Source organism: Plecotus auritus (assembly GCF_963455305.1).
Source record: "Plecotus auritus genome assembly, chromosome: 8".
In the NCBI taxonomy this organism is placed as follows: Eukaryota; Metazoa; Chordata; class Mammalia; order Chiroptera; family Vespertilionidae; genus Plecotus; species Plecotus auritus.
In genome coordinates, this window is record NC_137782.1 from 135,504,267 (window position 1) to 135,765,503 (window position 261,237).

The window sequence follows — 261,237 nt, forward strand, 5'->3', positions numbered from 1 at the left end:
ATAATTGAAGTGTTTCCTTAATAATGAAGAGCAATACACAGGGAATTTGCTTCCAATAGACATGGCTGTGTCCATCTTGATGCCAGAACTCTGGTGGCCATCTTGATACCAAGATAAGGTACCACGTTCATTGAGACAGGCAAAATGGGAAGGATGTGAGGCCCAGGTGATATTTTTGAATTACTAATTTGGGAACCAATCCTGAAGTTACCTTATGTGTCAGGTCTTCTTGTTATGCGGGATGACAAATTATCCATATTGTTGAAACAATGCTGACCTGGGCTTTCTGTAACTTGCAGTCAAAACTGTGACATCCTACCCAGTGTACAGGCATTCAAGCATAGACTCATAGAGATTTTTGTAAGGTCTATTTTAATGAATACCAAAAAAATTGTAAATACTGTACCAATTTTTTTACGTTAGGTAATTGAAAGTTTGTCATCAAGAGCAATACAAGCATACCTTTGAAATCCCATTTCACAAGAATTTGCCAAGCAGAAACAAATTTCACCTCAATTCATGCTAATTACTGTGGATTGTCCAAGTATTTCAAGTCTAAGGTTAACAGCCTCATAATTGAGGTGACCTAGTGTGTAATCCATCCAATATCACACACCCAGCCTGAGTGTAGAAATTATGCTCTGAAAGTCTCCTAGGGCATTGCGGTGACACCTCCAGGGTGTCATTTCTGAGTATAAAGCCGAAATTCACTGAACAGTTCTCTAATTACTACATTGAAATTGCCTCTTCTACAAACAGGAGTAGCTCACCTCCCTGTCGTGTTTTCCAAAGATATAACTTGTTCATGGCAAGCCATTAAACTTCTTGCAGGCTAATAGAAAGCAAGGCCCTAAGTGGAAAGAAATGCACATTTCTGCACACAAGGCCACATGTGCAGGTCAGAGAGGCAGTTCACATGGGATCTAGCTGGGCCAGCAGCGCTCCAGTGCCCGCCCGGATGTGGACAACCTGTCTTCTGTCTCTACCAGCTTGTGGTTCCCAGGATTTGGGCTCAGATATCTCCCCTATGCCAATTCCCTTTGGCAGGAAAGACACCTTCTGGCATCACCATTTCTACTCCCAGTCCTTTACCACTGCCAACCTCCTCATGTTTTATCTATTTTTATTTGAATTGGTGATCAAGGAATTAACCCAGTTTATACAAACTCCGTCTTCCAAAAGCCATTATGGTGTAGTTGCAATTGTGATATTTCATTCTCCAAATGAATCGAATTGGATTTTAATGACTGTAGACTCCATTAAGCAACACCTGATTGGGTTACTTCCTAGAAATTTCATCTTCATTGTTTTCTCCATCATGTTACCCAAAAAAACGCAGCAGGAGAGCTATCAAGGACTTCTGCCAAGCTATATGGATTCATCCTTGAAATCAGGGTCCTATTTTCTGCTGTTTCTAACAAGTCAAATATTCCTGTTTCATTCATTCATTCCACAGGACACTCTCAACACAGTATCCGCTTCCATTGAAAATGGAAAAATCAGTCATTTGTAGGTTACTTAGTAGTTCTAAGAAACTATAATTCCTAGAAACTCTCACATGGGGAGTGTAATTTATATGTAACTTTCTATTTTATTGGAATTTATTTTTAATAACATTAAAGCATTTTCTCCTTAGAATGGAAAGGCTAATCTGATGTTATATTTATTTACATAACCTGAATTAAGTCTGTGTAAGTCAAGTGAAGAATAAAACAATTACTCTGTAAATCAGTCTGAAGAGGTCCAGGTTTTCCTCTGACAACACCAGTCTCAAAGCAGGTCACATCCTATCTGCAAAGGAGTGTATTTAGGATCTTGACAGAGTCCAACAAGACACACCCCTGAAGGTCAGGGTATGCTTGTCTTGTCCCCACCATAATTCAAGGGCTGCACATGGCACAGCTCCTACCATACAACAGGTGACCAATTACATGCTTGTTGGAAGAATGAACAGACGAATGCTTGAGAATCACTGACAAGTGCCTGGGCTGTGAATAAACTACCCTGTCACTGTATTCAACCAATCTGCTTTCCATGTCACCCTAGTATTCAGTGCCTTTGGTCAGAAGAGGGGAAAATGGTGAAGCCGTCCTGCATAAACGGCTGTGTGTGCATAAGGCAGAATGAGATAGATAAGAGAAGCATAAAAGAAATAACAACTTTGTCTTTTGCCCCCTCGTTCAAATCTAAATATTCAAATTTAGTTTCCCCTTCTCCAAATAAAGTCTTCATAAAATGAAACCTTGACTTGAAAGTGTAAATTAGCACTTCACATTAATGGAAATTTTTAAGTTCTCTCTGAAGAAGTTGTCGAACCACAAGTGAACCAGGAGATGGCAAAGATTTATACCACCACCAACTCTCCCCAAAAGCATCATCTGAGGCTTCGCCCCTGTGTAGCCTGTCTGAACTAACCGAATGCTAATCTGCATTTCTCATATGGAAAAGTATTTATTGAGCATCTACTGTGTATGATACCCTCTGAGTTATATAGAACACAAAAATATAGGATGTAGATTTATACTAACTCAATGAGCTTACATTTTGCTAGGAAGATAAGGCCCGTGGAAATAAAAAAGCACCACAATGATTAGTTCAACAAAGCAAAGCATAAAAACAGACAAGTTAATGGGAAGAAAATAAGTGCTACACTTTAGAAGAATGCATTATAAATCTCCCTCTTACTAAAGAGAGCAAGCCAAAATGCAAACTATTTTAAAGAGACTCCTAAATAATAAATTATATATTTTAATGGGCAGCTGCAATATTATTGTAAAAAATGCTAAGTTAGGGATATTAGCCATAAAAAGATACATTCCCAGTTTTCCTCCATAAGAGGGATTTTTGACCCAATGCTATTAAGTATTTAAGAATGTGTTGTTTGCTTTTTAACATTAAGTATCTGTTCATGTGTTATTTTCATAACTTAAATAAATATTTTAAAAACTTAGAAATAAACCCTAATTTAGTTTCTAATCACCTCCTGAAGTCTAGTTGGGATCATTTCTCAACATTCCTCATGCTAATAGGGCACATTAAACTACATTTGGACAAATGTTCAGAATGGAATATTTGAATAATAACCTTCTTATGTTTTGATAAGTGCTCATTCACATACGTAAGACAAAGAGTTACAAGTTGGAAAATAAATGAATTGTGACACATCAAAAGCATTTTCTTTCCTCTGATATTTTTATCTGTTTTTTGGCCTGGATTTTGAAATACAGGAGAATGTTATCATGAATTCCAAATATAATTATGTGTTTCTAGAAAAGAGACGTCATTATTTGATAGCACAAATGGCTTTGGTATGATAGCCAATGCCATTTCCCCCACTTTGTTCTTGTAAGTCGTCCTAATTGAACACTTGGAGGAGACTCAGGCCCTATCCTCTCAGGCTGAATCAGAAATGGCATTAACGCTATGATAGAACATCCTGCTAAAAGATTACTTCTACATGATAATTAAATCAAAAGCCAGGCTTAACGGTGAGGAACAAATACTAATCTTATATTCTTCTCCCAAAGAGAAAATGACATCACTTCAAAACACAAGGAGTTTGTCTTTTTTAAGATACAGAACAAAAACAAAACAAAAAAGGATCAGGGCTCATGTCCTAATCTTCTTGATTTCACTCCAAATGGAAAATAGGCCTAAAGAACTCTGAGTATGGCATCATATCAGGTTAATACCAATTCACTACGTCCACTACAAGATTAATACATGCACCCTGGGCAGAATATGACATATGTATAAATATCCCTTGGCACTGATTTTGTTTAAACAAGTATTCTCCTTGGCTACTCACTAACACCCTAAACAGAGTTTGTAGAATTTTTTATATTTACTCGCATTTATTCTGGCCTCTACAGGGGGTGCAAACAGCTGGAAAACGGGTGCCTCAGAAAGTTGCCATCTGCCTGGGCCTGTGACCGGCATACAAATGTTCCCCCTCTTTAAGCTAAAGGCTCAGGAATAAAAAAGGGGAAATTCTTCAATACCTGTTTCCTCCTTCCTTAACAGAACCTCCCCCTTTTGGGGAATAGCCAACGGCACAGCTGCCAGCAAAGGCCAATCAAAAAGGGATTTGAAATTATTCCTCTCCAAGCTTGTAACAGTCCCCACATTGCTCTCTCCATCACAATTCATGGGAACTTTTGGATTGAAAAAGAACGCTAATGACGATCCACTCACTTCTTGGATTACTTCCACAGTGGGGTATTCTCAGAGCACCCTCACCCACATGGATTCCAAAACATCAGTGTCATAAAAATTCCACATCCTCTGGGAAGATTAGACTCAACATTGGCAGAGGTAAACATACCAGGCCAAAAAGAACTGTTCACAAGCAATGAGAATGGGAAAATGGAAGATAAACTCTACATGAGGCAATGCATGTAACTATGTATCACAAGGACATGCTCAGGCCACCCCTGCATGCCCACTTTAGGAATTAAAGAGGCATCTTATTTATATAAGGCCTCTGAATCCCCCTTAGAACTACATGATTTGAAGGCTTATTATTAGAGACCTAGACATTGAAATCAAGACACTACACACACACACACACACACACACACACACACACACACACACACACACACACACGGTGATAGTGGCTGCCTTAGTAAGTCCTGGAATTTGCCCTAAGGGGAAGAGGATCTAGGATCTTACTTTGAGTCACAGACTCTGTGGAAGAAACACAGCACAGTATTCGGTGTAGCACCAAATTTACTGCCCAGTCCCAGAAGAACTCAAAGCTTTCTCAATAAAGGAAGCTGTAGTAAGAGGATGAGAGGGGGCAACACTGGAAGAGACAGACCATCTAAGACAGTGGTCGGCAAACTCATTAGTCAACAGAGCCGAATATCAACAGTACAACGACTGAAATTTCTTTTGAGAGCCAAATTTTTTAAACTTAAACTTCTTCTAACGCCACTTCTTCAAAATAGACTCGCCCAGGCCGTGGTATTTTGTGGAAGAGCCACACTCAAGGGGCCAAAGAGTCGCATGTGGCTCGCGAGCCGCAGTTTGCCGACCACGGATCTAAGGTAAATTAAAATAGCCATTATTGGGTTTAAAAACAAGACCCTACTTTATGCTGCCTATGTAACAATTATATGTATACACACACACACACACACACATACAGGGGTGGGCAAAAGTAGGTTTACAAAAGTAGGTTTACAGTTGTGGGTATGGGAAACAGTTTATTCTTGTATTATTATTTATTAATTATTACATTCTTTTCCACACAAACAATTATAAATCTACTTTTGTCCCACCCTGTAGAGAAAATCCTAAAAGACTCCACCAAAAAACTATTAAAGCCTTAAGATCGCCCAGCCGGTGGTTGAGTGGCTACCTATGAACCAGGAGGTCACGGTTTGAGTCCCAGTCAGGGCACATGCCCAAGTTGCGGGCTCGGTTCCCAGTTGGGGGCGTACAGGAGGCAGCCGATCAATTATTATGTCTCATAATTGATGTTTCTGTCTCTTTCTCCCTCTCCCTTCCTCTCTGAAATCAATAAAAATATTTTTTAAAAAACAATCTTGCCCTAACCGGTTTGGCTCAGTGTATAGAGCATCGGCCTGCGGACTGAAGGGTCCCAGGTTCGATTCCGGTCAAGGGCACGTACCTTGGTTGTGGGCACATCCCCAGTGAGGGGGTGTGCAGGAGGCAACTGATCAATGTTTCTCTCATTGATGTTTCTAGCTCTCTATCCCTCTCCCTTCCTCTCAGTAAAAAGATCAATAAAATATTATATATATATATATATATATATATATATATATATATATATATATATATTAAAAAAACAACCTTAAGATATTCTCCTGGCCAGTGTGGCTCAGTGGTTGAACATTGACCCATGAACCACAGTTCAATTCCCAGTCAAGGCATATGCCTGGGTTTTTGGCTCGGTAGCCAATCAATGATTCTCTCTCATCATTGATGTTTCTGTCTCTCTCTCCCTTTCTCTTTTTCTCTCTGAAGTCAATAAAAATATATTTAGGAAAATATAATAAAAAAAAAGGAATCACCAAATTCAGTAAATTTGCAAGATACAAAATCAGTATACAGAAATCAGTTGCACTAACAACAAAATATCTGAGAAAAATTTTTAAGCTCATTCACAATAGCATCAAAAACAATAAAATACTCAGAAATACATTTATTCAAGGAGATGAAAGATCTGTACACTATAAACTTTGATGAAAGAAATTAAAAATAAGACACAAGTAAATGAAAAAATATCTGTGTTCATGGATCAGAATTAATATTGCTAAAATATCCACACTACCCCAAAGCAACCAATAGATTAAATGCAATTCCTATCAAAATTCCAATGGCAGCCAAAACCGGTTTGGCTCAGTGGATAGAGCGTCGGCCTGCGGACTGAAGGGTCCCAGGTTCGATTCCGGTCAAGGGCACGTAACTTGGTTGCGGGCACATCCCCAGTGGGAGGTGTGCAGGAGGCAGCTGATCGATGTTTCTCTCTCATCGATGTTTCTGACTCTCTATCCCTCTTCCTTCCTCTCTGTAAAATATCAATAAAATATATTTTAAAAAAAAAATTCCAATGGCATTTTTTATAGAAATAGAAAAAAACAATCCTAAAATTTATATGGTACCACAAAAGACTCTGAACAGACAAAGCAATCCTGAGAAAGAAGAACAGAGATGGAGACATCACACTTCCTGATTTCAAACTATATTACAAAGCTGTAGCTATCAAAACAGCATGGTACTGGCATAAAAACAAACACATAGACCAATGAAACAGAATCGAGAGCCCAGAATATACCCTGGCATATATGGCCAACTAATATTTGACAAGGGAGCCAACACTACTCAGTAGAAAAATCAAGCCCCACCCCACCCTCTGGGACTGCCCAAGATAGCCCTGAAGACCCCCTTGTGGTCCTCAGTTCTGTGGCTCTGATTCACTTATCAGTGGAGCTGTGCTTTTTATTAAACAATTAAGAGAAAATGCCCAGATTTCTCTAAGCCAAGTTTGAAGGTTCCACAGAGGAGCCTTTTATGCAAGATGTAAAGTGCATTATATCAAGACGTGGAACTAGCACAACTTCCTTAAAAATAAATATACAAATAAATGTCAACTTCCTCCAAGGAAGCTTGTAAGCAAGGTTTATGTAAAAGTAGGCCACCCACAGTAGCTTTCTGAGCTCACTATTGGGAGAACCCCCCAAAAGAAACATAGCATTCCTGACCTCTTTTGGAGCCACACCCCTGCCTTGGGAACCTTCAGGGCTTCAAGTACACCAGGGCTTAAGTCTGGTGGCATCTCTGGGATTTAATGTGGAGGGCAGAGGCACGATGAAGGATATTCTGGAGACAGTAGCCACCTCTGAAACCTGAACACATAATAGAAATGAAAAGACTGCTGACAGAATCCCAAGGATATTTCATAGGACCCAGTTTGAAGGCCTCAGTGACAATGTAGTAACTAATGTACAGGACCACCAGAGTTAATAGTGACAGTTTTCTGAAACCATTAGCCTCAACGAAGTGTCCACTGCCCTCTTTCCACTGCCTGGTTCCCACTGATCTCTGTGTGGTTTGTGCTGGTAACAGTGAGGAAAAGGAGAAAACAGCTTCATGATAGCCCTGGCCATTTCTAGCTTGGGATCTGGCCACATAATTCCTCCCTGAGCAGGGATCATGGAATCTTGATGTAGTTGAACAAATCCTATATAATAAAGAGGTGATATGCAAGTTGACCATCATTCCAACACACAAGATGGCTGCCCCCATTTGGTCAAAGATGGCTGCCCCCATGTGGACACAAGATGGCTGCCACAAGATGGCTGGCAGAGGAGGGCAGTTGGGAGGAACCAGGCCTGCAAGGGAGGGCAGTTGGGGGTGATCAGGCCTGCAGGGGAGGACAGTTAGGGGCAACCAGGTCAGCAGGGGAGGGCAGTTAGAAGTAATTGGGCCGGCAGGGGAGCAGTTAGACATTGATCAGGCTGGCAGGGGAGTGGTTAGGGGGTGATCAGGCTGGCAGGCAGGTGAGTGGTTGGGAGCCAGCAGTCCTGGATTGTGAGAGGGATCCCAGATTGGAGAGGGTGCAGGCTGGGCTGAGGGGCACACACACACACACACACACACACACACACACACACCGTGCACGAATTTCATGCACCGGGCCTCTAGTTAATTTATAAACTGCCTGAGTGTAGGATGTTTGAGTCAATACCTCATTGGAGAATGAACATTTAAACTCTTTATCACATCCTCAGTTGATGATCAGCTTCAAATCAAGGATATAGATAAGTGAAAGGGAGAATTGTGCAAATGGTGCTTTTATAGTCAGTGCTAACTTATGGATTTCAGGATTCTTTCACACATCCAAAGGTGAATAAAAATGTAAAAGCTCTGGAGGAGAAATTATTTGGTGAGCAAAGGTACAAAGTATTTAGAAAAAGCATACTGCCCTGTGGTTAGAGCTTTGTAGAGATCTGATATCCTCTTCTTAAAAAACTGTGGGCCTGGTAGTCACAGTATCAAAGATAAGAAGCCATGAAGGACAGAATTGATAGACCTGACTATATACAAGATTTTTTTTAATTTTGTAGGTTAAAGATATTACATAAAATTAAAATATACACCACAAATGGGGAAAATAGAATATTTGACAAGCAATAGGTTGATGTCTTTAACATACATAGACCTCTTTACTCAATATAAAAAAGTCACACCACCAGAAAAGTAAGGAATATTAAGGAATATATAAGGAATATTCAACTTTATTAATCAAGAAGTACAAATTAAAACAGTAAGTTTTTTCCATCAGATAAGACTTTAAAAATGACCAGAGACTTTCTTACATACTACTGGTAAAAAATATAAGTTAACACAATGTTGTTGCAAAGAAATTTTGGAAACACATGAAAACCTTAAGATATTCATTTCTTTAAAAATATATATTTATTTATTTATTTGACTCAATAATCACTTTAACACTAATAATCTCACTTCTATTAATATATTCTAATGAAATCATCAGGAATGTGGGCAAAGATATGGATGACATTTATAATGGTGAAAAATTGGAAAGTATTGCCGGAAACCAATCATTGTCCCACTAATAGAAAGATGTGGACAGGAAACTGGGAAGGCTGGTCAACAACCTTAAATGTTTTAATCACTCACTGTTTAGTTGAAACATTGTTAGCTGAAGCAGCCTCCACCTCTGTTTCTCCTATGTAAATTTCTGTTATTGGAATTTCCTGCCTAAAGGTTATGGGCGTATCCCATAGTCTCAATAAAAGGGATTGCAAGGCCAGAGCAAGAGGTAGTCCTTCCACTAGAGTTGGGCTCCCGCCTGGCCCCCAATATTTCCAAATTAATACTTTTCCAAGTCTCTTTTCATTTGTGTGCAGCCTTCTCCAGAACCCGAACCCTGAACCACACGGGACGTGAAAAGGGGTTCCCACAAAGTACCTAATATTAAAAATAGGAAATTACTTAATACATTAAATAATGAAATACCATATAGCTACTCAGAGAAATGTGGGAATGGTGTATTTATTGAAATAGAGTGATAGTCATGGCATGTTGTTAGATGAATAACGGAGGTACAAACAGGATATACAGTATGAGTCACTTTTGTGAGAAAGATAGATAGACAGATGGGTAGATGGTTGGATGAGTAGGTGAGTGGATAGATGGATGGATAGTGGATGGGTAGGTGTGTGGATGGATGGATAAATGGGTAGATAGAAATAACTGGGAGACGCTACGTATCTGTTAGGAGAGATTACCTCTTCTCTACAACAAGTTTCCTTGAGGAAAGATTGTCAACAAACTATCCTGGTCTCTCTCCATCCCCTTTCACTCATTCCATCTCAGGGGAGGAAGAGTGAGTGACTCATCTGGTTGATCATTCTGGGCAGAATAGCTGAGGTGTAGTTCTTACTCCTGGGTGTGACCTGGTTGCAGTGAGCACACGGTCTTCACTGCCTGTGGGCCAGGAGTCTTACCAAGTCCAACGCCATCTCTGATAGGGTGGGTCCTATCTTAAATTGAGCCCATTGACCCATTGCCTTCCCCTGTTCACAGTTCATAAATCCTCAGGCTGTCTGGGCTGAGCCAACCAGGTGGTGACTTCAAATGCTGAGGGGGAAGCCTCTACACCTGTTTCCCTGGATGTGGGCTGAGAAGCACGTGGCTCTGGGGTTGTCGGCTGGCTTAAAATTCAGCTGACACCACAGAAGGCTAAACAGAGGGAGCAGCAGAGTCACTCAGTCAAACCAACCTTAATGATCAATGTGCACTGATTACAAAGAAGACCAAAGAGTGGGACTAGAGTCGGACAGCCTGGGCTTGGATCCTGGGACTGCCTCTTTTTTCACTGGGTCATCTGGGTAAAGTCAGCCTCTCTGACCCTGTTTTCTAACCTCTAAAATGGGGATAATAACAGTGCTTCCTCCTGGAGTTACTAGAGGATGAAATGAGACCATCTGCGTAGAACACTTTGTACTGGGCCGGCTCACAGTAACTGCAGGATCCGCTGTTATTTTTGTATTCCGAAACGCTGTACCAGCCCTGGCCCCCGTGCACTGAAAGGTCACTGGTTCGATTCCCATTCAGGACACATGCCCAGGTTGTGGGCTAAATCCCAGTCGTGGGGACGTCCTGACCTATATCTCATACAGCTCCAAACTCTGGAGCAGTCAGGTTGGATCGGCACCCGGCTGCCGGTAGCAGCGGCCAGAGAGAATGTGCATCCTTCTCTGGGCTCTCCCTTCCCTGCCTCAGCCCCTACTCCACCCCCACCCTGTTCTTCACTCCCTTCTCTCGGGCTCTTCTTTCTGGGAAACCCAGGCTGACCTTGGAATATCTCTGAGGGGCACATTTTTATGGTTAGTGTTTATTTCCCTCTCTTTCCCTTTTCTCTATATTCTAATCATTCCTACACCAAACAATTTCTATTCTCATATTTTTATTTGATTTTTTTTTATTGATTTCAGAGAGGAAGGGAGAGGGAGAGAGAGATAGAAACATCAATGATGAGAAAGAATCATTGATCCGCCGCCTCCTGCACACCCCACACTGGGGATCGAGCCCACAACCCGGGATGTGCCCTGACCAGGAATTGAACTGTGACCTCCTGGTTCATAGGTTGATGCTCAAACACTGAGCCAAGCCAGCCCGGCTATTCTCATGATTTTTTTAAATCTTCCCTACCCCCCAACCCCAAGCTTATAGTCACATCTTCAAGGCTGATTTTCCTTTGTTATAAAAGTGATATGAAATGAGAGTTAGGGGGAAAGTATGAGAAAGTGACATTAAACATTACAAGCAAAAAAAACAAAACAAAACAAGAAACTCATGCCCAACACAGCGTCCTCCCAGGAAGCAGGGAGCAGGAGGCAGGAGAGAGGGAGCAGTGTCCTTCTCGGATGCTCCGCAGCCAGTTCTGGGACCGGATTCTGGGAAAAGGGGAGAGTCCCGTGGAGAGGACAGGGAGACAGGAGGGAGGGCATGGCCTTCCTTTGCCGTCCAGCCTGGCCCCAGGAGCTGGGATGAGGAGCAGACAGGGCCCCCTTCCGTTCCAGGCCTTCTGTTCCAGGAGGTGCTAACTGACTGGCAGGCCCAGGTGAAAGGCGGGCGCAGAGAAAAGCAGAAGGCAGGAGGGTGACAAAGTAGGTGCGAAGGCCCCTCACAGAGCCGGGCAGAGTCATTGCAGGTGGCTTTGATGGGCCGATGGGCCGGGGAAGATGCCCGGAGCTGCACCGCTCTGTGCTGAGGAGCAGGGGACCCTCAGGTGTCTCCTAGCTGAAAAGCAGGAGGCTGCGGAAGGAGGAAGGCTCCCTGGGCTGTTTGCATCACCGCGGGGAACTTCAGCCCCTGCCCTGCCTTTCCAGTGTCTGTCTGCTGCCTGGAGACCAAAGCCCCAGCCCCCAGGCTGTGATCCAGCCCTGGGCGTCCGCCTTCCTCCCAGGACAGCCTGGTGGCGGAGCAGCACACACCATGGCGGGGGCTAGCCGTGCCCCACGCTGGGCCGGAGGTTCGGACAGCATGCGGCACTCGCTGGGGTGCCCCAGCATTTGATAACAAGGTTAGTCTCTGAAACAAGCAGGTAAAAGCCTCAAAAATCAGCACAAAGTGAGGCAAGAAGCCACCTGAGCCCCGCCTGCTAAGTCCAGCTGATCTCTCCAGGGGTGACCCACATGCACAATTGTTTTCATTCCCACGGACTGCCTTTTATTAATTGTGGTGAAAAATGCACAACATAAAATGTACCATCTTAACCACGTTACGTGGACAGCACATTAGCAGTAACTCCATGCACACGGTTGGGTGTCCGATCTGTAGAACCTCTTCACCCTGCAAAACTGAATCTAGACACCCACTGAGCCACAGCACCCATCCCAGGCAACCACCATCCTACTCCCTGTTTCTAAGAGTTTGACTAGTTAGCCAGTTCCTATCTGTGGAAGCATGCAGTATTTGTCTTTTTGCGATTGACATTTCATTTAACGTGATGTCCTCCAGGCCCATGTATGCTGTAGCATGTGGCGGGATTACCTTATTTTTAAGTACGAATAATACCCCACTGTACATAGAATGGGAGGTTTTGCTGCACCATTTTACTGGTGAATGGGTGAAAAGGGAATGGGCTTGTGAAAATACACCGGAGTTGATTAAGCTCCTGCCCCGGGAGAGAGACACTGCCTCTGGACGGCTCACGTACCTGAGTTGCGCCATTCATCTGTTCATTGATGCTTATGCATCAGGTAGGTACCAAGAACTACCACGTCCAGGGAACTGCATGTGTGAGGGAAGGCAAATGGAGTCCTCACCTTCATGATGCTTCTCGCCTGGTAGGGAACAAACACACCAACAAGCCCCCACAGGCCCCCGCCCAATCCCACTGTGAGAGAAGTCCTGGGTGTGGAAGGACCGCAAGGGGCAGCAGTTCTCTGGACCTGGGGCTGGGGGACTAACCAGGCAATGAGAGGGAGGTGGGCATTGGAGTGGGAGCAATAGCGGGTACAAAAGTTCAGAGAACCTAGAGAACACACCTGGTGTGATGTCATAGGAAGCATCACCTACACACCATTCTTGCCAAAAAAAATTTGAATCTAATGAAATCTCTAGTCAGACTTTCTTAACATCAGCAGTATATATATATATATATATAAATGGGGCCCGATGATTTGTTGTTGTTGTTGTTGTTGTAGGGTGTTTAGCAGCGTCCTTGGCCTCTGCCCACTAGATGTTAGTAGCACCCACCCAGTTGTGATGAGCAAAAATGCCCCCAGATATTGCCAAATGTCATTTCAAGAGCAAAATCACCCCCAGTTAAAAAGCAAAAGTGTACCTTAAAATTTAGAAGTAGTGAGGGCTTCGGGAGTGGTTTGATCAGGGCTCTGACTCTCTGCATTTCTTTCATCACTTGCCTCTCCCTTTCTCAGTATCATCCCAAGTCTGGCTTTAATTCAAGTTATCAAAGTGGCTACAGGAGCTCGGAACCTCACAACCACATACACTGACCAGAAAATCAAGTTTCTTTTTCCCCAACCACTGAACAAAGGCCTGACTTCACTCTAACTGGGCTAACTTAAATTCTGTCTCCTCTCCTATCCCAATTTCTGTAATCAGGAGAAACTCTGCACAGACTGGCTTGAGTTAATATTATACATCTACCCCTGAATCAACTCATTCATTTATTTTAAAAATATTGAATGCCTACTCTTATAGCCACCCATGTATATTTATAGGACATTTCTTCTGTTTAAGCTAATTTAAGGAGGGTGCTGTTATTTGAAATTAACAAAAAGGACTTAATTAAGACCCAGACCACGTATCGAGCATTTTAAGAAAGGGCTCAGATGATCCAATTGGGCCACGGCTCAAATCGGTCCTAATTCAACCAGTATATTAAATAACATATATATAAGATGCCTGGATTATAGTGATCAAAACAGCATCGTTCGTTGTCTCCCACCATCCCTTCAAACTTTACGTAGGAAGGTATCACCCCCTCCTCAGATGAAAATGCCACCAGTTGTTTGTTTGTTTTTTTGCCTCCTCATAGGCCAGAGACAATCCAAAGTCACTGTAAATCCCAAACACAGCCTCAACTCCAAAATAAGGAGGCCAGCTTAGCATTTGGGGCCTACTTTATTGAATAACATTTGAGATGTGTTCAAACTAAAAAAAAGTATTTGTTGTTTCTCTGAAACGCCAACTGGGCGTCCTGCACTTCGCAGGCGGCCCCGCCGCAGGGCTGCTTGAACGTCCTCGTAACACGGTGGTGGCTTCCCCAGAGCGAGCGAGCGAGCGAGCGGTCCCAGAGAGGAGGAGGAGCCACCCTTTCACGGCCTAGTCTGGGGGTCCCACTCTTTTACTGCCACCAAATTCTATATTCACTAGGAGCAATCACTAGGTGCAGGCCACACTCAAGCAAAGGGAAGCTAAGCATCATCTCCTGAAGGGAGTATTGAATTTGGGAACATGTTTTAAACCATAACAACCTTGGCTGCATTTTGGACTAATGTAGAAAGATTTAAAAAAGTAGTAATAACGCCCTAACTGGTTTGGCTCAGTGGATAGAGCGTCAGCCTGCGGACTGAAGGGTCCCAGGTTTGATTCCAGTCAAGGGCATGTACCTTGGTTGCGGGCACATCCCCAGTAGGGGGTGTGCAGGAGGCAGCTGATTGATGTTTCTCTCTCATCGATGTTTCTAACTCTCTATCCCTCTCCCTTCCTCTCTATAAAAAATCAATAAAATATATATATTTAAAAAAATAAAAAGTAGTAATACCTAGATCCCATTCCCTGATATTCTGACATAATGCGTCTGGGTGCTACATGGGCATAAGAATTTTTTTTAATTTTATAAGTCTTTAATGTTGAAGTATTACATATGTCCCCTTTTTCCCCTGCATTGATCCTCTTCAGCCTGCCCCTGCCCCCTACCCTAGGCCTTCTATCACCCTATTGTCTGTGTTCATGGGTTATGCATATATGCATACAAGGTCTTTGGTTGATTACCTCCCACCACCCATCCTCCTTCGCCTTCCCTCTGAGATTCTGCTCTGTTGGACGCATAGAACAGAGTGCAGAGTACAGGATTTTTTAAATCTCAGGTGAATATAATGTGCCTGGGGACTGAGAACCACTGAAAAGGTTATATAAAACAAATGACCACTAGATGTCGCTGTCCCCAAAGGTTTGAAGAGAAACCAGCCTCAAGCTGTCAATGACTACATTCCCCCATAGATAAACAGGCTTTCTTTTGTCAGATTTTGGACCCACAGAAAAGCCCAACAATATTCCTCAGTTTCTCCCTGGGTTGAATGAAACAAGTCGCACAAAACCGAAGCGTATTAGTTGGCTAGGGCTGCCACAGCAAAATGCTACAGGCTGGGTGGCTGAAACAACAGAAATTTATTTCCTCAGTTCTGGAAGCTGCAAGTCCAAGATCAAGGTGTCAGCTGACTTCTGAAGCCTCTCTCCTTGCCTTGTAGACGACGGCCACTGTGCCCTCACGTGGCTGTCCCTTTGTCTGTGTTGTCTGTGTCCTAATCTCTTCTTAGAAGGACACAGTCACGTTGGATTAGGGCTCATTCTAAGAGCTCTTTAACTTAATTACCTCTTTAAAGGCCCTGTCTCCAAATACAGCCACATTTCGGAGTACTGGGGGCTAGGGCTGCAACACAGCCATTGAGGGAGCACAACAACACCAAGAAATCAAAGCCAACCCAGTTGGTTCGTTACTTGCAAAAGAACAGTTTCCTAGCCACCCACAGCTCTGCGGGCTCTCAGGCAACAGCAATGGAGAGCTGTTTTCATCTCCTTTCAAAGGCCATACCTGTTAGTCGGTTTTAATCCATAGTTTTCTAAGTAGTTTGCACACACTTAAAATTAAAATATTCATTCGGTTATTTAACCCTATTTCCTGAACTGGGACACCAGAGCTAAAAAAAATAAATAAAAAGGGAGGGGGGCGGGAAGCAACATCCTGAGAGAAAGGGACCAGAGTAATGTTGTTCGTGTGTGGTAGGAAATTACATTTTCATTCTTATTTTTTTTACAACACACACGTTTATTGAAAACAAATTGGAAAGTACAATACAAAAAATTGCTCAAAGTTATCAAAAACTCCACTACCGCCCTGGCCGGTGGGGCTCAGTGGTTGGAGCCACGGCCCAAGCACTGAAGGGTCTCAGGTTTGATTCCCTGTGAAGGGCAAGTGCCTGGGTGGCAGGCTGATTCCAGCCCATTCCGGCTCCTGCAGGAGGTAACCAGTCAATGTGTCTCTCTCACATCAATGTCTCCCCCCACCCCCACTCTCTCTTTCTTCTTCCCTCTCCCTTCCACTCTCTGAAAATCAATGGAAAAAATATCTCCAGGTGGGGATTAAAAATTTTAAAGAAAAAAAAATTTTTTTTAAATACTCCACTACCAAAGTAACACTTAGAATATATTCATTATGCCTGGCCTGTTGGCTCAGTTGGTTGGGTGTCATCCGTGAACAGAGAGGTTGGAGAAATCGCTGGTATGATTCCCCCTCAGGGTTGAGGGCTCACTCGACCCCTATTAGGGAGGTAGCTGATTAATGTTTCTCTCTCCCTTCCTCTCTCTGAAATCAATAAAAACATTTAAATATGGTTCAAGACTTTTTTCTCCCTATATATGTGTGCATCCTCTAAAAAAAGGAACCATATTGTTTTGTGACCTGTTTTTTTTTTCTCACATAAAATATCCTGAGTGCTTTTCCATACCAATATAAACACTTGAGAAAAGTGGATTTATAATTTTATTTTGCGTATAAAGTTACGCATGTACACCATCAAAATTTAAAACCCCAGGCTTCAAGTGCCTCAACCCCCAGGACGTTCACCTGTACTTCAGCTACCCACACTCATTGCTGCACCCACACCTGTGTCACCTCTGTCACCGCTAACCATGGCCTCCTGCCCTTTGACCTCTCTTGCTTCCTCCCTTCCCCCAGCCCTGTTCTCTGCCCCTCCATCTACTCTCAGCAAAAGACCTGCAATCCTGCCAGTCCAGCCAAGACTTCTTTCCCTGCCTCTGGATCCCATCCCTGCCCCCTGGGGTGTTCCAGGCTACCGGTTCTCTCTCATCAGTACTCCATCTGTCTCACCTTTTTCTCTACATGGTCTTTCCCATCAGTATCTAAACTCAGCCAAATCTCTCTCATCTTTTAAAAAAAGAGAATTCCATAAGTATGAATATTTGTTTTCTGGAAGATACCTCATAATTATTACTTTTAGAGACAAGAACCAGTGGTATGAGATGAAAGGAACTCAGAATTTCTTCATTGTATACATTTGCTGTAGGATTTTAGTTTTTACCACTTACATGTAATATTTTCATTAAAAATAGCAAATAAATAAATAAATGTTCTATCTCCCTGGACAATCCCTACTCATTCTTAAAAACACAGCTCAGAAGTTATATTATACTAGAAGCCCGGTGCACAAAATTCGTGCATGGGGTGGGGGGGTGTTCCTCAGCCTGGCCTGCACCCTCTTGCAATCTGGGACCCCTCGGGGCATGGATTGGGCCTAAACCGGCAGTCGGACATCCCTCTCGCAATCCAGGACCACTGGCTCCTAACCACTCGCCTGCCTGCCTGCCTCATCACCCCTAACCACTCTGCCTACCTGCTTGATCACCCCTAACTGCTTGCCTGTCTGCCTCATTGCCCCTAACCACTCTTCCTGCCTGCCTCATTGTCCCTAACCACTCTGCCTGCCTGCCTGATTGCCCCTAACTGCTCACCTGCCTGCCTGATCGCCCCTAACCACCTCTGCCTCAGCCCCCACAGCAGTGGCTTCGTCTGGAAGGACATCCAGAATGACGTCCGGAAGGTCATTCAGCTGTCCGATCTAATTAGCATATTACGCTTTTATTATTATGGATGGGAAGCCTTCCCTGAAACCACTCGCAGAGCACCAGGCAGGGTCCTAGGCCGCAGGGATACAAAGGAAGTAAAACACAACTAGTTGCTGCCAAGACAGGGAGCCTAATAGTGGTGACAGCGGGTAAACTTGCAGAGTGATGAGGGCAATAATCAGGGTGTCAGTGGGTGCTGGGCCTTGGGAGAATCATCTCATCCTGCCGGGGGATCCCAAGGAGGGCCACCCGGAGTAAATGATCCCGAAGGTAAGACTAGGAAGACAGGCCAGATTTAGCCAAGCAACGAGGCGCGCCCTAGCAGGGACTTCTCCAGTTCCTCCCAGGCAGATACTTGCACTGTCTCCCTGCCATGGAAATTAAGGACCACGTGGTGCGAGCCCAGAGGCTGACCCTGCCAAAAGCTTGGTGCATTTCACACACGACAAGCTGTATTGGACATGGTAATCATTGCCCGTTCTGTTCACACCCCTTTCTGGGGGAGTAACCCCTAACCCTGGTCCCTGTTCTCCACACCCCCGTGTCTAGTTGGAAGTAGGGAAGGCATGAAAGGCCAGTGTGTGGACTGGAGAGTGACCTGGAGCCAGGCTGACAGGACACGGACCCGAGGGCTGGTTAACCATCGGTAGAAAGAGCTGACAGGAAGGGAACCAGAACCCCCGCCCCCCTCCGCCGCTCCCCGCCCCATCCGGAGCAGACACCTTTGCCAGGGTCTCCTTTGGATGACCCAGCTCCTCTTTTCACCATGAGGTGGAAAACACAGGGGGTGGGGGTAACAGGACGGGGCAGTGTGTGTGCGCAAGTGGCGCCCCCCGCCCCCCCCCGTCCCCCCCCTCCCCCAGTGTGATACCCAAACCAATTAGTTCCTTGTAAACTGCTCTGGTGGAAAACTGCAGGCAAACAATGAACCCATCGGCTAAACGTTGATATTTTAATTATCCTCAATACGCAAAACAAAACAAAACAAAACAAAACAACAATATTCAGTTTAAAACCATACATATTTCACAGATCTTGTTTCCTGGGGCTGTTTCATTGAAATAGTATTCCCCAACACATAGAGCAACTTCTTCCCGCATGTGTTCTCACCGCTCTCCACAAGGGGGAGCCGCAGGTCCGGTTTGGACGTACTTCTCGCTGCCTCACAAACCTCCTCATCCAAGCACAGTGAGAGCGAAATATTACAGGCCTGGTGCTGCTAAACTAGCAGGCAGTTCCTGAACTTTCTATAGAGCACTAGGATTTTTTGGCAACTTAAAGCGAATAAGAGATGGACACCTGTCCTTTAAAAATATGAAATCTGAGGAAAATGGGGGAAAAAAGCTTTCTACTCATTGCAGTCCATGATACCATTGCATGTAGATGTATGTTTATTGAACAGTTTTATTCTGAAGGGTATGATAAAATGATAATTCTACTTGGCAATTATGAATTAACTAGAGGCCCGGTGCACAAATTCATGCACTGGTGGGGTCCAGCCGGCAGCCCTGATGGGGGCTATTTGGGGGCAGGCTGGCTGGGGCAAGGGGCCGCAGGTGTTCCAGTCGTTCTGCTGTTTGGTCGATTTGCATGTTACTCTTTTATTATATAGGATTGGTATTTTAATAGGAAACTTACAACTTATTTTAAAAATATTAGTGCATGGAAATTAGTGCTCAAGAGATGGTTGTTAATGCCACGCTGTGCGGCATTTTGAATACCAGATTAAGAAGACTGGAAGTCCTAAATATTTTTAAGCCAAGGAAATGAATGGACCATGAGGCAGTGTGCGAGGTGATCTGGAAAAGCACCTCAGAGACTGGCCAGGTGGGCAGCTCTGAGTGATGGAGTGGCAGGGGCAGACTGGATGACAAAGCGGGAAGAAAGGAAACATACATGAAATTATGAAGGAAGAATTGACAAGACCGGGCTCCTGATTGGAGAGGTGGAAATGGGAAGGGATTGGAAGCAAGCGACGAGTCAGACTCAAAACTGGCTGTGGTTTGAGGCAGGAGTAGCAGGGGGATGACAATTCACTCGGAATTCAGCACCTCAGTCAATCCCCATTGTTTGGACATGGCAGCATCAGGTGCATTTAACCAATAGTAGAACATGCTTGTGTGAAATAGCGTATATTTGACAGCAACTCTGCAGCACCTTCCATCCTGGGCTCTTTCACACAAACTGGGAAGACTTTAAATGTGTGATGGTAAAGGGACAGGATGCTATATGGTCATCTGGCAAAGGCATGGCCCTAGCATTCTTGTTTCAATGGAGTGGAAGTGGGGACATGCGCCCAAATGGGATGGGAAGGGATGGGGTTAAAGCAGGTCCAAGTACAGTTCATATCTTCTGATTTCTCCATCTCCCTCGAGCCTAAATCCCTTTTGTGGAACAAACCTTCGTATCCACTGAGCTCTTGTGGCTCAAGGGAGGTTGGAATGATGGAATTGTGAGCGACCCAGATGATTTTTCTCCTTCTCCAAAGCTCCTTTGCCAAGACACCTTCACATAAGAACTCCCCGCCCTGAGCAGGGCTTCCTGAGGCCGGATGTGGGGGCTTTTCAGCAGAAATCTGCAGTCAAGCATGAATAATCACTGTTGAGCAAGAGAATGAATTCCAGACCCTCGGTCTCATCTGAGTCCATCTCAGTTACTAAAACAAGTCTGCCCTTCGGAGTGAGAAGCTGCATGGATGAGAAAGCAGGAAGCCTCCGGAACAGCACCGGAGGGCAACTCATAGCACCAGAACCAAATCATAGCACAGAGCCCTAAGGAGGGGGGGGGGGGGGGGAGGTGCCTCGCCTGCCCCCACTCCCAAAGGGATAGAGGCATTTTTTATTTTTTTATTTTTAGAACAAAGGCCACTATAGGCGCCATCACTAATTCTGTCAGACTCCAAGGGACGCAGCACTCTCCAGGAGAGCTTTCTGTCTAGGAGAGGAGAGACTAAGTGATCGTGTCCTTTCTGCCTAATTGGGCTTACTCATCTTTTAGCCTCCCACTCAGCCAATCACTGTGTCTGGCACACAGATGAGGTTTGGTGATCATGACACATGAAATGCGAGAGGCAGACTGTTGGAGGAAGAGAACGTGTGCATGCACAAGTGGTCTCTCAAGAGAGGCCCTGCTGACATTTTGGACCAGATAATTCTTCGCTGTGGCTGTTCTGTGTATTGTAGGATCTTCAGCAGCATCTCTGAACTCCACACAGTAGAATCCAACGGTACCTCCTCTCTCAGTGACAACCAAACGTGTCCCCAGCCATTGCCCAACATTCCCAGGAGCAATGTCGCCCCCAATGGGAATCACTGGGGGAACCACTGGGGTATAGCATTTATGTCATCACACTACCCCCATCCTTTTTCGGGGGCCCATTGTTCTGGGATTTCTCGACCCTGTGTCTATGGAAATTATGCTTCATGAAATCTGTCGCCTCAGAACCTTATTCTCTGTTTTTCAAATGTTGATCAATATAATATCATCAGTGGATTCAAACCAACTTGTTCATGAGAAGAGATGGCCGTGGTCCTCACAACAACACTTGACAAGAGCTTGAACTCCAGGTTGCTCCCACCTGGCAAAACCACAGGGCTCAGCGGAATGGCCCATGTCACCTGGAAAGCTCGTCTACTCCTCCCCGGGCCCAACGCTATGACTGAAGATGCTGAGAATTTTAGGCTACACCCAAATCTGGTCCTGAAACCACATTTCTGGGTGTCCCCTCTTGCTGCAAGGGCTCTCCTGGAGATTGCATGCAGTCTGTGTGATCGATCTCAAAGCCCAAAACTCTGATTTTCAAGCATTGCCCCTGAGATCCATTGGATAAGCCAGTGAGTGCTTCAACCCTATTCTTCTTCTAAAGGGATGGAGGGAATGAGTGGAGAGAGAAACCAGTGGCCCCCACTGTCTGCAGAAATGACATCAGGAAAACCATGGGCAGGTTCCCAGCAAGCGTTCCCTGCTTTTCTCCTCTTGCCTGAGTTCCGTGTGACATGAAGACATCCTCAGACCCTGTCCCAGTTACCGGCAGTGAGTCAGCTCAGCCAATGACTCTAATGCAATGCTTATTCACAAATTACAATTCAGTACAATAGGGCACAGCTTTAAATAAGAGTTGTGAGAAACCCACCCACCTATGACACGCCAGCAGGCTGCTCCGCTCCCAACTTGGGGTGGACATTCTGTTAGTCATAGGGAAGCATCTGGGCCCAGCTCACTTCTCCCCACTTTTTGTCTCTCTGGACATTTTGCCAAACAGACACTGAGTCAGAATAAGTGGGTTTGGCGATTACAATCTGTGTGGAGGCTGCCTCGAGAAGCATTTGGTGGACTTGGAGATAAATACCCGTCCGCAGCAAATCAAACACTCATTGTAAAAACCTGAATGTAATGTGCACGAAGACAAGCCTGAGCTGCAAGCGCACAGCATCATTTTTTTCTCCTTCAGCAGGAACACGGGGGACTGCCGTTCGCTCGCCGGGAAGGCTGAGTCATTCGGGGCAGAAGTGCCCTAAGAACAAGGAGAAGCGAGAGCCTGTCCAGGGGAGCGGCTATCTGCTTCTGAATAAACCCATTTCCATCGGGAACCTTGTTCAGCCCAGGAGTAACCCCGGACAGCCCCCATCCCACTAACCCCAGTGGGTTAAAACGAAATGGGCCCTAGCCAGTTCGGCTCAGTGGATAGAGCGTCGGCCTGCAGACCAAAGGGTCCCAGTTTCCATTCCAATCAAGGACACCGTGCCTTGACTGCAGGCTCCTCTTCCCCGGCCCTGGGCTGGTCAGGGCTCGTGCAGGAGGCAACCAGTTGATGTGTTTCTCTCACACCGATGTTTCTCTCTGGCTTTCCCTCTCTCTTCCACTCTCCCTAAAAATAAATGGAAAAATATCCTAGGGTGAGGATTAACAACAACAACAACAAAATGAAATGAGAGTCGGACACACTGAACGCACCCAATTGCAGTTGACAGACACTCCCCTTCAGTCTCCAAGGAGAATGCGGGGCCGGGTGTCTGTGTTCTGAATGTCCCCACAGGAGATGGGAGGAAAGCCCCCTAGCAGCACCTCCACCGACGAGCCTGACCTCACGCCGAAGCTGTTCCTCCTGGACAGGTAGGTCATCTTGGCCCCCCTCCCACCTGCTGTAAGAGCTAGTGAGCCGCCCGACTACCCGCTTGGTTTAATGGGTGTTGGTGAGAGCCCCAGCTTAAGAAGGCCGAGGCTTGCCTGTCATTTACGTAAGGATCACTGGAGATCTCTCTCTTATAAAGTTCCTGAATTACAGGCTGCACCTCCCACCCCAGCAGCTGGTGCAAACATCTGCCACCCGGATGCAGGCAGGCGCGCACACCCCAGAAGCATCCATCCTTCAGAGCCTGCCACAGCCTCCCACAGGCAGTGCTGGCCTGCCCGCGTGTGGGGACTGGGAGTCCCTGGGAGGACCGGGCCTGTGACGAGGGCATCTGCATTAAGGATCTCTGGTTTCTCCACCTCGAGGTCTGGAGCCACGCTGCAGGCTGACGGTGGATCTGCACTAGGACTGGCTTCTGCTCCCAGCACCCCTGCCCTGGAGATTGAAACAATGCACCTTCAAATGTCTGCAGGCTGCAGGACTCCAGGCCCGTGGTTCTTAACAGTTTTAAGGTCCCAGACCCCTCGGAGAACCTGAAAAAACCAAGGCCTCTTTCCTCAGAAAAATGTGCTCTTACACAAAATTCACTATCCAGTTTCAGGGGTTCAAAGAGCTCCTGAACACCATCCCTGAACCGTTAAAAACCGCTTCCCTGGTCACTGAATTTTAAGGCAAGAGGGCATTCCCTGCACGTGACTAAGCACCTCACATCTGCCCACCTCCGGGTACCTGCAAGTTAGCCATCTCTTGGGGTATTATCTAGACTGGCCAAGGCTGAGCCTGCAACACAGGAACTTCCTGGCTCTCTCCCTCTGGGTCCCGCAATGGGCAGCACGTCTCAGCAGCTGCATTTTGTTGAGCGGCCCCAGCAGTGCTCCAAGGCATCTCATCCCTCAACCTTCACAACAACCCTGTAATTCAGGGGCCTGGTTTACATTTACCGATCAGGACACTAAGGTTCAGAAAGGCCAAGTTCCCTTCCCAAAAAGCAAACCAGCTGCCAGGCGTGACTGCTCACGCCCTCGGGGCTCATCTGCTTGCTCCAGGCACAGCCCAAGAGCAAATGCCTTTCTCTAAATTGGTAGGAAGGGATGGACATCCTAAAGGCCTTGGTGAAAGAGTTGCTAAAAATATTGGCTCACTTTGTTTGCTAACTGGGATTGCCTGCATTTTCATGGCCTCTGGCTTCCTGTGTGGAGAGGAAAAGGGGCATGTCACTTTCAGGAGGCGCACTCTTTATGAATGTGTAGTGAAACTACAGAAAACACCCTGACACGGCGGGGGGGGGGGGGGGCGGGCGGGGGGGGGGCGTGTCTGATGAACGGCAACAGAAACTTAGGTCAAGATGGAAATTGATCGCTGATACAATATCATCTTGACCAGGGGTGGGCAAACTTTTTGACTCGAGGGCCACAATGGGTTCTTAAACTGGACCGGAGGGCCAGAACAAAAGCATGGATGGAGTGTTTGTGTGAACTAATATAAATTCAAAGTAAAGGAGCGGAGGGGAGAGCAAGAGAACCCTCCGCTCTTTCGGCTCCGCGGGCCGGATAGAATAGCCGAACGGGCCAGATCCGGCCCGCGGGCCGTAGTTTGCCCACGGCTGATTCTTGACTGTAGTCCCATACAACTAAGAACACTAGGAGCCTAACATCTGTTTTTTTTAAATATCAGTTGGTGACAAGTGTGGTGATGTCACTAGAGGACCACCCATTCCTGGAGTGACTCCTCTGTGCCCAGCATGGTGCTAAGCCCTGGAGAGACAGGTGAGAAAGGCAGGGTCCTGTCCACAACGAACGCCTCGATGGGCAGGGGAAGAGCAGGCATGTGACTAACCGGAATAGCAAGGTGACAACTGCTTTACCAGCGATAGGACCAAGGTGCCCAGCCCCAGAGAGCGGGAAGTGAGTAATGCTGGAAAGGAGAGGCAGGGTCGTGGGGGTTCAGAGGGGCTGGGTCAGGGCATCGTGGGCAGAGGGCACGTTGTGAGCTGAGACCTGCTGGGAATGAGGGCTGGCTGCCGGGCAGAAAGAAGTGCAGGATGTGACCATGAAAGGGAGGCGGTGGCCAGATTAGGAAGGCCTTTGTCATCTACGAGAAATCACTAAGAGATTCTTTTCGCGGACGGAGAACTCAATCACGTTGCTTTGTTAGGAGATCACCGTGGCAGCGGCAGAAAGGTAGACTCTGCCTAGAGAATCAGGAAGCAGGAAATGGGAGAGAAAACAGCCTCATTCATTTAAGCCAGGGCTGAGGAGGGCTGTGTTTCAGTTCTGATGGCCCTCGCAGATGCACAGAAACCAGCGGGGTCTGACTACATGCTGGATGTTGACAGGCGAGGCAGAAAGCAGAAAAAGACATGCTTCTGAGGTTTCCGAGTTGAGCAATTGGTAGAGGGTGATTCTGTTCAGAGAGGAAGCCTGGGAGGAAGGACTGGTTCCGGTGGGTAGACAGGCGACGAGGTGCGTGCTGGACCGGCTGGTGTGGAGGCGGCCAAAGGAGCCGAGGTGAATGGTCTGCAGAGCAAAGCTTTAGAGTTGCAAGCATACAGCATGAACAAAAAGAGACGTGAAATGTAACCGGATATACCTTGGGGAATACTGATGCATGCATTTAAAGGGAATTTAAGGAAGAAGAGCTAGTAAAGGAAACTGAATATGAACAACGAAATGCTGTGGACAAGACACCTTCCAAGGAGAGTCAAATATCAAAAGCCGAAGAGAGGACCCCTAGCTGGTTTGGTTCAGTGGATAGAGCGTTGGCCTGCGGGCTGAAAGGCCCTGGGTTCGATGCTGGTCAAGGGCACATGCCTGGGTTACAGGCTAGATCCCCAGGAGGGGGTGTGCAGGAGGCAGCCGATCAATGATTCAATCTCATCCTTGATGTTTCTATCTCTCTCCCCCTCTCCCTTCCTCTCTGAAATCAATAAAAATATATTTCTTTAAAAAGCCAAAGAGAGAAGTGTGGTAGGCAGTTAGATAGACATGAGCAGAGCAAGGACCATGGGCCAATACAGAAGGTCACCAGGGTGGAAAGCCCCAGGTCCTAGCAACTGGGAAAACAAGGACCTCGCCCCCAGGGTAACCTAACCTTTCATCCCTATCGTATCACTGGTCATGCGGTTTAGGCCTCCTGACCTTTCATGTCCCTGGCCATGCAGTTTGCATTCTCCCCTGACCTTTCCTCCCCGGCATGTTGCTAGTCGTGCAGGTTAGACCCCTTTCGAAAGGGAAGGAACAAGAGGCCTGGAAAATAGCCCCAAGCATTAAGCCCCCAGGACAGTGAGGTTCTGAGCTGCACCAAACACATCTAGACCTCACTTGTGTTTCAACTCCAGGACCAGAAAAGCAGCAAAAGCAGACAAGCAACACCAAGGCTGACCTCAGGACCAGCTGCACTGACTAATGACAGCCTGCCCTGGTGCTGGCCCATCAGTGAAGGTCATGATCCTGAGAGGTCACACCTGGAAAGCTGATGAATCTTCTACAGAGATCCTCCCCTAGGACCTCCCCTAAAATCCCCACACTTGAAAGCCCTTAGGACAAAGGACCCGAGCAGGCCCAGGCCTTTCACCTTCCCCCCTTCTTCCCCCAGGTGCATTACCTTCACCCTTCTCTCTCCTAAGCTCCAAGGGCCACTTCTTTTGCCTCTGTAACTTGTCTCCGGAGCTCATTTCTTCTACTGCTCCCTTCTTCTACCTCTGTGAATTCCTAAATAAACTTTTTTTTTAATAGTTTGAGTCTTGGCTCTGAATTCTTTCTTTGCTAGAACTCTAGTACCCAGGTTGCTGAACCCAGGTCCCGTCTGACCCTATCACCTGGTGCAGTCCTCGCTGCCGCCAACAGGAGGTCCTGGATCAGGCAGTTAGAAATTCCTGACCAGCTTTTCAATAGCAGCAGAATCTCGTGGGATTGGGAGTGGAGACAAAGTTTATGCTACTCTTTAAAGAATGTTGGCCAAGGACAGAAGGAGGAGAGGCCTCCCATCCTCACGATAAAGCTTTTGCTTTTCTGTAGTGTGAGATCTAGTACCTGCCAAGTCACGTAACCGCCCCCCCCGCCACCCACCACTTCACTCGGGTGCCTGAGGGAGGCAGGAGAACAGGGCGTGTACACGCAGAGGTCAACCTCCAGAAGTGTCTGAGGCCGATGCCAATGCCGATGGCTGGCTTTGCCAAGCATCAGTAGTTAAGGACTTAAATGGTCCTGAAATGTGGGGTGAAGACAACTGCTCAGCGTTACAGTAAGATGTTGAGACTTAAAGGCCAACAAGAAGAGACCTGTCTGGTAAGAAAACACAAAACCAAAAGTGAAAGTGGCAAAGGTACTGTTGTGGTTCTTTTTGATAATACCTAGTTTAAGGTTCTGGAAAGCAGGCAACCTCCGACACTACTGCTGAGGATTTAAACTGACACAACCTGACCCACAAGTCACCGAAAAACAACTAAAAGCTCATGAGATATTGTGATTTTAGTAAAAAGTATATATGGTTTTCATTGGTTCTGGCACAGAGCTCCTAAAACCCTTGGAATTTCCTAAATGAAGAGACTGGAAAAAGGTGTCTTTTGTTATGTTAATGAAGTGACTTCTGGAAAGCCCCTAGGTCACCTAAGGATAGGAACTGGTTGCCAGGGCGATAAGCCTTGTGATTGGAAGGTAGAACTTTCAGTCCCGCCCTCCTGGATGGGGGAGGGAGGCTGGAGCAGGAGATTGATTTCAATCACCAAGGGCCACAGATTTAACCACTTGTGACTCAGTAATGAAGCCTCCATAGAAACCGAAGGATGGGGTTTGGAGAGCTTCCTGGTTGGTGAACGTGTGGAGGTGCTGGAAGCACTTGGAAGCTCCTTCAGCTTCTCTGGGCATCTCTTCCATCTGGCTGTTCCTGAGTTACATCTTCTTATAATAAACTGATAATCTAGGAAGTGCAATGTTTCTCTGAGCTCTGTGAGCCACTGTAGCAAATTAACCCAGGGAGAGGGTTGTGGGGACCCCTGATGTATAGCCAGTCTGCCAGAAGCACAGGTAACAACCTGGACTTGTGATTGGCATCTGAAGTGGGGGGCAGTCTGGTGGCCTGAGCCCTTAACCTGTGGGATAGGATGCAATCTCTAAGTAGACAGTGTCAGAATTGAGTTGAAATGCAGGACACCCAGCTGGTATCTGAGAATTGCCTAATGGGGGGGGGGGGGAGCGGGGGCAGGGCGGGGAACTCACACTGGAATAGAATTGGAATCAGAATCATGGGCTCATTTAGTCCAGCAATTCTGCTTACACAAACGTACCCTATAAAAGTCATAATAGATATCTGCAAAGATTTGTTTACAAGAATGTTCTCATAGCTTTCTTTAAAAGAGTAATAAATTGAAAACAATGTAAATGTCCAAAAATAGGGAATTGGTAAACATATCATATATCTCTATAGAATACAATACCATGCAGCAATTTAAAATGTTGAGTAGATGACTATTTAAAAAGTGTTTACAACACTTTATTAAATTTAAAAGAATAATTCCCAAAAGATAATGAGTATATTAAATGTGTATGTGTGTGTGTGGATGTGTATATACATACTCACACATGCACTTATACTAGTATATACTCAAAAGACTGAAAGATTGTACACCAAAATAGTAACCCATTCAAATGAAAGACTGGAGAATTGCACCAAAATAGGAACAGTAAAAAATTTCTGGGTAGTATAATGATGATAGTTTAAATTTACCTTTTGCTTTCTAAAATATTTATGTATAGCTTTTGTAATTAAAAATTACTTTGAACATAATGAAAATAGTTTAATATAACAAAAGTGCTTAATATAACAAAAGTCTTTTTAAATATAAAAGTAATAGAATCTGATCATTAAAAATTAAGGAAAATTTAAGTGTTCTATGCCTCTAATTCTTCAAAATCAAATTTCCCATAGGAAATCACGAATAATTTTGTTATATTGCTGAAGACTTTTTCTATCTAAATATATGTACACTTTTCAAAGTAATTGAAAACTTCTTTTTTATTTTAGCTAAAGTGGAAGGCCAGGTCAGAGGTCTGCAAACTTTTTCTATAAAGCTCAATAATAAATATTCTGGCTTTGTGGTCAGTCTCTATTGGAGATTAGTCAATGCTGCCATTATAGTGTAAAAGTAGCCATAAAATAATATGTAAACAAATGAGTATGGCTGTTTTCCAATAAAACTTTATTTACAAAAACAAGCAGTGGGCCAGACTTGGCTCATGGGCCATAGTTTTCAGACCCCTGGACTTAGGTGAACAAATAAACAAACAAAATGCCAACTTTCTGAGCATGCTGGCCAAAGAAGACAGCTTATTTGGTTCCTGTTTCATGTTTACATCAGCTGCAGTACCAATGGCCATGTTTCTGGGTTGCCACATAGTACTTCTTCCTGTTCAACATCAGTAATAATGATGCTCTTTTACATCCTGATTTACCCACCTTCAACCTGGGGTCCACATAGCAAGGGCCACCCCACCAGGCTATGTGGATGTGGGTCCCACACCAACCTCCTGGGATCAGCCACTCTGGCACCACTCATTGAGCACTCACTGTGGGCAAGGCACTGGGTTGCTATTGCAGCCTCATATCATTGTGCTCACGGTCCGTGTCTTGTACAGTTTTGTATTTCCAATGTCTGGCCCCGTGCCCAGCACATATGGCTCTCAGAAGTAGAGTTGAATAAGTGAATGAATGAACTATAAGCAAAGAAAGGATCCTCAGGCACTGTGGCCTGGTAATGAAAAAAGTGCAGGCACATAGTAGGTGTTTCATAGGCACGAGTCTCCTTAGCATCTGTACATAACAAACGCGTGCTTTAGAAATGTGTTCCTCAAAGTCCTATATGAATTGGAATCACTTGGGCTTCATATTAAAATTAAGGTTTTGATTCAAAAGGTCTGGGTTGAGGCCCGAGATTCTGCCTGTCTAGCCTTTTCAGGGGATACTGATTCTGAGGTAACAACTGAGCACTACATGCCCCCCACCAAAGCCTCAGTCACCTGCCCACTACTCCTTGAGAAGCTGAGTGATGCTGGGTAAGAGAAGAAGCCCCTGTCAAGATGGGCCTCACAGGGAACGCCACCTGTATAGTCCTTCGTGGCCCAGAATTAGGTCCTGTTTTACAGATCTAGCAATTCCGTTTGTCAGTCCTTCTGGCATAACCAGACTATCCTGACCACAAAGCATGCTGGAGGCTTCTACTGAAAAAGAAAAGGCAGACTGAAGGCACTGACCAGGACAGGTCAGACTGCTCTTTCCTCCTCTTCCGCTCCAGGGAGAGTCCAGCATTTCAAGTGGCCACATCTCAAGGAGCAGAACAAACTCCGGAAGACGGAGCCCAGTGTCACTACCCCAGAGTTCAATTCCAGAGGAGGAAGGGCACCCAGGCTCCTGATTTAGGGAGCCAGAGCTCTCTGGGGTAGGTGGATGCATAAGTCAGAGTATAGGGAGGCCAGTGAAGTTGTTGAGAGAGATGTCAGGGACAGGTACTAGAGAACAGGGAAACAGAGGCAATCCAAAAAGCAGGGCCCTGGGCCCTGGGCCAGTCAGCAGACTGGCCACACATGGGGGGGCTGTCCCTGAGGAGGACAGGCACCCTCGGCCCTTGGGGCACGCAGCACAGATGCAGAGACAGTCTCCAGATCCACACACTAGTGGGGAAGAAGCTAACACACTGCCATCCCAGGACTCCAGGATTCCAGTCTGGCCTCCATCCAGCCGGCTGTAGGTGATTACTGCTGACAGCTGTGACTGGCAGAAACTATCACAAGAAGCCATCAGGTAATGCTGAGTGGAATCCTGTAACCAAGCATGTTAAACTCGCGGCCCGTGGGCCGCATGCCTCGTTTATTTGGCCCATGTTAGCCTTTGAGTTTGACATGCTTGCAAGCCATCTCAACTAGTTTATCGTAAGAAACATCACTGCCCACCGTAATAGGCAAGCCTTCAGCACATCCTCTTCCTGGTGGAGGAAGCTGAACTAGTATCCTGAGGAGGCCGGATGGACCAGGTCCTTGGGGTCTGCAGAGTTCCAGTCAAGCTTGTCCCCCGGAACTCACACCTCAGCCAGGACGGAGGCCCTGGGTCTTGGTTGGCCATGTAGGAAATTCAAACCATTGTCTCTTTCCTAGACTTAAATACGACCACACGCCCTCTGTTTTCATTGCCATTAACACCCCAATTCTTCCTTGTTTCCCTGTTTTCATAGCGTGTTGTGCGGTCCCAATGTCTCAGAATATTTTTCTTTAGTTACACTTTGAGCTGGATGACTCCTAATTAAGTTCTCTTTATTTCACCAACAAACTGCCCAGGAAGGTTCAAATAAGCTGTCCCCTTCTCAGATATAATGTGGGCTCTTTTTAACATTGCTTAGTCAATAACTATTTATTAAGCACTTATTTTACTGCTCAAATGATCCTAGGCACAGCAGATGCAAATATAAATAAAATATTCAGTTCATAAGGGGCTCTTGGCCCTGGGAGGAAGATAATAATGTAAACAAGTATAAATGGTACAGATACCATAGGGGCAATAATGGGGTTTTGTCCAAAGCACTGTGGAGTTCACACTGGTGCAAAGGATGCCACCCAGAGAATTGGCAAGGGAGTGACTCACTGGAGATGCAGCAACTTTGGGGTTAAAGCTGGGCAGATACTGAGTGCACCCATTCTAAGGCCACATGCTTTCACATTTTCACATCTCCACATAAGTACGTGTCATACCATTGCTGGTGGCCAGGTAGGTGGGTAATTATGTCATAGTTGTCGTTGCCTGACATCATCAGGCACAATCAGGAATGCATTGGCATCAAAACTTGCAGAATAGGTGTGACCAGCTTGGAAGAAAATTTCAGAGACCATAATGGTGCACTCTTAAGAAATGCAGTTATCCCCAAAGCACCAGATGGCAGAGAGGTGATGCTGTGTGGAAACAAGAATTAAAAAGTGATCAGGGATAAAATGTTCAGCAATTAAATAGTGGTGATGGTTGCATAACCTTGTAGTAAACTGAAAACCCCAGAATTGTACCCTCGGAAAGGGGTGAATCTTATGCTGTGTGATTATAGCTCAATTTTTTTTTTTTTTTTTTTTTAGGTGGGAAAAAGTTTGGGAAGATTAGGAACATTCTAGAGATAGATGGTGGTGATGGTAAGTACGATATGAATGTGCTTAATGTCACTGAATTGTACTTATAAATGATTAAAATGGTAAATTTTATATGAGATTTTTAAAAAATATATTCTTATTTATTTCAGAGAGGAAGCGAGAGGGAGAGAGAGATAGAAAACATCAGTGATGAAAGAGAATCATTGATCGGCTGCCTCCTGCATGCCCCACACTGGGGATCGAGCCCGCAACCCAGGCATGTGCCCCGACCAGGAATGGAACTGTGACCTCCTGGTTCATAGGTCAACGCTCAACCACTGAGCCGGCTGGGCCTCAGTTAACTCTTTGAATCCTCATTTACACTCTAAATAGTTCAGGTAGTAGGACAATGTGAGCTCCTCATTTTTGTCCTTCAAACACAGTACTCTGGGCTTTTTGGAAATCTGTATTGAGGTTGCAGTTTGGTCAAATGTTTTCATGATCACTTGTCACCTTTTTGCCATTCAGCCCTGATGATTCTTTTCTGATCCAAGTTTCATCACTTCAAGATGAGCACATCTTTCTTCAGGGCTGAAAACAGCGCCCAAACTCACATGTGCTGATATCAGAAGATGGATTGGAGGAGAGTAAAGGGCTTGGGTGGGTGCTAACACACCCACTCCATCCTCCCGGAAACTAAGCTCCTCTCACCTCCCAACCAAGCCATGCTGAGACGGAGCACAGAGACGGTTGGGACGGAACGGCACACTAATGAAGAGTTGGGGTTTTGGAGTCTGAGAGAGCTAAGTCTCTGCTGACATTTTTTTCAGCTGTGTGCCTTTGGGCCGCTGACTTAAGCTCTCTGAGCCTCAATTTGTCTATAAAGTGAGGGTAGGAATAATGCCCACTTTACAAGGGTTCTCATGAAAATTAAATAATGCATGTAGTAGTAAACTGCCCAGTGGAGTGCATGACACATGATAAACACAACGTAAGAGTGTAACATCGCTGTGGGTGGGCTGAAACTGGGGAGTTTGACGAGCTTCTCTGTCGCCCCAGCAGCCAGTGCAGCCAGAACAGTATGGACGAAGCAGCGTTTTTCAAGTGTTAGAGCACCATCTTCACAGGAAATACTTCTGTAAGTTGCAACCCAGAACACATAAACAGACACATGGCTTACACAAAACAAGTTTTATCAAACAATACTTACCTTTACACTCTGAGACCTGATCCTTCATTCGTCTATTTTGTTTATTTGTTTACTTTTGAAAATTTTCAAACCTACAGAAAAAAATGGAAAGAATGACATGAAAACACTCCTCAGCGAGAGCAGGTTTGTCACCCTCAGCGATACTGACACTTGGAGCTGCATAATTCTGTTGTGTGTACTGTCCTGTGCATCGTATGATGATATTTAGCAGCATCCCTGGCCTCCACCTACCAGGTGCCATTAGCACCCCACATATATACCGAGTTATGACAACCTGTGGTATCTCCAGACATTGCCAAATGTCACCTGATAGGCAATGTCACTCCCACTGAGACCTGCTGACCTAGACCCACCAGCGGTTAACATTTTGCCATATCACCTTCTTTTTCTCTCAATACACACTCATGCACACACACACACAGACAAAATTTTGGGTTGAACTATTTGAAATTACATGACAGACATCATAGCACTTCACACCTCAACAGTTCAGCATGCACCTCCTAAGAATGAAGACATTCTCTTATACAGCCACAACTCAGTGTTGCACCTAAACGATTAATGTCCATTCAGGGTATCTTCTCTCCTTCCTCTATGTTGTTTGTAATCCACTAAGTTGATTTCATGCTCCATGTACGGGTCATGACCTACAGTTTGAAGGTTAGGGAAGGAGGATGACAGAAGTGGACATAACTGTGTCCAAAAGATCTTTAAACACCAGAGCAAGTCCATCCTGGCCAGCGGGAAAGGTGCGCATGAAGTCCCGGAGCCCAGCGCATCTTTACAGAAGGTGTGGACGGACGGACGCTGCTGCTTTTCCCTTCCCAGCTGCTTCTCCCTTCCCAGCTGCTTCCACCTCCCGAGCACAACCCCCGAGGCAGCCCCGGGAGCAGCCGATCCAGCCAGCCCCACCCTGCAGGGACCAGCAGCGCTCCCAGGCGCCTGCGGTGTGCCCTGGCTTGTCTGCCCAGAGCTGGTGGGGCCTGCCAAGTTGGGTGCACAGCGGCCTGACCACATCACAGGCCAGGGCTCGGGCTCAGGCTCAGGCTCAGGCAGGCCGCCCACCCCTTCCCTGTTTGCTAAGCTCCTTTCCTTAACCTGCACTGGCTCCAGGAAAGTGGTTACAAGTAGATCCAGAAACTGCCAACAGGCAAAGGCTGAGACACATGAAAGTGTGTGAGTCACTGGCCGTCTTTGATTTTCCTGACCTTATAAACCTGGCCTTTGAATCTAGCACCAGGATCCAAAGAGCAGAGAAACTTGAAATTGAATACTACCCAGCACAGAGGGAGACGTGGCCCCTGTTGCCCCCTGGGAAATCCCCCAGGAGGTCTGGAGAGAACAGTGAGGAGCAAGAGCGGAGAGCTTCTCCCAGGGTCCGGGGAACACCCTCCATCATCCTGGCAAGGAGGCCCCATCTGGGTTGGCTCTTGGTTTTGTTTCTTACGCATGAAGGAAACCTGTGCAGGCCTGACTTCCTTGACAGTCAAGGCTTTCCCCAGCTTCAAGTTGAGAAGCAGGGGAGTTAGATCCGCTCTGGTATTTGAAGAGATAGAAGAATTGACTGAAAAGCCAATGAAAAACCTTCAGTGGAACCGACTGTTAAGTCTAGGAGGCAGTTGTTATGGCAACAGCCCATCACCCCTAAGAAGACCCCAGAATACATCCTATGCATCTCCAAGCCAAGAGTGTTGGAGAGACAGGGGGCAAGATGCAGATGGGGAAGTTCCGTGATGAGCCACAAAAAGGAATGAATTGTCCCAGAACCGAAGCAAGGCCATCTCCCTGGCTTCTCCTGCGCTGTTCCAATGAGTCGGAGCAAAGCGGGAGAAGGCACTTCCAAAGCAGGCAACAGAGCAAGAGTGGTGACCACAAGCAGCTACGGGCCACAGTGCCCACGTGCTCTCTGCCTGCAAACTGCTTTCACCTGCTCTTATGCCCGGAGGGCCTCCAAGGCTGCTTCACAATCCTAACTCATCTCATTTGTTTTGTTTTCTGTGTATCTCCCCCACTGGTTACAGGGACATGAGGCCTTGTCCATTTTGCTATCCTCAATGAGAACATAATAAGCAACTCTCCAAAGATATTTGAACAATGAGTTAGTGAGTGAGTGAGCGAGCGAGTGAATGAACACGGTCTCCATCAGGTCAAGTGTGCCCCCCACTTAACAGAAAAAAGCAAAGCACAGAGATGTCAGCTTCACCCAGCTAATCAGTGGAAAGCCTGGGACTCCAAACCGGAACTCGTGACTCCAGTTCCCACGCTGCCTGAAACCAAGAGACATGCCAATCAACTGTGTCACTTACTTCTCTCATTTCCTTGGTCCTACAGTTTGGCAGGATTCGTAGGACAAGGGAGGAAGGCTTTGCTTTCATCAGCTTGCGTCTAAAATCCACAGGACACATTTCCAAACTGTGAGGAACTTCCTTTGCACCGTTCTCTTAAAGGCACTCCACAGTGAGCCCAGGGCCTGCCTTCGGATGACTGGGTTTTGTCTTCAGCACCCCATGAAACCCTTTCCCCACCCACAAGATGAACACTTAGCACCCTGTGATTGCTGAAGAGGCCCAACCAGAGTCAACTCCCAGGTTGGTAACAATTTTCTATGTTCTGGATAACAGAGCTGGTTGGATAGATAAATGCCTAATTTTAAGAGGCCCAGAGGGATAAAATGACTCAAATTAGATCACAAACAAGTTGGCCAGAGTGAATAACCTGGATGTATAGTTAAAGGGAAAGCAGGAAGGAAGGAAGGAAGGAAGGAAGGAAGGAAGGAAGGAAGGAAGGAAGGAAGGAAGGAGGTTGGCAAAGACAAGGAAAAAATACCTTGTGATGTTTCAAGCATTTCAGATTAGTACGTGAGAAAAGAAACATTTAGGGACATAGGGATCTTCCCAGGATCTCTCCCACCACCAGCACAAGTGATCATTCCTCTACCTCCCCACATCCAGCCATGACTTCTTATTAATTGATCCCATTCCATCTTTTTTAAAAGCGCTGAGGATTGTGTGCTGGTTTATCATCTCAAAACCCGAGTCTCTAATATCACAAGGATATTGTACAAGAACAAGCTAAGAACAGAACTAGATTGTGTGACTTCCCGCCAAATCCTTAAAATTTGTCGTGTGCACGCGCGCGCGCGCACACACACGCACGCACGCACGCGCGCACGCGCGCGTGCACAAACACGCACACAGCTCTCAGGCACTGTCACCAGCACTTCTCACAGCCCAGCTAGAGAGTCAGCAGCAAATGGGAGTCCCTGAGAATTTACACTCTGAGGCATCCATCTGTCCGCAGCTGAGCCTTGTGCTGCCCTGGGGCACCCCACCAGACAGAGGGAAGGAGAAGGGCACTCTCTGTTGATGTCGTCTGGCCCAGGCCCTGGCTGGTGTTCTCCGAATGGTATTTTAATCTTCCCAACAACTCTGCAAAAATCCCCTTTTAACAGATGAGGAAATTAAATGCCAGAAAGGCAAAGTACTTTATTGAGTACTAAAAATCTGACTCTGAAACGTTTGCTCTTTTCATTAAACCAAACTCCCAACTCATCCTTCTAATTTATTTCAAGCTGAAAATACACAGATTTCTATTCTCAAAAGTATGTTTACTTTCCCCAAAAAATGGAAACTTTAAAAAAAATTAACCACAAATAATATTAAAATTGCAAATTAGGGTGAAAAGTCAAGGGCAAATGCTAAGATTTTTCTCTCAATGTAAAGCACACCCATGTAGACAGAAGACTGAGTACTTCAGCATATCCTCACAAAGAGCCAGAATGTATTCTTTACCAAATCTGGCAGTCTCCCGCTGTCGGCAGTGAGAGCTGGCCAGTGTCGAGTTAGACCCTTCAGGGCTTATAACTGTAGCCTCCCCACACTGGTCTGTGACTCCATAGCAGAAAGAATACATGCTTTGCAAAGGTTGACCTTTCTCGTTACAAAGTAGAGAGGATTCAAGATTTTCCTGTGTCTGAAAGCATTCTTCCACTGGTATACTGTTCTGAGCGAAAGGAGAAAAAGGTGCAGGGTAAGGGCCAGTGTGCTAGAGTTGAGTATATCTCACGGAACGTGCATGGGGGTGACTCATCCATCAAATGTCTCACTCATTCAGAATAAAAAGTTATTGGCCATTGGTTCAGTATGGAGATTCCTCAAAAAAATTAAAAATAAAACTACTATATGACCCAACAGTCCAACTTCTGGGTATTTAGCCCAAGAAATAGAAAACACTGGTTTGAAAAGATGTATGTACTCCTATGTTCATTGCAGAATTATTTACAATAGCCAGATATGGAAGCAACCTAGGTATCCATTAATAGATGAATGCATACAGATTATGTGGTACATATATACAATGGAATATTACTCAGCCATAAAAAAGAATAAAATCATTCTATTTGTAACAACATGGATGGACCTAGAGGGTATTATGCTAAGTGAGGTAAGTCAAACAGAAAAAGACAAATACCATATGATTTCACTTGTATATATGTGGAATCGAAAAAAAACAATATGAATGAACAAGCAAAAAAAACACACAAAAAAACACACCTCATAGATAGAGAAAAACTGAAGGTGACCAGGGCTGGGAGATGGGCAAAAAAGTGAAAGGAATTAAGAAGTACAAACTGCCAGTCATAAAAATGTCACAGAGATGTCAAGTACAGCATAGAAAATATAGTCATAATGTATATAATAAAAGCCTAAGCGACCATTACAGTGGAACGAGCAGAACGACCGGTCGCTATGATGCGCACTGACCACCAGGGGGCAGACGCTCAATGCAGGAGCTGCCTCCTGGTGGTCAGTGCGCTCCCACAGGGGAGTGCTGCTCAGCCAGAAGCTGGGCTCACGGCTGGAGAGTGCAGTGGCAGTGGCGGGAGCCTCTCCCACCTCCATGGCAGCGCTAAGGAGCAGTGAGCTGAGCAGCAAGCTGGCAGCGGTGAGGAGTGAGGGGTCCTGGAGTGCGAGAGGGCGCAGGCCGGGCTGAGGGACCCTCCCCCACACACACAGTGCACGAATTTTGTGCACTGGGCCTCTAGTATTGTAATAATTATGTGTAATGCCAAGTAGGTACTAGACTTATTGTGGTGATCACTTCATAAGGTATATAAATATCTGATCCATTGATTTCCTCTTAAAGTCAGGATGATCCACAGACCTTTAATAACAACAATTATAGCTTAGTTTATAAAATTAGATTAGAAATATGCTGAGTTACTGAGAGTAAAGATGTCACATGGGCTCAAACATCACATTAACAAATCAAAATGCAGCATCTGGCCCTCCCGGCATGGCTCAGTGGTTGAGCATCAACCTATGAACCAGGAGGTCACAGTTCGATTCCTGGTCAGGGCACACGCCCGGGTTGCCGGCTCGATCCCCAGGAGGCAGCCAATCGATGATTCTCTCTCATCATTGATATTTCTATCTCTCTTTCCCTCTCCCTTCCTTTCTGAAATCAATTTTTAAAAAATGCAACATCTGTACAATATCATTAGAAAGTTCAGGACTAGGAGTATTTATCAATTGAGCAAATTTGCTGAGATGGTTCCATGTGGGAGAAGTGTGGTCAGTAGGATTAAAAAAGGAGTTTGGGGCTCCACTGGGGAGAGCCCTAAATAGACAGACTAAGAAGAGGATGCTTTTTCCCTCTTCATGTAGGTTTTAATTTTGGCACACATATTGAGGTTTATAGCCCTCAATGGTGTTTATTTATTTTAAAAAGCTAGGGGGTACATAGCACTGGTTTTCTTAGACAATAATCTTAAGATAGTATGTGTTCCTTGAATGAGGGTCAGTTCTGTACTTAGCTCTCACGATCAAGTCTATATCCTGATTGCCTATTACAAAGCAACTCCATTACCATCCTTCACCCTCCCTCCCTCTATTATCAATGAAATGTCCTGTTCTGTTTTTAGCTGAAAGAGAAATCTCTGATCTCTTTAAAAATAAATGAAAATGAGATATAATTATGTATGGTTACAACACTAACCATAGGGTTGGTCGATATAAATGTTGCAATATTTTATTGGTCAGCTTCTGATCCACCACATGAAACATCTTTTTAAAATTTTTTTTATTTCAATCACTTCTCCCCACCTCCATTGACTAAATCATCATTCCAACCATTGTTCCCAATGGACAAGACAGGGTTTTTTGCAGCATCCAGATTGCGGGGGGTGGGGGGGGGGGCCTTAACGAACAGTGTTGCCTTTGGTTGCAGAAGAAGGGGCATTTCTATTTGACTGTTTTAGTAGTAGTTCCAACTCATTTTCTTGCCTGGAACACCTCACTTAATAATTAGCTCAACCCTCTCTGTGGCTTTACATACATGCCACATTTCAAAGTACATGAAACAGGGTCTGTACAGTTTGAGGAAATTGGATTCCCAAGTTTTATTCCCTGGTCCAGATTGGATTCTAGTAGCCTGAGATATTCTTTCAACAAACAAAAGTTTTTCCTTCCTGTTGTAAAATCCTTCAATAAAAAAAATGTTTCTTCAAAGAACAGAGAAAACTAGCAAAAGAAGGGGTGAAAGGAAGGAAGGAAGGGAGAAAGGGAAGAAGGGAGGGAGGAAGGGAGGGAGGGAGGGAGGGAGGGAGGGAGGGAAGGAAGGAAGGAAGGAAGGAAGGAAGGAAGGAAGGAAGGAAGGAAGGAAGGAAGGGTGGGGAGGAAGGATAATTGACATTCTTCATAAAAACCCAGAATGAAGGCTCTTCATGTGAGTACAAAGACACCCTCCCTTCCATAGTAGCTTCTGAAAATATCCTCCTCTCTTGCAAATGAGAACTGTCTGTCCTATCTTCCAACAAATACTCCTCCATGAAATAACACATGTGCCTGGAGTTGGTCAATAAAAAAGACCATTTCTGGATTAGTCAGCCCATATTTTGAAGAATCTGCAGACTGAAAAGACTGGAGGCCTAAGGAGAGAACTTCTGCCCCCCCAAGGAAAGACGGAATCCAAGCCAGGGATACTTGGCCCGGTTTTAATAGCATATAGAAGCCTCAGAGTTGGGAGGAAAAAGAAAACAAACAGCTGAAACACCAGCTTTTTCTTCCTCCCTCCTTAGACATTTTTAAGCTAAAAAAGAAAAAGAAATCCTCCAATGTTTTTCAAGGTCTTTAGACCTCTAAACATACTGATTAATAATTTCATAAGCAAATTAATTTGCTTGTCACACAGAAATATATTCTGAAACCAACAATGACACTGTTGTACACATTCAGATTCTCCCACATTTCACACATCTAACAATACTTCACATTGTTTCTAATTATGCACTATTCATTCAATAAAAATGCATTGAGCCCTAGCCAGTTTGGCTCAGTGGATCGAGTGTCGGCCTATGGACTGAAGGGTCCCCAGTTCGATTCCCAGTCAGGGCCCATGCCTGGGTTGTGGGCTCGATCCCCGGTGGGGGGCATGCAGGAGGCAGACAATGATTCTCATCATTGATGTTTCTATCTCTCTCTCCCTCTCCCTTCCACTCTGAAATATATATATATATTTTTTTAATGCATCGAGTTTCTGCTATGTGCCAGGCACCATGCTAGAACCTGAGGATAAAACAGCAATCAAAGAAGACACAGCCTCTGCCCTCGTAAACCTTACAGTCAAACAGAAGAGAAGGGCTTTAAGCAATAATTACACAAAGAATTCGGTTTTTTCTCCCATGGATCTTAAACCCCAAATCAATGTGAATCTACCTTGATATAAACATGTGACTGCCACGTGGTACTTTTATTATGGAAGTGGTGCTTCACACTGGCACGCAGACAGGGAAGGTGTAATAAGTGTGCTCTAGCAGAAGCTGTTGATGCCACACCCATTTCCTTCTCTCTTTCATTTCAGGGCAACTGCCCAGCTTCCAGCTGCCAACCTGCATGTCTTTGCCCAAAGGCGTTCGCTGCCTGCTGGAGCTCGCTCTGCCAGGTAATTCATACCCACCACGCCCACCAGCAGCTGCCCTCAACAAGTGACAGCCTATCTCCATTCTAGTCTAAAAACCTCAGGGAACAAATCATTGGCCCAAACTATCAGGTGCCCATTGGGACCAGGGTGGCAGGGTCATGGAAAAATATGGCTGCTTCAGGGGATGGACAAGGGGGTTTGAGGGCATACAAATAATAAGTAATTACAGGATCAGTTGAATACTATTTAGGTAATTGTTGGAGGATGCATATTATAAAATATGTCAGTAAACTGGTGTCAACAAATATGAATCTCTCATATAAAGGTGAACACTGGGGAGGAGCTAGGATTAAGCCTGCTACAGCAGCACAGTGTTTTAAGGATTGGCCCTAGCTGGTTTGGCTCAGTGGATACAGCATCGGCCTGCGGACCGAAGGGCTCGGTTTCGATTCCGGACAAGGCCACATACCTCGATTGCAGGCTCCTCCCCAGCCCAGGCCCTGGTTGGGACTCATGCAGGAGGCATCCAATTGATGTGTTTCTCTCACATCAATATTTCTCTCCGTCTTTCCCCCTCTCATCCATTCTCTCTAAAAATCAATGGAAAAATATCCTCTGGTGAGGAGAAAGAAAGAAGAAAAGAAAGGGGGGGGGGAGAGAGAGAGAGAGAGAGAGAGAGAGAGAGAGAGAGAGAGGAAGAGAGAAAGAAAGAAAGAGAGAAAGAAAGAAAGAGAGAGAGAGAGAAAGAAAGAAAGCAGGCAAGAAAGAAAGAAAGAAAGAAAGAAAGAAAGAAAGAAAGAAAGAAAGAAAGAAAGAAAGAAAGAGTCAGATAGACTTACTATCTTAACTTCTCCACTTACTATGTGACCACTCAGAGGTCAAGATCCTCTTTCACAAAATAGTGATAACTCCTGCCCACGGGGTTGTCCTGGAGCTAAATGAGAAAAGACATGTAAAATGCTGGGCACAGTATCTGGCCCACAACAGGTATGAAGCCTGTTACTCCCCTCCTGCCTGCCTTCCTTGGATATGTAGAGTGGGGCTACGTCATGGTAATGGTTCAGCTCATAGCAACTTTATTCATGACAATCATCACTGAAAGTAACCCAAATGCCCATCATCCGGGGGGAAATAAACACTTTGTGGCATTGCCATACAATGGAATACTGCTCAGCAATAAAAAGGAATGGACTGTGATATACATACACTGCCAACATAGATGAAGCTCAGATGCACTATGCCGGTGGTCAGCAAACTGTGGCTCGAGAGCCACATGCAGCTCGCGAGCCGCGGTTTGCCACTCTGTTGTCTAATGAGTTTGCCGACCACTGCACTATGCCACATGGGAGAAGCCAGACTCAAAAGGCTACAAACTGTATTTCCTTTATATAAAATTCTTTTTTCAAGGCCAAACTATGGTGACAGAACCAGCTCAGTTGTCATCAGGAGCCAAGAGGTGAAGAAGGGAATTGACTATAAATGGGAAGAAAGGAACATCGGAGGATGATAGACACGTTATCTTTTTTTAAAAATATATTTTTATGGATTTCAGAGAGGAAGGGAGAGGGAGAGAGTGATAGAAACATCAATGATGAGAGAGAATCATTTATCGGCTACCTCCTGCACGCCCCACACTGGGGATCGAGCCACAACCCAGGCATATGCCCTGACCAGGAATTGAACCAAACCATGACCTTCTAGTTCTTAGGTCGACGCTCAACCACTGAGCCACACCAGCTGGGCTGTTCTATATCTAGATCATGATGGCCGTTACACAGGTGTATATACCTTTGTCAAAACTCATCAAATCATGCACTTGAAATCGGTGAATTTTGTTTTGTAAATGACACATCAATAATGCTGACAAAAATAAAGAACAACAACAACAAACCCTGCTCACTCTTTCCTGCCTTTTTAGAAGCGCCCCTCTTCCTGCTTGTGCATTGTGTGAAGAACGGGGTATCTTCCTGTGAGCTGTGTTTTTTTCCAATCGTTACTCCAATCATTAACCTTTCTAGATAAAATTCAGATTCCCTGCTGGGACAGAGTTATTGAAAACTGGCCTAAGCCGATTTGACTATACACAACATGGGTCCTTTTAGGTAAAAAATAGCAGCCACCGAAGAAGTTGGAGGTGAGAGAGGATTCGCTGCTTCCCCACACTCTCCCCTCCCCGTTACATCAATGGGAAACCTCAAACCAAATTCTGCCACACATGCAAACATTTACTACAAAACAACTTACTAATGAGCAAACACAAAACCATTTATAAAGCCTGTTCCATAAGTCCCATGGAGTCTAAGCTTTCTACTAATGTTTGACCACTGCCTCATATGAAAGGTTTATCAGAGACAGACATGACAACATTCCGGAAACAAGATTCTCTTACCCACACCGGTGGCATTAAGTAACCAGGCATGCTCCTAAAGCATTGGCTGGATAGGGGATCATTGAAGGATCAAGTGTCTGTTGCCTTCCCTAACGGTACAGGCTACCTACAGAATCTTGCTAGATTCTTGTACCTTCTTTCTGCAAGTGGCTCTGAAATGTTAGCCCATCTTAAATATGTTCAATTTCACCAAATCGAGAGCCCACTTTCATTATGCAGGCTACCAGCTTCTACTTTTAGCAATAAACCCCTTTCTGACATTCACTATGCTAATTAGCAAAGCACAGAGTATTGATCAAAATATGAGTATCATTAGTGCTTTTAGTGGCTGCCTGAACTTCCTGATTAGAATGGAGCTGGCCACACACTGGACTCTGTGTTCTTGGCAAGAGCAGCTGCCCTTGGAGTTGGAACTTAAACCAAACAACACAAACTTAAGATTCTCTGTCTATGTTGAATGTTTTAAAAGTTAATTATAAGAACATGTCTTCTCTTCTTTTAACTCTTTTTAAAATGTCTTACTTCTAATAGATGCTTAGGAACTGTTAATGACTATAAGCCAAGCAAATTAAGAAGGAAGGAGGGGTTAAGCAGTAAGGAAAGGAAGGAGGGAGGGAGGAAGGGAGAGAGGGGAAAAAGAAGAACAGATGAAGGCTTCTGGCCTCTAGACCCTCCTTGTCTTTGAAGTTGCAGACACTCAGCCCTGGGCAATGCCTCAGCTTCCAGCACAGCTTTCTGAGAGGCTTTGGGGACTGGTGGTTTTTTATAAACAGATCCAAAAATAAGGAGATGATGTGGTCTGTGAAAAGGCTAAGTCACTCTGTGTACATAAAACTGGGGAGTTTCTGTAGTGAAAAATAATTGCCAGAGGTTAATTAACAGCCTAAAGTTAGTCCCATTAGCCCACAGAGACAAGGCTCCTCTAAGTCACTGAGTTTGCCATTTCAAGGAAGCTTCACTCCCCCACCCAAGCCAGTCAATCTCCAAGTCCTTTCTTTTACAAGACCAGTCCTAGTGGTCATGGAGCTAGAGTTGCTCATGGCCAAGATTGAAGGCACGAAGAAGTGATGGTGTGACCTACACAAAGGGCAGACCAATTAAACCAAGCCTCAGTGAGAAGGTGAGATTTGAGCATTTGGAGGAGTAGGGAGCATTAGACTTAAAAAAATCTATGGGAAATTTCCTGGGGACAGGGAACAGCCAGTGCAGAGGTCCTGTCAGGCATTTTGGAGGAGTAACTGGATTAGAGTGAGGGGGATTACTGTGAGAGATGAGGGTAGAGAGGCAAATGGAGCCAGTCACAAGGAGCCATAAGCCATGGTGAAGACTTCACTTTTATTCTATGTGCAACAGGGACCTAAAGCAGGGTTTTTGAGCAAAGGAGTGACATCTGACTTTTGTTTTTCAAGTTCACTCCAATTCTTGCGTTAAAAGCAGACCATCCGTGAACAAGGGTGGAAGCAAGGAGACACATCAGGAAGCTGTTCCATATCCAGAGGAGAAATAATGCATCTGACCTTATGCTCTCAGACTGGCTTCCTCTTGAAGAAACAATGTCTGCTGGGGACTTCAAGGCTCCCATCTCACAGCTTATGACCAGAGGACAAAGGCCTCCTTCCCTTTAATTCTCCTTAATTCCCTTAACAATAAATAAGTAAAGGCCAGAGAAAAGCATGCCCCCATTCTACATTCCATTTGCCATCCTACTTTAGGCCTAGCACACAGTTGACACTCATTGAATGAATTTGGAAAATAAATAAGTAGCATATAAACAGCAGACCTTGATTGGTCATGTGGAATAGGTTGTAATGCATTATTTCTATCCTCTTTTTTTAAATTTAATTTAATTTTTTTATTATTTTATTGTTTAAAGTATTACATATAGTAGTACATATATCTCCTTTTTTTTCCCCATTGACCTTCCCCCAGCCTCCCCTACCCCCTGTCACATGCCCTCATCCCACCCCCCCAGTGTCTTGTGTCCATTGGTTGTGCTTATATGCATGCATACAAGTCCTTTGGTTGATCTCTTTCACCACCTCCCCAACACTGCCCAGCATTCCTGCTGTAATTTGACAGTCTGTTTGGTGCTTTACTGCCTCTGTGTCTATCTTTTTGTTCATCAGGTTATAATGTTCTTTATTTTCCATAAATGAGTGAGATCATGTGGTATTTTTCTTTCATTGCCTGGCTTATTTCACTTAACATAATGCTCTCCAGTTCCATCCATGCTGCTGCAAATGGTAAGAATTCCTTCTTTTTTATAGCAGTGTAGTATTCCATTGTGAAAATGTACCATAGTTTTCTCATCTGCTGATGGGCATTTAGGCTGTTTCCAAATCTTAGCTATGGTGAATTGTGCTGCTATGAACATAGGGGTGCGTATATCCTTTCTGATAGGTGTTTCTAGTTTCTTGGGATATATTCCTAGAAGTGGAATCACTGGGTCAAATGGGAGTTCCATTTTTAGTTTTTTGAGGAAACTCCATACTGTTCTCCACAGTGGCTGCACCAGTCTGCGTTCCCACCAGCAGTGCACGAGGGTTCCTTTTTCTCCGCATCCTCGCCAGCACTTGTCGTGTGTTGATTTGTTGATGATTGCCATTCTGACAGGTGTGAGATGGTACCGCATTGTCGTTTTGATTTGCATCTCTCAGATAATTAGTGACTTTGAGCATGTTTTCATATGTCTCTTGGCCTTCCTTCTGTCTTCTTTTGAAAAGATTCTATTTAGGTCCGTTGCCCATTTTTTATTGGATCATTTATCTTCCTTTTATTAAGTTGTATAAGCTGCCTGTAGATGTTGGAGATTAAACCTTTATCAGTGATAACATTTGCAAATATGTTCTCCTATACAGTGGGCTTTCTTGTTGTTTTGTTGATGGTTTCTTTTGCTGTGCAAAAGCTTTTTATTTTTATGTAGTCCCATTTTTTTATTTTCTCTTTAGCTTCCATTGCCCTAGGAGTGGTATCGGTGAAGAAATTGCTTTGGCATATGTCAAAGATTTCTCTGCCTGTGGATTCCTCTAGTATTTTTATGGTTTCCTGTCTTATGTTTAAGTCCTTTATCCATTTTGAGTTTATTTTTGTGTATGGTGTAAGTTGGTGATCTAGTTTCATTTTTTTGCATGTATCTGTCCAATTTTCCCACACCAGTTATTGAAGAGACTGTCTTAACTCCATTGTATGTTCATGCCTCCTTTGTCAAATATTAATTGAGCATAGTGGTTTGGGTCGATATCTGGGTTCTCTATTCTATTCCATTGGTCTATATGTCTGTTCTTGTGCCAGTACCAGGCTGTTTTGAGAACAGTGGCTTTGTAATACAGCTTGAAATCTGGTATTGAGATCCCACCTACTTTGTTCTTCTTTCTCAGGATTGTTGTGGCTATTCAGGGTCTTTTTTTATTCCAGATGAATTTTTGGAGAGTTCTTTCTAGGTCTGTGAAATATGCCATTGGTATTTTAATGGGGAGTGCATTGAATCTATAGATTGCTTTGGGTAGTATGGACATTTTAATGATGTTGATTCTACCAATCCATGAACATGGTACGTTCTTCCATCTGTTTATGTCTTCCTCTATCTTTTTTTTCAGTGTCCTGTAGTTTTCCGCGTATAGGTCTTTTACCTCCTTAGTTAAGTTTATTCCTAAGTATCTTAATTTTTTTGGTGCGATGGTAAATGGGATTGCTTTTTTAGACTTTTTCTGTAAGTTCACTATTGGTGTATAGAAATGCCATAGATTTCTTGGCATTAATTTTGTATCCTGCTACATTGCCGAATTCATTTATTAAGTCTATTAGTTTTTTGATGGAGTCTTTCGGGTTTTTTATGTACAATATCATGTCATCTGCAAATAAGGACAGCTTTACTTCTTCTTTTCCAATTTGGATGCCTTTTATTTCTTCTTCTTGTCTAATTGCAATGGCTAATACTTCCAGTACTATGTCGAACAGGAGTGGTGAGAGTGGGCATCCCTGTTTTGTTCCTGTTCTTAGAGGAAATGGTTTTAGTTTTTGCCCATTGAGTATGATGTTGGCTGTGGGTTTATCATATATGGCTTTTATTATGTTGAGGTATGATCCTTCTATTCCCACCTTGCTGAGAGTTTTTATCAAGAAAGGGTGTTGGATTTTGTCAAATGCTTTTTCTGCATCAATTGATATGACTATGTGATTTTTATCTCTCAATTTGTTTATGTGATGTATCACGTTTATTGATTTGCGGATATTGTACCATCCTCGCATCCCTGAGATAAATCCTACTTGGTCATATTGTATGATCTTTCTGATATACTGCTGGATCCAATTTGCTAGAATTTTGTTGAGGATTTTGGCATCTATGTTCATGAGGGATATTGGCCTGTAATTCTCTTTCATTGTGCTGTCTTTATCTGGTTTTGGTATTAGGGTGATGCTGGCTTCATAGAATGAGCTTGGAAGTGTTCCTTCCTCTTGAATTTTTTGGAATAGTCTGAGGAGGATAGGTTTTAGTTCTTCTTTGAATGTTTGGTAAAACTCCCCTGTGAAGCCGTCTGGCCCTGGGCTTTTGTTTGCTGGAAGCTTTTTGATGACTACTTCAATTTCTTCCTTAGTTATTGGCCTGTTGAGATGTTTAGATTCTTCCTGATAGAGTTTTGGAAGGTTGTATTTTTCTAGAAATATGTCCATTTCCTCCAGGTTGTCAGGTTGTTGGAATAGAGTTGTTCATAGTATTTTTTAACAATCCTTTGTATTTCGGTGGGGTCTGTTGTTATTTCTCCTCTTTCATTTCTGATTTTGTTTATTTGGGTCCTTTCTCTTTGCTTCTTGGTGAGCCTGGCTAGAGGTTCATCAATCTTGCTTATCCTTTCAAAGAACCAGCTCTTGATTTTTGTTGATCTTTTGTATTGTTTTTGGTCTCTGTGTCGTTTACTCTGCTTTGATCTTTATTATTTCCTTTCTTCTCCTTACACTGGGCTTTTCTTGTTGCTCTCTTTCTAACTCTTTGAGTTGTAGGGTTAGGTAATTTATTACCATTGTTTCTTGTTTTTTGCAGTAGGCTTGTAGAGCTATGAACTTCCCTCTCAAGACTGCTTTCGCTATGTCCCATAGATTTTGGATTGTTGTGTTTTCATTGTCATTTGTTGCCATGATGATTTTTATTTCTTCTTTGATCTCTCTGGTAACCCAGTCATTGTTTAATAGCATGCTATTTAGTCTCCATGTGTTTGATTTTTTTGGATTGTTTTTATTGTAGTTGATTTCCAGTTTTATGCCACTGTGATCTGAGAAGATCCTTGATATGATTACTATCTTCTTTTTTTTTTTTTTAATATATTTTATTAATTTTTTTTTTTTTTTACAGAGAGGAAGAGAGAGGAGAGGGATAGAGAGCTCGAAACATCGATGAGAGAGAAACATCGATCAGCTGCCTCCTGCACACCTCCCACTGGGGATGTGCCCGCAACCAAGGTACGTGCCCTTGACCGGAATCGAACCTGGGACCTTTCAGTCCGCAGGCCGACGCTCTATCCACTGAGCCAAACCGGTTTCGGCTGATTACTATCTTCTTGAATTTGAAGAGACTTTGCCTGTGACCCAATATATGGTCTATCTTTGAAAATGACCCATGTGCACTTGAGAAGAATGTATATTCTGTGACTTTGGGGTGAAATATTCTGAAGATGTCAATTAATTCCATCTGGTCTAGTGAGTCATTTAAGATTGCTATTTCTTTGCTGATATTTTGTTTAGAGGATTTGTCTAATGGTGATAGTGGGGTATTAAAGTCTCCTACTATGATTGTATTGCTGTCAATCTCTCCCTTGATATCCTCCAGGAGTTTTTTTATGTATTTGGGTGTTCCTATATTGGGTGCGTATATGTTTACCAGAGTTATTTCTTCTTGTTGGATTGCTCCCTTTAGTATTATGAAGTGGCCTTCCTTATCTCTTTTTATGTCCTTCACTTTGAGATCTAATTTGTCAGATATAAGTATTGCTACCCCTGCTTTTTTTTTTCATTTCCATTTGTCTGAAAAAACTTTTTCCATCCCTTCACCCTCAGTCTGTGTGCGTCTTTTTTCTGAGGTGGGTTTCTTGTAGACAGCAGATATATGGGTCATGTTTTATTATCCAATCCATTACCCTATGTCTTTTGATTGAGGCATTTAATCCATTTACATTTAAAGTTATTATTGATAGGTACTTGTTTGTTGCCATTTTTATTCTTTACCCCTGTGTTCCTTCTTCGCTTCCTATTTCTTTTTTTTTTTACAGCAGACCCTTTAGCATTTCTTGCATTGCTGGTTTGGTGGTGATAAACTCCCTTAGTTTTTTTTTGTCTGTGAAGCTCCTGATTTCACCTTCAATTTTGATTGATAGCCCTGCTGGGTACAGTATTCTTGGATTCAGACCCTTCCTTTGCATGACTTTGTATATTTCATTCCATTCCCTTCTGGCCTGATGTGTTTCTGTTGAGAAATCAGTCGTTAGTATGATGAGGGATCCTTTGTAGGTAACTTTCTGTCTCTCTCTGGCCGCTTTTAAGATTCTTACTTTGTCGTTGGTGTTTGCCAATTTAATTATAATGTGCCTTGGCGTCAGTCTTTTGGGGTTCATTTTGCTTGGGACTCTGTGAGCTTCTTGGATTTGTGCGGGTTTTTTCTTCCCTATATCAGGGAAGTTTTCTGTCATTATTTCTTCAAACAGGTTTTCTATTCCTTGCTCAGTTTCCTCTCCTTCTGGAACCCCTATTATGCGGATGTTGTTTTGTTTCATGTTGTCCCAAAGTTCCCTTAGACCAGTTGTCGGCAAACCATGGCTCGCGAGCCACATGCAGCTCGCGAGACATGGTTTGCCGCTCTGTTGACTAATGAGTTTGCCAACCACTGTCATATACTACCCTTTACCTCTTTGCACACAATATGCCACAATTGCCTAATCCTCACAGCTTCCAACTACGCGGTAACATTTAGTCTAGTCCAGTGGTCAGCAAACTCATTAGTCAACAGAGTGGCAAACCGCGGCTCATGAGCCGTATGTGGCTTGCGAGCCGCAGTTTGCTGACCACTGCCTTAGGCTCTCCTCCTGCTTTTTAATTTTTTTTTCTAGAAGCTGCTCTACTTGGGTATTTTTTCCTACCTTGTCTTCTAGCTCACTGATGCGGTCCTCTGCTTCTTCTAGTCTACTCTTGATGTTTTCTATTGAGTTCTTTACAGCAGCGATGTCATTTTTCATTTCTTCTTGATTCTTCTTCATTTCCTCTTGGTTCTTACACATATTGTTAAATTTGTCTTCCATTCTTTTCATCCACCTTATAACCATTGCTCTGAATTCTTTCTCTGACAAGTTGCTAGCCTCCATTTAGTTTACTTCCTTTTCTAGTGATGCCTGCTTTTCTTTCATATGCAGGCTGTTTCTTTGTCTCTCCATGTTCTCTCTTCTCCACGTGTCTGGTTATGTAGTTCTCTCTCTCTGTTCTGGACACTGTGACCTTGGCTGCGGGACCTGAGTGGCCCCCACACCTGAGGCTGGAGGGTTCAATGGGGTGAGGCTGAGTGGAATTCTGTCAGCACAGAGGAGTCTGGGAGGCACGGAGACCCCAGTCCCGGGTGTTGGGGCTCAACAAGCCTCAGACCCACCCTTCGCAGTAGGGACACTGTTTTCCATGCCTCCTCCTACTCACGACCAATGCTCAACTGGCATGCTGAACCCTGTAGGTCTGTTAATGGAAGCCAAAACGTCCGTCAATCCTTTTTTTTTTTTTTTTAACCTTATGAGCAATGGTCATATGTGCAAAGTGACCAGATGAATTTTATAAGGATGATCAATGGCTATAAGAAACATATGATCATACACAGAGAATTAAATTCTTGCCTTATTATCATCATATTCTCATTGAATTATTCTTGCCTAGACAATGAGAAGAAATATATAGGTTAAATCTTGGGCAAAATTCCTACTGTGGCTGCATTAAACCAGAAACTGGCACTGACCCTAGCTATGAACCAAAAATTGGAGGGATCACATTAATTTGTGAAACTCAATACTGAACTGAAACCAAACATTTTTTTAAATTGTGGACTTACCAAAAACGATTTCTATGAAAAACAATGAAACCCTATTGAACTACTGTGAACTATAGCTGAACTGATATTTTCTAAAGCAATTGAACCAGAACATTAGAATATTATCAGAACCAAACTAGTATTTTTTCTGTTTGGATCTCTTCTGATAAGTATCTTTAAAGGCCTTCATATTTTTGTTCTGATTATTGGGCATATCAAAACTCCAGGAAACATTTCAATCAATCAATTAGCTCTTTAATTCCAGCAAACACTGTTAGATATCTACCAAATAGCCATTTCATCTTATTTCTTTAACAAAACCCAGATTTATTAAAGGAGACAATGCATCCAACTTCCTTTTTCTAGTTTCCCTTAAAACTAAATATAGCCAAATGTTTAAGTTTCCAACTGTGAGATATACTAGTAAGCAAAGTTGGGTGGAACTTCTAGAAAATCTTTTTGCCACAGACCCATTCTATATTCTTCCATCTTGGAATTCAAGTGTATGACTAGAGCTCCGGTACCATAAGACACATTTAAAGATGGAAATTATGCACTAAGGATGACAAAATAGAAATCAGCAGATAGAGATATTGTTGATATCCTAAAGGTCCATTCCAGCTCCAGACTTCTTTTACATGAGAGCTGAATAAACCTTTATTGGGGATGAGCCATTGTTTTGAGGATTGTCTTATATATAGTTAAACCTTATCCTAACTTATACAGAAAGTATGCTAACATTACAGAAAACAAGTCAGTACATCATTTCACTCAACAAATAGTCACTGAATACCCACTATGCATCAAGCATTGCTTTAAGGATACTGATATATTTTCTGCTCTCATGGAACACAGAAGAAAACTTGGCTAAGCAACTAAATCACAGACCCAGCCCTACTGTTTACTAATAAAGTCTTTGAACTTGGAGAAGCCACTTCACTTCTCTAAGCTCTAGTTTCTTCATATATAATACGATGAAGTTAGACCAGAATTTTTAAGGTCATTTCCAGCTCTCTCCTTGCATAATTCAGTTGGTTTCCATACAAAGGCAGTTATTTTCTCACTATGCATAGAAATCCGTGCCACTCTCAACCTCCGGAGGCTAGTAAATAGGACCCTAATTGACCACCTCTAATCACAGTTGATAAGACCAAAGCTAGACAATCAGATTCTCTCTTCTGGGAACCTGAAATTGGAATATTGAGACACTAAGTTAGTTACGTGGTGCTGGGAACTTGAATGAAAAGGTCATGTGGAATGGCAGTCAGGGTGGGCGCCACAGCAAACCAGAGTCACGTGTGAGCAATATTTGCGGAGCAGAGGCACATGAGGAAGCAGGATAAGTGGCCTGCCTAATGGATCAGAAACACGCAAAGGAGAAGCAGACATGAAAAACCAAAGGTACCAACTGACAGCCCAACAAGGCAGATCCAGTCTTTCATTGGATTTTCATTTGGCCCACAACATTTTCTTTTTAATTGAGGTTAATTGTCAAGATTTTTTAAAATGGGAAAATTTGCATAAAATTCTGAATATCCAGCTTCTCTGACTTGGGGGAAGATCTGACAACACTGGACCTTCCTTGTTGTATGGCCCTAAGAGAAGAGAGCGGAGATATGTAAACAAGGTGAGTTATGTTGGCGCCCACCCCTCCCCATAGCTTGCACCAGTGCCCTGCATTCATTTTCCCTCCCTGTAGAACCATCATTGGTGTTTGAGTTTGAGGCCCAGGTCCAGGCAATGTAGCCTCATGATAAAACCAAGCTCAGCCATGACTGCCCAGCTTCTGTACCCACTGTATAGTCCCAGCTCTGCTTTAACAACTCTCCTACAATATTTATTTCCTTCCAGAGCCATGAAAGAGAAAGGCCAAGAAACAACACAACTGACATCTTAGAACCCCCAAAAGGCTCAGGAATTGTCAGAACCAGGAACTTCTGAAGTGGAAGGTTGTGGTAGAACTAACCGGAATATTGGATAAAAAAACGATTAAAAGCAGTTTGAGCCTGGCTGGCGTGGCTCAGTGGTTGGGCATCAACCTATGAACTGGGAGGTCATAGTTTGATTCCTGGTCCAGGCACATGCCTGGGTTGCAGGCTCGACCCCCAGTCGGGGGAGGGAGGGGGTGTGTGCAGGGGGCAGCCAATCAGTGATTCTCTCTCGTCATTGATGTTTCTATCTCTCTTCCCCTCTCCCTTCCTCTCTGAAATCAATAAAAACTATATATTTTTTTAAAAAGCAGTTTGAGGAGACTTTCACTCTGGCCAGGTTTATCCTCCCACCAGACACAATTTATAAAGCAGATGGAATGCATGAAGCAGTTGTTCTCAAGACGTTGGATATTAGGCAACAAAGTACAGCCATCCCTGAGAGACAGGAAATAAAGACAAGCTCTATGATTGCCGCGGCGTACTGTCCTGAGAGAGTTTCCATTTCCACCCAAGATTGGCAGAACACACATTCTTCTTCAGTGCATACAGATCACTTACCAAGAGTTCATATTCTGGGTCACAAAATAAGTCTCAATAAATTTAAAAGGATGCAAGTCCCACAAAGGATGTTCTGAGACCAAAAGGAAATTAAATTAGAAACCAATAAGAAAAATATATCTCAAAATTTCCAAATGTTTGAAAACTAAATAACACATTTCCTGGACAATAATTCAAAGAAGAAATCAAAAGAGAAATTGAAAGTATTTTGAACCGAAGAAAAAAGATAACACACTATTTCAAAATTTGTGTGGAAAAAAAAATAAAGCAGAACTTAGAGGAAAATCTGCAGCACTAAATGTCTAAATTAGGAAAAATAATAAAGGAGAAAGTTTCAAATCAATAACCTCAGCTTCCTTCCAACTTAAGAAACTAGGAAAAAAGAAGAGCAAATGAAAACCAAAGTAAGCAGAAGAAAGAAATTAGTTATAATGCCAAAAATTTAAGGAAATAATATTAATTTTGCACAAACTCTCCCCAAAAATTAAAGAGAAAGAAAGGAAACCTACAAGGCCAGCAATCTCCTAGTATGATACCAAATCAGACAAAGACGTTGCAAAAAAAGAAAACTACATACCAATATTCCTCATGAATGTAGATGCTAATTTCTTAAAACAAAATTTTACTAAACTGACTCCCACAAGATAAATATATTATGATAAGTCAAGTAGGCTTTATCCCAGGATTGCAAGGTTGATTTAACACTTGAAAAATCAATCAATATAATTCATTATATTAACAATTTTTAAAAAAAACACCATGTGTCTATCTCAATATGTGCAAAAAGACAAAAAGCACTTACCAAAATCTAACTTGTGTTTTGATTTAAAAAAACTTTCAACAAAGTAGGAATAGATGGGAACTTCTGCAACCTGATAAACGATACCTATGAAAAGCCTACAGCTAACATCACACTTAGTGGTGAAAGACTGATTGTTTTCCCCCTCACACCAGGACAAGGAAAGGATGTCTGCTTTCATCACTTATATCTAACATTGAACAGGAGGCTCTAGCCAATGCAATAGGCAAGAAAAGAAAACAAAAGGCACCCAGCTCAGATAGGTAGAAGTAAAACTGTTTTTACTAGTATTCACAAGTATCGTGGTTGTCTATGCAGAAAATCCTATGTCATCTACAAAAATAGCTGCTAGAATTGATAAATGGGTTTAGCAAAGTTTCAGTATGAAAGAGCAATGTAAAAAATCAAATTATATTACTACTAGAGGCCCGGTGCAAGAATTCATGCATGGATGGGGTCCCTCAGCCTGGCCGGCAATCAGAGCTGATTGAGGCCAGCAGGGGGTGGGGGAAAGGTTTGGGGCCACGGGAGGTTGGCTGGCTAGGGGGGAGGGGAGGGGCCACGGGAGGTTGGCCCGCCATAGGAGGTTGGCTATGGGAGTGTACTGACCACCAGGGGGCAGCTCCTGCGTTGAGCATCTGCCCCCTGGTGATCAGTGTGCACCATAGCGACTGGTCAACTGGTTGTTCCAGTCGTTCAGTAGTTATGGTCACTTAGGCTTTTAATATACAGGTATACTGGGGGAAAGAGTGGGAAATAGAATTTAAAATACAATACCATTTTTAAAAAATGAAATCCTTAGGGATAAATCTGGCAAAAGATGTGCAAGTTCTGTACAATGAAAATTAAAAATATCATGGACAGAAATGAAGGAATACTTTTTTAAAAGGAATACTTAAATAGAGAGATATACCATATTATTGTGTTGGAATACTGAATATTGCTAAGATATAAATTTTCCCCAATATGATCATCAAATATAATATAATTTCAGTCAAAATCCCAGGAGGCTCTTTACATTATACTTAATATATTTTCACATCATATTGTTAGTTTTTTATATTAATAAAATAAATGTATTATTTTTATAAAAATTGACAAGCTGATTCTATAATTCATTTAAAAATGCAAAAGATCTAGAATAGCCAATTCAGCTTTAAAATGTGGAGGACTTACACTACCTAATGTCAAGACTTAGTACAAAGCTACAATAATCAAACCCTGACCAAGGTAGCTCAGTTGGTTAGAGTGTCATCCTGATATGCCAAGTTTCAGGTTCCATCCCAGTCAAGGCACATATAATAAGCAACCAATGAGTGCATAAATAACTGGAACAACAAATCAATGTCTCTCTCTCTCTCCTTTCCTCTCTCAAATCAAGTTAAAAAACAAACAAACAAAAAACAAAACAAAAACAGAGACAGAGAATTATAACAAAACCAGGAAAGTCCACCTACTGAATGCTGAGACTAAAAGCCTCCTAGCCCCACTTGGCTCCTGGAACCCTGCAACCTCCAGGCACACCCTGCAACCTCCAGGCACAATACTGGAAAACTCTTCTCTGAGCAATTTTATTGGACCAAGAAGAGCCTTAAGCATTCTGACATTGAAGCGTTCCCTAAAGGAACAGCATAGCCAGATAACCCTCAGTGAAACTACCATCAACAAGCCCTACCAATGAGATCAGAGCTTCTAATGGGCTCTTTAATGTCCTACTCTTAAGCATGGGCAGACAACAAAAATTAGCATTTCTTCTTAGAACTTAAAGGGATAGAAAAGGTGCTTGGCTGGGAAGCATTATTAGAAAAATGGAGAGATTATCATATTCTTTAGGGAGAAGTCATTAGAAAATACCCAAAACCTAATTGCACAAAAAGTAGCAATTTAAGCCCATTATTAGGATATGCAAAGATAAATATTAAAAGAACCAGCTGAAAAAAAAATGGAAATGGTTGCCTCTTGGGAAAGGAGAATGGGAAAGAACTGCTAGGAGAATTATGAGACTCTTTAAATTATGTGCCCAAGTAACTTTTATAAAAACTGAGAGAAATGTCAAGGAAAATCAGGTAGAGCTGAATAAAGCTCTTGCAAAAGTCAATGGATAGGTTAATCGTATGTCCCTGTTTGCCAGAGACATTCTCGGTCTTTTTATCTATTAATAATGCTCTGTTTTACTTGCCAAATACTTCAGTTTGGCTAACTTTATAATGGATGTCAGGCTGACGCCTCCTGAACCCACTGATTAACCTCAACATCAGGGTTACTAAAAATTCACCTCTTGGGACACATAATTCTTTCTTGTGTATATAGGATGTTTAGCAGCATCCCTGGCCTTGACCCACTAGATGCTAATAGCACCACCCACAATTAAAAATGTCTCCACACATTGTCAGCCTTGGGAGAGGCCCAGGGGAGGGATATGAATCTTCCCCACTACTCTACAACTAAGTACCAATTTACAGGAAATGGGATGTAGAAATATGTGAAAAGATACCAGCAGGACACAAATCCAGAATACGGGAAATTCTAAAGGACAGATGACCCAGTTTTTCTAACAAACATATGACATAGGGGATGTATGGGAGGAAGGACTATTATAGTTTAAAAGCCCTTTAAAAAAATCTACAAATATAATAGGTGGACCTGGTTTGGAATGCTGATGTAAATAAGCTAAAAAAAAAAAAGACGTTTTCGAAACAATCGGAAAAAACTGAGTACCGGACTAGGCATTACGATACTAAGAAACAGTGTTAATTGTGTGAGTGTGATAATGGTGCTGTGGTTACATTCTTTTTAAAAGCTTTCTGCTAGAAAAACATACTGCTGCATTAACAGATAAAATGCTATGAAGTCTGATCGGCTGCAAAGGGGCAAGGGCAGGGGACAGGTAAAACAAGAACGTCAGAGCAAGGATGACCACTGCAAGGGAGTGATGGGTACGTGGGTCTTCATTATACTCCTCTCTCTACTTTTGTGTATGTTTGAACTTCTCCATAATAAAAACGCCATTGAAAGAAATAAAATCCAAAACATTAATAAATCATGGCTTAACGGGAGAGGATTGGGAGTACAGTTTTCAGGGTTCTATTCCCTGTTTCTCCACTAACCAGTCTGGTCGCTTTAAGCAGGAAAGACACTCCTGTGACCTATAGAATGAGGGTCTTGAGTTAATAGCTTTCCTTGGTCCCTTCCAGGTGAGGTTTGCAATGATCCCCCAACATTACTTGAGGATTAGCAGTTTCAAAAGCTGGAATTGGTGGTGGAGACCCTGGTGGTGAGTTCTGGCCCAGGGGTCCCGGGTAGGAAGAGCAAGATCAGTTGCATTGGGACCTTCTGAATTAGAGAGTGCCTGCTGAAGAAGGCTTGAAGTCAGATTTCACTTCAAACAGCTGTGGCTTAAAGTTTGAGTGACTTGTCAGGAAAGTGTGAATTGCAAGTCAGTATTACAAAAGTGCTTATTTTCAGACTTGTCCAAAAAACAGTGAGAAAGAGGGAAGCATGCATAATAAAGCAGCCAGCCAGGCATCTGAGGCGAAAGTTTGCAGCCCTCTGTGAGTTTGGAGAGGAGAGTGAAGTGGAAGCAGGCAGGTGGAGAGGGGCGGAGGAAGAAGGTACCTACTACTCACAGTGGGGGTGCAGCGCTCACAGTGGCAAAGGAAGCACAGAAGTCCTGGTCTCCCAGCCCCCAGCCCAGGTCTGCTTCAAAGAATGATTGATGGGGACTGACTGCCAAATGCCAGGAAGGAAACCCTTGCTGAGAGCTCCCTGAGATGCCCTCAGAAACAGCATCCCAGAGATCGGTGCCCTGGCCTTGAAGAATGAGAAAACCTGCCTGTCACAATGGGTAAAGCTTCACCCACAATGAAGGGAAGGGGGAACTTCACGCCCCCTTTCTCCTCTGCACCCCATCCTGGGCCCCAACCAAAACCTCAGCTTCTCTCCCTCAGCCTATCGCAAGGGCCTCTCAACAGTCTTTGGCCTCCAAGGTGACCTTATGCAAATGTAAACCTGGGTATTCCCAAACCAACTGTTCCTTCTCCTCTTGAAGATGTTTTCACAGGCCACCATCACTGTGGGGATCAAGTCGAGGGGACAGGACCTCCAGCAGAGGCAGTGAATGCTAGTGAGTGAAAAGCATCCTCAGAAATTCCAGGAGCTGCAAGACTTCCCTGGATAAACCTAGATGGAGCTTCTTTATAATAGTCACATACCAGGCGTCAGGGCAGAACAAATCCTACTCGGCTTCAGACCTGGACCTTCAGGCCTCTCCCACGCTGCATGCACCTCTCCATTCTCCACAGACCTCTTTCCAAATGGCAGGCCCCTCCCTGCAGAGAGTGCTATGGAAATGGCCCCCCAGCCTGAGGAGGTGCAGGGGACATGGCAGCCCCAGGAGGGACAGAGGGTGTATGTGTTCCAAAAGTCTTGTCCACCTGAGTCATCAATCAAGCAGCTCAGCAGGCAAACCGGGGACAGAGGCAGACAAGGATCTGAAGGGTAGAGAGAGCCTCAGAGAGCCCGTAGAAGGCAGACCAGGTCAATTCTGCAGACAAAGTACAAGGGCATGAGGTGGCTTTACCAAAAAAAAAAAAAAAAAAAAAAAAAAAAAGTTTAATTTCACAAGTAGCACAGGAATAAATTGTCCTGAAAAGATTCTTAAACTATTTCAGATTAAGCCACTGTATTGGTTAGGAGGAGTTTAATTATAACAGAATGCCTGACAAACAATGGTTTAAGCAATGAGGGCATTTCATTGTCTCCGGTAACAAGAGGTTTGAAGGAGAACAGTTTCTGCTTTAGAACAGCAAGAAGGTATCAGGGTGCTGGAGTGATGTCTCTACAGTTTCTTGGTCTTGCCCTCATGGTTATAAGACAGTTGCCATAGCTCCAAGTATCACATTTTCTTTTTTAATATATATTTTTATTGATTTCAGAGAGGAAGGGAGAGGGAGAGAGAGAGAGAAATATTAATGATGAAAGAGAATCATTGATCGGCTGCCTCGTGCATACCTCACACTGGGGATCAAGCCGGCAACCCCGGGCATGTGTCCTGACCAGGAACTGAACCGTGACCTCCTGGTTCATAGGTCAATGCTCAACCACTGAGCCACGCCAGCCGGGCCAAGAATCACATTTTCAAACATCACACCAAGACAGAAAGGAAGGGGAGAGGTGGGACTGCTTGTCCACTATACTCTTTGTTATTAGAGGGAAAAAACTTTCTCGAAGTCACCAGCAGACTAGGTTGCATGCCTACCCACAGGCAAAGAGGAACGGTATGAGCTTAGATCCGTGGTTGACAAACTGCGGCTCGCGAGCCACATGTGGCTCTTTGGCCCCTTGAGTGTGGCTCTCCCACAAAATACCACGGCCTGGGCGAGTCTATTTTGAGGAAGCGGTGTTAGAAGAAGTTTAAGTTTAAAAAATTTGGCTCTCAAAAGAAATTTCAATCGTTGTACTGTTGATATTTGGCTCTGTTGACTAATGAGTTTGCCGACCACTGGCTTAGATCAAGCATGACCTGAGCCCTGGACCCACCTTTCCTAAGCACAGTGTTGCCCTTTCATACCTGGACAAAATCGGAATTGTTAATATGAAAGAATGGGGGGAAGGCAGAGAATGGCTGCTATTAGAGAACTAATGGTGTCTACCACAGCCAAAGTCCCCTTTGACTGCCACTCTAATCTTGAACCTTGTCTCACCACCCCAGTGCAAACCACTATAATCGTTCCAGATTTACATGCATACATATACTGTACATATACATGTACACAACAAACAAAACTGACAATAGACTTGAGGCATTTAATAAACATGGTAGTGTGTATGCGTGTGTGTGCACACACACATGCATGTATGCACATGTGCAATAAACATACCAGGCATCCTTCTGCAATTTGCATCACCATTCAATGACATGTCTCAGTGATCCATCCACATCAGTGCTTACTGATCTAGAATAGACTATCTCTGCAGAATAGTGTTCCCTAGTGTGGACGTCGCACCATTTATTTAGATAGTTCCCTGTTGATAGCTTCTTGGTTGTTTTTGGAGCAGCTGCGAAGAACCGTGGACAGAGGCACTGGGTATTCTCCCTTTCCCCTCCAGATCCATCTTTCTCAGCTGATCGCATGAGCTGGCTGTCTTGCTCTCTGACTTCTGATTGGGTAAAACCTATGTGAGTGGCAGGAAATCAGAGGGTACAAGAGAGAGAAGTTGGGATGTGAATCCTCTGGTTCACTTCCAGCCAAGCTGCAGGCTCAGTGGCTGTGTTCACTCAACACCACGTAAGCTGCAGTGGAAGGTAAAAGAAGCCACTGCCGTCAAAGAGTCTGTATTGTTAAGTGGCAAATTATCTGGTATAAGTTCCAGTGCGATGGTCATAGGATGATCCTTTCTGACATTTTATGTTGCCCGACAGGTTCTTGAGGATAAGCACCAAGCATTATTATTCCTTGTATGCCCAGTATGCAGCACATAGTAAGCATTCAGACACAATATGTCTAAATACCCAAGGATAGTGCTTTACAAAGCACTGTGAAAGTGAAGCATCATTTAATTCTCATAGCAACCCTCTGAGATAGTAACTATTATTATCATCTGCACTTTCCCAAAATAAGAAAATCGTGGCTCAAAAAAGCTTAGCATCTTGTTCATGTCACAGAGTCAGCTTATGGTGGGGTGGTCTGGTACCCAGGGCCTTTGAACATAAATGTGGAGCTTCCTCCTACAAGAGCCACAGAAGGCCATCGGCTAAAGTCCTCTGCCAAATGGCCTTTCTGGCCTCCAGTATGCTCTCTTTTTCAGCCTTTCCCTTTGCTCTCTCAAGCTCAGACAGCTGGCTCCAGATTTCTCTTTTAGTCAAAGGGAATCCAATTCATTAGTGTGTGGGTTTTTTGTGTTTTTTTTTTTCAGGGAGTCTAGAGACTCCTGTTTATCCAAGACCCTATCAGACATATCAATGTATAATATAGGCATTAAATTCTGGAATACATGATACAGCCATTACCACACACAAGTTTGTTACCTTTTTGGGAAATAGCATGCTTACTGCTCTCTCCTCTTCCCAGGGCAGAACCTGGGTTCTGGTTAGGAAAAATCTTGCATTTTGCCTAAGAATCCTTTTCCCTCCCTTGCTTTTTCAGAGAGAGGGAGGGAGGGAGGGAAAGAGGAAGGGAAGAAAGGAGGGAGGGAAGGAGGGAGGGAGGGAGAAGAAAGAGTGAGGTGGATGTGAGACAGACACATCAATTGGTTGCCACCTGCATGCTTCCCAACAGGGTAGGGAGCTCTAACCATTGAGAAACACTGGCCAGGGCTTGGAATCTTTCTAACAGCAGTTGTATTACTGATAAATCCTAATTCATTTGTATGCTTCTGAAGGCACTGGCATGCAATGTTTTTTTTTAAAATGTTTTTTAATCACAAAAAGCACTGCATGCCCTTTGAGGGGGAAATACACAAAATTGAAATGTGTGAAGTAAAAAGTGAAAATTCTCAAGAGAATGAGAAAACAAGCCACAGACCGGGAGAAAACATATGCAAAAGACATATTTAATGAAGGACTATAATCCAAAATGTACAAAGAATTCTTATAACTCAATAATAAGAAAATAACCTGATTTAAAAATGGACAAAAGACCTGAGCACACACCTTGTCAAAGAAGATATCCAGATGGGAAATAAGCATAAGAAAATAGCATGTGTCATTAGGAAACTGCAAATTAAAACAATGAAATACCAAACAAGTAGAATGGCCAAATCTAAAATGCGATCAGCACCAGATGCTGGCGGGGATCTGGAGCAACAAACACTCATTCACTGCTGGTGGGAATACAAACGATACGGCAGCTTTGGAAAACCACTGACCACAGAATCCAGCAGCTGCGCTCTGGAACATTTACCCAACTGATTGAAAACTTAAGTCTGCACCAAACCTGCACCGGGGTGTTTATAGCAGCTGTATTCAAAACTTGGAAGCAACCAAGATATCCTTCATTAGGTTAGTGGATAAACAGTCTGTGGTACATCCAGACAATGGCATATTATTCAGAACCAAAAATGAATGAGTTGTCAAGCCATGAAAAGACATGGAGGTCCTTTGCCCAGGTTTTAATTGGATTGTCTTCCTTTTGTTAATTTGCACGATTTCTTTACATATTTTGAAAATGAACCTCTTATCAGATGTATCATTGGCAATATGTTCTCCCATGCTCCCTTTTCATTTTGTTGATGGTTTCTTTTGCTGTGCAGAAGCTTTTCATTTTGATGTAGTCCCACTTGTGCGGTTTTTTTTTTTCCTTTGTTTCCCTTGCCCTACAAGATATATTGGCAAACATATTGATCTATTTCGTTCATCAGTTTCCACATATAAGTGAGATGATGCAACACTTGTCTTCTTCTGACTGGCTTATTTCGCTTAGCATAATACTCTCCAGGTCCCTGCATGCTGTATCAAAGGGTAAGAGATCCTTCTTTTTTATAGCTCCATAGTATTCCATTGTGTAAATGTACCACAGTCTTTTTATCCATTCATCTACTGATGGGCAATTAGGCTGTTTTCAGATCTTAGCTACGGTAAATAGTGCTGCTATGAACACAGGGGTACATATATTCTTTCTGATTGGTGTTTCAGAATTCCTGGGATATACTTCTAGAAGTGGGATCACTGGGTCAAATGGCAGTTCAATTTTTATTTACTTTTAAAATATTTTTTTTGATTTCTGAGAGGTTGGGAGAGGGAGAGAGAGATAGAAACATCAATGATAAGAGAGAATCATTGATCGGCTGCCTCCTGCACGCCTCCTACCAGGGATTGAGCCCACAAGCCAGGCATGTGCCCTTGACTGGAATTGAATCTAGGGACCCTTCAGTTCACAGACCGATGCTCAATCCACTGAGCCAAACCTGCTATGGCAGCACTTGATGTTTATTGATTTGTTGAGGGTAGCCCCACAAATGCTCTCGTTTCCATATGACCATTGTTTCCCAACAGCTTAACTTATTACCTAGCACAAAGCAAACAGTCAAATAAATGTGGGCTGAGTTGAACTGGAGTAGAACATTATAACTTTTTAAAATAAATATTTAGAGACATATGGTGTAGGGTTTGGGATTTCAAGCAAGATAAAATTTACTAGAGAGACAGACAATAGGGTTTTGAAGGCCTGGGTTGGGGGGCAGGGGCGGGCTGGGAGAGGTCAAGGGGGGAAAAGGGGACATCTATAATAATAAAAGCGTAATATGCTAACCAGACCGGACATCCTTCCAGAAATCCTTCCTTCCTTCTGGACAAAGCCACAGTGGGCAGGGGCCGCGGCAGCGGCCAAGGCCCTTGCACGAATTTCATGCATCAGGCCTCTAGTATATAATACTTTCAACAATAAAGATTAAAAATATATATATATTTACTAGAGAGAATGAGAGGCTGACACAACGTTGGATGGTCAGGGAAGCCTCTGCTAGCATGCAGTGTGGACGGAACATCGCAGGGGGCCTCAGCTGCCCGAAGCACCAAATAGGTCATTCCCTAGGGGCTGCCAGAGTTGTCAGCAAGACCTCCCACTGCCTTGGGCATGAGGTTTTCTCTGCGACTCACAGAGAGAGAGAGCCTAGACCTGTGAGAAGAAATGCAGAAAAGTAAGCTCTGATGGGGAGAAAGAGGGAGGAGTTTGTGGTTCAATCTATAACACTGCAACTTTAGTTTTACATTACAAACATGTGCCCATCACAGAGGGAAAAATTGTCCATAATCTCACCAGCCAGAGAAACCTCCTTGATTTTATTTCTGTGGGGATCTTTTCCTAAAGATCACACATGTAAAGTATTACATGTCTATGTATGTTTTCCATATATGATATCCTTTTATCATGTCAATAAACAATCATTCATGACATCATTTTTAATGGCTGAATAGAATTCCAATGTCTGGCAAAACCATACTTTATCTAACCAATCATCTGCTGTCAGACAGTTGGGTCTTTTCCAAAATCTCGCTATTATAAACAGAGCTGCCAGGAACTTCCTGAGAACCATGCAGTGAACTTCTGATCCTCTTTCACAGAAGGGTGAAAGAGAACAATGGGCTATTTGCTAAAGTCGACTTCAACCCCAAAATGCCACCCCCTTCTCTCCAGCCCTAGTGCCACCAGTCCTCCAGGGTCCAGCCGGAAGAATCCACGGTCAGGACCTTGGATTCTTGAGGATTTGCTCCACTCCCAGAAGGAGTGTCTGAGCCTTTTTGAACCCACATAATTAGATATGAGGCCTGAAACCAGGGCAGCCCTAGCCAAAACTGGGAAGCTGATGAAGGAAGTCTTGGCTCATTCTCAACTCCCTCTCTCTTAAAGTGTTTCCCTTCCCTAGTGCTTTCCGGTTCTCCCAAGAGGCAACTGTCCAGTGCCTCAAACCTCTAATTTCTGCAGCTGTGACAGCAACCAGGTGGTAAAGGGCAGTACCTTCCAGTAATATATACTTTTCCAAATGTTCCCTTTAACATCTTGAGTCAACCAGCATGCTTTAAACTAAACACTGCAAGGTGGAGGGGTGGGGGGCACACAATAAATGTTTGTGGAAGAGGGAAGGAAGGGAGGGAGGAAGGGAGGGAGGGAGGGAGGGAGGGAGGGAGGGAGGGAGGGAGGGAAGAAGGAAGGAAGGAAGGAAGGAAGGAAGGAAGGAAGGAAGGAAGGAAGGAAGGAAGGAAGGAAGGAAGATCTAGCAAGCAAACTCGACAGGCCCCAGTACAATGCTCGTTATTTGGATGCTGGAGATAGGGCCCAAGACCAGCCAATTTCTCAAACATGTTCAAGACCCGGTGGAGACAGAGGCCATCAGAGTGTCCTTCCCCAAATTTCCACAAGTCCCTTTTTCTATTCATTAATTGATTTGAGAAATGTTCATTGATCCCTACTGTGTCTAAGACACCAGTCTAGACCTTGTGAAGGTTACAAAGAAATTTTTTTTTTATCTCCCTTTTTTATTTTTTATTTTTTTAAAATAAATCTTTATTCAGATTATTACAATTATTTCTCCTTTTTCCCCCCATAGCTCCCCTCCACCCATTTCCCACCCCACCTTCTGCCCTTACCTCCCCCCCACAGTCCTCATCCATAGGTGTATGATTTTTGTCCATTCTCTTCATGAACCCCCCATACCCCTTTCCCCCTGAGAATTATCAGTCCACTCCCTTTCTATGCCCCTGATTCTATTATATTCACCAGATTATTCTGTTCCTCAGGTTTTTAATTCACTTGATTTTTAGGTTCACTTGTTGATAGATATGTATTTGTTGTTCATAATTTTTCTCTTTACTTTTTTCTTCTTCCTCTTCTTTAAGAATACCTTTCAGCATTTCATATAATACTGGTTTGGTGGTGATGAACTCCTTCAGCTTTTTCTTATCTGTGAAGCTCTTTATCTGCCCTTCAATTCTGAATGATAGCTTTGCTGGGTAGAGTAATCTTGGTTGTAGGTTCTTGCTATTCATCACATTGAAAATTTCTTGCCACTCCCGTCTGGCCTGCATAGTTTCTGTTGAGAAGTCAGCTGACAGTCGTATGGGCGCTCCCTTGTAGGTAATTAACTGTTTTTCTCTTGCTGCTTTTAATATTCTCTCTTTGTCTTTTGCTCTTGGCATTTTAATTATGATGTGTCTTGGTGTGGTCCTCTTTGGATTCCTTTTGTTTGGGGTTCTGTGGGCTTCCTGGACTTGTAAGTCTATTTCTTTCACCAGGTGGGGGAAGTTTTCGGTCATTATTTCTTCAAATAGGTTTTCAGTATCTTGCTCTCTCTCTTCTTCTGGCACCCCCATAATTCTGATGTTGGTACGCTTGAAGTTGTCCCAGAGTCTTCTTACATTATCTTCAACTTTTTGGATTTTTTTTTTTTTTGCTTTTTGCTTTTTCGGTTGAGTGTTTTTTGCTTCTTTGTATTTCAATTCTTTGACTTGATTCTTGTGTTCCTCTATTCTGTTTCTGGGTCTCTGTATAATATTTTTTATTTCAGTCAGTGTATGTTTAATTTCTAGTTGGTCCTTTTTCATATCTTCGAGGGTCTCGTTATATTTATCAGCCTTTTCTAGGATATTCTTAAAAAGTCTTATAACCGTGGTTTTGAATTCTATATCCAGTCGTTTGTTTTCCTCCATTTCTTTCGTTTGTGATCTGATTCTTTGACCCCGCATTTTCATTGATTCCCTGAGTTGGTAAGGTAGATATTTGTGCTAGGTTTCCAATATGGCCCAGTGGGTCTGCTTCCCCAGTTAACCTGAGGTGGACACTCTTGGTGCACCCCTTTGTGGACTGTGTGTACAGCCTTGTTGTAATTAAGTCTTGATTGTTGTTGGTATCACTGGGAAGAATTGACCTCCGGGCCAGTTGGCTGTAAGGATCAGCTGTGTCTATGCTGGGAGAAGTTCGGTGCTGGAGACAGCCTTATAGGATTAGACTTGCCAAATTGCAATAGCCTCTGTGCTCAGCTTGGATGGGTTGGAGTCTCAGTCTTGGCTTCCTGTCAGCCTTGCCCTTGCGCGCATGTGCGCTTTCAGTCCTCCGCCTTCCCCAGCTCGAGTCTCCGCCTGAGAGTCCAGACTCCCCCCACAAGAGCGTGGGTCCTCAGGGGCTCGCCTGGAACTGGGGTTCACTGCAGTCAGAACTGGGGCTCTGCAGTCAGAATCCTCTGACTCCCTTCCACTAGGGAAAGCCTGTGGCAACTTCCGCAGCCTTTGTGCGCACTGGCACGCGCACGCGCACTTTCAGTCCTTTGCCTTCCCCGGCTCCCGAGTCTCCGCCCGAGAGTCCAGACTCCCCCCACAAGAGCGTGGGTCCCCAGGGGCTCGCCTGGAACTGGGGTTCACTGCAGTCAGAACTGGGGCTCTGCAGTCAGAATCCTCTGACTCCCTTCCACTAGGGAAAGCCTGTGGCAACTTCCGCAGCCTTTGTGCGCACTGGCCCGCGCGCGCCTTCAGACCTAACTGGGATTCAGTGCGGTCGGAGGCTTCCTTCCCCCTTCTGCCAGAGAAAGTCAGCCAGGCTCTCAGCCGCCCTTCCTCTCTGCGCGCACAAAGCCCCTTTGCCGTACCTCCAATTCTCTGTGAGCTTTTCTCTTTGCTTCTAGTTGTAAAATTTTCACTCAGCCAGCTTTCCTGTGGTTCTGGATGGTGTCCGTTCTGTCTTTTAGTTGTAGTTTTGAAATTGTTGTGCGAGGCAGCAGTTTAGGTGTTTACCTATGCCGCCATCTTGGTTTCTCCCCGGTTACAAAGAAATTTAAAGTAAATTCAAGGAGCTTACAATCTCCTGGGGAGAAGTTGTGGTAAGGGGGTGTGGGAAAGGGATAAAGATAAGGCAGGAGTATCTGAAAAGATAAATTACAAAACCAGAGCTGTCATTAGGCAGAAGTGATTCATGGCCCAGTGAGTTGAGTTTTCAGAGGAGCCAGAGTAGACAGACAACCTGGAAGAAGTGGGGCTTATAGGAGGGGGACAACTTGGTGATTAGAAACGGGGGCAGGGAGGGAGAATGAAAGGGGAAAGACATGAGCAACGCCACAAAGCAACGGATTATTCCAGAGGATTCTCTTCATCGTTCTGCCCCGCCCCCTTCCTCAAGTCAAAGCTAATTGAGGAGGAAAAGGAGATGTTTACCAAGAGCAAAACCAAGGTTTAAGAGACAATCACAGAGGGCTATAGACACACACATGGTAACTGGCAACTGCTTTTCCAGTCAAGACATGAATAAAGGAACACGAGCCACATACTAAAGAGGTCACCTTTCCTTCGGGTCTAAGGGCTGATTGAGTAAGATGACGCATGTGAAAACTTGGCACCAGGGGACATTGAGTAACGGCCAGCTCTCACTGTTGTGCTTGGATCACACCACCTGGAACCTGGGAGTCACAAACTTCGGAGGTTGAAAATATTTCCCTGAAGGCTTGGCAGCAGACCTCACAGTTCCTGTGCTGGGAGAGGGTTTCTTCTTTGCTCGCCTTCACCTTCTCCCCAGTGAGGGAGCAGGCAGGCCAGACTGGGTGAGAAGGAGAAAGGGCCCAGGCAAAGCACTCTGCGTGGCTTTGTAATGAGATCAGGCATGGGAAGCTTGAGGCCTGGGCTACTGGGCTAAATGGGCAGCACGGGCCCTTGGTGGCTGTGTATAGAGCTAAGAGTCCCACATTATCCTCCAACCACCCTAAAATAAGCCTGCAATCTAAGTAAAAACAATGTCTGCTACCCAAACACAGCTTTAAGACCAAGCCTAAGACCCAACCAGATGGCTGCCTGCAGGCCTCTACCAAGTAGGAATTCCACAGCCACCATTCTTGCCAGCTACTCAGAGCAACTGCAGTTTTACAGCCAGGCTATAGGAAGACAACGGCTGGATCCAAGTCCCAAGAGACCCCAAACCGCTTTGCCGTTTACTCAGCAAGAGTGTCTGAAGTCCAACTAACACCAGGGGTTGTTGAAGCTACATGAGTAGCCAATGGCCAACCGGCCTATGTGAGGACTATGCCCCTGGCTTTCCCCACACTCCACCTCAGACCAAGGTTGTTGATGCCCATGGGCAACTATTACCCACTAGGGGTTGGGAACAGGAGGATAACTGCTTCCCCCTTGCCTCTCCCCCCCCCCCCCGCCACTCCCCCCCAGATATTCCTGAGATGCATTTCACAAAGCTTTTTAGAAGGTCCTGCTTAGTGTGGCCAATTAAATAATTTATCATTTTATTGGCTCTCTTGCCTTCCCTATTTCACTCTCCAATAGACTACTCACAGATAAACATTCCTATCAGGCTCTACTTTGGGGAGAATCCAGACTAAGGTACTCAGGAACCTCAAAATATATCACCTGGGGCCGTGGCTGAGTAGTACAGTTGGTTAGAGCATCATCCCAATACACTGAGGTTGTGGGTTCCACCTCCAGCCAGGGCATATACAAGAATCAACCATGAATGCATCAATAAATGGAAGAACAAATCCATGTCCCTCTGTCTGTCTGTCTGTCTGTCTGTCTGTCTCTCTCTCTCTCTCTCTCTCTCTCTCTCTCTCTGTGTGTGTGTGTCTGTCTGTCTCTGTTACTCTCTCTCTCTAAAAATTATTATTTTTTAAATCGGCTTTTGAAAATGAGGGCACAGCGATGAGGGTTTCCTGGATCCCTGCTCATGTTTGTGTTGAATGTTAACCTTCCTATTGTAACCAGTCAGGCACTGACTCTGAGAGAGGTTCTCAATACATCTAGCCCAAAGGGGGAGGAGAAAATGATCCTTCTACCAACCTTGGGGAAGCATCATAGGTGAATTCTTCTCACCAAGTCCAATTTCATTGTGGAGATTCACTAGGACCCATCTTGTGGACCAGTGATATGGGCCAGTGACTCACCATGTAAAAATGGGAAGAACAGCCTGGCTGGTGTGGTTCAGTGGTTGAGCATCAACCTAAGAACCAGGAGTTCACGGTTTGATTCCCAGTCAGGACACATGCCCAGGTTGCTGGCTCGATCCCCAGTAGGTGGGAAGGCAGGAGGCAAGCAATCAATGATTCTCTATTATCCCTCTCAACTATCTCTCTCTCCCTCCCCCTTCCTCTCTCTGAAATATGGGAAGAACAGTTTCATTAGAAGTGGGATGTTTCACACACTTCTTACATACACACATCAGGACACAAAGTGGGTTGACATGGTTTGGCTCATGTCTGTGTGTCTACCACTCAATATAGAGGCTTTAACAAATATAGCAAAGAGGCTTGCATCTGAGAATCTAGCTTTCTCTTCCAAAGCAGGTGATGGTGAGAATAAGGAAGAGGGCTGGAATGTGGGGAAGAACGGGATTAGAATTAAAATAAACCTGAGAGGCAAGAGCAGAATTCTAATGAGGAGGGAAAGAAAACCTCATCTACACCTTCTGTTTGAGTGTCTGAGTCTGACCCAGTGGCTTTCAAAGAGACATAAGAAACATCCAGAAATGTTGTGAGGTGGGTTGTGGGAGGTGAGTTTTGTTTAGGATGCAAGAACAAAGATTACAAATAGAAAAGAAAAACAAAAGAAAGAAAAAGAAAAAAGAGCAGTGTTCAGTTCTTAGTATTCATCACATATCAAAAATTATGTTTTAAGTTTATGACTTTTTTGTGATTATAACATTACTAGAAACCCAGTGCACGAAATTCGTGCATGGGGGGTGGGGGGTGGGGGGGAGGAACAGCCCAGCCTGAACCCTCTCCAATCTGGGACCCCTTGAGGGATGTCTGACTGCCCATTTAGGCCCAATCCCACCAGGCAGTCGGACATCCCTCTCACAATCTAGGACTACTGGCTCCCAACTGCTCACCTGCCTGCCTGCCTGATTGCCCCTAACTGCTTCTGCCTGCCAGCCTGATCACCCCCTAACCACTCTTCTGCCAGCCTGATTGACGCCTGACTACTCCCCTGCCAGCCCAATTGCCCCTAACTGCCCTCCCCTGCCAGCCTGGTCACCCCCAACTGCCCTCTCCTGCTGGCCTGGTCACCCCTAACTGCCCTCCCCTGCAGGCCTGTGTCCCCCCCAACTTATCTCCCCTGCAGGCCTGTGTCCCCCCCAACTGCCCTCCCCTGCAGTCCTATGCCCCCCCAACTGTCCTCCCTTGCAGGCCTGGTCCCTCCCAACTGCCCTCCCCTGCTGGCCTGATCGCCCACAACTACCCTCCCCTGCTGGCCATCTTGTGATGGCCATCTTGTGTCCACATGGGGGTGGCCATCTTGTGTGCTGGAGTGACGGTCAATTTGCATATTACCTCTTTATTATATAGGATTATTTTTTTCTACATTAACAATGTGAAGAATAGAATATATATATATATATATTTCTGAATTTTTGGGGAGGGAGTGAATCACAAAAAAAATCTTTTCTCCATGTTAACATCTCTTGGGTCCTGAAGATCCACTCTATAGCATCTTCTCTATAGCATCTTGGAGCCTGGCTAGAAGCATGAGATATGTAATCCCCACTCCTAGGTATATATTTACCCAAGATAAAGTGAAAATTTATACATATATGAAAACCTGGGCACAAATGTTTGTGCATCTTTATTCATAATCCCCCCCAAAACTGGGCACCACCCAAATGCCCTTCAGCTAGTGAATGGAAACAAACTGTGGTAGATCTATACAATGTAATAATACTCACCAATAAAAAGGAATAAACAATAGATGTATGCAGCAACAGAAGAAGAATGAATCTCAAGTACATTTTGCTAAGTGAAAGAAGCCCATCTCAAAAGGCTGTATGATTCTATTTATAGGACATTCTGGAAAAGGCAAAACAGACAGAAAAGGGATCACTGGATGTCCAAGGCTATGGGGGAACGGCAGGAGGGGATTGATTACAAAGGGGCACTAGTGGATTGTTGAGGGTGATGCAACTATTCTATATGTTGATTGTGGTGGTGATCATACAACTATATGCACTTGTCAATGCTTATGAATTATACACCAGTAAAAAGGACAGATTTTACTCTGTGTACATTATTCTTCATTATAAGAAGAAGAAAAAAAGACATGAGCTTTGGAGTCCATCGGTCTGGGAAAGAACCTCAGCTCCACCACTTTCTTTTGTGTGACCTTGGCAAGGTACCTAAGCTTTCAGGGCCTTGGTTTCCGCATCTGTACATGAGGGTTTAGTAGCATCTACTTGGCAGGATTGTCACAAGGATTTAGTGAGTAACACAGTAATACTGTGCCTGACACCCCCTCAGCATTAGATCTCATGATGACCATCCAGCCAGGAATTGGTCCCCAGGTGGTCTTGATATTAATCTGCCCTGCACTCTACCACCCCAGGCCTCCTACCACCTGCCTGGATCCCTGAGAACTCTAGGAAGCAATCTGCACTGGATTAGAGCTTGGTGCCCCTGGAACCTGGCTTTGAGTCCCACCCAATGAGCTGCTATTTCTGGATGTGTGTGGGGGGGGTGTTTTTTTGGGGGGAGGGAGGGGTTGTTTATTTTTTATTACAGTACAATCAGCATGCAATATTATACTAGTTTCAGTTGTATGATATTGTGATATGACATTTATATGCCTTATGATGTGATCGTCAGGACAAGTCTAGTAACCATCTGGGTTTTTAATCTCTCTCCGGCAGCCACCAGCTGTGCCCCTCAGCCCAGCCAACAGGCTCATACGTGCCACACAGGCAAAGACGTGTGTACTCACTCCCCCCTGCTGTGATTTACCTATTCTTTATATCCCGGCACTTAGTTAAATAGACATGGATAAATGAATAGGATGTGCCATCCCATGGCACCTAGCTTTGGGGCATTTCTATTGGACTATGCTAAACATTGTCTAAATGCAGGTTCTAATACTTTTCTTTCTTTCTTTAGTGTGTGTGTGTGTGTGTGTGTGTGTGTGTGTGTGTGTGAGTGTTTCTCCTAGCTAACACCTTATCTTGCATATTAATTATTGCCCAATAAACTGCTTTAAAGGTCTCAAGGAGACCTTTTTATAGTTTGGAAGTTTAGTGAAACATTCTACATTCCATTCATTATATTAAGTAACAAGATGAATCCCCTCCTAACAGATTTTCATTGATTAGGATGAAGTTTAAAGCAGGAACCATATGTGCACTGTGGGCAGGATTTGACTGCTCATTCATTCATTAACAGAAGCACTCATGCAGTGAGCCTTTACAGGGAAGCTCCTCTGTGCTAAGCTCTGTGCCTGGGGTGCTAGAGAGGATCGCACCTTAGTATGCACACTGTCAACGTAGAGGCAGCTCGCCTCTTAAGAGTCTTAGTTTTCTCCATTGTAATTGTTAAGGCCATTTCAGAACCATTCCAGAACCAACAATCTAGATTGTATTGAAATCTGTGGTAGGTAGGGGATGTTTTTATTGGAAATGATGATGATGATGATGGACATTACTTTGAATAAAGCATTTTTGATGTTTCTCTTGAAATTATCGTGTTTTTCTTGATTACAAAATCAGAACTTTTAACGGGTAACGCGGATTGACCATTAACCGGTTAATAATGCAGAGTTGACAACCTTACTGACCTGAAGAAGAGGAAGGGGTTAAAAGAATGTTTTTAATGGTAGTAACTAATTGACAAGTTTCCAGGCCTCTTGCTGCTTTGAAATTTCTTATGGTCGACTGAAAAGATACATAGGGTATCTTACATAGAGAGCACAAGAGGGCTTCAACTGACATTTGCAATGCTTTATTCCTTAAAATCAATTTTTTAAAAAAAGGAATTCAGTAGGGCTAAGTGTTAAATCGGTATGTTAGGAGTTTATAGTCATGAGTTATAATGTACGCTGCGCTTTTTCATGTTTGAAATATTTCTTGTACGCTCCCTTCTTTTTCAAGTAACAAAAACTGTGGTTGGGGCGTTTTTCGTAGTAGAAAGGGTATTGCTCTGTTTACCTGAGTAACGCATACTAGGAAATAACACCCTGCTACCCATCTTCTCCCCTGCAAACGTTCTCCGGGGACTTGCGTGTACCGCTGGGATGAGCTGCTGGGCCTCCGGGTTCCATCGCAGACGCCGCCGGCTCCGCAGCCCGCCGCTCGCCCGCGGTGGCCCCACATCCCGCCGTCGGGCCGCTTTGAGCTCGCTTTGCTCGAGGGCAGCTGGGGAGAACTCGCGCCTTAGCCCGGCTGGGAGCGAGAAGGCCTCCGCATTTCAAAGGAAGGGAAGAGGGGGAGAGTGAATCAGCCTCGCCTCAAAGGCTAAAAATAATCTGGCTTTGTAGACTTCTTCCTCGGACTAGTCCGGCGGAAAGGGGGAGGGGTATAAGAGGGCAGAGTCTTTGCTCGGGTCCTGACGGTGAAGCTTGTGCTGGTCAGAAAAGAGTTAACCTGGGAGCCTCCCTCCCAGGCTCTCTCCCAAGTCAGCTCCTGCGGACTAGAGCTCATCACTCATGTCTTTGATAATAAATGTGATTGGAACCAGGTGGGGGTCCTGCCCATTGGTCCCACTCTTTAGATTCTGGCAGGGATGGGGAGCGTCCAGGGCTGCCGTGTAAGATCCATGAAATCATTAGGGGTGAGTTAATTGAAGTGTTTGACCAAATATAACAGGCTAATTTTTTAAAATATATTTTATTGATTTTCTACAGAGAGGAAGGGAGGGGGACAGAGAGTTAGAAACATCGATCAGCTGCCCTCTGCACACCCCCCACTGGGGATGCGCCTGCAACCAAGGCACATGCCCTTGGCTGGAATTGAACCTGGGACCCTTCAGTCCGCAGGCCAGCGCTCTATCCACTGAGCCAAACCGGTCAGGGCATAACAGGCTAATTTTTAAGTTGATAATTTGGTATGGCCCGGGAATGATGTTATAAATATACAAATGGCAGACAAAGGGTTCCCCACCCCGTAGAGGAAAGCCCAGGCTAGGACGCCAGGCGGCCTCCCTGAGCGGTACCCACAGTGCACCTGAGCATGGGCACTGGCCCTCTGAGAGAGGCCCAGCTCTCTGTAAAGGCTGCCAGGGCTGACGGAAAACCTCCCTCTTCCCGGAGATGGTTTCATAACAAAGGGAGTCATGGGCAGGAAGTGCTTTTAGCGTCCTTGAGGAAACCCAAGTGATGTTCCAGCCGTCCTGTGGTCAGACGTAGGCAAGCTGCTGCCCACAGCAGGGTGGGATTTGCTCTCCACCAGGTTCCCTTGCCCCTGGCCTGCCAGTTTTCTCAGTAATGACTCCTTACTGCCCCAGGGTGCTTCTCCTCCTGACCCAAACCTCTCCCACGTTCTTTCCAGACCCATGACTTCCTTCACAGACAAAGATGGGAGGTGTCCAGGAAGCCCATAGCTAGACCTTGGTAAAGAGTCTTTGCTTGCCCAAACGTTAGGTTCCTGTACTTTCTCTTAAAGCCCATCGGGGCACTTCCTTGTAAAATCCAGTTTTAGCAAGAACCCTGGTAAGTCAGTTTAACCAGATCGCCCCACCTTCGATATCTGATCGCCCTCACTGATCAGCTTCCTCATCCTCCACCATCCCCCAGGTGAAGTCTGATCTCCCTGAAGAAAGTCTGTCTTACCATCTTTAACAAGCGTCCTTTTTTTTTCTTTAACACCTCCTCCCAGGTCCCCTGGGTGGGCCTCCTTTCAGGGTGGTAAGCAAGGATGGAGGTCCTGCTCCTTTCGATAAGACCTTTTTCCTACAAACCAGTTCTTCAGTGCGCTGACCTGAGTGGAACCGCACACCAGCACTGACTCCACTAAACATCCTGCAAGGCGGAAGTCTCACTCAGCAGGGCACAAAGCTGCCACATAGCCAATTTCCTTTTCCTTAGAGAATGTGCCACCCCCACTGATTTTAAAGGATTATATCAAAGACCCTAGGTCCCCTGGACCCAGCTGTTATTGCTAAATATTTACCAGGATCTCATATGCTGCAGAAGCACTTCCGCTTTTGCGTGGGAATAGTTCTGAATGAGGACAGTGAAAGGTTCAAGTCGGTAAATGCGCGGGGAGGCTAAACAGCCATCTCAGATGGTGATTAAAGAAAAATGGAATTTATTTAAGGAAAGGGGTTGGGGGATGGGGATATCCAAAGGGAAGAGCTTCACAGCACTGAGCCAAAGGGTACTGGGTCCATGATGGCAACAAAAACATACTTGGGACATGAAACAAGGAAGGGCATAGAAGCAGCAGCAGGAGAGCCCAGGCGGGGCTGCTCTGGCTCACTGAGAAGCCAGAGGAAAGGGGGCCTTGGCGACCGGTACCGGGGGGTCAGCCTGGGACCAGCTGCACGGCCCATTGCTCCTCTGGTTGCAAGTCTCATGGGGTCCCTTAGAGGTTAGGGGATTCGTGCCTGTGGGGGAAGGAGATGGGTTAGGGAATGGCACAGGCCTGCTCCTTGGAGGGAGAGCGTGCAGGTGCTGGGTCCTTTCTCGAGAGCATATTTATCTCTCTTGCAGATGGAAATCTTAGGGGCGATCTCAGGGGTGGGTCTTCATAGAATATTTATCAGTTTTCCAGGTGTGCTCTTTCAGAGTTGTGGTCTCCTCTGACTGGTGGATGCCAGGACAGGGGGTCATTAGTCAATGTAGCTGGTCCTGAGGCAGCCACGCCATCACTTGTCCGGTTTTTGCTGCCTTTCTGAAATACAACTGAGGCCTAGAGGTTATCTCTAGGGAGGAAAAGATCAGGGGTCCAAACCGCATGACCAGTGATATGCTAGGGGCAGATAGGTTACCCTGGGGGCGAGGTTTTTGTTTTCCCAGTTTTGCCCCTTGCTAGGCATCTGGGAGTTTCTGTACCTGGCCCATCATCCTTGCTCTGCATGTTCTGCTGCCACACAACTGGTAAGAGGTAGATCTGGGATTCAAACTTCCTTCTGTCTCACTCTACATCCAGAGCTGCTGACCATGATTTCCATCATGGAGCTGTAAGTGGTCTCGTGTGGCAAGTCTACAAGAAGAGACACTGAAAGATGTTTGCTTGAACTTCCAGGTCACCTAACTTTCTGTAGGATTGTGATGAATGGCACAAACTCACGGGACCTCCAAGTAGCAAAAGGAAATGATGGTATTAGGTAGGCCTTCTTCACAGGAGGGGTCAAATGGGTTTTACTGCTAATCTCTAAAGGGAGACAGAAAGGAGATAAGCAAACACGCCAGAGGAAGTTACCCACATTCCTCAGGCTTGTCACTCTCAGAAAGTATCCCTCACACCAGTAGTATCTAAAAGACAGACCCTCCCCCCTGCCTTCCCAGATTTCAGTAGATACAAGGGAGTTCTGGGGAAGCAACAACTTGAAATGGCCACTTTGGGTGCCCAGATGTCAAAGGCTTTATTTACATTTCAAGGGAAGGCACGCTGGCCTTTTCCAGGTGCTGGAGGCATTAAACAGGAAAGGACTTTTAGAGCCTGGCAATTTAGCTATTTGCATCAAAATATTCCCCAAAGGCAGAGATAGATGTCTCTTCAGTATACCCTGAGCGGCCCATAACAGGCATCAGTTTGCTTGAAGTTTGATCTATATGTTTTAAAATTTATGCAACGTTTTTATTCTAGTCCTACCCATGCCCATCTATTTTAACAACAAAATACTTTTGGTTACTTAGTCAAATCACTACTCCCCCCGCCCCCCATCTTTGAGTAATCCATTATAGTTATATACTGAGCAGGGTGCTAAAAGCTTGACCAGGCATTAATCTCATTTAATCCTCATAGTAACCCTAGTGGGTAGGTGCTATTATCCCACCCACTTTATAGACAAGGAAACTTCTTCACTTTACTGTTGAGACACCATGGAGATGGTTAGCCTGTGGCTTCTCTTCACTTGGGCATTATGGATATGTGTCCTCCCTTAATTAAGGTTGTATAAAAGTCTATATTATTGTCCTTTAAAAAAAAGAAATTTTTTAAAAAATTTTTTATTGATTGACGAGAGAGAGAGAGAGAGAGAGAGAGAGAGAGAGATTGTTGTCTGCCCATTCATCATTCATTGGTTGATCCTTGTTTGATCCTTGTTTGTGCCCTGCCGGGGGATCGAACCTACAACCTTGGTGTATTGGAACAATGCTCTAACCAACTGAGCTACCTGGCTAGGGCCTATTATTGTCCTTTTTAAAATATAAAAGTACATAATAGATATTATGGTAAACATAATTTCCTCATACTGTACACTTTTCTAAGCCCCTCCCACCCCTCTGAGAATGCCTGAACCAGGCATGTATTTGCCTTGGATGTTGCAATATTTCAGAGAAGCTCCTGTTTAAGCAGTTTAATTAAGCTGCTCGGACTCAAAGCACGGGCTCAGGAGTTACAACTCCCCACGAAGCCACTTCCCCCTTATGTGATCTGGGCTAATCATTTACTCTCTTAGCCTCAGCTACTCACCTGAAATTGGGGTTAACACAGGCATACCTCATTTTACTGTGTTTCATTCTATTGTGCTTCACAATGTTGCATTTTTTACAAATGGAAGGCAAGACCTTCCACCAACAAAAAGATTCATTTATTGTTGTGGTCTGGAATCAACCCCCAAATATGTCAGAGACGTGGCTTTAATAGGACTTACTCATAGGGTTCTTGGGAGGATTCTGTGAGTTAATGCATACACAGCACTTGTCACAAAGTAAGTGGTCGATAAATGTCAAATGTTTTTCTTATAAAGAGATTTTGGGTGGAGATTGTTTTAAAGAAGACCTTTCAGGCAACAATGCCTAAAATCACACTTGGGGAAAAAAATGCCATTGATTTTAAATTCATCTTCAGATATCAGACCAGGTATACTGGCATTTGGCTGTGAAAATGTGAACCCTGAAGCAATGCCTTAGATTCTGAGCATGGAAGGGGGTGTGACATAAAGCCTACTGCCTCCTGCAATACAACTGACTTTCTTTAGGACCTGAAAGCCAGTTGAAGGGAAGAATGAATCCATAAGGGGACCAGTTCACTACCAGAGGTGATCCCTCTGAGCCCATGTCAGCACTGAGCCTTGCAGCCCTAATCACCCTCCATCCCAGTTGAGCTGACAATGCCCACTCTAACCCTGGGCTCCACCTCTCTAGCCCCCACATTCTCACCTCTCTGCTGGACTGAGAACTCACAGCGATGGGGCCATGCAGGCTTCATAACTGTACACCCACCCCTGGCACACAGTACATGTCCTGTAAATCTTTCCAGAATGAATTCATGGGAGGCTGTAAAATTTTCTCCACTCTTTCCAGGGAGTGTACATCTGTGTAACCAGTGCCAGTCCTATGGTCTGCATATATGGGTCAAACAAGTGCCTTCCAGCCCTTGCAACCTCTTCTTAGGCCTAGTGCATATGGCGGCCCTTCAGCTAAGTGTCGCCTCAAAGAGCACCATCTTTATGTTCCTTAAATTGAATTGCATAAATACCTTGGTCTCCCTGGTATCATCTTTTCCAAACATTTTTTAATCTTTGCTACTTAAGCCAATGAAAAAGCCAGTCTATTTTATGCTGATTCCATTAGCTTTACTTTCGTGGCCTACTTTCTCAACTGGGAGAAATATGTGGAAGGGGTCACCTTTCCATAGCCTTCTAGACCCTACCTAAGGAGAGGACTTAGATAGGATCTGTGGTTCCTCTCCCACACTCACTTGATTGTGTCCTTGTCCACCCCAATCCTGTACATGGAGATAGCAGAGAAGTAACATACCTGGATAAACTTAATGAGGACTTCTCTCCCTAGACTGCACAGAGCCTGGCTTGATCATTGTTGGCCCTGTCTCTTGCTGGCTGTGATATTTTGGATAACCACTTAGCCTCCCTTGACCTCAATTCTTCATTTATGAAAGCAGGAGTGACCTAGGACTTTTTAATGTTCTCTGTAATACTAAAGACTAGACAGCACTATATAAACATGAGGAATGATTACTCTCTCTGGAAAATGCCTTCCTTCCTCCCAACATGAGCCTGTGGGAGGTTCTGAGAGCAAAGGTCACTAGGGAAAGAGAAAAGGTGCCTGCAGATCATAGGTCACATTCAGAACAAAAGAGAAGCTGAGACATCTCTGATTTAGTCAAAATATCCCCCAGAACCTTTGTAGAGACTCTCTGACGATTACCTTCCCCTGGCGATGAATATAAGCATCAATTGTCCTGTAGTCGTATCAACGGAAACCTTTGGCTTGAACTAGAAGCTCCTAATATATTAACTGGCTCTTTTAGAGATCAGAATATGTCCAGAGTTGCCTAAAGAACTAATAATGCAATCTGTGCTCTATTGTCTAAGGCTATTTTGGGTCTTATAAACCTAAGTGCAATTAAAAAAAAAAAATCAATGCTCTCAACAACTGAAAGTCAATCGAGTTACTTAAGATTTCTCCCAACATACAGAGCCGTTGCCTCTCTGGGAGTCTGGCTACAGCATTTGGGCCTTGTGCAGACACCACACTACTTAGCCGGCAGATGAAAATACAGGGAGCTCCAATCATCCAAGCAAGAGGCTATTAAAATACGGGTCATAAATCTCTGGTTCTGCCATAGTTCACCAAGGACAGAGTCTGGCAACCTTCCAGCCTTGCTGAGAGGTAACTCCATGGTGTTGGAATGGCTGCGGGTTCTGTTTGCTCCTCCTCTTTGTCTTAGATGTATCCTAAGATTGTGGTGCAGAAGTGTCCTCTGGGACCTTTTGTTCTGCTTACCAGAAAGGGAGTCTGCTTTCCGCAAAGGTACCTGACAGGTTTTTACCAGTTTAGTGCCTCAGCCTCAGCCTCAACCCTGAGAACTATCCATCTCCTAGTGCTCTCTGCAGTCACCCCTGTAGTCCTGCCCCTGCCCTCCAGAGCTGGAGCATCAGAGGGCGGAGGAGCAGTGTCTGCCCTTAGATCTAAGCTCACTGAAGGTCGGTCCTGTGGGCACAGCACCCAGGGGTAAACTGATGGGGCTGGGAGGGGCGGGGTGTGTCTCTTCATGAGGTGACTAAAAGATGCTCTAGTTACCTCAGGCCCCGTCCCCAATCCTGGCACCACTAGTGCTGAAGGGATTGATAACTCAGTGTACATAACCCATTCCAGCACACCGATTGGGAAGCTCTGCCATACGCCCTCTGCCCTCTAAGCCACAGTTTGCTCATCTGCAAAATGAGAAAATAATATCACTTGCACTGGGTGGTTGACTCCCAATGGAGACGAAGTTCCTGCCACACAGCAGGCACTCACCAATGGTGGTGCTTTTTCCTTTCCTTCACCTCCATTCTGAGGTCCAACTGCTGAGGCCCATGAGAGCCAACTGATTGTCCAACTCGAGTGGTATGACTATCAATATCCAACCCTTGCTGGAGAACTGTGCCGAAGCATTTCCTTTCACCTTTCTCCGTTAAGAAAAATTACCCAAGGCCTTGGCTGGGTAGCCCAGTTGGTTAGAGTGTCATCCCCATATGCCAAGGTTGTGGGTTCAATCTCCAGGCAGGGCACCTGGGTTATCTGAGTGTTATCTGATGCTCTACAATAGAGGTTCTCGAAGTGTGGCACTTGTTAGAAATGCAAATTTGCAGGCCCCACCTCAGACCTATTGAATTGAAAACTCTGGAGTTGGGCTCTGTGCTCTGTGCTTTTCAAACTGTCCGGGACTGCTACCCAGCTCCAAGGAAGGAACACAGCTTTGTGCTTACAAAAGTGCCTGATGTCAACACTATACAAGTGTTGGCTCTTGCCATAAATCAGCACATGTAAATATAAGCCTGTGATGGCATATACATCACATACATGGGCCTTGGGGCAAAGGCACAGTCAGATGACCGGAAAACTCAGTGTGAGCCCAGGGCTGACCAAGAACGGATGTCATTAAGAAGGCAGGCAGGCCCAGCCAGCATGGCTCAGTGGTTAAGCGTCGACCTATGAATGAAGAGGTCGCAGTTAGATTCCTGGTCAGGGCACATGCCGGGGTTGTGGGCTCGATCCCCAGCGTGGGGCATGTAGGAGACAGCCAATCAATGATTCTCTCTCATTGATGTTTCTCTCTCTCTCTCTCCCTCCCTCTCCTACCTTTCTGAAATCAATAAAAATATTTTTTAATATATTTTATTGATTTTTTACAGAGAGGAAAGGAGAGGGATAAAGAGTTAGAAACATCGATGAGAGAGAAACATCAATCAGCTGCCTCCTGCACACCTCCTTCTGGGGATGTGCCCGCAACCAAGGTACATGCCCTTGACTGGAATCGAACCTGGGACCTTTCAGTCCGCAGGCCGATGCTCTATCCACTGAGCCAAACCGGTTAGGGCAATAAAAATATTTTTTAAAAAATAAAGAAGGTAGGCAGAAACCAGGAAGGTAGAGGCAGCACCAGCCCCGGAGGGATATTAGAGGCAAGGTCTGGACAGAACAGACTCAGCTGGGATGAGGTCTTAAGATCATACCTGGGAGGCTCCGAGCTGTCTGGGGACAACTTTGGCCTTTTAAAAGACTTTGGTCTCCACTAGCTGACACTTTTAAGTCTTAAAGTAGCCAGACCTACCTATCTGTCCTGCTCTGTTTTCCCCAGGTTACTGGCTGAGTCCCATTTTCCACAGCTCTCCAAGTGACTCATGGCGGTGGCACTGTTGTGTCTGGGGTGTGGGGCAGGCAGCCCAGAGCGGACAAGGCCTGATCCTGGAGCCACCCACAGCCCTCCTCAGGCCTGTCTTCCTGGCTCCCACTGCTTCAGCTTCACGGCGTTGAGGTCAGTTCCTGCTGAGGTCTGGGGCCCGAGAACTGAGAACTGAGCTCTCCATCAGGGCATCGGCGTTTATGTAAGAGACAGCTGACTAAATGATTAGTCCAGACAACAGAGATACAAACATGAGGCTAGCTATACATCTGCTGGTTTTCTATGTGGTAATATGCCAGATTCTTGCAAAAAAAAAAAAAAATCTAGCCCATTCACAAGTGGGTTGATCCATTTACAAATTGCTGCATAGACAAACCTGGATTTGGATCTTTACAAGAAAAGTAACTTTAAAAATACTTAAATTCCATTTGAAACATAAATTAAAAGAGAAATCATGTTAAAAGAATCACTTCCTCAATGCTATGAAGGTTTTGTGTTTATCATATGTCACATCATTGCCAACTAATACAATAATGACAATGGTGCTACTTTTAAATAACTTTGCTGTTTTGTAACCACTGAAAAGCACTTTTTAAAAAGCTTTTAATTATTTTTTAACGCCTTGACTGGGCTAAGCTGGTAAGGTGGAAATATGTTCTACTTGGAGAAATGGGAGGGAAGAAGAGCAGAGGGGACTGAGTACATGAGCAAATCGAGAATTTCCTGCTACGGCTTCCGCCTCCGTAGGGGCAACTAAGGAATAATTAACAAAGCTCCGTGGGTTGAGGGATGTCTGTACAAAGCATGCATGATCTACAGAGAGAGAGAGGAAGAAGGAAACAGTTGAGATACTGATATAGGTAGTTCTGATTGGCATAGCAATATAGGTATATATGAGCATTTGTAGCAAGATTTTAGTGTTTCACAGCTTTCCAAATACTTGTGCATAACATTCAAGGAACACTTAGTGAGCGTTTGCTATCATAACGGCTTTAGGTCTACAAGGAAGACTTAAGGAAAAGTCCTCAAGCAGCTCACAGTTTCCTCGTCTGTAAAAGTAAGTATTAGTACTTACTTGAGAGGGCAATTGTAAGGTTTAAATGAGTTAATAATATAGGTAAGACACTTTGAAGAGGTCTTGGCACATAGTAAGCACTACATGTGTTTCCTATTACTATTTTTAGTTTACTAAAACTAAAAGGATATTTCATCCATCCCTAGTTAATGGAGCCATAAGAAAGTGGAAATGGAACGGAGGTAGATTTGCAAGGTCATTTGGTCAATTCATTGACCTAGAAAACTATGCTGGCACCTTGAAGGATCCTAGGGCATTATTTCTTGGTGAGTCAGAAATTGGACTTGACTGGCACCAATCACTGTTTATGTTCTGGTATGGTGCCTACATCTTTACCCCTTCATGGTCCAACACCCCAGAGAGCAGTGGATGAATGCCATTATTGAGGCCAACCACACCAGTTGGGAGCCACATGCGGGAAAATTTAAAAACAAACAAAAATCATCTGATAGGGTAGACCTGCAAATGGAACTTTTCAACTTGACTTTTTAACTCACTTGAGTGAGTTCCATGGCTGGGAACCATCACTCCATGTGTCTGTTAAATCATTCAAAGAAGTTTACCACCTTTGGATCTTTAAAGATAAATACCTATCAGCCTTAATGGCCCCCGCTATGTACAGAAATCCTGACTTCCCTTCTTGGTTCAGACACCCCTTCTAAAAACTCATCCAAGGAAGTCACTTACCCACTCAGTTTCCTTATCTGCAAAAAGGAAAAACCTTTCAGTGCCTTTGTTCCTGCCTATCCCCCTAGGACTTTATGGTATCTGTGTAACTCCGAATCCTTTCTAAAGTGTCCAATAAGCCCTAGCCCGTTTGGCTCAGTGGATAGAGTGTCAGCCTGCGGACCGAAGGGTCCCAGGTTCGATTCCGGCCAAGGGCACGTACCTTAGTTTCAGACTCCTCCCTGGCCTGAGCCCTGGTCAGAGCTTGCGAAGGAGGCAACCAATTGATGAGTTTCTCTCACATCAATATTTCTTTCTTTCTCTCTCTCTAAAAAAATCAATGGGAAAATATCCTCAGGTGAGGATTAAAAATAAATAAATAAATAACTTGTCCAATATTACAGAGTAGCAAAGTGCCTGGGTCATTGATGTTTCAGGAATTTGACTCACTGGATGATGGGAAGGTGGGCCTTAGGTCTGGCCCTGTCTTTCATGTCTCTGGGAATCTGGCGGTTTAAACCCGAGAGAAAATTGTGAACATATCCTTTCGAAAAGACACTCCTTTCCAGTAGTGCTACTCTCCTCTTGTGCATGGACCTCTTCATGCCATATTCCTGCTCACTCATATGTTTAATTTCTCTCATTTGCCCTCCCCATTGCGCACAGCCATAAGTGATGCTGCCACTGAAAGTGGAAACCGCCTTATTGGGAAACAAGTCTTCCAAGTTTGGAAGCCACGAGGCATGCACCCTGCCTTCTTTAGCACTTTCATTGGAGGAGAGCTTAGCCAGAATTAGTAGATGGAAAGCAATCCAAGAAAGTTAAAGCCAAAGAAGGACACAAATGGCATTAGTGTTTCTGTGGTCTGCTTTTTGGCTTTCTCTCTTTACTTCCTGTTTGATCAAACAATGCTCAGGTTGACAGTGATTGCAACTTTGTGGGGCATCAGAGTCACCTGGGGAGCTTGTTAAAGTAAGGATTGCTGGGCCCGCCAACACCCCCATAATTTTTTGACTCAGTAGGACAGGGGTCCTCAAACTTTTTAAACAGGGGGCCAGTTCACTGTCCCTCAGACCGCTGGAGGGCCGGACTATAGTTTAAAAAAACAAAAAAACTATGAACAAATTCCTATGCGCACTGCGGGCCCAGGACGAGTCGGCTGCTAAGCAGGACAGGCAGCAGCACCCGGCAGGCCGGATAAATGTCCTCGGCGGGCCGCATGTGGCCCGCGGGCCGTAGTTTGGGGACGCCTGCTAGCACCAGGGAGGGGCCTGAAAGTTTGCCAGTTCCCTACAGATGTTTCCCAGGAGATGCTGATGCTGCTGATCCGGGATCACACTTTGATAACCACTGGGTTGAAAGGTGCATTCTTACAGGTGACTATCATATGTTCTGTGTCTAATTAGAGTGACCAGCTGTCCTGGTCTTCTTGAGATTAAAGGGTCTCCGTGGATGCATGACTTCTTAATTATTTTTTTATTTTTTACTTTTATTGATATCAGAGAGGAAAGGAGAGAGAGAGAGAGACAGAAACATCAATGATGAGAGTGAATCATCAATTGGCTGCCTCCTGCATGCCCCACACTGGGGATTGAGCCCGCAATCCAGGCATGTGCTCTGACTGGGAATTGAACCATGACCTCCAGGTTCATAGGTCAATACTCAACCACTGAGCCACCCAGACCAGGCAGATGCAGGACTTTTCAGTGCTAAACCTAGGACAGTCCTGAGCCAACCAGGATGGTTGATCATCCTAAGAAGAGAATTGATGGTGACATCCCTAATCTTTTTAAAATTTGAACTAATTCAGCAGACTAACTAGTTAGTTAAGAATTTACTAAATCCTCCCCGCCCCCAAAAGAATTTACTAAATTCTAGTGGCCACATAAGGGGCTATCAAGACAAATGAAGACATATTGAAAATAACACATCTCCTCAGAGAATTTTCAATCTAAGTTAGTCTTCCATTCATCCATTCATTATTGACTCAACACATTTTTATTGACTGCCTACCTATGCTAGGCATTGAGGGTGGGGATACATCAGTGAATAAGACAAACATGGAACCTGCCTTCATGAAGCTGACTGGCTAATGGAGAAGGCATTGAACCTGAGTGAAAAAAGGTGAAATGGAAATAATTCTCACCTTGAAGTAGAGTTGGGAAGCTTAATTGAGTTAATGTCTGGAGACTCCATGATCGAGAACATTATGTTACAATTATAATAACCACATGACCAGAGTCTTCTGAAAAGTCCTGATTTAGAAGATGACATTTCCCAGTTTTTGCATGACGAAAAAAAAGGCCATGTACCTAAAAGTCAGGAGAACTGAGGCTTGGTTCTGGTTTGGCTACTAACTTCTGTTTGTAGGAGTCATTAATGTCTTTGTTCCTCAATTCCCTCACAATACCCTGGCCTCCTTAGAACACCTCACAGCTGCATTATGCACTTATTGGTGAGATCCTTGGATTATCCTCCGCCTCCCCTACTGCACCCCAAGTCCCTTGAGATCAGAGGCCAGTTGAATTGTTGTGTATTTTCAGCTCCAGGGAAGGGCCTGGCAAAAAAGAGGTGCTCAATACTGATCAGATGTGGGAAATGAATGACAGGATGGAAGATGATCCAATATTTTGTGTCACAGGTTTTAAGAGATCAAAATATATGTCTTTTAAAAGTCATGTGTAAATCCAAGGAAGTATTGTCACGAAACATCGAACCCCATTTTATCTTAGCTATGGCTCCCCCAGCCACGCTTCCAAGACAAGCATCGTTTGGAAAATAAAATTACAGAACTAATATAATGAGCCATATCCTGTTGAGAGTTATTTTGGGAGGTGCCTACAAAAGGAGGGTTGTATGCTGCCTCTTCAGTGCCTGGATGGGGACCCACAGTTTGAGGCTTCCCTTTCAGAGAGATATTTTCTGGGGGAAAAAAAAAAAAGAGTTAGGCCAAACAGTAACTGCACTGCAGAGCCTGGTTAGCTCTCACCCTGCTTCCAGCCGGGCTTCGGTTCTCATGTTTGTAGTTTGAAACATCAGAGAGCTAGAGTCTGCCAGAGTCACCGCTTCTGAAAAAGCCAAAGCTGGTGACCTCGAGCAAAGAGGTTCCCAGCCTAAACTGAAATGCACAGTAGATAAAGGTAATTCACACAAGCAAAGCATGGTCTGTGCAGGGTGTGGTGGGCCTTAGCTGTCATCCAGGTGCATCTAAATTGATGCATTCAGGATACTTGTATTGGAAAGACTGGAGGCAAATAAGAAAAGTAATGACGAATTTTAAAGTTATAAATGAGCTCCAGTCCTCTCTTCTCTCTCCTCAACCCCTGAAATGCCCCTGCTTGGGAGGTGGAAGGTTCAGGTGGCCTGTGACATGAACTTGCAATGACAGAGCACAATGCCACATCCTCATCTCCCATCCTGGCACAGAAGCCCCGAGAGGTGGGGAGGTACTGGCTTGTCCCGATTGTTATCAATGAATAAAACCAGCTGTGCTTTCGAGGCTCACAGCTACACAGAATGAGGGTGTTTGGCTTTAGCATCCTGCTGTTTCCCTCCAGACTGTCTTTCTGTCCTGCTAACCAGCCCCAAGGGTCCCAGGGCCTGTGCAGCTACTGGGAACGCCCAGGGACCAAACTCAGCTCCAACCTCTGAGACCCCCATTTCCCTTCAAACATAAAAGGAGGGAAATTCTTAGCCTGCAGGGACATTGCAGGGTTCTATAAATAACGTTATGTCAAATCCCAGTCAGTGCCAGTAAATGTGAAATCCGTGTGCGAAATGCTTCCTCCTCAATGTCAAAATGTCTAGTGCCTTGGGGATCTGCTCTCAAGTGGACAGGAAATCATCTAAGAATCTAAATTGCACAGCGGTGTGAATGATTGAAAAAGGATTTCCTATCAACTTCTCAGTGTAGGTGGCTGTTTAAGGAAAAGAAAAAAAGAAGAAGATATTTAGAGAAGCAAATCTCCAGTGTAGCGTCTAATTACCAGGGACAGTGTAAACCCAGGCCAGGCTTCCTGGTTTTAGATCCTGCTTCTGCCTCCAATTACCAGTGAGAAACCTTAGGCAAGTTACTTAACCTTTTTGTACCTATTTTCCTATCCCTATAAAGGGTTTGATATGAATGACACCATATCTCATAGGATGGTTGGCAGGCTAAATGAATTAATGCTTGTGTTTGTGTCCTAATGATACTTAGAACAGTGCCTGGCACATAGGAACTTCACAATGAACACTGGTGATTATCACTGATGATGGCATTTGAAGTAGATAAGCTGGGATTCCTGGGTGGTTGCTTTCTTTCCCAAGTCCAAGGCAAGTGCCCACTCACCAGGTGGCCTCATGCTTACAGGAGGGAGAGCAATCTGCTGTGTTTGGAGTGACAGGAGCACGGCTCCAAATTTAATGAGAAGGTGCCCCATTTCCCTTCCAACATAACGTTTGAACAAGGGGAAAGTAGGAGCCAGAAGAAACACATTTTCACTTGTGTTATTGCCACCAGAAAGAAAAAGATGGAGGGGGATGATGCGGCCTACAGATGCCCTTATTGTTCAGTCAAGGTGGATTTGAAAGGAAACTAGGAAGCCAGTTCCCGAAGCTCAAAAACACTGACACCTGTCTTTTGTACCCTGCGTTCTACAGGGCAGAGGTCTTCTACATTCTTCACCTCTGTTTGCTTGGTTTGGGCAAAGGAGTAGCAATACTGCCTAAAAGAAAGATTGCTGAAAGGAAATGGGACTCTGGGCTTGTAGGCCTGGCATTATACCCTCCTGCTCTGGGCCTCCGTTTCCTAACATGCAAAGTATAAAAGATGGACTAAATACCCTCCAAGATTTCTTGTAAGAACAACAATAAGAAAAAAAAAATACTCTAAGACTTAAAATCTTTCCAGAAAGGGAAATGGAGGATAGAGTAATTAAGTGGCTTGCTCAGTGTTAAAGGACAAACTCAACGTGTCCAAGACAACACCTGATCTTCCTCCACCCACACCTGCAGCCTTTCGTGCAACTCTCATGCAAATCCATCCTTCTAGTCACTCAGCTTGAAAACCTTGAAGTCATTCCTAATGCCTTTACTTCTCTCGGACCTTCCATTTCCGTGCATCAGCAAGTCCCTGCCTTCAAAATATACTCTCCAAAGAACCTTGGAGAGTATTTAGTCCATATTTTATACTTTACACATTAGGAAACTGAGGCCCAGAGCAGGAGAGTATAATGCTAGCACCGTCAGCACTACTTCAGTGCCACCGACATTGTGCTTCTGTCTGCTACACTGAGGAGCAAGGGGAAGTGGGAACATTCATGCTTGAGCAACTTGTTGGAGCCCCATTTCCCCCGTATACAAAGTGAACATAATTCTGACCGTGTTCCTTTCCTGTTGAAGTAGCTGTGTTTCCCTTGTTGACTTTGTAGGAATTCATTGCACATTCTAGATATTCATCTTTGGTTTGCTTTAGACATTGCAAATAGTACCTTCCTCTCCTCTGTTGGTTATCTATTAATTTTATCATTGTGCCCTTCATTGAACAGAAATCCTCTATGGTAAGATGATATAATTTATCGGATTTTCTTTTTGTCTTAGGATTTGTGCTTTTTATGATTTGATTAAGAAGTCTTCCCTTAACTCTAGGTCAAAAATATTCTATTATATTTTTTCTATTAATTTTCAAACACTACCATTCAGACTAAGGTTTTTAATTTATCTGGAATCCAGTTATGGATATGGGATTAATTAGGAATTTAGCTTGATTTTCTTCCACAAGGTGAGCCAACTCCATCTAGTAAGTAATTTATCCTTTGCTCTATGAATTGTACTCTACAACTAAATTCTCATACATGCATGGGGTTATCTCTGAATTGAACTCTGTTTTATTGGCCTAGTTGTCTATTCTTGCACCAAAACCAACTGTTTTTTTTACTATGGCTTTTTAAAAAAATCTTTCCCCAGCTCTACTGAGGAATAATTGGCCAAAATATTTCTATGTAATTAAAGTATACAATGTCATGATATACATATACATTATGAAATATTACCATAATTAAGCTAATTAACATACTTATCACTTCATATACTAGTAGTTACTTTTTTTCTTGTGATAAGAATGCTTAAGATTTACTCTCAGCAAATTTCAAGTATACAATATAGTATTACTTATTAACTATTGTTACCATGCTGTACATTAGATCCTTAAAACTTATTTATCATACTAGAAGCCCAGCGCATGAAATCGTGCAGCCCTGCCCACCTGCCCGCCATCCCGCCGCACTCGCAGCCCCGCCCACCTGTGTGTGCCTTGCTGCACTCACAGCCTCCTGGTGACCAGTCTTTGGTCATTACCGTGTTACGACCACTGGGTTTTTATTATATAGATAGCTGAAAACTTTTACCTTTTGACCATCTCCCCCTTTCTCCATCCCCAGCCCCTGGCAACCACCATTTTACTCTTACTATGGCTCTTTAGTATTGTTTAATATTTGGTAGAGTAAAACTCCATATGTTATTTTTTCAGGGTGACATAGTGCACAATATGCAATATTAAATATACTGATTTCAATGTAAAATTGACTCAGCTATTATAGAATTCTATTTCTCCATATAAATTTTAGAGTAGTTTTTGAATAGATGGTATAAAAGTAAAGATTAATTTGGGGAAAATTGCTATTTCTATACTATTAAACCATCCAATCCAACAGAACATGGATGTGTATGTAGATCATTTTCTATATCCTGTATTAGAGTTTCCTTTTTGCTTTTAAATTTTGAAATAACCACAAATTTATAAGAAAATGTGAACGTACAGAATTGAGTTTTGTGTGTGTGGTGTGGGGCGGGGGGCAGGGTTCTGAGCCATTTGAGAGTAAATTTCTGACATGGTGCTTTTTCATTATGCCTTGACATTTCAGTGTGTGTTTCTTACACACAAAGACATTCTCCTACATAACTCCATGCACCATCAAAATCAAGAAATTTACATTGACACATTTTTACCTTTGATCCCAGGACCCCGAATTCTACCAATTGTCCTAGTACTGTTTTACATAGCCAAAGATTACGTGGGATCAAGCACTACCTAAGGTTCAGCATGCTATGCTTTTCTTCTCTGGAGTTACTACTTCCCACTTTCGAATTAATGAGAATTTGGGGGGTATTTTAAAACTATAAATGCCCCATTTCTCATCAAATGTTCAACTTATGATCTTATTTGTTTGTATCTGTACTGAAAAGATTGTTCTGTCTTACTCAAATGATTATAATCCATTATCATTATTATTTTGATGTTCTCAGAGTGGCCAATGAGAGGCCCTTTAGTAGGAGTCCCTTTTTAAAAAAAATATTTTTATTGATTTCAGAGAGGAAGGGAGAGGGAGAGAAAGATAGAAATATCAATGATGAGAAAGGATCATTGATCGGCCCCTACACACCCCCTACTGGGGACTGAGCACTTCCTTGATCTCTGGCAAAATGAAATATACCAGAATATAATTCTTTTATATATATACTAGAGGCCCAGTGCACGGCATTTATGCACCGGGAAGGGGGGATCCCTCAGCCCGGCCTGCACCCTCTTGCAGTCCGGGACCCCTTGGGGGATGTCCACCCTCTCGCAGTCTGGAGCTCTCACAGTCCAGGACCCCTTGCTCCTTACCGCCCACCTGCAGTGGAGGCAGGAGAGGCTCCCATCACCGCCGCTGCGCTCACCAACTGTGAGCCCAGCTTGTGGCTGAGCGGCGCTCCCCTTGTGGGAGTGTACTGACCACCAGGGGGCAGCTCCTGCGTTGAGCATCTGCCCCCTGGTGGTCAGTGTGTGTCATAGCGACTGGTCGTTCTGCTGTTTGGTCAATTTGCATATTATGCTTTATTATACAGGAAATTTTTTATTTTTTTATTTCAGAGAGGAAGGGAGAGGGAGAGAGAGAGATAGAAACAACAATTATGAGAATCATTGATCGGCTGCCTCCTGCATGCCCCCTACTGGGGATTGAGATCGCGACCGGGCATGTGCCCTTGACCAAAACTTGAACCCAGGACCCTTTGGTCCGCAAGCCAACGTTCTATCCACTGAGCCAATCTGGCTAGGGCCAGAACATCATTCTTGACTGATACTTTCTTCACCTCACCCCACCCAAAATCTGACTTCCATGTTGCCTCATCCTGCACCCAGTACTCTCTCACTGGCTCCCATCCCCCAACCACAGAAGCCCACCTTGCTCTGCCCCACCTCCTGGCAAAGGACCAAATTGTGCAGGAAAGGAGGAGAGCGGAAGGAAGAAGAACCTTGCTTAGAGTTTTTAAATTTTATCAATAGAAGTTTCGTATATTTTGCTGTATTAGTTCCCTAACAAAGTACTGCCATACAAAGTACCACAGGCTGGGTGGCTTCAACAACATTTTCTCACAATTATAGAGACTAGAAGTCTAAGGTCAAGGTGTCCACAGGATTGGTTTCCGTCTGAGGTCTCTATCCTTGGCTTGTAGATGGCTGTCTTCTCCCTTTTTCTTCACGTGGTCTCTCTGTGCGTATATGCATCCTAATATCTTTTTTTTTATTTACCTAATTTTATTTTATTTTTTAAATCTTTATTATTGAAAGTATTACTTATGTCCCCTTCTCCCCCCCCATTGACCTCTTCTAGCACGCCCCCTGCCCCTCACCCCAGCCTTCACCCCCCTGTTGTGTGTGTCCATGGGTTATGCATATATGCGTACAAGTCTTTGGTTGATCTCTTCCCACCCACCCAGCGTCCCCCACCTTCCCTCTGAGATTCCGAAGTCTGTCGCATATTTCTAGGTCTCTGGATCTAGTTTGTTCATCAGTTATTTTGTTCATTAGATTCCACATATGTGTGAGATCATGTGCTAGGGTTAAAACACATTTTGTGAACAAATGGAAAAATTTGGACGGCATTTTAGATATTTCATTAATGTTAAATTTTGTGGATATGATAAAGAGATGGTGTTGTGTAGAAAATTGTCCTTATTCTCAAGGTAACGCATGATGAAGTATTTAGAAGAGTCAAGTTGTCTCCAGTTTAGTTTCGAACAGTTTATTTTGTGTTTGTGTGAATATATGCATGTGTTTGTGCAGATAGATAGAAAGATGATAGATAGATAGATAGAAAAAATAATCTTGAAAGTGTTAGAGAAAAAAGAGATGTAGAGAGAAAGTGCGTGTTAACACCTGTTAATATAGGTGAAGAATCTATGGATTTAATTGCTTTTTCTTACAACTGTACTACCAGTTTGAATATTTCAGAATAAAAATTGGGGGAAGAAAAATAAGTGGTGCCTCAATTCCTTACCTTGCTAGCACTTGAAGAACACCAAGATTTGAAATAGATCATCCTTGAAAATGCAGTCCTGTCTGAAGCCTGGGTCAGGTTAACTGGCCTCACTGCAAATCCTCATTGAATGGCCAGCCTTTAAATTCAGTACACTCGGGAGCTGACCAAGTGCTGGCTCCCTGGTGCCTTCCCTAGCGGGGGGCATGAGGATGATTGTTTGAAGCTGGCTTTGGCAGACAAGAGAATATTCCTGCATTGCTGGGAGAGACCTTGAAGTGTGAGTCAGGAAAAGACTGGGAAGGAGATGAGGGGGCAGACAGATGGGATGTTTGCAGCCTAGAAACAACTCAGGGAATGTGTGGGAAATGTGGAGGAGGGGAGTGTGGGAAAGGGTGAAGGAGCAGGGGCTTATCTCAAAACTCTTTAATACAAAACCAACAGAGGAAGGCTGATTTGATCTTGTTTATTTACCTAACACAGGTTCCTGCATTTCCTCATCCTGCCGGTGAGCACAACCTTCCTTCCATACTCCTTCAGCCAAGGCCGCCTTTCCTTGCAAACCACTGGTCTTCTTCAAGTGAATATGCCCAAGGTAGGAATACAGAATTTTGGAGCCGGGATATGTGTGGAGACAGGCTGTAGAAGGCAAGGGTACAAACAAGACCAGTTTGGAAATTTTTACAGACACCCATAATGTTGGCCTAGACCAGGGAGTTACAGAGGAGATGGTGAAAAGCAGTCAAATTCTAGATGCCTTTGAAGGAAGAAGTCAGCATGTTACATTGCTGCCTTGCCTACAACATCACTGGCCTCTCAGATTCCACTTCAGCATTCCCTATCTCTGTGGTTTACATTCTTTTTAATTGGAGGGCTCCGTTTCTTAGAGCCACAGGGCAAATTGGACTATGCACAGATGAAGGCAAATCCATTCCTGATGCCTGAAATACTATACAAATGCATGCCCTCCTGATAGAGATTGGTCAGCGACATCAAAGGAAGTTGGGCCCAGCTCAATATTCTACTAGTACCTATTCTGAGAAGGCGTACTTCACACAGTGTGATGTCTGCCTACTATGAATTCAAGGGCAGTCTCCTCCCTAGTAATAATATCCTACCTGACACTGAGTAGACTATTTTACAAATGTTTCACAGCATTTGGAGAGGTCTTTCCTGACCCCTAGAGTAGGTTATATCCCTTATTCTATGTTCCTATGGTATCTTGTTCTTCCCCAAGTATAATTCTCACTATATTTTATTATAGATACTTCTTTATCTTTCTTGCTAGATTGAAAAGCTTTATGAGGAAAAGACAATGTTATACCCCTGGTACCTAACACAGTGCCTGGTTCATAGAAGGCATTCAGTACATCCCTACAATTGAACAAATATATGATCAGGAACTCTTTTAATTTTCAAAACTATTCTTCCAAGGTGGGTATTACTGTTTCCACTCATTGATGAGGGGAAGGAGGTTGAGAGATTATGGTCACAAAGTTAGTGGAAGAACTAACTGGGAATGATACCCAGGCCTCAGATCTTTTCCACTATGTTCCACCTGGAGCCTAGAAGAAACATCCATTCATTCAATCAGTCAACAGACACATTAATTCTTTCCCACATGTCAGGCTCTGTGGTATGCTCATGAAGGATGTATAAGAATGAGTAAGATTTGCCTTCAGATGCTGGAAACCAAGCACAGGGAAATAGACATGCAAATACATAATTAATTGCGTTATAGTGTGGTAAGTACCATGGGAGATCCTAGGAGGAATGTTTAACTCTGCCTGGGTGAGGGAAGGCTTAAACAGGTCCATTTGATCTGGGTTTTGGGGGGAGGGGGGAAGTATTTTGCTAGGAACAGAACAGGGAAGATTATTAAAGGACAAGATTGATGATTGGTGCCTCCAAAGCTGGGTAACCTGGTTTCCTGCTCTGTTGCTATGAATCACTCATCTTCCAAGCCCTGGTTTCAGAAAATGGAGAAACTAAAAAGCAGCCAATGCAACAAGGGACCCACAGTGTAGAGTCAGGTTGTGTTATAAACATTCCTAGAGCTCACCTACCTGGGCCACCATATACAGACTGAAATATCATGTATATGAATGGTGTTCAATGGATTCAGGGAATGTCCAATCTTCACTATTGCACACAGTGGCCCAAATACCTCATTTGAGTCAACATATAATACCTATTTTTACTACAAATGAAAGAACACTGCAGGTCATCTGATGTAGAATAGAATGAGGTACAACTTGCTGTGAGTAAGAGAGCATTGGAGCAAGGGAAGACAATTGGTTTACTGGAAACTGAGAGAAGTTGTCTCTTAAAAATATTACAAACCAGCCCTAGCTCGTTTGGCTCAATGGCTAGAGCAGGGGTCCTCAAACTTTTTAAACAGGGGGCCAGTTCACTGTCCCTCAGACTGTTGGAGGGCCGGACTATAGTTTAAAAAAAAAAACTATGAACAAATGCCTATGCGCACTGCAGACCCGGGACGAGTCGGCTGCTAAGCAGGACAGGCAGTGGCACCCGGCGGGCTGGATACATGTCCTCGGCGGGCCGCATGTGGCCCGCGGGCAGTAGTTTGAGGACCCCTGGGCTAGAGCGTCAGCCTGTGGACTGAAGGGTCCCAGGTTTGATTCCGGGAAAGGGCACATGCCTGGGTTGCAGGCTGGGTCCCCAGTGGGGGGCGTGCAGGAGGCAACCGATCAATGATTCTCTCTCATCATTGATGTTTCTATCTCTCTCTTCCTCTCGAAAATCAATAAAATATATATTTTTTAAAAATATTACAAACCAGCCCTAACCGGTTTGGCTCAGTGGATAGAGCGTTGGCCTGTGGACTGAAGGGTCCCAGGTTCGATTCCGGTCAAGGGCATGTACCTCGGTTGCGGGCACATCCCCACTGGGGGGTGTGCAGGAGGCAGCTGATCGATGTTTCTCTCTCATTGATGTTTCTAACTCTCTATCCCTCTCCCTTCCTCTCTGTTAAAAAATCAATAAAAAATATTTTAAAAAAATATATTACAAACCAGCCAAAGCCAACAACCATCCTTCTCTCTTAGAGATGTGGAGCTGAAGGGCAGCCTGTGAGCACTCTCATACCATGTTAGGAATTGGGGGTGGGGGCTATTACCATAAGCAGTTGAAGTGACAGGAAATTCTTAAATGGGAAGTATGGTGATCATATTTACATTTTAGAAAGATAATGGACAGCAGTACATATTAGGGGGACAGAGGACAGAGACAGGGAGATTGTTTAGAAGGTTCATGAAAAAAATGCCAGTGAAAGAGGATGAGGCATCTGCCCAGATAATAAGAATAAAGAGGAGGAAATGGATTCAGAAACTTCAGGAGATGGAGTCATCAAAATCTGGGTGAGTAATTGCATGTAGGGGGTGAGAAAGTAGGAAGAGGAAAGAATGGTTCCTGAGTTTCTGACTTGGGAAAGTGGTTGGATGGTGGCTGTGCTACCAGAAAGGAGAGCAGGCCCAGAGCGGCCTTGGGCCGGCTGTTAGTGTGTGGGTTCTTGACTTCGTGCAGGAGAGATTGCACAATATGAGTCCAGGTAATTTGGAGGGTGCATTTATTAAGGCTGGAGGGAGTGAAACAAGGAAGGGCTTAGGATGGGAGAAGCAACAGGAGAGATCCTAGGCAGGCTGCTCTGTTTCACTGGAAAGTCAGAGAAAGGGGGCTTTGGAGACAGGTTCAAGGGGTTAGTCTGGAACGAGCTGCCACTGCCCATAGCTCCGCTGGTCGCAATTCTCAGGGGGTCTTTAGAGTTTAGGATAGGCACGCCTGTCAGGAAAGAAGAGGGCAAAGAAAGGGGACAGGTGTGCTCCCTGGAGGGAGAGCATGAACTGGATTCTTCGTCTGGAGGGTTTCAAAGGCTGGGAGTTTGGGGGAGGTTTCATGGGAGGACCTCAATAGAATATTCATCAGCTTTTCTGGGTGTGCCCTTTCAGGGTCAAGGTCTCCACTGATTGGTCAGCACCAGGGCAGGGGGTCATTAGTCATTGCAACTGGTCCTGGTGACCCCCACCTGGTTTTGCTGCTTTTCTGGGCCTGGGGCTGAAATACAACTGAGGTCTAGATCTTATCTATAGAGAGAAAAGGTCAAGGGGGTGGGATTTAAACCACAGGACCAGTGACATGAAAGGTCAGGGGGACTAAACCGCTTGACCAGCGATATGCTGAGGGAGAAAGGCCACCCTGGGGCAAGGTCTGGCACCAGTTTTGACCATCGCCTGGGGCTTTCCACCCCGTGACCTTCTGTATCTGGCTGTAAATTGCTCAGCCAGTTTGTTCAGCTCTGTCTTAGTTTCCCCATTCCACTTACCAAGGAATTTTCCTAGCTTCCTACTCTCCTGCCTCAGTTGGAAAGTGGAGAGAGACTGAAAGGAGAGAGGTACAGCTTGGTAACTACTGCAGTGACCAGGAACCATAGGCATCGGTTTCCAGTAGGTGGCTGGATGTGTAATCTTTATTTAATTCATGAGAAAATTCCAGGCCGAAGATAGTAATTTGAGAGTCATCAGAGTTTAAATGGTAAGTAGAAGTGGATGAGGTAAAGGGCGATCATATATAGAGAAGAGAAGGCTGAGAATCCAAACTTAGGGAACATCAACTAATTTAAGGGGCAGTTGGAAGCAGTTGCCCATCAAGAAGACCAAGAAGAAAAGCCACACAAACTCTAAACACCACTGGGAGCCTTAGACGTTCTAGCTCATTTGGAATTGTATTTGGCCGCATATAACAGAAACCTGAGTACAGTGGCTAATCAGCTTCTTGCCCAGAGGGCAGTCCAGGCAGGGCTTCATGGAGCCATCAAGACTCAGCTCCTTCAGTTCCTTTTTTCCTTGTGCTTGGAGATGGCTACTCCACATCCAGGCATTAAGCCCTCATTCCAGTCAGGAAGAAGGGGAAGGGCAAAGGGCAAAAGGCATTTGCCAAGTATTTATTTTTTTATTAGAAAAAAACAATAGTTTTCTGAGAAGCCCCGTCCATTAGACCAGCAATTTTCAACCTTTTTCATCTCATGGCACACATAAACTAACTACTAAAATTCTGCGGCACACCAAAAAATATATTTTTTGCCGATCTGACCAAAAGAAAAATTGGTATAATTTTGATTCGTTCACAGCAGATAGCCAATGTCGTGTTGGCTGATGTCATTTTTTTGACATCTAAGGGGAAAGAGGTCAGTACCCTTGACTAAGTAGTCAGGTATTGCATGTGTGTGTGTTTTCTTTTTTTAAAATATATTTTTATTGATTTCAGAAAGGAAGGGAGAGGGAGAGAGATAGAAACATCAATGATGAAAGAGAATCATTGACTGGCTGCCGCCTGCACACCCCCTACAGTGGATCGATCCTGCAACCTGGGCATGTGTCCTGACCAAGAATCAAACCTGGTACCCTTCAGTCCGCAAGCTGATGCTCTATCCACTGAGCCAAGCTGGCCAGAGCAGTATTGCATGTTTTAAAAATTCTTCACACCAGTTGCATATTGCTGCATTAGACTAAAAACTACAACTCATCAGCCAGGATTAAGGATATGAATATTTCACTACATGGGTACCTGGGGGAGACCAGGTGATTTTTTAAAAACTTTTTGTTTTGAAATAATTAAAAACTGACAGAAAACTTGCAAAAATAACATGAAGAAGTCCTGTATACCCTTCCCCCCAAATTTTAAAATTTCCAAATATTAACATTTGCCACATTTACTTTATCATTCTCTCTCTGTCAGGCACATTTACTCCTACATACTTCAGTGTTGCTTTCTAAAAATAAGGATATTCTCTTATGTAACCATAGTACAATGATCAAAATCAGAACATTAAAATTAATACAATGCAATTGTTTAATCTACAGCTTTTGCCAGCTGTCTCACTGATGTCTTTTGTTGTAAGGAAAAGAAAATTCTTCCGGGTCCAGTAACCAATCCAGGATCACATTTTGTTGTCATGTTGTTTAGTCTAGTTTAATCTAGAAAGTTGTTCAGTATGTCTTTATCTTCCATGTCATTGACATTTTTGAAGATCACTTTGTAGAGCAGCCCTTACTTGGATTTATCTGTTGTTCCCTCATACTTTGGGTTACAAATTTTCAGCTGGAACACTACAGAAATGAAGTGGTGTCCTCAGTCATCATATTAGGAGGCTCTTAATTTTGATTTGTCCTATTACTAGCAATATTAACTTTGACCACTTGGTGAAAGTGGTAGTATTGGCCAGGTTCCCCTACTACAAAGTTACTATTTTATACTTTGCAACTAAAGTAAGAATCTGCAGGAGATGCTTTGAGATGCTTTAAACATGTTTTTTCATCAAAATTTCACCTGGTAGTTTTAGCATCCATTGATAATTCTTGCCTGAAATAATAGTATGGTGATTGCAAAATGGTGATTTTTCTAGTTTTGTCATTCATTCTATAACTTACTAGTTTGTCTTCCATCATAGAGAACAGGGGTGGGGAATGTCGGGCCTGGGGGCCATATAATTTGGTCTGGCCCTGCCAAGGCAACTGCAGGTGGGACTCGAAATTCAATAAATCTAGGAGCCTTTTTCATAGCAACATAATTTTTAAGTTGGTAATTTTGTATGGCCCACAAATGATGTTATAAATATTCAAATAGCCCTTGGCAGAAAAAGGTTCCCCACCCTTGATATAGAAGAACTTTTCTTCCTCCTCCATTTACTTATTTGTTTGTTCATTTCAGTGTGGATTCATAGTTTCCTGGTCTATTCAATGTGTTACAGCCAACTACTATCATAATTTATTTGGGTGCTCAAATTGTCACAGATTGGCCATTAGAAGCCCCTTTAAGCAGGCTTCTGTGTCCTTTTGGCATATTCCCATCATTCTCTGAGTACTTTTCTTATTTAAGATTATTTTTAATAGGGCACATAGTCATCTTGATAAAATCAGTCTTCTGTTAATAAGCAACAACAATGTGGGCAAGCAGTAGTGTCCTCCGCTAGTGGCTTGAATCAGGGCTGACAGCCTTGCTTTGTCCCAACAAAACAACTTTGTGCCCACATTCCAAAAAAGCCAGGAGGCCATGTAATTCCATCCTGGCCTCTCCTCCTGCTAATCCCTGATCACCGTCTAACAGGAGTGCTGCTAGGGCCCTGTGTTGCATGCCTCCAGGGGGTGCCATTCATATTGCAGACAGGGAATGATGTACTAGAGCAGAGGCTGGCATACTTTTTCTATGAAGGACCAGATAGTAAATATTTTCATCTGTGTGGGCATTTGGTCTTTGTTGCAACCACCTAACTCTGTCACGGTAGAGTGAAAGTAACTATAGACCCTATGTAAATGAACTGGCATGGCTTTGGTCCAATAAAACTGTATTTATGGATACTGACCTTGAATTTCAAATCATTTTCATGTCTTGTGAAATATTATTCTTACTCTCAGTGTTAAAAAAAGAAACACATTTGAAAATGTAAGAATCGATTCTTAGCTTGTGAATTTCACAAAAAGAGGCAGCTGGCTGGATACGTGTCCACAGTTTCCCACTCCCTGCCCTGCTCAGCCTGTGTTGTCATGGTGGTCCTACCTCTATCCAGGTCTTTCTCCCTTACCCTAGTCCCTCATCTGCCACCCTGTTTGGGCTTTCTCTCCACCTTCTACCCTCTTCTTTCCCAGTCTTTCCTCCGTGCCCAGCAGGGACCTCCATTCAATTGTAAAGAAACTTCTTTCCACATTTACGCTCCTGGCTCCTTTCTTAACCTTAACTGCAAAAATGAGTGCCTTCCCAAAGGAACTTTCTTCTTTGCTGAATTCTAGAAAGGATGCTACTCAATTTCTCATACCCCCAACGCATGGGCACAGGAAGTGCTGTTGACATTTTCCATACACCTCATTCCTGCTTCCAAACCTTCATTCTTCCACCCTCTTGCAAAACTCCCTCCCGCTTTGAAGCTCTTACCGTCCACTCTTTGAACAACAGCTAACACACACTGAGGGATATCCTTACAACCATTAGGAGATAGGTACATTATTATCCCCATTTTGCAGAGAGGTACAGAGGTTAAGGTCACAGAGCTGGTAAATGGCAGAGCTAGGACTCTAATCCCAGCAGTCCATGCTTAATACCAAAATGGTGTGCTGTCCTTTCTCTATGATCATGTACCATGTGGATAACTATCTTCTACCCACGCCTCACTATCCATTATCATGTAGCCATCTGGGCAGAAACAGATGCACAGTCAACCTGAGTCATTTGAAGAGGATTTAATAGAGGAACTATATGTAAAGGGGTACAACAATCTTTCTCAACCTTTTTTCGTTATCATCCACCCTAAGGACAAAAATTAAATCGATTTACTAAGTAAATTAAATTAATTAGCAGGACATACAGCACACCTCCACCCAATCGGTTCTTCTCACTATAAGTAAAAGTTGCCTTTCTAACGAAACAGTGAGCCCTCTGCAACTGCACACTGGAAGGCTGAAGGCCTGCAGGAAGACCTCAGCTTTTAAATGTTGTGCAATATGCATGCCTCACATAATTTTAAAATAAAATGTAGCTTTAAAAACTGACCTAAAATGCAAATATGGTCATTCTTTCCCATGCTCAAAACACTGCAGTAGCCCATCTGCCACCAAGTTAAAATCCACATTTGTTCAGATGCTACCCAAGGCCCCCGCATAACTCCTTTAGCCTCATCTTCACCACTTTCCACCTCAAACCCTATGTCCAGAGATGTGAATTACTGGAAAGTGAATGCATTTCCTAAAAAACTTTCTTCCTTTGCTGCCAGTTTGCGCAGAATGCCATTTTGTACCAAACTTGCAGTTTCCACATCCTGGTGAATTCTTCAAGATTCAGTTAAAATAACCTCTCCAGACATCTGTGAGAATAGCGGATGACCTTCCCCTCTGTGCCACCACTGTAGAGTGTGGTGGTTAAGGGTACAGTCTCTGACGCCAGATGCTATAGGTGTAGATCCTGGATTTGTCACTTGCCAGTTGGTGAACTTGGGCATGTGACTTAACCTCTGTGCTTCAGTTTCCTTATTTGTAAAATAAAGATTAGAAGAATAGTTCCTATTTCAGAAGAAGAGTATTCATTCACCAAATATTTACTAACTATCATATAACAAAACAGACAAAAATTCCTGCCCCGGTGGAAGTTAGATTAGAATTTAGAGCAGGGATTGGCAAACTATAGCCCATGGGCCAAATTAGCCACCTGTTTTATAAATAAAGTTTTATTGGAACACAGCCACACTCATTTGTTTATATATCGTCCATGGCCACTTCCATACTACAATGGGAGAGTCGAGTGGTTGCAACATAGACCATAGGAACTGCAGAGCCAAAAATATTTAAGAAAAAGTGCTAGCCCCTGCTTTGGTGGGACTGAAGTGTTTAAAATTTCAAAACATTACCTGGTACTTGGTAAGCACTCAACAGATGCTAGCTTCACCATATTATTGCATGCCCTTATGACAACACTTAACAAAGGTACTCTATAAAATTTTGCTGAATAAATGAATAAACAGATAGGTAAAGAGGAACCAGATGTTTGGGTCATGGGAACTACTGGAGGAAGAGTTTCAAGAAGGTGGAAATGGTCAGCTAAGTTAAGTTGACAAATCAAGAAAGGCCACCAGATTTGGCAATCAGATGAAGTGTTCTAACCAAGGAGCAGCTTGTGTATGGTGGTGAGGACAAAAGCTAGACCATGGTGGGTTTAGGAGGGAATGGAAATAAGGAAGAAGAGATAGAATCTCTGGTTGGGTAGCTCAGTTGGTTAGAGCGTTGTCTGGATCCACCAAGGTTGCCGGTTCACTCCCTGCTCAGGGCACATACAGGAGTCAACCAATGAATGCATAAGTAAGTGGAACAACACATTGATGTTTTCTCTATCTCTCCCTTCCTCTCTCTCTCATGTCAATCAAAGAAAAAAAATGTTTTTAAAGAAGAGATAGGAAAGTCGAGATTATGCATCTATATGACAGCAAGTATCAAGATAAAAATGAATACAGAGCCCTAGCCGGTTTGGCTCAGTGGATAGAGCATGGGCCTGCAGACTGAAGGGTCCCAGGTTCGATTCTGGTCAAGGGCACATACCTTGGTTGCAGGCTCCTCCCTGGTCCAAGCCTTGCTGGGGCTCGTGCAGAAGGCAACCAATCAATGTGTTTCTCTCACATCGATATTTCTCTCTGTCTTTCCCTCTCTCTTCCATTCTCTCTTAAAAAAAAAAAAAAAGCCGAAACCGGTTTGGCTCAGTGGATAGAGCGTCGGCCTGCGGACTGAAGGGTCCTGGGTTCGATTCCGGTCAAGGGCATGTACCTTGGTTGCGGGCACATCCCCAGTGGGAGGTGTGCAGGAGGCAGCTGATTGATGTTTCTCTCTCATCGATGTTTCTAGCTCTCTGTCCCTTTCCCTTCCTCTCTGTAAAATATCAATAAAATATATTAAAAAAAATCAATGGAAAAATACCCTCGAGTGAGGATTTTTAAAAAGAATACAGACTAATTGAACATAAAATGTAATTGAAAGAAATTTAGTGCTCTGAACACATGCATATTATTGCTGAAGATGCCCGCAACCTTTTTGGTGTATGGGACAACACTCCAACCAACTGGGCCACACCAGCCAGAGCTTTAGGGTTTTTTAAATAATTTTTTAGAAAGTTGATTTAAGAGAAAGAGAGAGAGAGAGAGAGAGAGAGAAACATCTGTTTTTTTTCTACTTATTTATGCATTCATTGGTTGATTCTTATATGTGCCCTGGCCAGGGATCAAACCTGAAACCTTGGTGCAGCAGGATGACACTCTAAACAAATGAGCTACCCAACCAGACCACTGATTTTTTTTTAAAAAAAAAGGCTACAAAAAGGTACTTAAGTGTGATGTTATTTAATTAAAATATATGCTATATAGTTTTTAATCAAATATACACTATAAATAGAAAAAGTCTATAAAGATACATTTAAAATATCAACAGAGGATATACCTAAATGGTGGGATTGCTGGGAGATTATTTTCTTCACTATATTTTTTTACACTTTAAATGTTTGTATAATAAACAGGACTTATTTTTATAATCACAAATAACAATGGAACAAAACCATTGAATTTCAATCACAACATGTTACAAGCATACATGTTTGCTTGTAAGCACAGAGGCCAGAGGTTTTTATGTTTTTTGTCCAATGTTTAGTTGTTACATGAACAGCAACAAAAATTCCTCAGCCTACATAAGTCAGCAGATGACATCTCAAAGAGATGTGCTAACATGGGTGGACCTTGAGAACATTATGCTAAGTGAAATAAGTCAGTTAGAAAAAGCTAAGAACCATATGATTTCACTCATATGGGATATAAAGCTGAAACTCATGAACACAAACAGCAGTGTGGTGGCTGCCAGGGAGAAGGGGGTAGGCGGAGAAGGGAGTCCTAATATATGGTGACAGGAGATTTGACTTTGGGTGGTGGGCACACGGTGCAATATACAGATCTTGTAACATAGAAACCCACACCTGAACCTATATGTTCATGTTGACCAATGTCACTCCAATCAGTTTAATTTTAAGAAAAGATATGTACAAAACAAACAAACAAAACAGATTTATCTAGAAGTTGACCCTATTGATCCTCTCTGCAAGGTAGCAAATCAACCAGACACCTGCTGTCGAAACATTGGAATTTACTAAAAACAGGGAGTGCTGAGCACACAACAGATGAATATGATGTGAATCAGTTATTTTGGCCATAAGTAACAGGACACTGACAAAAAGTAGCTTAAATAATAAATATTTACTATTTCACATTACATGAAGTCCAGAAGGGGATGGATTCCAACTCTGGTTAACTCAGTAGCTCAGCAAATTCAGGATTCTGGGTCAGCTTTCCTTTGACTTGCTTAGCTCTTCCCAAGAGAGTCTATGTGACAGGTAGGTAGTGAACATCACTGCGGCACCCAAGAATGTCTACGGCAGGAAGGGGGGCTTCCCTCTCACCCCATCTTCTTTTGTTTTCAGGAATTCAAATCTTTCCCAGAATTTCCCCAGCAGACACCTTCCTGAATTTTTTTTTTTAAATATATTTTATTGATTTTTTACAGAGAGGAAGAGAGTGAGATAGAAAGTTAGAAACATCGATGAGAGACATCGATCAGCTGCCTCCTGCACGCCCCCACTGGGGATGTGCCCGCAACCCAGGTACATGCCCTTGACCGGAATCGAACCTGGGACCCTTCGGTCCGCAGGCCGACGCTCTGTCCACTGAGCCAAACCGGTTAGGGCCACCTTCCTGAATTTTATTGGCTACACTGTGACAGTTCAGTTGAAGGAAAAAACAGGGAAGAAAACTACACTCCGCTGAAATAAAAAAAATCATAGCCATTCTTAAACCAAAAACTGGAAAAAGGAATTACCATTACTGCCCTAGATCAGCAGTGTCCAGTAGAATTTAATGTGAGCCATAATGCAAGATATATACTTAGCTCTCCCTGAGTAGTCTTTGTTAAGCTAAAAGTCTTCATTTTCTCCTTCATGAATGAGCTACAATATTGGTAAGCAACATTGCTTCCCATCAGCATACTTAGAAGTGCCAAGTGGCACTTCCCAAGTGCCAACGGTATTATTCCAACAAAGGCACCTTGGTTATGGAATCTGAACTTTGAGTCCCTGAGTTATGGTTCTGGATGTGACCCAATTTGTGTGGTCTTAATTGAGTCACTTGGCTTATCTGGGCCCCAATTTCTTCATCTTAAAACAGATGGTTCTTTTTAATGTCCTTTGAACTCTACCACTCCATGATTTTATATTACTGTTCAACTGGGACCTTCCTGACACTAGCAAGCTGGGGCAGCAAAACAAAAGTCATTCAGAAGGGCACTTTCTCTGATGCCATGGGGGCAAAATGCACTTTTAGAGAGAAAGGAAGGAGGCAAGCCATGGTGGCTTGTCATTCATTTACTCAGGAAGTAAAACAGGCACCCACTATGTGCCACGGTGACTCTACATTGAATTTTTAAAAAAATAAGATGTAGTCCCAGCTCTCAGTGAGCTTACAATCTGGTGGAAAGGGGATATAAATAAGCCAATATACAATTACAAAAGGTGTAGAAAGGGCTCTCTTGGCATTGTGGGAAATTGCTTAGCCTACAGGGCATCTCATGCTACATTTTACCCACTTTTGGTCTCTCTCTCTTTTTTAAATTGACTTTAGAGAGGAGGGGAGAGGGAGGGAAGAAGAGAAGGGGGAGAGAGAGAGAGAGAAGAGAGAGAGAGAGAGAGAGAGAGAGAGAGAGAGAGAGAGAGAGAGAGAGAGAGAGAAAAGGAAATATGGATCTATTGTTCCACTCATTCATGCATTCACTGGTCACTTCTCGTATGTGCCCTGACTAGGGATCAAAACCACAACCTTGGCTTATCAGGACGACTCTCTAATCATCTGAGCCACCCAGCCAGGGCTCTTAATTGTTTTTCTATTCCTTTCTTCAATGCATGTGCCCAGTTATCTATACAGCCTGGGACCTGGTAAGAGGGCCACAGGGAAACACTTGCAGCAAATTGAAGGTTTCTGTTTCAGATCCTTCTACCACCTCAACCACCATCATTTCCATAACCATCATCACCACCTCCACCTTCATCACCTCTCAACACCTCCACTCTCACAACCACCATCACCGTCATCATCATAGCCACCGCCATAAGCACCACCGCTGCCATCAACAAAAAAGTACACAAGTGAGGCTTGCTTTAATCCCAAAAGTATGTATAAAATCTGAGTTGATGTACTGAACAAATTAAGGGATGATTATTTGCTTTTCCAAATTATTCAATATACGGTAACTTTAGATAAAGTTTCCCTAGTGTTTTTTAATATGTGCTTTGGTTTACAAACATTTTAATTACCCAGATCTCTTTAGGATTATACCTATTTTAAAAATAAGATATATGAGGGATAGGATTTTCATGCTGAGAAAGAGGGGCAAGCATAATAAGAAGCTCATAAGATCTCTTTCTTTATTCATTAAATTAATTGTGAAGAGTTTTATAACATGCACAAATCTACTAAACATTAAGCAGTTTTAGTTACTTGGTCATAAATCAGTAAAGACAGTTAATTTTATCAATAGTACTCCTATATCTAGATAGTATGTGTATATGCAAATATATGATGCTTATATAAAAATATATGTACTTATAGTATACTTCATAAAATGTTTATTAAATATTTGTATACTAAAATATACAATATTTATCAAATAGATGTGATCAATGTGTATTATCATACCCTTCTCTAACTGTGAAATTTGGGTTAGAGACTAAAGTAGATGGTAAAAAATGACCACAAAGTCCTCTCATCCTTGTATGCATATCCCTTGCCATGTGACTTTGCCACTCCTCCCATTACGAAGGAGAGTCTAGCCCTGACTGGTTTGGCTCAGTGGATAGAGCATCGGCCTGCGGACTGAAAGTCCCAGGTTCGATTCTGGTCAAGGGCATGTACCTTGGTTGTGGGCACATCCCCAGTAGCGGGTGTGCAAGAGGCAGCTGATCGAAGTTTCTCATCGATGTTTCTAACACTCTATCCCTCTCCCCTCCTCTCTATAAAAAATCAATAAAATATATTTTTTAAAAAAAATTAAAAAAAAAAACAAAAAGGAGAGTCTACTTTACTGCTCCTTGACTCTTAACCCTGGGTTGGCCATGTGACTATTTTGGCTAATGGGATATTAACAAATGTGACAGAAAGCAGAGGCCTGCACTTTGGGTTTTGCCTTCCCTTGCTGATCTGGGAACCTTGCCATCACCATCATGTGATCAAATCTGGGCTGGCCTGCTGAAGGATAATAGATCATGTGGCATCAGTGAACTAGCACAGCTCAGGCCCTACAAGACCAATTAGCACCCCCAGTCACCAGATATGTGAGAGACCATCCTAGACCAGTGGTCGGCAAACTGCAGCTCGCGAGCCACATGCGGCTCTTTGGCCCCTTGAGTGTCGCTCTTCCACAAAATACCACGGCCTGGGCGAGTCTATTTTGAAGAAGTGGCATTAGAAGAAGTTTAAGTTTAAAAAATTTGGCTCTCAAAAGAAATTTCAATCGTACTGTTGATATTTGGCTCTGTTGAAAAATGAGTTTGCCGACCACTGGCCTAGACCATCCTGCCCCAGCTGAGCTGGCAGAGGCCAGAAGAACCACCAAGTTGACAGAGCCTCATGAGAAATAAAATGTTTATTGCTCGAAGCCACAAAATTTTGTGGTGGTTTGTTATATAGCAAAAGCTTACTGATACAGAGACCATATCAAAATGAGCTTTGTTCTCTTTCTTCTCTATCCATTACAAAAAGCTTGGGTAAAATGTTTGGTTTATTGGAGCCACAGTTGACACAAACGTGTTTTCATTTTCTTCTAATTCTAAAAGCTCTGATTCTCTTACATTATTAAGCTTCCTTTCTTAGTTATGGTCTTTACAGAAGAACGGGGCTGAGGAATAAAGACAATAAAAATGAGGCATGGTGTTAAGAGTGAAAGGGAGCTGAAAATGTGAATTAAGGTGGTGATAGTGGGATGCTGGGGCAAAAAAGAGACATCAGTATAACTCATATTGTGTTTAACTTCCTAGGAGAGGTTCCCTCTATTAAACCAGAATCTCTATTGAAACTCCTTGCCGTAGCTGGTTTGGCTCAGTGGATAGAATATCAGCCTGCGGACTTAAGTGACCCGGGTTCGATTCCTGTCAAGGGCACATGCCCAGGTTGCAGGCTCCATCCCCAGTAGGGGGTGTGCAGGAGGGAGTTGATCAGTGATTCTCTCTCATCATTGATGTTTCTTTCTCTCTCTCCCTCTCCCTTCCTTTCTGAAAAAAAAAAAAAAAAAGTCCAAATCATCTTCAGGCTTCAGGCATGATTGACTCTTATTGCTCCGAAGATATCCTCAGGGCAGTGTCTCTCTGGTCTCTCCATCTCTGTCTCTAGGTTCTGCTGCCTTGTTTTGGTCTCCCTAGGTCCCTCAATCCCTGACCTACTTTGTGAGTCCCAGAGTTGAGTGGTGGCAACTGTCTATTACGTCTCCATCTTGAGTGACCAAGCCCTTTTTCCTTCTCCCCACCTGTTACCCTATCATGTTAAAGGCACTAAGTTCCATCCAATTTCCCAAGTCAAAAACTTGGAAGCCTTCCCAGACCTCTCCATGAGTCCCCATATCCAATAGATAATAAAGCCAAGACATTTCGACCCCATCTGTGTCTTTGGAATTGGTTTTCCCTCTCCCTGGCCACTGCCACTGTGTTTTGTCAGGCATTGTTATTCCTGTCATGGAAGAAGAAAATTTCTTTCTAACCAGTCTTTGCTTTGCTCCCTACAAACTATCTTACATGCCTGGAGTAGCCTGTTAAAAAGGTACATCTGAGTCTAGTAGTGCCTGCTTAAAATCTTTGTTTATATAACTTATATGAGCTGCTCCACAAATTTGGGGTACAAACATGATCCTATTTGGTAATTTTTCCAGTTGATCACTTGAACTCCCAGCTGTCCTGTTGGCAGAGAGCCTAGTTATCTTAGGTTGAGTTTCCTAGAAACAGAGTCTGAGCTGAAGATGCGTGTTAGTTGTTATTTTAGGGGCCTCATTGTTCCTGCCACTGGACTGGGGCTGAGCCCACGTTAACCCACCCTGCCCAGTGGCTAACTATATTAATAAAGAATCTTGGAGCAGGAGATTGGGGATTGGTGTCTTTACTCCTAAGAAGCCCAGGGCCTCTCATGCAAATTGCTATACCCAGTGACAAGTGTTAGGTCGTCGAGGAACGAGGAACGCAGGAGGCCAGAATGGTGAGGGATCATGAATTTATTATTCTATCACCCGCACACCAGGTGGCTGAGCCTGGATGGCTCCAGCACCTAGTGACAGGAGTCAGAAGCTTTTAAAGGACTTTTGGCAGGTTTTTTCTGGGGAGGGACTTGTTCATGCATACCCGGAGGGGAGGTAATGGAATGTGGTCGCTGCAAGTGAAATGTGGTCTCAGCAAAGGGAATGTCCGAAGTGAAATGGCCTGAAAAGTCAGTTCCTGGGGGAGGGGTATCAATGCAATTGCTAGATCAGACCTAAAAGCAAGCTCTACCTACCTGGGGCTCAGAGTGGAGGTCTTGATCCAGTCACAAAAGATTCTTTTATGCCAGAGGTCAAAAACTCAAATGCCTAGAGGAGCCAGAAGCCTGACAGACAGGGCAGCCATCACTTGCAACAATCGCTCAGTAATTCACAGTAGCCACATCTATAGTTTTTTCAGGAGGAGCCCCAAAATCTTGATTTTTTTTAATGTGAAATATTCTGATTTTAAACTGTTAGCTAGATTTTTTTTTTTTTTAAAAAGCAGGCAAAACAAAACTTATCTGGGGCATTATCTGTCCTAGGGGCTGTCAGTTTGTGATTTTGATTTTATGCCCTAATCCCATAACAATGGATGCCCACTTGCCCTATATTTGCATCACTATGGGGGTGGGGCCACAGCAACGAAATGAACTGGGAGTGGAGAAAGATCAGCTGTGAACGGGTTACAAAAGGTTCCATGATTTCAAGATAGTCTAATCTCCTTTAAGGTGGCCTGCGTGGCCTTCCTGACGGGGCTCCCACCCTTTAGCACGGCCTTTCTGTTACTCCCCTCCCTCACACTGTTTCGCATCTCCGGGCCTTTTTGCTCACTGGGCTATCTCAGAGGATCTTTCACGTCCAATTATCTATCAGCACTCTCACCCTCCTTCAAGTTTTGACTCCACACCCCTCCCTCTGGGCAGATCTCTGCTTTCTCTCCTGCTTACCCCATGTTTTAGAGTAGTTACTCGATTGCCCTTAAGCAACGATTTTCAACCGGTGTGCCACAAGAATTCTTAAAACATGCAATACCTGACTATTTAATCAGGGGCACTGACTTCTTTTTCCTTAGATTGTCACTGGCGTGGCTCAATGATTGAGCGTTGACTTATGAACCAGGGGCACATGCAGGGGTTGTGCTGGACCCCAGTGCGGGGTGTGCAGGAGGCGCCATTGATGTTTCTATCACCATTGATGTTTCTATCTCTCAACCTCTCCCTTCCTCTCTGAAATCAATAAAAGTATATTTTTTAAAAATGTGAGCCAACACAACAATAACCATCCAGGTGTGAAGGAATCAAAATTATACCATTTTTGTTGTTGTTGTTAGATCGGCAAAAAATATATTTTTTGGTGTGCCAGAGAATTTTACTAATTAGTTTATGTATGCCATGAGATGAAGAAGGTTGGCAATTGCTGCCCTAACGTTTTATCTACAGGCCTGTTGCCCCACCGGATGGAACTCCTAGAGGGCAGGAACCATTGCCTCAGAGCACCTTGAACTTTAAATGCAGGAAAAGCCCGCGCATCCAATTTGAAAAATAATGAGCCTGACCATTGCCTTTCACAGGCCAGAAATCTGTGAGGAACTGGTCATTTTATTTTGAGAAATTAAGTTGAAATTTGGTGTTAAAGAGAAGGGGGAAAGAAAGTTCTGTATACTTTCAAGGACCACAAATTTGTAAAATAAGTTGGAAAGAACATGTTTTTAGATTTTCTCAGCTTTGCACATAGCTGAGGCTTCTAAGAAGCCTCAATCTAGAACAAGAAAATGACTAAACCGGCTGGGCTAGCTTTTCTCCCCAACCTTCCAGCATCCCTGAGACTCTTCGAGTGTTTGCTGCCTTCAAGGGGGAAGGGAACCAGCTCTTCTGAATGAAACTGCACCTGCACAGACGCTGCGGCCCACGGTGGGAGAGGAAGCAGCCACAGTCGGAAGACCTTTTGCATAACCCACTCTTAAAATGACCGAGTCTTGTCGAGTTAAAAATTGAAACTCCAGAGGAAAACCCTAAGCGGTTACATTTTCTCGACAACGTTTCCCAGGCCTGTCAATCATTTCCTGCTTTCTCTCCCTCCCCAGCGCGTGCACACATACAAGCTTGGGTGGACCGCTGCCTTGACATTGAGTCTTTCCCGTACCTGGAGTGGAGTAAAGTACCTCAGGAAGCCGCGAGGTTGGCGGTTCATTCATAATAAATGAACTCAAGGGAGGAGGGAGGCAGGGATAAGAGCCTTTCATCTCTGCTATTTAAAATCCCAGCATTGCAGCTGAAAGGGAAAATGACCTGGGAGTGAACTGCTTCGGGGCTGAAGTATTGCACGATAACGGTACGAGCGAGAGAGCGAGCGCGTCAGCGGCCCGCCCGCCGGCTATTTATACCCGGCAGATTATGCAATCTGGCTCCAGCCATTCATGCCCGGACTGGGACGACGCGCGCCGGGTGGGGGAGGGCACCATTCCCGGCCGCCGGGTCAGTTACTAAGTTTGCATCATCCCCTTCATTACGAGAGAGCTTGAGTTTCCATTCCGGCCTGCGGGTCTTGGGGGAGACAGCTGGGCTACAAACTCACTTGGCACACACTGGCACACATGACTGCTTATTTAAACATAATAATAAAGGCACCAGAGCGCCCGAGGCGCAGCCCAGAGGCGCGCGGGGCAGGGCTCCGGGCAGACCGGAAGGAACTGATAAACTGAGCGCTAATGACACCCGCTCCCTCCCCCGTCGGAAGTGTCCTCCCTGCGCCAGTCATTGAGAAATACCGAAGGAGCAGAATGGGGGTGAGATGAGGACAGGCCCGGGCGCAGCTGCGCGCGCCTTGCCGGGTCGGGAGCAGGGGTGCCGCATCAGTGTGGGGGTCTCGGGGGATCCGGCCACACACACACACACACACACACCCCTTCGGATATAGTAGAGTCCTCTCCAAATCACTCCGCCCCCCCTCCCCGTTCTGGTCCCGGGTTCGGAGGTAAGGGTGAGTGATTTGTCGGAGCCCACCCCGCTACCCCCACCCCGGGAGATCTACACTCCCGGCCCTACCAGACCCCGATGGGCGAGAAGTGAGGGACGCAGAGAGGAGACGAAGGACTCGAAAGAGAGCAGATTGCCAAGAAGGATAAAATGTCCGCTTCTCCCGACTCCCGTGCGGGGCGGGAGGGGGTGGGGGCGGGGGCCGCGACCGGCTTCCGAGTAAAACAAGACCTGTGGGTCTACTGAGCATGCCCGTCCCGGGGCCACCGAGGGTCGCTCTGGTTCCGCGCTCCGCGTTTTCCAGGAGGCCGGCGGGAAGGCCCGGGGTGGGGGTGCTGCCCCACCCGGGACTCGGGATTGAGAGGTTGGCGGGGAGGGGTGGGGGCGCGTGCTGGAGGCTCCTCTAGGTTTACGTGAAGTTGTGAATAGATCGACATTACTTTTGAAGCTGTACTTTCTCACTGAGTCGACACCCTTGATTTGATCGTGTTCAGAGCTGTCTTGTTCTCCGTTTTGGAGGTTGTGGGGGAGAGAAAGGGACATGGGTGTTTAGCTCTTTCAGTAATGTCATTAAATTAAAGCCCTGAATCCGTGATAACCCCTATTCTGGTAACAATCCAGTATACTTTGATAACATCCTGATGTTCAGATCAGTAAACATACCTGAGTTATTCGCCCAATATGCCATTTCTTCTATAGTACAGTTAGAAATTGATGGGAGGATCAAGAGATGAACTGCTAGGAACATTTCCATCAAAAGGCCCCTTTTGAGTAATGAACAAGGCGAAAGAAAACTGGAGGAAGGTTTTCTTTAGAGGAACATGAAGTACCCGGAGTGGAGGGGGTAGCAATATAGTAATACAGCTGCCTAGAAAGAAGAAAGGGTTGCCATTAATTTCCTATTTGCAGTGTGCTTAACTCAGTAGCCTCACTGTATAGCCGTTTAATCTTCCCAGCGGCCCCATTTGTGGGTATTATCCTGACACTACAGATACTGCACCCAAGGCTCAGAGAACCTGAAAACCTGCTGGAGTGTGGCACCAGGGCAACCAACCAGTGACCTGGTGAATTCTGGACCCTGAATGTTTTTCTTAGCTCCTCTGGCTGTGGGGTTAGAGGGCAGGGCCAGTCATTCACTGCTATTTGCAGGGAGCTGGATAAATGAGTAGTGATGACACCAATTCTGCTTGGCTACCTACAGAAATTAGTAACCACCTCACCTGCCACCTTGTCATTTGGACTTTCTAAAACTGGAGGGTGGAGCCAAAGAGGTGCCCATTGGATGGATAATTTTGATATGGACAAATGTTTGTGTTCCCAGAAGTCCAGGAATGACTGAGTGGGACCTCTTTCAGCAACTTTTAGAGAAAATCAACAATGGCCAAAGCTGATAACTGGATAGACACCTTAGCTTTATGGGGATTTAGAGACCAATGAGATCTTGCTCTGTTCAGTGCTTTCGCATAGACTCTCAGTGGCCTCAAGCGCTGAGAAAGACAACCTTGGCCTTGTTATCTCTGTTTTATGAAGAAACTGAAGAATTGCTACAAGCTTCATTCAGGGTCTTCAGGCTGCCAGGAGAAAACCAGAACCCAGGTATTCCTTCCATCTGGTGCCCTTTTCACCACCATACAACAGCACTCAGCATCAAAGGTGGTCAAGCCCGATCCATACTCAGAAAGTTCATGGTTGTGATCAGCACTAAGCTAGGGTAAACCACCAATTTTGCCATGACTCAAGGTGAAACTCTATCTTTGGAGCACTTGTGGCTCTCCAAATGTGTGTGTGTGTGTGTGTGTATGTGTGTGTGTGTACCCTTTAGATGTACTGCATTTGAGGTATGTTTAATCTACTTTAAATTCATTCAGTGGTTGCTATTTAGTTAAAATATCTGTGTCATCTCTTAGCACATTTGGGAGGATGGAAAAGTCTACTGTGTTTGGAGAGCAGGAAGGTGTCAGGACTGTATCTCTTGCTCCCTAGCAAAAACCCAGAAGGAATACTCAATCGCTATGCAAATTGTGGGGCCCACTGCAAAATAAAAATGTGAGTCCTTTGTTTGTTCAAACACTATAAAAAATGTCAAGACTTCAACAGCAGAGCATAAAAACAAGGAAAGGTCCCTGTGCAACTGAGCAGGGTGCATGCCCAGGAAGCAAGGCCTGCCCATTGCCCAGACAGTGCTGCTTTGGAGAGCATGGGCCCACCTAGGCCATGGTCCCTGGCCAAGATCGGAAAAATAATTTGAAGATAAAGGGAAGGAAAAGGTGCCCTAGCCGGTTTAGCAAGGTGGATAGAGCGTTGGCCTGCAGACTGAAGGATCCCAGGTTTGATCCCCATCAAGGGCACATGCCCGGGTTGCACTGCGGGCTCTATCCCCAGTAGGGGGTGTGTAGGAGGCAGCCAATCAATGATTCTCTCTCATCATTGATGTTTCTTTCTCTCCCGTCCTCTCTGAAATAAATAAAAATATATTTTTTTTAAAAAGGGAAGGAAAGGGGGACTCGAGGAGCTCTTTTCTCCCCATTTCACTGTTCCAAACAAAGCCACTGGGCTGGCAATCTCTGGTCCAGTAACGATGGCCTTCAAGAGCCTGGGACAGGGCCATCCTCCACCAACATGAGAAAGATTTACTGAATAAAATAAAAAAAAACATATATTTGGGCTTACTTTTTAACCCAAGAAAGCCTGTCATTTCTACTAAAATGCAAACGTTTGTCGACTGCGTTTGTGGACTTATCTTTTATTCCTTTTACGTAAAATAATGCCCGTTCCCTTACCAAGACAAAAGAAAAAACACACATAAGATTCACGTGAAACTGAAAAGCCTCTGCCATTCAGAACCTTGGCAAAAGCACCTGTGCCACCCTCACCCTCCCACCCCTCGGTGGGGGAGTAGTTGATCCTCAGAGCCCGAGCACCGCTCCGGCCCTGCCCTGAGCTCTCTGTCTCCACCCTTCCTCCTCCTCCCCACCCCCTGATTTTTAATCCAGGGGTTTGGTAGGAGGGAGGGAACTGAACGCGAGCCAGATGTGTGCGAGTCCCCGGCTCCCGCCTCCTCCCTCCTCCCGGGCATCTTAAAACCCGGAGTTCAGACGGAGGAGGATCCGGAGTCACAAAGACGCGGTGCAAACAACTCCGCTCCGCGGCTCCCCCGGGAGTGGGAGCCAGAAGGAGCGGGGAGAGAAAGCCGGGCATGCTCAGTAGACGGGACAAAGTTGCTTTTTTCCCCCTTTTTTCTCCGCTCTCTCTCATTTTTTTTTCGGTCGCAAGTAGGAAGCTTTTTGCACTCCACCACCTCTGGCCGCTGGGAAGACGTCATCGCTTCCGCCCTACTTCCTCCTCCTGTTGGCGGCGGTGAGAATCCAATATGGAGTAAATCGGTAGAGTCGAGAGATGGGGCTCGGACGGGGCGCCCTGCACCGCCTCCCAGGCGCACCTCCCCCGGCCGCCGACCGCTCCCCGGAACCGTGATTGGCCCGCCCCCCCCCCGGGGGCGACCCCGGACAGAGCCCCCACCCGCGGCCGGCCCCCTTCTCCTCCTCTCACCAGTCTCCGCCGTTCCACGGCGCGCTTGTTTTTTTTTTCCTCTTCTCCCTCACCGCCGTCCCCAGCCCAAACCTCTCCCCCTCCGCCCGCTCCCGAGCCCCCGAAGCCCCCGCCCGCCTCGCCCCTCGGCGCTGCGGCGCTCCTGACCTCCCGCAGCTTGCCTTTGCACCGCTTCCCCCAAACCACCCAGCGCCCGATCGTGCAGCTTCCCCTTCTGCCTTCTGCGACGCCCCCTTCATCTCTAGCCGTCCCCCCTCCCCAACCAAATCAGGCGATCTCCGGAGATGTGAAGAAGGGGGGTGAGCGCACAGGAAGATGAAGGGAGCAAAGCTGCCCGCCGCGGGACAGGCGTCTAGGTGAACAGGAAAATGACCGAAGAAACACACCCGGACGAGTAAGTTTGGCCGCGGGGTGGGACGCGTGTGCCCCACGGGGGCAGTGTGGGGGTCGGGGCTGAGGACGCAGGCGGGGGCTCTCATTGGGTGAACTTGGCGTGGGGTGCAGCGACTCGCTGGCCTGTGGGGTTTGGGACGCGAGATTTCCCCCCTTGTTGATGTGAGAAGGGGGCAAAAACTGCTGTGGACCGGCGGGGGCGCGCTTGGGGTCGGCGGGCTGGTCGCCACTGCGGGGGCCAAGGGCGCACTGGTGACCTCAGGGAGGTCCCCCTCCCTCTCCCGGGAGTTACAAACATCCCCCCCCCCCCGAAATCCTCGGCGGCCGGAGCGGAAGACCTGACACCCCCGCTTCGGTTTCCTGGGGTCGTTGGGTTTTTATTTGGTGACTTTGTGATTCTCCCGCCCGGCTGCTCGCCCTGCGGTCCTTTCGGGAGCCCTCTGGGGCCCAGGCTCCGCCATTTCGTTTTCTTGAATCGCTCTCATTTGCATACCACATTTTCATTCATAAAAAACACGGCCGAGCAAGGGGAGCCCTGGGTGCGGGGGTCTGCGTGCGCCCAAGTCCTTGCGCTGGCTGGCGTGCTGGAGCCGCCCCCGGGGTCCGGCGGCGCGTGCGGGTGTGTGTGCACGCGCTTGTGTGCCCGGGACCCGCGCCCCGCGGGGTCCGGTAGCTCGGGGGGCGGATCCGAGGCGTGCGCAGCGGGGGCGGGCGGGATCCTGCGGGGCAGTACAGTGCGGGCCAGAGCGTGTGTGTGGGGGTGGGTGGCGGGGGGGGGGGGTCTGTGTGTGCGCCCGTGCATCCGAGTGTGTGCCGGGCTCCGCGAGTCCGAGGGTAACAATGCTCAGGGCGCTCCGCCCTAGGGGCTCCCTGCCAGACCCATCGCCCCCCGGGGACGCATGCAGTTCTCCAGGCCCTGGCCAAGGTGCAGCTCCCTGCAGCCTCACGGTCGCAGAGTCGGGTTTGATTCTTTCCCAGCCCCGCCTGAGGCCGTTCCAGTTGCGGGTGCAACGCAGGCTAGGCCGCTGGGCCCGGCGCCTGAGGTCGTCGGCCTCGGGTCCGAGCGGTCACCGCACAGGGGCCGCCACTACTCAGCGGCTGTGCCCGCCACCAGTCACTTTTTTTCTTCTATTTTTTCCTTTATTTTTTTTTGTGAATAAGACGTTCTCCTTTATTGTCACATGATAGCCCTCCCCTCCTCCCCTGCACATTCATAAATCCGGAGCCAGTCTCGGCTCCTTTCATTCAGAGCTGCCTGCCATTTAGCCAAGGTAGTGGCGGCGCCGGCTTCGGCGCAAAGACCCTGTTCGAAGCCGCGGGAACTACCCCTAGAGGGAGGCCCCGGGAGTGTCTCTGGGGGCGTGGGGCCTGCGGGTAGACAGCTCCGGAGGCCCCGGTCTTTTGCCTCCTGAGCATTGAGACGGTGCAGAGAGGGGAAGTGACTCAGGGCTTGGGCGAGAAGGCTTCTCTTGCGGCAGGTGACAGAATGCTGTGCTCTACTCTAAGAATCTACTCCTTTTTTTAATGCCCCTTTATCCTTTGGCGTCTGCTGTTGCCAGGCTAGGAGGGAGGGGGTGTTGGGAGGGCTAGTCTTGGGGAAAGGGAATTTCCTTTCCTGTGGGTCCCCAGGGAGCCTTGATTACAGTAACCCCTAGTCTGCCGGACACTAGCTGAAAAGGATCCCGCCTAGTGTATATGTTGTGGCCATCCCACCACTACATCGGCTGGCCCTTCTGTTTTAGACATTTTGCTTGGCCTTCGTAGACTATCTTGAAATGGGAAAGTGAAAAAAAAAAGTTGTGTTTCTAGGCTGAAATAATGGAGGAGAGTTATATGCTGCTGGGCCTTAACCCCTTCAGGACTTGGTTAGTAATAGGTATTTGTGTGGGCCCTCCTTTGTCCCTGCACACACAAATAGCAATAGTAGCCATGCTCTGGGCTTCGGAATTTCCCAAAGATTGATTCGACCACCCTAGATTGGGTTCCTTGGCTCCATCCCTTGTGAATACTGGCCTGGCCTCTCCCTTTTCACGGCAGCATGTTATCTGGTATCCAAAGCAAAAGGACTTCGAGTGGGATCACCAGCGAGAAATAAATATCTCTATTCCAGGCTTTCAGAGCAATTCAACATGGAGAACTGGCTGCCCCCACTGCTGTCAGAAGCCTAGTTGAGACAATGGCTATTTGCGGACACATTCTGGTTTCAGAAAATCGGAAAGCTGTGGCCCCTTAGCCCACTGCACAGCTTTCTCAGGATTACTTTTAACGTAATGACCTTGGCATGACACATGAAATGCCTGGTAAGAGAGCAGGCTGCACGTGCTATCAACTGGCATTTGTGGACACTATTATATTGTTCAATGTACTTATGTAATGACCCATCTGAAAAAAAATTTTTAAATATTAGTACCAGAAAGAAGGTTTCTGTTTGAGTAACAGGGCTTGCTATGATTGCCTTTTCTTTTTGCTACTACTGTCTGGAAGCTCAGAGCCAAAATTATTGCTTGATCAGGGTAGCCATTTTGGCCTAGGTTTCTTGCTAGACTTATTTACTCCTCTATAAATTTTGATCTTCTATTTTCTCTTCTAATGGCTTCATGTTTGAGGTCCCTCAGATACTTTTGGAAATAGGCAAGTTGTGTTACTTAAAAAGAGAATTGGTAACAATAAACTGGAGACCTAGGGGAGTTATATTTGTGCCTTAGGCAAAATAGAATTTCTTGATAGTCCACCTATTTTTCTTAAATGTCTGTTATATTTCACATCAGAATATAACAAATCAGAATCTTAACCACTGGTAAAATTATGCTTAATTAATTAAGCATAATTAAATGCAAAAAATAAATGTTTTGTCTTCAAATGTTTTTTTTCCATGTCAATTTAAAGCTCCTCTCTGATAAATATATAGTAGTTCAGGAAAGCTTATCTATTCTATTCACTGATGGTCCTAAAAATTAGCTTTTATATAAAACTACATTGACTCTTCTTTGATCCCACTCCAGTTAGAAATGTATGTTAAGATTAACAATTCTACACATTTTTTTTTATAATTTAAAAAGTAAAGACCATCAACAAAATGTCAAAAGTGATCTTTTATACATAGGAATAGAAAAAAATTTTTAAGTCATATCTTTAAAGCATTTGATCATGGCTATAAGTGGTTTGGAAATTTGCAGACAAAAAATGAAGAAATCCTTCTCAAGTGAGCTATAACCTTGGAGACATCAGGTCTTCATTCAGCTTTTTTATTCTGTTCCTCTCTGGAACACACATCTTGCTGAGAGAATGGATTTGCAGCTTTGCCTGCAGTCATACTAATGTTGAAAGGTTTCTCATTAAAAAAAAACACACACACACACACAAAACCCCACTTAATTATTTTTGTGGAACCATTTCAAAATTAGACATCAGAACTCATATTTAAATACTTGAGCTTAGCCCTAGTCAGTTTGCTCAGTGGTTAGAGCATCAGCCCACGGACTGAAGGGTCCTGGGTTCGATTCTGGTCAAGGGCACGTGCCTCAAGTTGGGGGCTTGATCCCCAGACCTGGTCAGGGTGTATGCAGGAGGCAACCAATTGATGTTTTTCTCTCTTTCTCTGTCTCTCACCCTCTTTTCCACTCTCTCTAAAAATCAATGGAAAAATATCCTTGGGCGAAGATTAACAAAAAAATAAAAATAAATACTTGAATACTATCAACAATAAAAAATATATTTAAAAAAAATAAATAAAATACTTGAGCTTACTTCCCAAAAAGGTGAGAATACTCTTTGGTGAGACCACAATACCATCAGCACACTTAACAAAATTAAGAATAATTCCCTGATGTCTTTAACACTCGGTCTCAACTGTCTGAAAAATGTCTTTTATAACTGATTATTTCAGCCAGGAGCCAGTCAAAGAGCCTGTGTTAAATGCCGCTCGTGAAATATACTTACAGCGCAAAGCTTAGCCATTTGCACACTTTTGGATCCCACCTAGGTTTTATCTGAGTGTGAATAAAATAGGAGTAAACATTAGTGATTTCATGAAGTTGTTGTGAGAATTAAATGAGATAGTTTATGTAAATTTTACAATCTAGGACCAAGCATAAAACAAATGTCCAGTGAGACTCTAGGGAGCATTGAGGTAGGAATTTTACAGGCTCAGCTTGTTAATTTTCAAATAACCCTGGGAAGGAGTTGTAGTTACTTGCCTAAGACAGCAAACATTTTTTTAAAGTGTTTGAATAAAAGTCTATTGGTTAAAAATGGATTTAATTCTTTTTTAAAATGCGGTTTCATCCCTGTCGACTAATGCAATAATTATAATGGTATTTGGTTAACTAAGGGTGTGTAGAAGCCTCCTTCTGAAAAACTCACATGTTCATATGAAGCTCTTGGAGTGGTTTGTGGAAATTGGGTGCAGAACTGTCTGGTGGTGGCGATATGTGATTGACAACTCAAAACCATGTTGATTCCAATCACTGTTACAGGAACTGGGAAGTAGAAGCAATGGAACTGGGAAGTAGAACGCAATAGGCCAGGGCCTGTGTTTCTGCCTCTGCAGAAATCACAATATTAACAATTTGCAGTAGCCACAGGGTTCTGATGGAGTCTTAACACTTGAAGTTGGAGACAGCTGTGCTGATGAACTCCAATATTGGCATAGTTCCTATGTTACTGGGCTGAACACAAATACACAATCTAACAGCAAAATCCTCCCAAACCGAACAAGATGATAATAGAGGCAGAGCAGGAAGTTTTGGTGTGTGTGGTTGTTTGTTTTGGCTTATTTTCTCTTAAGTAAATTGGGCTAACTTTTTTTTTTTTTTAAAGACCCAGTCATATTGATAAACTTGATGACTCTTCTTGTAAATATTTCTTTTTAATCAATATTTAAAAGTAGGACATTGATGTTTTTTTTTAAGGCACCCTCTAGGGCTGTTAGTCGCTGGAAGTAGAAGGAATATTTTGCACTGGTGCATACAGTGTTCTGTGGAGCAAAATGCATTTTCTTGTGCTTGCCCTGGGTAGGCCTGAAGGATCGTTACCACAGCTTGATGTGTCCCATGTCATGGAAAGGAAGTCTGGCCAGGATCTTAGTAAAATCCTTGATAGTTACTGGTATAAGAGTTGAGGAAAAACTGTTTTCTAACTACTCATTTCTCAGGTAATCTTTGTCAACAGTATATTCACATGTGGCATAGTGCACCCATGATAGCAAATTGTGCAGATGTTAGTTATGCTACTCTAAAAGGGTAGTTGAATACTTATTTCAAAACAAAATTTCTGTTTACGTGCACTTAGAGCGCAGAGGTAACGTAATGGATTTTGACTTTAGCATTTGGTACTTGTGATTGAGGAGATTAGAACAATCTGGGTAGCCTCTAAAATGTATGGCTTTGGCTCCTCTGTGTACTGAAATAATGATTTTCATGCTTAGGTATACTTCCTGTGCTCCATTCATAAATGCTTTAAAACTTAATTATCAGGTTAAGTTTTTAAATTGTTCCAAGTTCATCTAGTAATGACATCTTTGTCTTTTCATTTTCTTTTTTTTTTTTTTTTTTTTTTTTTGGTTAATCTTCACTTGGGGATATTTTTCTATTGATTTTTAGAGAGTGTAAGGGTGGGGGAGAGTCAGAGAGAAACAGCGATGTGAGAAAGACACACCTATTGGTTCCCTCTCACAGGTTCCCTGACCAGGGCCAGGGATCAAGCCTGCAACTGAGGTAGGTGCCCTTGACCGGAATTGAACCCAGGACCCTTCAGTCCTCGGGCCTATGCTCTATCCACTGAGCTAAACCAGATAGGGCCGTCTTTTCATTTTCATTGTTTATTACTCTTATTTCTTTTTCTCCTTGCATTGCTTTGACTCTGGCCTCGGGCATCAATTTTTCAGATAAGCGCTGTTTATTTTGTATTTGCATCCTACCCTAACAGAACTACATAGAAGCAAGACCCCATCTGCCCGTCTACTATGGGAGTAATAGCTTATATTAACCCTTTTCGGCTTGCTACCCATAAAAGGTTTTCTGCAAATGTTTATTGATTGGTTAAAGTAAAGAGTCATTAATTTAGAGATCATTTTACCTTATGTAAAAATTTAGCCGAAACCGGTTTGGCTCAGTGGGTAGAGCGTCGGCCTGCGGACTGAAGGGTCCCGGGTTCGATACCGGTCAAGGGCATGTACCTTGGTTGCCGGCACATCCCCAGTGGGAGGTGTGCAGGAGGCAGCTGATCGATGTTTCTCTCTCATCGATGTTTCTAGCTTTCTATCCCTCTCCTTTCCTCTCTGTAAAATACCAATAAAATATATTTTAAAAAAAAATTTAAAGTTAATCATATTGTACCAACATCCAAAAAGACTTTGAGGTTGCTTTTTTAAAATTACCATGAAGAACCCTAACTGGTTTGGCTCAGTGGATAGAGCGTCGGCCTGCAGACTCAAGGGTCGCAGGTTCGATTCCTGTCGGGGGCATGTGCCTTGGTTGCGGGCACATCCCCAATAGGGGGTGTGCAGAAGGCAGCTGATCGATGTTTCTCTCTCATCGATGTTTCTAACTCTCTCTCCCTCTCCCTTTCTCTCTGTAAAAAAATCAATAAAATATATTTAAAAAAATTACCATGAAGGGCCGGCTGTCATGATGGTAGTAGAAGAAGCATGGTCTTTGGGGTGATACCCTGCCCCAACTCTCCATTAACTCAGGACCCTGGAAAGTATCCTGAGCCATGAGTCCTGGGTTAATGTAATCAAAGTTCATTCTGCTACCTACTTCACAAACTGTTAAAAAGTGGAAATGTGAAGCATTTTAGCACAGCACCTGATGAATCGGGAAATCAGTGGCACTCATCCACCTTTGGTAGGTCTTGCATCATGTGGCAAGCAATCATTTCTCTTCAGAATTTATAAGGGAGAGAATACCCATTAACTATGTTAGCCTCATAGCAACCTTTTGAGGCAGGAAATGGGGCTCTCACTTTATGGTTAGAGAATTGAAGTGACTTGCTGGGGGCGGGGGAGGGAGTTGTGGGAGAATTAGAAGTCACGTTCTTTTCATTTGGCCTTCCAGTGCTATCCTGGTAGGCCTCTAACAGCAGCTTAGGTGTTATATTGTAATATCAGTAATGCCCAGCTGACTGTTGGCCCCTTTGCTCAGTGATCCTGGTTGGCTGTGCTTTTTGAGACTTTATGTTTTTAGTAGCTTGTCTCCTCTCTTCCTGGCAGTAATTTTACCTCTAGTAGCATCCTTGGCTCTCTTGCCATCCCTGTTTGTGGTCTAGAAATCATATTACCAGTGGCGTTCAAATAGTTTCCAAAACAAGAGTCAATAGTCTTGGTGGGGATGGGTGGGCCAAGGGTTCTCTTAGGAACAAGGTGGCTTATGACTTGTTTTGTCTACTTGTATGCTTGCTATGTTGGTGTTTGCATTTTATATTTCCAGCCAAGGAATAAAATGGATGCTGGACCAGAGGTTTAATTTAATCATCAACATCCCAATAATTTTATTCATTTTTACAGACCTTTTGAAGCCACTTAAGTGTGAATATAGTCTTACTATAGTAATTCAATTTCTCTCTTTTGCTTCATAGCATAAATCAAACCTGTGACTTTTCTCAGGCTCAAAATTCCAAAACAAGTCTGCTTTACCAGGATGGTGTGCACCGGCTCCATGTCACTAATAGCCCTGAAGTCCTAATGGGTTGACTTCTCATTTATCTGCGTGTGCACAGGTCTTAGATCAGGACTCTGCCATTTGTAAACCAGCTGTGCATCCGGTACCATCCAGTCTTAGATGTCTTTTACACTAAGGAAAATTAGGAGATACTAGAATTATAGGTGTCCATTTGGAGTGTGGTAGACTTTGAATCGAAAAAATTTGACTTTTAGAGCACACTTGGACTCTAGTTGCAAAGCCATACATAAATGATTTTATTGAATAAAATAAGTAACAGTGTGGGTAAGGCTGGAGGAAAGGGAGCCACTAGCTGTTGAGTGCCATTCACTTACTGCAACAACATATCAGACACCTAATCTCCCAGACAGGTAACGGAACTGTGACTCAGAAGGCCTCTCTGCCCTCAGGGAGTTTACGCTCTAGGGTCCTTGGCACTTGCACATGCCTGAAGGGTGTGTGATGATTGTCTGGTTGGCTGCAGAGTTGTTTTCCCTTTCCTTCCCATCTTTTTGCAGGTTCCCTCCTGCAGGCATTGGAATCCCCAGATTTGGATAGGGGGATAGAATCCCCAACACGTTCTACAAGTTATATTTAAGGTGAGTGTATGTGGTGTGGACAAGTACTCGCACACTCACACAAAGATGGGATATGTATGTTAGCCAAGCGTCCACAAACTACAGGCAGGGAAAAGATTCAGAGGTTAAGTATCTTGTCTGGGGCCACAGAGCAGGCTTTGTTATTTTTAACTCAGATCCTTTGACTTCAAATTCCATGTCTGTAGAACAACATTGTGTATTATGACTTCACAAAGCCTCAGTTTTCTCTAATACAAAAATGTGCTGTGTGTACAGCTTGATTTATATTACTGTTGAGTGAATGCCATTAGAATTTACTTAAGACTCCTGTAAACGCCTCAAAGCTGTGAGGTGTCATTTCTTCACATTCTTTCGCTCTGTGGAGCAGGGAACCATTGCCCACCGAGGTGGCCTGTTCTATACTGATATATAGAGCAGCTCTAAGGGTACCTCCTTTGGAACAGGAACTAACCATCTTACCCTTGATGGGAAAAGCGTGCGTGAGCAGAAGGCTTACCAAAGCACAGTGTTCTCCTGGCCCTGCGTTTTAGCCTAGCTGTTTGAGAGGGGGGTCAAACTTGAACGTGCATAGGGAATCACCTGGGAATCTTGTAAAATGGGGACCGTGTTTCAGTCAGGCCTGAGATTTTGCACTTTTAACAAACTTGCAGGTGCTGCTGATCCATGGACTCCACTTTGAGTAGCCAGGGCCCCTCTATGGTGGGATGATAGGGAGCTCACAGCTGCCAGGTTTGTGTCTTCAGAGGCGACTCACATACCTGGCTTTTGGGATCTGTTGAGGAAGCTCATTGAACAAAATACACAGAGACATTACCAAGCTCCTGCCCTTCCCTATCCCTGGCAGGACTTCCAGCTTTGAGGGATAGCTTGATTTTAGACAGGAGTGTGCGCGAAGATTTTTTTTTCTTTTCTTAGGGCTTAAAAAAAGTTCTTAAGTCAATGCCAAGAGACCCAAGAGTTCCATCACTGAACAAGAAATGTGAAGTTCCTGCACTTTGTTTGTAATGTCTGATAGTCAGCTGGCACTCCTGTACTCTCCAGACAAATCAGTCTTGTGTGGAAAGCCTGCCACCCTGGGAAGCGGGAACGCTCAGCCCTAGAAGAAATCACAGGAAGTAATTAAACAGAGAAGGTCAGAGAAAGAGGAAGTGGTTGTGTTGTTTCTGATGTGAATTGCATTGTTGTTCCTGGGGATCAAGATCATGATGTTTAAATCTTCTGGAATGTGGCTGCTTGGGGATTTGATTGTATTTAAATTGCAGCCCTTTTAGTTTATTCTTTTAGACAGCAATCTAGATAGGAAATGAATTGCTTTTAGGTCTTATCAGGAATCCCCACGTGCCTAAGCAGAAGTCTTAAACACAGAGTTGCTTATAGCTTGGCAAATTGCACTTAAATGAAATGAATGTCAAGACTATTAGAGGTTAATTTTAGGTGTCTGGAGTTCTCCCTAATTCTCCTGATTAAACACTTTAACATAATAGTTTCCTTAATTGGAATAATGATAGAATATTAGCATGCATATTAAACCTTTTACCCAAATTTGAATAGGGTTAAAATGCAAATTATCCATCACTTGTCTCTTTAGAGATAATTCCTGGGGAGAGATGGGGAAGAGACTGGAATATGAATTGGGAATGGGCCTTTCTTCTGGCAGCATTGCTAGGAAAGCCAAGAATAGACCAGAGGACTGAAGTGAGAGATCCTTTGTTTCCCCCAAAAAGAGGTTCTAAAAATACCAATGCCTGTGACCTACCAACGTGGAGGTAAATGCAATGGGAAACCTGAAGTGAGCTGACTGGACATCCTTTCTTGCTGTCTTTGCATTAGCCTGTCACATTTTTCTGTTAGACAAAGGTGGTAAGAGACTTCAGGCCCCTCTCCAGCATTTAGATACCTCCTCTGAAGTCTTGAACTGATGCCACCACCCAGCAGTTCCCAAACTAGTGGCTGGGAACCCATAAGCAAGCACTCTTAAGTATTGTTTGTGAACCAAATACATAAAGTCACCCATATCTATCTGTGTTACACTCTTTCAGTGTATTTATGGAATAATAAAATACAACCTCATTAAAATACTGCTGAATTCACTGTGGATGCTGGTTGTCTTTTTCTCAACTCACAGTTACTAAAAAGCACAACTATAATCCCTGGGGAGAAGGGGCTAGTCCCTAACTTTTCTCCCTTTGAGTGCCTCTACTTAGAAAGTTGTGCCTCGCATGCTAGATGGAAGAAAAGATGTACGGTCCTTCTCTGGGGGGTGCATGTGTAGAGGGTGTGGCCTTACGGCAGGATGGTTTGAGTGGAAGGCCTGAGGAGAGCAGAGGACCAGTGTAGTCGGAGGTGGATGGGGGAGTTGAAAATGAGCCTCAGGACCTCTCCCCTAGAGACTTGGCATCAAGTTGGGTCTTCTCATGAGAGTAGGGAGAGCTGAGGGAGGGAGTCTCCTCTCTTCCAGCTCTTTCCTCTCTCCACTTCCATCAGCATTTGTCAAACGTGTGCTGTGCAGCACACAACTCTCTGTTTATTGTGCAGAAGAGGATACACCCAACACTGGAAGCTCTTGATGGGTACCAAGTAGCAAAAAAGGTGGGCACTCGGTTGCCATGTGTAGTAAGATCTGGGAGTCAGGAAGCGGAGGTCCCATCCCTCTTTGCCACCATCCTGCTGTAGGACCTTAGGCAAGGTGTCGAGCTTCTTCTCTGGACTCAGTTTTCTCATCTCTAAAATAAAGAGATTGAATAATATAATATTGAAGAACTCTTATAATTCCAGATATTGCAAGGACAGTTCATGTTTAAAAACTCATTCTTAGCATAATAATCTTTTTTTAATAGAGACAAATACAAAGAAGAAATTAAAATACCTCTTGCTGCATCAGCCCAGTGGATGACTGTTCACCGTCAACAAGGCGGGGGTGGGGGGGAGGCCTTGAGTTTTAAAGGACTCATCTAAATACGGTGCTGGTATTTGGGGGAAGGCAAGTTGGGGAGGAGGCAATTTGTGGCCAAAGGTTTTCTTCCACAGACAGGGAAGCTCCATCCCCAGGTTTCTGCTGGGGGAGCTCAGCGAAAGAGCTGGTCCAGTCGGCAGAGACTAAATATGGAAAGCTATTATTGTGTCCTTGTGAAGTAGAGGATACATTGCTCTTTCTAAGTAGAGTAAAATGGTTGCAACTTGACCACCTAATTGTAGAACTGGAGAGGATCTTAGGAAAATACCAGCTCAGCTCCCTTCTTTTACACATAAATTGCAATCCAGAGAGGTTGAGTGAGGAACCCAGGGTCACACAGCCAGTTGGTGATTTGGGATATTTCAGGGAGCAAATGTCACCTGACTGTGGTTCCAGTCCTGTTTGGGGTGCTGTGTTAAACATTCATGACAATTGCTACCCTCGAGTTGTTCAGCCCTCAGGAGATAAGGAAAAAGATGGTGGTAACCTACTCAGTACAGGTAAATGTGGCCCATGTTGAAACCATCAACATTGGCCAGATTGCTAGCCTTGGTTAGTCCCTGTCCTGGGCTGAGATAGATGAACTTGCCTAAACGCTGTGCCTATGTGGTTTCTACCCTTGGGGACAGGAGGGTAGGGAGTGGAGGCAGAGGAGGGCCTCCTTAGCTCACCATCCTGAGAGAGGGAAGATGATCCCTTAGATGAAAAGTTGAAATACATGTGATGTTCCCAGGTTTTTACACCTGGGCACCAGCAAAAAAAGTTGATGAAACATTGCCTTCTGTTCTCCCCATGTGTTTGTTTTTGATGTTAACTGCCAAGGTGGTGTGGTCATAGACAGCAGGAAGTAATATTTGATATGCAGGTCTGCTGAGGAGGGGGTCGGTGGATTCAGGAGGGGAAGGGGGGTGGTTTGGCACATTCCAGTGAGAACTCTGAGCACTTCTAAGCAAACAGGTGCTTTTATAGCAAAGAGAGGGAGGGAAAAGTCGACCGGCTGGTTATATAATGAACATTTTTTTTTTATGGTAGCTTTTAAAAATTTTATTTATTTAATATTTTTTATTGTTTCAGAGAGGAAGGGAGAGGGAGAGAGAGATAGAAACATCAATGATGAGAATCATTGATCAACTGCCTCTTGCATGCCCCTGACTGGGGATTGAGCCTGCAACCCGGGCATGTGCCCTTGAACTAATTGAACCCAGGACCCTTCAGTCCGTAGGCCAATGCTCTATGAACTGAGCCAAACCAGCTAAGGCTATGGTAGCTTTTTAATTTAGGTTTTTGTAAGGCTGCTGCCCCATTGGTTAACTCCAGATAAGTTTCAGATATCCTCTAGGGAATCATGCAGCTGAGTAATTTTTGTGGCCAAGGACATGTGGGAAACCTAGGCTTGAGGGAGAATGAAAACTTCCCCAAACCAAGACTCGGTATCCCTGAGAGGACACACCCCCTTTGCCATGCTTAGACTTGATCTGTTTTCCATTCTTGCTTTAAAACTATAGTTCTCAGTCAGGACTTCATGGGATTACAAGATTCATACTGCTTGTGTAGGATGCGGAACTCATTTTTTTTAAAAATTTCCTTTTCTTGGGGTTCTGCACCACTTGCCTTTTGTTTCCCCTTGATAATTCCCACCCACTGGGCAACCTTCTTACTCCTAGAGTAGAAGAGTCCTTGGTGAGCTTGAAGATCCCGTTGGCGTTTCAGGCCCCTTGGCCCAGTACTTCCGAATCACCCAAAGGGTCAGGGTGGTTTGGTTATAAATGGTTTACCTGCAGGCCCCCTATCCTCCATTCCTTTTGTTCCACATTTAACAGTATAACAGTGACCAATAGAATCAGACAGGTGTGGTCTGTGGTCAGCTCCCACCCCTGGCATTGCAGCCTGAAATGGAACCCCTCTCCCAACAGCCCCAACAAGGACAATTTATCAATACGAGGCCCGGAGGAGTGCAGATTGAGGCTGTTTGGGGATGCTATCTAGAATAGCACACCTTTCCTCTTTGCACTCTTACCTTCCTCCTCTCTAGACCAATGAAATTAGAACTTCGCCCCGTCCCCTGTGTTAGTATTTTAAAAATCCAGCCTAATGTACCTTAGGCTAATCAGGGTTTGGAAGTGAGTTGTAACCAACCGACACCAGGGAGGCACTGACCAGGGAGCGTTGATTCTTTTTAAAGAACCCCTAGGTGACAGATGTTAACTAGACTTACTGTGGTGGTCATTTTACAATATATACAAATATCGAATCATGTTCTACACCTGAAACTAATAAAATGTTATAAGTTAATGCCGATTAGTCCGTCATGTCAGAGGGCATTCAAAAGGCCACACACATTCATATGAGTGAACAGGAATGTTCTGAGGAATGTTGGTCTTCCATTCCCACCCTTTCCTCGAGGTTCCATCTCATTCCAGTTAGATAGAAAATAATCTCTTAGGGAGGACAATACCAAATAGATGTTAACATGAAGTGAGGTCATAAGGGACAATAAAAATAAATTCTAATTGTCGTTCCAAAAGGTCTTTTATATTGAATTAAAAAATTCTAAAGCATGCCAAAAATACATCACCTACAGTTGTCCCAATTTATGGCTTTTTTTTTATTATTTTAACCTTGAAAGCCCTATTAATTTTTTTCAGAAGTTTTCATTGGTGATGTAACACAGATGCCTTTAGGATACTAATTTAACTATTTTAATAGTTAAAGTAGTAAATACCAGGGCGTTTTTTTTTTTGTTTTTTTTTATGTTGCCTTTTATTATTCTTTTCTTTTTCGGTAGAGTAGGACCAGTTATTTTATAGGGAACAGGTTAAGTTCTTGCATTTGATTTTTGACAACTTTTGTTAATGTGGGACCAGTATTTGCTCGAATTTGAAGGAAAACAGAGGTATAGAATCATATGCTTTTACCTAGAAATGAAAATACATTGATTTAAAACAGATGTCTCCAACAAAAACGGATGTCAGGTTTTCAGATGGTTACTTGTCACCAGAGGGTGTAGCCCCACATGCAAATGTGGGAAAGGCTGAAAAATTTTTAATAGCTTAGAAACTCAAGGACACACTTTAAAAAGGGACAGCCTTGCACAACAGTGTGACTACTAATTTCACTGACCCATACACTTAAAAATCGTCAAAAGGGTAAATTTTATATTATGTACATTTTGCCATGATTAAAAACAGTAACAACATCAAACCAAAGAAATGGGACCCAAGTCAACTAATGACTTTACAAGAACTCAGACTTCTTTCCAGAAAAACTGCACCCTGAACACAACTGCCTTGTGTGCCTCAGAAGCCAAATCTATTTCACATCTTCACCTGTAGATTTCTAGCTTCCTGTCAATTCTTGCCTAGTCCTCTTTGCTCCCTTCTTCAGATCCCTACCCCCACCCCACCCCCCAAAAAAGCTCCCTTCACCGAAGTTTGCAAATGGACTTTGAGATTAGACCAGTGGTGCCCAAAGTCTCTATCCCCTAAAGTTTCCTGCAGTTGACCAAGTATGTACCAGGGTCGGAACCTCTCAGAAAGTTCTAGAGGTCCAAACGGCTTCTACTGGAGCCAAGAGCAGAGCTGGTCTTAGTGGTGGGTGGTGGGGATGATGGACCCTCACTAGACGCAGAGACCAGGGTCAAGGTGAGGCTCCCTCAGTGGTGACCACCTGACACGGCCTTGGGCAAGCATTCACATCCACAGAGCCTCGGTAGTTCTCCGGGAGAGCAGGGTCACTGACTTCAGAGGTTCGGACAACTGTATGTGTTTTGCGCTCCCATGCATGTAAAAACCAGAGAGGCCAGTCGGCCCTTCATCCTATATGGAGGATTCATAATCTGACAGGTGAAATTAAGAATCACTTACTTCAAACAAACATGTAAGAATGAATATGTACTGTAGTGCACGCCTGCGAGAAAACTTGTTCTCTGATACTCTCCCATTTCACATCCTTGTTTTTTTTTTTAAAACTTGACGTTTCTCTCTTTGAGTAGTTTTACTAGTAGCATGTTGGTGTAAATTGGATTGTTAGGGTGTCTGAAGTGGCATACCCCTAGAGTGGAAATATGAGCCACTTCTTATGTAGCTTTTGTGAATTTTTCAATGAAACTACACTCTCTTACTAACAAGTAGTCATTCTTGATTGTTGACAATCTGTACTCATTCATAAACTGTTTATGGATTTGACACTTTCTGGCCTTGGAAATACTTAAGTCGCCACATTTGATACTTCATTTGGCAATCTCTGTGTCCAGGAGAAAAAAACAAATGTTGTAATGAACCTCTCTGATAAGCTTTGGGGACAGGGTTATTCGTGGTCGAGGGAACGTTTGTTCATGTGAAAGCACACAGCCCTCCCCCTTACCTTCCCCCACTGAAACACAGGATCTGAAGATCTTACCAGTTCAGGGAGCTGAGAAGTATGCCTTGTTCTACCACACTGGATGGCCCTTCGCTTTCCGCCTGGTCACTTCTGCGATAAGGAACCCACGTGCTATGCAGCTCTGATTGTCAGCAAGTTCTTCTATGGAACCACTGTCCTCTGCAGCAGCGACAGCCGGTTCTGGGTTCTGATCACCCTGCTGATACAGATGGCAGTGCTCCCTCTCTTCTTCAGGCCAAATATCGTCCTGGTCTCCTTTATCGGGGTTCACGTTCAGCCATGTCTTTCCTAAAATGGGGGCCCAGAACTGGGGGTTCTTTTCCTGGTGCCAGACTCTTGATATTGTGGGCATTTGCCTCTCTTGGTGCAGTCTAAGGGGCTTTGGTCAGTGTGAAGGCACCAGGTTCTGCATGGATAATGCATGCTGCTTGTGCTGAGCCTGCACCCTTGAGTTTCCTTTTTGAAGGATGTCAGTTACCATCAGCTGCCATGGGCATAGAAGAATAGACACGTCTCCCTTTGAGAGGGCATCCTATTGGCTCTTGGTATGGTGGGCAGGGATGGGAAGGGCATTCTGCTCCAAAGGAACTCTCCCCTTGTAGGTGAAGGACTCTAGTCTTCTGTATTTCTTTCTTTCTTTTTTTTTAAAATATATTTTTATTGATTTCAGAAAGGAAGGGAAAGAGGGAGAGAGAGAGAAAAATCAGTGATGAGAGAGAATCATTGATGGGTTGCCTCCTGCACACTCCACACTGGGGATCGAGCCTGCAACCCGGGCATGTGCCCTGATCAGGAATTGAACTGTGACTTCCTGGTTCATGGGTCGATGCTCAACCACTGAGTCAGGCTGGCTGGCTGTACTTCTTTTTAAAATATTTTTATTGATTTCAGAGAGGAAGGGAGAGGGAGGGAGAGAGACAGAAACATCAATGATGAGAGAGAAGCGTTGATCGGCTGCCTCCTGCCCTCCCCCCCCCCCCCCACATTGGAGGATCGAGCCAGCAACCCAGGCATGTGCTCCCGGCCAGAATCGAATCTGGGACCCTCCAGTCCCCAAGCCGACGCTCCATCCATTGAGCCAAACCAGCCAGGGCTGAGTGTATTTTTTGAGTGGTATCCTTTGGTAGGGCCCAAAAGGCTAGGCAAGAAGGTGGGTGAGCTGCTTGTGGCACTGAAATCGTTGTTTCTTGAAGTTGGTTCTGGGCCACCTACTCAGAGTCAGTAGTTTGGAGCCTGTTAAAGCACACATGTCTGCGGCCCACCCACCTTACCGGCCTCTGGCCGCACTGCCCAGAGAATCTGCATTGTTGAAAAGCTCCCCAGGTGATTCCTCTGCCTGCAAGCCAGAGTTGAAGGCCTGCTTCCTCAATTGTAACGACCTCTTTGATGTTCATTTTCTTAAATGTCCAAGTACTGTAGACTCAGGAATCTTAAAGGCCACCTTTGTGCCTTGCTCCAGCCACCCAGTGCTTTTAATGGTTCCTGAATATGTGTTTACACAATCTGCATTTTATGAAGTCCATAAAGACATGTTTACCCAACAAGTCTCCAGCCCTGCAAAGGTCAGCTTTCCTCTGTTTGTATGAAAGGCACTTAACTCAAAGTCAATTAACACCAAGATAGACGCTAATTAAGGCCTGGAAGTGAGCTGCTCATGCCCCACATTCCAGCTGTAACGTTTGTCCCCAGTCATAGCTTAGTTTTACAAGTCCCTTCAAGCTAGTTACTTCGCATAACCTGTGCACGTGTGGCCCGTTACAGCACACAGGTAAAAGTGCCATTTGTCATGTCATCCTGTAAGAGTGCTGTTTAAAAGCATGTAACTGAAGGAACTATTAAATGATGCCATGTTCACACTTTTGCAACTGACTGGGACCCCCCACCCCTCACCGCCCCCAGCATCAGGGATATCATGGGAATGCTGGAGAAAGGGCAGAGAACTCGGGCTCCCTCTGTTGCTTTCAGAGCCTGCTGTTGAATGAGCCTTGCCTGGGTCCAGAGCTGTGATTTCCTCATTTGCAGAGAGTAATTCCTCAAAGAACTGCTGGAGGATTAAATGAGGGAAACGTGGGTCACGCGCTCAAGCACAGCGCCTAGTATGTAGAAAGCAATCGATGTAGAAAAGGCTATCTGCTGCAGCTGATGAGGATTATTAGAACAAAATCGAAAACCCTGCGAGAGAACTAACCCTTAGATTAGCAGTTGCTATTGGTCAAGAGCCTCCAGGGCTTGGTTGTCCAGGGCAAACAGCCCCAGGTCCTCCTGCACCTTCGGGACTCCAGCCAGATGCCAGCCGGAAGCCCTGCACTGAGAACCACTCCGCAAAGGAAAGGTGTGGCCCAGCTCCTGGCTCTTGGGTTTCACTGTAGACCCTGTGCTTGGCATCTTTCAACCCAGCTTCTTACCTGTAAATGCTTAATCCTTAGGAGGAAAAAGCGAGGCGCTCCCCTGATTCAGGAACCATTTTTTATCAGTTGAGGTTAAGAATTGGGGTGGTTAGTACAGTTAGGGATTAAAAAAAAAAGAGACTCCGCCCTAGGCAGTTTGCCTCGGCGGATAGAGCGTAGGCCTGTGGAACAAAGGGTCCCAGGTTCGATTCTGGGCAAGGGCACTTACCTGGGTTGCTGGCTCCTCCCGGCCTAGCCTGGGCCCTGGTCAGGGCGCGTGCAGGAGGCAACTAATCAATGTTTCTCTCTGTCTTTCCCTCTCTCTTCCACTCTCTCTAAAAATCAATGGAAAGATTCCCTCGGGTGAAGATTAACAAAAAAAGAAGAAAAAAAGAGGAAAAAAGAGATTCTGTTTGAGAAGGTTTATCGTATGCTGTGAACATGCTAAAGATCCCGGCTGGGGGGCAGAGAGGGGACAGCCCTGTGTAGGCTGCTTGCCGATTGTTTGGCATCAGCACATGAAGTTATTATTTTTTTTAATTTAAAATTATTCTTGAAGTCTTCATGGGAAACTAAATTTTTGTTAGTAGAAGTGAGGCTGTCATGGTGGCTTCGTTCTTTTTTAGCATTATTGCAAGGAGGCAGTAGGGCTTTCTTGATAAAGACCACAGACTTTGCACCAGTGCTGTCCAATAGAAATACAATGCGAGCCACGTCAGTAACTTCAAATGTTCTGGTAGCAGTGTTTGGCTGTTGTTTGTTTAAAGTAAATAGAAACAGGTGAAATTAATTTTAACATGTTTTTATTTAAGTATCTCTCCCAATTGTCATTTCAACATGTAATCAGTATCAAAAAGTATTAAATATTCTGCACTGTGTTTGTACTACACCTTTGAAATGTAGCATGTATTCTACACTTAGGACATCTCATTCAGACCCGGTGTGTTTCACGTGTTCGCGTTCGGTAGCCACAAGTGACTAGTGCCTATTGTATTAAACAGCGCACCTCTAGGCTAAGACAGACCTGGGTGTAAGCGTCACTCTGCTGCTGATTGGTTGTGTGACCAGGGGTAAATTACCTGTACCATGCAAAGCCTCAGTGTCCTCGAATGTAAAAAAGGTATCGTAAAACCCACCTTTCTGGGCTGCTCTGAGTATTAAGTCAGGTGATGTGTGTACGTAAACGCATGGGTCCAGGAAGGGGTCCTCTGGCATCTATATGTTTTTGAGATATAGCCGCCACTGTTAATTGTGTAGCGTATGGATTAAGGAGTAAGAGTTGTCGTGGAAGCCAGTATTTAGACAATATTTATTTATTTGAAGGATTTCAAACAACCTGACAATTCCAGGGGTTGGAGACTGGGATCTTGTACACAAGCATTGGAAGGGAACTGTGCTTCTGGTCAGAGCAATTTGCTTGGGGCTCTGACCAATTCAGAGAAGAAGGTGCACCAGGGAATTCCTATAGGAATCGTGTGGCATTATCAAAACAGCCCGAGCCTCAGATGTGGGGCAGCTGGTTTCAAATTCGGACTCTGCCCCTTATATATTGCATATTTCTCTTCCCAAACTTTGGTTTTCTCATCTGTCAGGTGGAACTAATAATATGAGGCTTGTGAGGATTCATTTAGACTACACCTGAAAATGTCTGCTGTGGTGTCTGGCACATTTGAGGTGCCTAATCCTTGCCAGGTAGATGTTACTGGCACCTGGAAAGCAGTTTCAACTTAAAGCCTATTGAGAGGGTCTGAGGTCTAGACTGAAGGGAAGGATTGTGTCCCCCTGATAAGCAGCTTGAAATGGAACCAGCGAGAAAGGTTTTGTGAGGAACTATCTTTGGAGCTGGAAACAGACTGATAAATCCTGTCTTAGCCAAATGAAATGGGCGTGGAGGATCTAGGGCCACATGCCCATTGTTCATTGAATACCAAGATTCCGTGAGACCCTACTAAGGATTTGTGACTGAACTGGGTGCCAGAGGGGACTCTGGAAGAGAAGTGAGGAAGAAAAGGGGCGTGGCCTGGGTAGCTGGATTAGGACCCCCCCCCCCCCCCCCCGGCTGTGTCATGAGCATTTTGGTAACATTTTTTTTTCTTGTCCCTTTAGTTCTCTGGTTTCCTTGCCCAGCTTTTGATATATATATTTTTTTTATTGTGGAAAGTAAAATCATTACTAGAGTGTCACACTCTCGTGTTAGTATTTTAAGACAGTCCCAAGAGCCAAGAACCATCCTCAAAATGGAGTTCTGGGGAGTTAGTTACCTGTGCCCCAAGGTGAAGTGTGAGTGGATACAGTGTCTTCACAGGTGAAAGGACAAACGTGATCCAGCCAAAGAGAATAAGTACAAATTGGCCTTTTGATTCAGACAAACCAGACACCAGAATCTAGCTTTGCAAAGCACGTGAATGAGGGTGTGTGTGACAGTCCCTGCACACAAAGACGCGGCATAAAACTGCTTTAAACAGGCAGCATCCCCTCCCCTGCCCTGAGCAGAGGGAAACCTGGCAGCCACGTGCCCACCTCTTTGATTTACTTGCATTTTGGAACCCGTGGCCCCATAGCAACAGATTAGAGCCCTTTTACTTGATAAGGACAATCCAGTGGCCCCAAAGATGGTCATTAGATGGGTTTTCACTGCATATAGTGTTTCTCTTGCATTCAGCCATAGGTATTAATCACCCACCACCAACACGCACATACTCATACAGAGATGCATAGCCATCATGATTTGGGAGGGTTTTTTGTGTTGTTTCTTGTTGTTGTTGTTAGCTCACAGTAGCTATGAGGTCATAGACTTTCTGTCGTGGGACTTTTAGCCATGAATAAAGGAGCTGAATGCCCCATTTGAGAAAGAGACTAAACTTTCCACTGCCCCAAGTAGTGTCCAGTGACTTGGACCAGAAGCCCAGGTGGCTTGGTGGAGGGCCCTGCCTCACTGTGGTCTGAGCTCTCAGGAAAGGTAGATCTTATCTCTAAGGAAGTGGAGGCTCCCTTTATCAGGCCATTCTGGTGAAACAGACTCACTCCCTGCAGAGGAGAAACTTGATGTTAACTATTTCTGGCCTGTCTCTCACCTGCAGCGAGCAGAAGGAAAGTGAAATAATAACACATTCTGAAGTGTGTGTTGCTACCTGCCCCTGACATTCCATTCTCCCCTCCCTAAAGAAATCCTCCCCAGAGATTAAAAAAAGTTCGACATCCCAGGTGTGGTGCATAGAATAGAATGACTAACTATATCCACAACCAGTTAGGCCCCTTGCCATGGTCTCTGTAAAAGCTCCTTGCAATCTTTTTTTATTCTTTCAAATATTTTTTTATTGAGTTCAGAGAGAGGGAGAGAGAGCTAGAAACATCATTGATGAGAGAACCATTGATTGGCTGCCTCCTGCATGCCTCCTACAGGGGATTAAGCCTTAAACAGGGGATTAAGCCTTAAACTTGGGCATGTGCCCTGACCAGGAATGGAACCATGACCTCCTGGTTCATGGGTCGATGCTCAACCACTGAGCAACACTGGCTGGGCCTCCTTGCAATCTTGGAGACAGACTTGTGCACAGACACAAGCTGATGAAATACGGGATCAGCATTGTTTTGTTTTTAACATTTCAATTCATTATTCTTGACTGATGTGAAGAGTGACTTTTGAGAAGGGATTGGAAAATTGGAAAGTTTGTAGGTGGAGAGGATGAAGAAATCCTGGTTTCTCATTTCCTCCGGGTGGTGTTTGTGGCTCTGACATTTGCCCAGCCTCTGGAGAACTGCTACGTTGGGGTGATCTTCTGACCTCAGGGCAGCAATATGGGGTTCAAGGTGTGTCCATCCACAACATCTAGGCCAGAAAGAAGCACCATTTTACAGATGAGGACACTGAGGCCTGGGATTTAAACCCAGGTCACACCGTTGGGAGCAGGAGAGTCTGACTGGCCTGGATGTTTGCTCTTCCCCCAGGGATCATCCAAATGAGTGAGGTCCAGAAAGAAAGGGGGATGCTGTCATTGTAGGAGGGTCAGCTTGGAGAATTTCCTTGTAATTTTGAAGAGTGCCTGAAGGAAAGTGGGGACGGGCACTTTGCAGAGGCTCTGGGTCTTTTCAAACAGCAGTGCTCTGGGTAGGAGGAGAGTGGTGGAGGAGCTCAGTTATAGCTGCTTAAATTAGTTCAAAGTGAGAAATGTAATTACTATACTTGCTCAAACCAAATGCCTGAACATTGTTATAAAACGAGGTGTAATCACAGAAGAGAAGACTGTGGCGCAGCATTACTCCCACAAAATGGCCTTAGTGTTCTCAGGAGCCCAAGTGCTGATTAATCTTCTGGGGGTGTTGAAGTCCCATTAAGTTCAGGTGTGTGGATTGAACTTAGGGGGAGTTTTTGTCCTCATTTGGATAGTCGTTCACAGCGACTTTGCATTTATAACAAACTAGTGGCCTGGTGCAATTTGTGCACATTGAAAGGAAATTAATTAGAAGAAATATTTTAATATCTCTATTCGCCCTTTCTCTATAATAGAAGTGTCAACCAAATTCACAATCGACAATGACAGATCAAAACACACGTGTGTGATTGGCGCCAGCGAGAGCTTTATTTTTATTTATTTACTTTTAAATATATTTCATTGATCTTCTACAGAGAGGAAGGGAGAGGGAGAGAGAGTTAGAAACATCGATGAGAGAGAAACATCGATCAGCTCCCTCCTGCACACTCCCTACTGGGTATGTGCCCACAGCCAAGGTACATGCCCTTGACCGGAATCGAACCTGGGACCTTTCAGTCCGCAGGCCGACGCTCTATCCACTGAGCCAAACCGGTTAGGGTGAGAGCTTTATATGTATTGTGCATGTGCGAGTCAACTTAGCCTTTTATTTATTTATATATATATATAGAATAAACTTGCTTAATTAGACCTGCTTTCTGATTTAGCTAAACTTTTTCCAGCCCAGTGAAGCACCCCAACTTCTCTTTCAGGTAATTGTCAGCAACGCAGCAGTAAATATCAACACAAAGCAGATTATTATTGTAGATCACGCAGGGAGAACAAAGGGTAAAATATTTAACTACAGCAGTGTTTGACTATATTCTGTGCAGTGAGAAAACCTGAAGTCATTTTCAAGATCCACCATTTCTTCTTTTTAGTTGGGTCAAGTTTCTAAGCTTTCTAAATCTGCGTTTTCTGGCTAATGAAAAGAAAATAGGATTCCACTGAGTCCCCTATCTACCTACTCCAGGACTTCTGTGAGGATCAAATGAGATGAGGCACGGGGAAAATGCTTCACAGACATTTGGTTAAAATGTAAAATTTTCCACCTGGCTATAAAGCAAGTGTTCCTGGGCTGAAGAAACTGTAAGGAGGCTAGTCCCTAGGGAGAGGAAGCCAGGCGTTGCTATGTGATGTCATTACCTGGATGGTGGGACACTTGACATATTATCCTTTTATATATATAGATAGATTTGTGATGAAGGAGGAAAGAGTCATCATTAAGCATTTTAGTTAGGAATATTTGGGGTCAGAATAAAATAAGATCTAAGCCAAGAGGGAAAAATGAGATTGGTTTATGGCAACTGGCCCTTGTTAATTGCTATTTGAATGATAAAATGAAAGATGAAAAGGATATTTCAGTTAACTCCCTGGAAAACGACTTCCTCTAGTATTTTTGTCTGCTCCATACTTTTCTCCACCAAGCTGAAAATTGTTATAAAAATTGATTCTGCCATTTCTTAGTCATGTGATCTAGAGCAGTTTAAACTCTAAGCCTTAGTTTTCTCTTCTGGGAAATGGGCTAGTGTAGGTACAATTAAACAAGTTAACACAAGACACAGAAGAAAAGCACATGGTAAATAATAGCAAGCTGCCATTATCATCATCATTGTTGTTTCTGATCATGTTTATAGCATTGTACTGCCCCAAAGATAGCCACAAGACGGGAGGAAAAGTGGGGGGCGGGATGAAAGGTCTGTTGGGGAACAGGTGCCTGGAGCTAAGTGAGGTTGGTCCCAGAAAGGTTTCCTGGGCCACTTGTTGGGAGGGAGGGATTTGATTGGCAGAAGAGAAAGGGTGATGTCCAAGCTGGGGGCGTGATGCATGGGATGACTGAACTGTGTCCACATTTGCAAGAAATTGACCCGCTGTTTTATAGATTTGCAATCTGTACCCTGTTCCCTTTGGCTTCTCCCTAATCTTGTGTGCAAAACATGGAGTGGGGGCAGGCGGTAGGTTCTGTCAACTATCCAGCTCCCAGAGACCCCAGGACCGTCTGTCTGTGAACAGCAGGGTTTAGTTACAGAAGGGCAGGGCATTTGCCTGTTTTGTTTACTGCTGCTTCCAGTGCCAGCATAATAGGATCTCAAGTATTACCTGCTGAATGAATGGATAGAGGGGTACCACGTGAATGAATATCTACAATAAAATATACATGCTCCTTGAGAAAACTCATCAAGAAAATTATCATTGCTGAGACTGTTAGGCTGTGCAATAAAGAGAAGAGAAACCTTTGAAGCAACTTGGTTTGGTCATAGGCAAGTTGTTTATACTTGTGTTTATAACTGGTTGCCATGCAGTTCATATGTTTAATATACTTGATGACAGATTTTAACTTTATTTTACACGGTTGCCTGGCTGTACACCATCGTTAAAATAATTAAGGAGAAATTATTAGCATGAACGTTCCTTTTTCAAAAACTGATTATGCTGCTACTTCTGGAGTAAAGTGTTTGAGTATATATTTGCCTGACTATTGCGCTGACCAGTGCAGTACTGAGCAGGTGTCCTGAGGTCTAGGGCTTTGATGTGCATGTGAATCACCCAGGTCTTGTGAAATTGCAGATTGGGTGGAGAGGCTGAGAGCATGCATTTCTAATAAGTTTGCTGCTGCTGCTGCTGCCTCTTTGACCACACTTTGGGTAGCAGGACTTCAATTTGCTTTAGTACATTCATGTTTTCGTGTTCTAAAGATGTGTATCACATCTTATTCTAAGTGCTGACTTTTCTTAATCCCTTCTGGAAATAGCTGTTTCCTTGGGAGGACCGTTGTTTGGTCTGCAGATGGTTAACACAGCGCTGCCCAAGTATAGCCAGCCGCTCCTAGAAGCTTGGACGTTTCAGGATTCACTGTGGACCTTGAGTGAAGTCTGAAGCTCTATATTTGGCTTTTGGAAATGTATTTGGGCTTTTGGATGTAAATCAAACGTTACTGGGTTCATCGTTGGCTACAAGTATGGGTTGCGCCAATAAATTATTTGACAGAAACATCACATGCCCCAAACATGGTAGATTCATTTCTGTTAACTCAGTTTGATCATATGTGCTCATCATTGTCTAACCCTTTTTTTTGGTGAATACTAAAACACACCTTTTGTAGTATTGCAAAATAAATATCTTAAGTATGATTCTTTGCATGTCTATACAGTGCCTATTGATTTTAATAATTTCTGAATTGTCAATTTCTTCAGATGCAGCTGCTTTACAGTACTGTAATTCAGGCAATAACATAGGTGTGAGTTTAATGTCTTGTTTGTATTAAGATGCTGTGATTGCAAAGTGAATTCACCTCCTTTGGTGCTAGAGTACCCCAGGGGCTCAAACCTGCCCCCCTTCTCCTCTCTCTCTACTACCTGCCTGGGCAGCATCTAGTCCCATGACTTTCCATACTGTCTGTGTGCAGATGGCTCACAGGTTGATTTCTCCAGGCTGGTCATTCCCAGAACTCCAGACTTGTATCGGCATTGCCACATGGATGTGTAACATGCATCTAAACGTAAATGTCCAAAACAGAACTTTCCGTCCCCTACAGCAGGCAGCCCACTTCCCCAGCCTTCCCTGTCTCGACACATGACGTTACCATTCACTCGGTGGTCCAGATCCCACATCTCATGGTATCTTTGATCCCATTTTCCTACACCGCCTGTCCGCCTCTAAGCCATCAACAAGGTTGTCAGTTCTTTCTCCATAAGAGTATGAAATTGTCCTTTTTTCCTCTGGCAGTTCCCTCCCCTGGGCAGGCTGTCTCCATCCCCCACCTGAAGCATTGCCATAGCCCTCTGGCACCCTCCCTCACTCTTGCCCCTGTGTAATGCATTTTCTGCAGAGTAGCCAAATGATCTTTACAGAAACACATTGCTTCATGTCTCTCATTGCTTAAAACCTTCCAGCAGTTTTATATTGGAAACTCCTGACCTGGTTTACCAATCCCTGGATTCTTGCCTTGACCTGTGTCACACCTTCTGCTCATCTGGTACCATTCCCCTGCAAGCCAGGAAAGCTCTTTCTTGTCTCCAGGTATTGGTATTGGCCATCCCCTCTGACGAAAGTGCTGTTCTGCCTGCTCTTCCCATCACTGGTTCCTTCTTGGTAAGTGTACTAGTATCTGCGTTTAAATGTCAGCTCCTGGATGCCTTTTCTGGCCCTAGTCACCTCCTGTTATATCACCCAACTTTAAATCTGTGTAGGACTTACCGCTGCCTGTTGATTTTTATGTTCTGTCTCCCTGTATGTGAGTAGGGACCTCATTTGTCTTTTCTCTAGTGCAGTGGTCGGCAAACTGCGGCTCACGAGCCGCAGTTTGCCACTCTGTTGACTAATGAGTTTGCCGACCACTGGGATAGGGGCTTAATCACAAGAAACAACAACAACCTGTAATTATTGGAATTGAGAGTCTAGGTCAGTGGTCGGCAAACTCATTAGTCAACAGAGCCGCAGTTTGCCGACCACTGCTCTAGTGTATGCTAGTGCCTAGAAAGTACCTGAGCATAGTAGCAACTTGATTTGTTGACTAAATGAAGGACTTTATCTGAAATGCAAAGAACTTGAGTTCTACCACCATTCGTATTTATTCACGGCTGTTTGAGCAAAAAAGTAAAAAAAAAAACAAAATAGACTACATTATCCCTAGAGATTTTTTTGCTGTGTTTTGTTGTATTGTAAAGAAGCAGTTTCCAGACGATGTTGGTTGGAAGGTGAGGTCCTGCAGCTGCAGGCTTGTGCGTGAAGCACCTGCCCCTCCCGGTGATGTTCGAATCCCTGGGAAACCCATGTGCCTTTAGAATTTCCTAAGACGGATTAACAGATGCTTGTGTGTTTTCATATTCTCGTTGTTTTACGTTTTATAACCTGTGAGTGGTCTAAGTATTAGCAGTTAGTTAGTTAAAATATTGACCCACCGCTATTGGTAGACTTCTTGAGCTCTCCGTACTTAAACGTCTTTGTACTTGATGCTAGAAGGGGAAACATGGTACACGACATGCTGAATGGCCTTGTAATTCTGTTTATAAACAGTTAGTCCTTAACTTCTGGCTAAACATAGTAAACTGAACAAGTGTACCTCTCTCGGCTTCCTCCCAAAACTCTTAATAAAATGACAGTAAGGACTAAAAACAGTATAAACACAGAAACCTCCCAGAGAGAGATAGCAAGCAACTTTTGCAAGATGCAATGCCAGTGTGTGAATGGTGGGTGGTGCAAAGGTGGGGGTGGGATAGATGGAAGTTTCTGCTACAGAATCCCAAAGGCTGGAGTTCCAGATGCAGTTCTGCACATAAAACAGGGAGTGGAAGAATATTGTGTCAGCAAGGGAGAAAGAGAGAGAGAGAACACCCAAGAAGTAGGGCCCAATACAGAACAGAAATAAAGGGAAGAAGCCCAGCAACGCAGCCACACATGTAAACCCTGAGAACAGCCAGTCTCGATGGGCAGAATGGGTGGTTCCAGAAGGAATGGCACTAAGAGCAAAAGTGCTTTGGTCCTATTGAGAGAATGTTTTTTCAGCTCTGGCCCAGTTTTATTGATGAAAATGGTAATTAATGCGTAGAAAACCAAGCAACATTTTTAAGAGGAGGCCATTTTTAAATGTAGGAATAAGACAGAAAGCTACAAGAATGAAAATATGACCAGCGAATTTCCCAAGGTCGGCTCACTTTAAAGATTTATATAATCATAGCTGTGTGCTGCCAAAGTTTGGTTTAATTAAAATGTCATATAACTATTTAAGAAGGAGGGAGGAGTCGGGGTGATATAAGTAAGAGAGCCAAACCTGAGGGAGCCTGTAGATAATCGCTGATACCGACGCCAGGTTTGTGCATCAGTGGTCCCTGGAGAAGTTATACCGACTGCAATGCTGAGAATAGCCCGTCAGGTGCAGTAGAGGAAGTGACATGTCTAACGAAGTCTAGCCAAGACTTGTCTTCAAGAAGTTGTTAGCTACTTAGAAAGGCCAGAGTCTGTGAATGAAATACAATTATATGTTACCTTGTTGTGAGAAAAGGGCTTAAAAAAAAAAAAAAAAAGGTGCCAAGAACATTGTAGCAATTTGATGGGAGAAGAGGGAAAATCATCTTGGTTTAGGCCAGTGATTTTTCAGCCGATGTGCCGCAAGAATTTTTAAAACGTGCAAAACCTGAATATTTAGTCAGGGGCACTGACCTCTCTTCCCATAGATTGTCCAATTTAAACATTTTAATTAAAGTTATACCTATTTTGTCAGATAGGCAAAAAATGTATTTTTTTGTATGCTGCAGAATTTTAGTAATTAGTTTATGTGCGCGATGGGATGAAAACAGTTGAAAATTGTTGGTTTTGGCAGTTGAGAGTCGCTTCGTGGAAAAGAAAGGAATTGAGTTTTGCCTTGATAGATAGTTACGGTTTGGGGAAAAGGGAAAAAAGAGGTATGTCCTAAACCACAAACTGGTTGCCAATGAGAAAAGTAAGTACTTACTGCTCATTTGTTCAAGATGACGCCGGTGAGGGCTGAGTTTGTTAGTTGGCTGATTTCTGGCAGACCTGGCTCATCTTCAGGGCATGCACCAGAGTTAGGGCGAGGGTCCCAGAGGCCCGGCCATGTGGGTCATTTCAGCCTGGCACCTGGGGGTGCCAAGATTTAGTGTGCATCTGTTTCAGTATCGAAATTTTTCTACGTCGGTATTTCATTCAAAACAAAGAGAAGTCAAGTCTGTTTCCTTTTCTGACGATCATGACTAAATTTTTCTCGCATGAACGGTTCTTGTGTTCTTATTTAAAAGAAGAATTTGGCATATGGCAGACCTCCTCACGCTATCTTTAGTTGGTTGTGTGGTGTAAGTGATTAAGAATGCAGCTGTACTTGCTACCAGCACATGCTTTTAAGGACTGAACTGCTAAGCAGACAGGCCTGGTTAGAAGTTTAGAATAGCCTCTTGGGATCAAAGATCCAATTTTTCAAGCACGTGGTATACAAGAGTCCCTCTCCTAGGACAGAGGCATTGAGGGCTGTTTGCCCCCAGAGGCGGCGTGGCCTATGTGTTTGACATGGCGGCCACTCCTGGCTCTGGGAAGGCAGCATGCTTCACTTGGAGTAGGCAGAGCAGGCTGACTTCACCTCACTCTGTATAGTTTGGCTCCAGTGCTCCTTTGGAATAAAACATCCTTTACTTCTCCAGTGTGTCCTGGGACAAGTCCGTCTCTGTCCCGTTGCTCAGTTACACTGTGGTGCTGGGGTCCTTAGTCTTCAAAGCTTGGAACTCCCTCTTGCCTTTCCTCCAAAAATGTGTTCTTCAACTCAGCAAATATTTACCAACTTTCTGCCATACGCAGGACTGTGTGGAGAACACAAAGATGAATCAGACATGGGGCCTGTCCATAAATGCTGTCAGGCAAGTAAAGGACAGCGTGCAGTAGGGCAAGCCCACGGAGCTATTACCACAAAGTGCCCCACAACAGCGCTGTGTGCTGTAGGTAGTTAGAAGGGGAAGGAGATGAGTTAGGGGGTTAACCCTCATGGAGAAGGTGCCATTTGGGTTGAGCCTTGAAGGATAGGCTTTGCTGTGCAGAGCAGGAGGTGTTCTGGGCAGAGGTGGATAACACATAAAGCTAGAGGACGGATGGAGAATTGGAAGAAAGAGTAATCAGTGCTCATTGAGTTCTCACTGTACCCCAGGCACTTGGCTAAGTTGGCACCCTCCTTACCCCATGTAATCCACATGGCAACTTCTTTCCTGCTAAGAAAACTAAGGCCTGGAGCATTTAAGTAACTTGCCTAAGGAAGCTCTTAAGTAGTAAGAGTGGGGATTTGAACTCAAGACAGTCTGATTCCAAATCTCAGACTGCTGGCCTCTAAAACAGCAGGCATTAGCCAGAGCAAAAGGTATTTGAAGGAAGTGGAGTAATTTGCAAGGTGAGGTTTAGAAAAAAAGTGGTTTGGGGCAGAGGAAAGAAAGGACCTTGAATGCTGAGTTAATTACTCTGTAAGCAGCAGGGAGCCACTGAAGGCTTTTAATGGAGTGTGACGTGACCACAGCAGTGCTTCCAACTGCAAGGCAAAAACACTGGAGTTCATTACTATGTGCCAGCTGATGTCCTTTAATCCTCATAACAGCCCCGTGAGATAGGTGCTATCCATGCCCCCTTCTGCTGGTAAGGAAGCTGAGTAAACGAGTGGAGAGGTTGACTTGCTAGAAGAGGAATTGAGAATGATGTGGGAGGTGCCCTTGAGGTCAAAGGCAGAGAGATTAGTCAGGAGACTGCAGGAGCCCATGAGAGACAGTGGTGACGCAGGGAAGGGAGTGAGAGAGTCCACGTAGCAGAGCCTTCTGACTTCCATCTTGTAGAGCGCAGGTGTTGGGAAGAGCCCTGGGAGTGTAAGCAGTGGAGGAGGCAAGTCCCTTCCTTTTCAACCCCACAAACAGACGAGAAGGGACAAATTAGGGCATTCTGCACACAAGTGGGGAGAAGGCCTCTCAGGGTGGACTCAGCGATGGATGATACAGTTGGTAAGTGAAGAGTGTGTGGAGACAGTGGAGCTGGGGCCACAGATGGAGCCACGCTGAACACTGAGACTGGAGAGGAAGCTGGATGGGATGAGGGAAGTCTGGCTGGGGACGTGGATGGACAGCCAGTGGGCTGGGTACCACAGGAGGAGCTGGTGACGAGAGAAATTGCTAGATGTGTGTGGCAAGTCCTGGTCACCGTGCACCCTTCAAGTTCAAGTGGGTCATGTGAATGTAGGATCCATGTCTGTGAAACAGTGATAAGAAATCAGGCTTCAGGTAATGTGTGTCCCTCAGTCAGATCTGGCCTAGAAGTAATTATTCGCTTTTGGGTTTATAGAGGCTGCTTTGAAATAGAAGGTACATTAAGCCCTTGTATGTGACCATTCATTGTGACACCTGGTTTCCGTCAGGCGGGCGGCCAGTGCAGGGCGCCAGCAGCCATCCCCCTCTCTGGCGGGCCTCTAAGAGCAGCACCCTTGGCCAGACGCCTGTGAATTTTAAAAGCAGGGATTCATCTGCGGAATCATCTTTCCAAACCTAATGATGTGTAATTGCTTAGCTGTGGAGTTACGATTGATCTATTTCTAGCGGGTTAGCTACCTGAGAGGAAATGAGAATATAAATTGTTTGCTGGACTTTTACAGTTTTACATATGAGGATACAGCTTATCCACAGATGCATAGGACACAGGGAAAGGTGTTTTTCCCCCCAAGTAGCAGCCACTGTTGATTGATATTTTATAATTTTCTTGCATGGCTACTTTTCACACATTCTTAGTAGTTCTCACAATTTTTACTTGTGTGGTTTTGAACCCATTTTAGAGAGGAGGAACTCAGGTTCAGAGGGGAAGTAGCTTCCTAAGATCCTCCAAGCTGGGAAGCGCCAGAGCTGGGATTGCAGCCTGGATCCCTGACTGCACGTGGCTTTCTGTTCCCGTTATCAGGAGTAGCCCGACAGTTGGCAATAACCATTAGTGGGTGGATGGATGGATGGATGGATGGATGAATTCCCCAAAAAGAATAGTTCATATTGCTTCCTAATATAAGACCATATTTGAGATGGTTTTTTTTTTTTTGGAGAAGGGGGCCACGAACCAAGAGACACCAAAAAAAATCTTCCTTAAAGCTGGTAATTCCCATTATTAATTATCATTACAAAGGAAAAAACCTACAATCATTCAACACATAGATATTGAGTAAAATTGCACTCGAGGCTCTGGATTTGGGAAAGGGGTTAGGGGTTGAATATACACGTGAAGGGGCAGGTTGGGTCGAGGCGCCACATCTCCCACATGAGGTGCTTCCCACAATAGCACCACATCTAAAAGGTGGTTGAATGCTACACTCAGGATTATTTTGAATAGTGTGCTTTTTTTTTTTTTTATCTCTGTAGCAATAACTTTCTATAGGGAAAATAGCTGGGTCCATGATCTTTTTTGCCTTTTAAAAGGAGGCAGGGAAGAGATCTACTTGAAACTCTTTCCAGGTTCCTCACAGTTCCTTTTTCCTGTTCTTAATTGGCAAGTAGAGTCTCTCATTCATTGAGGTCTGGGGCCCGAACGGTCATTCAGACCACTGGTCCCCCCTTCTCGTGTGGCGCTGCCCTCTGCTTCATCCCTCATCCTCTAAAGCAGCCCTCAGGAAGGCTAGAGCCTGGGGAAGGAGGAGGATTGAGTGTCCCTGGCACAGTTCTGATTAATCCTATTCATTGTCAAGTAGAGCTTTTTAATGAGCTGATTCATTACTGAGAGTAGGTCTCATGCAAATCCCCAGTTTGATTCCTGTGGATTTAATTTCTGACAATTTCCTCATTTCAGCACAGCTCCATTGTACCATGGGTTTTATGATTTCCTTAAAATGTAGAACCTCGCTTCACATTTTATTTAAAAACTATGAGGTAAATATTAACAAAATGAAAACCTTCAAAACATAAGCTAGAAGAACACATAGGTAGAAAAACTGATCTCTGAAGGAAGGATTGTCTGCACATAAAAGTATGGAAGAAATTACAGAGGAAAATACTGTGAAGTTTCCAAACTTGTGTTTGTGCGATAATACCACAGACCAATTTAACAAATATGCAAAGAGTTTGCCTCGATGATGACATATAGACTTAATATAAAACTAGGAAGTGTTAGGAAATTACAAAAAGAGGCACTGAAGACAACCAGTAGAAATATAGACAACTTAATGCTTTAACAAATGCCAGGCTAACTATTTAAAAGAGAAAAATATAGTTGGCTAAACATGGAACAAAGTAGTTAACCCACAAAGTATTAAAGCAATGCAATTAAAACATAATAGCATTTTTACAGCAGCTATTCACAGGTTATTAGAGTAATACAAGTGAAACAATAGCATATTTTCAACTGTTACCAAATAGAAAAATGTTTTTAAGTGCTGGTACAGTTTTGGCAAGGGGGCAGTTTTCATACTGTGTTTGGAATAGAATTTAGTGTACCCTTTCTGGAAAGCAGTTTGGTAACATATTACTTTTTTTTTTTTTTTTTAATTCTCACCCGAGGATATTTTTCCATTGATTTTTAGGGAGAGTGGGAGAGAGAGGGAACGACAGAAAGAAACATCGATGTGAGAGAAACACAGGTTAGTTGCCTCCCGCACGCGCCCTGACCAGGGCCCAGGCCAGGAAGGAGCCTGCAACCGAGGTACATGCCCTTGACCGCAATCGAACCTGGGACCCTTCAGTCCACAGGCCGACGCTCTATCCACTGAGTCAAACCGGCCAGGCATATTACTTTTTTAAAAAAAGTTCGTCTTCTTTACCTCTAAATATTTTTCTTCTAGAAATTTAAAGATAATAATTAGATGAGAACATTTTATGGGCAGTAGGGTTTAAAGTTACGTGAAATAAGCCAGACAAAGAAAGACAAATATGATCTTGCTTATGTGTGCAATCTAGTGAACAGAATAAACTGAACAAAATCGAACCAGAGGCAAGGATACATGGAACAGACTGACAGAGGTCAGAGGGGAGGGAGTGTGGGGGACTGGATAAAAGAAGGTGAAGAGATTAGCCAAAGAATATATATGCATAGCCCACGGACACAGACAACAATGTGGTGTGGCCAGAAGAAGTAGGGGGCGGGGGCTGGGTGGAGGTGGGAGAACATGGGGGACATCTGTAATAGTGTCAACAACAACAATAAAAAGTTATGCGAGTTGGAAATGCTGATGAGGGAGCCTAGGAGAGCGGTAGTAGTACAGCCATATGGAACATCCATGTGACCGGATAGTATACAGCCTCAGAAAATAGTGCTTTGAAGGAATCCTATCTAATAAAGAGGGAATATGCTAATTGACTGCCCTGCCCTCAAAGATGGTGGCGCCCAGAGCCAATGAGGAGGGAATATGCTAATTGGACTGCCCCGCCCTCAAAGATGGCGGTGCCTACAGCCAATAAGGAGGGAATATGCTAATAGCTGCCCTGCCCTCAAAGATGGCGGTGCCCTAACCGGTTTGGCTCAGTGGATAGCGCATCAGCCTGCGGACTGAAAAGTCCCAGGTTCGATTCCGGTCAAGGGCATGTACCTTGGTTGCGGGCACATCCCCAGTAGGAGGTGTGCAGGAGGCAGCTGATCGATGTTTCTCTCTCATCGATGTTTCTGACTCTCTATCCCTCTCCTTTCCTCTCTGTAAAAAATCAATAAAATATATACTTTAAAAAAAAAAAAAAGATGGCGGTGCCCACAGCCACAAGATGGCGCCCAGTCCCCTCAGCCCCCCAGCCTCCTAGGGCCAGCTCAAGGCGCAGACAAGCCTCAGATGTCAGCTGCCCAGCAGCCCAGGGCCGCCTGTGGCTCAGGTAACCAGGGCCGGCTGAGGCTGCCAGCAGTGGCAGCAAGAGAGGTGTGATGTGGCATCGCCTTCTCCTGATCGCCAGGTTGCCTCCCACCCCTGAGGGCTCCTGGACTGTGAGAGGGGGCAGGCCGGGCTGAGGGACCCCCCATCCAGTGCATGAATTTTCATGCACCGGGCCTCTAGTTATTAATAAGATAGAAAATATAGCTTTGGGTAAAAACAGGATAGAGAGCTCTGTACCTACATAAACATCCAAATTTTGCCTAAAACGTGCATAAGAAAAGGACCAAGAGGAATTCTACCAGACTGTTAGCACTGGTCATGGTCATTTCTGAGCTGTGGTGTTAAAGACATGACTCTTGTTTTCTTTATTCCTTTATTGATATACTAGAGGCCTGGTGCATGAAATTTGTGCACGGGGGTGGGGAGGGTGGTCCCCTCAGCCCGGCCTGCACCCTCTCGTAGTCCAAGAGCCCTTGGGGGATGTCCGACTGCTGCGGAGGCGGGAGAGGCTCCTGCCACCGCTGCTGTGCTCGCCAGCCGTGAGCCCGGCTTCTGGCTGGGCGGCGCCCCCCCTATGGGAGTGCACTGATCACCAGGGGGCAGCTCCTGCATTGAGCGTCTGCCCCATGGTGGTCAGTGCACGTCATAGCAACCAGTCATTCCGCCATTCGGTTGATTTGCATATTAGCCTTTTATTATATAGGATGAAGTTGACCTACAGTTCCAGTTTGCCCAGCACTGCCTGCCCTGGTTTCAGTGCTGAAAGGCCTACTCTACATGTTGATCACTCTAGTGCAGCCTTGGGCAAACTACGGCCCACGGGCTGGATCCGGCTGTTCTATCCGGTTCTCTTGCTCTCCCCTCCGCTCCTTTACTTTGAATTTATATTAGTTCACACAAACACTCCATCCATGCTTTTGTTCCGGCCCTGCGGTCCAGTTTAAGAACCCATTGTGGCCCTCGAGTCAAAAAGTTTGCCCACCCCTGTGACCTATATCTCTATAGGTCCCCCCTCCAGCCACTTCTTGCTGCCCCTCTTGACAATTTTGTCTTTACTGCCCACAGGTGGGGCCACACTCCACTTACTGCTCCTTCATTCCAGGCCCTGTCAATGGTCAGGACTGCCTATCTTTGACCTTGAACAGAGGAAACCCTCCCTCTCGCCTCTAGTCCAGAGCCTGGAGTGGGGATTTCCATAGCAGAGTTGCTGGCCTCTGGTGATAGAGTTCTTTCAGTTGTGCCACATGACCTTGTGGCAAAGGGCTGGGTCCAGGTGCAGCCTTGGCTATTTCTGGAAATACTTCTCCTTTTCCTTTATTTTGCCTAATCTCGCTCATCGGCCTTCCTGCTCTCTGAATGTGATTTTGGGTCCTCTGCTCAGACCATCAGATATTTCTGTAGGTGTTGGAATCTCCCATGAGGGCTCTGGACTCTGCAAATTTCAGGTTGAGTCTGAACATGGGAGGGGGTGATGTAGATCAGGGTATCCATCCTCAGCTTTGACCCCCCTGATTGCACTTGTCTTTGTCAACACTGGTGGATCTCTGGGTGTTCGATCCCAGAGAGTATTTATCCTTTTGCCCACCTGTTTTAAATGTTTCTTCAAACTTCCTTTACTTTACAGATTTTAAAAATGTATTCCAATTTTTTTTTTCTTCTTACAGTGCAGTTTTACTCTGGCAGAATTTCCAGCTCTTTCAAAATCTGTACATTCAAGTTAGAGCAACTCCACTTCTGTACCAAAAAGAACACCTTCAGCTATTGTCTGAACTTGTACCTTGCTGACAACTCTGCCAGAGTTTTGGGTAATTGTTTGTTTTGTCACATTAGTTGAACAATGAGAGGGCACTGGCATTCCCCTCCCATGAGGTGGAGGCACAAAATCTACATTTCTTTTTAGGTGTGTGTTAGGGAGGGTGGAGAAGGTTTTATGCTTTTAAATCTTAGAAATTTGTTATTTGACAAGTAAAACAAAGGTTTTAGGTACTTCTTTTTGGGGACTGTGATGTTTAAACTAGAACAAAGTTTAAATTTGGATCTTGCGTGTTATGTTTTCAAAGGAGCTGTGAGTTTATCATCTTCCTTCCAACAAGTTCAAAAATCTGAGTCACCTTCCCTTCCCTTAACACAGTTTTTTTGGGAGATAAGAGGAAAGTAATGGAGCAAAATTATTCTTTCTTAATTGTAAAAGTAAGGTAATCTTCTAAATTTTTACTATTCAAAGGAAAGATTGCTTCCCAAGGCAAGAGCGCCCCCCCCCCCCCCAAAAAAAAGACTGACATATCATTTATGGTTCCTTCTCTGGAAGAGGGATGAGACATCTATCTGCTGGGTGAGAACAGGGAGAATTCCCTAGTGGATTTCTGAGGTTGGTGAAGGGCCTCTCATCCTTCAGAGGAAAGCTAGAGTGAGGGAACAGGCCTGACCCACCAGGATTCCTGGGGTCTTGATGCTCATAGCTCCCTACGTAGGGCGTAGGGCGAGCATCCCTGGGGAGTTGTTAGAAATGCAGACTCTCCCCCTTTACCTACTGAAATCAGCTTTCCAGGTGGTTTGCCTGCACAGTCTGTAGGTATGGGCTGAATTGGTGGCTGCCCGGAAGAGCAATTTACTCCTAAGCCAAGGAGAATGGGGAGAGAATGGGCTAATATATTCTAGATAATTAATATTATAATAATGGATCACATGCTCAGGGTTTGCATTGTGCTTTGGGTACCTAAGAAATCAAGAGCATATCAGGAATGTGTGTTTGGGGGAAGAATTGCTTCCTTACTTCCACCCCCTGGTTTTGGTCCCTCATCTACACTGGTAGTATTTGGAGGGGACTGAGGGACTTTCAGCCCCATTGATAACAGCCCTTACGGGTACGTGATAAACACCCCAGTGAGGAGATCAGGCCAGGCCCTCTCCCTGTCACCCTCACCAAGGCAAACAGAGCTGTCCATGAGGGTCCTCGCTGTGGGCTCAAGAAATCACACAAAAAAGCTCAGCCAGCATGGCTCAGTGGTTGAGGGTCAACCTGTGAACCAGAGGGTCATGGTTTGGTTCCCCGTTGGGGCACATGCCGGTGTTGCAGGCTCGATCCCCAATGTGGGGTGTGCAGGAGACAGTCTTATCAATGATTCTCTTCCATGATTGATGTTTCTCTCTCTCTCCCTCCCCTTCCGCTCTGAAATCAATAAAAATATATATTTTTTAAAATCACAAAAAATAGAGCCACCAGTCCGTGGCCCTTGGCGGATTTGAATACTGCTTTGGATGGAGTAGGAGCTTAGCTGGGAGACAGGCACACACAGGCCAGGGGGGGCAGCATGCCCACATGGCGCCCTGGGCTGGCATTACCTCATTCACCCATCTAGCCATTTGTTGGGCGCTGATAATGTCTGTGGCTCTGCCTCTAATGGGAGACATGCGATCCCTACCTTGAGGGCTCATATTCAGAGTTTCATAAGCTCTGGATTCACTCAGGTTGAACTTCTCCCCTGGACATGTTGTAGTAAAATAAGGGACTGAACATAGCTCGTGGGTGTGGCACTGGCCTGGTTCTTAATTTAGGCCATGTAACGCGCTAAAACCTGGCGTTGTCCTTAAGAACCTCATTGCTCATTCACGGTGGCATTTAGAACTTTGCTCTCCCTCATTCTTCAGTGTTTTTAAGTTGCCTTTTACAAAAACTTACATATGTGTTTAGGTTAAAATTTGCATTTTGGGTTAATAGTCTAAACTGTTAGACCTAAGGTGGAAATAGATATTGCGTAGAGTTGATCACTTTACTATTTCTGATTTTATTTAACCAAACGCTCTGGAGTTCACATGTACACATTACCCAATCTTTCCTACACACCCACTTCAGAAATAATTTTGAATCATTTACCAGCATGTTTTGAAACTTTTGTGTCGTTTTTTACTTATTAGTGTCAGAATTGAATATATTTAGCTGTAGCTCTTCACTGAGTAAACTGAAACCTGGGTGTGTTTTCCCTTATTTTGTGAAAAAAACTAACCCATCAAGGGTACAAATTATTAGATGTGCAAGTGAGATGCCTCTGTTGGAGGGAGTTCATACCACCTTTACAGTGGTCAGAGCCAAAGGACAGTGAGTATGTTTCTTAAAGAGAAAGCACAACCAAAGTTGCAAATACTGACAAAGGAGGAGATTGTTCCGGAGGCCATTTGTGGAGTTTCTGTCTTCAGTGTTCTGTGACTAACACTGAGGGTATGTGGATGGAATACTTACCACATATCCCACACCACACAGGAGATTTAGGGTACTCCCCACAAAATCATCCTGTCACAGTGGAAGGGTCCCCTGACCACCTCCTTGAGGTTTTAGATGTTTATGGTATTCACTGAATATTTCCCAATCAAAGTATTTTTCTGTAACAGTAAAACCAGCTTTAACTAAAGAAAAACAAAAAAGAAAGTTCCTCAAGAACCATCTATGGGAAATGTTTGCTGGGTGGTGGGTGGCAGGGAGAGTGGGTCTCTAAAGGGGGCATTTTAAAAGATACTTTTATGCTCAGGACTTCTGAAACGAGAGTGCCCTAAACGTATAGAATGACAGCTGAAGGGCCCAAACCTGAAATGTCCTTCCTGAGACAGGCAGCCAGAGCCTGTTACTTGATTTCTCTTCCGCTCTAAAATGTGGACTGTACTGTACGGATGGAGATGACGTATTTTTGACAAGTTATGATTACATTAGGACCTTCCTCGGTTGACAGCACTGTTCTGGGTCTTGGGTGATCAGAGCTGACCTTACATTCTTAAGAGGGAGCACCACAATATGCAGGGAAAGCAGTAAACAAGAAAAGGACAGACTGTCCCCAGTGCCAGGAGAGACGTGATGGAGAATAGCTGATCCAGCCCTTACCTAGTGAGCACTGGCTCCGGAAATGTTAGCTGCTACTCTCAGTGGTATTGACTGGCCAGTTGCAGGGGGAAAGTTCCTTGACTAAAGTTCTGTGAAGACCTATATCAGAAGGCACACCAAGTTAATGCCTATGCTTTCTGATACAATATCATCCCCGTTCTTTGCCTCACTGTCTCCCATGAGCACAATCAGTAGACAATTGCTGGAAAAATCAACTATGCCGGAAGGTTTAGGAAGCTATTTGTGATTTCCAATGTTTTTCTTCCTCTTAAAGAGTAATAAAGCATGTCCCCATTTAGGGGTTAGTGGTGATCATTTATCTCTTCTGCTTTCTGCCTCATTTTGCTTCTTTGCCCAAAAGGAACTCCAAGGGAAATGAGATCTTATGTAAAGTTTCTAGGTAAGAAGACCCTCCATCCCCATGGCAGTGTTAGGGAATGAAACGAAACATTGATCGCCATCTTCCTCTCCGGGTTCTGCCAAACTCTGTGTCAGAGGAAGTAAGGGGAAAGAAGGTAATGCTGGCCCTCTTGTTCCCCAGCCCTCTACCATGCCCCCCATCGTGCTGGCAGCAGTTAGGAAGGTGGTGAGTTTTCTGCCACTGTGCCAGCTAGGCCACTGTGAAGTCACTGCCAAAGTCAACACATGCAGCCTTTGTGTCTGGCCGGTATGTTTCATAATGATGGTTAATGGAAGTCCTGTTCAGATGCCCTCAAGCGCATTGTGTATTCAGTCTCCACCGAACTGGGGCTTCTCCTCTCATGTAAAAGCGAGATCCTCAGGGAATTTTTAATTTTGCCTTTAATCGGTCACTTGGCAAGGTCATGGCTTTATAAGTGGCCATTCAGTAGAAATTTATAGCAGAACTAATGTGTACCAAGTTTTGTTCATGAAGGGTGTGGGTGGGGGTGGGGGGGCAGAATGACTAAGCAATGGACCCAAGGCCTTGGGACTCTTGATCTAATTAAGGCGTGGAGGAGAGCTAGGTAAATAAATAACCACATGATAAATCAGGGCCAGAGAGCTCAGTGGAAGGGGTATCTGAATGCATCACACGAGAGGGTGGAAGCTGGCTTCCTTGTCTTGAAGTCTTCTTTGAGGGGCAGAATGAGTTGCAATGAGGGTGAGGACAGGTGAGAAGGGTTCTTTCCAGTTGTGGCAGCATCGGCTGCCTACTGGTGTCGTCTGAGGGAGGAAAGGGCCTGCCTCAATTTTGTGCAACCTATGTGGTCGGTCACACAGAGCCTTGTGCTTAGAAGGGCCCCCTACTTGGTTTATGTTGTTGCCACCTTGAAATTCTCATCTTTTGAACAAAGGGCCCCATCAATTATTTTCATTGTGTACTGGGTTCTGCACATCCTGCAGCCAGTCCTGCATGTGGAGATGGGGCTCTGAAGATGGGCGGGGCCAGATTGTGAAGAGCTGTCTGTCAAACTGGAGAACATCTGGTTTTATTCTAGAAGCAGTGGGGAGCCATGGAAGGTATGTGGCGGGGGTTGTGAGAGGCTGGTGAGACCAGGGAGGCTGGCAGTCCATGGAGGGAGGCAGATCGTATCATGCTGGAACAGACGTGGCAGATACAAGAGCTACACTGGTGGAGATGGCAGGCTTTGGGCACGGGGGACAGAGGTGGAGGGGTGGTCGGAAATGGCTGGAGATTCTACTCAGCAACGGGAATAAAGGCGAAAGGCGTCCCCGGGGCCAGTGGCAGCGAGGCAGATGTTTTGCAGGAGAGGGGCGAGGCCCTTTCCAGAAAGACCCGGAAATCTCTGGTGGGACAGCTTGTGGAAACATGCTCCGCAGCTGCTCAGCTGCAGCAAATGACCTGCGGATCAAGGTTTGTGTCAGTATCAAGAGCTTCACTAGAACAAATATTCATCCAAAAATAAACTTCCCGTTCTTCCTGTTTTTATAACTTGCCTATTTCCTCCGAGTTTGAGGCTGGTCTCCAGTTCCGTGGGTTATTAATCTTCAGAGGATCAAGACCTCTATAGAAGTATTTCCTGTACATGTTTATCTACCCAGCCCTAAATTATTTTCTCCAAATGATAAGATAACTTTTCCATCCTGGTGTGTCCGGCTTTTCCCTTGAGAGATTTCAGTTAGACACCCCAGCAAGTAAGGCTAAACCAGAAAGACTTCTTATCCCAGAGCCTGGGAAACTCAGGGAGTGGGGGAGTGACCTACAGTGGGTTTTGATGGGCACTCAGCCCCCTCCTCCCGGTTAAAGGTGGCTTCTTTCTGGCCAGAGTCCGAGGGAGATAAAGTGACCGCTGCAAAGGGCCCTGTTTGAGGACATTTTAAATGCCCTACTGAATATCCACAAGGGAATAATGGCTCGAGGCATGTTGCTGCCCCTCGGAAGAGTTCAAAATACCCCTCATTGGGCCATAATGTGTTCTTGCAACGTCTTTCAACTAGAAACAGGGCCCCTCCTTCCCTCTTCCTGTCACAAATGAGGGAATTAGAATATATTTGGTGCCCATGACTGTGCACAAAGAAAAAGCAAAAAGCCGTGTGGACACGTTCCGGCCAGATAGACACAAGGTAAGTAGGCCAGGGCATTCTACCCATTACCCAGTGGGCCCACCTGCCTGTGGGAGACTGTCTTGGTTCTCCTGCTTTTTGTGCTTACGTCCCAAGCTGGCCTGCCGGTGGGTTATTTTTTCAATGTGAGCCTTCTGGTATGCCTCTTGCAGAGAGGCCTTGGGGACCGGCTGCGTGGGTGGCGGCTTGTGCCGCAGCGGAAATTGGAGGGAAGCCAGCTGCCTTTTACTGAGGCCTTCTGAGGTGGGGCTGGGATGTCATATTTTGCACAAGGCACCGTCCCTCCGCCCTTGGCGACTCAGGTGACTGGATTGGAAATTCCTGCGCCAGACCCTGGCCGGCTGCTCTCAGGACCCGCACTGTCCAATTCCTCAGCCTCCAGCCGCCCGGACTGTCGTGCACTTGAAATGAGGCTAGTATGAGCTGAGATGTGCCGTACGTGTAAAATACACTTCGGATTTTGAGGCCTTGTTACAAAAAAAGAATATAAACTATCCCATTAGTAATTCTTTCATTTTGATGACTTGTTGACATGAAAATATTCTAGATATATTGGATTATGTCAGCTATAGTATTCTAATTAGTGTTGCCTGTTTTTTATTACTTGTTTAATGTGACTACTAAAAAAATAACGGCATATGTATATGGGGTTCATGTTACATTTCTATAGGACAGAGCTGCTAGTCTATACTGTGGGGCCAGTGTAGCTTTGAAGCAAATATGGTCCCGGAGGCAGGAGTTCAGGGGGTCGGGAAGGCTCCTTGCCCAGGTGGCCTGGGTGGAGGGGGTGACCCAGCCCTCAAAAGACTGCCTAGGGCAGTGGGTGGGACAGCCTACTTCTACGCAAGAGTTAATAACTTAATAAGCAGCAGCAGGAATTTTTAAAAATCCTTTCGAAAGCAACCCCTCCGGGCTTAATTTTTTCTTTCTTTCTCTATCTCTCCTCTCTCCTCTCTCCTCTCTCTCTCTCTCTCTCTCTCTCTCTCTCTCTCTCTCTCTCTCTCTCTTTCTTCTTCTTCTTCTTCTTCTTCTTCTTCTTCTTCTTCTTCTTCTTCTTCTTCTATCTCTCCTCTCTCTCTCTCTCTCCCCTCTCTCTCTCTCTCTCTCTCTCTCTCTCTCTCTCTCTCTTTCCTTCTCTCTCTCTCTCCCTCCCTCCTTTCTTTCTTTTCTTTCGCCTGCTTTGTACACCAGCCTCCTTCCTGGAACCCTTTCTTTCAAAATTCAGAACTTTCCCTTCTGTCAGCCTGGGACCTGCAGGCTTGGTGGTGTCCAGAGGGCCTTTTCGTTTTGTTTTATTTTCCTGTTTAGAGTGTTCTACCCCTCGGTCAGGCTCCAGTAGCTGCCCAAGAACTACCCAGAGCGGCCGGGAAAGCCACTATTTCAGACAAGTCCTGTGTCCCCAGGTCCCCCCGCCCTTTGGCGTGGTTACTCAAGTGTAAATATATCTTGGGCAAACTCGAGGTGGGTGTGAAGCTTAGGAAACTCCTGCTCTGAGATGGACAGAAGTGCAGAACCACATCCACCTCCTGATGTTGGGGTGGAGTTTCAGGAAAAAGGGGGGAAATTCCACTGGTGCTTGAAAGCCGCAAACAATTCCCTGTTGCAAGGAGGAGTTTCAGAGGTCCAGGAAGAACCTGTTGGACTGTTTAGTTGTCATTTGCCAAAGGATATTGCGTGGTGGAATTTCTCTGCTTGGGCACCTGTGCTGGGGGTGGGGGTTCTGTCATCAGTGTCAGAGCAGTCCTGCACGAGGCACTTGGTGTTTTTGACACATTGTGTCCACACTGCTGTACAGGGTATACCAAACCGTTGCTGGCACAATCCACTGGAGAACCAGCATTTATTCCCTGCTTACTCTGTGTCCGGTGCTTTATTAGATACTCCAGAGCAGGTGTCATTGTTTTTCTGTTTTGCAGATGAAGAAACGGCAGTTAAAAAAAGATGAACTCATAGCTAGAAATCAGTGGGGCACAGAGTACAACTTGGCGTGCGACTCCAGAGCCGGGTGTTTAACATGGGGTGTCCCTGCACTGCCCAGACCAGTCCATGTGCGCGCTGGTCCATCCTGCTCGGGCATTTGTTCATTATCGACACGTCCGCTGGTGCAGGCTGGGACACGACACCAGGGAGGGTTCAATTCTGTGCTACTGAGCTGAGGGGAGAACTGTGAGTGCCTCTGAGCTTTGCTGGAAGAACACCCTCTCACGTGGCCTCTAAAGGGCTCTGTGCTGCAGAACCTTCTCCCCATGTGGCTGTTGTGTCCAGGGTTGTCTCAAACCATGTCCCATCTGCCTCTCCCAGGTGCCCTGCAGCTGCTGTGTTGATGCAGAAAGCACACCCCCAGAGGCGGCAGGCCAACCTGGTGAAGTTTGGAATAGCAGAGGAGTTAAGGGCTCTGGGCTCTGGAGTCAGAATGTTCTTTTGGTTCTACCTCTTGATGGCTTCCTGGGTGGGCTTCTTCGTGCTCTGGACTGTAAAATGGGGATACTCCTATTTCCTGTCTTAGAGAATTGATGTGAGAATTAAAGAGGGCGCTTAAAGGTATAGTGTACTTGGCACATCAGGTAAATGTCAGCTGACATTTCATTATGATTATCATTAATGCCATTTAATGCTGCATGATGGATTAGAGTCTTATACAAAATATACTGGCAGATCTGATCATGTGGCCTCCGCTTTTTGTTTAAAGACAAACATATCAGAACATATCCCTTTGTATCTGACTATGTGCCTTTGTACTTGAGCTTTGTATCTTTCAAAGCCGTGGCCTCTCTTCGGGAGGCGCCATGCTCCATCCTCCCAACCATTTGCTTGAAACATTTTCAGAAGCCCTTTGGGAACTCTTCAGAAGAAAAAGATGGTGACATTAAGTATATCAAATGGAAAGGTAGATTGTAAGTTTGGAAATGGCCTTCAGGTGAACGAATAAGTCGAAAATAAGCTTTGGTGACGGACCCACCGTACGTTAAAACTGAGTGCTTAACTAAAAGGTAAGGGTTGATTTTTGTGTTTTAAATTTAATGGCTGGCTCATTTATTGTAAGACTAGCCCCACGGCAGCCCCAGAAGAAGGGTTCCAGGCAGCTTTTGACTTGGGGCAGCTCCTTGGAAGCACTAGTAAAGTCTCAAGTCTTAGAGGCAGGGGTCTGAGTGTGAGTGGGCAACATTTACTAGGATGTGAGGTTCTGTTTTGGAAGTACAAACGAGTCTTACTTGCATCTACTGTATTAAGTAACACCTGCAGCCGAGTTGGCCTTGAGTTGGGGTTGTCGCTGCCGGTGGGGCCAAGAGCAGCAGCAGGTCTTGTGCATCCAAGGAGTAGAGGCCAGAACCTGGGCTGACTTGCATTCCAGGTCTGTGTGTGCCTTGCGATACACAGAATTCAGATCTGAAAGCGTGAGAGTGCCAAGGGAGGGGTGCTCCGGTTGTGTCCTCCGCCAAGACCGTAGAGTTGGCGCGTGTAAGAAGCGCTCCCTCTTCCGTGGACACCGCTGAGTGGCTAGAAAGCATTAATCAGCTTACTGGGAGTGGAGGGAAAGTGCATGTCCCTGTGGAGAATGTCAGAAGAAAGGTCAAGGGTTTCATATCTTCAGGCTCTTGGTGACTAATAGGCTCATCCAGAAGGGCTGGGCCACCAAGCAACCTTTGGATTATTTCCTACAGGTGGAAATGAGAGGTGCCACGTCCAGTATATGCTGATGTTTGTCTTGGAGGACATTCCTGTGGAAAGAGCGTGGGGCTTTGGGACTTGGTCAAACTCTAGTTCTGCTCTCTGTTGCCTGATTGTGGTGTCTTAAGTAGGATTGCCTGGGCCTCATTTCTCTCATCTGTGAGATGTGGACACGTTTTACACTTCAGGGTTGTTGTGAGGGAAGGTCAGAGGAGTTATAAGGAGGCAAGGCTCAACAGATGTAAACCCCCCACTCTCCCAAGGCCTTGTGAATGACATCAAAATTAACCCCAAAGCCACAGAAAGTGGACAGAGTCACACAGTTACACATCAGAATATGCCACCTGCTGCAGGAAAATTCCCCCTGTCCCTTGGTGAGGTGAGGCTTGTGCTCTGAGAGGATGCTTGCCAGCTGCTCTCTGCTTTGAATAAGGCCAGCTGTTAGGGCTCCGACACTCAGCAGCTAGAACAAATTAAGCTGCCCAAGACCCTTCAGCCTCTTAAAACGGGAACTTTTTAGTAGTTAACATAGGCCAGTGGTCGGCAAACTCATTAGTCAACAGAGCCAAATATCAACAGTACAACGATTGAAATTTCTTTTGAGAGCCAAATTTTTTAAACTTAAACTTCTTCTACCACCACTTCTTCAAATTAGACTTGCCCAGGCCGTGGTATATTGTGGAAGAGCCACACTCAAGGGGCCAAAGAGCCGCATGTGGCTCGCGAGCCGCAGTTTGCCGACCACTGAATAGAGAGATACATATTGGCAACTAATGCTCAGGTGGGTGAGAGGGAACCAATGAAAAGCTTGATGTGAACTGCAATCCTGATACTAATAACAGGTTGTCTCCCATCTGCATTTAAAGTAGGCCCACCTCTGGTTTTAATCTATTTGCCAAGTCCCTAGTTGTTACTATTGCTCCAGTGTCATCTTTGCTTGCACCAGTAATTCGCGGAAGCTTGGCCTGGACCCCAGATTCAGGACCCTGGAAAGACAAATAATTGGGCCAAGGGGGTTACAGAGAAAAGCAGAGGAGTGCCACTGTCCTCTCACACTTAGCCCTGACTTTTTCTGACCCACTCTATTAGGTTCCTGGACCACTGATTCTCAAACTTTGCTATACATTAGTATTACCTAGGGAACTTTGAAAAATATCCAGAAATTCGGGCTGCACCCCAAACATTAAATCGAGCACCAAATTACACACATCTGAAGCCGAGGCATCACCCTTAGGGGCTGAACTGTCCATTCTGGTCAGTACGTTGTGAGGTCTCAGTGGCACTTGGCTGTTTTCTTATTATGAAACATTCTAAACTTCACTGAGGTAAAGAGAATAGCATAATGGACCCCATGTATTCATCACCCAACAGCAGTCATTCATGTTTTCTACACACACACCACACACACACACACACACACACACACACACACACATACACTTTTTATTGGTGGGGGAAGGTGGGCTGGAGTGTTTTAAATCAAATCCCAAACATCATTTTATCCATAAATAATTCAATATGTACTTCTAAGAATTAAGGCGTTTAAAAAAATAACCACAGTACCATTATCACACCTAAGAAAATTAATAGTCATTCCTTCATCTCATTTAATACCAAATCCATATTCGGTTTTCTCTAGTTTGTCTCAAATGCTTCCATAGATTTGTTTTGTTCCAATTAGGGTCCCAACAAGTATAATTTGTTTTTAGTAGTTTGACTTTAACTGCAGGTGATTAAGCCAGTCACTGTGCACACGCAGGTAATGATGCATATGCACCGCTAAAAAGAGGTGCCAGTGGTATTTGACTCAGCTGATATTTACAGGATGGTCTCTCTCCGTCCTTACCTCCCTTAGCCTCTGGTGGGACCTTGACCCATCCGCAAGGAAATGCTCATTGAGGCCCCGCCACAACACTTCTGTGCTGCTCCGCTTCTGCCTGCCTGAAGGCATGTTCCCTTTGGTAAACTTAGAATAGAACCATCAGGAGGCTTGTGGAGAGAATGAGTCAGCTCCATGGGCAGCTTTGAATTTCCTGCTCCTTTGCTGAAGGCAGTGGCTGGAAAGGGCTGGAACAGCCTACTGGGCCCCTCCCTGGGCTCTGCCGAGGGGTCCTGCTATACTGCTTCCCCCTGGGATTCACCTGGGACTTGTGCTCTGACACAGGGACCAACCAACAGGCCTGCTTCCCTGAGCTCTGTGTGGCCTCACCTCCAGCTGGAACTCTGGGTTCGGGTCCAGATAATGGCCAGGGGAGGAGAGGGTTACTTTCTGCCCTCTGAGGTGGCACCAGACATTACAGTGTCCCTCCTCAGTGAGATAGAATGCTGTCAGAATTTCTTAAAGGGGCAGATGCCAGGATGGTTCCTAGGATGAATGGGAGGTGAGACTTTTGGGAGGTGAGCAGGAGGAAGATAAAGGGTGGTAATTGGGCAACCTAAATAATAGAACTCTGCCTCACTCCTTCCACACATGCATCATACAAAATCAAAATCTCATGTTATTTTTCCATAACCATATTTTTGCTTTAGAAGGGCTTTGTCTTGATTTCAGATGGGGTTTGCTTTTCTTCTTTCTCTGTATAATGGGCAGGCAATTACAGAGCAGTAAACACAACTTAATATATAAACGCAACTCTGATATATACAGTTGTTTATTACAGGATTTTTTTCAATAGCAAAAGGTTCACAAAAACCTGAATGTTCACGAATAAGGGACTAGTTAAGTAAATCATGCTACATCCTTATAGTGGAATATTGTACAGATGTAAAAAGGGGATGGATTAGTTGTGTGTTCCAATATGGAAAAGTCTCTGAAGGGTAGAAAGCAAAGTCCAGAACATAGGAATAACATACTGAAAAAGGGTGAGAGGAGACTACATAAACCTGGAAGGATACACACAAGACTTTTAAAAGGTGGTTACAGTTGGCTTGTTGGTTGGGAGAAGGAACAGGGCAGATGGGATGTAGTGGGAGTATACCTTTTTATATTTTGATTATGAATCATGAATGTATTACCTATGCAGAACAGTTAAAAAGAATAAATGCATCTAAACCTACATCGTGCAGATAAATTGGTGATCTACTTTGCTCAGTTAGTGTGTTTTATAAGCTCCTGACCTCTGCCTGTCTGTACTGAAACACCCCAGAAACTGTTCTGAGATGGACCAGTGAGGCTATGACCAGCCCATGGAATGTGTGCCATATTCTTCCCATGATGCCTTGCTCAGCAGCACTTTATAAATATTTGGTTCTGTTCTGAAGGTCGTGGGTTTTTCTGCTTCCTCACGCTGAAATATAAACAGCTGACCACATCTAAGGTTTAGCGAAGGGGACAGGGAAGGCAGGCTGCCTCCAGCACAGTTAGCTGCTGTCTTATGTGGAGATGGTACGATGGGAGGAGCTGGGGGTGGGGAGGGGCGGGCATGGCTTCCCTTCCCATCCTAGTCTTTCTGTGCAGACTGTTGCTTATCTGTTGGCATTCCATGAGCCACATTGTCTATGTATTTGTATTTATTTCCAGTTTCTACTGAGTGGTAGTAAAATCCCTTTGAGCTGAACTGGTCCCACCCTGGGAGCTTGGAATGTTCTAATGTTAAGACTTGCTCTTCACATTTGGCACATTCTCAGTATCAGGGACAGTTCCTCCAGGGCTCACAGGAAACAAACAAATGAAATCCGTGAACAGTTTTCTCCCTTTTGAGTGGAGAAAGAGGAGTAGAGAAAACCTTTGGAGACATTTGAAACAAAGGACCTGGGGGGAGTGTACCTTATTTAACAGTATTCTGAGAGATGAATTTTCACTCAGGACCTGGGGAGGGGGGGGCATGAGAGGTTGGCCAGCCAGCCCTGCCCCTGATCAGGGTAGGTGGGGGGCAGTCAGGGGAGGGGCCGGCTGGGGGGAGGGGCCGCAGGCGGTTGGCCAGCCAGCCCTGCCCGGTGGTAGAACTCCTGGTGGAGGGGACATTTGCATATTAGCCTTTTATTATATAGGATTTGATTGTGCATTTGGAGCTTATGCTTTGGTTTTTAAGTCTATAAAATAGGTGGAGCCCACATTCATTGTCTGTGTTCCCACCCCACCCCCCACTGTTCCCTTCTGAGACTTATTTTAATGAAATTTGAAGGCTGTCCTTTGAAATGGACAGTGTAAATGAAGAGGGTTGGCAAGCCTAAGCCTTCCTTGGTCCCTTTTCTTCCTGGAATGAGTACTACAGTGAGGACTGTTCTAGGGATGGTACTGATCAGGTTGAGGTTTGATCACGGACTTGTTATCTCTCCCACAGGTCTCTTCCTTTCTTGACTAGAGCTGTACACACGATGAAAATCGCATGTGGTTATAATTACCCTTGGTTCTGTTGGAGGCCAGCATAGTCTTTCTCCTCTTCCTCCAGTCTTGGGAAGGCCCATGTTTTCACGATGGAGCACCAAGTGAGGTCGTTGGCCAGCACTTAGAGTCCACATTGACAGATAAAATATGTACTAGATCTTTAAACCCTAGAGTCACATCGAGGGTGGCAGTGTGCCAGGAGAGGCATGTGGATAGTGGGCCCCAAATAACAGCCAACTCCAGCAGATGTGTTCATTGAGAGGAAGAGCCTCAAAAGGGCTCCGACTCTTACTTCTGTTCTCTTGCTGAGAGGGTGGTGTTGAATTTTCATCTGAGAGACTTCCCAGAAGGGCACTCATCTTAACTCCCATGCAGAGCAAGGTTCACAGAGCAAGGTTCACTTCTCAGGGAGGTACTTCGGACTCTCCCCTTTCCTCCCCTCTCTGTGTAAGCTTTACTGTGACCGCTCTTGGGAGTTCCTGAGACTGGGAGATACCTGAAGCAAGTTGGATGCTCACTAACTGTGCCTTCAGGTGAACCAGGGGGAGAAGTTGGTGCCAAAGTCTTATCTGTAGGCCTCATCTGATAGTTTGTGATCTGTTGACCAGTGAGCCTTAACTCAGGTTCACTGGCCCATTTTTAAAATTTCTGATAGAATTAAAATGTTCGTGGCAAAGTCAGGAATCATTTTCAGAGAAACGTGTGCGTTTGGCTGCCCTTCTGATGATGTATTTAATCTGGCACCTGAGAATTGTAGTGCAGGTAAATATTCTGGAGACCGTCATTTATTTTTCTTTTTTAACAAAGGTGTTTACATATATAATATATATATCATTGAAGGGAAAAGAAAGAGAGAGAGAAACATCAGTGATGAGAGAGAATCATTGATCAGCTGCCTCCTGCACGCCCCCCACTGGGGATCGAGCCTGCAACCTGGGCATGTGCCCTTGACCGGAATCGAACCTGGGACCCTTCAGTCCACAGGCTGACGCTCTGTCCACTGAGCCAAACCCCTAGGGCGTCATTTACTTTTCTTGTTCTGGTAATCATGTCTGATTGCTTTTCAGAAACCAGAAGTCAACGGTGTGACAGAATTTGATTTTAGCTAGGTAGGAAATTCTTGGAAGGAACAATGGACTTAGAGTTTTGGGTCCAGTTCTGACTCCTACTGCTTTTGAGCAGGAAACATGATCGCTGGCTTTAGTTTCCTCATCTGTCAAGTGTGGTTGGTCTAGATCTAGAACTAGATCTCTCTCAGGTTTGTTTTAGAATTCTAGGCTGCTCTCCTAGTTTTTTAAGATAATATCTAAGGTCTATAATGTGTGAAATCCATAAATGAGTTACTTGCCCCTCTGGGGTGCTGAACTAAAGCAGGGAAGAAACATTTCACTAAGCTCTGCACTTATTACCTTTTGTCTTTATCAGAAATGAAAAAACAGGAAAATATTACTTCCCAATCATTTTTAAAATGTGGCAAAGAATACAATAAATTAGCAAGCAGGCATCACATAATTGTAGAAACCTGTAATGCTCTTAAATTCTACCACCTAGAAGTCATCTCGGTGAATATTTTCCTTTGCATGTCCTAAATATTCCACAGTAAACTTATCACTTCTTGTAATGAAGAAAAAATACACATTACAAAAGTTTGCTACCACCTTTCTGTCATTTTCTTCCTTCATATAATCTTTATCTCCACTCCCTATTTAAGCCAGTAAAGGTTTCTCTATGGTTTGTCTGTTGAATGAATGAAAAAAATTTTTTTTTGGTCTGCCAAGGTTTTACCATTTGCTGGACACTGAGCTACAAGAGTAAACTAGAAAAATGAAAGAAAACCTTTTCTTGAGAATCTCACATCCAACGGCAAAGGTGACATGAAAGTCATAACAGAATGCTGTAGCTGTGTTACTAATGGCCATGAAGGCAGAGAAGAGGGTGTGTCGGACTCTGTTTCCCTGTCACCTGTGTTTTCGGTAAGAGTCCTGGGAGATGATACAGCCATAGCTAATGTTCACATTAGCTGATACTGTGGACTAATGTTTGTAAGGAAACGTCAGTTTTAGCTTTGGAGTGAGCTCTGCCTCCTTTTAAACTATTGTGTTAGGCCCTGGCTATACCAGTCAGTTGGTTAGTGCTGTCCCAATATGCCAGGATTGCGGGTTCAATCCCTGGTCAGGATACATACAAGAATCAACCAATGAATGTGTAAATAAGTGGAACAACAAAAAAATGATGATTCTTTATCTCCCTTCCTCTCTCTCTAAAATCAATTTAAAAACATTTTTTAAGCTGGTATGTTAGTTAGTTTAGGCTGGCCTCTTAGATCCAGGGTCAGGAATATAGCTTTGTCCCCAGCCCCTTCCTCTTTTTGTTGTTGTTGTTAATCATCACTTGAGGATATTTCCCCATTGATTCTTAGAGTGGAAGGGAGGGGGAGAGACAGAGAGAGAGAAAGAGAAATAGCCATGCAAGAGAGAGACACATTGATTGATTGCTTCCAGGGGCAGGGGATTAAGCCTGCAACCAAGGTATGTGCCCTTGACTGGAATCGAACCCAGGACCCTTCAGTCTGAGGGCTGATGCTCTATCCACTGAACCAAATCGGCTAGGGCCCCAGTCCCTTGGTCTTTAGTAGACCAGCATTGTCCAGCTTTCTTTCTCTCTCTGTCTACTTGTATTATTAGGCAGCTTTCTCATTTAGCTGTTACCAATTCATTCCTTGCAGAGTTTTGGAGCTTCAGGTACTGAACTAGTTTCAGCCCTACATTTTCTAGTCAAGGAAATTGAGGCACCAAGAAGATAAGTGATTCTGCTCAAGGTCATATAATTAGTGGTAAAGCCAGGCCCAAGCTCCCGCCTCCCAACAAAATGAGTTCATAGGACTTCTAACTTCAATAATGTGTGCTATTTATATAGGTGCGTGGTTAAAGAGTATTGTTGAGAGTTCTCAGATGAGCTTTCTGTGTCCACAGCTGAATATCTGTATAGCCATCTGACAAACAGAGGTGGCTTCCACAGGGCGGTTTGCTTAGCTAGAAAACTCCATTGTCTTGGATACATTTTTTGTGAACAACATCAAGGTGAGTGTTAGATTTCTTTTCTGAAGTCTGTTCCTGGAATTACACAGCCTTTGAGCAACTTCAGGTCTAATCTGGCCTCTCGCCTAAAGTTAGGGGAACAAGAGAATGGGCTGAGCTAGGCTGATGGCAGATTGGGACCAGCACGCTCAGTGTGTTCAGTGATAGTCATGGTACAAGTGCACCTTGAGGAACAAACCGTCCAACCTTGAGCAGATTTCAAACACAGACCTCACTGCTCTGCCTGGCAGATAGTAAGTCCACCAAGTGGCCACCCCTTAGGCACTCCCTTAATTCCCTCTCTAGATCTTGAGGCAACCTCATCCCTTGAACTTAAAATTTACCCCTAGGCCCAGGCATGGTTTATCATGGCAGCCCAGGTCTCTGAGGTCAGGCCCTGTTGCCCGTTGACTCTGCAGACTTGAAGGGTACAGTGGTTTTCTAGTGGACAGCCAGCCTCCAATTCAGCCATATACAGGCACACCTCGGAGATATTGCAGGTTCCATTCCAGAACCAGTTGGGATATTTTTGCTGGTGGAGGATGTTGCCTTTGATTTCTTACAAAACAAAACAAAATCTGCAACACCTGTGAAGCACAGTAAAGCAAAGTGCAATACAACGAGACACGCCTATACCCAGGACTCTGAATGCTCTCACTTTTTCCTTTCTATCAAGCCCTTGGCTCCTTACATCATTTCCCCGAGTGACTTTCCCATATTCCTGATATATTTTGGATTCCTTCCTTTTTATCAGTCCTGGCCTGTTTGTATAACATCCTGTGCTCCGGAGATTCAGACTCTCGACCCATGGTCAGCAAACTGAGGCTCGCGAGCCACATGCGGCTCTTTGGCCCCTTGAGTCGTGACTCTTCCACAAAATACCACGGCCTGGGCGAGTCTATTTTGAAGAAGTGGCGTTAGAAGAAGTTTAAGTTTAACAAATTTGGCTCTCAAGAGAAATTTCAATCGTTGTACTGTTGATATTTGGCTCTGTTGACTAATGAGTTTGCCGACCACTGTGTCTAGACTAAATCAACATGGTAGTTCAGCCCCCTGTTTTCCCTCCACACACATCAGGAACAGAATTGTAGGTGCATTGATACAGCCATACAGAACACACTACACCTCGTGGTTACTCGGTAAATGTGAGTACCCTCTCCCTTTCCCTTTCTCTAGAGAAACCTGGTTGAATCTACAAGCCTCGCTCTGAAAGGTCTTCTTCACATCATAGGGTCTCTTGGTTATTTTTTTAAAATCTGCTTAGCATAATAGCCCATATGCATTTAGTTAGTGACAGTCTTCTGACTCTGGCCAAGCTGAACATCCCCGGATTAATCATGAGCCTTATCTTACCCCTGTGCTAGCCATTAACACTGTAGGGCTGAAAACTCACTTGGCTTCACGTGAGATTTTCGTATCGTCTCTGAAATCCTGCTCTCATGGGTAACAATAGAAATCGTCAGCCTCCCTCCTCTTCCTTGACCAGCTTCAGCCTCATCATCCACTTTATTATTTACCATGTGCAATTTTCTATTGGATTGACTTTACAAAAATATTGACATTTGCCAGTAAGGCAACAAGTGACCGCCAGAAAGACACTGTGTGTCTAAGTACACCCCAGATTTAATCTCTGTCCGAACAGCTGGCTTAGACGTTTTTTGTAAGAGAACTAGCTGAAATAATTAGAATGGTTTCTTTTGTTCAGATTTCCTCTCCCAGAGACAAGTCCCAGGAGTCCCTTCACCTGCATTATCCATTAACGCTGCGGGTTCATTTTCCCCAAATAAACAAGTTTTCCTGCCAAAGAAAATAGGCAGGATGATTGGATGCAGGGATGCATCTTGGGACCTGCATTTGGGGCATGTTGTTCATTTTTCTGGGTTGGCCCCCAGTCTTACTGGGCTCTTGTTGGCAGCGGTGGTGTTGTAGCAACCCTCATTTGTGAAGGCCCCTAGTGCTGTATTAATCCTGCCGTGGCTGTCCAGCCCTCTTGAAAGCATCCTTCATTTCTGTTTGCTCAGTTTCCTGAATGCCTCTTCCAGATCATTTTTCACCTCTTGCTTCAAGCTCTAGGGACACATGTGGTTTCGACATAATGCACAGATGTGACTTGGGGGAGGGGAGGCAGGCTGTGGACTCACACATATCAGCTGGGGTCACTGGACTCTGCAGTGGGGAAGGCGGAAAGACAGGCAGACAACCTCAGGCTCTGTAGATTTCCCCACCTGCCATGAGAAGAACGCTGTGTTTTGTGTTGTAAGGGAAGCATGAGCTATATAGCTCCTGTGGACCAAATCACCACAGATAACACTTGTGTATCTGATTCTGAATTGAGGCATTAAGCAGAGTAAGGGTCAAAAGACCAAAACTTCTGTAGGGAAAAGAACTGGTACTTTATCCCTCAAATGTTGCTCACCAGTGGTCTGCAGACTTTTTTCTGTAAAGGTCTAGATAGTAAATATTTTCAGCTTCGGGGACCATATTGTTTCTGTCACAACTGCTCAATTCTGTCTTTGTAGCACTAAAGCAGCCATAGACGAAATGGAAACAGATGAGTGTGGTGTCTGGCCATGATTTACCCACCTCTGACAGTCTAAATTCATAAAACTTACAACATCCTTATCATTGTTTGCATAAATTAATGAGTGCTTTGTATGTGGCCAGGCTCTTACCAAGTACTTATAAATGATCATATTTATCCCATACAGAACAATTATGTGAGGTCATTAATAGCATTGTACCCATTTTACAGATAAAGAAACAAAGGCTCAGATAAGTTTAAACAATGTAAGTAAGGGCCAGGCTGGATTTTGGACCAAGACAGCTTAACTCATGCTCTTTCCCTTTCTTTACACAGTCAGTACAGCCTACAGTACTAACATCATTGATACCCACATTTGCTTTTATATCTTCGCATTTAGCCAGTATTTGGACTTCAGCCCCTCAGAAAAACAGACAGATAATTGCTTAAAAAAAACACAAAAAGAGCCACCCCAAAACATGGCAAGAATTTTAAAGATAAGGGTCCATTAGTGAGTGAATATAAATTGGAAGCCATGTTCTGCTGTGTTTTCCAGGCTTGTTTTGCTTCTTAACATCCAAGGATCAGTGCTAGGAGTCTGGCCTGGGGAGCTTGGAGGCCAAAGATACCCAGACTGGTTTCCACGTTCCAAGACCCAGTGCTCTGAAAATGGCGAGGTGGAGCTGGGCCTGAAGCAAGCTACTGCTCCGAGGCGTGGCCTCACCAAGACCCCAGCTGCCTCTTACAGAAACACCAACACCGGCACGAGCTGTCCACTCCCTTGTACACACAGGGGCAGCTCCTTGGCTGCCACTGATGGGGACTTAGGGGAGACAGATAATCACATAATACAAGTTGTTTGCGGACTACCCGTGGTCATTAGCATGCAAGTCAACCAGATAAGGAATGTCTATTAAAGATAGTAGAAGCCAAGTTTGGATGCTTTTTGTGGTGATAGTAAAGTGTATTCTGAAGAAAACTTAGAAAGAGCAAAAGGTCAGAAAAAAGATATCCCATATTTCATCACCTACAACATTTCCCAAAGTGCTTTATTTAACAGTAATGGAAGTGGAGGTTCCTGTGGTCAAATAAGTTTATGAAAGACTAGACTAAACAAACTTAAACAGAATTTTCAAGGATATAGTATATTGTTTTCCTGAAATGTTTATTTGGGTTTTTTGTTTTGTTTTTGGAGCCTCTTATAACATTGTTTGCAAGGAACATCCTTTGAGACACCCTAACCCAGAGGCATTTCTCAATGTTTACATGTTTGTAAATTTCCTTATGGTCAAGACATTTTTAAATGGGTGAAGGTGGCAGCAACAACTATGGTAGTTATGAAACCATAGAATTCTCTCCTTTTTTTGTAGAAGTTATGTATTTGTGTTTAACTTTATTTTAAAATATGTCATACTCCAGTGTCTTCATTCTGCTCACTGTGATACTGCAGAGAAATTATTCTTCATCACTGCTCAGCACAATCATCATATATGCTTAATGCTTAATCATCACTTGTATTCTTTCATTTTACTTTTTCCCGTTTCCTTTCATTATTATAGTGTCTCTGTTACTGGTTTTTAAGAGCTTGTTTATGACTAAAATGTTAACCATTTTTCGTGCATTGCAAATGAAAAACCATGTTTTTTGTTACTATTTTACTCTGGTGTGTTTTTTTTAATTGTTGTTTTTGGTTATATCAAACTTGTGTATTAAAAAGAATCATGTTCTGTTTTTAAAAAATATTGTATTTATAGAAAAGTTTCAAGAATAGTACAAAGCTCTCTTCTATACCCATTTCACCGTTCGTTAACATTTTACCACATTGGCTTTATTCTCATTCTGTGTGTGCATACATTATTGTTGCTATTACTTTAAATATATATATATATTGATTTCAGAGAGGGAGAGAGATAGAAACATCAATGATGAGAGAGAATCATTAATTGGCTGCCTCCTGCATGCCCCTTACTGGGTTCCTATGTTGACACTCAACCACTGAGGCACACCGGCCGGGCTATTGCTATTACTTTTGTATTTTTAATTAGTAAAATCTGAATTTAAAAATATTTTAATGAACTGTGGGTTTTTTCTTTAAAAGACTTAGAAACTCAAATTAGGCTAGAAGTTTATTAATTCCCCTAATTCTACCTGTTGCATTAGGTAAATCATGCTTCACAAGTGTGTGAAAGGTTATTGTTGAATTGCCAGGGAACATTTTGATAAGCCTGTAGCTTGCAGTCCTTACAAGGGAAGAATTCGAACCAAGGAAGGCTTCACCAGGCCCACATACAGTCCTAATCAGGCCATATTTGTGAGGCCATTGATGTTCTGTAGAGACTGTCACAACCATTTGCAGCCCATTTGCAGTCCTTTTAGGCAGTGTCCTTTGAGAACTGGGCGTGGCTGAGGTGGGAGCCTTGGCCTGACACATCCCCCTAAGCTTTAGTGGGACCTCTGTATTTCAAGTGTCCCATGCTGACTTGTCAGCTTTCAGAACATAACAACACAGAGGTTTTTTTGTAATGACATCTAGTTTCAACAGTGGTTTCGTTGAACATACCTTGGAGCTTCCATATCTGGGTTTTTTTCTGGCCATGAAATCAAAGCTCTCTTTCTCCTTCAGGTGGTTTAAGTAACCCAATTAGAGCATCAAGTGAGTCGGGCAAACACTGTACCACATTACAAAGCGACTTGTTGGTTTAAGGGGACTGTGGATGTGACACAACCTCTCAGAGCGTTTGCAGAACCATATAAGGAAGCTGGAAATAGTCACCTCTCCCTCACTGTGTCAACATTGAGCTCACAAAGGAGGCCTGGACTGATGACCTCAAAGCAAGCACAAGGAACAACCAGACAGTCTTGGGAGGAGAGGGCACCAAGCATTTGTGTTTGGGGTCGGGGTGAGGTGGATGCAGCCCTCACAGTGGCCTTAGGACACTGTGTCATACCTGCAGGCTGGACTCTCTCTCACCCACAGAGCCACTGGACGGCACCGTGTAAAAGGGGCCGCATGCTCACACATATGGCAGGTTCATACCTAGCTTGAAAGTGCCTTGTTTGGGCACAAATTAGACTATAGGGACTGAACATTGAAAAAAAAACACACTAACATTTGATTAAAATTTTCATAGATACTCAAAAGAAGAGAGAATAATAAGCCAATGCTGATAGACTCACCAACAATTACCAAGATTTTGCCACATATTCTTACCTCCCACCTTGTCTTTTTTGGCTAAAATACTTCACAACAAATCCCAGAGAGCTTATCATTTCACCCCTAACATGCTTTCTCTAAAAGGTAGGCATTTTGTAAACAGAATTCCACTGTCCCACCTAAGAAAATACACCCAGGGACCAAAATGTTGGTGTGCAGTTTTCACAGAGCACCTGCAACTAGGTAACCTGACAGCATAAGAATCAACGAGGGGCCCTAGCTGGTTTGGCTCAGTGGATAGAGCGTCGGCTTGCGGACTGAAGGGTCCCAGGTTCGATCCTGGTCAAGGGCACATGCCCAGTAGGGGATGTGTAGGTGGCAGCCAATCAATGATTCTCATCATTGATGTTTCTATCTCTCTTTCCCTCTCCCTTCCTCTCTGTAATTAAAAAAAAAAAAGAATCAACGAGGGCCTCGCTGATCCCTTAAAAGGGGGAGCAGGGCCCTTGGTCTCAACTCAGGACAACATCATTTGGATTGGGGGTGGGAGCAGGTGAACAGTTTGCACTTGTGGTTCTACGGACTCTAATCTCGGGTATTGAGCTATTCCATTTGTTTCCTGGGCACTTCATAGTATCATCAATGACTGATAATTGTAACTTACAGGAATTCTTTTAAACAGTATTTTAATTGGAAGAAGCATCTGTCAGCTGTCAGGCTTCCAGCTTCCACTTTTGAGAAGCAGGATGTTGAATGTGAGTAATGACACAACAGGCCTATAAAATGCGGACTAACCCTCGGATGACTCATCCAGTACGATGCAGTATATTTGTCAAGGAGACTGAATCATATATGGGGGAAACCACGGCTCAAGCAGCCAGCTGGTTCTCAGGTCCGCAAGGGACGGTCCATTTTTATCGGAAGCTTTATGCTAGCAATAATGCTAATACCCAGCACGTGGGCTCTACCATGTAGAGGAAATGGCACCGCCCGGCAGGTATGTGCTTGCTGTTTACATGGGCTTTCTTTTCTCCTCTTCTGCCTAAGCTTTCTAGTGTTTGCTTTCTACCGTTTTTAAGGGAGGGAGACAATTATTCAATTTATAAAGAAGTGAAGCGTGTGTGTTTGTGTGTGGTGTGCACCATGTGCAAGGACACATAGGTAACCATGGTCTTTTGTTGGACAAAGAGTTCTTGGTCACTCATCTCCTTTTCTGAAAACAAATTTCTCCTTAGGTATTCAGCTAGAGATGGTCTTAACCCCATCCCCTTTGTTAAGCCCTTAGTTTAAAAGATGCTGCCTAGGAAACAGCTTGCAGAGGTGGTATACCTTTTGGGGGACTAGCCTAAAACTTAAAAAAGAACTGAATAAGCAGAGGTGAGCTAAAGGACGTGGTCGAATGATAACTGTTATATTTATGACATTGGATTTTTTCAATATTGTGCTTTTTCCTACCCTTTAAGATGCATGATTTAATGCAAGAAAGCTTTATTCCCCTCCTGAGTGACCATGTCTGTTTTTACAAATTATAATTTGTTCATGCTAAATTCATGCATTAACTTTTCTAGGTGGGAGAAGGGGAGCTGCGGGGCTTGGTATCAACATTTAATTATAGTTTTCACGTGATCTGAAGGATTGCTCTGCATAATTGGGAGGCTGTGTCGCCTGTCTGACCCGCCCCCCCCCCCCCAGCCGCCCTCACTCACTAAATTTAAACAATGCCTGGTGAGTTAAGGCACAGATCTTGTTTATTTGAGTACATTAAACATTCCTCTGTGTGTTGACAGTCCATTCAGTGTCTCCTTGTGTTTTTAAAAAAGACTTTGCATCCTATGCATCCTACTTGTTAGGGACAGAAGCAGTACTATTTCTGCTTTTCTGGTCTGTCTGTCCAGAATGGCTGGGTGAGGACAACTGCCCACAATGCTGCCTAAGATTTAGTATTTTTGGAGCAACCCCATATATGATGATAAATTCTGTTATCTCTCGGACAGCATTAAACATGTGGGACTACCAAGCTGGAAAAATAGGCAGTGTTTGTTTCTCTTCCCCTTTCTTGTAAAGCCCATAACAATGTCTTGTTTTCCTTGAGGCATCTGTGTTTTAAACTGTCAGTAGTAAATGTATTAAACTTACTTCTTTAAATACATTTAGAAATTCAGATAATCTGGAAAGTCAGCATGAAGGGGTTTATTTGGTTCATTTCTGTTTGTTTTGTAGATTATAAGGGGTATACTTTTTTTTAGAATGGCCAACTTGTTTTTGGGGGTGGGACTATCTCCAAATTTCATTAATTTTGCATTCTATAAATGAAAGCCACCTGTTATGCTGTACCGTGCTAATTATGGTAGAGGACAATAATGAGGAAGGACAGTATTTGAAATATGTGGGGGTTTTGTTAAGAATTTTCCTGCCCACATCTGTAGTGCTTATTTTTACATATGTGTGTATACATGCATAGTGCCTATTTAATAATGGCATTTGGTGATATTAAAAAATACCTCAGATTCAAAGTGAGAGTCCTTTTTATTCTTCTTATTAACATTTTTGTACACTGTAAAAAACAAGCTATTTACAGAAATATTAGCTTAGCCCTAGCCGGTTTGGCTCGGTGGATAGAGCGTCGGCCTGCGGACTGAAGGGTCCCAGGTTCGATTCTGGTCAGGGGCACATGTCTGGGTTGCGGGCTCGATCCCCACTGGGGGGCGTGCAGGAGGCAGCCAATCAATGATTCTCTCTCATCATTGATGTTTCTATCTCTCTCTCCCTCTTCCTTCCTCACTGAAATCAATAAAAATATATATATTTAAAAGTGTTAGCTTAAACTAAAGCCTGAATTTTGTGACCTTGTAGTAAATGGGGTTCTCTCTGGAAGCCACACTCGGAATGCCACACTCAGCTCAGGGTTCACTTTGTCAAAAGTCATCTGAGCCCAGCCAGTGTGGCACAGTGGTTGAGTGTCAACCTATGAACCAGGAGGTTGAGGTTTGATTCCCAGTCAGGGCACATGTCTGTGTTGTGGGCTTGATCCCCAGTGGGAGGTATGCAGGAGGCAGCTGATCAATGATTCTCTCTCATCACTGATATTTCTGTCCCTCCCTGCCTACCTTCTCCTCTCTGAAATCAATAAAAATATGTATATTTTTTAAAATGTTACCAGAAAAATAATGTGACTTAATATGGACTAAAGGCAGAATAGCTAATTTGCTCCGATTTTCCTGACATCTTCAGTTCCATTATATCTTTTTTTCCCTTGAGCCTATAGAAAATGATTACAGGTAGGTATATGAAACATGTCTTTTATTTTTTAAAATATATTTTTATTGATTTCAGAGAAGAAGGGAGAGAGAGAAATAGAAACATCAATGATGAGAGAGAATCATTGATCGACTGCTTCCTATACTTCCCCACACTGGGGATCAAACCTCAACCTGGGCATGTGCTCTGACCAGGAATCAAACCGTGACCTCCTGGTTCATAGGTCGACACTCAACCATTGAGCCACCCCAGCCGGGCAACTTCACTCTCTTCTTGTCTGCATGGTTTCATTACATGAAATCCACTGTAATCCTTCTCCTTATTCCTCTCTAAGTCAGGTGGTTTTCCCCCTCCTTGAAAATCTTTTCAAGATTTTCTCTCTTTGGTTTTCTGATGTTTGAATAGCATAGGCATAGATACCAATGAAAACATGTCTTTTAAAGTTCTTGATTTATTGGCATTCTCTGTGAAAATGTGTTGCTTTCCTGTGATATGTGTAGTTGAGACTAACTCAGGTCCTGTCCAGATTATCTCAGGGCGACATAGATTTCGTTCAGCTTTGGTTACATTATGCATCCAGGGCATATTGATCACTGAGATTCAGCAATGAGGGGCCGCCACCCCTCAGGAGCCCCTTTGCTGTTAAGCACCATGAGCCATCACTCCAGAGTGACCGCATGGTTTTTAGATTCCCCTTTTCCCTTTTGAGGACACAGGAATACAGAGCCAGAGACAGTACCAAGGGTCTCGGATCATTCAATTTGGAAGCGATCAATAGATATTGAGTGAGACGCTGCCTATGTTCAGAGCTATGTGCTGGGTAGTGTTAAATTAAGAAATGCTTACGATCCGGGCCCAGCCCTGTCCTTGTTTTAATTCCCCTTTCAGTGGGAATTTATTGTTATGGGCGATAAGTTCCTCCTGGGTTTTCTTTTATTCATAGATTTACTGGAGTCTGTAATCTGGAGCCACTAATTGCTCTGTATAGAAACAACTCTCAGCTATTCCCTTTTGGTTCTTCAACATCTAACTCTTCTTGGATGGATATCAAGAAAGAACTGTCCTACTCAAAAATTCATTTGATAGTTTTAGTGGCCATGTTTTCTGAGCCACCTTCCACAGAGGTTTTTTGTTTTTTGTTTTGTTTCATTTTCTCTCTTCTTCCTTGAGGGGAGAGGCAGAGAGAGTGTTGGAATCCTCAAAGCTTAGAGTCCAGAATATTTTAGTGAAACAGATTAGTAAACATCAAGGATAGTTTTCCCAATCTTTGAGGTTCAAAGACCCCTCCCCTCTTTAGCATCTTATAAAAAGTATATTCTAATGACTCAAAGCTGTAATGAATTCAGTAACCATTTAATAAAAACAGATTTAAAATCACCGTAGGTTATCTGTCGACATTTTAAAATACTTGCATTTAGAGAGATCTGTTCAGTGAGTCCACCATCCATTCCTGCCATGCGGGCGGATGATTTATGGGTGCTTGGTGATCTCCCCCAAGGCGAGGACTGGGCCTGCCTATTCATTGCCTGCTGTCCATTGCCCACTCTTCTGCTGTTACACTGTCCCCCCACATCCGGAGTTTATGGTCACTCTGCCTACACAGGGTTGCGATGAACAACACGTAGATAAATCTTGTAGCATTATCTGGGAATATTCGACTTTTGTGTGTAGCTCAGAAAAGCCAGAAACAAGTACAGAACAGCCTTCCTAGGGCATGAAGCCCACCCTAAAGAACACATACATGGGGCGATGACCACTCTCTGATCAAACCAGCGAGGGCTTTTATTAGTCCTGAGCATTCTTCTAGGGGTGAATTTGCTGGCTGCCTGTTTGCATTGACATCTGGCCCCAGATTGTCTTGGGATGCATGTGGGACAGTCATAGAGGTCATGCCCATCCCCAGGTGGATTCTTAATCACCAGCGTTTCTTCGTGACTAATGATCACCACAGGGAAAGCAAATGCTTCAGAGGCAGGCTGGCACTTCAGCCCTCTTAGAAAGAGCTTTTGGCTGGCTTGCTCCAGGAGTTAGCTGCCTCATCTTCGTAGAGGTCAGTGTGCAAGGAACCGCAACAAGATATACTCTCTTTCCAGATTTCAACCCAAGAGATGACTTTCTGTTTTCAGTGTTAATTCATACAGTTGTAAGGATTTTCAGATTGGAGGTGTCCAAGGCGGGTTGGGCTTTTTTGTGGTTTTCTTTTGAACACCCGTTCCTTGTGCCCATCTAGAGGAAGAGGGGTTGCACTGGCCCCGTGGGGCCCGCTGTGTGGCTGGGCCTCTTGAATTCCATTAAACGGAGCACAGACAGCATGTGTCATAAAGGCTGCTTGGGAAGGGTGAAGAGCAGAATTAGTGTCTGTGGGTGGGCATGTGTTCTCATCACATCGCCAAAGAACTGCCGTGTGCAAAATCTGGCAGGAACTTACTCCAAAGAAAAATAAAACGGCCCCTTTTTCTGCTTTGAAAAATATTTTTAAAAACATCACAAACCCCCATGATGAAGAAATGGGACTCTTAGAAAATCCTTAGAAAATCCTTGTGATTGTGTGGTGTGTGTGTGTGTAAAATCTCAAAACTGAGGTTGGAATAGAAGAAGTAGAAAGGGGGTAATAAAATATTTTTAGGGATTCTGTCACCTATATTGTAAACATAATAAGCATTCTATTCGAATATACTGGAATAGCAAAGGATTAGGGGAATTTTTGGAGCTAACAATTAGGGGAAAGTCTATTATGCTTAACGTGGCTTCTGTTCTTTGAGATGACTTTGTAAGAAAAGCCATTTTTATCTCAGTAAAACCCTCCACAAAGGAAATGCTTGTGTTTTTTATATATGCAATTCGTCTGGTATCTCAAGGAACAGAGCATAGGCCACATTTACATTTATATTTAAAGCACAAGATCTCCCTTTTATAGTTACCTTGAGATCTTGCAAATTTGTTAATTGTTTCTCATAGTGTAGAAGAATATTTCTTAGATTAGGGGAGGTGTGTGTGTGTGTGTGTGTGTGAATGTTTATTTCTTTCAGACTACAGAAATATTATTTTGCCAAAGCCCAAAATTTCTGAATTTGGGTCCTTCTTGAGTATACCCATTTCAAGTGGCCCTTTTTTGTTTCTCATACTGTCTTTTTTGTGTGTGGCCAAGTAGATGCAATTCTACTACACATAACATAAAATGTGCCATCTTAACTATTTCTAAGTGTTTCAGTAAATTATTAGTGCTCACTACATGCATGCAACAGAACTCTAGAACCTTTTCATCTTGCAAAACTGAAACTCCAAATGCAGGAAACAACACCCCATATCTCCCTCTCCCCAGCCCTTCACAACCACCATCCTACTTTCTGTTTCTATGGGTTTGATTACGTTAGATAGCAGAATTTAAATGTGGAATCATGCAGTATTTGTCTTTTTGTCACTTAGCATAATGCCCTCAAGGTTTCATCCATGTTGCAGCATACGAAAGGATTTCTTTTTCTTTTTTAAGCTGAAAAATATCCCGTTATATGTATTTTCTTTATTCATTCATCCTTTGATGGACATTTAGGCTGTTTCCATCTCTTGACTGTTGTGAATAATGCTACAGTGAACATGGATGTGAAATTAATGCCTTTTGAGATAAGACTTGACTTTCAAAAAAAATGTCAGGGTTAATTCTCTATATGCAGCCACTACAAGAAAAAGTGCCATCGTGTCATTAACACCTTGTGTTTATCTAGCCTTTTTGGTTTACACAAGAGCTTCCATAGACCAAGTTGCTCAGCGCAGGAAATGGCTGGGTACGTAGCAATGTGCAGTCCGGGATGGCATATTTACGGTGCCTTCAGGGGTTGTGAGCCCTCCTGCAGGTGAGCTTAGTCCTGAGAGGTGGCTGAAGCACACCAAGAGTGAAATGAGCTGTGGGTAGTTCCTCTTGACCAAACATTAAGATAGGGCTCTTTTTTCTTTCTTCTGATGCTAATTGGCAGCCTACAGTGACAGCATGGCTTCAGGGTAATGTAATTGCATCTGTTTGGCCATACAGACTGCCACCTGGTCAGTAAAGCTCCCTGGTGGGAGAAGTTGGCTGTGGCTACTTGGTTGTCCTGCCTTGGACAGTGGGCAGTGGTCTTAAGCCACCCCTGAATGCATGGCCTAAAAGATCGATTGGACTTCCTGGCATAAGCATGTTGATGATGGGCAGGAAGGCCCAAATTCAGCAGCTTAGCCTCCAGGGGTCTCAATTTCCTGTGCATCCCAAGAGTCTCGAAATCAGGCGGCTTCTAGCATTTCCACAGGCTGGTAGACTTAGTTAGGTGTAGGGATAGCTCTTCCCCAGAGGCTGTCTTTGAAATCAATCTAGAACATTCTCCTACAAATGAAACTGTTTGAAGAATATTATGTTAAACTGTGGGCAAACTTAATAGCTAGTTGGCCTACACGTTCTCCTGACTGCCCAACTCTTTTATGGCAGGAAAGTCACTTAATGGGAGCACGTGCCCCAAGTGGACGCCTCTGTTGTATAATAACTCAGAAGGAAATGGCCCTCGTAGGTCAAATCCTGTTCCTCTCTGTAGTCAAGCACTAGTCAAGAAGGCACGGCGGCCTGAGTATCCTGTGAGCCTGAAGCTTGCCTTGTTCCTGCCCTTCTAATTGCTCGCCAGCAGTCATTGCCGCCATCAAGGCAAAGAACAGTTGTCCCAGTGACGCTTGGAATTCCCAATCAATAGTGCTGATTTGGATACCATTGCTGTAAGTTAGCGTTTTCCTTTTGGTTTGACTACTGCTTACTTAGGTGTACAGACTTCTCAGTCTTATTAGTAGATGATCATGGGGTTGGCTCTTTTCAGAGCTATTCAAGATCCATCGGTATGGAATTCCAGGGTCCCCAAAATGAAGCCTAAATCAGGAGTTTAAGAATTCTTCCTTGCTTGCACTTTCTCTCCCACCCCACACCCAGGTGGGGAAAACTCTTGGCCAGAGCTTAATAGAAGGGACCATTCCCACTTGGAGGGGGAGAGGGAGGTTTCTCTCTCTCAAGGAGACTCTCAGTGGGCAGTAAAAACCATTTGGGAATAGAACTGTGATTCAAGCATTTTAGGAATTGATTGGACTTTCCTGCTGCTCACCAGTTTGTTTTTTCCTGTGGAGAAAATACATTCCAATTTAAAACAACTGGTTTACAAGAAAACTTTTGGACCCAAACTCGTTTGTGTCATTGAAGCATCCTGGACCCAACGTGAAACTTGAAGTGCACAGAGTTGCTTTATCAAAGTGTCTCTCCCCATTTTTTAAATTAAGCAAATGCGTCATTACCTTTTGCTACTGGAACAGCTGTCTTGAGTTGATTGATAGAGCATATAGATGAACTATTAGGGAGAAAGGAGGCAGATCCCGCTTGTCTTCTTGGCCTGCATTTGTCCCATAAACATGTCTTGAGGATTTTCTTCTATGTATAGCTGGAGAGAATCTCACATTTGTGGACGTGTAAACCCAGTCAGAGAGCGAAGTTGTACCTATTTTACTCAAAGGATCTTATTAAACTCAATTTTCAGCATTTTCCTATTTTGGGGGTTTTTTTTGGTGATTTTTTTTTCTAAAACACTTTGATAGACTAGCTTCACTCCTGGGAACTTTATAATTGCATAATAACACTTGCACTGAGAGAACATATCTGTTAGTTTGTCGTGGTTTCAGGTCTTTGTGGTTTCAGGGTGTTTTTTTTCAATTCAGAAGATATTTTCGGTTACCATTTTACTGCTGAAAGTTTTTGATCTGCTTTTGTAGAATATTTGTGTGGCTTCAGTTTGCTGATTCCTTTGGCACAGCTAAAGGGCTTTAAGGAGATGGTTTTTTAATGTGTGTATTTAATACAATTTTTTTAAAAAAGGACCATAAAGGTCATTTAGCCCCTACCCCTCATTTTACATATGAAGAAACTGAGGCTTGACTAGCAGAGTTCGGGTGCCTCACCCGGGAGTGAGGAGGAAATGTGCTATAGAGGTTAAGTCTGCTGACTTATGGCACAACTTACACTGACGGGTCCAAAATGAGGGTTGCCTCTGTCCATGGGAAACTTTGCCAAGCTGAGCAGGTCCCACTTTTTTTTTTTCATGTGGTTGTGTCATTAGTGATACCTCTTCATTTCTCCTTATGACTTCTTTGACAGTCGGTTGCCTATCCAGTAAATTTTAAGGGACTAATGAGAATAACTTCTCTTATATCCTCTAAGTCTGTGATGGGGAACCTTTTTTCTGCCAAGGGCCATTTGAATATTTATAACATCATTCATGGGCCATACAAAATGATCAACTTAAAAATTAGCCTGCTCTATTTGGTCAAACATTTAATTAACTCACCCCTAATGCCTTGGCAGGCCCAGGCCAAATGATTTTGCAGGCCTTACATGGCCTTCGGACCAGATGTTCCCCACCCCTGCTCAAGATCAACTAGCTTGGATATTGGGACCTTTGCCACAACACGGGACCCTTTAAAACAAAGTGCCAGGGGAGAGGGGTGGTTTACAGAGAGTAGAGCTTGGTCCTTTTCCTATTCCAATGCCAGTGACCTTGAACAAGTCCCTCCTCCAGTGTGGATTGTAACTTTTTCATCTAAGCGAGGGGTCTAGGGTACATGGTTTCTGCAATTCTTTCTGGCATAAAAAGTGTGTATCTAAACGTGTTTGGGTGGCTCTTCACTAGTCCTAATTGAAGACCTGAAGTCTACCTGTAGGCCCAGCTCTATTCCAGTCTCTACCTGGTATGTGAAGAGATCCAGAGTTCTTCAGGGAGAACAAATGCCTCCCTGTGCTTTATTTGTTTCTTAGTGGTAGGCTTTTCATCTCTGATGAGGGAGGTCGAAGAAAGGGAACTAAATTCCCTGTGGTAATTCTTGCCATTCACATCTGTTGGAATATAGGCAGGGAGGCTGGCCCTGCATGCTGCCTTTCCTCCCTGTGGGCTAAACTGTCACCTCCTTTTGTTTGAGAACAGGTCTTATTAAGGACTGGCTTGTAAAAGATTTTGTAGGTTTAGAATTTGGTGTTAAGTAGTTTGGTAAAGTAATTTCCTGCCTTTTTGACCATGGTTTGCTTTGGGGATTGGGAGGGATGGCAGGTGGCAGGTAAAAATATGGGAGGCGTGTCCTGGATCGAGTGAGGAGAAATAATAGGACTGAATTTTTAGTACCATTATCAGCATCTTCTAAAGTTTACTGTTAATCTTCATTTAGAGTGACGCACTGTAGAAAAAGTCTTCCGTTTTTGTTTTTTTTCAACAAAACATTTTGCTGAAAGGGGTGCACAATCAACATTCACCAGCTCCTGTCTGCTGCCAGCATTTTGCTGCTATTGCTTAATCCACAGGATTTACCCGCTCTCTATTCCTCTCTCCATCCAAGTCACCTCGTTACTTTTTTATGCATCGCAAAGTAAGTTACAGACATCAGTATGCTTCTCAGCGATTCTGCATGTGGATCATTAAGGAAGCTCTTTGTTTTCTCCGACTCAATGAGAAAAGAAGAGGTTCTGAGAAAGTCAGGCACAGCATTCAAGGGCAGCAATTTAAAGACCCAAGTTAGAGATTATTAACTTATTTATGTGTTGAAGCACCCATTTTTCTATTATATGTATACTTTAATGTGGTGAGAGTTAATTTTGTTCAGTAATTTAGTAAGTGTGTTTGGTGATTTCTGTCAGCTGATCTCTGGGTGTTTAAACGTGGATTCTAAATGCCATCTTTGGAAGGGTGTGTAAAAACAGGGAAACCTGCTTTCGGAGTAAAAAGTGGGAGAAGACGATGGGGCTCGCTCTCCAGGGATGAGTTATTTTATTTAAGTTGGTAATCCTTTGATCCTAATGATGAACTCCACTGAACTGTAGGCTCAGCAGAGCAGCAGACAATGAGGGCAAAATTGCAAACCCAGGTTTCAGACTTGGGCCTCTACCCTCCCAGACTCCCAGTCCCCTCTTCACACCATGCTGTCACCCTTTAGGACAGAACCATTTTACTCTTTAAGAAGTAGATTCATTCTGTTTTGGTTTGAATAAAATTTTCATATTTTTTAAAAAAAAGTAGTTTGCTCACGTTCAGGTTGTCTGTGTTTGGGTGATTTTGGACAAAACTCAGAAGTCTTCCTATAAATGCCTTGAGTGTTAATGAAGTGTTGTAGTAAAATCTTTCCATTATTTCCTAAAATGTTTTAGCTGTTCTTAAAATTCCCATGTTAACATTTAGGGAATTTGTGTATAACACTATGATAAAACTCATGTTTTAATGCAGAGAATCGTTTGCTGTTGAGTTTTTAAAAAAGTAATCTTTTTTTAAAAAAAGTTTTTAACTTTGTTGAGTCCCGTGGAATTGTAATATTTTTTGTTTATTTTAAAATTGTGTTATATTTACTTTCTTGTTGTTGGAGGGCAGCATGAGCTAGTTTAATTTCCTGGATCCAGTGTTTTAAACTAAAAAATAATTTAAAACGTATACCACAGCCTACTATTAAAGAACTTACCCACTATATAGGTCTTTGCTAGATGAGGGTACAGAGGTCCTAAGTGGTTAGCAGGAAACCCACCCAGGACTTGCAGGGGTCCTCAAACTACAGCCCGCAGGCCACATGCGGCCCGCCAAGGACATTTATCCGGCCCGCCGGGTGCCGCTGCCTGTCCTGCTTAGCAGCCGACTTGTCCCGGGCCCGCAGTGCGCATAGGAATTTGTTCATAGTTTTTTTTTTTTAAACTATAGTCCAGCCCTCCAACGGTCTGAGGGACAGTGAACTGGCCCCCTGTTTAAAAAGTTTGAGGACCCCTGAAGGGGTATGCAACCAGGAACCTCTAGTTCCCCGGACCCTCGGGGTGGGTAAATTGGGATTTCTGCTGTTAATAGAAATTAGAGCAAATGGTTTTCAAATTTCAAGAAAAAAAAAATGATTGTTCTTCACTGATCGTGCATCCCCTGCAATAAACTTCAAGCCTGTCCTGCCCCAGCTCTCCAGGTGCGACCTCAGCGGGGCCTTTCTCCTCCTAGCTGGGTACATTACTCACCTCAAGAGGTTCTTGCTCAGGAAAGTTATATGGACACGGGACAGTTGCCAAAGAGCCATTAAAACAAAATCTGTCCTAGACACAACTTCTAAAATGGCCTTTTCAAGTGCTGAAGCTAAGATTTACTTCAGCGGATGGTTCATCATCCGGGTCTAAAACTACCCCATGTTATGGTTTGGGGTTGTACATTAGCAGAACAACCCTAATGCCTTTATCTTTCTTGTGCCCCAGCTCTAAGTGATCCGTCATCATCGGTATTATATATTTAGTATTCTTGTGGTTTCTGAACTTAAGTGCTGAATTTAAATGTCGGTAGGAAAAGCATTGTTGCTGTTTTAAACCATAGCTTCATACTTAAGATGTTGGATATAATAAGTAAATAAAATCAAAAGATTTTTATAAAAAGGTATTTACAAAAAAGAAAAGGATTGAGAACCATATAAGTAAAAGCCAGTTGAACCATTCATTTCCTGTGGAGGATTTATGCTTGTTCACAATACAGTAGGGGACGTGCAGGAGGCAGCCGATCAATGATTCTCTCTCATCGTTGATGTTTCTGTCTATCTCCCTTCCTCTCTGAAATCAATATATATTTTTTTATATATTTAAAAAAGGAAAAGCTTACAAGTTTCACTTCCACTCTCAGTCTTCGTTCCTTTGTGTCTTCGCTTCATTTCCTTTCTTTGGCCCTTAAGGGTAGCAGGACTCAGCAGCAAAGAAAAGGAGACCTGAGTGGTGAGCAGCACACTGCCCAGTCCCCTCGACTTGGGACAGCCCCAAAGAGCATCCATTCCCAAAGACGTGTACAGGGCGGTGGCGCGGCCCCACGTGAGAGAGAACGTGCCGGAATATTCAGTACACCAGCACTCTGGCTCCTATGGCCTGAAAGTGTAAGGTAGCACCTGCGAGATTTTAAAAGGTGTCTGTTGACAGTGCGTTGTAATTGAAAGGAAACTATTAGAGGCACATATTGTGCCGAATCAGCACTGGATGTGAATAAGGTCTGGCCATTTATTCAGAATCATAGAATCACTAGCTTATAAAAATAGGAGTCAGCAGTAATTATTCTAACAGAATATTTTTGTGTTAAAATTTCAATAGGAAAATAAAAATACCAGAGGCCACGTCTAATAACGTTCACTGCTAGGCTTGGTTCTAAAGAATGATTTATAAATTATTACACTTAATAATCATGCCTATTTCAAACACCAATCGTGTTGGCAGTGCCTTTCACAATAATGGAGGAAGCAGTCCTTTCTCTGTGCCCTAGACAGTGTGTGTGGGTGAGGAGGTCTATTTATATGCCCCAGTGTAGCTAGGTAGCATCAACAACAAAGATGCGGGAATTAAGTGTGGCATGCGAGGATGAGAATGGGCATGCCCCATACTTCCCCCTCTGGGTGAGGGTAGAATTTGGACCCCGAAGGCTCTAGTGACCCTGCAGTGCTACAGAATTTACTGGTTTATGGTGCAAGGCTGAAGTGGGGATTCCTAAAACATTTTCACAGATTCTGAGCCCAGTACATAATAAAGAAACCTATTCATACCCCCTCTGGGGCTCCTACAATATAAGCAGGACCCCTGACTTTCAGTCTGATTGATTCCTGGGTGAAGCTTACATCCCTAGCCATTGCAAGGCAAACAGCCACAACCACCACCCACCTTTTGGGTACCATGTTATATATTGGGGTTCCATTCCTAGAAACTCGTTACCATTTTTAAAATACCTAAATTATGAAGATAAAACGTAGAAAAGCTCTGTTGTAATCCTCAGGGAGAATTACTCTGCATGGGCAAGATGAACTGCAGCATCTCAGAAAAGCAGGGCACGATGGAGATTGGACTGCCGAGCCCGCTGTCCTCTCTCCGTAGGTCTGGTCACTACCTGAGCGCCTTGGCACTGTGAGGTCAGAGTCATGATTTTTTCCCCTCCCAGATACTGGGCAGGGCAGTTTCCAAGCCAAGTTTCTGTCCAGTGTACTTCATGGCTGATTTCACGGATGTTACGTTACTGTGAGGAAGCCTTTTTCCTATATGATCTTAGCCCACTTTTGAGCTTCCCCAACTCTGATATTAGGCAAACCAGTTCTCTTTATGAAGCAAACTGACGTTCAGAAAATGTCTCTGCTTCATAGTGCCTGCTCATCAGCATCCGAGAGAGCTTGTCCTCTGCAGAAGCGGGCTTCTCCTGCCACCGCTCTCTGTAACGCCTCAGCCAGTACAAGCCCCCACACATTTTGGTAGACATTAAGCAGAGCGAGCACATAGTCTACCTTTAGTGGCTCGCAGAGCTGAAAAGCACGTTCCCACCACGCACGAAACTATTTATATAAAAGCCTAGTGACCAAACGGCGAACGGCCGGTCGCTATGACACACACTGTGGCAGCCAACTGGCCCCATCTGGCCCTGATCCCGCCCTCCCCCTTCCGCAACCTCCTGCGGCCTCTCCCCCGGCCGGCCCCGCCCCCGATGCACCCCCCCCCCCGATCGGGGGTGGGGTCTCTGGCCAACCACCCACGGCCCCCTCCCCCCCGGCTGGCCCACCCCCCGGGGCTCCTCCCCCCAGGATGACCCCCCTCCCCGGATAGGCCTCGATCACCGGCCAGGCCGACGGACCCCACCCCTGCATGAATTCGTGCACCAGGCCTCTAGTATTATGTATAATTTTCCTTGCCTGTAAACTTCAGAGAATATAGATTTCTAAAACTGGGGCAGTCAACTTAAAAAAAAATTAAGTAGTTGATGCTTAATAATAAAACAGTCATTCACAGAACCACCACTCGCTTAAATAGAATATGACCAATATCTTTGGCTTCCCAACACGCTTGATTCTGCTGAAATAGTTTGTTGATTCTTTTTTTAAGATAGCTAGACATATATATTTCATATACACATATATTTTATACATATACTATTTTATATATACACTAGAGGACTGGTGCACAACATTCGTGCACGGGGGGTGGGGTCTCCCTCAGCCCAGCCTGCATCCTCTCGCAGTCTGGGACCCCTCGCTCCTTACTGCCCACCTGCAGCAAAAGCGGGAGAGGCTCCCGCCACCACCGCTGCGCTCGCCAGCCATGAGCCCGGCTTCTGGCTGAGCGGTGCTCCCCCTGTGGGAGCACACTGACCACCAGGAGGCAGCTCCTATGTTGAGTGCCCCCTGGTAGTCATAGCGCCTCATAGCAACCAGTTGTTCCACCATTCAGTTGATTTGCATATTAGGATTTTATTATATAGGATATATGATTCGATGAAATCAAAGAGCCTTCAGAAATCTGTAGGCACAGGAAGATGGGGTAGACAGCGTGTGAGTACAATAAACTGCGCCTGGCTCCCCTGGTGGGCTTGGGGTTCTTGTGGCTCAGTGGGCAGCTGGGGCGAAGACGGAGCGTGGATCTTAGCTAATCCTTCTCAAGGTGTGGTGAAGTGGGGGAGGGTAGAAAAGAGGGCTGGGAGGAAATTAATGTAATGTTTAGCATAATGTGGAGATAAAGATGCCCTGTAATGAGATAAGGGCTGGCTGAGGAGGGGTCTGGGAAGTATTTATGGGGGATGTAAAAGTTCTAGTCTCCATCCCTGAGCCGGGGAGGGGAGGAGCAGAGGACCGCTCACAAGTGGGAGGGAGATGGGATGATTTTGCTCTCCGGGTGCGCCTGAGATTGGGCTGTGGCTTGGCTCTCAAGGTTCTGACTTGCCCCAGGTCCGTTTTGGATTTTCTCCTGTTGTCAAGGGCCTGACAGCCTCCCTGCCACTCCACTCTCCTGCAGCTGAAAAAGGCAGTCAGTGGCTAGGGACCTGTTTTAATCATCAAAGTCAGCCTTTCAGCAAAAATAATCATGATGGCTACAACTTCTCTGTATCAGACACTTGACCTCTATCACTGCTTTTAACCCTCTGCACTTCCCAACAGGATAGATCCATTTCTCTCTCTCCCCTCTCCCCTCTCCCCAGTCTCTCTCCAAATAAGAAAACTGAAGCTCAAAAAGAGGCTCCTTCAGTTACTGAGGTCAAGGCACTGCTGACCTGTTTGGCTTTCAACGTTATTTACAGACAGTTGCCTCAGCACCATTTCCTACAATTCCTTTGTTTACTTCTGTAATGTGGCCCATACAGGGCCTGCTTTTAATCTAGGGAGAACTTAGAACATTAAGGCCTGTGATCGAAACCTTGCCTTACCACTGTAGAATCAGCACTCCCCCCACCCCCCACCCCCAAAATAATCTAGCTTTGAAATTGTTCTTTCTGCTTTAGGATAGCACCTACCTCTTCTGTATGTTGAGCGATCACAGAACAAGTCCTGTTTTTACAAATAAAGTCACACATGGCAACACAAAACTTTTCCCTTAAAGAAACCGCATTTAAATGGCAGATCCCCAGTCCAATTTGTAAGAATCAATTTTACTCAAAATGCATCTAAAGCAGTGGTTCCCAATGTGGGGCACATGCTCCACAGGGGGGCAATTTGATTTTTAAGGGGTGCAATTCGAGAATGAGTTATTAACGGAATTTTTTGCATTTCTTATGGTTAAAGGGGCCTCATATACAGTGTATATATATATATATATATATATATATATATATATGCGCCTAATATGCAACGTGTCCTCTCGGGAGTTTGACCGACCTGGAGTTCTATCACTCACTATGATGTGCGCTGACCACCAGGGGGCGGTGCGGAACGAAGGAAGGCCCAGGCTGGCAGGGGAAGGGAGGCCCCAGCTGGCAGCCACTAGGGACCCTGTCCATGCACGAATTTTGTGCACTGGGCCTCTGGTATAAATATATGTTGTGACATAGTTATGCATTTCAGTTATCTGTAATATGTTTTGAAAATTTATTTGCCATTTCTTTCATATCACTTAATATTATTATTATTATTTTAACAATTTCTTAGTGATTTCTTCCTAAGTACTTCAATTTCCTTTCATTCTTTTTATTTTTCTTTCATGGATGCCATGTTCTTTGGAAGCTTGTTTAGACTAAGTTAATGTCCTTTTAGGCTTCCTCCACATAAATAGGAGTTCACTTTTTGAATAATAAAAATTATTTGTCACGGAGGGGGCATCAGGATTTTAGAGATGCCTTGGTGGGGCATGGCCAAAAGAAGGTTGGGAACCACTGATCTAAAGAATATGGTATTGTTTGGATGGTGGGAGTCAAACACCATTTGTAATGACGTTCATTCTATGGGGCAGTTTAGCTCAAATTCAGACACTAGGGCTCCATTCAGTTGGTGTCTGGACCCACGTCTGGAACATCACCAGGCCCTAAATCAGTTACACTAGTTTAGCAGTTGAAACCTTCAGGAGCATTTTTGTTGTTATTTTTGACAAAAATAACATTATTTTGTAAAATTTCTGAGGCATGCTAGCAGCATTTTCCTTGTGCACGTTAGAACACGAACCCACCTTTGCCCTTCCTGCAAGCCTCCTCCCACCAGCTACCCCCACATCTGGTTTAAACATGTTGTTTAATTCTTTCCAGAAAGAAAGGGAGGGAAGGTGGGAAGGGAGTTTTCCTCCCCTGCTCCTTTTGGTAGTAGAGTTCATTGTCGTGTCTGTTCTGGGTGGGGTGAGATGCCTGAGTAACGTAAATACACCACAACTAGGAAGCAGCTGGCACGCAGCCATGCAGCTGGATTACCCAGACAGCCTTCGCAGCTTTTCGTGTAACACTTTATCCCCCACCTCGTTTTAAATAGCCAGGTGCCTCAGTTAATGCTGGCTATCGGGGATGTTACCAGAGAAGACGGGAGTGGGGGTAGACTCCTGTCCCCCCAGCCCCATCACAGACAGCCCCTCACAGAGAAGACGTCTGCCCTCAGGAAGGGGCGTGAGATGAATCAAGGCCGGAAGGAGGATGCTGCAGATCCAAAAGCAAAGGCCAAAATTAGCCCCTGTGGTCTGGACGCCAAGGGTTGGGGCATTTTTAAAAATCATAAATGAATACTTTCTGGAAATAAGTCTATGACACTAGCGTAAGTAATACAGACTTCCTTTTTCATACTTAATTCACACAGCTGCAACACCAAAACAGTAAAAGCATGTTTCAATAAGAGGTGTGTGGAGTTTCAGTTACTCGCCTTGGCCTTTCCCGTCAGGATGAACCCACAGTGCACTTACTGGAGACTTGAAAAGCTGGGTTTCATACCACAGCTTTCACACATCCCGGGGACCCCTTCCTCTTTCTAGAAAAGATGGGGTATTGGAGGAGAAAAAGATATTCTCAAGATGTTTGTATGAAACTAGTCTAAACAAATGTTATAAAATGTTCTTAATCTCTATGATCTAAAGGAATATGCATGTTGGATCCTAAAATAGATTAATGATGGAAACCATGTGATTTTTTTAAAATTCAGTTTTCCTATTTATTTTTAAATACATTTTTATCGATTTCAGAGAGGAAGGGAGGAGAGAGAGAGATAGAAACATAAATGATGAGAGAGAATCACTGATCAGCTGCCTCCTACACACACACACACACACACACACACCAACTAGGGACCAAGCCCTCAACCTGGGCAGGTGCGCTTGACCGGAATCTAACCCGGGACTCTTCAGCCCGCAGGCCGATGCTCCATCCACTGATCCAAACCAGCCAGGGCCAGTTTTCCTGTTTAATGGAAAGGAAATCTTTACCCAATCCCAATTAAGCTATTATGGCTCATAAGCAAAAGGGTATTGAACACTTCATGTTTTCTCAGGGATTCTGTTAGCTACAAATTATATTTTTAAAACCTGTTGATAAATATTGTATATTTAACCCAATCACTGTACCACCTACTACCTGTAAGACACCATTCTAGGCTCTGGGGATATAGCAATGAACAAAAGGGGCAACGTCCCTGCTCTCATGGAGCTTACATTCTAGTTGGGGTGGGGAGGTGGACAAACAAGTAGGGCAGGGGTCGACTTAGCAGCATGTAGAAAGACAAGGCAGGGTGAGATTTAAGAGGAGTGCACGGTACTATATATAAAGTGGACAGAGAAGTCTTCTGTGATGAAATTAACCTTGGGAATGAACCTCGTTTATGTGTGGGGAGAGGAGTGAAATGGGGTTTTAAGCATGTACAAAGGCCCTGAAGTAGGAATGTGCTTCATGGGGAGGACCCTCAAGGACAGTGGGACTAATGTGGAATGAGCAAGGAGGAGATGGTAAGATAAGTGCTAGGTTTTTTACGTTTACTCAGAGTAATATAAAGAAATATTGGAGGGTTGGTTTGAGTCGTGTGATATACTCTGAGTCACCTGTCTATCTTCTTAGAAAGTTGGGCATGTGTGGAAGTAAGGAGGCCAGTTAGGGGGCTGCTGCAATCGTCTGAGAGGTGGTGACAGCTGGGATCAGGGCAGAGTTGAGGGAGGTAGTAAAATGTGGGTTCTGGATATGTGTCAAAGGGAGAACCCCCTGGATAGGAAGGTGTTGGGAATCACGAGTCCAAGCTGTTGATTGATGTGCCTACTAGATACACAAGCAGAGGAATCACAGGCAGTTGGTTTTACTGTTCTGAAGCTTAGAGATGAGGTCTGGATAGAAACATGAATTTGGCCACGGTTGGCACATAGACAGTACTGACGTTGCAGCTGTTGACCCTGGCTTGGACTGTGGATGGTTTAGCCAGTTATCAAAGGAGAGGCAGAGAGTACTGGTCCAGAGTCGTAGGTGTGCTGGTGGGCACAGGTGCAGGGTCTTTTCTGATCGTGTCTATTTTCTCACTGAAATTAAAGCAAGCTCATCCATCATCTGACAGGGAGATGGTAGCAGGACAGGTCAAGTGACTTTGGGGACGGACTTGGAGAATGTAGCAGGATGCTGGGTGGCACCTCATGGAGGTTAGTGGTTATGCCTTTTACACTAGACGTGTACATTAAACAGAGTGGGGGGTTTTCCTCTAACCATATTCAGCAGCCTGGGTGGGAGCATGGAGTGAATGAAATAGATGGTGGGATTTCCCCTGAGTTGGGGTTTCGCCAGGGAATTACAAAGAGGAGAGAACAAATGTGTTAAGGTTTTGTACAAAAGAGTGTCATGATAGACCATGGAGCTTAAGTTGGGTAGAGAATCAAGTGAGAGCATAAGGGGGTGGGGAACGGTGTGTGTGTAGGGGGGAGGGGGAGTGGGGATCATAATAGTAGATTGTGGCCCCTGTGGGTGCAGTTACTGAAGTTGAGGGAGTGAGCCTGCAAATTCGGGAGGTGGTGGCTGGAGAGCAGGATGGTTAGAGTGAGGTCATGGAAGTTGTACAGCTATTGTTTAAGGCTGTGACTAGGCATGGGTGGGAGAGGTTGGGTGGAAGACCAGGTCAGAGGAGCAGAAGAGTTCCAGAAACTGAGAGGCCAAGAAATTGGATCCTTGGGGTGAATAATGAAATTAGAAAGAATCATGACAGGGATCATGGTGGGAGGATGGAGGGACAATGAGTGTCTTCAAAGAGTGCGGGGTAGTGACCCCGAGGCCTGTGAAAGATTGAAGAGGGGTAGTGGGGGCATCGTCCGACTGGGGAGCTTAGAGGAACTGGGGAGAGGGCCACTGGCCTGCAACAGAGGTGAGAAAGCAGCCCAGTGTGTGTGGGCCCCAGAGGCTCAGCCCAGAGCACCTGTGCATTTAGGTTAAGAAAGTGAAAGGATCTAACACGAGGTACCCAGAGTGGAATGGTGGTTGCCAGGGGCTGGGGAGAAGGGAGGATGGGGAGTTAGTGTTTAGTGAGTATGGATTTTTAGTCTGGGGACATGAAAAAAGTTCTGGAGGTGGGTGATGGGGATGGTTACAGAACAGTGTGAATGTGCTTAATTTAATGCCATGGAATTGTATACTTAAAATGGTAAATTTTACTTTATGTCTGTTTTACCACCAAAAAAAAGTCTGAGGAAGGGATAAGAAGGTAAGGGGTGGGGTGTCAGACCTTGAGTCTGATGGGCACCGTGGGAAGGGAGCTGGGTCACAGTAGAGGATAAGCTCTCCAGGGAACCATGGAATGTAGATGGCTTTGTCTTGGGGGTGAGTAGGTGATCAGGGACGCGGGGCAGAGGGACTGTCCAAATGGTCTCCCGCGGCTTGCAGACTGCGTGGCCAAGCTCAGCGCCGGGCCTGAAAGGCGGGAGGAGGGGGTTCTGTGTTACTGAACATCTTTGTTTCCCTGGAATCTGGCACAGTGCCTGGTATATAGAAGATGGGGATATATGTTTGAATGAGTAAAAAAATGAATTCTTCCCAAAGAAAGAGAGCAGCAAATGAGATTTAGTGGCCTTGCTGAAAATCCAAATAAATTTCCCACAAAGTGACGGAAGAATGAAAAGAAGCTAGAGTTGGTCTCTGGAGAAGAAAGAGGATGTTTGGCAATTGTGCAAAAGAACTTAATGTGAAATTGAAATTTAGACTGGAAAAATAGAATCAAGAGGTTACACACGTGTAAAGGGCACTTAAATTGAAGTATTTCCCACCTATCTGTGATTGTATAGTGAATTTGTGATTTGGAAATGGACTCTCCTATTGTTATGCTAAATCAGAGGATTATTAGTTTTATAAAATGTTAAACCTTGGCATTATAAACTAAGTTTTAATGGTTGAAACCATAATATCCTTTTAAGTTAATACATTTGTCTTTCCTAATGTATTATACCAAACTATAGAGATCACCTCATTTGTGTGGGGTTTTACTTTTTAATGTTTTTATGGATTTTTTTTTTTTTTTAAGAGAGAGAAGAAGGTAGAAGGAGAGAGAGATAGAAACATCAATGATGAGAGAGGATCATCGATTGGCTGCCTCCTTCACAGCCCCTTCTGGGGATCAAGCCTGAAGCCTAGGCATGTGCTCTGACCTGAATTGAACCCCAATCTCTTGGTTCCTTGGTCGACACTCAACCACTGAACCACACCAGCCGGGCCAGCTCATTTGTTTTATCATTAGTGTTTACCACCCAGAAATTGGATATACATCTTGAAAAACTCACAAATATTTTTAGTTTCTGGGTATCTTTTTTTTTTAATGTACATTTATATTGAGTTTAATTAAAGTTTTGGTTTTTCTCTAAAAGTTGAGATGAGCTGCCTTTTAAGGTTGCTGCCAGGCATAGGTTTCCCGTCGATGAGCCCAGCAAATGCTGGCATCTTGCTTTGTGAAACATGTCCTACAACTACCAGACCATTGTCATGCCCCATTCTTCTTGTTGTCGTTTTAGTGACAGCTATATTGTGCGTGTCAAGGCTGTGGTTATGACCAGAGATGACTCCAGCGGGGGATGGTTCCCACAGGAAGGAGGCGGGATCAGTCGCGTGGGGGTCTGTAAGGTCATGCACCCCGAAGGCAATGGACGAAGCGGCTTTCTCATCCATGGTGAACGGCAGAAAGACAAACTGGTAATGGCAGACGGGGAATGCGGGGGTTAAATCAGCAATGACTGGTTTCTTTACCTTAAATCACAGCCCTCTTCTGTAGGATATTTCTTCCCTTCTTTCTCTGACTTCAACCTCTTATGAAAGCTTCCAAAGTTATAAATCTGGAGCTGGTGCCAAGTTGCAAAAACGTAACCCTGGCTTTCCAGCAAAGTCACTTTTTACGCGCACCGTATAACTCGGATGCTCAGAGGCCGTATGTTCGGCAGTCTTGTTTGCATCTTTGATTAATTAAGCTGTCTTTCTGTCACTGTAACAAGATACTCAAAACAGAAGTGGGTTCTTTATTATGAATCAGATTGTAGTGAGCTGTGAAGTCAGACTTTCTTAAAGTGTAGGGTTTTTTTAATGGAGCGTGCCATCAAGGTTTGGTTGGTTGGTGAAAAGGTGGAGAGAAAAGGTGCCACCTGATATTTGGTTACTTCTAAATAAATGTTTAGCTAAAAGATACTGTAGCTTTAATTCCATAAAGGTAATGAATAAAACATGTTTGGAAAAAGGAAGTAACAAAAAGTGGTGTCCCACGTCCATAATAATTCTACGTGCTTAAAAATACACACTTTGGAGTGTAACCGTGACGTCACAGGGGTGGGCGCACGATTAATCATTCAGTTGCATGAAGGAACTTGGATGCCCAATTCTAAATTATGAAGGAATCTATGATATGAAGGGAAATTGAATGTCTCTAAAGCTATTTTTTTAAAAAATTTTTTTTTATTGATTTCAAAGAGGAAGTGAGAGGGAGAAAAAGATAGAAACATCAATGATGAGAGAGAATCTTTGATTGGCTGTCTCCTGCAAGCACCACACTGGGGATCAAGTCCACAACCTGGACATGTGCCCTGACCGGGAATCAAACTGTGACCTCCTGGTTCATAGGTCGACGCTCAACCACTGCGCCACACCGGCCGGGCTAAAGCTATTTGTAATTGGTGGTGTGAATCTGGAAGAACACTGCTCCTATCTGTACTTAATCATGGAGTATATGCTCAGAAGCCATCAGATGATTCAGAATGTGCCAGATGGTACAGGATCTCAACAGAGAAAACACAGAGACACTGAAGGATATGTCAGTATTACACCTGAAGCCCTTTACTGTGGTGTCTATTGAGTTGATAAGGTGCTAAGTGTACAAATACAATATTTTACAAACACTGTTTTAAAAGTTATGAAATAGGTAAGACAGAACAATTTGTAAATATTATATATGGATTAACAGAAATGCTGTTTTCACACTTGATTCATCTCTAAAAATAAAATAAATGAAATGTGTCTATTTAAGAAATTCCCTACATGATAGTCAAATAATTAAACATTCTTATTTATAAGATATTCGCAATAAAGGCAGTATAACCACACTATCAATGTAAAATAACTACCCTTTACATAGCATTGAACCTGTGCTCGCCCTTCAGTTAGGTTGTATCATTGTGTCCTTGTAGCAGCCTGGGTAGTCAGACCTGAAGAAATTAAGATTCAGAAAGACTCCTTGTTCTTGGTGACTCATCTTGGAGTCTGGAACCAGTATTTGCTACTCTGTCACTCTGACCCCAAAACTGAGCCAAAGTCGCATGTGCACAACCACCTTTATTTAGCTCTGATGTCGTTTTTTCTCCTCATGCATATTTTTATTTTTACATAGCCAGAATCCGAACTCATCAACTGTTTTGTATGTCATTGGTTTTGCCCTAACATTATTGTAAGAAACTTTCCATGTTGCTGTTATCAGGTTGATTATTTTTGTTTATTTGACAATCTCCTTAGTGTCAAATATTAAGGTTCTTCCCCCTTGCTCCCTCCCCTAGTATTACCTATCTGCATTTGTAGATACCTACCTGCATTTTCCACATTTTTATTTTCTTGGAATAATTTAAGGGTCGCATTTTTATGACTTTTGATTATTGTGCGAAGAGCTGCGACCATTATGAGAATATCCTTTAGCACAACAAGGATCAGATACTTCACATCTTCACCAATTTGACAGATTATCAGTGGTATCTGATGAGATCAAATGTTTTTGTTTGTTAAACAGGGACAACTAAATTATCTGTTAATGATATTTGATCTATTAGGACCTTTTCTCCTTCATATGTATGTATGCCCTCTTGTATAACAAGGATATTAATCTTCATCTGCCACATTGTTGCCTTTTTGTTTTAGTTGGTGTTCTTTTTCTACAAAAATTTTGAAAGAAAAGTTTTCCCCCTTTTACCCTTTTTATTGTTACTGCTTTTGTGTTAACAGATTATCTTACCCAAATAGTTATATTATTTTAGATGGGGTTTTTTCCTGGTATTTCTATGGTTTGCCATAGAATATGTCAACCTGAAATGGCCTTTAGCTTGTCTCATCCAACGACTTCATTTTATAAATACATTTATAAACTTGTATCTTACCACTGACATACATAATAAACCTTTGCGGTTTTGTTCAGGACCCTTATGTAAATAACCTCAGTTTGATTCCTGCAGCGTGCTGTAGAGGGGGCAATACTATTATGTCCACGTTGTAGTGTGGAAACGCGATGCTCTAAGAAGTGATCCATGTCCTCTGTCTAGGCCAGTGGTCGGCAAACTCATTAGTCAACAGAGCCAAATATCAACAGTACAACGATTGAAATTTCTTTTGAGAGCCCAAAACCGACTTCTGCGCATGGGCCACGAAGTTTCAATCGCACTGTACGTGCGCTCCCGCACGTGGTATTTTGTGGAAGAGCCACACTCAAGGGGCCAAAGAGCTGCATGTGGCTCGCGAGCTGCAGTTTGCCGACCTGGTCTAGGCGCACAGCCTTAGCAGAGCCAGCGTTGGGAACCATTTCCTTGTGAAGCCAAAACCTGGTCCCTTCTTACTAACTCCGCACAGCAACAGGGCAGTCCTGCTTGCGGGCCAGCTTCCGTTGTGAAAGGATAGTGTGCCTCATCCTCTCCCCAGTCATGTTTCTCCATCCCTCCGTCCCCTTCCTGACCCTCTGCATTCTGACTCTACCCTTCTGGACTTTTATATCCACTAGTGTTTAAATCACACACCCAATTATGCTACTCCATCTTTGCATCCCTCACCTTATCTATGTCACACTCTAGGAAATTCTGGACTTCTATACTCGGTGGTACTTTACTCCCTCCCTCTGCCCTGTCCCACCACACACACACACCACCACCACCACCACCACCACCACCACCACCACCACCACCACCCCTACCCCTCAGAGATATGGTGACTCTTCCTTTGGCCTCCAAGCTTCCATAAGCAGCACTCCCACCCACTGGAGAGTATGAGTCCCTGTGGGAACCCCGCAGCGGGTGGGTTGTTGAAGAACCGCCCTCCCCCCACCCCTAAATGGTGGGATTTCAAGGAAAGAGTGGAGATCATTTTTGGAATAGAATGGATGGATGGTATCAGAGTCCCCAGTATTCCAGCTAGGACAGGAAGTGCTTTTTCTGACAGAAACGGTGTTGTCAATAGTTTTTCCAACATAGTGCAATTCTGAAATTCAAAACACTGGTTTTTGTTGTTGTTGAATGACATGTTGAGGCCTGTGAGCTCAGCTGCCACTGTTTCTGTGGAAAGCCTGGGTTCCAGACATCTGTTCACAAGGTGTTATTAGGATCATTTTTCGTAAGTTGGAGACAATCAAGTTTTCCTGAGCAATTATATGTAAATTTAAAATTTCTGAGTTCAAACCTATTTGAGATGGATTAGAGGAGTTTACTCCTGAAACAAATCCTGTGAGAACCACCGTATGAAAACGAACCACAGAATCTAAAAGGGCGATCATTCCACCCACTGCCCGTGCCTGGCCAGGAGCGCTCCCGTTGGGTGGGAGTTCCGGCTGGCAGAGCTCTTTGAAAGGCAGTGTGGCAGGATACCGATTGGTTTTAAATGTACATACCTTTTTACCTGTCAGTTTTACACCTGAGCCCTGTCCTGTAAAAATAGACTCGCCTGCAAAGATTTGCGGACAATAACAGTTCTCGAGCATTTTTGGTCTCAGTCTCCCTTTGCACTGAAAATTGATTGAGGACCCCAAAAAGCTTTTTTTTTTTTTTTAATGTATTTTATTGATTTTTTACAGAGAGGAAGGGAGAGGGATAGAGAGTTAGAAACATCGATGAGAGAGAAACATCGATCAGCTGCCTCCTGCACACCTCCTACTGGGGATGTGCCCGCAACCAAGGTACATGCCCTTGACAGGAATCGAACCTGGGACCTTTCAGTCCAAAGGCTGACGCTCTATCCACTGAGCCAAACCGGTTTCGGCCCCAAAAAGCTTCTGTCGCTGTGATATAGCTACTAATATTTACCATTTTAGAAATTCAAACTGAAAAATTTTTCATCTTAAGTAATAGTTTTAGCATGGGTGGTATTCTTTATGAGAACTAACTATATAACTATTTTCCAGAATGAAAAATAGGAGAAGGGTAGTAGTATTTTGTTTTGCAAATCTCTATAATATCAGGCTTAATGGGAAATAGCTGGATTCTGGTGTCTACTCCTGCTTTCAGTCTCTTGCAATATGTTGTTTTGGTTGAAGAAAATCCAGCCTCACACAGGTTGGTAGTTGGAAAAGGGAGAAGTATTTTAATAACCTTTTCAGATAATTATAGATATATTTTTTGATACTACACCAAAACTTGGCTTGTAGAGTTTTATGAATGTGGAATCTGAAGCCATATCAATGAACTTTTCATACTCTTACATTAAAATCCACTGGTTTATCTTTCACTTTGATGGCATCTTTTATTCATTCTTGATTTTGTAACAGCATGCATTGGTCATTTGGAAAATAATAATGTAAGCAGATCTTCCAAATGTTGGTACATTTCACCCAACAGTATCCAAAAATCACAATGTCACCACTAATCTCATTAGAAAAGCCTTCAAGTGTTGGGGAGCTGTCCACAATTCTTTCGCTTGAAAGTTCAAATTTTATTATTGGCAACAAATAACTCCAGTTGTTTTCCTGGAAGTGACAGGCTCACTGAGTTCATATTCAAGAAAAGATCTGCCAGATACACACGTTTAAGTAACCGTAACTCCTCTGTCAGTGGTTCTTTCAAGGAAATCCATGAAAAAAGCAGGCAGTTCAACTCACGGCCGAAGCAGTTAATTGCACTAGTGCTTTTCCTTGAGACAGCTGTCATTCTTCCGTGTGCAGCAGAAGTGAAAAGGCTGTTAGAAATCCTCTCCCCTTTCCCAACCGCATTTGCACAAAGCCAGGCTTGCTTCATATACTGCAACTCCAGTGACATATTACAGCAGACTGGACGCAGAAGCAGAGATGAGAATCCAATTATGTGTACTTCCACTTCATCACACAAAAGATATCCATTCAAGGGTCAAGCTTTAATAATTTTTAATATATTTTTATTTTTAGATATATTTTTATTGATTTCAGAGAGGAAAGGAGAGGGAGAGAGAGATAGAAGCATCAGTGAGAGAGAATCATGGATCGGCTGCCTCCTGTACGCCCCACAATGGGGATCCAGCCTGCAGCCCAGGCATGTGCCCTGACCAGGAATCGAGCCATGACCTCCTGGTTCATAGGTCAGCGCTCAACCACTGAGCCACGCTGGCCAGGCTAAAAAGATATTTTTAAGTTTTAAGTTAATGCCTAGACTTCATTAGAGGGATTATACCTGTTGGTAAGATGAAAGCATCTGAACTTTTTCATTTTTGTCATTAAACTAAGATATGTAATGATGTCATTTTTTTTTAAACTTCTGTAAGAAAATGTACTGTTGTAATAATCTTAAACTTGGAAAATGTCAACTGAAGACTAATTTTTTTCACCCTAAAAATATGGAGAAACTGGAAGTCTTTGTTTTTACAAAACATTTATTTTGAGACTTTGAATTGAGACTATTAAATTCTAAAATAGATAACATTTGTTAGTTAAAGCCTTGGTTATTTGGATTTCCCCAATTAGGAATGGGGCTGGGCTGACATTTAACCATCGCACTATTCTTAGGGGGAAACAGCCATAATAAGCATCTTAATCATAAATAGAACTGTGTGAAAGGACTGTTGTCTTCTTTCAATACAATGTAATAAAGTTAACTGCTTGGGACTGCTACTGGGTCTACCAATTTGACTGTTGTTCTCATCTGTTTATAAGTTAGGGAACATTTAGTAGGCAGCACTTAATTTCTTAGTCTGCTTAGATGTAGCCTTGAAACCTGTACTCATTTAAGAATATTCTCTAATTTGAATTTATACTAATTTAGGCAGGCCTTTACTCTTTTCCCTTCTCTTAGTAAGATTTCATTTGGTTAAATGAAGAGCTTCACCAGAACAAAATCAAAGCTATTAATAACACTTGGCAAAATTATTTTGGTGTACATAGGAATAAATATCATTGATATTTAGAGATTTTTTTGTGAAAAAAAGAAGGGAATTTACATTCACATGATTGCAATGCTGCTTTTATGCTATATATGTTCACGCTGATAATATCAGTGTTATTTCCATTTTAGAGATAAAAAGACCAAGGGTCTGAGACAATCTATGCAAAGTTATAGCTTAGTTAAAGGCAATTCTGAAGTTAAATGGCTAGAAACTTGGAGATTGTTCTAATAATGCAGATCGAAGTTTAATAGAGACCCAGATCAGGGTAGTAGCAACTTAAATGAATTTATATAAAAGATATTGAAGGAAAAATGAAACAGACTTGGTGATTAATAATACAGGGGGTAGAGAAAGCAGAAGAGGCAAAGATAACCATGGAGATTTTAAACCAAAGAGGGATTGGCATTGCTAGATGTGGGGAAGTTGGGAGAGGAAACTAGTGGCAGTAATTTCAGAGCAGATTGTTAGTTTTTCAACATGTTGGATTTGAGGTCACCGGGAAACACCCATTAGGACAGGGGAGGGAAAGATGAGAGCCACTAATACAAAGGTCCTGGCATGGAATCAGTCACCTGGAACACAGCAAAGCCCCAAGACCTGGACCTCAGCTTAGTGCCCCCCCAATCGGGGAGTGAGGAAGAGGAATGAGATGAAGAGTGGTTAAGGAGTACCACTGTTCAGTGGGATCACCAAATGTAAGGGGTTTGAGGGTGTGGGGTAGGATGGCAGGTCAACAAAGAGTGGATGGATGGTCCAGAGAGGCAAGCAAAGGCCTTTCCAATGGAGAGATTCACAGATAACTGAAGGCAGGAGAGGAGGATTTTCATTAGTTGCCACCAAAGATGGACAGTTCCCACTTAGAGTTTCGTAACTAAACACCAGCATGACTATTTCACAAGTTAACCAGCCTGTGTGTTTCAATCCTTCAGGTGGTATTGGAATGCTATGTAAGAAAGGACTTGGTCTACACCAAAGCCAACCCAACCTTTCATCATTGGAAGGTCGACAATAGGAAGTTTGGACTTACTTTCCAAAGTCCTGCCGATGCTCGAGCCTTTGACAGGGGAGTGAGGAAAGCAATCGAAGACCTTATAGAAGGTATTGAGTTTGTCACTGCATTCTTAGTGGGACTGTGTTAATTTTCTGAGTTATTTTTCATTCCTGTTGTCCACCATCATATATTTGTGGCTTATTAGAAGGAGGGTTGGTGGCCAGGTCAGTCAGTAGGAGCCGAAACTTTAGGAACATCCAAGGAAAACAATTACGAAGGGAGAGATCGGGGGGAAAGGAGATGGGTTTCTGAGTAAGAAGTGGTCCCAATTGGTTTTTAGACTTTGCTCTGAAAAGACAAGTTCTAGACTACCATGTGAATGAGTTTTTGATGGAGTTCACCTCTCCCTGACGATTGAAACAGCTTTGGTCTATCGGTCATGGCTCAGAAATGGGGAATAGATTCAAATGAGCCCAGAGGGCTCCAGGCCTACCCACTGCCCTCTTGCAATCAGAGCCCAGGTGTGCAGCTGCCACCGAACAGGAAAGGGATCTGTGACTCCCAGAGCCCTGGTTTGGTTTAGGCCTTACTCTGTGGTGAGTGATTAGTAGACATTGTGTTACATTTGATCCTGGCCTGAAAGGCTCTTCGGCCGTCCATTCTCATGGGCTTTTCCAGAGTCCACAGATGCAAACACAGGAATTCTCCACTTTAACTCATTCAGTTCTCAAATGAGAGGGTCAGTGGTACCAAAACCATGAAGAAAGAAATATCAAGCAAAAGCCAACCTCAGAATTAATTATAAAAACTAAATAAAAATCATAAAAGAATGTGTGTTTCATCTGTTTAAGAAATAAAAGTGTTCAGAAGTCCTTTTCTTCATTATGGATTTGTGGGAAGAGAAAAGCAAATCTTCAATAAAAAACTGCTTAACATCAATAGTAAAATAATTATAGCTGGATCATAAATCTGTTAACTATAACCACGTGATAACCAATGAAAACTAGGGCTTACATCATAGGTCTTACCTAAGTAACAAATTAAAATGTTATCAAACATATCTTTTAAATGTATATAGAGAAAATAGCTCCTGTATTACTGATAGCAGTTTTCAGTATGTCCATATACTTAATTACTGAATTTATAAACAAAATTGAGCATGTCGTTTTTTTCTATGTCTTCTCTACCCAGCTGTTTTCTATCAAACTTGCCTTAAATATTGATTGATTAGTATAATTTAAATAGTAGAGAAAAACCCTGAAAAATCAATAGGAATTGTGCAGAGGTTATTATGGGACTTATTTTTCCTCCAGGGATTCCTTGTTGGAGATTTAAATATTTCTCTTCCCTTTCTTTTTAATATATTTTTATTGATTTCAGAGAGGAAAGGAGAGGGAAGAGAGCTAGAAACATCAATGATAAGAGAGAATCATTGATAGGCTGCCATCTGCATGCCCCACCATGGGGATCGAACCGTGACCTCCTGGTTCATAGGTTAACGCTCAATCACTGGGCCACGCCGGTCAGGCTCTCTTCCCTTTCTGAGCAATTCTTTTAATTTCTGTTCTATATAGTAGCAAAGTATTTCCTAAATGCATATTTTTAGAGACTTAACCAAGAAAAGGAAAAGGTAGAAAATAAATTGCTCTGGTCTATCACTTACGCAAATTTAAATATTTTTTCTTTTGGCCATTAACAGTCACTTGTTGATCTACACATTACTGGGTACTATTAATGGGGGAAAGAAGGGAATTTCTACTGGTTTGCATACCAGAATGAAGAGATAAAAAGGGAAATAAACTGAACCCTCATTTCATGGTGGAATAAACCCGGTTTTCTGACCTGAGCCTAAATGTTGGCCTGCAGAAACAGAAAACTCACCAATGCCCTGGTATTGTAAGAGAAAACAATCTTGCCCTGGTGTCAGCTCAGAAGGTGGCTCCCACAGTCTGGGTTTTGGAGAACAGTGGCTGAATTTCAGAACAGGGGGTGACCATACAAGCCATTGAGTCAAGCCCCCTCTTTGGTAGATGAAAAGACCAGAAAGCTAAGTCCAGTTTACAGGGAGATGATGGTGGGTCTAACCTGGGGGTTTTCCATCCTGTGCTTTTCCTACTATACCCTGTTGGGACCTGGGGGGTCGCTGGCAGAGGCTGGTCTTGACCTTGCACCGCAGAGCAGTGGGCAGGCTCTCCCCGCCCCTCCTCTGTGTTGCTTCTCTGTGTGCTTGTTCTCTAGTGGCCAGTGCAAAAGTTCAGGGGGTTAATTGGGAACAACAGTCGGCCAAGTTCATTTAGGGGGCATCCTGGCAAGGGTCAATTGAAGAATAAATTGAAAGCATTAATTCCCAGGTAACATCTGTTAGTGAGCTACATAGGAAAGGAACGAGGTGTGGTTTTATTAAAATCTACCTTTTAAACAATTGGACTGGACTTAACCTCTTTGAAAACACTTTTTATTACATTTTTTTTGTCTTCTTAGGCTCAACCACATCATCCTCCACCATCCACAATGAAGCTGAGCTTGGTGATGACGACGTTTTTACGGTAAGTTCTCTGTGTCCCTTGCTCTCCGGGTTAGTGGTGAGGACTCGGGAAAGGTTCTTGTTAAGGGCATGAGAGACACTTCGCAATTTGGCATGTGCTGTTTCTGTAGGGATGCCATCGTGGAGATCTCTGGCTTGTCACAATTTTTCCTGGGCTGGGTTTTGCCTTTGTTGTTCGCGTTGCAGTGGTAACATCACACCATGACCTGACAGTGTCAACTCTCCCAGACCTGTCCCAGGTTCTCGCACAGTCTTGCCTCAGATTTATAATGAACAACTATCTGGTTTGCCCAGGACTGTCCTAGCTTTAGCATTGAAAGTCCCTGGTCCTACAAAACACCTCAATCCCAGGCAAACCAGGACAACTGGTCACCCTACTCAGAGTCGAACACAACCGCCTCCCTGGCATTGACGGGAACACCAGAAGTAGCCTTGCTGATGAGTAATTAAACATCTGATCAGAAAGGCCTGAAGGCCGAGTTGAGGTTGGAACTAATGTGCGAAGGCAGGAAATGGCTTGGATATTTTGACACAGCTTGAGTTAATGGGATATAACTGGAGATAAAATGATTTCTCAGCTTCTTCATTTAAGTCCTGGGCTTCTAAAAGGAAATAACAGATAGTTCATTGCTGTGTGCCTAGTGAGAAGCTCTGGGGCAGCATTTTCACACTCGTGGCCTTGACCTACAGTATGAAACACATTTACGTTGTAACCTAGGGCGCACACATCCAGAGACACCTAAAACCAGACTGAACTTCATGCTCTGCATTATGGTTTTTTTCTCTTCTGTTTTCTTCTACTTTTGATTATGAAACTTTTCAAGCACATAGGAAAACGTACAGAATAATCCAGTGAGCACTGTATGCTCAACACCTAGACTTGGCAGTTGTGACATTTTGCCCCATTTGCTGTATCTGTGCATGTATGTGTATTTAGAGATGTGCATCCCTCCCCCTACACACACACATACACATACACATATATTTTTGCTGATCAGTTAAAAATAAGTTACCTGGAATTACTTCAGCATCCACCTCCTAAAAATGAGGTGGTATTCTACACAAGCACAACACCATTCCTATACCTAAGAAAATTCATAGGAATCTCCTGTCAGATAATAGTTCCTCAGTTGTCCCAAGAATATCTTTTATAAGCAATTTTTTATATTGTATTTTAAAATATTGGTTGTACCCCTTTAAATGTGCTTTCCAACAGACTCCTCACAGCTAGTGATTTGAAAAAACTGCTTTGGGAATACAGAGGTGTGTAAAGCGTGCTGCAGCCCTGATTCAGGGAGCAGGGTGGTTTGAACAGAGATGAGCTTGGCTCTGAAAGGCTTAGACTGGCCTGGCACAGACTGTAGAGTCCTCTGAACCAGGAACTGTACGGTAGGGGAGGTCAGAGAAGACCACTAGTGGGAGGCCCGACCGGACCTCGGCGGCTTTTGAACAGGGCTCGGGAAGTGGCTTCAAGGCTGGGAACCTCAGGGGCGAAGGCGGATGCCGGGATGTGCAGGGTGAGCGGCCTGCGGATCCCAGCCTGACGTGAGCAGAGCGTCCGTGGGGGGTGTCAGGAAATGAACTCAGTTGTCCTTCCCTGCAGCGGCTGGTGTGATGTGGCTCTGAGCAGGTTTCCTATAGCGCTCCGAGCAGATCTTCTCAGCAGTTGGCATGTTGCTTACATCTGTTCCTTTGTCACGTTTGGAGAGACAAACAACAGCAGGAGGGTTAAAAGGTGGCTTCCTGTGCTCCAGAGCAAAACTGTCACCCGCAGCTGCTTCCCAGCTACCTGCCAGAATGATTTATAGAATCAGGAGAGGGCAGCGGGAGCGGGGTGATGAAGCCAGCATCCTCCTGGTTTTGCCCTTTGTCCACGGGGTATCAACATGCTGCTCTAGGGTGCCGCCGAGTGCCTGGAAGGAAGTGTAGAAACAGCCCTCTGCTCCCAGACACTTGGAACTCGCTGGCGAAGGAGCCCCACTTACTCGCATTCCGGGTAGCCCTGCTGCATAGAACCAGGAGCCTTCATTCCATTTGTTTACAAAGAAGGGACTGTTAACAATAGTACCTCCCTTCTCAAGACAGCCCCGGCCATTAGGTCATGACTATTAGAAACACATCCTGTGTAATGATGGGAGGGTCATCAAGCTTACCACCAGGTGTCCCATTTGTCTGCTCTCTCTCAAAATCAATTTTAAAATCTTTTTTTTAAAAAAAACACCTTTTATTGGTAAGACAGGCGGTTAGAACTCAGAACTCATTTATCAATGAAAGTGTAACTTACACCGAGGATGGAGTTAGAGGTTTCCTGCGAGAACAGCGTGTGTGTAGGAAAACCTGTAGAGGTGTAGGAACCACACGTGTATCCTCTGTTTCTGCTGGTGGATCCAGGGGGTCCCTGTTTCAGGGGAGTGCTTGGGGTTAGGAGGAAAGCAGGATGTCGTGGACAGTCTGTTGATGCACATTCTACACTAGGGAATGAAGTGGAGGAAGGGGCAGCCCAATTCCCTGTGGGGTAGTTGTCTGGCTTGGGTGCTCACCAAGCACGGGCTGTCCCTGCTCACACTTCCCAGCCCTGATGGTTACCCCCACCCCCCGACCCCAAGCAGCTTCTCAGTTAAATTCGTGCCCTTCTTAGTGTGTGCACGCATGTACACACGCATGCACTTGTGCCCTGCCTGTGCACCTGTCGCCAACACGGTGGCCTCCACAGTGTTCCCATGGCGCTCCTGTCCACATCACTGCCACCAGCCTGGTGTGTGTCCACATCTTTCCTGCCAGTACCGCTACGAGAGACCTGATGAGCAACCATTCCGACTTTCTGAGTTTGGATTCTTTATCTGTTTGTGTGCCCTCATATTTCTCCCTCAACCAAATATGATTGTTCTCTTGTTTAAAATCCCACAGCACTCTGTTTATTTCTCTCGCCACTTAAAAGCCTGCCCCTTTTCTGGCTTTCCTATTTTATTTGCTGAGTGAATGAATCTCCATTTAATTAGAAACAGGTTGTTCATTATTTTAGTCTCTGCAACCCTAGAAAGCTTTGCTCTATAAATACCCAATAAATAAATGGGTGATCTGACCCCCAGATACAACAGACCCAGAGTAATGCATTTCATTCAACGTTGTTCTGTTAGAACGTTGATGAGACAGTGTAGGAACTTCACTCTTGCGTTGCTGGTTTAGCCCAGTGGTCGGCAAACTCATTAGTCAACGGAGCGGCAAACCGCAGCTGCGGTTTGCCGACCACTGGTTTAGCCTGTGGTAAAATGGGCTTCGTTATACATCATTTTGCTTCAAGTCGTAGACCCTATCAATGGCATTTGGTGAGGATTACTGTATAGTGTGTAAAATCATAGGTTTTTCTACTTTATTCATCTCAGAGAGCCATTTAAAGGGGGTGATTTTGAGGGAATCTCAGTAACTGTGTGCCATGTTTCCATCTGTTTGTGCTCGATCTACAGCGAGGAGCGGAGCCCTGGCTTTGTCACCCACTGTAAGCTGTTGGCTCCTCGCGCTGCTTCTGACCCTCTCGTCAGCTTTCTCCTTTGTGGCACAGCCCTCTCACAGCCCCTCCACTCCAGGGAGACCTCAGTTACAATGGTTGACCCTTCGTGGCAAGGGAGTGCCCAGCATTAAACGTGGCGGTACCAGGAATTCCAGGGCCTGAGCCACTTGGTATTGTGTAAGATGAGTCATGCAAAGAACATAAAACAACAACAAAGGTTCGCATTCTGTAAACTGCTGAGAGCACTCTCTCACTTCTGTCCCTTCTGAGCTGGGGAGACGAGAGGGACGGAGAAAGACCCTCAAGTCTGTTCCCTCTGTGGTGCTTTAGTCTCTGTGGAGGAGGCCCCTGTGAACCTTAGGTATGGATTGTTTAGCTCTGTGGATAAGCTGAGCTGCTTTGCTCCCCAACTTAGAACTGACTTCCTCCCAGGTCCCTCCAGGTGAGGGTTTGGAACCGGCAGAGAAGGGATTCTTGGGCAGAGTGAGGAGAGACAATGAACTGGCTAGAACTGGAGAGGCTCTGGGTCTTGTGGTCACTTAGTGACCAATTTCCCAAATTCCTGTTGTGTAGGGTTTGGTCCATTCAAACCGGGTGATTTATTTACTGCTGCGGGATTCTAAAGTAATTTTTAAATGTTATTAGTATCGTCATAGCCAGACAAGGGTCATTTTAATAGGATCGCCGGAGAATGCAGCTGCAGGGCACACATACTTCTAGAGCAGCTGACCTAGAATCTGGTCACGTGTGGTCGGTGCTTCAGCTGTCGCTGTGCCGAGTGGCTGGATTCTGGCGCTAAAGCTGGGGGATTAGGGAAATACTCCCTTTATAGGAAGATACTTGAGGGTGTATAAAAGGGCTAGATCATCATCCATAATGAGCAGTCCTTAAATAATATCTAAATCTGCAAATCAGAAAATAGTATAAACCACATGCGATTGAAAAAAAATGGAGACAAATACAAGAAGAACCACAAGAGTTGAAAGTGTATTCATTTCTTTGGAGAGTGAGAAGCTGAAGTGGAGAGAGGCGAGACTGCTACTTGAGATATTAAGTGATATACATACGTGTATTGATTTTTTTTTTTTTTTTTTTAAGAATGAGAGGGGTTTTATCAGAAGGTGGGTGAGAGGTCAAGGGAGAGGGAGGAATCGAGACGAACACCTTAGTTAGCTATAGCAGCTCATCCTCGTTCCCCCCGCCCTGCTGGAGGTTTAGGGATTAAGGAGGCTGACTTCTGTGGCTCCAAGTGCTCTTCTTCCTGCTGTGCTCCCTACCTCGTGCTAGGCAGCCGTGTGTCCACTGTGGGAATAATGGCACATTAGAGATAACGCCTGCTGGACATTTATTGGCCTTGCTGGGTGGCAAGGACAGCTCTAAAGAGCCAGCTCCTTAGAATTGCAGGTCTGGGAGTGGGAAGGGATTGTGAGTTCTTTCCAGGTGACTCAAACGCGTGACTTGCCTATGATCTCACATCCAGTTCGTGGTGGAGGGGCAGTGAGCACTCATGCCCAGCTTCCCAGTTCTCCGCTGCTATTTTCCTCTTCCGCTGTTGAATAAGTGTATTTAGGGTCTTTCAGCTGTTCTATTTTTTTTTTTTTAAACCACCACCAAATGTAAGAGTTCTATCTTAGGGTTCTCTTGGACCCAAGTTGGAAAAGGGAGAGACAAGAGAATAAATATGTGGCTCATGCCCATGTGACCCATTCATGTGGTGGACTTGGAGCCTACCTAGTGGGTGTTATAGTCTGTGGTCCCCAAGATGGCACCTCAGAGCTTAACCATAGCAAGGCCTACCCTACATGTATAGGTTTGTGGTTTGTTTTTTTTTTCCACCCTCTAGGTTTACTTCCACCTAAGTATCATTTTGGGATTTGGACAGACCTTCTCCATCAATTCTTCTCCATTAAGCCCTAGCACTTTAAGGAATCCATCCTTATATAATGAGTTAACGTGTCCTGTGCACCTAGAATGGTACTAACTGTGTAACATCCTTTGCAGAATTGAGAAGAGTCATTCAGTGATTTTGTTCGGGTCTGAATTCTCTCCCAGAACCCAGTTGGAAAAGGCTGGTATTTGGATTATGTATTGGTGTTTTGCTGTATTTATTTCTTGATGCAGGCCGTCCTCCTTTCGACAGGAAAAATGTCATGTCTTTTAGAGCATCATCAGTTTCTAGCCATGTTTTGCCCAAATTGGGAAACCTGGTCCTGCCTCGTGCCCTGTGCTTGGCCCCCTGACATCCTGTTTATTAAAAGCTGCATTGTTACCTTCTGGCTGTTCAGAGCAGTTGTCCCCGATGGTGCCTCGCCCATCCAGCCCAGGTGTTCTCTAAAGCGAGGTGAGAGCAAGTGGTTGAAACCAGAATACTGAGAAGCAGTTTTGTTTTATCCTAGATGGGCTTTTGAGTATTTGCAAGTTGTCCTTATTTTCATTCTTAATTAAGTAGGAAAAACATTCATTGAATTTTGTAATTGTCTAGGTTTCACTTACAGAAGCGGAAGAGTGCAGAATACCACAGAATTTTCCTTAAAGAGTTTTTCCACCTAATCCAGCCCCAACAACATTAAAACTGAAGGCATATCGACCAGTTTTACAATAAAACTAGGAGCCCAGCGCGCGTTTTGAAATCTCGCGGCACCGCCCACCCTGGAGTCGCTGGTCCGGCCCTGCCTCCCTCTCAGGCCCTTGAAGCAGCCACAGCCCCTGCTGATCAGGCCCTCCCCCAACGCTGTGCTCACAACCTCCTCCTGTCCAGTCAACCTGTTATGGCGTCCCAGTTAATTAGCATATTTCTCTATGATAGATAGATAGATAGATAGATAGATAGATAGATAGATAGATAGATAGATGGGGTTCACCTACTGATTTTCTAAGAGTGTTTTTAAAAGCTAACGTGGTGTGTGACCCCTGAGAGGACAGAGTCTGGAGGTGAGGGAGAGGCCTGGATTCTGAACTTTGGTTCTGCCGTGAGTTAGCTGTGACCCTTGATCCTTTGAACACAAAACCTTCTCAGGGTGGACACGTTTCTTCTGAGTCTCTGTCTGCTGGCCCAGGGGAAGGGAGGGAGAGGAACGGGTGTGGAGCTGCCCTGGTGCTACACCCACACTTGCACATACATCACTGCATCTGTCCTCCAGCCACCTAGGAGGTAACCTACCGGCACTTCGTGTCTGCAAATGAATCACCCCGGCTCAGAGAGGCTCAGTTCCACACTCTGCTCGCCCAGAACTGTAAGAAAAGGCAATACTTACTCAATACGTTTTAGTAAGTGTTACCTGTCAAGTGTACCAGAGTCCCCCTTTGTTGCAAAAGAACCACCTAAACGATGGGTATTTCATCGAGGGCGCTGGCTTAGAACCTCAGTGGAGGCACACGGTCTCTGGTTCCTCCTCCAAGCCCAGCCTCCTTTTAGGAGATCCGCCGATCAGAAATGTTTGTTGTCTCTCCCTACGGAATGAAGGGATGGGGACAGAAGGGGGGTGGGGGGAGGATATGTGGAGAGAAAGTAGGTTGGAAATGTAAATTCTATAAAATTTAGTGAAATTGGTCTACAGTGCTTTGTTAAGAAAGGCAAAAATGTCTGGGAGGGGAGGCCCTGTGCCACGTACGTGGTTGGCACCCGGAAGCGTGTCCCATAACGGCTGCAGGCGGAGGCCCACATGGGTGGGAGCTGCTGTATCTTCTACATGACAGTTATCAAGCTCACATTACATAGTAAGAGGAGGATCGTCTTATTCAAAAGTAATACCTTACAGTGGCTAAACTAAAGCAATTAATGTCCAACAAAAGCTTTGCAACGCTCTCCATTTCAGGAAGCCCAATGGCATTTCTCTAACTCTTCCACGTGTGTCTTTCTTCATTTACACGTATGTAATCTCATCTTTTTAAGCTGTGGATAGTAGGCTACTATTATTTCCATTTTACTAATTCATACAGAGAACGTAGTCGGGGTTACCTGAAACCCGGCCTTCCTGCTCCCATCCCTCAGCCCTTCCAATGAAGTGAAGCGGTGGCTTATCAGTCCTTCCCTTTCATATCAAATTTGCTTTCACCTGACTTCAAAATCTAGACACATAAAATTTTGTTGAACATGTGTAAATTTCCTTTTTATTATTTTTTTCCCAATGAAAGGACACCCACTTTATCTATTCCCTGGGTCCCAGAGAGGGTGATTAATGCCCAAGGACAGAGTTCTCTCTTTTCCCCAAGCAGCTGCCTCTTAGGCCAAACTGCCTGCTCGCTGGGACCATAGGAGAGCATGTACCTGGCCGATTTCCTGCTCTGCTTGCCTGTTTGAAACAGGACACCTAGAACCAATGTAGGCCCTTAGGACAGGTGAGCCAGTGCTACCTGTTCCCAGAGACCTGGTGATAACTTGCTGTTGAGCAGAGGAAAAGGGATTGGCCACAGGCCTGTCATCTGGTAGATATGGAGGAGAAGGTATGCTTTGCTGAAGCGTTAGCAACAACAGCTCATCCACACCCCTGAGCCAGGCGCCTCTGGGGCCCACAGCCATCCAGGTTACTGTCTCCTGACAGGCAGAAGCAGCCCAGAGTTTTATGTGATCGGTCTAGTCTCCCAGCCCGAGGTGGAGAGGAATGGCATATATTTGTATTTATATATACTCTGTGTGTGTGCATACTTTTTAAAAGAAATAAAATGAGAAGCCCTTGTTATAGGAAGAATGCATCAGATGTCGAGGTCTATTTTGGTGGTGGATTGCAGTAAAAATAATACGAATTGTGGTCATAACTCCTAGTAACCCATCTTTAAAAATTCAAAATAGCAGCATCTATAGATGGCAGAAATTCTACTTCATCATCTGAGTGAATCCTCTAGCAGTTGGGGGTGGGGGGCATGGTGATGACTTATTTTTATTTATTATTTGTGTTTATTGAAGTATAGTTGACATATATCCTGTGGCTCTTGAATCAGCTAAGCAACAGTGTTAGACAAACCCTTGTGACCTGTCATATTCTTAGGAAGAGGGAGGAGGATTACACATGGAATTGTTAGAGCCCAGATAGACCTTGGGGATCACCCAGTAGAGCCCCTGATTTTACACATGAGGAAACTGAGGCCCAAAGAAGTTCAACAACTTGTCTACGACGAATGGCCTGGCCTCACAGTTGTCCATTTCTCTCTGCATTGAGCTATTTTGGCCTAGCATTGCTGTGTGATTCCCAGATGATATGGCCGGGATCCTCGAGCAGTTTCTTACCTGTCCTTCCTATGCCTGTTGAAAACACCCAGGCCGCTGGCCTCCGGAAGTGGCCGCTGAGCGGGCTTGGCCCCATGCACCGTGCACTTTCTTCCGTCGGCTCGTGTTCTGGAGACACGGGGATGATAAAGTGGCTGTACTTGTTTCCTTGCCTCTCTGGAGGTGGGTGGGGTTCATCCCATTTGTCTCCATCCCAGAAGGGAGAAGAAAATTGACAAACACCAGCCTTCTCATAGTCTCACCGATACACTCAGTGGGAGTGTCCTACTCGGGAAAGCTATAAACCAGGAGCCCCTCAATAGTTCCAAGTGTCCTTGAAAAATCAGCCCTGGACACACCTTTCTCTCCCCTAGCCACTGTCTGTCAGCTGTTGCTGCCTTTGTTCGGTACCCCCAACCCCTTTTGGAAAATCAAGGATTTAGCAGGAAAACCCAGGGGAGTTAAAGGAGATGCACATAGTCCTGAAAACACTTCTTTTACTTTGAAATGTACAGTCTGACCCACCCGGAATGCCCCAGAAAGCCCTGGTCTGCAGCTAGGATCCTATCCCAGATGGGTAACTTAATTTAAGCAAATTGCCTTCTTACCTGGTTTAGCCTCTTGGTTTTTCCCCTCCCTCTTTGAGCTTCCCCTGGTCAGAGAGGTTAACCTTCCAAGTGAAGGAGGCTCATTCCCGAACCCAGGGCATGCGAACAAATGCACGTGCTTCTTCAAGAACCTCCCGGTGAACTCCAGAGCCCTCCGTAGGTCAGGGAAGGATAGCCAACTTTCTAAGAGTAAGAAATCCTATTGTACGAAATATGCCCATAACGTAGGAGGGAGCCAGCCACAGCTTTAACAGTAGGCATTGATCTTCTGATCCCCTTTCTCCATTCAGACCAATTCCCGCCCACACAGGTAGCACTGACCTTGGGGAACAGGCAGTCTCCACCCAGGGTCTTTTGTGTTTCAGATTTTGACTTACTGGCAAGATATAACATTCAAGTCAGTTATTCAGAAGAAAAGTCTATCAACTTTTGAAGCTCCGGGGTTTTCCTCTTATTTGTTAAATTCCGGGGAATTCTCTGAGTTCTCAGAGGAAATATCTGAATTCTCAAAGTAAGTACAACTTACGTGTGCAGAGCTCAGACACTGGAAGCTTATAGTGTTTTTTTTTTTTATTTTATTTTATTTTTATTTTATTTTTTTTTAAATATATTTTTATTGATTTTTTACAGAGAGGAAGGGAGAGGGATAGAGAGTTAGAAACATGGATGAGAGGGAAACATTGATCAGCCGCCTCCTGCACACCCCCTACTGGGGATGTGCCCCCAACCAAGGTACATGCCCTTGACCGGAATCGAACCCGGGACCCCTCAGTCCGCAGGCCGACGCTCTATCCACTGAGCCAAACCAGTTAGGGCGGAAGCTTACAGTGTTTAAAGAAGTTTATCAGATGTTCACTGATAAATTTGAGCCTCTTTTTTCCTTCCTCTGGGCCTAGGTCTGGGTTGTCTACCCATCTAGAATGTCCCTCCTCAGGGAAGCTTCCTGGCCTTGCCCTGCCCACGTCACCTTCTGTGAACCCACATCCCACAAGCACCCAGCCCAAACCCAGAAACCCTTCAGGGAAGGGATGGGTATTGGTACTCCCAGAGTGGATTTGGCCAGGCTGGTTGGGGCTCTGCTCAGTGTTTTTAAGGTTAGCAGTGCCCACCCTTTCATCTCAGTACGCTGAACTCTTGCTTCCACCTCCCTTCCCTTCTCACTCTCCTGTTCTTTCTCTGTTCTTATCAAGGTCTTGTCTCAGCTTACTGCCCTGTTAGAGGGTCACACAAGCTTGTTAATTACTCAAAGTATGTGAGTTTTTACAGTAATCATTGGAAATTTATTTTTAAAAAGCAGGGTGCCCTAGCCAGTTTGGCTCAGTGGATAGAGCGTTGGCCTGTAGACTGAAGGGTCCCAGGTTCGATTCCGGCCAAGGGCACATGCCTGGGTTGCGGGCTCGATCCCCAGTAGGGGGCTTGCTGGAGGCAGCCGATCAATGATTCTCTCCCATCATTGATGTTTCTCTCTCTCCCTCTCTGAAATCAATAAAATATATATATATATATAGTCAATTAAAAAAAAAAAAAAGACAAGCAGGGCCACTATTGCCTCTGTTTTTCCACATCATGCTGGAAGCCCTGGCAAAAATTTCAGTAAGATAAGAAAAAGAAGGTATAAATACTGGAAAAGAGGCCAGACTACCTTTTGTAGGTAATATGATTTACTGAGAAAAACCCAAAGTCACTATGTGAACTTCTATAAGAAGTTAAGCGAGGCAACCAGATACCGGACCAACAGAGTCAGTAACTTTTCTGTAATCGGCACTACCAGTTTAAAAAATGGAAATGTTTAATCTCATTTCATTTTTGTAATAACTCTGAGGACAGTTTCAGCTCCATTTTTGCAGATATGAAAACTGGAGTTAGACATTAACTTGACCAAAATCACGCAATTTATAATTAGCAGAGAATGATTCAAATCCAGTCTGCCTGAGCTAAGACCCTAATATTTAACATCATAATATTCCATTGCCTTTCTTTTGCTCGGTCCTCGTGTTAAGTTGCAAACTTCTTAGCTGGACATCGTTTTCATCGTGGGCACTGACACTGAGTCAGAGTCAAACTCAGAGGCTGGTTGTGGAGGACGCACGTGCAGGTGCAGTGGCTCGGGGAAGCCTGGCGCTGAAGCTGTCCCTCTTCGGGGGGCTGAGGGCCTCTGCTTTTGTTCTTCTTGAGTTCAAACCTGCAACAGTTGAGAGACACCCTCGGGAGAGCAAGGCGAGTTTAAAATGCAGCTGCAGTCTTTCCGCGTCGAAGGAGAAGCTGTCAGATGGGTAGGTGTCATGAGCTTGTGCACACAAGAAATGGGGATATTCGAGCAGCTTGCTTGTGGATGTGTACGCGTGTGCACAGCTTGGGTGGCTGCTGTCCTCCCGCTGTGAGTGGAAACCACGAGCAGTTAGGTCAGCAGTGCATGTGGGTAGGAAGTATTTCCCCTCACTGCTCTTGGAGATGCCCTGATAGGACACTCCTCTTGTTTGCAGGTCACACCGCTTCAAGATTTGTCTGATAGTATAGATCTGACACGACCTCGGCTTCCCATGGAGCCTCTCTGGCAGGTTCTCCTTTCCAGGGTCCAGACCCACACCGAGCATTTTGGCAGGGAAGGCTGTGGGCTGGGCCAGGCCGTACCCTCAGCCTGGCCCTCGGGAAGCGGTGAACTGTGGGCATACCTCAAAGGTAAAAGGTAAATCTAAATGAGTGTTTTCAATATAAAACCACATTTAGATTTACCTTTCCTGCTCCTTTGTACAAACCCGTCACTAGGTTAGGAGACCTTGAAAGGCCTTCCTCGGCCTCACGTTTGGGAAGCTTTGCACTTGACTGTGTGTGGGGGGGGGGGGGGGGAGGCGCTGTTTGGGCCTAGGGAGGTCATTTCTGATTGGCTCATGAATACCGGGAAAACTGGGTGTGCCTCATTTCTCAGAATGACTTCCTACACATTGTTAACCTGGCCCTGGGGTGGATGAGGGTAACGGCTGACTAACACAGAGGTGACTGTGATGTGCTAGCTGGTATCTGAGACCTCAGTGCTGAGTGCATGTTACCATGGTCAGCACTCGGGTAGCTTCTAACCTCAGAGATGACCGTCATGTGCGTGTTGGATAAGAATTTAACCCTGAGGGCCCTTATCTGCTTACTCAGGAAGTACTTATTGAGATCTTTGGAAACCTTTGTATCATGAGACGCCATCCCCTTCCTGGGTTTCTGTCATGCAGGGTGCACTTTCTTACGTGAAGTTGGACTTTTGTTGAGGTTAACACAGTCCCTCTCAGAGGAGGCATTGGAATGGGCTCACCTGAGTGTGAGAAGCAGCGGTGTGGGGTCCTGAACCCCAGGGGGCTTGATAGTCAGGGTGTCCACATCTGGGTTAGCCACTGCCGGTTAGCAGGTCCTGCCTCTCTGAGTCTTCGTTTTCCTATGTGTGATGTGGAGATGGTCTTTACCTGGGATTGTTCACATGTACCCAGCCCCTGGCACATGGTACACTCTCTCATAACGGGGGAGTTCTGGGCTTTGTTGTCGGATCGACAGCAAAGTGGGTGAGAGCTGGACAACAGAGTGTGGAAGAAAGGAAAAAATTCTTGCGTGTCAGCTTGTTCTCTTTCAGTTACTGATATTTCATAGTAATTCTTTCCTATCTGAACCAATTGGGGTGGGGGGACCTTTTGTGGTCTTGGCTTACATCTGCAGGAAGCGGGTGTCTCAGGGGTGCTGGGTCTGCAGCCTCCCCACAGGCCCCAGAATGGCTGCTCACACGTGCTGCTCGCCAGTTGGGTGGCTCCCAAGAGGCAGAGGAGGGAGGTAGCAGGCTGCACGCCCAGGTCATCCCACCAGTTGTGGAGAGGAGTCAGGGTCACAGAGAGGCCAGGGGAGTGACACAGGTGGAGCTGCCGCCTCAGAGCTGGGATCGGGAGTGAGGAGAAGTGTGCCCACATGGTGAGTCCAACACATCTGGCTTAAGTTACCAAAGAGGGGGTCAGGATTCAGGCTTGACTGGACCCCAAAGCTCAAATGTTGTCCATGGGGGTTGCCTTCTCTAGGTTTCGCTTCACTTCATCTTCAGAAGGTGCTTTCCCAGTGCCCTCACCACAATCCCAGGCTTAGGGGACCCTTGGGTCTTAACTTGAGATAAAAAGTCAGCATCTTTTCTGAAAATCTTTCTGGATGGCCTGAGAGGACCGTGTGTCCACATCTGGATTAGCCACTGTGGGTGGAGGGATTGGACACAGGCATCAGCTCCACATCACTTGGACCAAACCAATAGGAAAAATCAGGCAGATTGGGTCCCTGTAGGGAAGCTGCACATGTCCACCAAGTTTTAAAAATTAACAGCAGTTTATTGCATAATGGAAATGAGTCTTCTTTTTCCTAAATACCTGTAGTCCCACTTTTCTGAGTATTTACTTCTTTATAAATGGGCAGAGGGGTGAAAATAACTTATCAGTCTATTTGTTTAAGCCCTGCCTTGCCCCCAAAAGGATTTATGACACGGACAAAGGACATGTAGAATAAAAAGATAAAGTGGACTATGAGAGCAACAGCGAAGGAGAGGAAGAAGTTCCTAGAAACAAGAAAAACCTTTTCATTTGTTTGGAGGTGGGGAAGGGTCCCCGACTCCATGGAGGTGAAAGGTGGGGTACCCTGGTTGTAAAGACTTACCAGTTTTTTACAAGCATGTGGGGGGTGGGAGTGGTTGTGGAGGGTGACCATCACCTGGCCCCCTTCATTGAGTCTTAGGCGGGAGCATGAAGCACCCAGGTGGTAGGTATATTGGGAGGCGGTAGACCCCCCTGCGCTCTGGCCACAGTCCATCCCAACATCTGATCACCTTCCCAAGACACCATCAGGTAGGCTCCGGGCTGAACTGGATACTGCTGCTGGGGAGACAGCTCTGTGAGCCCCTCCTCACTGATGGCGGCCTTAACCCTCTGCGGTCGTCCATCTTGCTGCCAGTTTAAAGTGGACCCCAAAGATGTCCTACAAAATTTCTGGGAAGCCAGTACCCATGATACCTCAAGGTATCCTTATCTCTTTCTCAGGCTGGGTTTAGCCACACATGTAAACATTTGGGTTTGATTTTTTATTTTTTCGTGTTTGCACCTCCCCTGCTTGCCAGAGTGCCTTGGAACTAGCACTACAAACGGGACGACCATCCTTGACCAAACTGGGCTGCGCCAGCGGAGGCCTGCTGTAGTAAGCCCGGCCCCAAAGCCTGGTCGCTGCTCCACCTTCGAGAAAACAAACCCAACTGTCCAGGGTCTGGCGGCCACATCATGTTTAGACAATCTCAGCCTTCAGGGGTCCTCCCGCCTCCCGTAGCCAGGATAAACTCAAGATTTCGGGAAGTCCAGCAAGATGCCACAAGGCGGGTAGACGGCATGTTAGGGTTTGGTGTGTGGGTTTGGTTTTTTCAAATTAACTCTTGGTTTACCTCCCTCTAAACAGACAGCTACAGACAGTTCTTCTAATTCCTCTCAGAAGAGGGAACAACCGACCCGGACAATCTCCTCTCCCACATCCTGTGAGCACCGGAGGATTTACACCTTGGGCCACCTCCACGACCCATACCCCACGGACCACTATCACCTCGAACAGGTGAGCGGTAGTCTCCCTACTCTGAGGTCATAGGGGTGGGTGGCTCCCAATGCTGGAGGCCTCCTTCCTCTCCCCGAGCCTAGGCCCCTTCCGTGCAACTTTGTACCACCCCACCCCACCCCACCTCACTGGCGGTGGTGGCAGCTCATCCTTGCTTAGAGGTTTCTGTGTGCCAGATACCTTGTACTGTATCTCATTTAATCCTCGCAAATTGCCCCACAAGGCAGGTCCTCGGCGCCCCACTTTGTAGATGAGGAAGCTAAGGCTTAGAGAGATCAAGTCCCTTGTGGAACAGATTCACATGCGAGTCTGTGCTCACCCATGCGCTGTGCTGCCCCTGCAGAGGGCCTCCCGACCTGGTGTGAGCACAAAGCCCCAATCAGGCCCGAAGAACGCTGCACACCTGGCTCGCGCCCTGGTGGCTCGGGCCGCAGGCCCAGGCCTGCTCGGGGAGATGGAGTCTGGAATTCAGTAATTCAACAAATATTTACCGAGTGGCTGTTTTGCAGAGTAGGTTCCCAAACTGTGGGGCTGGGACTGGTGCCCGTGGAGGGTGATGTGGCCACCGGTCTGCTTTGAAAAGAGAAAAAAGGAGCACAGTTAACATAAAGCTAGGTTTCTATGACTCCTTTAAAAAATCTTTTTGTTGTATGCTTCCCAATCGTTTGGCATTAAAATTTTTTAAAATCAAATTATGGTAGCAGTAGATAAGAACTGACTTCTTGACTCTCCTTACTTTGCAAAATAAAAAAATTAGCAAAGCCTGTGACAGCTCCCAAGATTTGTTTTGAAATCCTACAGGATTGTGATTTTCTGAAGCCCAGGAAGCTCTAATGTCAAGATTGTCACGGGAATTAGGGCCAAGGGTGTGAGAGGTGGCCCTGCTCACAGTCCGGTGGGAGGCGATGGGTGAACCTAATTGCCATGTAAAAATGCTGTGACTCTTTATAGTGATGACAATGGCAGCCGGTACCGAGCACATCCCATGTGACAGGCTCAGTGCGAACACTGCGTAGATTCTTTCCATTCACAGCAGCCCTATGCAGTCTGACAGTCAGGGAAACTGAGGTTGAGGCATAGCCACTTGCCAGGAAATTGCACAGCCCAAATATGACTCCAGTGGGTTTGCCCAGAACCATGCTCTTTTCCCCTTAAAAAGCCTTCGTGCCCAACGGACTTCTAAGGTGGAAAACCAACTACCTGCTGAGAGGACTCTTGGCCCGAAGGCAGAATGCAGTTGGGGTGTGGAGGCCGGAGGGTGTGGCTCTGGGTCACAGCTGCCTAGGCCCAGGTTCCAGTTCTGTCACTCACTATCTGTGCGATGCTGGCAGGATTTGAACCCAGGCAGCTGGCCTCCGGAGCCTGCCTGCGCTCCTAACCTTTTGTTATCTGGGCAACTTACCTTCCCAACCAGATTACAGGGTTCTTACAGTTCCTGGTAGCCCCTTTTGCTTTTTTTGAACACGACCCACAGTGAGAAATGCATTTTATATGGTGACCCAGAGCGCACGTATTGTATATGCATAGATTATGAAAAGTACTTACCCTTCTAACATGCAGTGTACTCCCGTATTCGTCTATTTCACTGAAGAATAAGAAAAAAGCTGATCATACAACAGAGAACACACTGTCCAAAACCAGGCAGAAATCAGGCACCCTCACCTTCTGCTTCTTGACCTGGGTGTGTCCAGCTTCTGAAAATGCAAACTATTCTTAGAGTGGGCACACTTTCCCACATATATATATATATATATATATATATATATATATATGGTAATCAAAAAAAGGGGGGAGGACAAAAGCTGGTCTCGGCCCACTCAGTTGATTCCCGACCCAGGAATGGATTGAGACTCACAGTTTGATGTTCAGTCATTACAGGATGGGTCAGTTTCTTAAAGAAATGCCTTTGTCAAGGTGAAAGGTACATGTTGGATTCTTTTTTTTTTTTTTTTTTTTTGCCACTGCTGTAAAATACTGTCTCTTTTCTCCTGGGGCAGCCGATGCCCAGGCCCTACCGCCAGGTGAGCTTCCCCGACGACGACGAGGAGATCGTGCGCATCAACCCCCGGGAGAAGATCTGGGTGACGGGCTACGAGGACTACCGGCACGCGCCCGTGCGCGGCAAGGCCCTGGACCCCGCCGAGGACGCGGACTCCTACGTGCGCTTCGCCAAGGGCGAGGTCCCCAAGCACGACTATAACTACCCCTACGTGGACTCCTCGGACTTTGGCCTCAGTGAGGACCCCAAAGGGCGCGGGGGCGGCGTGATCAAGACCCAGCCCTCGCGGGGCAAATCCCGGCGGCGGAAGGAGGACGGCGAGCGCTCCCGGTGTGAGTACTGCAGGGACATGTTCAACCACGAGGAGAACCGGAGGGGCCACTGCCAGGACGCGCCCGACTCCGTGAGAACTTGCATCCGCCGGGTGAGCTGTATGTGGTGTGCGGACAGCCTGCTCTATCACTGTATGTCGGACCCCGAGGGCGACTATACAGACCCCTGCTCGTGCGACACTAGCGACGAGAAGTTTTGCCTCCGGTGGATGGCTCTTATTGCCTTGTCTTTCTTGGCCCCCTGTATGTGCTGTTACCTGCCCCTTCGGGCCTGCTACCACTGTGGAGTGATGTGCAGGTGCTGCGGGGGCAAGCACAAAGCGGCCGTGTGACTCTGTGCCCCTCCCTCCCCTCCGTCCATAGCCACGAGGGAACTTGTCTCCCACACACTCTCATCCTCTCCCCTGCTCCCCGGGGCGCCATTCCAGCCTGGGGAACCCTCCGGTGGACTCTGCACCTCCCAGCCACCCATCCATCCCTGCGCACAGTGTTCTAAAGAAAGGAACCCCCCGCGTAGACTCGTGTATTGATAATCTGTAATCAAGCTAACTGTCTTATACCTGTGTTGATTTCCTGCCCACCTCTTCCAGTTCAAAGGCGCCTGCAGTCTGAACGGCTGCTGCTTTTTTTTTTTGATGGGTCTTGTAGTTGGTTTTTCCAAGAGCATCGAAGACTATCTTTCTCTTGGCCCAGCTTGCCAGTTGCTAACAAGCATCACCAGGTTCCTGGAAGTGTGATGTCAGAATGATGAAACCCAACCAGAAGTATTTTAACCCCACGTTAGCTGTTATGTCTAGGAGGTGAGCTAGTTGACAAACTTCTACCATCAAACAGGATCGCTTGTAACTTTTTTAAAGCCAAATTTCCCATGTAAGCCGCAGTTTCTATCTTGAGCCCATCATCATTTTCTGCTCCCCACCCCCAAATCTGCCAGTTCTTCAGGATGCAAACATTTCACCCGTAAAATGACTAAGAATTGAGCCTTAACTTCAGATTAACTTGGGAGAATCAGGAAAATTCCTTAAACTGCATCACATCCTCTCTAGCCAGGGCTAGAAAGGAGATTTCCAGTTTCCCTGAGTCTCCCCAGTTACCCCTAAGGTAGAACTTTTTAAAATTGTGTTGCTACCACTTCCAAAAATTTAGCAATATTGGAAGAAAATGCTTATAAAGTAAAAAAATTTGCTTGCTGTTTTGGAAACCAAATACTCTCTTTAAACACAAACCAGTGTTGGGAAACACTAAGGTTCCGGTAAATAAACGAAAGGAGCTCCCCTCTCCCCAATGGGGGTTTTCTGTTAACGGCGGGGGGGGGGGTGGTGTTTTAAATGTAAATTTGAGGAGTGGTGGGCTGCATTTAGTACGTGGGTTTGTGTTTTTCTTTTGGACTCAATTTCACGTCACCAAATTCTTCATTTATACTTAGGAAAAAACAAGGCCATATGTAAAAACCCCTCCGATGCCTAAGTGTCTTTCTCCTGCAACTCCAAACCTAGACTTGCCACTTGGTGTGCACAAATGGTTGAGTCAGCAGGCTAGGGCTACCTGTCGTCTTGCCACGTAGGAGGCTTCAAATTAGCTGGAAAAGATTATTTTTCTAATCTATTGCAAGGAATCGCCAAATCTTAGGGCAGAAAGAAGAAAAGTGAAGAGTGGTTTACCTGTGCCCAGCATAGTACAATCAGAACGACGTGGAGAACATAGGGGCAGGTTTGTCAAACACTGTTCTTCCCGCCATGATCTTCCCGTGGTAACTGCCCGCCGAGGGCATGGCCTGATCCCTCCCCCCTCGCTCCCCCCTCCCTTCTCTATTGCACACAGGACACCAGTCTTCAAGGAAAGGGACTTTCTTCCAGTCTTCCCATCGTACTGGGAAAGTGCTAGCCATGCTTACCTTCATGGAATGCTTTCAGCTCTCCGGAGAGCCCGTCGCATTTCTTTAGTCAGGTCATCGGTGCAAATGCCCTCTGTGCTTCTGAGTTAGTGGGTAGACGTTTTCATTTGTTGGAGTGCCTGGTTGGGCCTTTCGGTCTGGAAAGGGACCAGAGAGTTGTCAATCTGGTGATGGGAGAAAAAGAGCATTGCTTCCCTGCCTGGAGAACATCTAGCAAACCGCAGCCAGCCTCCCAATGTTGTTGAGAGACCCCACCCCCGTGCCCCAAGGTTTTTCCTCAAGGTCTTTCTCAAGGTCTCCTCTCTACAAAGCACAACACTAATGTATGTTTTGTTAGACCTCAGTTCCAGTGCCCCTATTTATTTCAGTAAGAATACACATATCCCAGCAGCTTTTCGTTGGTCAGCTCTAGTTCGTCGTTTCTCTCTTCCTTCACCCCCTGTCCTGGTCCACCCTTTGAAGAGTTATGCTAGTGAATCTGACTCCACCCATGCTTTTTGGTTTGTGAAGGCAGCGGTTAAGGGCACAGGGCAGCCATGGGGACATTTATGTAAATAACGTCCCTCTCTCTCATTGCCACACTGCAGCTGAACAGTGTGTAGTAGTTTCCCAGTCAGCTTTGCCATACTGACGTCAATCATCTGAGAGAAATTATTCAGATTTTATTTTTGTATCTGTGGTAACAAAACATTAACCAAAAGATTATCTGTTTGGAAGCTTCTCCTGACACCCTCCCCCCCTAAGCTATTTGCTCACATTAACAAATTAAAGTGCCTGAAGCATCATTCATTCTTTACCTGTATACTAAAAACCCTGTTGTATTGATTTTTTTATAATAACCCTTTTTACCTCTGTGTAAAAAATATATATACAAGTGTATGATGTACATTTTAAGTTCTTAACTTTTTTTTTATGGTTTCTAATATGTATGACCAATGTAGCCATTGCTTTAAACTGTACTGTGTAAATATAAACACATCCTACGAGATCACTGACTTCGGGCTGTTTGTCGGGCCAGAGATGGGGCAGTATCGGAGCCTCTGCTGTTGCGGGAGTTCGTGCACACAGGATGGGAAGGGGTTTCTCTTGGAGAAGGATGTGGGGACACAGGTCTGTTTGTGTGAGGCCCTTCCCAGCTAAGTCATATTCCCAAGGGGAGGCTGCAGCTCCTCAGCTCAGCTGCCTCAAGTGAAAGGAATGCTGTATGTCAGCACCCGGGGAACACCCCCTCTCCCCAGGCCTGCCTTCCCCCAGGCGAGCTCCTCCGAGGGAACAGCTGTACTTCCTCCCAGTTGTTTTCCACCAATTCCTGCTAAACTGTGTGTGTGTGTGTGTGTATGTGTGTGTGTAAGACAGTGTCTACCAAAACCAATTGTTAAAACAGCAAGACCCTTGGTCTTCTCACAGTGCTTTTCTACTCAGTGACATTTGGCCCACTTTCCCTTCCAGGCGGGCTCCTTGGATGCTCAGAAGTTACAGTGGCGATCCTGAGGAGATAAAGTGTGGAGTCTTTTTAGGGGTCACAGAGGAAAGTTTTGGCTCCTTTAGATAACTGAGTAGGGCCTTAAAAAGAGGTGTAGAGGGGCCCCTCCATCTTAGTTTTAACTCCTGCAGGAAGGAATGACTTCTAGGCCATGGCCAAGGTGAAAAGCAACAGGAGATGCTGGCAGGTAGAAAGCGAGAGGTAATTAAGAGATTACTGGGGAACTTGGAAGCTACATTTCATTAGAGCAGGAGATGCATCAACCAGATTATAGTGGGTGAAGAGTCAACATGGAGGAAGTAGAAACATCAAATGTAAAACTTTTATTTTGACAGTAAAGGGATAATGGGATTGCTCTGAAATAGAATTGGTGAATTAAGAAAATAATATCTGCCAGAACAATTTACTTACAACAATCTTGAATAAATTGTTCTGACTAAAAAAACAAACAAAAGAGGAGAACTTGGAAGGCACCTCCAGAACTTGGAAGGCACCTCATGGATCCCCTTCTCTCCCCGCCCAGGTATGTCCCTTCTGCTATCCCTATTTCTGGTCGAGGCACGGAAGCTTAGCAAGGGTCAGTAACAGGTGACCATGCAATCACATGAGGCAAGGACTGAACTGGACCTCAGCTCGGGTGACTGCAGAGCCCCTTCCAGACCTCGCTCTGATACTCGCCCTCCTTCCTGCTTTCAGGCTTAAAAAGCGGACACCAGTCAAGAGCCTCACTCACCCTGTCTGCCCTGTCCCCTCAGGCTGTCTTTGGAACAGCCCGTCCTGTTTGGTACCCTCTGTGCTCAGCCAAGAGCTGGGGACACACATGTCGTCTCCAACCTTCTGCAGAGGAGCTGGTGTCTTTCCATGTTACAGGTGAGGAATCAGGTGTAGAGAAACTACATTAATTCGATCAGAGTCACTGGACAGTCTGTCATTACTAGCAAAACAGTTTTTGAGCCTGTTTCCTCAGATGTAACAAGTGGAATTATACCTACCCTCAGAACAACACTAAGGTTAAATTATGTGCTGTAGTTAGAATGTAGTACACAGGATACACTTCCAAAATGCTAATTCCTTCCTCAGTTCCTCCTTTTTTCTGGGAAGGTCAACCTCTTGAAGCACAGGAGGCTGAATCCATTGTGGACATTTTGTACATATTTGGGCCTACAGCTTATATGTTGAGATTTTTTAACCTCTGCAATTCTAAATTAGGTTTTGATTCTTGCTGCCCCTCCCAGATATGTTAAGTGAGAACTGCAGAAGTGTACTAAGCTGGCTGGAGTCCTCAGGAACAATGAGAGACAAGAAAGGCATTGCATAATGATAAAGGTGTCAACCCAAGAGAATATAATATTTTGTAAATAATTATGCACTCAACATAGAGACACCTAAATATATAAAGCAAATTATCAACAGACCGAAAGGGAGAAATAGACAACTGTATAATAGTAGGGGACTTTAATACCCCCCTTTCATCAATGGGTTGATCATTCAGTGAAAAAATCAATATGGAAACAGTAGTCTTAAATGATACAGTAGATCAGATGAACTTAACATATATAGAACATTCCATTCAAAAGCAACAGAATACACATTTTTCTCAAGCGCATATGGAACATTCTTCAGGGTATGTCATATATTAGGTCACAGAACAAGTCTTAATAAATGTAAGAAGATTGAAATCCTATCAAGCATCTTTTGCAACTACAATGATAAAACTAGAAGTCAATTACAAGAAAATAAAAATTCATATATAACTGAAGATTAAACAACATTTTACTGAACAACTAATGAGTCAAAGAAATCAAAAGAGAAATTAAAAAATACCTGGAGACTAATGAAAATGGAAATATAATATACCCAAACTTATGGGATGCAGCAAAAGCAATTCTAGGAGGGAAGTTCATAGACATAAATGCTGACATTAAGAAACAAGAAAGATCTCCAATGAACAACCTAATTTTACACCTCAAGGAACTAGAAAAAGAACAAACTAAGCCCAAATTAGTATAAGGAAGGAAATAAGCAGAAATAAATGAGATAGAGACTGAAATGACTATTTAAAAATAACAATGAAACTAATTGCTTAAAAAAAAAAAGATAAACAAAATAGACAAACCTTTACCTATATTCACCAAGAACAAAAGAGAGGACTCAAAATCATAAATGAAAGAGGAGACGTTACAACTGATACCATAAAGGATCATTAGAAACCACCATGAACAATTATATGCCAACAGATTGGACAACCTACAAGAACTGGATAAATTCCTAGAAACATACAACCTATCAAGACTGAATCAAGATGAAAAGGAAAATCTTAACAGACGTATAAGAAATTGAATCAGTAATCAAAAAAACCTCCCAGCAAACAAAAGTCCAGGACCATATAGCTTCACTGCTGAATTCTACTAAACATTACAAGAAAACTACAGGCCCATATCCCTGATGGTACTGTGGTTGGCAAACTGCAGCTCACGAGCCACATGCGGCTCTTTGGCCCCTTGAGTGTGGCTCTTCCACAAAATACCACGGCCTGGGCGAGTCTATTTTGAAGAAGTGGCGTTAGAAGAAGTTTAAGTTTAAAAAATTTGGCTCTCAAAAGAAATTTCAATCGTTGTACTGTTGATATTTGGCTCTGTTGACTAGTGAGTTTGCCGACCACTGTACCAGTAGATGCAAAAATTCTCAATTTAAAATAGTAGCAAACCAAATTCAACATTACATTAAAAGGATCATACATCATAATCAAGTGGGATTTATTCCAAGAATGCAAGCATGTCTCAACATGAGCAAATCAATGTGATATACTGCATTAACAAAGTGAAGGATAAAAATCATATGATCATCTCAATAGATGCAGAAAAAGCATTTGACAAAATTCAATATCCATTCATGATAAAAACTCTCAACAAAGTGGATATAGAGGAAACAAAACTTAACACAATAAAAGCCATATAAGATAAGCCCACAGCTAACATCATACTCACTGGTAAGAGAATGAAAGTGTTTCCTTTAAGATCAGGAACAAAACAAAGATGTACACTCTCAACACTTTTAATCAACATAAAATCCTAGTCAGAGAGAGAGAGAGAGAAAAAAAAAATCTGTGAGAGAGAAACATCAACATCAATTGGCTACCTCCCGCACACTCCCTGCTGGGGATCAGGGAATTGAACTGGCAATCTCTCGGTGCATGGGTTGACGCCCAACCATTGAGCCACACTGGCTGGGCTATTTGTCTTTTTGGTAATAGCCATTTTAACAGGTGGGAGGTCAGACCTCATTGTGGTTTTGATTTGCATTCTCTTGATGATTAATGATATTGAGCACCTTTTCATGTACCTGTTGGCCATCTGTACGTCTTCTTTAAAAAAAGTATTTATCCTCTGGCACATTTTAAGTTAGATTGTTTGTGTTTTTATTATTGAATTGTATGAGTTCTTTATATATTTTGGATATTAACCCCTTAGCAGATAAATGATTTGCAAGTATTTCCTCCCATTCAGTAGGTTGCCTTTTTATTTTGTTGCTGGTTTCCTTTGCTGTGCAGAAACTTTTAGTTTGGTGTAGTCCCACTGTTTATTTTTGGTTTTGTTGCCAAAAAAAATCATCACCAAGATCAATGTTAAGGAGCTTAATGCCAGTTTTCTTCTAAGAGTCTTACCTTCAAGTATTTAATCCATTTTGAGTTGAATTTTGTATATGGTATAAGATGGTGGTCCAATTTTATTAATTGTGTGGGTATTCTTTTATTCTTTTGCATCTGTCCAGTTTTTCCAACACCATTTATACAAAAAACCGTCATTTTCCCATTGTATATTCTTTGTTGTAAATTAATGTACCATATGTATGGGTTTATTTCTGGGTTCTTCATTCTATAATCTACTTAAACTAAAGCTTTTTGGGGCCCTCGATGATTTTTAAGAGTATAAAGGGATCCTGAGAACAGAAAGTTTGTGGCCTCTTCCTCTGTCTGGTTAACAGTCAAGGCTGCTCTTCAAATACGGTTTTGACTCTGGTGCTTCTCTTTCTGAGTTGATTTATGGTATCTTCTTATGTTAGCCAGCTCTCTTCTATCTCCTTCTCTCTCTTATCTCAGACTGTGTGGTCCCCCTAGTTCCTTCTTTGGCCAGTTCCATTGAGGCCATATCGCCTTGCATCTTTCTGAGGACACAGAACAGCAGTTATCAAAGATTAGCATCTGTTTCTTGTAGAAGAGCAATGTTTGGAGAGATCTGCCGCCTCTGGGTGTTGAGACAGTTTTCTTCTCCTTGAGGCTCTATTATCTTTTCCTTGACCTCTTGTTGGTATTTTTCCATCGAATGGAGAGCCCTCCATCTATCCAGACTCAGCTTTGGCCACCAGACAGGCAAAAGCAGCTTTCTCTCGTGGATCTAAGCCTGCTTCGCTCCGACGTTCTTGCCTGGTGAGCATTATCTGGGGTATCTCTGAGGCAGCCTATGGCTGCTGCTGCTTCTGCTCAGCTCTTGGGATCCCTGATTAGGCTGGAGAGTCAAATGCAGTTTGCAGACCTTTGAACAGCCAGTGCCAGCACCCTTCCCTCTCCTAGCCCTGATGATGACACTTCCTCTAGCCATTAAACATCTGAAGATGATGCGTGCCTTCTGCCATCCTTTCCCTTCTTACTGTGATGTGTTCTGGGAATTGCAGTCTGTTGCTTTGGAGAGAAGCAGAAAAAAAAAAGAATGAAACTGTCTGACCTAGAAGATAATTCCTGCATGTCCAGGTGGAAGATCATCGCTGACAAAGGGACCAAGTAAAAGAAATCTGTTTCCTTCCTTCCCGGGGGCCATCTGTCTCTCCTATTCTGGCTCAGAGCCAGCAACACCAATGGCGTGAAATCCAAGAATGTTCTTCTAAATGCATCCCAGCAGACAATGTGGCTAATGAAAATTCTGCTGGGATTTTGGCCTGCGGCCTCCTCTTTCTGGCCATAGGGCTGTGGCCAGGTGTCCTGTGTGTGTGAGACTTCCTGGGGATCTGAGGGGTCCTGGGGGGGGGGGGTGTCAGGTGTGTCTGGATTGCTCTTGCTCTCACCTGGAGTCCGCGACTTTGCCTCTCCTGGTTTTGGGTTACTTTATATTATCTTTATACTGTAGCAAGCTCTCTCTGTATCTCTTCTCTCAGACCGTTTTGTCCCATTAATATTTGTGGCTCGATGCAAAAACCATCCCCCACTTTCTGCTCTTTTGTCGAGCCTGGGTAATTACTACCTGTCTCATGCTTGCCATGCTCCATTAGTAACTATGGTTGCCTTTCGAGTGTCTTCCAGAAAAGCCTTTCCCTGTCGAAAGAGAAAATTGATCACGTCCACCCAGCCCTGAAAGCTGATGTAGGCTGTCACCACGCCATCCCGTGCAGCGCAACGCAAGGAGCGAGGGGAGAAGGAGAAGCATGGGGCAGGGCTGCGCTCCCTTCCTGAGTGCGGGGCCAGGAATTGTGGTGTGTTTCCCACGTGCTCCTTTTGAATGAACTGTCTTGGCTTCCTCACTTATTCCATGCGACAAGCAGAAGCCACTTTGAAAATGCCTCGCCCTGCTGGGCCCAGACGTTTTCCCAGCGGCCTTTCATTCTGGGAACAGAGTGGGCGCCTCTGCAGATATGTCAGGCCTCCCTGCGTGCCTGCAGGCCCCGAGGTGCCATTCACCAGCTTTGCAGTTTGTTTTGCAGGCAGGGAGCCACGGGAGGGAGGCCTGACTCAGAGCACAGGGCCTGCCGTCTGCTGCCGCCGCCTCCTACCAGTGCAGACTTGGCGGGGAAGGAAGCAGTGGGTTTTACAGCTGGTGTTTTTGGTTTAGGAAAAAAAAGAGAAAGAACTTTTTTCTTTTTTCTTTTTTTCAAAAATACCTTGGCCATGTAAAATGACACCAAATGTAAGTACTAGTATACATGCAGTATTTTTGGGACAGGAGAAATTGCCTGTTTTGCATGATTTATCATTCTTCTTGATGACAGCAAAGGCAGCTTATACTCAGCCTCTGGTATTTTCGGAGTTTGTTCTAAATGCTTGGGAAAGAGTGGGGAGGTCCGGGTTCCTGGCCCCTTCCTCAGGAGGGTGTGTCTGGGCAGGGTTAGGACAGCTTGGCATTTACTTCCTCTCATCTGACCACGAAGATTCTCATTTTTCTAGCAAAAATGGTGTCAGTGGCTTCATGTGTGCAGGGGGGCAGGGTGTGGGGAGGGGAGAAAGCCATGCTTTGCTGAGTCTGACTTGAGCCCAAGGAATATGTGTTGATAGGCTAGATTGGCGGGCCCTGCCCAGCGCTGTCTCTCAACAGGTGTGTCGGGCTCCCTGGAGGCCAGTCCAGCACCGGCCAGGGTTGGTTGGACGGCCAGCGGCCAGGGACATGCAGTCTTTCTAGGATTCAGCTTTTGCAAGTCCCCAAAACATGGTGTGCTTCTTCGCAGCTGACACATACCTTGGCAGGAGCAATGAGGCTTCTGCCCAGAGCTGGGAGTCCCCAGGGTCAGGCTGACCTCCAGGCTGCAGTTTGGCCTAGAGGAGGGGCCGCAGGCCGGGTGTGGTGGCCTCTCTGGACAGACGCGTTCCCTGGGGGCATCAGGACCACAAGAGGCAGGCTGACCCAGGGACCACGTGCACAGGGAGGGCATGCGGGGAGAGCCTGACAGCAGCTTCCCGGGCTGCCGGCTGGCCTGCCGGAGGCACCCCACATTCCTTCCCTAACCTTCACTGTGAGATGGGAGCGCGTCCTCATTCCCTTGGCCACAGGCATACTGCAAGGTCACGGTCGAGATCAGACAGCCCTTCGTATGAAAGCGGAGCATCCTGCCTCTGAAATTCAAAACTTCAGTTTTTCAAAGCCGCATTAGACTTCACTTTGGCGAAACAGAATGCTAAGTCCAAAAGTTAAAACCACTGGCTCTTCTGTTAAGTTCTGTTTCTTGCTTTGGGAGGCGTCTCAGGAGCCCGTGCCTTCTAATAGTTTACTAAGGTGAAGCGCTACGTTTGTCGTGCGGGGTTTTCTGTATGGGTGTGTGACTGGACAATAAGATGGTTGCAAAAAGGAAAAGTCCTCTGCAGATGAATTAACAATTGCGTGGCGCCTAAAAACTAACCTTGGTCTCCAAATCTACTATTACTAACAATAGCCCCCCTGCAGGCCTGTGGTCATTGCCCCACTTAATGCAGCCTGTGGGCTCGGCAGAGACACGCACACACTGCTCAGGTTACCTGTGCGATCCACCGCCCCCCTAATGTAGTAGCCCATCCCTTGCGATTGAGTGTGGCCCCGGGCTCTGAATGGAGGGGACCTCCAGAGGCATCCAAGAATCAGCATGCGGTCCTCTTGCGCTCTCCCCCTCCCCAGACCTCTCCCCCTCCCCCGAGGCTGTCCTAAGAGGCCACCGTGGAGGTGGTAAGCCACAAGATGACAGCAGATTGGGTCACCGAGTCACCACAGAACAGATGACAGGAAGGGCCTGAGTCAGGGATTGATGTGTCAGTAAAAAGCAAACCTTGGCATTAAGCCCATATAATCTGGGGTTTGTTACCACCGAAGACTGTCCTGACAGATAGAGAACAGAAGCTAATGAAGAAACATCAACCTCAGGAAACAAAAAGCCAGCTTCACTCTAGTGAAGGGAAGGCAAACAGGTGACAAGAGGATGGCCCCGCCCCCTACACACATGGCCGCATGGCTCCTCAGTCCTGCACCCTCTCCCCAGGCCCACAAGTAGCTTCAGGATTGGGGACAGAAGCCGCTCCCCCTCCAGCCCAGCCCCCCTGTCCTCCCCACCACCTTGGGCGAGCGGCTGCATCTCTCTGGATCTTTCAGCCCAGGCCTCCTTAGGTGAGCCACACGTGATGGGTCTCTACCTGCCTGGGCAGCAGGCTTAGCAGGTGAGCTTTACAGTTCCTGGTGGCCCCCCACGGGTGTGATGAGAGGGTGACTGGAAGGAGCACCTCTGCTATCCACATTTTGTGTTCATTCAGCAACGTCCCTGGGGCACAGGCAGGTGCTGGAGTCCGACTATCAAACCTGGATGTCCCAAAGCCAGGAGCATACATGGCCCCCTTGGTGCCGTCCCCCATGCCCTGGAGATGACAGAAGTGTCATCTCTGAGCTAGGGACCTAGCGAGTGACCCCACTGTCCCCGGATGGCATCTTGCTCTTATGGTCAATGTTGCCCACACACATTTGCAGAGCCGTTTGCCTGAGGATGCTTATTGCAACATTAGTACTGATGGCAAAAAATCTAGAAAGTCACAAATGTCCCTGAGGAGAAGACTGGTTAAGTTCCTCTATATCCACGTTATGAACCGCTATGCAGACCCACTTATATCCTAAGAATCCCAAAATACCAGTCAGAAAGAATATATACACCCCTATGTTCATAGGAGCACTATTTACAAGAGCTAAGATCTGGAAACAGCCCAAGTGCCCGTCAGCAGATGAGAGGACAAAAAAGACAAGGTACAATTATACCATGGAATACTATGCTGCAATAAAAAAGAAGAATCTCTTACCCTTTGAGACAGCACGGAGGAACCTAGAGAATATTATGCTAAGCGAAACAAGCCAGTCAGAGAAAGACAAGTGTCACCGATCTCACTCACATGTGGAACCTAATGAACAAAAATAAACTGATGAACAAAATAGATCCAGAGACAAAGAAGCATGGAACAGACTGAAGAATCTCAGAGGGAAGGCGGGGAAGGGGGAATGGGTGGGAAGAGATTAACCAAAGAATTTATATGCGACTATACATAACCTGTGGACACAGACAATAGTGTGATGAAGGCCTGGGGCAGGGGTGTGGAGTGGAGGAGGGTCAATAGGGGAAAAAGGGAACAACTGCAATATTTTCAACAATAAAGATAACTCTTTTTAACAAGTCAGCCAGCAATCTTTGTACTGACACTAAAGCCTTCCAAGGCACGTTAACTGGAGAAAGCAAGGTGCAGACTCTGTGGAGAGCACACGCCACGTGTAGACACACAGTGCAGGGACACCAACATGTACCCCCCTGTTGTCTCTGAGCTGGAAGGCAACTAAGAAACTAGAAATGGTGGCTGTGTCTGGGCTGGGGTCTGTTGGAACAGAGTTGATTTTCACTGTAAATTCTTCTGTGCTGTCTTTTACCATATATGGATGGATTCTGTTTCCCTTTAAGGTTTTTTTGTTTTGTGTGTTTTTTTTTTTTTTTAAATATATTTTATTGATTTTTTACAGAGAGGAAGGGAGAGGGATAGAGAGTTAGAAACATCAATCAGCTGCCTCCTGCACACTCCCCACTGGGGATGTGCCCGCAACCAAGGTACATGCCCTTGACCGGAATCGAACTTGGGACCCTTCAGTCCGCAGGCCGACGCTCTATCCACTGAGCCAAACCGGTCAGGGCAGTTTTGTGTTTTTTTTTAATCAAAGAAGCAGAGCAAGGAAACACTGCTTTGGCATACCAATCCTAGATTTCTAGCCGAGTCTCACCAGACCATAAGTGTATGATCTCGGGCAAGCCTCAGTTTCTTTATCTGTAAAATGGAGAGGCTAATAGAACCTCCCTCAGGGGGTTGCGGTGAGGATTAAATGAGATCATGCGTAAGAGTTTAGCACGGGCCTGGCACCCCCTGCGCACTCTGGGCATCCGTTCATGACACCATGAAGCTATTTTTGGTGGAGCCTGAAGCTCACTATCCATTTGACCTCAGGGCACAGGGATCTGACAGAATCATTAAGGCCAATCCCTGAAGAGCGTCAGTATCGGCTTTAATATTTTGTCACCCGGCAGCAACCTGGGGAGAACACTCAGTGGTAGCCTCCTCCTGTGCCCTGCCCAGCCTGCTATTAACCATCCCCAAAGCTTTCTTAAAATGTGTGCTCCTCGTCCTAACCGGTTTGGCTCAGTGGAAAGAGCGTCGGCCTGCGGACTGAAAGGTCCCAGGTTCCATTCCAGTCAAGGGCCTGGTTGTGGGCACATCCCCAGTGGGGGGTGTGCAGGAGGCAGCTGGTTGATGTTTCTAACTCTCTATCCTTCTCCCTTCCTCTCTGTAAAAAATCAGTAAGATATATTTAAAAAATTTTTTTAAATGTGTGCTTCTCCATATGGTTTCCCAAAACTCCCGCTCCACAGCAGGGTGGATAGATGGCTGGGTGAGCAGCCTTTTCTCCTTGCGCTTTTGTGGAGGGTGTGAGGGGAAGGGCTCTTCCTACCAAGCGCGGGAGAGGACTCTCGAAGCCATTGTGTCTGATACCAGCTGGATGACCCCGTCTGTCCGTGCCCTCCTCAGCTCGGGCTTCCTACCCGTCACTGGCCATCAGTGCTGCAGGACTGCGCCGGCCCAGTGCACCCTCACGGGCAGCGCTGACCACCGGAGAGGACACCCTCCGGCGTGCAGGTCCCTGCAGCTCTCCCGTCTCTGAGCCAAGGGACCCGGGCGCCTCCCGGGCTGCATGGAGGGCCCGTCCAGGTTGTGGGGCCCAGGAGTAACCTACCCCAGCCTGATTCCCGTCACCCAGAGTTTTGTGTGATCTTTAAGAAAAAAAACAAACTTGGAGCTTCTGGTTGGTGAGTGCACCCCTGGGCGGGGTGTGCGGCACACCTAGGTTCCAGGGGACAGAAGCTCCCACACTTGGGACCCTCCTGACCTCACCCTGTGCACCTCCTCTGGCTGTTCATTTGTACCCTTAATCACATCCCTCATAATAAACTGATAAATGAATTGAAAGACAAAAGGAGGGGCAGAGAGTGATAAAAGAAGAGAGTTGAAGGAGAGAGAAATTTTTCTTAACTAGAGAATGAAGCAAAAGTGGAACATAGAAGAATAGACAATTGCCCAGCTGGCGTGGCTCAGTGGTTGAGGGTGACCTATGAACCAGGAGGTCACATTCAATTCCCAGTCAGGGCACATGCCCGGGTTGTGGGCTCAATCCCTAGTAGGGGTTGTGCAGGAGGCAGCTGATTAATGATTCTCTCTCATCATTGATGTTTCTCTCTTTCTCCCTCTCCCTTCCTCTCTGAAATCAATAAAAATATTTATATTTTAAAAAGAAGAATAGACAATAAAATTCTATTCAACCAGTTTATTGTTTGCAGTGAGAGACTGACTGTGATATATGGCAAATAGTCTCTGGCCTAAAAGCATGTCTACCTCCAAAAAAGAAAAGAAACCTGTTTCCGTTCTACAGTCACAATGAATTCAGCATTTCTCGCAGCCTGTTGCACAAAACTGGAAATGAATGACTTTTGTATTAATCATATTAAAAACTGAACATTATACTAAAAACAATAACCACTTCAGTACAAGGTTTGTGTAGCTCCTCCGGCTCATCCTTCGTAAGGAAAGCAGCTCTGAGTTTATCCCAATGGCCTGACAGAGCCCAGCCTCACTGACCAAACACCGGTTTCCTCGTCTGTTGGACCAAAAGTCATACAAGGCTTGAGGAAAGGTGACCGTGTCTTATGCATCCACGCAGCGTCCATTAATGACCTGACCGCTGAGAGTTGTAAGTAGATGCCAGGGAGACTGAGTTCTTAGGAGCTGGGATCCTGGAACCAAGGCGAGGATCTGGGAAGCCCTGGCTGGCACAGAGACCACTAACTGGGCTTGGACCATGAGCATCTCGGTATCACCCAGGATGGACGGAGACCAGGGGCCGCTCCCCTCCCGGGTTCATATGGAATCACAGGGGAAAGGGAGGACACTGCCTCCTGAAATGTGACTGAGGTGGAACACCGTGGCACCCTGACCAGTGGGGGCCTGGAGGCCTATGTAATGAGAGCAGGGGTGGCCCTGCCGCGGCGTGAGGGGCGAGTTAATAACATGTCTGACCAAATACAGCAGGCTAGTTTTTAAGTATAATTTTGTGTAGCCCGCAAATGATGTTATAGACATTCAAATAGCAGGAAAAAAGGTTCCCCACTCCTGAATTAAAGGGACAAAGTAATTGTGATGTTTTTCACATCAAAATTTGAGAACTACTGCCGAAACCGGTTTGGCTCAGTGGATAGAGTGTCGGCCTGCGGACTGAAAGGTCCAGGGTTCGATTCCGGTCAAGGGCATGTACCTTGGTTGCGGGCACATCCCCAGTAGGGGGTGTGCAGGAGGCAGCTGATCATGATGTTTCTAACTCTCTATCCCTCTCCCTTCCTCTGTAAAATATCAATAAAGTATATTTAAAATTTGAGAACTAAAAGTCATATCAACTACATTGGTAGCCCTGGTGCCCAGCACAGAACTTGGCACATGGTCGCTGCTCAATGCGTATATAATGAATGAAGAACAAATCCTGAGGCCTTACAAGATCTTCAGTCATGAAATGAGAATTCAGTTACTTTTCATAAGTTTCATTATATTTAAAGACAGAGAGAGGGCTCTCACCATGTAGAAAGCTGTCCATCCCCATTAGAAAGCAGACATTCTCTCTTGTATCACATGTCACTCCCCTGCTCAGTCCCTCCAATGGCTTCCCATCACCCTCTGAATCAGATCCCATTCTTCTTGTAACCTTCACAATCCTAAAAGACTTGGCCCCCACTATCTCTCTGACCTCATCTTCTCACTCCCCCTTTTACTTCCTTAAGTCACACAGGCCTCCTTGTTTCCCTCAAACATGTTCCTACCTCAGGACCTTTGCATTTGCTATTCTCACCACCTGATATGCTCTGCCCTGAGATCTCTGCACCGCTTCATCCTTGCTTCCTTCCTTCAGTTCTCTGCTCCAATGTCACGTGTTTAAAAAAGCCTTTCCAATTCACTTTATCTTAAATTGCTTCTTCTCTCAGTAGCCCCATCATATACCCTTTGCTTACTCTCCTCATAGTCCTTAGATGACATATTTGTGATAAAGTTTTTTGTTTGTAGTTTCCCCATCTATAATAATAAAAGCACAATATGCAAATCAACCGAACGGCCAAACAGCGAAACCACCATCCAGACAACCACGCTGTGACACCCAATGGCACCAGGCCAGCCAAGGCAGGTGCGATGCAATTGGTCGGGGGCCCGGCCATCACCCCATGATCGCCCCGCAGAGGGAGTCCCAGGCCACTGGCTGGCGGGGTGATCAATCGGGGGGCTCCACAATCACCCCAAAGAGGGAAGCCCAGGCTACCCGGCTGGCGGTGCTGTGTCGGCCTCCCTCTGTGGGGGCGATCCATTGTGGAGCCCCAGCCGGGTGGGCAGGGCCTACCTCTTCGGGGCTATCAATCGCGGAGCCCCGCGATCGATCACCCTGCAGAGGGAGGCCCATGCTACCTGGCAGGCGGTGCCAGTGGGCCTCCCTCTGCAGGGCGATCAATCGTGGGGCTCCCAGACTGTGAGAGGGTGCAGGCCGGGCTGAGGGACCCCCCCCCCCCCCCGCCCAGTGCACAAATTTCGTGCACCAGGCCTCTAGTTAGAGCAATAGGAGAAAAGAGATTATTATAGTCATTCCTGAATCCTGAATGCCTAGAACAGTACCAGACACTTCATAGGAGCTCAAGAAAAACTTGTTGGGTAAATTTAATTAACAAATTTGACTGCCTAGGCCACCACACCCCCTAGGTATTCTCTCAAGTGAGATTCGATTGGCATGAATTTCAGAAACAGAAATAGAAAGTTGGAGCTGGAGAAGACTTGAGGTGGTTGACTTCTGCCTTTTCAGGGCCCGAGGGGGGCTGGGGCGCGGCACCTGACACCTGCCAGGCCGGGGCTTTCCACTGACGGCAAGGAAGTCGCCCTAATGAGGGGACACTCCCAGCCCAGTGGCTCTGTGGTGTCTTCTCCAACACCACTGGTCTCGCAGCAAGAGGGAAATGCCTGGGGGAGCCCTTCTGAGAAGACACATGGGGAACTTGGGTTAAGGCGTCTGGACATACCAGGCTCCTCTGCATGCGATCCTCCAAGGCGGCGGGACTGGAGATCACATTTCTTCACTGCTTTTCAGTCCTTTTTCTGGAGACCGCTTTTGTGGGATTGGTATTCCCTGGGCACGTTTTGGAAAACGTGGGTTTCATGCTTTCTTCCCTGCGGAAGCGCCTTCTGAAGAAATGTGTGGGCTCTGATGGCCGAGAGCACCCAGAGGGCGGCCTTTCCCTGCCACACAGCCAGGCTCACCAGCCCCGGCGGCCTCTCCTGGGAGCCCCAAAGCAGATCCTTGCCGACATGTCCCTCCTCCGCAGCCCTCCACACACATCGCACGAGGCTCGTCTTTCCCCTGCAGGTGTCACCGTCACCTGCCCACCTCCCAAGGCCCTGCCTTCCTCCCTCCTGGAGCCCAGAGCTGCCTGCAGGGAGAAGAACCTCCCAGAAGCACCCCTCTCCCTTGCCCTTGGGAGCCCCCTCACGGGAGCCATGGCAAAGGAGACAGGTTACTGAGCAGTGTGTGCCTGATCCAAGTCTATAAAGCAGACACACGCAGTGGACGTGGGCATGGGCATCTGTAGAGAGGATGTTGTTATCTCTGGGCAGGGGGGTTGAGGTGGTTTCTTCCCCCCCCCCCCTTTTTTTTTTTTTTTGCTTATTTTTATTTTTATATTTTTCTACATGTGTTTTTTTAAATATATTTTTTATTGATTTCAGAAAGGAAGGGAGAGGGAGAGAGATAGAAACATCCATGATGAGAGAATCATTGATCAGCTGCCTCCTGCACGCCCCCTACTGGGGATCGAGCCTGCAACCCGGGCATGTGCCCTTGACTGGAATTGAATCTAGGACCCTTCAGTTCACAGGCCGACGCTCTATCCACTGAGCCAAACCAGGTAGGGTTTCTACAAGTGTTTTGAAAGAAATAAAAGGAGGTGGAGTAAGGGTCACAGAATCTGCAGATGTGGTCGGTTCCTCTCTGGCTGTGTGACCTGAGTGCTCGACCTCTCAGGTTCTTCATGGCAGAGACGCCCCGCCTTGTTCCTTGTCTGAGGTTCTCGGGAACCTTCACTGTTCACAACTAGACTGCAAGCAGCTGGAGAGCAAGTGTCCGCACCTCTGCGTCTCCCGCATGCGCCGGGGGCCTCGCACGCTGCAGCGTCCTGGTTTTTTATGACTGCAGGTGCTCAATAAATCCTCCTGACTGCGCCCGGAGCCAAGCACATTTATCCTTGTCATCGCTCCAGTTCTGTGCCTGGGACGGAGCCCAAGGCGCTGGAGACACAATAAATCTGCTCTTTGGGCCCCACCCACTTCTCCACCAAGCAGATGTGGTAGCTGGAAGCCAAGGCTTGGGGGGCCCTCCCGGCGCTGAGCTGAGAGCAGGAGCCATCGCCAGGCCTCGTGAGCTGGGAGTCCCCGAGAAGGGCTAGCTGGCCCCACAAAGCCTTCCCTCCCAGAGCTGGGAGAGTCAGCATTTGGCAGTGATTTCCCTGGAAGGGAGGGATGCGGCCTGATCAGGTACAAAGGCAGCCTAAGGTGACAGCCCCGCCCGTGCCCAAACGTGCCTGCACCCCCTGTCCTCTGCCACCTCCGCCCCCTGGCCTCTGCCACTTCCGCCCCCTGGCCTCTGCCACCGTGACCCAAGTGGTGGAGTTGCTGCTCTGGGGCTCCCTTTCCTCATCCACTCAAAGGAGCAATCACGCCTGTATTTTGGGTTATTTTGAGAATAAAATGAGACTATGCAAGCATACTCTGGCACACAGCAAGTGCTCATAATGACCAAGGGGTACCTCTTAAGGTGGTTTGAGGGTACAAAGCTGGTCTCTAATTGAGTAAGTAGCCCCCAGGTGCTCCAAGTTCAGGGCTGGCTGGGACCCTTCCCCACTGCTAACCACGCTGCCGTGGGTGCAGCTCATTGGAAGCCAGCTCCAGTCCCGGATGGGGTGGCGGGGGGGGGGGGGGGGTTGCCTACAGCCCTGAGTGGAGTTATTACCAAAAGCAGCTCGTGGTGCCCCTTTCGTGTGTGTGCCAGACATCTGCTAGGTGCTTCGTGCCCTTTTCTGAGAGGACATGTATCGGGGTGCAGGAGGATGAGGTTGTGTCCAAAGCCACCCAGCACGATAAATGGTAGAGCCAGAGGATGAGACTCCCTTGCAGAGCCTGCTCTCCCGGGCTGCTTTGCAGACTGTGGAATGTGCTGTTCCATTTGTTTAACCCCATGTGGAGCGGAGGCGTCCCGAAGTATCTTGGGAAGGAGTGTGCTAACTGGTACCCTATACAGACTCGCTCCTCCCACAATTAGCCACACTAAGTGCCACGCCTTTAAATAATTCTGGGACATTCTTCTTGGCTATCTGTGGCCCAGAGAGCCCTAGTGCCTCCTCGTAGCTGTGTTCCTCCAGGCTGGGGATGGTGATGGAGACCCGGAGCTGGGTGCTGGCTGAAGGGAGGTGTTTGTACCAAATCCTGTGGGTGACTCAGACCCTCTCCAGCATTCCCTCTGGGAGGGGAGGAGGCTGGATTCACTGGGTGCTGAACAAATGTTCCCTGAGACGAGAATGCTCGGGGACAGATGTTGGAGAAACACAGTTGGAAGGATGGATGCTGGACGATTTAGCTACACCAGGATTCACATTTGACCTTTGGCTCCACATGAGATTAAGGGACAGAAAAGCTTTCCAAAGTCATTTTCTATTTACAGAACTAGATCAAGGGCAAAGATAGACGTGGGGATCCAATGCCTGCCCACAGCACTTCCTCTTATTTTGATTTATGCCGTGGCTCATAGCTTGTTTGTATTGTAAGTATTCTGTAAACTCCCTTTAGGAACCCTAAGGAAATTCATGGATTAATAAGCTAGCTATACACGTTTTTAAAAATTAAAATGTAATACCCTAACTCTAACAGAATTTTTAAAAATATATTTTTAGCCTGGTCAGTGTGGCTCAGTGGTTGAGTGTTGACCTATGAACCAGGAGGTCACGGTTCAATTCCAGTCGGGACACATGCCAGGGTTGTGGGCTCGATCCCCAGTAAGGGGCATGCAGGAGGCAGCCGATCAATGATTCTCTCTCATCACTGGTGTTTCTATCTCTCTCTCCCTCTCCCTTCCTCTCTGAAATCAATAAAAATGTACTTAAAAACAAACAGAAAACTCCTAATCAATTTTTTTTTAATCTGGTCTTTCAACCATAGATCGGCTCCCTAACCTCCCCCAGATGTGACAACCAAAAATGTCTCCAGAAATTGCCCAATGTCCCCCAGGGGACAAGATTATCTGTCATTGAGAACTCCTCCCCTAACATAAAGGAAGAATTAAGTGATGATAATGTATAATAAAGTGACATGTATTTCAAACTATAAATGCTCAAGCACAGCAGCACCGGGTGACAGACTGAAGCAGCCAGCTGCTTGCACCTACAGATAATGATGGTGTCTGGATTTCAGAGAAGTGAGATCAGAAGCTGTTTAGACAAGAACAGAGAAACGAAAGGGCAAAGGTAGGGTGGGCATAAGGATAAAAACTGGTGTTAGGCCGAGTAATAGCCGAGAACATTTACCTGGATATAAGAGAAAGAACAAAATAACCATATTAAAATACAGTATAGATGAACTATAGACTCAAAATTATAAATGAGCTGGCACTTGTTTGTAAGTACAGCATCAGGGGGGTTTCCTATTTTATGACCTGGGGTGTTACCCTAATGACAGGGTAGCTAGTGCTAAAAAAAAAAAAAAAAAAAAAAAAGAAAGAAAGAAAGAAAGAAAAGACCCTGTGAGAGGATGGAATGAGGGAGGCCAAGGGGCAGCGGAGACAACGAGGGCAGGAACCAGAATAATGTTGAAGAGGAACAGGACACTGGAAAATAAATTTTAAGGCGTAATCCTCACAACCTAGATTTCTGATTATTGTGCTACAAACTTAATATAGATAATACGTATGCAGAATGGCAAAATTATAACAATATTTTTTAATCATTAATGAAATTCACTGCGTTTCTTGCATTTCACGAGTCGGCTCATTGGTGCTTGGTAAGAGGTCTGTTGAAAGAAATCTCAGATCTCTGTTACACATTTTCAGTTGGTTTCATTGCACTGTAACTGCCCTGCGGCCCTGAAACCCTTTTCAGGAAAATGTAGTGAGAGAGCTTAATACACAGAGCCAGCAACCTGCACGAGTAAAGTAGTCAGTAATTTCGAGACAAGATCATCCTTCCATTGAGGTTTCCCCCGACAAAATGGTCTTCTAAATTACTGGGTTTCTCGAGTAACTTCTTAGAACTTATTTTGAGGATTGTGATGTTCTAAGTACTGATGATCTACATTTGTAAGTGTGAGGGAACGCTCTAAAGTCATGGGGGACATGAGACAGTTCTTCATAATGCAGGACAACTAGCTTCCTCTCCACCCCAAAATGCCAGTGGGGGTGTCAACCAAAAACCACTCCACCAATCTCCAAAATGCCCCACAGGGGCACCACAGCTCCTGTTGAGCACCCCAAGCCTACATGAGATGGGGGTCACTGCCATCCCAGACCACATAATACCCACTTTCGCTGGACACAGATTCACGTCCCTCCCACCAGCTGGTGTTGGGGCACGACATAGCTATTTCTGTTCTCTCTACTGCCTGTAACACATCTATGCAATTTTGATTTATAGCTCCCTTAATAAAACCTTTCGGGAGTGGTATTGACAAGGTAAACAGGTAGCATTTGTTCAGAGTTCCCTTTGTGTAGGACCCTGGGTGTTGGGTCTGTTATTTCACTCAAACTTCACCATAATCCTACAAGGTAGACAGTATTACTAGACAAATTTTCAGAGGAGAAAACCGAGGCATGAAGGAGAGTTTGGGCAACTTGTCCAAAGTGACCAACTAGTGAGTGACGGGCAGGATCAGGATTTGAACGCTGGTTCTTGCTCTGCTATACTGTTTCCCCTACACCGGCTTCTCTATATTCAACTTAAGTAAAAGAAGCAAATGGTAGCAAAGCATCCTATATCATAAAAGCGTAGTATGCAAATTGTCCCCTTGACCGGGAGGTTGTCTGGGAGTTCGACCAAGGACAGGGCCGGCCAGGGGAAGGGAAGGAGGCCCCGGCCAGCAGCCAGCAGCTTGTTGGGACCCTACCAGTGCACAAATTTCATGCACTGGGTCTCTAGTCCTTTCATAAACATTTATATGCATTTACACCCAAAGCATATCCAATCTCAGTATACATTCAGCACAGCCCCCCTAGCCTGTTCTATAGGCCTCTGCCCTTGGAGTTGAGGAAGGGCCGTTTGGAGTCTTGCCCTTGCTGCCCTGAAGCTATCCCATTATGAAAGAAATATTGAGCTAAAATCAGCATACCCAGAATAGCAAATAGGTCTTACCTCGAGTGTTAGTTGATTGATTGGTCATGCTGACTAGGATTGAGAGGATTTTAAAGGCAAGTCAGAGGTCGGTATCCCCATCATCAATTTGCAATGTCTGCCCTGGCTCGGGATAGGACCTGTGGTGGCCACCATGTTATGCAGTTATTGTCCTTTTTTTCTAGGCAGGAAATTGTACTATTAAAAAGTTTTCAAAACTCGAAATAAAAATGAAAAATAATTTTTGGTGGGATTCTAAATTCACCAGAAAACCCAGTTCCTCAGAATATCCTTCTCATGTGGTCATGGAAACATTACGGTAGGAAAGACCTTCAAAATTATTTTGACTTATTCACTTTAGAAATGTTAAAAAAAAAAAAAGGAATATAAACAAGAAGGAAATTCTGGTGGTGAGTTCTAAGTTCACCAGAAAACTCAGTTCCTCAGAATATTCCATTCATAGACTTGTAGAAACTTAAGGCTAGGAAGAATGTTTAGGATGAGTTAGGCCTGAGGTTCTCCCATTAACTTACAGTAGAATCTGCTGGGGAACTGCTGAAAAATTCCAATGCTTGGGTACTGACTTACATGATCAGGAGATGGGTCCAAGAACTGGCATTTTTCTCAAAATTCCCCTACTGATTCTAATGCCCAGCCTGGACTGAGAACTCCAGATCTCAAAACCCCTCACTCTTCATATTTCTTTTTTGTTGTTGTTGTTAATCCTCACCTGAGGATATTTTTCCATTGATTTTTAGAAACAGTGGAATGAAGCCCTAACTGGTTTGGCTCAGTGAATAGAGAGTCAGCCTGCGGACTGAGAGGTCCCAAGTTTGGTTCTGGTCAAGGGCATGTACCTTGGTTGCGGGCACATCCCCAGTAGGAGGCGTGCAAGAGGCAGCTGATCGATGTTTCTCTCATCAATGTTTCTAACTCTCTATCCCTCTCCCTTCCTCTCTGTAAAAAAATCAATAAAAAATATATATATATTTTAAAAGAAACAGTGGAATGAAGGGGGAGAGAGAGAGAAAACATCGACGTGAGAGAGACACATTGATTGGTTGCCTCATACACGAGCCCTTTGTTGGGGGGCCCAGGGATTAAGCCCGCAACCGAGGTACTTGCCCTTGACTGGAATTGAACCTGGGACCCTTCAGTCCACAGGTTGACACTCTGTCCACTGAACCAAACCGGCTAGTGTATTTTTATTTTATTTTTTTATTTTATAAGAGAGAGAGGCAAGGAGAGAGCAACATCAATTTGTTGTTCCCCCATTTATGCATTCATTGGTTGCTCCTTGTGTGTGCCCTGACCAGGATCGAACCCACAACCTTGGTGTACCAGGACGACACTCTAACCAACTGAGCTCCCCGGCCAGGGCAAAACCCCTCCTTCTTCAGATGAGGAAACAGAGGCTGAGATGAGGTTGGTGGTTTCCCAGGACACAGCAGGGGGCGGAGTGGGTTCTGCTGCAGCCTGGGCCTCTGGCTTCCGGTCTGGGATGCGGGGTGAAACCCGGAGTCCTGGAGCCCGGGGCAGTCTCATGCCTGTGTCCCATCGGCCCTGTTCTTGCGGCTGATTCTCCAGCTGAGCGTGACCACTACCCCCACCGCTGCTCCTGGCATTTCCGATGAGAACACCACGCTTCTTTTTCCTGCTTTTCCATCGGTGCTGTATTGGGTGACTTGCTTGTCCCTCATGTCCCTCATAGCACTGGAGGCAACAGGAAGAGACCAACAAACCCCTGCCCTCAAATAGCCTTTCAAAGGTGGAGGAAGAGGATGAGAAGCACCCGGACATCTGTGGATCCCTCCCACCCGCCAAGCACCTTATATTTATTTACCCTCTCAACCCTGGAAGGCCATTATTAGTATCACATTTCACAGAGGAGAAAAGGTGGATGTGAGAGGTCAGGTAACCGCCCAGGCCACACAGCTAGTGAGCGGCACAGCCAGGATTCGAGCCAGTTTTCACCACTGCCCTCGGCAGCCTCCACCGTCACCGTGGCATGCTGGTCCTTGAAAACCCAGGGTACGTTGCCCCACGGGTTGCTTCTTAGTTACCAGGAGAAATGGTAGCTGTGCAGTGAGTGGAGAAGCCGGACAGCACATTGACCAGGTGATCATGAGGAACATAAGCAGAGGGACATCCGCCAGCATCACTTACATCACCTTCTGACTGGGGCGGGGCGGGGGGGGGGGGGCAGCATAGCCTGACCCTAGTCATGAGGAAACATGCAAGGAGCCAAATTAAGGAATGTTCTGGAAGATAACTGGTTTCCGTCCTAAAAGACAAAGGCTGAGGAACGGTTCCAGAGAACAGAAAACAAGAGAGACAGGGCATCCAACTGCTGCGTGTGGTGCTGGGTTTGATTCCGCACTGGAGTCTGGGAAATGCTCTGAGGCTCTGCTGGGCCAATTGACCAACTTGGGAAACGGAGAGTAGAACAGGAGATATTACGGTAACAGAATTAAACGGCTTGAACTTGATAACAGCACCGTGGCTCTGTCAAGGAATGTCCTGTTCTTAGGAAACACACACTGAGGTAGTAAGCGATAAGGGGGCATGGCATGGACGTCTGAAGCTACTCTCCACTGGTTCAGAAGAAATAAATGTCGCTGCTGTTTTCCATGCAGCAGCCAGCAGAGAGCTCAGCCCATAGCAGACCGCGACTTCAACATCTGTTTTCATTTGATTCAATAATTTCAGTTTACTGGCATCAAGGAAAACATGTTTCAAAGTGGCTGTCTTGGTTTCTAACAATTCTTTAAAAGATATTTTTAATTTTTAAAATATATTTTTATTGATTTTAGGAGGGAGAGGGAGGGAGAGATGGAAACATTAATAATGAGAGAGGATCATTGATTGGCTGCTTCCTGCCTGCCACACTAGGGATGGAGCCCGCAACCCAGCCTTATGCCCTGATGGGGAATAAAATGGTGACCTCCTTGTTCATAGGTTGACGCTCAACCACGGGGCAAACTGGCCGGACAGTTTCTGACACGTCTTGATTTCAGAGAAGGCACAAAAAAAATTCTCATTCTTCAACCCACACCCACTCGACCCACAGGCCCCCCAAGAAAAGGGGGGAAACTCGACTGAGAATTTGCCTTACTTCATGATCCTTTATAGATCCCTCCATATTTCCTGGGAATTTATTTGGGATTTAGTTACTCCTACCATATTTGTAGGGTAAAGAACAAAAAGAAACCTCAGCAGGGTATGGCTGAGTCCATTCTCGGCTCTGCTTCTGACCTTCGGCTCCTATGAAAACCTTAAGTCAGGTTCTCGCTCTGCCCTATGGAGGGGACCGCGTGGGCCTGCTACCTGAACGGGAAAGTTGTCTTTAATTTGACAGTGTTGAGCCCGCCTCTGCCGTGTATGGAGAATAAACACGTGTTATACCACTGAACAAAATGTTTTGCAACTATCTCGTGTCCTTCCTTGCCAAGCACTGGTTTCATTAAGACAGAAGTGCCCCACACCAAGGCAGGTTCAATAAAAAAGACTGCTTTTCCTGAAGGTGGGGAAAAAAAGAATTGTTTTCTAGCCACTTTTGGTCAGTCGGGGACTTAGCTGCAAACAACACAACCTGCCCTGGACGGTTGGAGCAGAAAAAAAATGACTGAGGGGTCCTGGGGAGCTCAGACATGTCGGGACGGCCGGGGTCCAGTTGAAGACCAAGCCCCAGGCCTAAGCTGCCCGCTGGCCCGGAAAGGCCCGGCCGCCAGGAGGGTGAGCTAGTGCGTTCTGTCTGGAGGAGGCAGCACTGACAGCGTAGAAATGGGAAGAGATTTTGAAAGAGCTTGGTGGCCACAAGCATCATGGCCAGTGCCCACTAATACAGTGCCATGGAGACTGTCACCCACCGAAGACCCCCGTTTCTAGGTTTTCTTTGAGCTAACTGAGCCTCTGCATCTGTTGTGTGTCACTGTCTTCTCGATCCCCTGGGCTGCTGCTGTCCTGGTACTTAAGGCTTACTCTGATATGGAAAATAATAAGACCTGTGAAGTCCTCAAATCCCAGTCCTAAAGTGAACTTTTGAGGAAGAGACTGGAAATAACCATTCCACGCACCTTGGAACTGGCTGTTTACAGATGAGAACGAGGGGCCCAAAATGTGGGCATTTTGCTGGCACTTGGGTTTCCCAGAATTCCCTTGGGGATGCTATGTTACCCTACCACCACCACCTCCCCTACCCTCAGCCTGCCTATTCTTACTTGGGTTAGAACCCCACAGCTTCTTTAAATTCAAAATTCGGAGACTTTCACACAAATATGGGTGACTTTATATTTTTTTAAAATATATTTTATTGATTTTTACAGAGAGGAAGGGAGAGGGATAGAGAGTTAGAAACATCCATCAGCTGCCTCCTGCACACACACCCCGCCCCCACCCCGCACTGGGGATGTGCCTGCAACCAAGGTACATGCCCTTGACCGGAATCGAACTTGGGACCCTTCAGTCCGCAGGCCAATGCTCCATCCACTGAGCCAAACCGGTTAGGGCTACGAGTGACTTTAAACGTCCCTGGCTTCAGACCCATTGTGAGGGCTGCCTGAACAGGGGAGGAGGGGACAACACCTGAGAGGCCAGTCCCTTTCAAGTTCTCCAGAAGGTCCTGGGAAGGCTCTCTACCCGTCCCGGTTCATCTAGGAAACGCAGCCTGAATCTTTAAACAATGGGACCCCATCCTTACATGCAAGCTTCCTGGTCCAACGATGGTAACTAACACACGATAACAATGCTACCCAGTGAAGGAATAAAAACTGTGTTTCCTGCAAAATCGATTGAATACACACAAAATTGCAAATGTGCTTATTTTGCACAAACCGAAACAAACATTGGAGTGAATTGACTTTTGTTTTTGTTTTGCTTTCTTGGTTCACTGTCAAGTTCAACTTGACCGACCATTTTCCAAGGAACCTGACACATATACATGCACAAAACTTGCAAAACCGTTGGCTCCCACACAAGCCGGCCCCCCAGCCCCTCACCACAACAGCTGCACAGCTGATCCTCAGCCGCGGCATGCCATTAGGCTGTGTAATCTTGGCCCACTTTATATCGAGACATTCAGCAGCCTATTAAAATGCCCACCACGCCTACTTTTTAGAGGTGTTTGCTCGGTTCTATCCAAAGGGCCATTGGGATGCGGAAAAAGCTTCCTCTCCGAGGGGTGTGGTGCACAGTGTCAATCCCGGGGGATCTCCCCTTGGATATTGTAGAAGCCCTGAATTGTGACAGTCACCAGTCACTCTAACATCGTGTCTGCCAGGGACGCCTTCATTCGGAATGGGTTTTGGTGAATATGCAAGAGATCATTTCGTATTTTTTTTTTTTTAATCTGTAGGTTCACTTCTTTTAAATCACTTTTTTTTTTTTTTTAAGTGCTGGATTGTTTTCAACAAGCTCATAGCACCTATGTAAGCCTGCCAGGGAAAGTTAAAGGCAAATTGGCAATACGAATGAGCCTGTGGTAAAACTTGCTGGATAGCCTTTTAAACAATTTATCTATCGGCCTGGCTGTGTGTACACATCCAGAAACACAGAGGAAGCTGCTTCCAAGACCCCTTTAGAGCAAGCCAGGCACTCCACCCTCCGAACACTTTTTTCTTGGTATTCCCATTCCATGGAAAACGTTTAATCCAGGTCCTAACCCTTGGCTGTCCCGGGAGTACGGGAATTACAGATTCTTGCACATCTGAAGTACTTTCTGCGGCTTTTTTTGGTTGTGCTTTGTTTTGTTTATCCTACACAACTTCCTTCCTTCCTTCCTCCCCTTTGCTCCCCAGGGCTTGCAGAGACGGGCTAACTGCTCATTGTGTCCTCCTGCAGCGGGACAGGGGACCCAGGGCCAGGCCCGCCCTCTGCTCCCGGCCAAGGAGGGATGTGAGCAATAATGACCGTCTCAAACAACACTGCTATTCACGGCCTGGAGACCTGGGAAACGTCCTTGAATTCAGATCAGGAACTTGAGCCGCTGCTTGAGCGACACACTGATGCTCTGTCTGGGAGCCGTTACTGTCTCCCAGGAGGCAACGTCCTGTCCTCTTGCACCTTTTTTTTTTTAATTTTAGAAATACGTCTTTATTTATTTAGAGAGAGTAAAAGGGAGACGGAGAAAAAGACAGAAATATCGATGTGAGAAACTTCGATCGGTTGCCTCCTGCACACACCCAGACCAGGGATCGAACCCGCAACCTGGGTATGTGCCCTGATGGGGAATGGAACTGGAGACCTTCTGGTGCATGGACAATGCTCAACCAACTGGGCCACACCGGCCAGGGCTGTCCTCTTCCACTTCTTAGCATCTGCGGCCGGCCATTGGGCTGTCCCTGTCGACGACAGTCACCCCGAGAGCTTGCCCCCGCTCTCGCCATTCTCAGAGCATTCCACACAGGGCGCGTTCTTCGCTGACTTAAGTGATTCAAATGTTTTCCTTCTCCAAGTGTTACTTCCAAGGGCCATTTGGACTCCAAGGGCCACTGCAACCATAATAGCTGACATTCTTTCCATTTCTTGCCTTCCTGTCGTGAGTGGAGATTTTGAAAACCCCACTGACCGATTTGTCAGGTTCTGATCTAAATTCAGAGCCTCGGAACCAGAATGAACACTCCTGCTAGGCAAAAACAAAGCCTACCGACAAAGGAAAGCCCAAACTCGATAAACCCTCAACGTGTGACAAGCTCCTCTGATATAAATGCCCGTGGCCAGCAGGCCATTCATTTGTTCACTCCCAGAGCGTCCGCTCCATTTCCTTCCCGGGAATAGCTGGCTATAAACAGAAGAGCAAGCTCTTAGAGGGCACTTCATATCAAAGCGCTTCTCTAATGGCACTTGGGACGGCAACCGCTCCGGCTGGGCACCCTCCGCATCTGCCTGAGCTAAATTAAGACACACAAAGGACAAGTGCTTTTCCCCACGGCCTGGGGTGGGGGGGGGGGGAGGACGCCGTCAAGATGAAGGTTTTGAGAGACAGACAGACAGACAGACAACCATCACGCGGAGCCACTGTAGGGTGCTGAAGCAAAGGTTGTGTAGCTGGAGGGACGTCTGAATTCAACTCTGCCTCTAGCTCCGAGTCCGTGCTCTGCTTACTTTACCTTGGCCTGTTTTCTCACCCATATAGTCACTTCTTCTTAAAAAAATATACATTTTATTGATTTTTTACAGAGAGGAAGGGAGAGGAACAGAGAGTTAGAAACATCGATGAGAGAGAAACATCAGTCAGCTGCCTCCTGCACACCTCCCACTGGGGATGTGACCGCAACCAAGGTACATGCCCTTGACCGGAATCGAACCTGGGACCCTTCAGCCCGCAGGCCGACGGTCTATCCACTGAGCCAAACGGATTAGGGCTAGTCACTCCTTCTTGAACTAACATGAGAAGGCAGGTAAGTGTGGGAAGTGTCCGTGGCTGCTCAGTAAAGGACGACCATGGCAGCGTTCTGGTGTGTCGGCATCATTACTGGGCCCCACGGGACTCCTCTCGCTAGCAGAGGCCTGAGGACCCCTGTGGCCTCTGCTCACAACAAGCCAAGCAACTGTACCCGTCCAGCCCCCACTGTCAGATGCCTTTTCTCTGAAAGGCAGCAAACCAGGGCAGGGAAAGGCACTCCTCTTCCAAAAGGAATTAGAAGCAAAGGCCCTTGGACACAGGGGAGACTGGCAGCACTTCCCTCTCTGAGTGAACGTAACGCACAGGAACCCAGGGCGCCGGCTCTCTCAAGGCACACGGCAGCCACCAGACAGACAGACAGACAGACAGAGCAGCCTGGGGTCCAGAAGGCCCGGTGCCTGAGGGGCAGGTGGGAAGCCTTTGGAAAAATATACTCTGATGTTAAGCGGTTGCCGTGCCTTAATTCGATACAAAATTCTCTGGCTTCTGATTCATGTGTTTCCATGTGCAAAGGCGCCCTCAGAAGTGTCCCCTCCATGTCTGGAAGTGGAACCTGGTATCCCTGTGACCAGCTCCCTCGGGATTGAGTCTCCGGCACCCCTGGCCGGAGGCTGCTGGAAATGCTAAGAGAGGAAGGGCGTGAAGGTGGGCGCCAGGGAGCACCTCGGAGCCTCAACCTTCTCCCGTGCTCTACATGGAAGCAGTTGACACCGACACTGTCAGGAACCCCCGCTATCTGGGTGAATGGTTTCCTCGTTTCTCCTCTGAGTGTCAGCGTGGATATTCTTGGCAAGCTCTGCTCCCTGCAGGGTGGGCAGCTGTGAGTCAAGCCAGGGTTTATCTCCTCCTCTCCTCCTAACCTCGTCCGCCTCTGCAGATGCAGCTCTTTCCCCTAATGCCTCACAGCTAATTATTTTAGCAGACAAGCCCCGAGCCTGCAGAAAATGGGGTATATTCTTGAAAGTAGTAACTATTGAAATGTAGTGGAAACTTCATTTTCGGTCCCAGCTTCTGAATAAAATCAGCTAGTGGAGCAAGCTACCCTTAGGAGTAGTTTGCCAGTTGGCAAATCTTGCCTTCCAAAAGTTTAAGGTGCTCTTTCGTAGATCATTTAATCTATCCTGCCGTTTCAGGGGACGCGGGAACAGCAAAGGTCTTTGTGGGCCATGTTCAAAAGTCCTCCAGTCTCAGAGATTCGATGGCGGGGTTGGGGTGGGAGCCGGCTCCACAAATCCAAACCTCATTAGACTCTTACACCATGGGAATTTCATGACATGAATCTTTCCCCACACTTATTTGTTCAAGAGACCCAGAAATGCAACAAAACAAAGACAGCGTTCATTTAGAAAGCTCAAGGAAGCCTTTCTCATTGTTTCTGAAGCACCTAAGAGAGGATTTTTGTTGGCTCACACCACAAATCCTAGCTTCTTTTGAACGGTCTGAACAACAACAAAAAATATGTAGCACTCTTTTATGTTGAAGGCATGAAAGAGTGCTACATATATGAAACGGGAAAGAGTTCATTTTCAGCCAACTCCCTTCTGAGATTGGCAGGATTAACAAAAACTAAAGAAAGAAACAAAATTGTCGCACCATTTTAAAAAGATGGCAGCTTCAAGTCAGATGGTTTCCCTAGGATCACCTCGACCCGTTTGAGAAAGGCAAATAGTAGACGCGGACACCCCGAAAACACACCTTAGGAACAGCATTCTACTTTAAGGAACCTTAAACCGAGTTTTCAGTTCGTTTTTAAGCCATAAGAAATGTCTTTATAGAAGTCATGAAAACGACTGTTGGTCATTATGCACAATTAAACACTTCCACTTTTGGACAAATTTCATGACAAACATTCAGAACAAACAAGGCTTCTAACAGAATCTGACATGCAGTGTGCTCGAGTGAAACAGAAAATTTAGGAGAAGCTTTCACGGAGAAAAGGCATGAGATGTGCAGGCCAACAAACAGCAAGAAAATGCATCCAGCATCACTACACACTCTTCATCTAGAGAGAACTCCAAAACTTCCTTGTATGGACTGTAGAATTAAGTTCAAGATAAAAGTTATTTCCTACTCACCCAGAGGCTCAGCAACGTCTTTTCAGGGGATTCCCGTACTAGAAAGCTAACCACCTCCTCACCTGCAGCTGCTGCTCACTTTATTTTTCTCGTTCATGTGCTCACCTGCAGCTAGCTACTTAATTTTTCTCCTTCAGGTACCTATCTGCAGCTGGTTACTTAATTTTAATACATAGTAGCAGCCTGCCCCCCTGCCTCCTCCTTTCCATTCAAATCTCTCGCTAAAATTATCCTTGCCTAAAAGAGAAAATGCAAAGGTAAGCTTTTGTTTCTCTCTCTAGCAGATATCAACTGAAATAAAAAATCCCACAAACTTCCAAATTCTGGAACCAACTGGGTTTATACGTTAAAAAAAAAAAAAAAAAATCGGAACTTGAAAAAACTGTATAGGTTGGTGGTCTCTAAGTTGCATCCCAAAGTTCATTTGTATGTCAGTTGCATGGAGATTGAAACAGATATTTCCTCTCCAGGAGTAAAGCTACATCTGGTAGGTGGGTTCCTTGGCCAGATTACAAATCACTTCAATCCACCAAGCGGCTGAATTGTAGCACAGAGCTGTACGAACTCAAGCTTAGGGAGCTGGGAGCCCTGCTAGTCAGAAGTGAGGAGAAAATACCTCTAAAAAATGTCTTTGAAACTGGCAGTGTGCTCTCTTTCACCACTTCCCTCTACACGGGTCCCTAAGACGTGACCTTGCCCCAGTGAGTCCTCTACTTTTCCTCTGGAGTCTGCCTGTTGCCTCCAAAGGCACTTCTTAGGCCAAACTTGCAGACCTTCCCTTCACTTTAATCAGAGCTGCTAATCCTCAGGAGGTGTCCGTTTGAGTCGCTGGACTTCCTGGCAGTTCACACAAATGTGTAAGTGACTGATGATGGTGCTTTAACCTTCCCAGAGGAATCTGCATTTGAGTAAAGGATGTTATCACTCAACCGCGAAGGATTTGTTTGGGGAGGCACAGTGGAGGTGAGCATACTGACCCATCAACACTGCTCTGAGTTGGTTTCCCATTCACTGCTGAACCTATTTGCTAAAAGCTGGGCCAGTTTTCAGAAGAACCAGGCAATGGCACACAGGTGGGGGGCGGGGGCGGTGGATCATAACTTGGAGCCTGCTTGTCCTGTTAATATCCTACTGCAGGGAGGGTGAGCTTTAGGGCGGGGGCGGAGGCGGGGGCGGGGGGGTGGTTAGGCCAGTGGTCAGCAAACTGCGGCTCGTGAGCCACATGCAGCTCTTTAGCCCCTTGAGTTTTTAGCAAAGGCCAGCTTAGGAGTACCCTAATTAAGTTAATAACAATGTACCTACCTATATAGTTTAAGATTAAAAAATTTGGCTCTCAAAAGAAATTTCAATCGTTGTACTGTTGATATTTGGCTCTGTTGACTAATGAGTTTGCCGAACACTGTGGTTAGGCCCATCAGCACAGCAGGAGAATATGCACACCCTCAGGCCCCAGTCAAGTTTGGCAGGTCCATAGTGGCTCTCAGGAACCTGTACTTTTAAACAGTCCATGTGATTTGGACTTCATACTGAGAAACACATTAAGGGGCAATTTGACTATTTAAAAAATTTAGGGCCAAAACCGGTTTGGCTCAGTGGATAGAGCGTCAGCTTGCGGACTGAAAGGTCCCAGGTTCGATTACGGTCAAGGGCACGTAACTTGGTTGCAGGCACATTTCCAGTAGGAGGTGTGCAAGAGGCAGCTGATCGATGTTTCTCTCTCATCGATGTTTCTAACTCTATCCCTCTTCCTTCCTCTCTGTAAAAAATCAATAAAATATATATATTTTTAAAAATTTAGGTAATTATACTCCAGCTACATCATTTCCTGTAGGATACAAACATATGAAATCCCACCTAAACCGCTAAATAAGAACAAAATAAGCAAAATGGCCCCCCTGCTTGATCATCCAGGTCCTTTGAATTGTACCTCATCATCATAGCTTTAGGCTTCAAACCTACATTCCTTTTCAACAGTTCTTAAACGCAGTGTGGAAGCCTTCAAGTGTAGAGCTAAGTGCACGTGCGCGCGCGCCCGTAGGTAGACTGAAGGTTTCAAATCAAAGGGTCACATGTAAATTATCAACTTATTTTTTACATTTGAGCCTCAGTTTAGGCCCAAATTTCTTACTCTTCAGACATAAGTTGGCATGAAATATGTAAATAGAAGAGCAGTTAAGAGAATTCTTACTCAGGACACCCTTAGATTTGGTTCCTAAAGTAAGACAGGCCTTGCAGTTTTCTTGTGCATACTTTTGATAGGTCCAAAAAAAATACCACCCGGCCCGCAAGACTCAGTGACTGATTCCTGGTCAGGGCACATGCCCAGGTTGTGGGCTCTATCCTCAGTGTGGGGCGTGCAGGAGGTAGCTGGTCAGTGATTCTCTCTCGTCATTGGTATCTCTCTCTCTCTCTCTCTAATCAATAAAAATATATTAAAAAAAAAAACCAATCCCTGCATAGTATCAAGATACTCATTTAACAAAAAGATCAAATTAATATTGTGGCAGACCTTAACTTCAGAATTTCCTGAACTAATTGCTTAAAACGTCAACCTTGATTTGATATTAATATTTCAAACATTTGTAATATTAAAATGTTAAATATAAAAATATTAAAATGCAAATATTTATAATAGTTTTAATCAATAAAATTCTAATTCTTGAGAGTCAGGGCACTCTTTTTCAAGCACCCATTCAAGGGCAAAGCAGCTCATTAGTTTTTTTTACTAATCTTGAGAAAAAGCACTCACTAGGCAAAGGCTCAACTTGATATTAGCAAAAGGCACTGTGCTCAGGAGTCTGCCCTGCACTTGAAGCTGTCCTGTATTATCCTTGTGACTGGTCTCTGCAATTCCCAATCCAAACCTTTCAACTGGCCCACGCACACACAGTTAAAATACTAATTCTTCTATTTAAAGGAAAATTATTTGCAGTCCTTTGTAGTTTTTCCCTCTAGTGGG

General features: G+C 44.9%; 1 protein-coding gene across 2 annotated transcripts; it reads left to right on the top strand.

Annotated features, from left to right (window-relative positions):
- Positions 1-117,078: 117,078 nt before the first annotated feature.
- SPRED2 (sprouty related EVH1 domain containing 2) lies at positions 117,079-229,124 on the top strand. Of its 2 annotated transcripts, XM_080684527.1 has the most exons (7): positions 117,079-117,748; positions 125,924-126,004; positions 198,900-199,077; positions 206,388-206,556; positions 208,931-208,995; positions 223,762-223,911; positions 225,909-229,124. In XM_080684527.1, exons 3-7 carry the CDS (start codon positions 198,934-198,936, stop codon positions 226,572-226,574), a joined length of 1,194 nt encoding a protein of 397 aa, XP_080540653.1. In that variant the 5' UTR covers positions 117,079-117,748; positions 125,924-126,004; positions 198,900-198,933; the 3' UTR covers positions 226,575-229,124. The 2 variants fall into 2 exon arrangements, with proteins under 2 accessions (XP_080540653.1, XP_080540652.1); XM_080684526.1 differs by lacking the exon at positions 125,924-126,004.
- The last annotated feature ends 32,113 nt before the right edge of the window (positions 229,125-261,237 follow it).

Coding starts and splice junctions, on each gene's coding strand:
- SPRED2 (XM_080684526.1), top strand. CDS start 117,723: ATGACCGAAGAAACACACCCGGACGA. Junction 117,749..198,899: donor GAAGAAACACACCCGGACGA/GTAAGTTTGGCC, acceptor TTGTCGTTTTAG/TGACAGCTATATTGTGCGTG. Junction 206,557..208,930: donor AATCGAAGACCTTATAGAAG/GTATTGAGTTTG, acceptor TTGTCTTCTTAG/GCTCAACCACATCATCCTCC.